General features: G+C 41.6%; 3 protein-coding genes across 5 annotated transcripts; 1 reads left to right on the plus strand and 2 right to left on the minus strand.

Annotated features, from left to right (window-relative positions):
* The first annotated feature begins 18,803 nt into the window (after positions 1 to 18,803).
* On the plus strand, positions 18,804 to 117,386 carry GLS (glutaminase). Of its 2 annotated transcripts, XM_074967785.1 has the most exons (18): positions 18,804 to 19,114; positions 31,298 to 31,394; positions 33,832 to 33,953; positions 43,074 to 43,203; positions 44,848 to 44,927; positions 47,948 to 48,111; positions 57,166 to 57,224; positions 66,355 to 66,387; positions 66,666 to 66,724; positions 68,813 to 68,879; positions 69,521 to 69,571; positions 72,979 to 73,155; positions 73,895 to 74,026; positions 75,818 to 75,910; positions 110,193 to 110,254; positions 113,140 to 113,216; positions 113,304 to 113,367; positions 115,570 to 117,386. In XM_074967785.1, exons 1-18 carry the CDS (start codon positions 18,804 to 18,806, stop codon positions 115,724 to 115,726), a joined length of 1,935 nt encoding a protein of 644 aa, XP_074823886.1. In that variant the 3' UTR covers positions 115,727 to 117,386. The 2 variants fall into 2 exon arrangements, with proteins under 2 accessions (XP_074823886.1, XP_074823887.1); XM_074967786.1 differs by lacking the exons at positions 18,804 to 19,114; positions 31,298 to 31,394; positions 33,832 to 33,953; ... (2 more) ...; positions 47,948 to 48,111; positions 57,166 to 57,224 and adding an exon at positions 64,732 to 64,785.
* A 1,133-nt stretch (positions 117,387 to 118,519) lies between these two features.
* On the minus strand, positions 118,520 to 162,870 carry STAT1 (signal transducer and activator of transcription 1). 2 transcript variants are annotated; one of them, XM_074967784.1, is made up of 24 exons: positions 162,712 to 162,870; positions 153,771 to 153,899; positions 152,796 to 152,940; positions 151,107 to 151,205; positions 149,396 to 149,485; positions 148,373 to 148,451; positions 146,815 to 146,906; positions 145,998 to 146,149; positions 144,340 to 144,498; positions 142,967 to 143,059; positions 140,735 to 140,794; positions 139,291 to 139,320; positions 139,083 to 139,176; positions 137,986 to 138,027; positions 136,807 to 136,890; positions 135,465 to 135,563; positions 134,693 to 134,828; positions 132,052 to 132,107; positions 131,122 to 131,216; positions 127,581 to 127,720; positions 126,071 to 126,256; positions 125,333 to 125,408; positions 124,119 to 124,194; positions 118,520 to 123,304 (listed from the first exon to the last, which is right to left on the minus strand). In XM_074967784.1, the coding sequence occupies exons 2-24, from the start codon at positions 153,896 to 153,898 to the stop codon at positions 123,281 to 123,283; spliced, it is 2,235 nt and encodes a 744-aa protein (XP_074823885.1). In that variant the 5' UTR covers position 153,899; positions 162,712 to 162,870; the 3' UTR covers positions 118,520 to 123,280. The 2 variants fall into 2 exon arrangements, with proteins under 2 accessions (XP_074823885.1, XP_074823883.1); XM_074967782.1 differs by having other exon boundaries at positions 124,092 to 124,194.
* A 14,129-nt stretch (positions 162,871 to 176,999) lies between these two features.
* Positions 177,000 to 233,525, minus strand: STAT4 (signal transducer and activator of transcription 4). The gene is made up of 23 exons (XM_074967787.1): positions 233,398 to 233,525; positions 232,352 to 232,496; positions 207,608 to 207,706; positions 205,829 to 205,921; positions 200,786 to 200,864; positions 199,242 to 199,327; positions 198,120 to 198,271; positions 196,405 to 196,563; positions 195,445 to 195,537; positions 194,446 to 194,505; positions 193,038 to 193,055; positions 192,858 to 192,951; positions 191,719 to 191,763; positions 187,104 to 187,187; positions 186,160 to 186,258; positions 184,421 to 184,556; positions 182,441 to 182,493; positions 181,327 to 181,421; positions 180,711 to 180,847; positions 180,391 to 180,582; positions 179,271 to 179,337; positions 178,398 to 178,506; positions 177,000 to 177,123 (listed from the first exon to the last, which is right to left on the minus strand). The coding sequence occupies exons 1-23, from the start codon at positions 233,523 to 233,525 to the stop codon at positions 177,097 to 177,099; spliced, it is 2,250 nt and encodes a 749-aa protein (XP_074823888.1). The 3' UTR covers positions 177,000 to 177,096.
* Between the last annotated feature and the right edge of the window lie 54,833 nt (positions 233,526 to 288,358).

Genomic DNA, 288,358 nt, shown 5'->3' on the forward strand with positions numbered 1-288,358 from the left:
ATGACATTCCTAACCTGTTCCAAAATAAGCACCAAATGTTTCACTGTAGTTGGGGGAAAAGTGTAGATAATCCCTGCATATGAATCATAACGTGGCATTGGCATTTTTTTGCCATTACCTTTCTGCCATTATAAAATCTCTACTTTGCTATTATTTCAGGTCTCTCTCTCCTTCTCTGAATTACTGCTTTCCAATAATTCCTTCCTCCTGGGCTTTCAGACTACTATGTTCAAATATTTTAACCTGCATTATTCTAGGTTAAATGACACTTTATTTGCTGCTTATATTTCTATCCATGGACGAATCTATTGTGTATCATATATTCCACCTAAAGAGGGGAATGCCATTGGCCTTTTGTTTTAATGACCGAACATAATCCAAATTTGTAGCGTGTTGACCTAAAAACATTCCTTTTGGGTAACACTACTGTCAAAGTTTGACTCAGACTCACAATTTATCAGACCACTCTGTTTTATTAGCAAAGCTGCTCTGCTAATACATTTAGAAGTGAGCCCCCCCGAGCGGGGCTTATGTCTCTTAATTTATACAGTTTTTTGGAGAACAAGTTACAGAGAAGTTACAGACAAAAGAAGAAAAAGATTTTAGTCACCACCCTTCAAGATCCCTGAGACCAGTCACGTATCTTCAATTACCTGCCACCCTTAACAATCTCCTTTAACAGCTTCCAGTTAACTTAACTAATTGCCCTTCACACCTTCCATTCCATGCCTGTTTCTTAGACGTGCTGGCTCTATCTTAATTGCTTCTCCATTCAAAAGCTAACTGTCCCTACGTGTGCTCCCTCAGATACTTTGTAACATGTCTTGGCATGCCCTCTCATATACAATGTATCCAGCATGTCCCCTTATACAACGTTATACTTATACAATGTTATACTTCCACACGACGTTCCTGATTCTCCAAACTTTACTCACATGAGTAAATCTTACTTGTGCAAATAGTGCTACTGTAGTCAATAGAATTACTTGAGTGAATATGGATTTCTCCTGGGAGTAAGTGTTTCTGTATCACATCCTTAATCCCCTTCTGGAGAGCCGTGTGCACAATGACAAATAATGTGAAGCCAACACAGACATTTAAAATATCAAAGTAAACATTTCCATGTCATAGTCAAGATAATCCTTCATTTCAGCTGCTTATCTGAGATCTGCCCTGCAGATCTGATGGGAGGTTTTAGCCCTTCCGTAAAGCTGTTATGGATGTGCTTGAACTGGGAAAACCTTGTTTTTCCTGTGGGTTTAGCAGAGAGTACACCCCCCTTGCAAAAAGGGAAGACAATCTCTGAAATACATATTATTTGCAAGGAAGTATCCTATACAATTTGATACTATTTTTTCCAGCAAAATACAGGCTAGTGAGTCAAATAATAAAAAGTGATACAAATATGTCAAATGAGATCCACTTAAAATATCTGCAGTTGGTTTTTGACGCAGAGACTGTGACTTCCTATATTTCCACAGAGCCTAACACAATAGGGCTGCTACTGTAATACGAATTATAATGGAAATTAATAATAATTTTGCTCAGGTTTACCATCAACTGCTTAGGCAACTGTCTCTGAAAATAAAAACCACAATGAATTTTAATTTCATATTTTTTTGCACATTGCTGCAAACCATTTTTGTGGCTCACTTGCTTATGTTTCCCTTGGGATATTATGCTAAACTCATAATAGTATAGCAGATGGCCTCAGCATAGTGGATGGGAGGAGCAGTGGATGAGATATCTTGATTTTAGTAAGGCTTTTGACAGTTCCACATGACATTCTTATAAGCAAACTAGGGAAATGTGGTCTAGATCAGATTACTATAAAGTGGGTGTGAGGCTTCCTCCAGGCACCCAGATTGTGGTTCAATTTGTCATGTTTCCCCCTCCCCACAGCTCCAGCATGAAGGCGTCTATTGGTAGCTCTCGTACACTCTTCTCAGGACTCTGACAGTTCTGTTTTGCTTTGCAGGTTAACAGTAGGTGCAATTCAATCCCTGGATCCTGTTAGAAGAGCGTTCCCCTGTAGCATACAGTCCCTGTTGCTGGACACTCACAGATTTTACCAGGTAAGTTGCCTCTCAAAGAGACAATATACACGCAGATGGAGGGTTACAGCTCAGGTTTCAGGTCCTCTATATCAGTACAGTACTGTAATCTATTTATAGTGAAAACAAATATGAGTTTATTAACAAAGAACAGATTCAAGTGAGTATTGAGTGAGAATAACGGAAACAGAAATGGTTACCCACAAAACAAAAGTATAATGCTCTTTCTAGAGACTAAGATTTATTAGATTATAACCCTTGTCTAAAGCAGTTTCTCTCCCTCAAAGTCTTTCTGCAGAGCTGCAGGATCCATTCTTTTATGAATCACTCCTTTCCACCAACATTGTTCCTCAGTGAAATGGATAACGGGGTGATTTCCTTGTTGTCCTTTGAAATGCATTCCTGTTGTTTTGTTCCCGCTGTGTTGGCACCATGTTGAGTTCCCATCCCCCCATCAACCTGTTTCAATTTTACATGCAAATGTAGCTCCCATTGTTCTTGTTTCACACTGCTTAATCTACATGCGACAGATTCCTTCTGGTCTGGAAGAAACCTGTTTCTCCTTTTGTTTGGTTACAGATTTAAAGTCTAATATTAGTAGGTATACATCATTCCTTATATAGTGTTAACACATGCACTTCACAATGATGTTAATGACCAGTGTGTCACCAGCTTTCATTTGATATCTCACATGACATTCTTTATAGATAAATGCTGACAGCAATGTGTTTGGTGTAGTGAGTTTGTTGGGCCTCATAGGAGCTGCTGACGGAACAGTGAACCCTTTGCCAGTTGGCACTGGTGAATTCTGAGGATCACATTGAGTGCAAAAGTGGCTGAAGGACCATACTCAAGAGTAGTAATCAATAATTCGCTGTCAAACTGGGGAAACTTATCTAGTGGCGTCCCATAGGGATCTGTCCTGGGTCTGGTACTAGTCAATATTTTCATTAATGACTTGGAAAATGGAGTGAAGAGTATGCTTATAAAATTTGTGGAGGACACCAAGGTGGGAGGAATTGCACGCACTTTGGAGGTGAGGAGGAAAGTTCAAAACAAGTTTGACAAATTGGAGAATTGGTTTGAAATCAATAAGGTGAAATTCAGTAAAGACAAGTAAGTATAAAGCCTACACTTAAGGAGGAAAAATCAAATGCACAACTACAAAATGGGGAACAACTGGCTAGGCAGCAGTACTGCTGAAAAGGATCTGGTGGTGATAGTGGATCATAAATGTGTCAACTATGTGTTGCAGCTGTGAAAGAGGCTAATATCATTCTGGGGTGTATTAACGGGAGTGCGGTGTGTAAGACGTGGGAGGTAACTGTCCTGCTTTACTCAGCAGTTGTGAGGCCTCAGCTGGAGTACTGTGTTCAGTTCTGGGCATCACACTTTAGGAAGGATGTGGACAAATTTGGAGAGAGTCAAGAGGAGAGCAACAAAAAGGAAAAAAGTTTAGCAAACCTGACCTATGAGGAAAGGTTAACAAAAACACATTGTGTGTGTGTAGAGTTGAGAAAAGAAGACTGAGGAGGAACCTGATTGTGACACTCTATACCTCAGGGGAACACCCAGGGTCCCCATGTTCATCCTTATAAAATGATTGTATGGTATCCAATGCAAAGTTTGTCATGTCAGGTGTCTTTGGAAGGCTAATGGTGCACTGAGCATTGCTGTTACAGTAATGTTATAAGAAAAGGAGTACTTGTGGCACCTTAGAGACTAACCAATTTATTTGAGCATAAGCTTTCGTGAGCTACAGCTCACTTCATCGGATGCATAAAGTGGAAAATGCAGTGAGGATGTTTTATACACACAGACCATGAAAAAATGGGTGTTTATCACTTCAAAAGGTTGTCTCTCCCCCCATCCCACTCTCCTGCTGGTAATAGCTTACCTAAAGTGATCACTCTCCTTACAATGTGTATGATAATCAAGGTGGGCCATTTCCAGCAAAAATCCAGGGTTTAACAAGAACGTCTGAGGAACGGGGCGGGGCGGTAGGAAAAAACAAGGGGAAATAGGTTACCTTGCATAATGACTTAACCACTCCCAGTCTCTATTCAAGCCTAAGTTAATTGTATCCAATTTGCAAATGAATTCCAATTCAGCAGTCTCTCGCTGGAGTCTGGTTTTGAAGTTTTTCTGTTGTAATATCGCAACTTTCATGTCTGTAATCGCGTGACCAGAGAGATTGAAGTGTTCTCCGACTGGTTTATGAATGTTATAATTCTTGACATCTGATTTGTGTCCATTTATTCTTTTACGTAGAGACTGTCCAGTTTGACCAATGTACATGGCAGAGGGACATTGCTGGCACATGATGGCATATATCACATTGGTAGATGTGCAGGTGAACGAGCCTCTGATAGTGTGGCTGATGTTATTGATCCCTGTGATGGTATCCCCTGAATAGATATGTGGGCACGATTGGCAATGGGCTTTGTTGCAAGGATAGGTTCCTGGGTTAGTGGTTCTGTTGTGTGGTGTGTGGTTGCTGGTGAGTATTTGCTTCAGGTTGGGGGGCTGTCTGTAGGCAAGGACTGGCCTGTCTCCCAAGATTTGTGAGAGTGATGGGTCGTCCTTCAGGATAGATCGTAGATCCTTGATGATGCGTTGGAGAGGTTTTAGTTGGGGGCTGAAGGTGACGGCTAGTGGCGTTCTGTTATTTTCTTTGTTAGGCCTGTCCTGTAGTAGGTGACTTCTGGGTACTCTTCTGGCTCTGTCAATCTGTTTCTTCACTTCAGCAGGTGGGTATTGTAGTTGTAAGAATGCTTGATAGAGATCTTGTAGGTGTTTGTCTCTGTCTGAGGGGTTGGAGCAAATGCGGTTGTATCGTAGAGCTTTGCTGTAGACAATGGACCGTGTGGTGTGGTCTGGGTGAAAGCTGGAGGCATGTAGGTAGGAATAGCGGTCAGTAGGTTTCCGGTATAGGGTGGTGTTTATGTGACCATCGCTTATTAGCACCGTAGTGTCCAGGAAGTGGATCTCTTGAGTGGACTGGTCCAGGCTGAGGTTGATGGTGGGATGGAAATTGTTGAAATCATGGTGGAATTCCTCAAGGGCTTCTTTTTTATGGGTCCAGATGATGAAGATGTCATCAGTATAGCGCAAGTAGAGTAGGGGCATTAGGGGACGAGAGCTGAGGAAGCGTTGTCTAAGTCAGCCATAAAAATGTTGGCATACTGTGGGGCCATGCGGGTACCCATAGCAGTGCCGCTGATTTGAAGGTATACATTGTCCCCAAATGTGAAATAGTTATGGGTGAGGACAAAGTCACAAAGTTCAGCCACCAGGTTAGCCGTGACATTATCGGGGATAGTGTTCCTGACGGCTTGTAGTCCATCTTTGTGTGGAATGTTGGTGTAGAGGGCTTCTATATCCATAATGGCCAGGATGGTATTTTCAGGAAGATCACCGATGGATTGTAGTTTCCTTAGGAAGTCAGTGGTGTCTCGAAGATAGCTGGGAGTGCTGGTAGCGTAGGGCCTGAGGAGGGAGTCTACATAACCAGACAATCCTGCTGTCAGGGTGCCAATGCCTGAGATGATGGGGCGCCCAGGATTTCCAGGTTTATGGATCTTGGGTAGTAGATAGAATATCCCAGGTCGGGGTTCCAGGGGTATGTCTGTGCGGATTTGATCTTGTGCTTTTTCAGGGAGTTTCTTGAGCAAATTCTGTAGTTTCTTTTGGTAACCCTGAGTGGGATCAGAGGGTAATGGCTTGTAGAAAGTGGTGTTGGAGAGCGGCCGAGCAGCCTCTTGTTCATATTCCGACCTATTCATGATGACAACAGCACCTCCTTTATCAGCCTTTTTGATTATGATGTCAGAGTTGTTTCTGAGGCTGTGGATGGCATTGTGTTCTGCACGGCTGAGGTTGTGGGGCAAGTGATGCTGCTTTTCCACAATTTCAGCCCGTGCACATCGGCAGAAGCACTCTATGTAGAAGTCCAGTCTGCTGTCTCAGCCTTCATGAGGAGTCCACCTAGAATCCCTCTTTTGGTAGTGTTGGTAGGGAGGTCTCTGTGGATTAGTATGTTGTTCAGAGGAGTGTTGGAAATATTCTTTGAGTCGGAGATGTCGAAAATAGGATTCTAGGTCACCACAGAACTGTATCATGTTCGTGGGGGTGGAGGGGCAGAAGGAGAGGCCCCGAGATAGGACAGCTTCTTCTGCTGGGCTAAGAATATAGTTGGATAGATTAACAATATTGCTGGGTGGGTTGAGGGAACCATTGCTGTGGCCCCTTGTGGCATGTAGTAGTTTAGAAAGTTTAGTGTCCTTTTTCTTTTGTAGAGAAGCAAAGTGTGTGTTGTAAATGGCTTGTCTAGTTTTAGTAAAGTCCAGCCACGAGGAAGTTTGTGTGGAAGGTTGGTTTTTTATGAGAGTATCCAGTTTTGAGAGCTCATTCTTAATCTTTCCCTGTTTGCTGTAGAGGATATTGATCAGGTGGTTCCGCAGTTTCTTTGAGAGCGTGTGGCACAAGCTCTCAGCATAGTCTGTGTGGTATGTAGATTGTAATGGATTTTTTTACCTTCAGTCCTTTTGGTATGATGTCCATCTGTTTGCATTTGGAGAGGAAGATGATGTCTGTCTGTATCTGTACAAGTTTTTTCATGCAGTTGATAGATTTCCACTCCATACGGCTAAATGCAGTGCCTTGCATAATGACAGGTTTCAGAGTAGCAGCCGTGTTAGTCTGTATTCACAAAAAGAAAAGGAGTACTTGTGGCACCTTAGAGACTAACCAATTTATTTGAGCATAAGCTTTCGTGAGCTACAGCTCACTTCATTGGATGCATAAAGTGGAAAATGCAGTGAGGATGTTTTATACACACAGACCATGAAAAAATGGGTGTTTATCACTTCAAAAGGTTTTCTCACCCCCCACCCCACTCTCCTGCTGGTAACAGCTTATCTAAAGTGATCACTCTCCTTACAATGTGTATGATAATCGCATATCTATTCAGAAGACACCATCACAGGGCCTAATAACATCAGCCACACTATCAGAGGCTCGTTCACCTGCACATCTACCAATGTGATATATGCCATCATGTGCAAGCAATGCCCCTCTGCCATGTACATTGGTCAAACTGGACAGTCTCTACGTAAAAGAATAAATGGACACAAATCAGATGTCAAGAATTATAACATTCATAAACCAGTCGGAGAACACTTCAATCTCTCTGGTCACGCGATTACAGACATGAAAGTTGCGATATTACAACAGAAAAACTTCAAAACCAGACTCCAGCGAGAGACTGCTGAATTGGAATTCATTTGCAAATTGGATACAATTAACTTAGGCTTGAATAGAGACTGGGAGTGGTTAAGTCATTATGCAAGGTAACCTATTTCCCCTTGTTTTTTCCTACCCCCCCGCCCCCCCTCTGTTCCTCAGACGTTCTTGTTAAACCCTGGATTTGTGCTGGAAATGGCCCACCTTGATTATCATACACATTGTAAGGAGAGTGATCACTTTAGATAAGCTATTACCAGCAGGAGAGTGGGATGGGGGGAGAGAAAACCTTTTGCAGTGATAAACACCCATTTTTTCATGGTCTGTGTGTATAAAACATCCTCACTGCATTTTCCACTTTATGCATCCGATGAAGTGAGCTGTAGCTCACGAAAGCTTATGCTCAAATAAATTGGTCAGTCTCTAAGGTGCCACAAGTACTCCTTTTCTTTTTGCGAATACAGACTAATACGGCTGCTACTCTGAAACCAGTAATGTTATAGTAATGTTATAGGTTCTAATTTCATGTATGTAGTTATGAGGCTGAAAATGTACCCTCATGGCTTAAAATAAGTCCAGGCAAAAACTCTCCAAGAGCAGAGAGGCAGTTCACACCTCATCAGGGCACGTATGGGACAAACCCAGCCCAGCCTCACAGGAACAAAGGACGCTGGCCTAGGCAGCAACAAAAGGATCTGTTAGCAACAAAGGGATCTGTTAGACTCTCGAGTAAGTCACCCCCCACTTTCTTTGGTCCGTTTGGGACTGCGATGAGGTAATGTCCACCTGACTCTGAAGGGGGTGGGGGAGCAAAGCCAATGAGGAAGAAAGGACATGATAAAAGGGAGAGACGTTTGCCAAGCTCTCTCTCTCTCTTCCACCTACATCTACAGACACCACACCAAGCGACTGAAACGCTGATCAAAGGGGAGAGCCTGGCTGAAGAGCAACCAGCCAGCCTGTGGTGAGAAGTATTTAAGTTTGTAAGGGCATTGAAAGTGTTAAAATCAGCTTAGAATGCGTTTTGCTTTTATTTCATTTGACCAAATCTGACTTGTTATGCTTTCACTTATAATCACTTAAAATTTATCTTTATAGTTAATAAATCTGTTTGTTTATTCTACCTGAAGCAGTATGTTTGGTTTGAAGTGTGTCAGAGACGCCCCTTGGCATAACATACATATCAATTTCTGGTACATATCAATTTCTTTGTTAAATTGACGAACGCATATAAGCTTGCAGCATCCAGCGGGCACAACTGGACACTGCAAGATGGAGGTTCCTAGAGTTGTGTCTAGGACTGAAGATATTGGCTAGTGTCATTCGGTTGTAAGTAGCTGGGAGCAGCTTACATGCCAGAGACTGTGCGTGAACAGCCCAGGAGTGGGGGTTCTCACAGCAGAGCAGGGTAAGGCTGATTCCCAGACTCAAGGATTGGAGTGACCTAGCAGACCACTGGTCCAGACAACACCAGGGGGGAACGTCACAGTGATATGTTAAGGGCTATTACAAAGAGGACTGTGATCAATTGTTCTCCATGTCCACTGAAGATAAGACAAGAAGTAATCTACGTAATCTGCAGCAAGGGAGATTTAAATTAGATATTAGAGAAAAATTCTAACTATAAGGGCTATAGGCTTCCAAGGGAGGTTGTGGAGCCCCTCACTGGAGATTTTTAGTAACAGGTTAAACAAACATGTCAGGGATCGTCTAGCTATGGTCCTGCCTCAGTGCAGGGGGCTGGACTAAATGACCTTTTAAGGTCTCTTCCAGCCCTACATTTTTATGATCCTATGATCATCATCTTTTGCTATTTCTAAAAGCCATCTTATACCATGCTTTTCATGGCCGTGGCCTAGAGTTATGTGTGTTGGGTTTTTATTTAAAATATTAGTAAATGGTGGTTTCCCATTTACATTGTGCTAGCACCTGTTGTGCTTGACAAGACAAGAGAAAAAACAAAATCTGAGTAAGAAACCAGTTTCATTCTAGAGATTTTACATGCAAACCTTCATATCCTTGCTGGTGATCTTGCTATACTTCTGATGGTCCCTGTGAAATATACCTCTTAAAATTTTAGACTAAGGGCCTTTAGTGTATCCATGACTGTGTGTGAACCCTCTTGTGCTTAATATAGTGAGAGCAAGTAGTGATGGCCTGAAGAGAAGTATGTAGTCTGGGGTAAGGCACTCAGAGTGGGAAGGGAGTCACTACTGCCTGGTGCTATGTGAATCTGAAACCTGAAATTTTATTAAGTGTATTGTTACTGATCTGTACATTTACACTGTATGTTTACAAACACAGAGGAACTTGCATTCTCTGCTCTCATGAGCTTAGACTCAAGACAAATACAGGAAAACACAGAGAAAGAAGAGGTCAGGGGGATCTTTAATGCTGAAAAGAAAGGAAGCAGGGATTTCTTCAAGTGAATCTTAAGAGATTTGATGGTGAAAATAGAGGATAATTGGTAGATGAGGTAGGAGGACTGTTCCCAGTATATGACGTAGAGGAAGGGCACAAAGCTGATAGTAGAAGGAGATAAGGAAAGGAGTAAGGTGAGAGGATTGGGAAGAGCATAAGTAGTAGTAGGAAGACTAGGGGGAAATGAAAGCAGAGATAAGGGGGCAAGATTATGTGCAAGACTTTATAATGTAGATGAGGTGAGAATACCTTGACCTTTAGTATAGCTGTTGTATGGTATGTTTCCTTCCCACAATCTTCAGACTCTAAGATCTGAACAGAAAACAATATTCAGAGGAATGATTAAATGTTTCTGGGAGAACCTATTCCGAACTATTATATACTGCAACATCTCACTTTCTTTCACACGTATAGTAAAGGAAGTGATGATGTAGACAAGTCTTTCAACCTCATTTGCTGGTTTGCAAAAGAGTGCAGCTGCCACAAAGAGACATCACCTTGACAATAGAAATCAATGGGGAATTTTGTCAGTGTCTGTAGGACCGTATACACGTTTAGCCCTGGTCTGCACTGGGGGTGGGATTGATCTAAGTTATGCAACTTCAGCTACGTGAATAACATAGCTCTAAGTCGACGTACTTAGATCGACTTACCGTGGTGTCTTCACAGTGGTGAGTCAACTGCTGCCGCTCCTCTGTCGACTCCGCCTGCGCCTCTTGTGGAGCTGGAGTACAGGAGTCGACAGGAGAGTGCTTGGGCGGGAGGGGGAGGGGGTCGATTACTAGACTAGACATGATAAATCGATCCCTGCTGGATTGATCGCTGCCCGCTGATCTGGCGGGTAGTGTAGACATACCCTTAATGATCAAATGCACACACTGGAAATGTTATCCATGACTGCAACCTTGAAGTGGGAGATCCTGTGGAGAGAATGCAAAAGGGTATAATGCCTCTCTTTCTGAGATATGTCTTGCCTATAGTTAGAATGGTTTAAACAACGGAAAGTTTTTTTATGCTACTTTAGGGAGCAGAATAACAATGGACAGGAGAATTTCATAGCAGTTGAAATGCCAGTTGACTGGGGAGAAGATAAAGATCAGATGAGGCCTTGGTCAGGAGCTTGAGCTGCTGCTGAGGGGTGATAGAGATGGTTAAGATAATCTAGGATGTTCAAACTTTCCACCATAGAAAAGTGTAAAAGAAAAAGAACAATATACCAGAAGAAGTAATGGCCTGTCCAGAAGTGAGAATCTGAGAGTCAGATTCTGCTCTGTTAGAGCAGAGAAAATCCAGAGCTGCTCCACTGAAGCCAGTTACAGGACTCTGGATTTATACTGATGTAACCAAAATCAGAATCTGGCTCTGGCTTTCTTGGCCTAATGGAACTGAAATGGCCCTGGAGTTTGCCAGAGACTGAAGAATTTACCCTTACTTTGAAACTAATATACTCACTGGGTATGTTTGAAACGCTGAAACTGTTTCTTGCCTACCAAACATCACAGAGAGTGGGAATCAATAATTGGTTACAGGGAGTATACTGGGTAATTTTAATAAAAACATTAGAATTGAAACTGCTTTGCATTGTTTTATATGAACTAACCTTAGGGCTACATTATACATCTCTAGTGATATTTTAAGTGTGTCTGTCTAGTAATGGGTGAGACCACAGAGGCCTATTTTATAGGCACAGTTTGTCAGGCTAAAACAAGTTTACATTTGCTTCCAAAAAACTTATATTTTATTTGCAGAGTAACTGGTGTTGATGTGAGTGAGAGTTGTAAGCAATGAGCAAAGATTGTTCTGTTGTTTTGTGTGCTTTGATCATCTAAAACTTTAGGCACATACACAAACAATTTACAAAAATTGCCCTCTTTGTTTTATGTAGTCCTATGGGTGCACTTTGCTATAACAAGGCAAGTAAAACTCCCATTTGAAAGGGGAAGAATAAAATATCAATACCTTATAATAAGGCATTTGTCAGAAATGTTCCTAGAAAGGTCACCTTAACCCAGAACTACCCCCTTCTCCTCCACCCCGGCTCAATGGGACAGCTGAGCATGCCCAAGTCAGGACAGACTGATGAGAAATAGGGAAGACTCACTCCAAACTGTCTCTCTGGTTATTTTATCATTAGATTATACCAAGCCAGTGACAAAAGTGAACTTTTGTATCACCACACTGGTTAACAAGAAGTCAAAAATGCAGTCTCCTTCAACATTCCAACACTGGACTTTATGGTGCGTGGTTACTGAAAACCAATTTAATCAGATACAGTGTCCTTCCAATACTAATGGATCAGCTAATTAGCCAGGTGAATATATAACTCAGATCTTACCCAATAACCATGCTGATGCCAATCCATTAGTAGCTAAAAACTAAAGGTTTAAAAAATATAATAAAGAAATAAAAGGGAGTTATTGAATCATTAAATGATCATATACATACAAATTATTTTCACTGTTCATAGATCAGGATTACAGCTATAATAGAATACACTGCTAGCTTACAAAATTCTCTCTGGAATCACCCAAACAGATTGGGGGTCATCAGTCCTTGTTTAGAACTTCCTTGTTAGAAATCCAGTCCAGAGAAATGAAGCAGGAAATGAAGACAAACTAGAGATGTCTTTTTATATCCTCTGCCATGTGCTTGGAATTTTACTGTGCCAAACAAAGCCGTTTATGGAAAATTACTGGCCCAAGATGGAGTCCAGGGTCATATGAGCATATCACATGTCCTTACATGGTTTGCTGACTTACAGGGGTTGGCCACTGGCCCCTCATTGTCTCAGGCACGCTGAGAGAGAACTATCTGGGCAGGATGAATTTCTTCTATGGACCTTTGTTAGAGTGAAGTGTTTTTAATGGGCCATCAACACAGAGCTGTCTAGTCTAGGTGGTAATTGTCTTCTCTTTTCCCCCAAAAAGAAGTTAGGTGTGATAGGCTTAAATGTTGTTTGTCCAATCCCATTATCTTCAAGACAAACACAAAAAAAAGAGAAAAAAGAATAGCAAACATAGCACATGCAGCATCTCTTTCTGGGGCTGACTACTTGCAACCTCACTGCAAGAGAAACACAGGCACAGCACGTGGTCTGATTAGCCACTCCAAGACCTGACAAACTTGTTCAAGCATTGGGCTGTTTAGGCCACTGCTTTTTATCTGCCTCTCTGGTCACAGCTCACAGCACTCTTAGAAAACATGCAGTCATGGCTAGCTAAGCCAGACTCTTATTAAACAAAAGGCAAAATGAGAAAGATAAAAAGTAAGATGGGGAAGGGAAAGGACACATCAGGGAGGGGCTGACAAAAGGAATGCAATTCTTACATTTCAGGTATTGTGCAATACTTAGCTGAAGCCAGTGGAGGTGGTGATGTCATCTGTTCCCTGACCCTGTCTCAGGGCTGGCCAGGACACTGAAGGTCTACTGCTGTCAAGGTGGATTGTGGTGTTTCAGCCATGATGGGCTTCTTGGGATTCTTTAAATTCACATGTCCTCCGGTGCTTTGTTTTCCTTCCAAAGAGTCTTTTAAGGATCGCCAAAAAGGGGTGATAGATAGAATAGTACATCCTGTGATTATTTTGCCTACTAATTAGACCTAATTTCTGACCCACCATTAATTTCCCATTATTTTCTCCTTTTGTTTACTATTCATCATATCAACACAGTCCTTGGGCATTATCACTAGACCTTTTTGTTAGCTTTAATTCAGTCTGTCTCCCTTTTGTACCTTTTCCTAAACAATTCTATATAATAGTCTGAGCTGGACTTTTGATACCTTGGACAACTTAGCATATAGGCCTCTGAACAACAGTCCTGTCACAAACTCCAGATTGCTTTGTCTTGAATTTTGATTTGAAATCGACAGACATTGGGAATTTTTATTCTTCTCTCAGTCAGTAGTTTCTGAAAAATACATATTCATTTGTAGTTGAAAGCCCATGCTGTTGCTTGAATATTTCATAAAGGCATCTGAGTTTAAAAAAAGAAGCTGAAAATGGCTGACAGTTTAAGAAATTGGATGGTAACAGACTGCAACTCACAATGATGATTGAACCTGGTGATATCTTGAACATAAAGAGCCCACTACCAGTGGTTAGCTGTTTCCATCTCTTCAGACATAACAGGCTTCAGATTCCCATACAGAGTAATCCTGGACTCTAATTTCATAGATTCAATACAAATAAAATTCTGTACTTAAGAACATCAGAACATAAGAACAGCCATACTGGGTCAGACCAAAGGTCCATCTAGCGCAGTATCCTGTCTTCTGACAGTGGCCAATGCCAGGAGCTTCAGAGGAAATGAACAGACCAGGTAATTGTGATGTTGCACCCCATAATGATTTATAGAAACATGCTTATGAATGTAAATAACTGGACATAACTGGAATATGTTTTATGCTACATGTGCCATGTAACATATCTTTGCAAAGGTTATGTTCTACTGCATGTATTCATCCTATTCATATGCATGTATCATTTTTATATCTGAAGTTATGAGCATTGGCTCTGTGCTTGTATTTAAAGTGTGTGCTGTAGAAAGCACCTAAGGCAAATTTGATCAACGTAGTGTGAGGGGGTTATTCAAGTAAATGGAAGTAGTTGGCGAACAATGGACCTTGATAAGATGCCAGTCCACATCTGAGCTTTCCTGGGAACGTTCCTGTAGAGACCTAAGTCATGCATGGATGTGTGACTTGCCTATGTGACTCCAAAACTCCATCTTGTAGAGGGGATTCTACACAGGGGGAAGGAGGGGGTTAGACCCACAAGGATAAACTATATAAAGCCTTGGGAGACCCCTCCATTTTGTCTTCAGCTGGCTCAAGAGGTAGCCTCTCCACCTCCAAAAGATACCTGAAAGAAACTGGAACAAAGGACAATAACCACAGAGGTGTGAGTGATTGCTGGACCCAGACTAGAAGGAGGCTAGTCTATAAAAGAAGCTTACTGGAACATCTCTGAGGGTGAGATTTCATCTGTAATCACTTTCTTACTGTATTAAGCTTAGATTTGCATGTTTTATTTTATTTTGCTTGGTAATTCACTTTGTTCTATCTGTTATTACTTGGAACCATTTAAATCCTACTTTTTGTATTTAATAAAATCACTTTTTTACTTATTAATTGACCCAGATTGTGTATTAATACCTGGGGTAGGGGCAAACAGCTGTGCATATCTCTCTATCAGTGTTATAGAGGGCGAACAATTTATGCGTTTACCCTGTATAAGCTTTATACAGGGTAAAAGGGATTTATTTGGGGTTTGGACCCCAGTGGGAGTTGGGTATCTGAGTACTGGAAACAGGAACATTTCTTAAGCTGTTTTCAGTTTAGCCTGCAGCTTTTGGGAGACATGGTTCAGACCTGGGTCTGTGTTTGTAGGAGGCGAGCGTGTCTGGCTCAAACCAGGCAGGGCACTGAAGTCCCAAACTGCCAGGGAAAATGGGCTTAGAGGTAGTCTCAGCACATCAGTTGGCAGTTCCCAAGGGGGTTTCTGTGATCCAACCCATCACAGTAATCATCAAGTGATCCATCCTGTCACCCATTCCCAGCTTCTGGCAAACAGAGGCTAGGGACACCATCCCTGCCCATCCTGGCTCATAGCCATTGATGGACCTATCCTCCATGAATTTATCTAATTCTTTTTTGAACCCTGTTATGGTCTTGGCCTTCACAACAAACTTAACTAAGTACAGCGTCTACATGCTATTTTTGTATTGGTATTTACTGATACTTCCACAATGCAGTGTCTGCTATATTTAGCCATTTGGGTTTATATCAGAGGCGGGCAAACTATGGCCCGCGGGCCATATCCAGCCTGCGGGACCCTCCTGCCCGGCCCCTGAGCTCCTGGCCCCGGAGGCTAGCACCTGCCCCTCCCCCGCTGTCTCCCCCTCCCGTCCGCACCTCAGCTCACTGCGCCGCCGGTGCAATGCTGTGGGCGGCGCAACTGCAGAGCCCGGCCTGACCCGGTGCTGTGTGCTGCACAGTGGCGGGGCTGGCTCCAGCCGGGTGGCGCAGCTGTAGCGCTGCCAGCCACCGGTGCTCCAGGCAGCACAGTCAGGGGGCAGGGGGGGTTGGATAGAGGGCAGGGGAATTCGAGGGGGTGTGGGCAGGGGGCGGGGCAGTCAGACGGTGGGGAACAGGGGGGTTGAATGGGTGCAGGGGTTCCGGGGGGGCAGTCAGGAAGCAGAGGGGGGGTTGGATGGGGCAGCGGGGGGCAGTCGGGGGCAGTCGTTCCAGGGGAGGTCAGGGGACAGGAAGAAGGGGTGGTTGGATGGGGCAGGGGTCCCCGGGGGGCAGTCAGGAATGAGAGGAGGGGTTGGATGGGGTGGCAGGGGGCAGTCAGGGGCAGGCGGTCCAGAGAGGGACAGGGAGCAGGAGGCAGTGGATGGGGCAGGAGTCCTGGGGGGGGGGCATCAGGGGACAGGGAGCATGGGGGGTTGGATGGGTAGGAGTCCCGGGGGGGGCATCGGGGGCGAGAAGCAGGTGGGATTGGATAGGGGTCAGGGGCTGGGCCATACCTAGCTGTCTGGGGAGGCACAGCCTCCCCTAACCAGCCCTCCATACAATTTTGGAAACCTGATGTGGCCCTCAGGCCAAAAAGTTTGCCCACCCCTGGTTCATATACACACCTGGTGACTTCTGTGTAATTACACCTGCTTAAAGCAGGTCTGAATCTGGATTTTTATGTCCATAAATTTAGAAAAAGTATAACTCCTATTATAACCCATTTACTATTATAAATGAATTCAGAGCTAGTTTAGCATGCAGGAGGATAAAAGTTGTGCTTCAAATAGAATAGATTTTAAGGATGACAGACCAAACATATGCCTCTAGAGATGCAAAGAACTTTACCACTGAGTCTATAGCTACTATAACCAGATTATTAACCACTTCCTGTACTACAGTGTTCCTTTTAATCAATCTTAATATTTTCATAGAAATTCCTGTATTATGTATATGATCACAGTAAGTATCTAGAAAAAGGCTTACTGAAAAGCACTGAAACCTAATTGAATAATTAAATTAGGTAGTTGACAAAAAATTAGTCCAAAGGCACTCAATATGTTGTTCTGGTACCATGGTGAGTCTGTAATCTATGTCAATCTATTTGCCAACTATTTTGTCTTCTCTCCTCCATTAGGGGGCAGTACAGTTGATATTTCATGGAAATCATTTGTACCCATGAAGAAAAGGAGTACTTGTGGCACCTTAGAGACTAACAAATTTATTTGCGCATAAGCTTTCGTGAGCTACAGCTCACTTTATCGGACGCATTCAGTGGAAAATACAGTGGGGAGATTTATATACACAGAGAACATGAAACAATGGGTGTTACCATACACACTGTAAGGAGAGTGATCGCTTAAGATGAGCTAATACCAGCAGGAGAGTGGGGCCGGGGTGGGCAGGGGGGAGAAAACCTTTTGCAGTGATAATCAAGGTGGGTTGACAAGAACGTCTGAGGAACAGTTGGGGGGGGAATAAACATGGGGAAATAGTTTTACTTTGTGTAATGACCCATCCACTCCCAGTCTCTATTCAAGCCTAAGTTAATTGTATCCAGTTTGCAAATTAATTCCAATTCAGCAGTCTCTCGTTGGAGTCTGTTTTTGAAGTTTTTTTGTTGAAGAACTGTCACTTTTAGGTCTCTAATTGAGTGACCAGAGAGATTGAAGTGTTCTCCGACTGGTTTCTGAATGTTATAATTCTTGACTTCTGATTTGTGTCCATTTATTCTTTTACGTAGAGACTGTCCAGTGTGACCAACTCTCTCCCCCCCCCCCACGCTCCTGCTGGTATTAGCTCATCTTAAGTGATCACTCTCCTTACAGTGTGTATGGTAACACCCATTGTTTCATGTTCTCTGTGTATATAAATCTCCCCACTATATTTTCCACTGAATGCATCCAATGAAGTGAGCTGTAGCTCACGAAAGCTTATGCTCAAATAAATTTGTTAGTCTCTAAGGTGCCACAAGTCCTCCTTTTCTTTTTGTGAATACAGACTAACAGGGCTGCTACTCTGAAACCTGTCATTTGTACCCATGGTAACTTCCATGTGACGTTACATAACTCCCTGCTACTTCTAGCGGAGAGAAGCTTCTCGCTTGGCCTTGGCTAAGATCAAGCGTCGTATCCATTTCTAACACGTCGTAAAAGAAACCGGAATAGAAAGTGCTGCAACCAATGTTAGCAGAAAGCCATTAACTCTTTTTATTTCCTCTTCGGTTTACAATGGAAACCTTCCCCCTCTCTTACTGTAAACTTTCCTACGCTGAGCTCTTTGGGGGGGGGAAGGAAGAAGGCTGATTTACTGGTAAAGTTTTTGCTATAGAACCTTTCTGTAGCTCTGCTCTCCCTGGTGCTGCAGCAGCTATCTTTCCAGCTCTGCCCCTCCAAGAAAGGTCTCAAGCCCTGAGTTTTTATGGGTATTTGTGCAGAAGAGAGGCGCTCAGCTCTCCCACCAGTTTCACCCTTCAGCTGTCTGCGAAGGCCGTGCCCAGAAGAACGGCAAGGCCCATCTCCCCCCCACGGGGGAATGGACTGCGCTGTAGCGCTCACGAGGGGGCGAGGGCGGCTGTGAACAGGAGCGGCAGGGCTTGGCACCGCCGCAGGGCACCCGTCTACGTGGCGACCTGCCCGGGCGTGGGGCCGGGACCCTCCCGCTTTCCCGGGGCTGCTCCCCTTCCGCCCGCAGCTGCAGCTCTCCGCCGTCTACAGCCCCGCTGGTCCCCACGCTGCCCCCGCCACCCTCCGCGCTCTGAGGGACGCTCCTGCCACACCCCTCTTCCTACTCCCCAGCCGGGCCCGGCCGCTCCCCGCCCCCCCCAGCCTCCGCCGTTGACTCCAACGGAGCAGCCTCAGACGCCAAGTGCGCCACAGCTTCGAGTCTGCTCTCTGAGGGGGCGGGGCGGATTGTGAGTGGCGTCTCCAGCGGCCAATGGGCTGGCAAAGCGCCTGACAGCTAGGCGGCGGGAGCCAACAGGCGCGGGGCGGGGCGAGCGCGGACGCCTCCGAGCTGGATCGCGGGCGGTTGGAGCGTAGCACTCGGCGGAGGCAAGCGAGGCAGAAGGATGCGGCTGTGGAGCTCTGCGCTGTTCCGGGAGCTGCTGCGGCTCAGCCAGCCCGGTGGGGCCGGAGGCTCCGCGATCAGGCGACCGCCAGCCCCTTTCGCTGCGGCCGCCTGGGGCGCCGGCTCGCTCCCCAACCCCGGGCGGTTGCCGCCGCCGCCCCCCCCCGCCCGCAGCGTCTGCACCCGCTCGGAGGGGGCCCTGCAGGAGCCGGGCAAGGGGCCGCCGCTCTCCGCCAGGGCGCCGCCCGCCGACACCGGCAACAACAACAACCACAACGGCGGCCAGGAGCTCGCGGGAGGCGGCGGGGAGAAGTGAGTCTCTGGGGCGGGAGGCGGGGGCCGGCGGGCGGCCCCGGGCCGGGGCGCTGGCCACGCGGGGAGATGCCGCTGGCGGCGGGCCGTGCCTGCGCTGTGTGGCTGGCCCCTGCTTGCGCGCGGAGCAGAGCGGGGTCGCCGCTCGCGGGCCCGGCAGAGAATAAAACAAAATTCACTTAAACACTTTTTTACCATCTTCTTTGCGTATTGATTCCTGTGCGCATCTCTCTCTCTCTCCCTCAAGGGCGGAAGCAGATAAATGCTGCAGACACGCCGAAAGAAATCTTGCAGTGTCCATCAATATCAAGGAAAAAATCTCAAAATAGTTCTGGTACAGGCTTCTATTCTGAATGTCTGGTGTAAATTTATTTAATTCTAGTATTAAAATAAAATATTTTTAATGGATCTTTCTGTACTGAAGCGCAGTGGATTGCATCAGCAAATTTCATCAGGATTCAGCAGATTATGAACATGCCATTTTTTAATGGCCTATAAATTATCTGCTGTAATCCGAATGGGGGGAATGTCAGAATCCGTAGTCTGGGGGAAATAGTTGCTGCTATAAACCAGAGATCAGTGATAGTCTTGAACATATTGACTGCTTGAAGACAGTTGGATATTTTTCTGTAAAAAGCACTGTGGTGCTTTTGAGCAGGAAATGCGTACATTTCAGTTCAGATAAGACCATAGTAGTAATGCTTTTTTGTTAGAATGGTATTTTGTGTGAACAAAAGTACTAGAAGTAAAGTTATGTACCTTTTGTACTAATTATTAAAGGTAACCTCAGTACTATCAAGTACAGTATGGTCAGTCCTCTAATGGTGTTCTCAATTACACTGCTATATCTGGTGATTTTTAGCAGTTAACCATTAGATTATCTGATCTCCAACCTATAATTAATAGAGGTAGAATTAATGTGAATGTGGATTATAGATGTTTACGTTGATTCCCATGGCATATGGCTAGAGGAGTAGCTAGGTGGATTGATCGGAATGTATGTCTTGGTCTCATGGTCATATGAGGGTGGGGAATTGAAAACGACAGAGAGCAGCCAAAAGCTGATTTCATTAAACTCATTTTCATATCTGAGAGGGCTTAACATTTATCACTCACTGAGGTAATCTTATTAGCTAGGAGAGGGTTCAAACCACAAAGGGGAGTGGGACTTTCCTTATTAAGGTCTAGGGAACAACGCATCCATTTAAAAACTTGGGCACCTCACAAATGCTCTGACTGCTGGGAAAAGAAAAGATGCTAAAATGTCTATCTGAAGGACTCCATCTTTCATATCGGCCTTTAGCTCAGGGGTGGGCAAACGTTTTGGCCTGGGGGCCACATCGGATTTCCAAAATTGTATGGAGGGCCGGTTAGGGGAGGCTGTGTCTCCCCACACAGCCAGGCGTGGCCCGGCCCCCTCCTCCTATCCGACCCCTTCTGCTTCTCACCCTGATGGCACCCTGGGACTTCTGCCCCATCCACCACCCCCTGTACCGTGACCACCCCTGGACCCTCCACCCCTGACTGCCCCCCGCCGTCCCATCCAACCCCCCACCCTCGGACCCTTGCCCCCATTCAACCCCCCTGTTCCCTGCCCTCGGACTGCCAGATCCCTATCCACACCCCTGACCACCACCCCCAATTCCCCTGCACTCTATCCAAGCCCCCCTGCCCCCTTATCGCGCTGCCTGGAGCACTGGTGGCTGGCGGCGCTACAGCCGCACTGCCAAGAGCACCGGGTAAGGCTGCGACTCTGCAACAGTGCTGCCCAGCCACCCAGAGCATTGCACTGGCAGCACGGCGCACTGGGGCTGCAGGGGAGGGGCCGGGGACTAGCCTCCTGTACCAGGAGCTCAGGGGCCGGGCAGGAGGGTCTTGCGGGCCGGATGTGGCCCGTGGCCCGTAATTTGCCCACCTCTGCTTTAGCTAGTATTGGTCTTGTAAATGTGAAGCTCTACCCCCTTCAATGTCCTGGAAGAGTGAATAAGCTTTCTTCCTGCTTTCCGCCTCTGCTCTTCAGAGTTTTCTGTGTGTTGCTTCTCTCTTTCTCCTCAGGCTTTAGCTTGTGTGAGGGCAGGTCATCCCCAGTACTGGATGTATGAAATTTGTGCTAAATTAAACTCCTGTAATTCTTATGCACACAATGTGTATGCATAGTATATTTTGTGCATAGGCAAAGTTTGCTATTTGGGTATAGTTTCATGAATGATTGTAAATATAAATTAATAATGTAAATTAATTTCCATGAAAAGAAAAGGGGTACTTGTGGCACCTTAGAGACTAACAAATTTATTTGAGCACAAGCTTTCGTGAGCTACAGCTCACTTCATCGGATGCATCCGATGAAGTGAGCTGTAGCTCACGAAAGCTTATGCTCAGATAAATTTGTTAGTCTCTAAGGTGCCACAAGTACTCCTTTTCTTTTTGCGAATACAGACTAACACGGCTGCTACTCTGAAACCTGTCATTAATTTCCATGGTGGTTCTAAATGCAGTTCATAGAATTATTGAACTTTAATGTCAAGATAATATTTCATATTTCAGTGAGAGAAACGTACGCTGTATGGTTACAGATGCAGAAAGGGCAGCATCCTAACTCCCTAATTTGAATTCTTATCCATTCTTGTTGGGAGATTAATTCCAAAGTAGTTATATTATTTTACAGACTTCACCTGTATAACCTGTATCAATGCAGTGCAATTTACTAGTGCAAATTGTAAATAATAAAATGTCTAATCACTTTGATATGACTTAAAAAAAAAAACTGTTTGATCACACGTGGGGCTAAAAAATCACAAGCCACATTTTAAAAATCATTCTCATTGTGTTCTTTGAAGCATGGATGTATCTAATAGTCAGTACGTACTTCAAGCTTTAGTGCTTAATGCACAGAGAGTAGTTTCTTAGAATGGCCAGAATTCAAGACAATTACACAGTGATTTATAAATAAATAACCAGTTTCCAAATACTCTTTTTCCAGCTGAGCAGGCAGTGCTGGAATTATCACAACTTTTCAGCCAAACTGCTCAGTGCTGGATGCTTCTAGTTGGGAATTTCTTAATGCATGATTTCAGAAGATTGATTTATTGCACAAGCATCCCAGGCATACCAAACTCGGCTTTAAATGTTTCTATATATAAATAAGCAAAGAATGAGAAATTAAAAAAAAAATTGGTTTAACTGTTCCATAAAAATTTGTTGAGCCCCAACATATGTAAAGTTTCAGAGTAGCAGCCGTGTTAGTCTGTATTCGCAAAAAGAAAAGGAGTATTTGTGGCATCTTAGAGACTAACAAGGTTTTAGGTACGGTTTATATAGAATGTAGCTCTGTGTACAGTGCAATATAGAAAAGTTTTGTGTGTGTATAATACAAACAATTGTCTCCTGCTCTGATTCTCTTACATGCTGCCTTGGTTGTTTTGAGGATGTGGGCGGAGGTGCTGCTACTCTGTGGATCCCACCAGTCGTTTTTAGGTTATCTGCCTGTTACTGAAAAGATAGCAAACTTTTCTTTTTCTTTCCTCATAAAATAAGATCAAGGGGACATTTAATGAAACTAAAGATGCGCTTTTTCATACAACACACCTTGTGGCACTCACTGCTGCACAGTAATGGAGGTGAATAGCTTAGTGGGGTTCAGAAAGAGAGTAGGTGCCTACATGTATAACGAGAAAATCCAGAGTTGTTATAGTAGCTATTTAAAACAAATAGTAGTACCCACTGTAGGAGGCAGGATACTGGACGAGGTGGACCAATTATCTGATCCAGTATGGAACTTTGTTTTACTGAATGGCTCCAGGGTCTGCGTTTACTGCTGCTCATGGTTTTGAAATGCACAGCCTTCTGCTCCTGTCAGCTAGTTAGTTCTGTAGCTCAAGTGGGAAAAGTTTGTGGTGCAGTGCTGAAGGTTTAGAATGAGTATGTATGAAGCCTATGTATGAAATTACATATTAAAAAAAAAAATTCATGAAAAGAAAGGTTATTTAGGCCAAGCACTTGAAAGTTTAAAAAATGCCAAATTTATAGGTACCTGTTCAACTTTAATTCTTCCCTTTTGTGCATATATATATATATATATATATATATATATATTATGGTAGTCTGATTACTCGATCGCATTATTTGTTTTCCACACGATCCTTGTCTCGTTCAGTTCACAGGATGAATGCACAAGGGGGCAAAATTAAGGTTGAACAACTGTAAATTTGGCGTATTGTAACTTTAGAGTAGTTGACTTTGCAATCTTAATAACTTTGAAATGTAGTTTTTTGTGTATTATGTATAATTTTCAATCAAATATCTTTGTACACCAGAAACGGGGGGAACTTCTTTCAGAAATAGAGAAGTTCTGTCATGTTAGAAACATACATAGTTTCTCTGCTTGTTAAGTCGTAATTTTTTTCCTGTGATAGACTGAGTGATACTTCTTTTTAGGATTTTGTATAAATTGCTATTTATAAAATCAGAAAAAATATTTGGGGGAGAAGTGTAGATTTGAGACAACTGGGCTGCATATGAAACAGCTGTAAAATAATTTTTTTTAAAATGTCATATTTTTAGGGTACAAGAATCTGCAGAAGTTGTCATGGCTGTTTTAGTCATTCAGTCTACGTCATGGGCCAAAAGCAGTATTTCCAAAACTTCTGTACTTGGCTGTGTCTAGCCTGAATGTACTGAGATGTTGCTTCCATGAATTCTGTTTTCAGCATAATGCACATGATTCTTCCTACCTCTTGTATTTTAGAGCAGGGGAAAGAAAATCTTTTATTGACGTGAGACCACTGTGGCCCTGGTCGCTAGAGGGGCCACACTGAGAATACTCAGGGCAAGCTGCAAAGACTAGGGCAGATGATCTGCAAAACTGGTGGTTTGTTCTATAATTAGATTTTACCAACCCAGGGATGAAACAGCTTCTATAATACCTTACTGGTTCCCAAGAAGCTAAAATACAGCTCCTCTTAAGCAATCTAGCCTTTGGCTCCCACCCAGACAGCCAAGTCTAACGTAGCGAGGATTACTTAAAATCTTATTCACCATATATGATAGTCTACTAGCCCCAAGAAATCAGACACATTACCCACCAGGTCAGTTAATATTTCAGATCTTGCCCAAATACACACTTACAGCCAAGTCTTGTTAACTAATCTAAGATTTATTTAAGAAAGAAAAGAATGTTATACATACAGATAAGAATAAAAGTCTTGGGTCAGTTTCATAGTGAGATGACATGCTGCTGATTTGTAAAACTCCTTCCAGAATCAGTTCAATTAGGTTATAGTCCAATAGGCAGTCCATGTGTAGAGTTTGTTCAAATTCTTCCATGAGAATTTGTCGGGGTAGCCCAGGGCACACCTGGAGATCTCAGTCTTGTGACTTGAACTTCCCCTGACAACGTTTAAGCAGATCTTAGAGAAAAAAGGATTAGGCCCGAGACCTTCTTTTCAATTCCCAAGCAGGCTGAGAAGCCTCTTGTCATAGCAGGACAGTTGGAAGAATGGATAATATACATTGTTGCTTTGAAGGAAATCTCTATTTCCTAGGCATACACTGATAACTAGTTGCATTGATTAGCATAAGGCAATTAACATTCAAACAGTTCATAAGTAGTTTACTACAAACTTCAAAGAGAAATAAAGACAATGATATTACACCACAAGTTTCATTTAAATGTTAATATCCCCTTTTGATCTCTGACTCAATATAATATAGTGATGAAATATCATAAGAACAGAAGTTTAACATCTACAAGATAATAAAATCACATTGTTAAATTTCTAACAGATGTAGGTAAACACAGACAAGTACAATTAGTCTAATTTCTCTAACAATACAGATCTCTCATCTGTTTAACATGGCTTTGATAACTATCTACAAGGAACGGCCCCATTTACCATTTCAGTACCTCTTTAATATGTCCTTAAAAGTTGATTTTGGGTCACTTAGCCTGCTGGTTGCCCAACCGTCACTGGCTCTGTGCCACAGCCACTTTATGCATAAGTTATCTAGGTTCTTTATTTTAAAAATACCAAAACAATGTGAGCAGAGCTGACTTAAAGTCGTAGGTAGATCACAATAGCCCTGACCCAGGACACTGGTTTATGATTCTGAAATAAAGTAAAATAGTTACTTAGGTTCTCTGTTAATGGTGCTTTTATAACTTTCAAGGCCGGTTTACAAGTGATGTGGATGGTTTTAAAGGGTGAGATTAGACTCTAATAATATAGTGTATCCTTACCTAGTTAATTTATTTTCAAATCCAGCCCAGGTTACATAGAAAGTGCCATACAGGAACAGACCAGTGGTTCATTTGATCCAATATCTGACAGTGGTCAATACTGAAGGTTCAAGAAACCCAGTTATGCAGGTGTATAGGAAAGCCTTTTTCCTAACCCCTGTCAGTTAAAAACTGGCTCATGCCCTCAAATAGCAACTTTTGAACCCTCCCAAAGCTCTGGTTTTTGGTGTGTGGTTTTTTAATAATGTCTTTACTACTGCATCTCTCTGGATGTATATGCATATTTAGTCCTCTTGAATCCAGCTAAACTCTTAGCATCTATAATATGATGAGGCTACAAGTTTCACAGGCTAATTTTACTTGGCATGGAAGAGATGTGTGTATCAATTTAAAATTTGCCACCTTTCAGTTGCTGTGAGCTCCTTATTCTTGGATTATGCGAAGGTGAATAGAAGTGATCAATTCATACCAATTTATTTACATTATTCATTATTTTATAAACTGTTTTGCCTCCTGTTATCCACTTCCCCCTCCAAAGTAAACAGTACCAGTTTTTCATAAGGAAGTTTCTTCATGGCTGTAATCATTGTTTGGTAGGTAGTGGTAATGACAAGAAAGTTAACACCAGATTATGGTGGTTGAGCATCCAATGTGAAATGAATTGATGGTCTCAGTCAGTTTCCTAGTGGGTAGGTGTCTATGGGTATGTCTACACTGCAATTAAAAACCTATGGTTGGCCTGTGGCAGCTGACTTCACCTTGGGCCATGGCACAGTTTAATTGCTGTGTAGATGTTCAGGCTTGGGCTGGAGCCTGGGCTCTAGGACCCTGAGCGATTGGAGGGTCCCGGAGCTCAGACTGCAGCCCAAACCCAAACTTCTACACCTCAGTTAAATAGCCCCTTAAGCCCAAGTCAGCTGACACAGGTGAGCCACGGTCGTCTAACTGCAGTGTAGACATACCCTCTAGGACAAAAATCAACAGCGCATTTGACACTTCAGTTTTCTATTTAAAAAAACAATCTATTAATTTTGTGTGAAATTGACTCTTGTGAACAGCCCTGCAGTTCTGTAGGTTGGCTCCATGCTGGGGTAGAGGGAATAAGGGCAAGGTTGAGGTGGCTGGATCCTCGCTCACATGGTTTGTATGTTCTAGAACCTTTATGTTAAGTGGTAGTGTGGGGCAACCTCCATTATTCCAGCCCATCGACTAGAACAATATTTGTGAAATCTACTTCAATCTTTCTTGCCTAAAATTAATTTACACCTACTCTTTTCCTTGTTTTTCAGAATATGGTATAAACCATAAAGCAGGGAATAAATTGGATTTTCCACTTTAAGCTAACTATGGCAATAGCATGTTCCCTCCACTTCAGTATCTTAGCTCTATGCAACATATGCTGAATAACACTTTCTTGCTAAGTGTGTTAGTTACCGTGCTAAAATATTGCTTTTAGGTTAAGCAAATGTTATGTACTAACAATATTGAACTGATAAAAAGGGCAACATCTTATTCTACACTTTTAACTGATAAACTTTATTGAAGGGTAGTCTATTTGACAAAGCATTTTCTGTAAATATTGAATAGTAGCCTCATTTGCTTTGGCAGCTGGTGCAAATTTATTGTTAAATATTGGGTCAGTCAGCTTGATTTAACAGCAATGGATGTGAAAGATATGATGGGAATTTAAAAAAAAAATCTTCAGTTGTGAAATAAGTGTAAATGTTACAAAAGGTAGGGGTAAGAAACTTACTGTCAAATATTTCAATGTTTAAGGGCATAAATCTGCATTGATATAAATAGGACAGGTGCAGTTTCCTGGGACATAATTATAAAGCTTGTGATAGAGCAGATTCATAGATTTCAGCTCTTTTTGCACGCTATACAATATTTGTAAGTATATCCATTGCCCAAGTGACAGCAAAGATTGAAATCTCAATTTCAAATTTCCAGAAATCAAATTTTTTTTTTGTTAAGGGAAATGTATATAATTCAGAAAGTTTATTGGGAAATTTACTGAAACTCTGTAAAAAGGTCAAAAGTCGATAACACTGGACTTTCGAATGTATATAGTATTGTAACTCCTAAAATATATGAAACAAAAATTGTGTACTTTTGGGTTATTGAAATGTAGAATTACAGCTTTAACAATGTATAACATTTTGAAGTCTAGAAATAGTCTTTTCAGAAGCTAAGTGCTTGGCTTTTATAAAGATGCAAAATGTGGCATGGAAGAAAGTTCTCTAACTTTCCTGGTGTAGTTGCACGTATTTGTCTTTGTTGAGTTGCCAGCCTGTCTGTACGCTAGCCAGCATTGCATCATTTAAAATAATGTTAATTTTCTGAAGTGAAAAGAACAGTAGAAGTTCTGTTCGTTTACAAGTCCTCGTCTTTTCTTAGTGCATGAATAAGTATAGTGTTTTTCTCCGATTTATTTAATAGGAAGTCTGATATTTACCACTGGTTTGGGTAGAGGGAAGGAGAATTTAATACGGTATGAGGCCCATCATTAACATTAAGGATAGGATTAAATATATTTAGGTCATTGATTCACTATTAATTTTTAATGAGTAAGCTGAACTACCATTGAAATAGTTTCAGCTAATACTGAATTTAAGTGTGGATCTGCAGAATTTTACTGGTCTACATGGTTTACGTGACTACCAGCAACAATTATTATTGCAGTCTTAGGGTGGGGTCCTGCAAGTCATCTTTAAATATAACTCAGAGAATTCTTGGTAATCTTGTGAAAGAGAGCTTTCATAGCCAGGCAACAATTTTTCAAATTTTTGCTTGTTTATACATTTTGTTTTGTCTGAAGGCTTTCATTTCCAGGAAAGAATATGACTTGCAGAGGTGACATATAGTAACTAATTTGAAGATAGTTTTCAAATTACAAGTTTATGCACTTATTATTTTTAATGGGTAAATTTAAAACAATAAGACTACTTACCATCCCTTTTTGTAGGTGGCAGTTACTTTATTTACAGACTCCCAGTAGTAATGCTCTGCTATCTTGTACTAAATTTGTCAAATACCAAAGAGCATAGATTTTAAGTTGACACTAAGTCTAAAAGAAAACTGAAGCACATACAAGACAGCCTATTGGGGGGGAAAAGGAAAATGATTTGAAGCCCATTGTAACTTTGTTCCTAATAGTTCCGAGATGTAGGTCCGTCGGGTAGAATGTCCACAATCTATTACCGTGCCAGTCCAGAGAGCAGAGTATAGAAAGCTGACTCTAAACCTGAAATTCCTGGCATGCTTTTGGAGGTGACATTGTGAACCTTCAAGAAAAGACTGTCGGTTCTGGTATTAAATCGTCATCTAATTTGGGGAGGAGCTGGGAGGGAAACCAATTTTATTGTGCTACCTGTTTCTGTTTCAGAACTGATCCTGCAGCATTGCATTAAGGGTGAAACATCAGAGAGAAATACCAGTTTAGAGAGGCAAGGAGAACAGGATAAGAGGTGTGCAAAATGAGTTATTTAGAGAATGTGAATCTGGCTCTTTGATTTACACCCTCATATAATATAAGAATAAGAGGACATTGAATAAAATTTAAAAGCCACAGATTTAAAACTCATAAAGCATTGTGCTTAAAAAAAACCAAAACCCCAAAAAGTTTCTTCTCTAACTAACTTTTCACAACATGTAATTGATGGCAAGAACTGATTAGGATTGATGTGTATATGAATGTGAAAGCACCCCTAGCTATATTAGGATATCATGCCTAGGAGGTAGAATTAAAAAAGGAAAAAAAAAAGTATATAAACTTGTGCTTACAGGCATGAGCCAACCCCTAGCCGATGGGGCAGGGAATAAACTTCCATAGAGACAAGTTACTTTATAATTATCTACTCCTGAGGGAATTTGGCACCTAAAAACTTTGAGCACAATGTTTTAAACTTCTGCAAATTTTATTTGTCCATAAATAAATATGGCTACAGGATGGCAGTGGGGAGCACAGGCCACTGGCTGCATTGAAGTGGGAGATCACCATGAAGCTCCCACCTCCCTCAGTATAGGGACTCGGCAGTGAGGCTGCATCTGACCCTGAGACAGTGCAAGGGCTGGGCCTGTATCAGAAACACCTCAGGACTCTGCCCCCTCTGTGCCAGGTGCACCAGGTGTGGGTGGGGAGGCTCAGCCCAGCGAGATCCAAGCGTGGAGGGGCTTAGTGTGGGAGATCCAGATGTGGAATGAGAGGTTTCTGTGTGAGGCCATCTGGGTGCACAGAAGCTCATTAGGGGTGCAGGGGCAATGGGACTGTGCAGGGGATCCAGGTGAAGGTGGTTGGGGGGTGGGGGGCTCGGTGTGGGGAGATGGGGCTCAGTGTGGGCATCCGGGGGCTGGGCGAGTGGGCTTGATGGGGTGGCGGGTCCAAGTGCAGCTGGTTGGGGATCAGTGGGGTGAGGGTCTGGGGGTTGGGGGCTCGTCGGAGCTTTCCAGGTATAGGGGGTAGGGCTTGTCAGGGTTCAGTGGGCTTCCTTAACAGGGGAGCTCCAGCTGCTGCCGTGGGGATGCCGGGCTCTTGCTTCCCCCTGCAATTCCCCTCTCCCCTTTTTCTCCATCCCCCGCCCCTCACTCCCACAGTCTCCTCACCCTGCCCTATTTCACCCCCGCTTCCCTTCCCCACTGCCTCTTACCCCTCACCCCCGCTTCCCTCATTTCCTCCCACGCCTTACCCAGTCCCACTGCGGGCACTAAGTGTTGCACAGAATAGAAAACAGGAAGGCTCCCAGCACACAGAAGGGGAGCACGAGTAGCGCTAGAACGCGGGTGGCGGCATTCAGCTTCAGAGTCAGCCAAGCCAAGCCTCAATCAGCTGGGCAGCTCTGTGCTTGCAGAATGGGATGCGGGGGGCAGTGGCATGTAACCCCATGTGTCCCCCCCATGCCTCACCTCTGTTTGGGTGGGGGGCAGTCCCCCAGAGACTGTACCCACGTTTCTCTTTTTCCCCGCCCTGTGTATGGCTTCCCTTTGCTTCCCTGCTGTTTTCTCTGTGGGGGAGGGTTTTCTGCGGGTCCGCAGTCTCGCAGAATCCTCTCAGGAGCAATTATCCTACCACAGGAATTTTGCATCTTCCCCTGAAACTTCTGGCACTAGGCCACGATTGGAGAGAGTGGGTTAGATAGATTGCTGGTCCCAACCAGTATGCTAATTTCTGAGGTTGTGAAAACTGTCTAGCAGTTACTTTTTGTTGTTTTCATATCTCATGCAGTTTAAATATTTTAAACTTCAGATTCATCTTGATGTATGTGTTCAGGAAAAGTGTGAGGTGAAGAAAAGAACGTAGGTTATGAAAATGTAATACACATATTTGTTCTCGTGAAAACCAGTATCTTCTTTACAGTTAGGTAGGTAGGTCTTTATGATCTCTAGACAAATTCTGCCTTTCTGCATGTGTAACTCCCGCTGAAGTCAGTGAGAAGTCTGCTTATGATTTCAGGTGTGGAGTTAAGCCTTGTGAACAAAACAAAATTTGTGCTGCTTCTTCCCCTTTGTTTCCCTGATATATTGGGCTTTAACTTGATCTTCTTGTCAAGTGATGCAACCTTTTTGTCCGTATGCATTCTCATCCTGCAGAACCTCATGAACAGTAAGATGTGATGTAGCAGTTTCACAAGGTGATATTAGAATAAATATTTGTATCTCTTCTTTCATTTTTTAGTTTATTGCCATATACAAAACTGATTGTAATACCACTAATGCAAACTATTGTACATCTTAACTACAGTTTAAAAAAAATAAAATTAAACATACATGGTGCTTTTTTTAACTATCAGTTTTTTGGTGAAAGTGGAATTAAAATTTTGAAATAACCATCCTGCAAATGTTCCCAAGTTCTCTAGTAGCAGAATTGGTCTACATTGCTTTTTTTACGTGGATACATTGTAAATAATGCATGTGTACTAACTCTTCTGTGACTTTCTTTTTATTCCTAGTAAGATGAAGCAAGGTCTCTTGCCTAGCTTGGAAGATTTGCTGTTCTATACTATTGCAGAAGGGCAAGAAAAAATTCCAGTTCATAAATTCATTACTGTAAGTTTCAGAGTGGATAAAAATCTTACATACACAACACCCAGATTTTTTAAATTTGAATTCATCTTCCTTTAAAAAAATAAACTTAATTACATTTGTAATTATGACAGCTTGTGTTAAGGCCAAAACTTATTGTAGTAAGATCATATAGATAACAACAACAACAAAATCAAGCAGTACAAGTATACTGACTTTCTAAAGAAAGTCAAACCATTGAACTGGTGGAGGTCACTGGCTAAGCACCTGAAGCCAGAGTATGTTGAAGTCCTTTTGATAGCAAGTAGCTTTTTCTGCAGGTGCAGAGAATATTTTCTTCATTTCTGTTTGTTCATTTCCATTTTATGTAACTATTCAGCTAGTTCATTCAAAGTTCAGAAATAATTGGGAGTTGAAAAAATAGGAAAGCTTGTTGTCTTCCAGTCTGTGAATAAAAATGAGGTGTGAAAGGATGAGCTCTACTAGTTCTAAAGTGTTAAAGGACATGGTGATCAGAAACAGTCAGTTCAGTTCATTAACTGGTATTAATACTTGATTTGTTCAGTAAATCAGTTTTCAGTGTACAAACATGTTTTGATAAACTTTTTTCTAATGTATCCAGCACATTTAAGGTAGTTATTTAACTAGCAAAAACAATTTTAAAGTGCTGTCTTTGTGCCTTTTTAAGTGAATTCCAAATTCCATTTGACTGCAGCTTGATACAGATCATGAGTTTGACACATTTATTTATTAGATTTTTTTAAATCACCATTTTCTAACATAATAAAAACCATGAAAATTAAGACTCTAAATAAATATACGTTAAGCCATATAATTACTTACATAAATGTGTATAGGTTTCAGAGGGGTAGCCGTGTTAGTCTGTATCAGCAAAAACAATGAGGAGACACCTTAGAGACTAACAAATTTATTTGGGCATAAACTTTCATGGGCTAGAACCCTCTTCATCAGATGCATGGAGTGAAAATATAGTAGGCAGGTATAAATATACAGCACATGAAAAGATGTGAGTTGCCTTACCAAGTGCTAATGAGGCCAACTCAATCAAAGTGGATGTGGCCTATTTCCAGCAGTTGACAGAAAGGGTGAATATCAATAGAAGGAAAATTACTTTTTGTAGTTACCCAGCCACTCCCAGTCTTTATTCAGGCCTAATTTGATGGTGTCAAGCTTGCAAATTAATTCCAGTTCTGCAGTTGCTCATTCAAGTCTGTTTTTGAAGTTTTTTTGTTGAAAAATGGCCACTTTTAAGTCTTACTGAGTGTCCAGGGAGATTGAAGTGCTCTGCTACTGATTTTTGAATGTGACAGTTCTGGAATTTAATTTGCGAACTTGACACCATCAAATTAGGCCTGAATAAAGACTGGGATTGGCTGGGTCATTACAAAAAGAAATTTTCCTTCTGATACTCTCCCATTCTTGTTAACTGTTGGGAATGGGCCACATCCATCTTGAGTAAATTGGCCTCAATAGCACTGACCCACCACTTGATAAGGTAACTCACATCTTTTCATGAGCTGTATATTTATACCTGCCTACTATGTTTTCACTTCATGCATCTGATGAAGTGGGTTATAGCCCACGGAAGCTTATGCCCAAATAAATTCGTTGGTTTCTAAGTTGCCACAAGGACTCCTCATGGGTGTTTTTTTGATAAAATGTGTATAGATATGCTGTGTCCTCCTGGTTAGTAAAAAGAAGTACCAAATTATATCAGCCTTTCTTTAGGAAAATTACTTAAGTATAAATGCACCAAGATTAAAATTGATTAAATCAAGGTTTTCTTTCTGATTTAAATCATGATTGAGATTGGTGATTTAAATCCATCTTGGTGCGTTTTCTACTTCCCAAGTTCTGTATAAAGCCTAGTTGGTATTCTGATAATACATTTTATGCTTTAGCAAGCAGCAGTCAGGAATATTAATTTAACTTCTCTGTTACATGGTGGGCAACAGCTTCGTGTGACATTCCTTGCTTTTACAGACTTATCACAGACTTTTACAGACTTATCACTGAAGGCACTACAAACAGGGTGAGGCTTTTCATAGTCATTAGACTGCACACAACTTGCAAGGATTCACTTGGAGGATTCTTTGTGTCTGTCATTTAAGAATAAATACTGTTTTCTTGGGAATAGTCTTTTTGTACACTCAAATTCCCCAACAATGTGTTATCTTCTCTCCAAGTTATGGCCCATTTAATCAATTCACTGATCTTGTTAAATCTGTGGCGGTCTTTTGAAGCCAGTAGTAAGGGTGGCGTGGCAAGAGATTGGGGTTTTGAGCCTGTGTATAATTCAGTGAAATTTTGGTAGGCTGATTTATGTTTCGGTTGGAAGAGGAGAGCAAATAGGGTTAAGCACTAGAGAATTTAATATTATTTCAGTAAAGGTGTATTTTTCATATTTGTAGTAATTCTGACTTCTCCTTTATTGTAATAGGCACTCAAATCTACAGGATTGCGTACGTCTGATCCACGGTTGAAAGAGTGCATGGATATGTTAAGACTAACTCTTCAAACGACCTCAGATGGCGTCATGCTGGACAAAGATTTGTTTAAAAAGTAAAATATTTCTGATAATATTGTGATGTGGTTGCTGTATTATACAGTACTAAGATCGTATGCCTTATTTAAGTCACACTCTGTCATGGAATATATATACTGTGTATAAATCTAATATGTAGTTAAAATGAAAAAGGAGTGAGACGCCCATATTTAATTTAACTTACATTAAACTAGCTTTTGAGAATGTTTCACTATCTCATGAAATACAGCAGGCTAGGTTCATGTTGTTACTCAAGGAATAAAATCCTGCATCTCTCTTACCTAATTGTTCACAAAATGAAAAAAAGCTGTTGTTCTTAAAATCAGCTACTTTCTGTGCACTAATTCGTGATGCAGAAACTCAGCTTATTTTTGAGAAAAAGAACACCGGAAACAGTTATAGTATTGTTAAATGTGCAGTAAGATGCAACAAAGAATTAAGTGTGAATCTACATTTATAAATGAAACTTGTGTGCCTATTCCTGCAATAAAAACTAACCTCTGTGACGTGCAGTCATTGGATAGGTTTTTTAAATACCTTTTTATGATACAGGGCCTGCTAAATGATTTGGTTCAATTAAGTGTACATGCATATTTTCTAGTCTTAGTTATGGAAAAGCTTTATACAATAGTACACAGTGTAAGAGTTGTAAAATATCTGCAGCAAGTTAGCTAAACAATATCCGTGCCGTTTACAAAGTTCAGTTCATGCCAAGCGCTCTCCTTTCCCCTATTTTCAGTTTATTTTGGATGTTTAAAAAGGAATGTAAACTTGTTTCTATTTAGTTTTTCAGTCTTGGGAATTCTTAAATCTTGAAATGAGATTCTAGGCTTGTGTTAAGAGTAGAGTGTAACTTCTTTTCATTTTTATTCTGTGGCATGGTGATTCTGCAAGCAAAACTAGATCGGATGTAGAAGTTTTGAAAATATACTCTTTAAATTCAACTATTCTGTCAGTGTTGTGTACTTCCTGCTTCTCTTTGTGCTGGGTGGGATACTCCTTGCATTTGTGAAATGCCATTGGGGTCTATTACAGAGCAGGCTGGGAACAGTAATGTTATTAGCAGCAATAATTCCTCCTCCCTCCTTCCTTTCCCCCTAGCTTTGCTGGTTAAAATAAGTGAAATGTTTACTTAGAAGTTTTTTTTTTTTTTTTTTTTTTTTGGAGAATGGGAAGAATTGGAAAATGAGTGATTTGATCAGGTTATGTCAGAACAACAAAGCATTTCACTTCTGGATCACTCTGTTGAATATGGGATGAATCATTAGGCAGTTAAAACCTACCATGTGAATGGATGAGAAAAATGAGTAGCTTTGTCCAGTTACTAATGCGTGTATGTTCAAGACCAGGTGTCCACTGGAACCGTTTGCAGGTATAGTAATCATATATTAGGTAAGGGTGTGAGATTTGTTGACAACATTTCTCTCCTGGCAGAAACCCTAGTGTAGGGAAGTTATACTGGATAAAAAGTGCTTTTGCTGAAACAGCTTATTTCTTTCTGGGAACTGGTATAAGTTATTGACAAAAGAACTCATGCCAGTATAATCTGCTCCTACGCTAGAAGGGTTTGTCTGTATAGCCATAGTGGCAAACCTTTTCTAGCAAAGACAAGATCTCCGTGTCAAAACCAAATGATATCTGTTGGGGCACTTTTTGGTAACTCATTCAAAGGCTGAAGATTGAGCATGGAGACTGAATAATCTCTGGGGTTTGCTCCTCCATGTTAAGATAATGCACGTTGGCAACATAACTTGGGGAAAGCTGGCTTGATTGCTCTTCTGTGCATAAGACTGCCTATGCTGAAGATTGGAAAAAACACTAGATTTTCAACACTAAAATAATTTTATGGAAAACTGTAGGAGTTGATAAATTTTTATAACTAAAATCAATTTCTGTTACAGGTTGTCTATACCCCCTGTATTTGCCACGCAACACTGTTCTAGGGGGTGATGAGCTATTTTGTGTAAAAATGTCAAAATTAATACAATATTAAGCTTACACACTTAACTCTCATGAAACAGGAAATGCAAAAGTTAGGGTCCAGCTGACATGCTGACTTCCCCACTGCACAAATGTAATAAATGGTACTGTTGAAACAATATCTATATTTCTGATTTCATGTAACCTGTAACTCTCCAGCTTAAAAGTCAAATTCTGTCTGAAAATTTTCTATGCTGTTAACTTTTAACATCATGGATTACTAGTGAAAAAGGATGGAGGGAATTTAAACATAGCCCAGGAACGACTCTTGTAAATATACTAAGTTTAGCTATTTTTGAGTCCCCAGTTTGGTGGTGGTTGGGGGTATGGGGGAGAGGAGGTTTCATGGAATATAGGAAATGGTTACAAAAATAGGAAATGTTGCTTTTCCCATATGTCTCATGACTCAACAAAACTAGGTATTTTGAAAAACAAAATTGATTCTAGGGTGAAAGGAACATGGAAAATTTCAGCTAAAACAATTCTGGAAAGCTGCGAGGGACTCAAAATGAGATTATGGAAAGTGTTTTTTTTTCCCTTAATTATAGTAGCAGCTGCTGAGCAACAGCTATAATAATGCTATATCTGAATTTAGACACTAATTCTCTTTCAGAGTAGGTGATTTGGATATTTAGCCTTCATATGAAAGAAGTTTTGTCTTTGTCACAAGGCACTTTGTCCCACTTTTATTGACCCTGAGTGACACTCTTTTCAGCCAGATCTCCTCTGATCTGCTGGTAGAAAGCAGCAATTTGGGTATATTCTGTTGTAAATGTAAATCTAACAATCTGCAGTCTGGTCTCCAGTGGTCTTTTTTTTTTTTTTCTTTTTTTTAATGAAACTGATCTTCCTGTTATGCAAATCAAGATAGCAAATTCCTGTGAAATATTCCATTCTAGGCTTAGTCATACTTATCCTTAAATCCTCAAGTTACAAATGTTTTTATTCATTTGGATGGTCTGAAAGCTTTTGTGACAGCAGGTGCATTGGAGTGTTTGGAATGTTCATATTAACATAAAAGTATCTCATTTACCAAAAATTATTAAATTTGCATTTGTTTTCCTGAGGTGATTTGTTGCCCAGGCTTTCAAATGTCTCCACTCTCTTTTAAAAGCTTTACTAGAAGAAGTACTACTACTTTGCATGTACTGGCATAGGTCCTGAACCTGCCATAGACAAATACCCCCCAAATCTTGTTGAAATTGGTGTTAGTTCAGGTTTGTATCTGTAGCAGGATCAGGACCATATTTTGAATACTTTCACAGTGGAAAGACTGACAAACAGGCTATGTAAACTCAAAAAGGTAGAGAAGAAAAACACCTTGGAAGAACTGTGAAGATAAGGGATATAGTAGGGAGGATGAAAAATAACCCTGACTTATGCACCCCAGTATTCTGCCTTCCCAAAACTCTGCTCCTGGATTGTACTATGGGTGGTGAAATGCCATTTGCAGCCATATGGTGGAAGTTTGGGGAATTCAAGGGGGATCCTGTTTCTGACAGGTTGGATAAAAATTCTTTTTTTTTGGAGGGGGAAAAAAAACGACTTTGATTTAAATCAGATTTTTTAATTTGTCTACATTTTTAAAAATCAGTTTAAAATGAAATCTGAACTTAATACAAAAATGTTAAAGCCTAAATTACTTATAATCTCTTAAAACGTTTTAAATAAAAACTGAATGTGCTGAATCCTTGAGCCTCTATTAAAAACTTGGAATTAAAGGCTGCTTGTCTATATAAAGAGACATGGTTTCCCCTGATTCTTTCTTTTGAGGTCAAGCTTTGTCCTGATTATCAGGGGTGATTTGGTATTGTAAATTCTGTATAGTCGTCTTACCCTCCTGAGTTATGTGCATATGCATGCCAGAGTGTCTGTCTAGAATTTTATGCAGCAGAATAAAAATAATTATTTTATAATCTCTCAAAAAATAGAAAATGGATGATGGTGCTCCAGTTACTGAGTTTAGTGGTGGCTCTGAGGTGACCTCTCCCTTTTCTCTTTACCATACACCTGATTGTTGATCGGTATTTTTGCTTACCAAAATCTGCCTGATTTCCACTCATTCTTTATCTTTAGAGCCCGGGGACTGGAGGGAGGAGTTATTTCAGGCTTCACATATTCTTTACAATTTCTTACCTAGCTGACAGCTAGGAAATAATTTATTCCTCTGATTAGAACTCATTGGACTCAGACTTTGGGTGTGCTGTTTCTGTTGCCATAAGCAAGTTACTTGGTATGGTATAGAGCTACCACTCCCTTTGAGTTATGCACTCCTGGTCCTGGGTTCCACATGCACTTGTCTTACAGTGACATGAAAAGAAATAGCCTAAGGTGAAGCGTGGTTCAGATCCACTTGTGGGCCATAACCACATCTTCTCCATCTTGCTTGATCCTGAACTATTGTGCATATGTGCAGCAGCATGAAAATGGCCCATATATTAATGGGCATGAAATATTTCTCCACTGCATTGGATGCATCCTTAGAAAGTTGAAAAGGACAGATGTTGATATGTGGGGAAAAGAGGATTGACTGTTGGCTCGAGAGGATCTTTTAGAATGAGATTGCATAGTCTTGGTCACTGGAAGAATTTAAAAAAAGGGAAGAATTTACCTCTTTCATAGGGCAATTAATGGGAGTAGGAGATAATGGAGGCTGCAGTGTTTTTACAATTGTTGACTGTGGGGAATAGCTGACCAGTTATCCTCCCACACGATTTCATGTGCCTTGCAGGTTGAGGCATTCTCCATCAGCCACTCTCCTCCTAAACACTTGCAGACTGTTCATCTGTCTCTCCCTCTATGCCCCCTGTGACTGTCATCTCTGAGCCCCAAACATGGCTCATACTGCAGATCCCCTTTCAAGCTGCCTTCCTCTATGATAGGAGGATCTGGGGCATAAATCATATGTGATTTGTGAGAGAGGTGTTAGTTACAGCAATCTAAGCCTAATATATGCCCCTGAGAAATGGCTGAATTATTCTGAGTAAGCACACTAGGACTGATGTAAGTCTCTGAGGGGGTGAGTACACAACCTGTTGTATAAACCAGTGGTGCCCAACCTTATTACGCAAGAGGGACACATAAACCTAAGCACAGATGTGTGTGTGGGCCAGACACATTCTACATATTTTAAGAAGGTTTCAGCTGACAGCAGGAGTCCCAGCATGGGCCTTATGAAATGTTCTGGGGAGCTGTAGATTGGGCACCCCTGGTATGAACCAAACTTCCCTATTCCAGAGACAGAAACACCATGTGGAATACAGAGCTCTGTTTTCTGCTTTCTGCCCTGGGATTGTTTGTTCAGGACAGGGGTCGACAACCTTTCAGAAGGGGTGTGCCAAGTCTTCATTTCTTCACTCTAATTTAAGGTTTCGTGTTCCAGTAATACATTTTAACATTTTTAGAAAGTCTCTATAAGTCGATATTATGACTAAACTAGTGTTGTATGTAAAGTAAACATGGTTTTTAAAATGTTTAAGAAGCTTCATTTAAAATTAAATTAAAATGCAGATCTTATCAGTTTAGTGCAGTGATTTTTAACCTGGGATGCACACCCCCCTGGGGGTGCGAGATGCCCTTTCTGGGGATGTGAGATATGAGAGTTTTTTGGGTTTTTTTAGAAGGTAAATCATCAAAAACCCAAATTAAGAACAGGCACATAAGTACAACTACTTGGTTTCATCAAACCTATGTGTTTGTTAACCTTATACATTTTTTAACCATTACTGTAATATACACAGTTTTTAAGTGTTCAAAATTGTAAGGTAGTTTTTGATAAGGGCTGCAGAGCTTTGGGCCTAGGCCAGGAGCAGAGCCCTGGGCTGGGTGCAGGTACCCCAAGGCGGCAGGAGGGCTGAGCAGGGCCGGAGGCCTGGACCCCGGCAGGCAGGGGGCTGGGCAGCTGGAACCCCAGACCAGCAGCGAGGTGAGCGGGGCCCGGGGCTGATGGCCAGGACCCCAGCTGGCAAGGGGCCGGCGGCCAGAACCCCAGACCAGTGGTGGGCTGAGCAGGGCCGGCAGACAGAACCCCAGGCCGGCGGACAGAACCGCAGACCGGTAGCGGGCTGAGCGGGGCCGGCGGACAGAACCCCAGACCGGCGGCGGGCTGAGCGGGGCCGGCGGATAGAACCCCGGCTGGCAGCAACATGCCAGTAAAAATCGGTGCACATGCCACCTTTGGCACGCCTGCTGCAGGTTGCCGACCCCTGGTTCAGGAGCACCTTGAATCCTTGGGAGACTTCCTGGTACCTCTCATCATCGTGATAGTGCAAACCAGTCACAGTGCATCTGAGAATTGAACCCATTGAGTGTGCATATATTTCTTCTGAGTGCCCAGTTGTCTTAACTGTTGTTACTTAATTGCTTCCAAAAGGGCAGGGATCCCCTTGATATAGGTAACAACCTCTAAGGGTGACTGGTCATAGAGATGAAATAGGTCTATGAAAACTACATGAGTATCTACCAAAAAGGGATAGATTGTCATTACAAACTATGTCAGAAGTATGCGCAAATTGACAGGGTAACAAAGTAGGTCCCCTATACAAGTTCGGCAGGTTGCAACCAATAAAAACCACTATTTTAGTATCCTTCAGAGAGGACTGGTTCTATTCTTTTCTAGTCTTTCTCCTTCACTGTTGGAGAGAGGTACCTTCTACTATTTGGAGCAATCTTGTCAGTTGAATTTAGGGTGAATTTCACAGTGTGAAGGGTCAACATGACTTAAACCTGAACTGGGGCTTCACAGAAAAAGAATGTGTCACAGATTTAAGGGGAGAATAGATTTATTCAATAACCTGCATACAACCTTATTTTGAGCTGTTAGTGATGCTATAGTACAGAATATTTGGGAATATCCTTTTTTTGTTCTTCATTGTTTGTAATTAAATGACATATGTAAGGGATTGCGGAAGACTTTGTTACAGCCTAGTTAGGGAACTTCCGCTTTCTCGAGGCCACCCGGTTACTGTAGGACATGGAGAACGAACTCTAACCGGCTTTAGGCCGGTTCTGTCTGCCCTGTGTGGCCCTTTGCCAGTTTGCGGAAAGCTCCCTGTAGGAAAGCACCTAATTCTATATTCATGAGCTGTTTGTGTGTACTGCTTATTAGGGCTCGCTGGTCACTCCTTCGTCTGACTCCGTCCCAGGCAAAGCTCTGGTGTGCGGGGTTCTCCGCCTCCATGACGGCAACGCTGGGAGTCCCCGTTGCGGGTGTGTCACTAACCTTCAATAAAGCCAATAACTCGCTTAGCTGCACGTGGGTCTCGTTTTCCAGAGTACCTCTGCCGGCCTGTGGTGCTTCGAACACCTTGGCCCAGAACAACATGTTTCCGGAAATATCACAAGTTAAAATGTTAGAATTTTGAACCATAATTTAGTCTTAATTTTTCTGAAGAAATATCACTAAATGATATCAGTTGTAGGAAGAATGCAGTCTCTTTTCAAAAAAATTCTGGCAGCTCTTAACCTGATTTTGTGTGTTAAATTTTTAGTGTGTGCTACAGTTTTAGAGGCTTAAACAGACTGATAGAAAGTGTGCTGATTCTGTATCAGTGTTGCAGTAGTTTCCAACCTTTTTTGTGTTGGACCCACTCCTCATTGGAATAGAACTGTTCCTGCCCCGTTCCTCCATATGTCCCCTCATGATATGTCTGACATATTTGTTTCACTTACATATCTGTTGTCTTTTTCTTGTCTGTCTTCTTGCATACTCTTGTTTTTTCCTTCCTGCAGCATTTCTCAAAGTTACCTTTCTCTATTGTCATCTTCCCTTTCTTCCAGCTTCCCCCATTTTTGCTTTCATCTTCTTGCACCTAATTTCCACAATTTCCCTTGCCCCATGCCTTCCTGGCTCTCAGATTTACCAGAGGGGGTGGTGCTGGGGGAGGAGTGGGGAAGGATCTGTTGGCTGTTGTGGGAACAAGGGAGTAGAGAGGTGTACTCTGGGTGGGTTGGTGGCAGCTTGAAGGGAAGATGTGTAGGTGGCTTTAAAGGAGCATCCAGCTGCTTGCTGTCCCCCAGTTTCAGCATTTATGGAGCACTTATACAGTTTGGGCTAGAGCAGGGGTGGGCAAACTTTTTGGCCCGAGGGCCACATTGGGGTTGCGCAACTGTGTGGAGGGCCGGGTACGGAACGCTGTGCCTCCCGAAACAGCCTGGCCCCCCACCCCCTATCCACCCCCTCCCACTTCCCGCCCCCCTCAGAACTCCCGACCCATCCAACTCCTCCTGCTCCTTGACCCCTGACCGCACCCACCCAGGACCCCCTGGGACCGGACCCCCTGGGACCCCACCCCCTAACCAGCCCCCCTCCCCTCCTGCTCCCTGTCCCCTGACTGCCATGACACCTATCCACACCCCTGCCCCTAACCGCCTCCTGGGACCCCACCCCCTATCCAACTCCCCCTGCTCCCTGTCCCCTGACTGCCCCTCATCCAACCCCTCCCCGCCCCCTTACTATGCCAGAGCCAGCCATGCCGCCGCGCTGCCCGACAGGAGCGGCAGGCCAGAGTGCTGGTGGCGCGGTGAAGTCAGGCTGCAGGGGAGGGGGACAGCAGGGGATGGGGCGGGGGAGAGCCTCCCTGGCCGGGAGCTTGGGCCGGGCAGGACGGTCCTGCGGGCTGTAGTTTGTCCACCTCTGGGCTAGAGTATAGCTATTTCCTCACTTTAACTGCTTCTCTCATCCTACTTTCTGACACTTTTTGCAGTTCAATCACCAAACTCATAGAGAGGATCCCTTAGAAGTGGGGCTGAGGGAAAGAGCCAGCCCTGTGGAGCTTGGCGACTCCTAGTATCTGTCAGGCTGAATGAAACGTGTGGTCATGTACAATTAGAAATGCAGTGCACCCCTGCAGTTGAAACCTTAAATAAGAAACTAAAATAATTAAAGAATAAAATGGACTGGTATTCAACTGCTGTAAACAATCAATTAAAAATTTCCCTAATACCTTTGTGGAATGGAAGCTTCTTTCTAATAAAGAATATCTTATGCCTGTAAGAATAATTAAGGGCCCAGTCATCCAGTCCTTACTCATGCACATAATGCTGTTTACTTCAGTGAATTACACATAAGCAAGGGCTGGATTGGCCCTTTTATAGTCCTCTGAGAGAAATAAAAGGCAGCTGGAGTATTTACTTAATATTTTTCTTACATTCCGCAGGTGTGTACAAAGCAATATTGTGTTGCTTACTCAGGCCTTCAGGCGAAAGTTCGTCATTCCAGATTTTATGTCGTTTACTTCACACATTGATGAGCTGTATGAAAGTGCTAAAAAACAATCTGGAGGACAGGTAATTTCTTTGTAAGGGGGCGTTTTTTTTTTGTTTTTGTTTTTCCGTTCAAACAGCTCAGCCTAAAAGAGAGCCACAGTTTGTTAAAAGTGGAGCCAATGGTTTTTATATTATATATTTTAAGAAGACTGTTTTAGGGGTGGGAGGAGATTAGAATCCATTACAGACTTTTTTGAGTTCTTGCAACCTAGTAATTTTTTTATACTTTTGGTTTAAATTAACCTAAACTGCATTAAATGTAGTATAGTCTCATGCTTTGACATGCCTTCATCTGAAAGCATTGCCAAGCTTCTAATGATTTTTGGAAATTAAGCAAACTCTGGGTTTTCTTCTAATTGGAGAGATTTCGTAATACTTTAATAAAGCCATGGAAATACTGTCTTGCAACTGATGGGTTCTGAGCTAACTCATGTCTGTGACCATATAAAAATAATTAGATAGTATATGTTTAAAAACACTTCCATTTAGTGAGGTAGTGGCAGGGGTTTGTATGCCAGTAGGGGTTTTTATGTCTTGCGATCTGAGTTCAAATTCTGTGTTGGACTAACAAGGGAAACATTAGTGTTTCCTCATGCTTATTTGTATAAATAACAGAACTGCCATATGTTTGGCATGATTCGACTTACCTGCAAGAGAGCTCTAAGCCTTGGATAATAAATCGTTTAAGGACAGCATCTGAGACACTCTGGCATACCTGTGTGGGGGAGATTGTATATTTATCAATACTGTACTTCTGTTAGTGTACTGCAATTAATCCATTGCTTTCACTAATTTTGTTTACAAGATTTTTTTAAAACTCTTTGTTTCAAATTAATTATCCTTATAATTTGAAGTTCCTGAATGCATGAAAGTTTGGATGTTAATTACTCCTAGACTAAGCTGAAGGTTGTTGTAGGTCACTGGAAAATACTTTTCTGTAAACTTGCAGTAAGGTTTTGGATTTGATCTGTGATGATGGGCATGTTAATTTAGTCATTCTCAGCATATCTCGCATACAGTATGCTCCTGTTTGTCCAAAACCCTATTATCTGAACCTCTCTGTTATCTGAATCTCTTCCTTGTCCCCTCCCCAAAACATCAGCATGCTTGCAACCGTCTGGTGGAACCACCTGGCACCCATGCACTGCTGCTGGTAATGCATGTCCCTACCCCCTCGACTCCTCCCCACACCTCCACTGTGGAGTTGCTCTTCAGCTGGTTGGTGTCATAGCTGTGGCCCTGGATGATGCAGCACCGAGGTCCCCAGCCTCCATGCTTTTTCCTGGGTGGCCCGCAGGACCTAGTGCTGGGTCTTGCATGCACCGAGCAGCTGCAGTAAGCCTGAGTGCAAGAGTCTGCTACCTTATTGTTACTGCATACATGTAGTAATAATGGTAAAGTCTATTCCCTGTACAGCTATTTCTGACTGTAAGGGAGAGCGCTTGCAGGGATTGGTGCAAGAGACTGTCTTCTTGCTTATCCTAACTCCTGATTACCTGAATAAAATCTGTGTCCCCCAAGCTATTCAGAGAAATGGAATATGCTGTATTCCACGGCATAATATCCACACACATTTATGCCTGTTACAGTATGTTGCTTAATAATGAAAATAAACATTTTAACAATATAATGAACTGTATAATTTCATTTCATATTTTTGGGTAGGTTGCTGACTATATTCCACAACTGGCCAAGTTCAGCCCTGATTTGTGGGGAGTGTCACTTTGCACAGTGGATGGACAGAGGTATATTTTTAGCATGTTTAAGATTTTCACTGTTGGTGTAACTTGAACTACAGCAACACAACTAATTGTGCTGTTATATTGCTCAGTTAAGTTTTATTGGTATTGCCCATGCAGTAGAAACCACTTCATTTTATTTGGAGCAGTAGCCACCAGATCTTGTCTTTTGATATTTGGCAGTACAGCATCCATGGCCGTAGCATTCAGTAGTGATCTTACGAATGAACTTCAGTAATAGCCCAATGACTTTTCAGCTGCAGTAGATGACTTCTGTTCTTCGTAGCTACACAGTGAAGACTGGCTGTAAAGGGGACTTATTTTGGAGGCAATCTTTGATAGGAGCTATCTTTTGAGAAACCCCCTCCACTTCTGACATCAGAATATATGTATTCTGACAAAAGGTCTGGCTTTCCCGTGAGTTAGTATGCCAATTTTGATGTGTAATATGTTATTCTCTTCTCTCTCATCCATAGTAATCAAATAACTATTTTCTTAAGGCATACTGTGTGTATAGTAGATGTGTTTGGAAAACAAAGGGAAAAATCACAAACTCTTGCTCAGTCTGTGCCCAACCACCCCCCTGCCCCCCCCCCAAGTTTTTGGATCAGCTCTTATTTAGATCTGAAGTTTGGGATCGTCCTAATGCTTGGAGAGCTTACTGTGAAGAAGACAACAGTAGGTATAATTGGGGAATTTCACAACTGATCCTTACTGGAGGATATGAGGATGGGGGTTGACACCACTTGGCCACTGTTAAGCTGAAAATCATGGGAGGCTTATCTTAAGTGTACTCTGGCTTCAGAACTGTTGAAACTCCTTCTAGTGCTGTGTACGCTAAGGCTCTGTTAGGCCTCACCTGCATTTAAAACTTACACCATCATAGCTATGTCAGTTAGGGGTGTGAAAAAACACATTTCCTAGAGGCATATGCTGACAAAACTGCATCTACACTGGGAGGTATGCCAACAGAAGAGTGCATAATTAATGTCATTCAGGGAGGTGGTGTTCCTTTATTGGGAGAAAAACTCCTTTTGTTAGTGTATCTGTATGTCCATACTAAGGGGCTGTGCCAGCATTGGCTCTGTAGTACAGCCTAATAGTGGTCTCTTTAGGCATTTTTTTCCATATTGTATAGCTTTAAGTCATGCCCATGGAATCCATGGAGATTTTTCATATCTGTCTTTTCAAAGGAAATGAATACTCAGAGACTGACATAAATTAACAAGACCTATGTTTCACATTTATTAAATGAAAGTTTCTCTTAAGAGCATATACTGGTCTGGATATAACAGTTGCCTGGGTGATCCTCAGTGATTTGGACTGTCCTTTTCTCCAGTAACAAAGTGGTTGAATACTACCATTCAGGGATGCTTGAATGTCCGAAAGAAACGGAATAATTGACTGTAGCATCATTAGAGCTGTGCCTCTTGGCAGCTGGCCAAGAATGTTGATTTATGGTCATTTCAGTATCAACTTAGGTATTTTTATCATTTTAAAATATTTTACATACATATGAAGGGGGAAAACGGTAAAGCTGAAAAGCTCTTGAGCTCTCTAAGTCTAGTTATTTCCTTGAAGCAGGAGTGGTAAAAATAAAATCTCCAGACCAAGAGAAATTCAGTTTGCAGCCTCACCTATACTTATTGAACCAAAGATAGGAACACCGCACTGCATTATAAACAGCTTCGTCTTTCAGTTGTGCAGTTATTCTTATTTTAACAAAATAAATATATTAATTCAAACTAATCACACAACAAATATGTTCTGATGAGAATATGGCAATTCAGAATATTTATTAATTTAGTGTGTATTCATGCAGCCTCTGAAATGTAAACTCTAAAGCTTTAACTTTATTTAAAAAATATGTATGGCGTATGGGGCCAAAATGTGTTTTGACTTAATTGCAGCAAATAAGAAAAATGAATTGCATGTCTAAGTGCCCCATCCAGCCAACTGTCCCTTGCACTCCAAAAGGGTGAACCCTCTGGAACAGTGTTGAGGCACACCACAGAGGCAGCTGTAATAGTGTGTTTTCTGTGGCTAGAGAATTTCGGGATCCAGTTCAGTCAAACTGGCAAGCATTGAAATGAAAATACTACACAATTTTTTTGTAAAAGTGATTTACCAATATTCCAGTTCAGAAGCTTCCTTCACTGGTACATGAATTATATTTTGTTCTTTGCAGATTAGTTTTAAAATGTTGACTCAAGATATTCCTGTTTGTCATGCTCCTAAGGTTAGGATTTTGCTTTGTTAGGAATATTACAAAATATATTAATGAAAGACCATCAAATATATTGTTAATGCCATCAAAGGGGTTCTGTGAGCTCCATTAAAGGCCTCTTAAAAGAATCTCCTTTTTGCAAATATAACAAAAAAGTGTACTCTTAAAACTCAGCTGACAGACAAGGACTTGATAGGTTTGGAGACCCATATTTTAGGCAGATTCAGACTACTTTTGCTAATCCATCCTTGCTTTTACAAACATTCTGAATTAGTTGTTAAAACCTACTAAGCAATACATTTTATCGAATTTTGTCGTTCATAATCTCATTACAGAGCAGATGTTTGCACTGAGACCCTTTTGAAATGTAAATCTTAATGATTGAACGCAGGTCTGGAAGCTCAAATCCAAGTTGGATTGCTTTAATTATCTAGACACGAACAGGTGTATCCATTCTGGATGCAGGTTGTAGCTTAGTGACTTGAGCACAGGACTGGGATTCAGGAACTCCTGAGTTTTAGCTCTGACACAGATGCCGCTCTCTAGACTTCAGCGGCTCATTTATTTCGGTTTTCTTATTTATATGGTGATTGCCAATGTTTGACTTCACTGTTGCCTTTACACACGTTGAAAAACAAAATATGTTGAATTGATCGGAGACTTCTGTTCTTTTAAAATCTAATTTAACAATATTGGTAGTGCAATAAATAATAGTCTGAAGAATTAGTGCAGCAATTAATCTTGGCACAGTGATCAAAAAAGGGAAAATATTAAATAATTTTATCTGTTTCTCTGCTAGGCATTCTGTTGGAGATACCAAAGTCCCCTTTTGTCTTCAGTCCTGTGTAAAGCCTTTGAAATATGCTGTTGCTGTTAATGACCTTGGCACAGAGTATGTGCACAGATATGTTGGTAAAGAGCCTAGTGGATTAAGATTCAACAAACTGTTCCTGAATGAAGATGGTAAGAATTAAATATTTAATAATGAGAATCTTCTTCTTCTTGTTTGAGATCAGAATATCATAAAGGAAGATGCCATGTTTGTTTGTTTTGTTTTTTTTCAGTACATCAGATTTGTATCCTCTCACTAAGCCGATTATTAGGTTCAGTGCCCCCAAAATACTTTTCACCCTGGAATTGTTTCACCCTTTGATTATAACAGTTACCAGTTTTGTCTCACTTCCAGACTTGGCATAGTAAACTTCACTGGGTTTTTTAATTGCCTATGTACAATTTTGTAAATATTAGTTATGGAGATTATTGTAAAGTACGTTTCATAATGTATGTTTTTAAAAAAATATTATGGAATTCGACTCTTTATTTCATTGAGTAAGTGGAGCTGGGTAGCTAGTCTTGCCCTCTGCAGAATGGTTTCTTGATCATAGAATGATGTGTTAAATTGATTGAAAGAAATGTGATTATGAGTCATCCTCTCCATTCTCAGAGAATTTGGTGCTAGTGCCAGATACAAATGCTGGTTGACTTCCAGATAATAGAAGCAGAAGAGGGGACTGACTCCCCACAGATTCTGTAACACTGAAAAAGTGTTCTGCTTCTGATTCAAAACAAATGTTGTTTGAAATAGGTTTTTTTTTGTTTCACAAGAGTGTTTTATCTAAAATGATTCTGTATAATATTTTATCTAGACTGCTCCTGTATATAATAATACATAAGCATAAAAGTGCTGTTTTTTTAAAAACAGTGCTAAAATGTTGGAAGGATGACTCATTTAACCTTGGAGGAAACACTGGATTTTTGTCTCTGAAACAAATATTTCTAGTGGATCTTGCTCAGTAAGAGGTCAGACAAAATTTCTGTTGCCATGGTACTGCAATTAATATTTAATAGAATTTGATGATGAAAGATGTAACCCTTTTAAGAACATTGTCTTTGTATTGAGGAATGTACTTAATTCTTACATTTGTCATACCAAAAGATGAACATGAATTTTCTATTACTGAGATGTGGAAATTAGCATTTTGTTCCATTGTGCATAGTGTTTGGTTTTTTTTGTTTTGTTTGATAGTGTCCACAAATGCTGAGGTGCTGTACAAACATAAAGGAGGAGGAGCGGTCTCTGCCTTGGAAAAACTCCCAATCTAAAAAGTAGGGATGTTACTGAAAATCAGCTAGCTTTATGTTGTATCATCAATTTAGCGTAGTTCCTATTGCTGTAATGAGGAAAGGCATAGAAGTTACTTTTTTTCTTTCAATACCGGTTTAGAACAAAAAAAATCCAGTTAAATAAGAAAATTAATTACTAGTCAGTTCATATTGATATAAATAGTTTAAACAAACAAGCAAAAAGAATTATAGAATAAGAGAATCTGGTTTTTTTAAAAAATTCCATCAAATTAACTGAAAATGTATGGCATGTATATTATAATGTTGTTTTTCTGCTGGCTGACATAAAGCTAAGGACAGAGGCAAAATAACAGTAAATTACAGAAGTTTGTCTGTCATAATTGAAATGCAAATCCATAGAACAGATGCTGAAAATCAGGAGCTAGGCAGACAGTGTAGTTGCATAGAAAGAAGGAATATTTTTTTCATATATAATGTTTAGCTATAAATTAACCCATATGTGTCGTCTGGGTGCAGCAGAACACCTGGCACACATTTGATCTTTCTTGAACACATGTATTCATCTTAAATGAGCAGGTTTGTAAACAGAAGTTACACGTTGTATCCTTAAGGACTGGGGAGTTTTATATTTCTCCACCTATAATGCTAGTATTAAGAATCCAGCTGAAAAGAGGGACAGGGAAAATTGTAAGTAAAACTGGAAAAAAACAAAAACAAACAAAAACTCTCTAAAAATGAATTGAACAAATTTTTCTAAGGATAAAAATGTCACCATTAAATGTTAAGGTATCTTAGAAACTTCAAGGGCATCAGGCTTGGCTGTGTCCCCTTTGGAAAACGGGGAATATCCTTTTTTCGGAAATAGAAATCTCTCATTTTTAGTCTGCAGCATTGTGAAATATCCCACAAGCCTTCTCCTAAACCACAGGAATGAATCCAGAACTGACTGTCCATCCTGCATCTCAGACCACTGTAGTTTGTTTTTTTGGGGTGGGGGGGCACATTTCCATGGCGCGCACGTGTGGTTTTTTGTTTTTAAACAAACAACCTAGTTGCTTGAAGCAGATCAGGAATTTCAAGTGTTAGAATGTGTCTCTGGACTACATATTAATGGGCTGACTGTAGGTGAGATGTTTTTAAGGGACTACTGAATGGCTCTGCAACTTTGTCACTTGTCACCGAGTATATGGGTGTGTATGATATGTACCTATGTAGGCAAGACTCCCGGCAAAGTTCAGTCTTTAATTATACACGTCCTTTGCCAATATAAAAGTGACTAATTCTTGGTAGAATTTTGTATGACTTGTTCATACATTAATATGCCTTAACTGTGCAAGAGAATGGCGAGAACTGCTTACCTTTATACTTGCAGAGGGGATGTCCTTAGCTAAATGTTGAATTGTGCTGGATACTTTGACATCCTTTATTAATCATTATAGCAGGTCAGTACATGAAATTGGTTGGAATTCAATGCTTTAAATTAGACTCATAGACTTTAAGGTCAGAAGGGATCATCATGATCATCTAGTATGAAATGCTGCACTTTGCTGGCCACAGAACCTCACCACCCACTCCTGTAATAGATCCATAACCTCTGGCTGAGTTACTGAAGTCCTCAAATCGTGATTTAAAGACTTCAAGTTACAGAGAATCCACCATTTATTGTAGTTTTAAATCAGCAAGTGACTTGAGCCTTGTGCTGCAGAGGAAGGCAAAACAAATCCTCCCTCACCCCCGCCCGTGTCTCTACCAATTTGACCTGGCAGAAAATTCCTTCCTGATCCCAAATATGGTGATCAGTTAGACCCTGAGCATGTGGGCAAGACCCACCAGCCAGACACCTGGGAAAGAATTCTCTGTAGTAATGCAGAGCCGTCCCATCATCAGCCATTGGAGATATTTGTTGCTTGAATTTGCAGATCAGCTATATGCTGTTGTAGGCAGTCTCATCATAACATCCTCTCCATAAACTTATCAAGCTCAGTCTTGAAGCCAGTTAGACTTTTTTTTTCTTTGCCCCCACTGCTCCCCTTGAAAGGTTGTTCCAGAACTTCACTCCTCTGATGGCTAGAAACCTTTGTCTGATTTCAAGCCTAAACTTGTTGATGGCCAGTTTATATCCATTTGTTCTTGTGTCCGCATTGGCGCGTCACTTAAATAACTCTACTTCCTCCATGGTATTTCTCCCTCTGATGTAGTTATAGAGAACAATCATATCTCCGCTCAGCCTTCGCTTGGTTAGGCTAAACAAGCCAGGCTCTTTGAGTCTCCTGTCATAAGGTAGGGTTTTCTGTTCCTGGAGTCATCCTAGTAGCCCTTCTTTGCACCTGTTCTAGTTCGAATTCCTCTTTCTTAAAGATGGGAGACCAGAATTGCACATGGTATTCCAGATGAGGTCTCACCAGTGGCTTGTATAATGGTACTAACACTTCCCTGTCTCTACTTGAAGTATGTTGCCTGATGCATCCTAGGATTGCATTAGCCTTTTTCATAGAAAAGGAGGACTTGTGGCACCTTAGAGACTAACCAATTTATTTGAGCATAAGCTTTCGTGAGCTACAGCTCACTTCATTGGATGCATAACGAAAGCTTATGCTCAAATAAATTGGTTAGTCTCTAAGGTGCCACAAGTCCTCCTTTTCTTTTTGCGAATACAGACTAACACGGCTGTTACTCTGAAACCTTTTTCATAGATGCATCACATTGGTGTCTCATAGTCATCCTGTAATCAATCAGTACACCCCAGTCTTTCTCCTCCTCTGTCACTTCCAACTCAAACGCCCCCAGCTTATAGAAAAAATTCTTGTTGTTAGTCACTAAGTGCATGACTTTGCACTATTAAATTTCATCCCATTTCTATTACTCTAGTATACAAGGTTGTCCAGATTATGTTGTATGATTTTCTGGTCCTCGTCTGTATTGGCAATACCTCCAAACTTTGTGTCACTGCACATTTTATTAGCACACTCCCACTTTCTGTGCCAAGGTCAGTAATAAAAATGTTAAATAAGATTGGTCCCAAGACCAATCCTCCATCATCAGCTTGAATCCTCTTAGAAACTCAACCGTAGTTTTCACCTGCATTTCCAAACCTCAGATCTTCTCTTCCATCAGCTCTATCAGGCGGCACTTAATGAAGCTCTTCTCAGGTAACTGCTCCAGGATCATATACATTCAGCAGCTTCCACATCTGGGCATCTTCATTGTCTCTTCCAATGCTTGGGTCACAGCCACTGTTGTTTCTGTGTCTGTCATCGCCTTCCCACCTAAAGTTCACTGCCCCCTAAGTACCAGGGACTTGCCTCATCCTGCCTCCTCCAACAGTACTCCCACTCAAACTCCCCTGTTTACAGCTCTGTTTGCTGGATCTTGTGGATTGCCATATTAGTGTTCTGTAAACTAGATTTTTTTTATCTGTAAGCTCCTCTGCTCCTGTAGCACTTCTTAACATGGTTTCGCTTGAGTGCAGAAATTTCACTGAGGTAGGGAATCCCGTGGTAATTTTAGATGTAACAGTTGGCTTATTTTTCCTTTGGTTGAGACATTTTCAAGTGACCTCTTAAGACAGAGGTTTGCCAGTTAGACATGATCCATAGTTTTATATCTAATAGTGTTATATTTTTCTCTGCTAACTTGGGATGCAGCCATGCAATCTTTAATTTATGCATGTGTATAACGTTACTCATGTACATAGTGTTTGTAGGGTTTCATCTTAAATTTTAGAATTAGGATTTCTTCATCATGTTTACTCATCTCATTACTACATAAGAACTAATATAGTGTCATATCCTTGGTATCGTTCCAAGTATGTAAGTGTCTGTAGTCTGAGCCAAAGGCAAAACGATTCAGCTGTTAGGTCTAAAAATTACAATAGTACACCAGCTCAATATTTATATGGCATAATATGCATATACTTTTAATAGGCAGGCAGTATTCCTTATCATAGTGAAAATTGTACACTGCAGGGAACCATGTTAAGTGCTATGGGAGTAGAAGTCTGTATAAAACAAGTTGGGATATTTAATGTTAATCTGATAATCATAAGTAACCTGAAGCATCAATATGATCTTTATTTAAATATAATATAATCTGTATGGATCTGACAATGGCTATGAAGTACACAGAGATAGTGATTCACACAGTAGTGAAGGTAGCTGAATTTTCAATAGTTCAGTATTGAATTTTCTCCATTTTGTCATTTATATCACAACAGCTGTTGTTAATGTGGTGTGTTATGTTAATCCACTCTTTAAAAAATCCTGTCCATAATGATGTGAGAACACTCATATAAGAGAAGACATTGTAAGTAGCACCCTAACAATAAAAAGCCAAAAAACTCCTTAAATTGAGTCTGTGGAATATACATTTTTTTCATTTCTTCTCCAAACAGTGGCAATTAGATGACTTATTTGGGCTTCCTATTTGCACAGTTTGCGTCTTCAAAAATATTTTGGTGTGTTCTGCTCATAATTCTTTGCACTAATAGAGCACCTTTCATTTGTAAAGCAATTTAAGATACTTAAAAGTGTGTATGATCCCTAATTTACAAATGAGCAAATTATTGCACAGGGAGGATGACTGAAGTTTTTCCAAGATACTATAAATCTTTGTATTAGCTAAGATTAGTGTTTTGGTTTCTTAATGCCCTGGTGCTACATACGTGCACATTGGGATGTATATTTATAACTTAGGGCTTGTCTTCACTACCAGGGAGATTGACGCTGCTGCAATTGATGCAGCCGGTGTCGATTTAGAAGGTCTAGTGAAGATCCACTATATCGACGGCAGAGTGCTCTCCAGTCGACCCTGGTAGTCACTCTTGTCGGAAAGGTGAAGATAAGTCGACTAGAGAACAGGGTGGATAAAAATCAGTGATTTAAAAAAATATTAAAAATTCAATTTTTTTTATTTAAATCGGATTTTTTGATAAAATGCTTTTTGAGAAAAAAAACCTATCTAAAGATAGTTTTAATTAAGGTACATTATAGCTCAAAGATATCTCATCATGGAATAGGGATTATAATTTATAATTCTGTAGTATGAGACAATATATTCATGTAATGTTTAAGAAAAGTTTTGTAAATGAGTTTCAATAGTTCATGGATTAGGGACCCAATCTTACGGGGTTCCAGGGGCTTCTGTATAGATTATTTAGGTTAATCTTTCTATCTACCCAATGGGACTCAGTGCTCAGTCTAGAAGATACCATCAGAAATGCTTAGTTTTGCAGTTCTCAAACTGGGGATTTGTGTCTCCAGAGGTAACATGCTTGTTAACAGCAAAAATGCTTTTAAATAAATAATATATAGAGGTGAGAAATAACAGACCTCAACTGTATTGTCCCTCTGCAAATTTGTGTAAACAGAGTCAATCCCTTACCTCTCTAAAACTACAAAGTTTCAAAAGGTTCAATGAATAGAAGATTGTTGGGGGCGGAATAGATCTGGACAAGGAGAAGAAGTCTGGAGTTAAATGTGAGAAGCAAGGGACATGTGCTTGTTTTATTAAAGTATATTATGTTTGCTGTTGAAGAAAAACATCCAGAATACTTAACGTTGTTGTTTTAGTTAAATAAAACAGTTTAAATGTCTGTCTGGTGGTGTTCTTCTAATACAGCATGGCAAGAAAATCCTCCAAATATTAATGATAGTTCACTTCCCAATGACTTCATAAATATCTGCTTCATTTACCTTTGGTAAATGAAATAACAAATCAATCATTTATTTTCTGATATAGCTGTAAAACTAATCTGAAAAGTTTTCAAAATAAATCACTGTTTAAAAATTTATAGTGTGTACCTTCTAAAAATGAAACCTACATCTATTTCTGAGTTGTAAAGAATATGTATTAAGGTTATAACAACCAACAAGAATGCACTTTTATGTAGAAAACCATGATTAGAGTCTTTCTGACTAGTGATTTACATCAGATCCACCCAGCCAGAGAATGTCTCCTGTCAGTGCAGCGCAGTGAAGAAGTTATTCACATAGCTGGAGTACCGTAACTTAGGTCGACTTACCCTGGTATGAAGACAAGCCCCTGCTTAACAGGAGCCATACTTATCTGTCAGTTACACCTGTTTGTACTTGGTTAAACACATGTTGTGGACTTTATGGAAAGCTTCTTTTGAAGGCTGAAAGTAAAGGCCTGGCTTGATCCTTGAGAATCTAGCACTAAATGCTTACATGGGTCCTCTTGCTTCCTGAGTGAAAGGACTGTCTGTAGGACTCTCTGCACTCTTCTTCCTGTCTCTTCCCTTGTGCACCTGCCCAAAGGCATAGCATGCCTTATATGTTTTGGGAAGTGTGACATGTATTTGACCTGAGCCGTGATCTTTTCAAGTGTGTGTGTGTGTGTGTGTGTGTGTGTGTGTGTGTATACTGTGCAAGGGTTGACCTTTTCTTTCTCTACTTGGAGTTTGCAAGCCAAATAGCTAGGGAGTCAACACAAAAAGGGCAGAAGGTCAGCAGAGGAAAAGCAACTGGGAAAACTGGCAGAGAAGAGATGGTGTAATTTGAGTTTACTAGGGGAAAGGTCTGTGTTGCATATGGAATAATTGTATGGATATAGGCTTGAGCAGTTATTCCAGCAATGCAACAGTAATGAACCATTAGAATAATAACTTCACTGTTGTACAATATGGTTCTCACTGAGGCTCCATTGTAAATACACATTCCTCCAATAAACAAATGACTCTTCTCCTATGGACTACTTATTTTCCCTTTGGGATGGAGATATTTGATCTGCATGACCATGCTAGAGAAAAGAGAATCCATCATGGATTGAGGGAAAGAAATATGCTGGAATGTAAATATTGTACTTTATACTTTATGCTGAAACATAATATAAAACAAGCCACTACGTGAAATTTTAGTTTGTACTGACTTCGCTAGTGATTTTTATGTAGCCTGTTGTACAATACCCCCAGGGGTACATGAACTCCTGGTTGAAAACCACTGCCTTACAATTACTTTTTGAGAACCATTTTTTAATCCATTTTTAGTATGGGCTCCACTGGTTTTGTTTAGTGCTAATTTTTATCAGAATGGCTTAGTATTTGTCTAATTCAAGTCAGAAGCCTACGTATGTTATGTCAACTTAGTCTGTATGACACTCGGATTTAAAAATTAAAAAAAATAGGCTTTTATTTTGTCCAGGGTATTAACATACTCCCTTTAGAAACTAGTATCAGTAGTACATAATTGCTCTCATGAAATGTGCTAGTTAGAATAAATTTATATGAGCCTTCCCTGCATGGTTAGTGAGTTTATAAATAGTAGGAAGCTAACAGCATCTGCCTGTTAAGGATTTTAGTTCTCTTACAGCTAACTAAGAGATTCACTAGTAAAATCGACCATGCATGTACACCACTTGGGTTTGACATTTGCTTGGGAGACTTTGGGTTCATACATGAATTAATGTGTTGTTCATCCACCTGTTGTTTCCTAATATAATAGTTAATGTACGGATAATGGATTCATTATTCAGTTAAGACTATAAATATAATTCAGGACAAGTTAGGAATAACCTTTTCACATAACTGTTTCAGAGCACTGTATGTAGTAGAATAGTAACAAATGAAAATTACAAATTCAGAATGTAGAGGCTGCAGTGTTGTAAAGTCAGCTGGTGATGTGTCTCGCTTCATGGACGGAAATATGCTATAGGTTCTAGAGTGATGCATTTGTAAATACAAAAAAAATGCACTACATATTGCTCAAGTATATAAAGTTGGATTATAGTATTGTAATTTATTATTACAATCAAATAAAACAGCCATAGCTTCAAGAAACTTGTGTATAATTTTTACTCAAATATGTGTTGGCTGGCTGATTTTTTTTTTATTTTATTTTTTTTATTTTGTTTAAAGCAAGTGTGAACCCTAACAAGCCCTAAGGATGTATATGTAATTGAAATTTTCTTATTTCACAGACAGGCCTCACAATCCTATGGTGAATGCTGGAGCAATTGTGATCACTTCCTTAATCAAGGTAAAACATTCACACTTAGTTTTGTTTTGAGTATTGCATTTGAATGTGGAAAATTAGCTTAGCAGTCAGTAGTGTTGTACATTTGATGTGTGTGTGTATAGATAAGCAGTCTAATTGGAATTTAGTAACTAGTGTACAGAAGCATGCAATCAAGCCGTATAACTTGCAAAGTACGCACTTCAAAACAACGGTAGTACTAAAACTTCCATTAATGAGATTTCTGAAAGAGAGAGACCATGATCTGACCCAGAGTCATTTGGTTGAAACACTGTTTACCGCTTCTTCTGTTTATAATTTTATTTTTACTACTTTACCCATCTAGTTAGCCTCTTGTATGCTGAGTGAAGCAGACAAATAGATAAGATTGACTACTATCTCACAGAGAGATTGTTTAGTGCAATTTTGTTATGAGAAATGTCATTTAGTTGTCGTCAGAAGCTGAGTACATCCTCAGAAATGCACTAAATCTTCTCTTGCCGAATGAGAAAGAGTCACAAGTGTGCTCTTGGACTTAGAGTCTCCAGTCTTGCATAAAAGTACAATAGGATTTTTTTCCTTCTGAGGTAAAATTAGAGTGCTTTACAATTTAGCTATCATTTATAGGAGCTGCACAACTAAATTCCATGCTCTTATATTAAACTTGCCCATAATTAACCTTCTGTGTAGCTAAATCATTTATTTAGTAATTACTTTGTATTTATTATTACTTTTGAACATAAAATGTCCACTTTCTCAAATAAGTGGTTGGAAACTAACAACTATGCATGTTTCCATGAGTAAACATTAGATTACATAGCAAATATTGCCCTGTTAGGCCATGATCCTGCATAAATGCATGTTTGTTTTTGAAAGGCAGGATTTTGCCCTTAGTATGGGTGTGCAGGTGTATTGTTAAAGTTGTAAATGTAGATTGTATGCTGACTTACTCAGATCTTGTCTACACTAGACCTTACATCCGTATAACTTTTGTCGCTCAGGGGCATGAATAAGCCACCCTCTGAGTGACGTAAGTTATACCGACCTAAGCACCGGTGTAGACACCGCTGTGTGAGTGGGAGAGCTTCTCCTGCCAACGTAGCTACCAGTGCTCTTCAGGGCTAGAGTAATTAAGTTGAAGGGAGAGCTCTTTCCCATCGACTTAGAGCGTCTGCACTAGCAGCCCTAAAGCGGTACATCTGTGCTGCTGTAAGTGCTGTACTGCAGATGGAGCCCCAGTGTTAATCATACCATTGCTGCAATACTTGGAATGAAAATCTAGTTTTGTAATGGTGAATTGCTATCGAGAAGTTACTGACTTTTAGTGAATATTTCAGTCCTCCATAGTTTTGATGTGGAAAATTTAAAACTAGATTATGTAATTTTTCCAAGCATGACTTCTTAATTTCTGTTTACATTGTGTTCATTACATCTGGAAAATCATTTAGCCTCTGGTGTATTTCCTAGCTCCTGCCTGCGAAGTGTTAATTATGAAAGGTTCTTTCTTATTTTTCCATCATGATTTTCTGTTTTTATATTAAATAAGGTGTAAAAATTCCTGCTTAAAGACCTTTATCTTTAATAGCTATAGGTGAAAGAAAATGGCCATAAGTAAGACAGGTAAATGTCATGATTTGTTTTTCTAAAGGTTGAGCATTGAAATTCACATTGGTAATAGTGAGTTTTAAAATCTGCATTTGTCTAAGCTGTCAAAATGTCACTCCTACTATAGTGTCACTTACTGGCCATTGCTCTCTGACAAAAGCACAGTGTGAGACTATTTGGAAGACACCCGTGTAGAGTTCTTGATAAATGGTGTAGTTAAATTGATACAACAAATCTTAATTTTAGTGCATGTAACTGTGATATTTGTTTTAAAAGTGCTGTGACATTTTTATAGACCAAATTGCATTGAACTGACATGTTTGGCTGTAGTAACTGCACATCTGATAGACACATACCATACTATCGCTTCATTATTTGTTTTCAGAGTGACAATATCTAGATCCTTTCATGTACTGCTTCCTCTAAAATGCTATTTAACATTTGAATAACTAATAATAAGTGTTACTTGCGGAAAACTACCGGTATATTCGGGATAAACAGGTACAAAACATTAACTAGTTATATTTTGTGCAGATAACCTATAGTCTGCAATTTAGCTGTCTTACATATGAATTGTGTAGAAAATTTGGATAGACCACTGGCGAACTTAAGTTTGGATATAATCTATATATACAGATTTATCATTATTTTCTTACACACTGCTAGATTAAAACCATATGGTGCCCTCAGTTCACATGCATTCACTATCATTGGGATCCATGGGAATTGCTCATATTTATAGAGGACCATGCATGGCCTTGGGAATCCAACAGTTAAATGTCTTTTACATTATCTTAAATGTGATCAAATATATGAATCTTATAACATAGTTTTATCAAATGACAGCATGTCAAGAAGTATGGAGAGACTATTGCTGTATTTTAAAATTCTGACCAGCTTTTACCTTTTTGGTGAAACTATTACTTCAGTTACACTTAAGAGCTCCTTGATTTGATCTGTTAATTTTCTGAACAATTAAATTAAAGGTATTCTAAATATAAATAAAATACAATACGCTGGATGTATCAGTTTAAAAAAAAAAGTTGAGTGTTGCCTCAAAATTCTTGTGCAAATTATCATTTAATACCTATGGTAGTATGGGTACTCGTGGCGCGGAGAAAGTATCTCACAGTGAATTTTTCACTGGACAAAAGTTGTTGCTGACATAAGTATCGTAACACTTTTAAGGGGAAAATTTCTGCCCTTGGGATCACACACAGCACTCTGACTACAGAGTGGAGTTATACATATCTTGGAAAAGAATACGAACTTAATATGTAATTGGGTTTTGCAATTAATTTATTACTTATTTACTGTCAACTTTCATATTGGTTTTTCTTACTAAGCATAACTACGTAATGTACTTTTTAAAAGCTTGCACAACAGCCCAGCTGTAGTACACCAGTAATATACTGGTGTATTTAAAATTTGGTGCCTTAATTCCAGGCTCTATTCTAACTGTACTTACACCCCACATAACTATTTTAGAGATTTAAACCATGTAAAAGTGCTTTAGTTTTGGGGTTCTAAATCTCTTTCCTGCTGCTGACTGGATCTTAATAAAAAGGCTTTTAGACCATTTCCCCTCTCATTTATGATTGGGCAGCCACTTCCCCTTACATGCACAATAATATAACATTATTGTGGTAATTACAGCAATTGTTCACATGGAAAAGAAATTTTAGGAAAGTATTATCATTTTAGCTGTCTTCAGTGAAATACAACACTTTGAAACATGGAGATGCAGTACCATTTAACCAGCCAGTTTTTTGCAAACTACCAATGGTGCATTGTTGGGGAGATATATATTTATCTAGTATAGGTGACCCTGTCAGTTATTTGATCTGCTGTTGCCATCTGAGGCCTTGACCCTGATTGTCAAAGCTCCTAATGTGTAAGCATTTAGCTATATCAGTGACTGCATCTCCTTTTGTAACGTACCAAGACAGCTGTACTTCTTTAGGAAAACAACACATGGCACCCAGGACAAACCTCATGAGAGCTTGAGAGGAAGAATGGATCTTTCACTAAGGGAGTGGGAGGATAGGATAGCTGTGGAAGGAATTGCCAGAGGAGAAGAAATTGATTCAGAATCTGACCACAGAGTAGGATTGCCAGGTGTCCAGTTTTTGACCGGAACACCCTGTTGAAAAGGGACCCTGGCAATTCTGGTCAGCACCGCTGACCGGGCAGTTGAAAGTCCAGTTGGCTTGTGGCTGACAGGCTCCCTGTCCCAGCTCCTCTCAGCTCCCAGGAAGCAGCTAGTATGTCCCTTTGGCTCCAAGGCATAGGACCGGCCATGGGGGCTCCATGTGCTGTCCCTGCTGCAAGTACTGGCTCCGCATTTCCCATTGGCCAGGAACTGTGGCCAATAGGAGCTGTGGAGACGGTGCCTACGGACAGGGGCAGCACATAGAGCCCCTTGGCTGAACCTGTGCCTAGGAGCTGGAGGGATATGTCACTGCTTCCTGGTAGCTGCCTTAGGTAAGCGCTGCTCGGAGCCTGCACCCCTCACCCCCTCCTGAGCCCTCTTGCACACTCCGAACTCCTCAGCCCCACCCCCACCCCCCATCCCAGAGCCCCCTTGTGCACCCTTGCTCCACCCCAGAGCCCACACCCCTAGCTGGAGCCCTCACCCCTTCCCACACCCCAAGCCCCTGCCCTAGCCCGGTGAAAATGAGCAAGTGAGTGAGGGTGGGGGAGGGGGAGCGATGGAGTGAATGGGGGCAGGGCCTCACAGAAGGGGTGGGGCCTCGTAGGGCGAAGCCCAGGGCAGGGACAGGGCAAGAGAGTTTAGTTTTTTGTGATTCGAAAGTTGGCAACTGTACCACAGGGCATGTTGCAAGACCTCCTCTGTATTGATAAAGCTTTCCCGCCATAATGGGAAGGACTTAAATGCACAAAATGTAAAAACAAAGACATCTTTAGTAGAAGGTTCTGCAGTTAAGGAAAGGAGAAGAGTTGGACGCTCCATGAAGTGCAGTTCTCTCTTCCAGTTGAAATGGGAAGCATTTAGATACTACGGTAATGAGTGCTATCAAAAGTCCTTGGGGGGGGGGAGTTGCAAAGGATTATCAGCATAGGGGTAAAAAATAAAGATCAGGATAGAAATAGTGCATGCACATCCTCAGCTAAACTTAAATAACCTTGCAGAAAGATAAGGTGTGCAATTAAGCTGCTTCAGACACTTTTTGAAACTAAGCATATAAATTAGTGTCCTCCAACAGTTTTACATCCTTCATAGTATTCTGACATTACCATTGTCGTGAAGTGCTGTGACTCACAAAATTAAATGAGACTGCGAGTAAAGAGAAATGTGGCTGACAGTGCCATGGTCCTGTTGAGTGCCACTACACAACCTTTAGGTTCATAGAAGTTTAAAGATGGTTTTCATACTCCATCTTCATACCACTTGATAGGAAAAGTCCCTGCTTTTCATCCAGTATATCTAATAGTATAATTACATAAGCACATGCCATCTTTTTTCTTAATTTATCTTCTGGTTGTCTGACACTTAAATAGGTGTATGCATATGAATTTGAAAACGTACCAGCGTGATTATAGAAATGCCCAAGATTTTTATTTCCTCTTTTACTTGGGTGTTGGTTCATGCTATTTTACCTCTCGTCTGTTACTCAAATTTGTAGGATTTTTCTTGTTTCTCAGTTCTTCATATTATCTGATTCAGTGATTAGTAAATATTCACATTCTTTTGTCTGTTTTTTATTATGACCTATTACAACTGGAGTAGATTTCACTTACTGTTACACTAGCTGGCATAGAGTCTGTTCTGTAGTGCACAGTGTCCCAAATTATGTAAAGAATTTATAATCTCACACAGTATTCAATACTTACATTAAGGACACAAGAGAAATAGTTTATATATAAACATATATAATTTTAAGAATGTCAGTATTGTTCTTGGTGGATCAAATACTGTCTATGACATTGTGCCCCCAAGTATTTCAGAGGTGAAAATGTTATGCTAAACAGCCAAGACACCAGTTTTCACAGAGCACAGATTAACCAAAAAAAGGGTGTAAGTACAGAAAGCTAGAATAAAGCCATTAAAAGGTAAATTGATGTATTCAAATGTAAAAATTTTGCTGCTGTAATTAAAATAATGTCAGTATTTGCATTTTCTGGGGGCTTTATAAAACGTAATCCTAGCATTCCGCTTTACTGAAATTTGTCAAATAAAGTCTTCACTCAAGGGTGCATTTTATGAAGATCTAAATAAAATTGTTAGCTATGTTTAAGCATCTTGCTATATTTTTACCGCATTGGGTTGCTTTCAAATTAAGAAATTATTTTGATTACATTATGGTGTAGTCAACTACAACTCAAATGTTAATGAAAAGTTGCTTTTCATTAAGTCAGTTTTACGTGGGTTTAATATTGCATTCCTTGACAAGTATTTACAGCACTCTGTTTTGCTATGTCAAATACATAGGCACTTGTATTCATATGCTCTACATATTATGGGAACAAAATGCTACCGTCTTATTCAGTTATACCAAGTCGGAGAATGCTTATCTTAAAATAAGAACAAACTTCCACAGAATAATTTAATTGCTTTTAGAAAGAAAAAATAATAAGAACCCCTCCCCCACCTAAAAAACCTCAACCTATTTAGAAACCACTAAGGTCCTAACATAAATTGACAAGCAAAGAAATTCAAAGTTAGGATTGCCAGCCATAACTTTTTCATTGTGTTTAAATAAAAGTGCATATGAGTTTTAAGAGCTGCATGTCACAACTTTTGAATTTCCTATCTCTCATCAGATTGTTTGTCTTAGCATTTTAAACTATTTTGTGTTCATTTATAAATGTTTGTTCATTCATGTGTGTGTATATAGAAAAATATACACACAAGCATGTCTACAATAAGTGTGTATATGTGTATATATTTTAATATATGTAATATTAGTGTTTCTGAAGATGTTGCATGGAATATTTCCTTTCATTAGCATTCTAGATAGATGGATTGCTTATGAAGCTTTTAAAAATATCAATTAATTAAAGCCACAAACTGGAAAACCAGGCTAAGTCAAATAAAACTTTAGAGGCCAAAAGCTGCCCTGGCTTTCGTTCTTTAAATTAGTAAAAATATCTTCAATATTTCCATAGAAAGTCAAAGTTAAATTTTAGTATCTGTATTTGAACTTCAGTCATAAAATATGTGTTGTCTCTGTGTCCTGTTGATTTAGAAGGTGGGTGGTATGCTTCCTTCGTCTGTAGAAATAAAAAGGGACACTACTGTAGTTATCAACACATAATGGAAATAAAACTTTTTGTTCTTTTTCTGAATTATATTGTGTATATATAGGCTCCGATCATGCAGTCACTTATGCATGTACTTTAAGCATATAAGTAGCCTCATTGTCTTCAGTGGGGCTACTTGTATGTTTAAACTTAAGAAAGCATGTGTACAGGATTACGGCCTAAGTGTACATCAGCTGGTCAACATGCTTGTTAGTACCTGTATACAGAAGATGCTGTGTAAAAGTGTTTATCTTCCCCCAGTGTGAACTCAGATGGTGCTTACAAAAAGACAAAGAAAACACTGAATTTTTTAAATGCTGGAACGAAAATAGTTAGTACTCATATATTAATCATACATCTGACTTTTGCCCATCATGTTTATATTTTGTTAGTAAAATCAGTTTAATAAAATGTAAAGGATTTTTTCACTTGGGCAAGAAAGAACCGAAATACTATGTATTTTTGTTTTTTCACAAAGCATGTTTCTCCTCCCTTTTTTTAACAAAAGCATAACTTATTTCATTTTATTTTAAATGTCTAACCCTATGATTATTGATGCAGCATCCCATAACTAATGCTGACCCGATTTCCCAAAAAGATGTTCATTGTGCATTTAAAAGGTTGAAAAGGTTTTTGTGGTTTAAATGTTGTTACATATTTTACAGCATTAGGATCTATGGAATATTTTGACAACTGCAACAGTTCAATGAAGTTGGTAATTTCTTTTTTTAATTATTTTTCATTGAACAGATTTGGCATTACATTTTTAAGGCTTGTATTCTGGTATATTATACAAGACATTTTGATGAAATGTATTGTGAATTTTTTTTTAGCATACCTGTTTGTTAGATATTGTCTAGCTAGAGATTATTGGCTCTAAGAGTAAGATTATTGATTAGCTTTTATTTTATAAGCGTAAGGGACCATTGGCACATCATTTTGGCACAGCAGCGTGGTATTCCTTTCAGCTAGGAATCGTACACGTGTGACTGCACATTCTCTTGTAGATGAATTGATGCGTAGGGCTTCACAGGTTATGTGCAACACCTTAATCCACTTGTAGAGTGGGAAATTAAACTGGCTTTATGCATTTCATTAAGTAAAATGCTGGTACATGCAAAGCTTCCGTTTTTTTGTTTTCCCTATACTAAACATAGTGTGAGTAATGTTTCTTGATTTGTTTGAGGTAATACGCTAGCCAAAAAGATTTATCTAAATAGAATATCTTCAATACTGAAGTGGTTTATAAAACAAACCTCTGATGTATTGTCTATCAGTTTATATGATGCCAACTGATATGATTTCAGATTTTTAATCCATTGTTTTGTGAACTTGCTGTTAAATTAAAATGAAGCTGCTTGGCTGTTTTCAAAACAAAGTAAAATGCATGAGCTTTTTTTATTTTTTGGGCCCCCCATAAGAATTTATGGCAGGCCAGTTATCAGAAATTAAGATAAGGGCCAATACATCTTTCACTGGCATTTACCAAATTTAAGAAAAAATCCTTTAAAAAAATTGCCTAAGAACTAATTTTAACAAAAACATTGCTAGCAAAATGTTGATGTAGTTTTAGTGTTTTGTCACTTGAGGTTTTGAGATTCTAAAATTGTAGCTTTTTAATAATACCGTATTTTGCTAACCCAAATAATCAGTTTCTTTATATAGGTAGGATACTTACCTTAAATGTGAAATTAAGTGAAGTTATTTTTATAGTAAAGGTAACACTTTATTTTAAGTCGTCCATCTGAATTAAATTTTTAGCATGAACACTAACCATAGGAAACAAATTCAGACTCCAGCCTATAAAGTTTCTGTGCTCAGCGCTAATATAAATTAAGACAAGATTTTTAACCTCTTATGCTTGTAATCCTGTGTTATGTTCATTATAGGAACATTGATCACAATGAATTTGTATGTGTGTCACGTATATTACTATATACTATTCTTTGTCAATATGTTGTGTTGAATAGAGAGCACTTAAAATAAAGCATACCTTTCTTTCTGATTAAATCCATCCCCTATATACAAGGTATTTGATAAAAACATCTTGTAGCATTCTTTGTATGAATGTTATCTGAGCTATTTACTCTCCTAACTTTTTAATTTTTTATTGTAATTATATTAATATACAAAATGATCGTAGTAATTTATATTTAAATATCTTTATACATTTACGTCTTTATTAGTTATATACAAGTAAAAAAATTAATTATATTAAGTGGACTTCTGACTATAGTTTTTTGTATGTTAACAATTCTTGTAAATATTTTTTCTTTCCTTTCAGCAAGGAGCAAGTAATGCAGAAAAATTTGACTATGTAAGTGAATATTAAAAAATTCTAGTGCTGTTTATCATATTTAGAGTTGATGATACAGGGGCTCACACTGTCCTCACGGAATTTTTGCCTTCAAATTGCAGGTGACACTTGAGCTGTTTGAACAGCTATCTGATTTGTAGGTGCAATTTGGCATTTAGACATCCTAATGACTTTCACTGTATGCCCCAAAACAGTCTCAGTTAAGGCCAGGTTAAAAATTTGGTCTGAGTTATGATGTTATCAGATCTGAAGATTTTGGGATGCTTTTTTTTTTATAGATGATGCAGTTTATGAATAATATGGCTGGTAATGAGTATGTTGGATTCAATAATGCCACGTGAGTATTTTTTGTTTTTGTTTTGAGGTTTGGTGGTAAAATATCTAGGGTGAAAGCGTGGCCCCCTTTAAGTCAGTGGTAAGGCTCCAGTTGACCTCAGTGGAGACAGGATTTCACCCTTTATATTTAAGATCTTACTTCAGTCCTAATATGATTTACATTTTTCTGATTTTAAATATATGTTCATTTTTGTGGTACTTAATGTACGAGGGTCTCTTTGATGATAGTTTTGATTAAATCTTATGTACAGGTGGTTCCCTCTTAGGTTTGGGAGTCTTCTCCCTTTGAGTGCTGTTTATGTGGGAACTACAGATCAAAACTGTGTAAGCCTGGCATTCATACCAAAAATGAAACTGCCCACTTTAACATTAGTTGTACCAAAAGGATTATAAATCATTCTTTTACACAGTTGTTATTCCTTGGGTTTTTTATTTATTTATATAATCTTTTTACGATAGGGGAAACTCCCCTTATGGAACTCTTAGAATGTAGGGTTCCTGCAGGAAAACTAGGCTTTTCTATTACAACTGCAGGATTTCCACCATTCTGAGGGCTGCATGAGGCAACACTCCTATGGAAACCATAAGTGTGCTCCATAGTGTTGGGGAATTTTGGATGCTGATTGGTTTGGGTGGAAGAGAGGTGATTATAATTTACCTGAGTATAGTTGATACAGGAATGCTTACTGTGGCAGCTGATAGCTTTCATTAAGACTTCTTTAACTGTGAACATAAATTTAATGGGAGAAGAGCCTCATTGCAAATGTGAGATTGTCCATGTGTTCACCCAGACCCTCTCTGTCCCTGCACCCTGTTCAGACACTCAAACCACCACTTCAGTTACATGCACCCCTAGGCAGCTGCCTACCTGTTGACTTGAGCCTCAACCTGATTCCCTTTTTCTAACTGTCAAATCCCTCTTGATTGTACTTGCATAAATCACAAGGAGGTGTATATTCATTGTATTTCACTGTCATATGTCCTTCCTTTTCCTTTCTTTTACTGTCTTGCCTCTTTCAGTATTACTTTTAAGAAAAGGGTCTTGTGCTTTTGTTTCAAAATTTATTGGCCTACCTATAAATCAGCTTATATATACTATGTATATTTTATTGGTCACCAGTAAAAGTAGATACTGTTCAACTGTTAAAGTTCAGTTCTGAGCCTTATTGTGTTAGATTTTGCACTGATAAAAGCATAGTTATTTACTCTTCTACCAGAGAGAGAATGTTATTGAATTAGAGTAAACTTTAATTAGGACTTAAAATCTATTCACACTATACTGTCAATTTCTTCAGAATTTAATCTTATATTTTAAAAAATGACACTTAAAGTTCTGTGGTTGCCAGGGTAACCTCCAAGTGTGAACCAAGTATAAATTAATGCAGCATCTTTCCAAATCTGCAGAGAGAAGGTGCCTGTGGTGTTGCTCGAGTTTTGCTAAACAGTAGTAGAGTGAATGAAACAAACAACGCTGGTCATTTTTACTGTTGATAATTAAGACTGTTTTAGTCATGGTTATTTTTAGTAAAAGCCATGGATGGGTCACAGGCAGTAAACAAAAATTCACGGCCTGTGACGTGTCCGTGACTTTTACTATATACCCCTAACTAAAATTTGGGCCCAGAGGGGGAGCTGCAGGTGCAGTGTTCTCTAAAGAGCTGTATAAACATAAAACACACTCCTTGTCCTGAGCAGCATACAGTCTAATTTCAAGACAAGACTTGACTTGAATGGGTTTAACGAACAGTGGGTCTGTTCCTGCATTCTTTAATTCATTAGGAATTTTACCATTGGCTTCAGTGGGGGCAAGTTTGGAGCAGTAGGACAGGACGAGGGTAACAGTGTTGAGATGGTGTGGTTACATAGACTAGCTAGTGCACAACTTGGTGAGTCCAGTATTCTTATACCTTTTTTTAATGCTTGATTTTTAACGAATACAAAATTGTGCTTTTCATTGCTCTCTGCCGGTTTCTTTTTTGTTGACATCTGCCTTTGCACATAAGTTTAAAAACAAACAAACAAACAAAAAATCCCTCTCACCATTGTGCTTCGCTACAGTCCAAGTATTTGAAAACTTTTTTCTTTTCAGGTTCCAGTCTGAAAGAGAGAGTGGAGATCGAAATTTTGCAATTGGCTACTACCTGAAAGAAAAGAAGGTTTATCTATCCTTTGTTTGTTGGTTTTGCAAGACTTTTACTGCTCATAATATTGGCCTCTGAATTTTTGGCATTATATTCTATAATCTGGGTTTTATTTACGTGGTTTAGAATACTGTGTGTGTTTTGTACAAGAGTTTGCAAGTATGTTTGTTTCATACAATTTGGAGAGAATGTAGACATATATTTAGGTAATCTTACAGAACAGCCCAAATCTCATTTCTACGTATTAGATTATTGATTCTAAAGTCATGTGCTATAACTTTTTTAAAGATTCAGTACAAGTGACTCTTTTTAAAAAAAAAAAATTAAAAAATAAAAATGCATTAGGTGTTTTTAGGTGTTGCCATATATAGTTAAAGATTCTATGCTTCAAGTCGTACATAAAGGTGTTTTAGTAGCTAGAGAGTATTAAGCTATCTGACAGTTGCATCTTTTTAAACAGAATGTTATTTAATTTTCCTAAACATTAAAGTTTTCTCTTTAAACATTTGTATAAGTGTTGGCTAGATTTTAAAATTAAAACTGTTTTAAACACTGGCTGGAATTTATTTATTTTTTAAATCTCTTTAGTTTAAAATTGATTTACTGTCTTGATATAATCAACATGTTTAAAAGATTACTTTTACTTCTTTCCCCAGTGTTTTCCAGAAGGCACAGACATGGTTGCTGTATTAGACTTCTATTTTCAGGTGACTGATTCTTATTTAATCTTGAGTATTTATAATGGAATTGAAATAAAGTTTTGAAAGTGTAAGCAGCACAAACTGAATTAATCATAGATATAAAGGAGCCCATTAATGCCTAATTTTTTTGAATGAACAGAGAACATTTGATGTATTAAACTCGTAAACTAAATTAAAACTAACTTTTGGGTCTCCATTGGTTGTGTGAATTAGCAAGTTTCTGCTGTGAGAGAATAATATGTATACAGATTTTTAATTTCAAGTTTGAGGGTAGTATTCAAAGTGAGGCAACACTTTTGCACCCCTTTTCTCTCTTGTTTAATTCTTATGAGCCAAACAAGAAACTATATTGTGTAAATAGTCAAATAGCCCATTTTTTGCTTTGCTTTTATCTAAAATAATTGCACTTGTCACGACACAAAAACTTGGCAAGCGGGGGTTTTCCACAGATAATCCACTGACCATTCACGCTGTGCATGCTGTAAACTGTCCACAGACTGACTAGATTTTGCCTTTCTGTCATTTCATCCCTGTCAAATTTGAAGCACTAACAAGTCAAGAACAATGTTTTGAAAAGGAGCACGTTTCTGGTTCATATTACTCCCTCTTATCTGCTTAACTCTGAGCAGAGTATTTCTAAACATTAGCTTTATCTTAACATTCATGGGTGGGGAAGTGACTCCTGTAGTTTCTTGACCTATTGACTATTTCATTTATCTATGATAAGCTGCATCAGCACTGTGAGGCCAATTTAGTGTTTGCCTTTATTACCTCAACTAGACAAGGCCAAACTAATATTCAGGTCAAAGAATTGTTGTTAGTAAACAGTAAAAGTGAGTGCAGAATTGTAGTAACATGTTCTGGATTGCGCTAGCATTTAAGAGCTGTAGTATTTATTATATATTTTGATACATTCTAATATCACATACAGGTTTTTTCTTACAGGACCTAAGTCTCATTCAGTGCACGAAATGGACTGTCCTCCCTTGGTGAACAGCTAATTCCATATTTTGTTTTCTCATTTTTCAGTATGTGGTCCCATACCTTGTTTACTGTACTCTATTCAAAACCTGCTCTGAATGTAGAATTTTTTATTTCATCATGGGCTTTTCTGTGTTGCTCATCGTAGCATCTGAGTGCTTCACAGACATTAATTAATTTATTTTCACAACATCCCTGTGAGATGAGAAGGTATTACCTCATTTTACAAATGGGGAATCAAGGCACAAAGAGATTAAGGTCACAGGTATCCACTAATTTTAGGTGCCCAATTTGAAAAATCCGGTCCTACGCATCTCAAGGTGTACTTAGCATTATATAGCAATTTATATATTCAAGCACAGCTCACACTGACTTCTGTTGCATCTGTGAGTGCTCAGCACTCTGCAGATCAGACCTCATGGTTTCAGTTCAGGCCTCCAGAAAATGAGGAACACATAATTAGTGACCACATGTGAAAAGTTTGGTGTGACTTGCCCAGCATCCCATAAGAACTCTGTGCCATACATAGGGATCGAATCCAGTTTTCTACTTCAGCATTCATCTGTGTTAGCTGTGAGACCATCCTTTGTTGTCTTACAAACTACATAGCATATTCACTACACTCCCTTCCAGTTTGTGCAACAAATGAGGCCATGGTTCTGCAGACAACAGCCTCTTTCACTACACAACCCTGTTTCATCCTCAGAGCAGGTCCATCCTATGCAGTGAATAAATCTGGTACTGTGGAGAAAATAGTAAGCTATCAAGTAATTAAAGACTAGTATAATGCATATAAGGAAGGTAAATTATGTTTACACAAGCAATCTTAATTTTGTCATTTCCTGTCTATTTTGAATGATTGATTTTGTAACCTTAACATCTAACATAGTTTTCAGTGTAATTTCCTAGCTTTTTTTTTTTTAAAGCAAACTGAAATAACAAATTCCATCATGTGACATATTTACTTCCACACAGTTTATAAGTAGGGTTGGAACCTCTAGAACTACTACTCAAACCTCCTGCCACTTGAGCTAACAGAGTAATACTAGTTTGTCATTCTCTGTAGACTAGCTCTAGAGGGAATATGGGACACTTTTGCCAGTGGGTTTCACAGATACTTGCTGATAGAAGAATGGTGAGACTCAGGAATCTTGGATTCCATTGTAGGCTCTAGAGGAAGCGTGCTTTAACGGACACAGAATCTTTTGCTCATTTTCCACCAAGTGTGTGACCTCCTTCTGCCCTGTGCCCTCGAACCTGTTCTTGTCCCAGTCCTGTCTCTGTCTCACTGCTGGCTTCTTGTCTCAGCTGTTGTCTTCAGCTAGCTGGTTACAGTCTCCACTTCTCAGGCTTCTCATCCCAGTCTCTTTGCCCAGTCCTCTCCCCAGCCCTCTGTTCATCTCATCTGTCCCCTCCTCTGGCCTCCTTTCACATACCACCTCCCCACCCACATTCCCAACCCCAGTGGCTCCTAATCTCTCCAGTTCCTCATCCAATCTCAGTGTTTGTCTACTCCCCAGCCTCATCCACTGCAGTTTATCTCAGTTTCTTTGTCCAGCCTGACCCAGTTCTTTCCCTGCACCCTAACTCCTTGCTGCATGTATCTTCCCTTTCCCCTCACCTCCTTCCCATGACCCCATTGGTTCTCATCTCTTTGCCAAGCCTGTCCTAGTTGTCATTCCCCCTGGCACCACCTCCTCAACCAATCTGTCATGTCATTGTGGTGTCTTCTCCACCCCTCCTTAGGTTCTTTTTCAGTCTGTTCTCCCTCACCCGAAATACACACAAACACTTCTGGTTCTTACCCCCTCTGCATGTGAATCAGGCAGTTTCCTTTTCAGTGCTGCCCCTGTGTTCAGCAGCTGGTCATTGGGAGCACCGGAGAGACAGGTTCTTTGCTCTCAGCTCAGGTGCCCTGACCTAATGTTGCCCGCTGCCCAGAGCTGCAGTTTCAGGGAAAGTCTGGTTCAGCTGCCACCTGGAGCATGGTTAACACAGATAGAATTTTCTGGGAATTACGCTGCTAAAATCTAATAATTTCCTATTGAGCATGTACAGTCTGCATTTTTTCAAAGTCTTATAATTTGGCCAAATTTGGACAGATTTTCATGCAGCTCGCACAAGACACATTTCTGAAAAAAGCCATCCGTTGCCAAATTTTAAATAGCTGCCGCAAAGTGTGGGGGTGCTAGAGCTTTTCAAAGAAAAGCTCACTAGAATTTTTTAAAATGAGCAAAACAACATTTTCCCCAAAACTTGTTATCAGAAAACAGCCCAACCATTTTGGCTGAGATGAAAAAATAATCATTATTCAGTGATACAGATCAACTCATGTAATGACGCTAGTATGTAGACCTCCAGTTGTTCTTTAGCATACTGTATGTACATAGAGATTATACATACAAATAAGAATTATTTTTCCCTTCCATTAGCTGTGTTCTATTGAAGTGACCTGTGAATCGGCTAGTGTGATGGCAGCAACTCTGGCTAATGGTGGCTTTTGCCCAATTACTGGTGAAAGAGTGCTGAGCCCTGAATCAGTCCGGAATACCTTGAGCCTAATGCATTCCTGTGGCATGTATGACTTCTCAGGACAGTTTGCCTTCCATGTGAGTAACTGTTGGATGCTAATTGTATCTGGCAAGTGAAACTAATCTAGACTGGCTTTTAAACAAACATTTCAGGATTGATCTTTTTATACTTAAGCTGTTATGTGAATTAATCAGAAGTTGAAAACAACATTTTTTTGAAAATCTGTTACTTACAGCATCGTGAAATTAAGCACTTCAAGGTATTTCAGACAAGTACTGTTTTCAGCCTAAAACATAAGTTGGGCTTCAAAGATATAACTCATCTCTTACAAGAGCAATATCTACATTGCTTATTCAATTTAGTTTTTATCCAAACAAATGTTATAACTGGTGAAATCCTGAATTAGGTGGTAAAATATTGGGTGTGCCTGCGCGCATGCAAGTCGTGTTAAGCTGTCACGGTTAAACAAAAGGGATCTTTGCGCTAATACTATTTTGTAGCACTGTCATTGTTGCAAATTATCAATGACTTGTTGGATATCTGTGTGTATGTTTCACTTCTCTGCTGAGATTATTAGGCCTGGGGTATAGTTCTTGCTGAACCACTAATATGCTGTCTGACCTTAGGCGAGCAATGTGATTGCTGTCTCTCCATGTGCCTTATCTGTCAAGGATAATAATGCTTACCCAACTTAGAAAATATTCTGGGAATGATCAGCTAAAGTGCTATATAATAATTTTTTGTGTGCTAAGTGTTACGAATAACACAACAGACTAGAATGTTAACATAGTATACTAAGTCTTTAACTTCCTGTAGGTTGGTCTTCCTGCAAAATCTGGAGTTGCTGGTGGCATTCTTCTGGTTGTTCCTAATGTTATGGGTCTGATGTGCTGGTCACCTCCTTTGGACAAAATGGGCAACAGCGTTAAAGGGATTCACTTCTGTCATGTAAGGAAGGCTTCCTCTAACTTTCAATAATTTGTCTTTTGCAACCAACATTTACCTAATTGGTTAGCATGCCTAAGGCCTAACTGAACTTAAATGAAATCCTTAAATTTGTTCATGTACATAATTCCAGTCTGACCTGACCTGAGATTGAAAAGCAGTCTTGTTTTCTGACTTTTGTGGCTGTAATTCAAATTAGATTTATTATCGGACTATGCAAACCTTTAGAAAACATGGTGAAACCAATCTTGGAAAAAATGTTCATGAAAAAATTTAAAGGAATAATGTCTTGTGACATGAGAGTGGCACTGATTTCTTTGATATATTAGAACACAAGATCTCTTCCACCTTAAAGAGGCTTGCTAGAGTCCAAATATTCTTAACACTGGCATCAAACAGGGACGTCAGTTTTTCAAAGGTCCAGTCTGTAGCAAAGACAGAGCTAAGGGTGGCTTGTCTGACAGTTGTCTTTTGTATAGAGACATTTTGTATGTATTATTCACAGAAAGACACTAACAAACTCCACTTTGCTCCAATATGTTAGAATAACAATAATTTCATTTACTTAGCACTGCTTACTGGGGCCTTTGGCGGCTAATAATAAAATGGGAATGGTGTTTCTTATATTTTGGCCAATATCATACTTGTATGTTTGGGAAGAAAGAAGATGGGTTGAAAGTCTCCACAGAGACAACCGTCAGACAAGCATCCTTAGCTTTGTCTTTTGCTGCAGACATGACCTTTAAAAAATTGAAGGGCCCTGTTTGGTGCCAGTGTTAAGAATATTTGGACTCTGGCCAGCCTCTTTAATTGGTAGAGATCTTGTACAATACTTCATTTGCACAGTAGTAATGAATGGTGACACATCACTGGCCTTCCAAACAGAGAGAGGAACATGGCAGGGATGCCTTCTGCCTCTTTCTCTTCTCTCTACAGCTGGTGGCAGTGCAAATTAGGCAGTACTCAGACAATCAAAGACCTCAACAGAGGATACTACAATATTTAGAGCACTGTGCAGCATTTAGAGTACTTTATTCACGTGACTTCTGTATCAGCTGCATAACAATCCAAGTTTGCACCTCATTCTGGTGTGTGCGCGCCAGTACATTGTCTCTCTTACTATTTTTACTATGTTTGCTTTTAAGTCCTATATTAAACAATACTTTCCAATTAAAATCAAACTGTTGTTTTTAAAAACAACTCTTATTAATAAAGAAAGACCTAATAACTGATGATTTGGCAACCTTCACATTGCTGCAAAATAAATAGCTATAAATGTATATATATATTATATATAAATAAATTTGTTCTTTAACCTACAACAGCATGGAAAAACTACTTGCCATAATACTTGTGATTGGCTTTCCCTACAGTGATTCTAGTTTAATTAAAATCAAATGTTGCAGTGAATCTTCCTTGTTCAGCTCCCTATCACAGGTCTTGTGTTACTGTTATATATAGCACCTCGCAAGTGTTTGTGAAGTATACATTACAAAACCAAATGCTATAATACCTGTACCGTGAAATATTGGTATAAGTTAGCTTTCTTTCAAAATACCAGCAATAATTCAGTATTACAACCTGAAAACATGTCTTTATTACCAATGTATGGAAGGACATTTTATGAAGAGAGTAACAAGAGGCTTCTTTTGTAAGTCAGGAACTTAGCCAAGTAAGTCATATTTATTGTGAAGCAAAAATATTTAAAGTGTGTGCATTATCAACCTCAGCTGAGAAAATAATAAACTATGCAGTATACAAAGGATGATGTAGTTTATTTTTGACTGTTTTCAGGATCTGGTTTCTTTGTGCAATTTCCATAATTATGATAACTTGAGGCACTTTGCAAAGAAGCTTGATCCTCGCAGAGAAGGCGGCGATCAGCGGGTAAGCTAAATAAGTTCTTTTAATGACTACTTTGTATAGTTGTCAGCTGGAAAATGTAAGGTTCATCTGTAAACATAAAACTGCTCAATGACATGTACTGCATCAAGACTTAAAGATAAGTTAAGCTTATCAGTCTAGTTTCACCAGAGCACAGTTTATTTGTGACAGACTGTCATATCTGTGATGAGGCTTAAACAGTTACAAGATTTTGTGTAAGATTCATAATTGCTAAAGACTTCAGCCTTTTTTCTTCTCCCCAGCTAGAGTGGGTGTATGGTATTTTAATATTCAGGATGAATTTCACTATTCTGCTTACTTTTTAATAAAAATTTGGCCAACTGGTAGCTTAGTCTTTTTGTTCTGCACTGCTGTGCATGAGATCTGGGGTCACTATTTTTCACATTGATCTCACTGAAATCAGAGATGTAAAATCCGGCTCGAGGAGACATACCCATGCTAGCACTTACCAAGCTAGAGTGCTAAAAATGGAAACGTAACCGTGGTGGTGGGAGGGGCTAGTGCCTGCTGTCTCAAGTGGGGTCAAACTCAGGGCAGCTAGCCCCTCCTGCTGCTCATGCTGCCGCAGCTGCTCTCCATTTTCAGCACACTACCTCAATCAGAGCTAGTGTGGGAAGGTCTGCTGGAGCTGCTGTTTACATCTCCAGCTCTAAGTGTAGACATACCCGCAGAGAGTTGTAGAGGCAGTGCACTCAGCACTTATGTGTGGCTGGGAAGATAGCCTCATTTTACTCTATATTAGTGCCCCTTATTGAGGAGTACTGTTTTCAGGCTCTGAAGAGAGTCACTCCATTTCTTTTGTACTAAAGGATAGTAGAAGTGTTGTGGGTGCTTGAGGGTAGAAGGCAAATAGTGAAAGGTTTTCCTTAAGGATTTTGCAGGGATATGGAGGTCTCCCAAAGGGAAGATACAGTAATATGAAAGATGTTTGTTTTTATTTGCATGTACATTTCTCTTTATAACTATCTGATATGGAATTTGAACTTTTGTATAGCTGGAAAACAGACCATAACTATTTGTAATAACATGTGAAGAGGTGGAGATGGGTGGAAGTTCAGGCTTTTGGCATTGATTGCAAATATCAGTAACACGCAGATTTGCTTTCTTCAAGTACACTAATAAATAATGTATGTTGCTTGAACAACTAGCATTCCTTTGGACCATTGGACTATGAAAGTCTCCAGAAAGAACTTGCTTTGAAAGGCACAGTGTGGAAAAAAGTGTCACCTGAGTCAAACGAGGACATCTCCAGAACCATAGTGTATAGAATGGAAGGTCGGGGAGAGCAAAACTAAAGGAATGGGTTATAGTTTCATAAATTTCTTCATTTTAAAAGCCCTCAAGCATCTCTAGATTAAACAACTTCAGTTGTGTTGTTTTCCTTGGTATTTTTGGTTTATATATAAACTTTTTTCTTTTAATATTGTGTGAATACTGTATATGCTATACCAAAAATAGAATATTGACATTTTTAAAAAATCTGTCAACTAGCTTTCATGGTTCCTTAAAGTAAATTTACTTTAAACAGAAAAATCTAAATGTTTTAAAAGATAACTCCTTTGATATATTTGAGAATTTATACATTAATTAAAGGAGGACTTTATGGAGCTCTGAGAAGATTTTGTGATGTGTCCTCTTACCAGATCTGGAACATAGAATAGTGCAAGTATTATATATCTGGAACATAAAGTAACACAGTACACCAAAATACAATAAGATGACGAATCCCCAAATAGGTATACCTGAAAGAGAAACGGTTTGTGAATCTTGACATTAGCACCCGTATCTTTTGTTTCACACACGCTTACAAAAGCATAAATAGCATCCCTTTGATACACCATGTTAGCAAACGTAAGCGAAGTAAATTACCAAATCATATTCTTTTTTTAATCAAATCATTTTAAATTAAGCATGTTAATACTCGATTAATAGAAGAGCAAGTGGCTTTTTAGCGTGCAAAGCTGCTCTAATTGCTTAGTTAGCTAAGTTAGGAAGAGAAGGATTTCTTACTGAAGTATTGTGAGTGATCCTCTAGGAGCTGTCCTGCCAGGTATGACTCTTAAGTCTGCCTTACTAATAATACTACACTCCACTTTTATTTTAAAGAATGTAAGCAATCTTAGTTTTAGAGGGATAGGTGAAGAGAAAATATATTCAAAGAAAAATTAGAAATGTTTATTACTTTTTAAACAGTTTTAAGTCTTACTGAATGCAAATGAAAGTACTTCAGTTGTTCTGGCTGTGTTGGTCCAAGGATATGAGACACACAAGGTGGTGAAGTAGTATCTTTTATTGGACCAACATCTGTTGGTGGAAAGAACAAGCTTTTGAGCGACATAGAGCTCTTTTTCTTCTGCCAGCCCTGCAAAGAGCTCTGTGAAGTTTGAAAGCTTGTTCTTTCCACCAACAGATGCTGGTCCAATAAAAGATAATACATCACCCACCTTGTCTTGCTCTGAATTAATTTTAGCAGTTATAATATCTTTTACCTCTATTATATATGTACCCACACACATACACGTAATATAATTTTATAAGTTAATAGAAATAGTTTCCCCCTCTTTTCTTTGTTTTTTGTTTATCTACTTTGCACCTCAGTGTAGTCCTTCCCTAGTAACAAAATTTCTATCTTTTACCGCAAATTATGAGCATGTTAGTCTCAAATAATGCACTGTTCATACTGTGGAACAGTTTGATCTGGTATGAAATGGTCAGCATAAATCTTAGAAGTAGGGCTGTCAAACAATTTAAAAAAAAATTGTGGGATGTTTTCTACTTTTTCGAATATATTTATTTCAATTACTACACAATACAAAGTGTACAGTGCTTGCTTTATATTTTATTACAAACTTTTCCATGGTAAAAAAGATAAACAGTATTTTTCAATTCCCTTCATACAAGTACTGCAGTGCAATTTCTTTATCATGAAAGTGCAACTTACAAATGTAGAATTATTTTTGTTACATAACTACACTCAAAAACAAAGCAATGTAAAACTTTAGAGCCTACAAGTCCACTCAGTCCTACTTCTCATTCAGCCAACTGCTAAGACAAATAAGTTTGTTTATATTTACAGGAGCTGATGCTGCCTGCTTCTTATTTATGTCATCACTTGAAAGTGAGAATAGGTATTCGCATTGCACTGATGTAGCCAGCATTGCAAGGTACTTATGTGCCAGATATGCTAAACATTCGTATGCCTCTTCATGCTTCATCAGCATGGAAACACGTCTTCTGGAATGGTGGCCGAAGCATGAAGGGGTATATGAGTGTTTAGCATAATTGAAATTAGTATATTTGAAAATGTAGAAAAACATCCAAAAATATTTATAATAAATTTAAATGGATATTGCAATTATTTTTTTAATTGAATTAATTTGTTTTGAATCAATCACTTGAGTTAACGGCAATTAATTGACAGCCCTACTTAGAAGTAGTTCAGACTATGTAGGTGGTACTATACAGGAAGCCATATTTTCTGAATTCTAGAGGCCAAATGCATAGCCATTTTATGTGTTTCTATTGACGCTGATTTTTCTTGTAAAATTCTTCACTCCCTATATAGTTGACCCCCGTTGCCCTTGTCTCTAGCTGATTATGCTTTGTTCCACGCCCCCTTCCACTTAACCACCATACAAAGACCCAATTTATTGTTAATTCCAAAGATCTGCCCAAATAACTTCTGATCAGATCTCTTTCTAAGAGCTACTGGTTTAGCGTTTACATAAAGGTCTCAAACTACATATGTAATTTTCTTTTGGACAGAAAAGTATGTGTAGGTGTGTATATATATCTTACACACACGCACGCACGCTATGTCTATATTAAACACCACTCTGAGACATGTAGAGCACATGCCCATGTAGGCCCCCTAGCATGGGTACAAAATAATAGTGTAGCTGGTGAGTCCTAGCTTAGACTAGTAGAGGAAAGATAGGGTGAAGGGTATGGGTATGTGAGTATATACTCTACTTGCCCAAGCTGTGCCCCCCTGTCTACACTGATATTTTTAGCAATGTAGAGTCCTGCTGCCTCCTTGATGCCGAAGCATTTCCCCTCTGCAGGAAAAGACTCCCACATTGGGGCAGATTGTGGCAGGGAGGAGAGAGTGGGGAAGGCTTGGGCAGTTCCCCGCTGTAGAGCCTTTCCATACCATATGGAAAGGCTCTGCCAGCGCCCGGCTGCCGGAGCTTGCTTCTGCCACAAGGAAATACTTTTAGCAGTGGGGAAGAGCTGAGCCTTTCCCAGCTTTCCCCTTGCCAGAGCATTTTTCTCTCCGTAGTGAAAGGCTCTGGCAATGGGGAACTTCTGAAGCTTTTGCTGTCCCACTCCTGGCAGAGCCTGTCACTGAGATGTATAGCTACACACCACAGTGTGGGCACAGCCTACTTTTTACTGTGGCGTGTAGCTACAACAGATGCTCTGTATACTGCTGGAAGTGGTGTGTAGTGTAGACATAGTCTGAACCGTTAAAAGGAAGGGATGCACTCTGAAACAACTTGGGATCTTATAAAACAAGAAAATGCTTAAAGCAAGACGTGCCGTGAATGGTGATGAGGAAACCTATCCTGACTCTACCATTTAAGGAATGATTATAGCTAACAAGGACATGTCTCACAAAAACGTAGAAGTACTGTTTAAGATGTTCTATAAACAAGTACGGTTGCAAGTGAATCCAAGTGATCTTCTTGTAGCAGTACATTATATTTTTTATAGTTCTGTTATTGGGGCTATTTGCATTTGAAGCATACGATTATAGAATTGCTTAGGCAAACCTTTTCAGAAAATTAACATACAGTGGACTTTGAAATCCTAGTAAAATAAGGCAGCAGGTACTGTTAAGTGCAGTTCAGAAAAATGGCATAAATTACTGAATGAAAACTCAGCATATAATTTTATCCAAGTTGTTTTGCTTACATTTTTCCAGGGTTACAGTAAAGTAAGAGTAAGGGAACGTTAGTTAAGGTCTTTAAATGTCCTTAAAATCAACAGTTTTACATGAATAAGAGAGTTACGGTAAAACAGTAGTCACTGCGATACTGCAAGCAAAACTCTGCGTGTGCACACCTCAGATGCGCTCAATTGCTGTATTTGGTTAAGTTGTATTGAACATTCAGAGGGATTGCAGGATGGAGCCTCAGGGTATGTCTACACTACCCGCTGGATTGGTGGGCAGCGATCGATCCAGCGGGGGTCGATTTTATCGCGTCTAGTCCAGATGCGATAAATCGACCCCCAAGCGCTCTCCCGTCAACTCATGTACTCCACCACTGCGAGAGGCACAGGCAGAGTCGAAGGGGGAGCGGCAGCAGTTGACTCACCGTAGTGAAAACACCACGGTGAATAGGTCTAAGTACGTCAACTTCAGCTATGTTGTTCACATCGCTGAAGTTGTGTAACTTAGATTGATCCCCACCCAGTGTAGACCAGGGCTAAGCATCTGTGCCCCCTAGTGAAAAGAACTCACGTTGCTGAATATTATTTAAAAAGAAAGTGTACCTGTGTGGGGCAGGGTTTACTTAATATAGCTCTCAGTGCATTCTTTGCTGATTTCACATTATTTGGAATTAATTTTAAAACTAGCTGAAGTTGGAGAAATCGTTTCTGCTGGATTCAGATTTTAAAATAGTAACCCACAAAGCTTTAAGTATTTAGGTATGTAAATTATACATGGCGTTTTGAGAAGAGGAGGCAAGTCATAGGTGGTAAATGTGGCAGGATTCAAAATGTACAGGATTCAAAAAGTGATTGGACATTTATATGGATAACAAGAATGTCCAGAGTGTTTTTGTGTTTTTAAGTTTTGGAAGGGATATAAGCCAACCTCTAACTATTGTGGATAAGTTGGAAACTTTCCTTTGGGCCAGTTTATCCCATAACCTGCCCTCTCCACAGTTTCTTGCTCCTCCTCAAAAGCTTCTGTTACTGGCGGCTGTTGGTGATAGGTTACACAACTAGTTGGATCATGGCCTGATCCACTATTGCAATTCCTGTACGCTTACTTGTATGTTTTGTGAATAGGGTCCTAAAGAATGTTGTGGTGGGGCTAATTATTAAATGTTTTTATTGAAGATATTTCTGAGTATATAAAGGATTTAGTATTCATCTGTGTTATGGCAATACCAGTTCTTGATATTCAAGCATTTGAGCTGTTTTTTTTCTTTTGTCAGCATCAGCATTTCATTGGAAATATAAATACTTTTGTAAACTTCATTTTAGCATTTGTGTTATACCTTTTGGCTTAGTTCTTTAAGTTACTTGTCTTGTTTTCCATTTTTCTTTCACATTGTATGTGTTTATGTATGTTGCTCAGGCTTATTTTTGTATTGTGTAATAAATTTATTTTAAGCCAATTTTATTGTATTTTTTTCTATCGGTGAAGGATAACTTCCATTCAAGCACATTTTCTGAGACCAAATAAGATAGCGAACATATTCCAGAAACTTCATCCTGGTTTAAAATAGTTATGGTGGATGATGCAAGTTAGTTAAAACAGTAATTGAAAACACTTTAAAGAATCTCTCGACTACGTTTTGTGAAATCATTCTTTTTTCTTTTTGTTAGAAATGCCATCTTAGAAGCTTGCAAATAAAAATATTTGTCATGGTTCTTTTCAACTTCCCACACTTTTCTACAAAGCAGAAACTAATATGATAGTGTTTTTAATTTTGCTTAAACAGCAGCATCATTGATATCATTCTGGAACTACATGGCTGAGGATAGAATTTAAGTTCAATATTTGGTCTGGCAAAATAATTGGGGAAGTAAGCATGTTGGTTTTGGTGCCAAACTAATAACTGTGGCTATCAATAATCATTTTTTTTAAATTAGCAAAGTATAACTTCTGTTAAATCTTATTTATAATGTAGAAAACATTCCACACTTAGGGTTGCCAACTTTCTAATTGCACAAAACCCAGCATGCTTGCCCTTCCCCCTTCCCCAAGGTCCCGCCCCTTCTGAGGCCCTTCCCCCACTCACTCCAAACACCCCCCCACCCCCGGTCGCTCGCTCTCCCCGACCTGCACTCACTTTCACTGGGCTGGGGCAGGGGTTGATTGTGGGAGGGGGTGAGGCTCCAGCTGGGGCTGCAGACTCTGGGATAGGGCAAGAAATGAGGGATTCAGGGTGCGGGAGGGGGCTCCAGGCTGGGGCAGGTGGTTGGGATGCGGGAGGGGGTGTGGGCTCGGGTGGGGCTGGGGATGAGGGTTTTTTGGGTACAGGAGGGGGCTCCGGGCTGGGGCCGAGGGGTTTGCAGTGAGGGAGGAGGCTCAGGCTGGCGTTGGGGTGTGGGAGGAGGTTCAGAGTGCGGCCTCCAGGAGGGAGTTTGACTGCTGAGGGTTGGGGTGTGGCTTCTGGGAGGGAGCACAGGGCTGGGGCAGGAGGTTGGGGTGCAGGAGGGGGTTCCACTCTGAGGCAGTGGGTTGGGGTGGGGGTGGGGGGGTCTGTGAGGGAGTTAGGGTGCAGGAGTGGGTTCCAATCTGGGGCAGGGGGTTGGGGCATAGTAGAGGGTTCGGGGTGTGGGCTCTAGCCGGGCAGCGCTCACCTCACTTGGCTCCCAGTCGGTGGTACAGCAGGGCGAAGGCAGGCTCCCTGCCTGCCCTGGCTCCTCACTGCTCCCGTAAACGTCCGGCATGTCCAGCCCCTAGGAGGAGGCATGGCCAGTGGCTCTGGGCGCTGCCCATGCCTGCAGGCACCGCCCCCGCAGCTCCCATTCGTGGCAGTTCCCGGCCAATGGGAGCTCTGGAGCTGGCGTGGGGGGCAGCATGCAGCACTTCCTTGATCACCCCTGCTCCTAGGGGCCGCAGGGACATGCTGACAGTTTCCAGGAGCTGAGTGGAGCCAGGGCAGGCAGGGAGCCTGCCTTAGTCCCGCTATGCCACCAACCAGACTTTTATTGGCCCGGTCAGCAGTACTATCTGGAGCTGCCAGGGTCCCTTTTCGACCGGACCTTCTGGTCAAAAACTGGACACCCGGCAATCCTATCCATGCTGCATTTTAACATCTTAAAGGTAGGTGGATTTGGGGTTTAAACAGGTTGGTAGTGATTGTTGCAGCTTTTTGGGGCAATAGCTGGCTTTTGAAAGAGCCCTATGGTTTTGGTATATTCTGCATGCTTTGTAACAAAATTACTGTTGATGTCAATGGAAGTGCACTCAGAGTGCAGGATATTAAATAGAGATCCTTAATGTGGATGGTTTTGAAACAGGATTTAGTTTTATTCCAAATGAATTTATAAAGTGTAGTTACTTATAACATGCTTTGAAAAATATTTTTATAACACAGTGAATAGAAGTGTGCTGGACTTTTTCAAAATATAGACACAATAAATCCCTGATCAGAAGAGTTTAGTTGTCTTCAATCAGCAAGATGAGGAAAGTTAAAGAAGGGGAGTAGCTGTGGGGCAGGTGAAGGAGTTTACAAATACAATAACTTACTTTGTATCTGCCCCTTGTGTTTTGGGTGGTTTTTTTTAATATGTGCCTTTTTATCTACTAGAGATAATTTTTGATGGACAAAAGGACTGGGTATTGTAAAGTGGAAGCTGGAAAAAAGGGAATAGTGGAAAAGCCAATAGAAGAGTGAAAACCGCTAAATCACCCAAGTATTTACTTATCTGCACTGTAAAATATTATTGCTCACATTATTTCAGGTCTTGATACATACATGTCATTGATTATTAATGCATAGCATAGTACTTCAAGAATGAGCTTTATTTAAATTGTAGTGTTCTGCCTGTTTCTCATTAGTATCTGGAATGCTGTAGTTTGTTTTTTTTAATTTGGTTTACGTTGGGCAAAACAGTGCAAAGTTTTATCTTTCTTTCGTTGAAAAGTTGAATCCACTATTTAAAAATGTTAATGTTCATCAGAGAGAGCTGTTTTTTGTAATTATACTTGAGTTTATTATTGGAACGATTTAACATGCATAGTGAATTGTATTTTCAGTACATGTTTTGTTCTGTTGCTTTGTTTAGGGATCCAGATATCACATGCGACATTTCACATTTATGCGAGTTGTTACAATGGCAAGAGGCTGTATAACTCTGTGGGCCTTGCAGTAGTGATTATGCAGTGCCTAAAGCAGGGGTCTCAAATTCAAATAACCATGAGGGCCACATGAGGACTAGTGCATTGGCCCGAGGGCCGCATCACTGACACCCCCTTCTTGCTGCCCCCAGCTCCACCCCCACTCCATCCCTTCCATGAGGCCCTGCCCCACCCCTTCCCAACTCCTTCCCCGAAGTCACCACCCCAACCCCCCAGGGGTTGCGGGGGGGGGCGGGGTTTGGCAGGCTCAGGGCAGGGAGTTGAGGTGCAGGAGGAGTGCAGGGTATGGCAGGGGGCTCAGGGCAGGGAGTTGGAGTGCAGGGGTGTGTGGGTGCGGCAGGAGGCAGGCAGGGAGTTGGGGTGCGGGGTGCAGGAGCGGTTCGGGGTGTGGGCTCCGGCCCGATGCAGCTTACCTAGAACTGCTCCGGGGTGGCCGTGGTGTGCATCGGGGCCACGGCAGGCTCGCTGCCTGCCTGCCTTGGCCCCGTGCCGCTTTACTCCGCTCCAGGAAGCAGCTGGAACCACGTCGCGGGTGGGGCCGCAGGGCTCTGTGTGCTGCTCTTGCTGCTCCTTCAGGTACTTCCCCCGAAGCTCCCATTGTCCGCAATTCCCCATTCCCAGCCAATGGGAGCTGCCGGGGGGGCGGTGTCTGGAAGCGAGAGCAATGCACGGAACCGTCTGTCCCCCCCACCCTCCGGGGCCACAGGACATGGTTCCAGCCGCTTCAGGGAGTGACCTGGGGCTCACGGTGCCACAGGGTAGGCAGAGGGGCAGGGGGCCGGGCAGGAGGGGAGGGGCACTTGGCAGGCCATGCGAAAGAACCCCACGAGCTGCATGCAGCCCGCAGGCTGCGTGTTTGAGACTCCTGGCCTAAAGCTTGCTAGCTGCTTTACAAAACAAAAAAGACATCTTTCCCCCAAGAGTCTTGCAATAAAAGATGAAATAACATACCTTCAGATGTGTTGATGAGGCTGGAAATCAGGTAGAAATCTGGTAATTTAAAGTCATGTTACAGTAACTGGTTTCAGAGTAGCAGCCGTGTTAGTCTGTATTTGCAAAAAGAAAAGGAGTACTTGTGGCACCTTAGAGACTAACAAATTTATTTGAGCATAAGCTTTCGTGAGCTACAGCCTTCACGAAAGCTTATGCTAAAATACATTTGTTAGTCTCTAAGGTGCCACAAGTCCTCCTTTTCTTCTTACAGTAACTGTAGCTCTTTGAAATGTGTTGTCTATACATATTTCACTTTTGGTGCACATGCGTCATATGTGCATGAGATCGGATTTTTTTTTTTTTTTTTGGAATAGCCGTGTCCATGAAGCCATGCCTGTGCCCCTCCATGCCTTCTTGGTGCCTATAGCAGAGGGGTGAGGGGGCGGCAGACCACGCTCAATTCCTTCACCAATAAGATTCCTGAGATTGGGCCTCCAGCGAGTGGGAAGAGAAGGCTGGATGCAGAATTTGTGTGCACAACATGTCTTGAACTACAGTTACTGTAAAGGAATCGTAATTTCTTTGAGTGATTGACGACACAGATTCCAGTGTTCGTAATTAGCAAGCAGTCATCTGAAAGCTACGAGGCAAGTGAACGAAGGCCTACTTGAAGAGTGCTTGTAGGACCGCCCTGCTGAAGCTTGCATCTAACCTATAGGCTTGCACCAGGGAATAAGAGGAGATAATGGTGTGGTCTGAACTTCATTTAGAAGCTCTTGAGTATTTCAGAAATGGGGAGATGTGCAAGGCAGGCCACAGAAGCCACCTAGGCACAGGTAGAATTATCTCTAATGTGTCAGGGTGGGTCTTTGTTGGCTAGGGTATAATATGCTGTGACAGTTCTCAGGATCTCAAGGGCTCAGTCACCTTGTTGCCCCCTGCCCCTAGTGAGAAGTAGTCTTGCGTGGAGTGGCTGGGTATTAGCTCCCTAACACCACCAGCCTTTCAGCCACTCAAGCCCTCTCCTCTGGGTTATGCCAACCTTGTCTTCACTTTGCAGGTTAAGAAGGGGAGCCTCTTCGTGCTGGAGTCCCTTTGAATTGTTCCCCTGTGATATCCAGCCCGATACTGGCCACTCTCAGAAATCCCAGATCCTCTGCTCCCTAAGGAGCCGTGTATCCCAGTTTACCAGTTTTACCTTAAATCATTGATCTTGTAACATGCCCAACACTTGTGAGTACGTACAGTAAAACAAAAGAAGGTGCCTAGGGGAGGAGCCTCTACTATGGACTTGAGAGGGAGCGGGAGGAGAGTAATTTTCCTGCCCCTCTCTCTGGCCCCTCTCTCTGGTGTGCTCTGCCTTAAATTCAGCACCAAAGGGAGACTACCCAGAGCCAATCATAGCTGTGATTGGGTACTGGTCTGGCAATAGAATCCATCAATGCCATATGGGGGCCAGTGCCAAAGATGTGACTGGTGCTGAAGGCCGTGGTACAGTAGTACACAGGACCATCCTGGCTGAAGCCATGGTGCTTGGTGCTGATGTAGGCAATGCCAAAGTGGGAGTGCACTCCTTGTATTTGAATGTGACTATAGGTCCCAACTTTGACTTTGTTACTGAAGGTAGTGTATGGGACTCCATTTTAAGACTTGACAAAAATCTTAGAGGTTCTCCATCCCTGTTCCATCACCGGTGTGGCCAATGTGGAGGGCTTATGTGGGGCACTCCAGGAGCTCAGACTGGTGTCGAGGCTAATCTAAGCACTGGAGGTGCCTGCTACTGATGGTTTCTCAGAGGGTCTGCCCAGAACAGAGGCTGCCTGCATTGATCTCTCAAGGAGAAAGAGCTTCAGCTTTGCTTCCGTGCTCTTGTGTGCTCTGAGAGAAAGATTTACAGATGAAGCAGCTTGCCGGCATGTGGCTCTGACCCTTGCATATAATAGGCATCAGGTATGGCTGTCACTGACTGGCATGGCTGTATCAGATTAGAAAACCCAGTGACTTGGACTCTGCTATCTTGGATTATATACAGGGGGATATGTACCAGTGAAGGAAAGGAATATAGGAAGAGAAGAAATGCTATAACTACACTAAAATAAGAAAAAGGGTGTTTCGAATGCACTCTAAGGCAGAATCTATAGACAGTCTCATTTTAAAATCAGCAGTCTCAATTTTAGAATCAGCATTCCCTTCCTCAAATATATCTAGTCTCTTGCTAAAGATACTGTCCCTGATTAACAGCAGTTAGTTAAAATACATTAACTGATATGTGCAATGTTACATGAATAGGGGATTTATAATGTACAGATCGTGATCTCTTCAGGGCCAGGAGTATGTCCTATGTGTCCAGAAAGCACCAAGCATATTGTGGGGGCTTTTGTAATCTAAATAATAACCTTCTTGGTTTGTTAGAACCTAAATACAGATTGTGATTTATATTTTGCTCAGTCTAGGTATTCTCATACAAAATCCGAATATCCTATTATGACTTTCCATTTTTAGTTAAATGAAAACTTACTCCATCTTTGCTAAAATTTTCACTCCTTGATGCAAAATAGTTTTACAGCTCATTTGAATCTTTTCAACCAAGAAGTCTATTTTTGTCTGGCCTCATCTGCACACACAGTTGCACCATTTTAACCGTATCTATTTAAAATATTAGTTAAATCTGTGTATCTTTGTGTGTGAGTAAGGTCTTATGGAATTAATGGATACGCTTTAAATTATACGTTCAAACTAAACTAATATGAACCAGGTTTAAATATACATAATTGTGTCAGAGCAGAATTTTTCACCGATTAACTAAATTGGTTTTTAACCAATTGTTAAACCAGTGCAACTTGTGTGTAGGAAGGCCCTAAAATAGATGTGTGTATTAAATGGACCACACAGATTCATGGGAGGCAGAGATAATTGTGTGTGTGGGGGAGGAATCCAGAGTTAAGAACTTCTAATACCTGAACTGGTCAGGAAAAGGGATGAGGGGGGAGGAATTGCACAATTCTTTTTTTCACTTCAAAATTGTCAAAATCTACTTAACACAGATAAATTTACCTAGAATTAGCAACAAACTAAATGCCACAAATGTAAATAATTATGAAGGTGTTTTGTAGGATAGCATAAAAGCTTATTGGCCAGCAGTATGAGATGTGTCACTAGTTAGCGTTTCTGGTTCGAGCCAAACTTTGAGAATTAAGTGAGTGTGCTGTTGGAGACACTAAATTAGAAGTTCAATTTGGTTGCATCCTTCTGACAGTCCCTTTCTGTTGCTTGCTTTGCAGTTACCTTTATAAAATGGAAGAGAGGGTCAAGTCATTGACATGAATGTGAGCATTTGGGCCCATCTATAATTAAGTCTTTTTTATTATTAGCTTTGAAATCACTGGGGGTTTTTTATGCAGGTGGAGAAAAACTTGTCGGTTCTATGGTAATAGTATCTGCTTTTTTAAGGTCTTTTTCTTCTCTTTTTTGTATTCTTGAGCTACGTGACACCAAGTATTCAAGAATATAGTGCCTTGTTAGTCTCTAAAGTGCCACAAGTACTCCTTTTCTTTTTTCAAGAATATAGTGTTTCCCTGTATCTTCATTACCTTGAAACGTCATTCTGTGGTACTTCTTGCACATATTCTCTTCAGTCTTCTTCTAATTCCCTTCTCTGATCATCTACAGGAAGTTTCTCAAGCTATAAACAGTGCTAGCTGTAAATTATTGGGAGGTGTTTGCCAATACTTCCTCTGTGAAGACCAGGCTATATATTAACTTTAATTACCTGGTTTTCCTCAATCTAGGAAGGTAAACTATTCCTCCGCGTAAATGTTAAGATACCACCATTCAGTCTCCCTTAGGTGAATTGAACTGTGTTAAAGCTTACCAGTTTTTGACACACTGCATACTACTGAGAGCTGAATTTTCTGCATTTTTCTTAGTCTGTTTGGCTCCCAGAGTTGAGTAGAGTCACTTGGAATTGATTCGGTTTTTGTTGTATGTTATAATTTTCATAGTGGCAGAAGTGACCTTGTAAGTCATCTAGAACTTTCTCTGCACATTGAAATCTATATATTTACTGGTGTATAAGAATTGACAAGAGATTGCTTTATTTTTCCCTTCCTGGATGTGGATTTATAGTTATGTATAAGTCTTTAACAGTTAAAATTATTAGTGGTACCCCAGGTAAACTGTGTGCACTTTGTATGCAAGCATTCACCTGGCTTTCCATCTTTATACAATATATTTTCTTAGTTCAGGTAAGTCAACCTGTTCAGCAGGATGTTCCCACACTTCGCCTTGCAGGGCACCAAAGGGTCACACGTCATTTGCATTAAATAAAGCAATCTGGAGACATGGCATATGGCCAGACATATGGAACTCCTGCAGTCTGGCATGTTGGTTCAAGATGGAGCACTGCATGCTGAGATCTGTTGCCGCTAAAAGTTGCACTTCTGGGTTGAGGGCCACCTTTAACCACCATTGCACTGAAGCATGATTTCATTCCTGCAAATAATTTGTTGTATTTCCATTTGACCCTAAATTGGATTTCTGAAAAATTTTGGAGAGATGTTATTGTGAATAAAAGGACATGATCTTTTTTTTTTAATTACATTTTCTATTAAAATATTTGGGTGGTGAATGAAAATATCAACTGGAAATGTATGTGCCTCTGATCTGGAAATACATTACTTGCTAAGGGAAAGATTAGATCAAGGACCACTTGGAAGCCCTCGTCATCTGAGTAATTATTAACAAAACGATGTGAGCTAAGAACATGGTGCTGAGCAATTAGAAGAGGTAATCGTGCTTGCTTCCTGTTGATGTGATTAGCTAGTCAAAAAAATTTTCCTTGAAGTAGTAGACAACTTCTATATGCACGATTACTCACACAGCGTCAAAGGTATTTATTTTAGGTCTTTTAGCCACTCGTAGACTTGGTTTTGGTTAAAATACGTAGAACATATTGGCCTGCTTTTCTGTATCAGTACATTAATGTGCATGGTCAGCATATGAGCATAAATTCTATAAGGCTGTTCATAATCCTTGTTTCTGCTTGTCAGTATTTCTATTTTTAAGAACTTATTTTTCAGAAGATTAGAACTTGCCTAACTGAACCCGTAAGTGTTTGAAGATGACATTTACTATTCTCTGAGTGAGATAAATTATTTAATTTAAAATCAATAGGTTTAATATTCCTAATTTGGTAGAGAAGGGAAAAATCAAATTTTTTACTAGTTTCAAGTGTACGATTTATGCCTCTAGACTTAAACAGAAACGTAAGCTCTTGTGTGAGTGCTTGTCTATCTGTTTTCCACTCTTTTTGTGCTCATGTGCCTGAGTTCACATTCTTTTGGCAGTGTCTGTTGGGCCACACCTGCCCCCCAGATTCCTTTGTATGACCCACATAAGAGCATAAAGGGTGGGGCAACCTCAACTGTCCTTCAGTTCCTTCTTACCGCCTCTGGCTAAGTCGGAAACCCTAGCAGTGTCCGAGTCTCTCACTCACTGTGATATTAATCCTTTTGTAGTGTGAGAAATTAGGGGTTGTTTTGAAAAAAAAACAACCACTGTTTTTTCCCCCATGATTTCTCTGAGAATTCTGTGGCACTGGGTCCAGCCCTTACAGCAGAGCTGAAGTCTCCTGGGTTTAAGAACGGTTCATCTGGTGATGTGATGGTCATAAGCAATGTACCTGTTGTGCCTTGGAGAGGGGCATATTGCTGACAAATGTGCCACTTACAGGTCGTTCTCTAAGAGAGTTTTAGGGAAGACTGTCTTGCCTTTTGTGTTCTCTTTGTTGGGGGTATTATGGGCCCCTCTGCAGAATCTCGAGTGTTGGATGCTCAAAAGCTTAAGCAAACCTTTTCAAAAAGTGTTCCTGTGAACTTGGGATCCGCTCAGAGCTCAGGGACTTAAGTCTAGAAGAGGCCATCTTCTAAGACCAGTAAAACATCTGTGGTCCAGGGGAGGAAGATCCACTTCTCCAGCAAGGGGTGCAGATCTGTCTCCCTCGCTGGTTCCTAACCAACAAACACCAAAAAAAGGCAGAGATCCCCTTGGTCTGCCTCTTTTAAGGGTAATTCAAGGTCCAAGATGGCTCCAACCGGCACCCTGTCAGGCACCGGTCACTGTGCCTCTGTATGGACTGACTCTGAGCTTCAAGTATTGCCTGGTACCAACAACACTGATACCCAACACTTTTGATAGCTTCTGTCTGCCATACAGCCTTTTTCAGTGCTGACAGGTTTTATAGTACTGAGCCATCTGGCTGTCTCAGCGCTATGTGAGTCACCACTCCTTTCAACTACGGGGAAGATAACCTCTTCCGGTCTGGTTTTACCTCTGACTCCAATTAAGACTGCTCCACCTCTGGAAGAGGGAGTCTGTCTCCTCTTCCCCCTTGGAGCATAGCAAAGAGGCATCACCAAAACACTCCAGAAGTCCTGATCATTTTTATTCTTTGTGACTTTGCGAGGGAATCTAGGGCACACTATTACTCTAGAACTAAGAATTCCGAAAGAGAGCACTCCCCAGGTTGCTCTGCCTCATCCCCCTACCATCAGCCTTGTCACTGTTGGGCACCATGAGGCTTGGAGCCAGCCAGAATGCCAGTTTCTGCAGCCCCACCTGGGGTTAGGACTCCTTCCACAAAACAGCAGGAATTGCTCAAAGACCAATTCCCCTGAACAGCTGCAGGAACAGACTGTGCAGAAGAGGATCTGCAGGCTGGTGAACAGGTCATACCAGCACCCGTTCCCTCTTCTTCACCTGTTGAGACAGTGGTGGTACCTTTGTCATCAAGCACAAAGCCTGATAATAAAACATTTCAACATTTATTATGCCTTATGTTAGACATGCTCAAAATTTCTGGGGCAGTTGTCCAGGAGAAATCCCATAAACTTCTGGGAATCTTACAATCATCTTTGCATGGATTGTGATGCCAATAAACAAGGGCCTTATGGGGCAAGCCAAACTCCTCAAGTAGATACAGGTTGATCAGTTGTATCAAGTCTCCGTGTTAGGATTTGAACATTTCTGCATACAATCTGTTCCAGGTTGCTAGCAGGGGCTGTGGTCCATAGGATGACTAGACAACTGGGATCTCCAGAATTCATGTTCAGAGAAGCAGCCTGAGACTTGACCTTATTTGGCTGCAAAAATTATTCTTCAGCTAGTCTGCAGGTGAGAATTCTCAATTATCAGGCTGCATTGGCAAAATGTTCTAAATTGGGATAGTGTACCTAAATTCATGGACAAACTCCCTCATGACAGCAGGGAGGAATATAATTCTCTTGTCTGAGGCTCAGCTTATGACACATACTTCTCTCCAGGCTGCTCTGAACATTTTGGACACAGCAGTAAGATCTCTGGCCACTCCATTGCTGTGAGGAGGTCCTCTTGACTACAAGCATCTGGAGTATCAAAAGAAGAGCAAACAATGAGAGAGTTGCAACAAAGTTGCATTTTGTTTAATAGTAAAACAGACAAAGGCCTGAACTTACTAAAAAATTCTAGAGGGACACTGAGGTCACTAGTACTAGTTCAGTCATAGCATCAGTATGCCTTCAGCCATCTTTGAAACACTCAGGCAGAACCTAAAAATGGAGTACCAAACAGCAGACTTGTTTTTATACTTGTGTGGTTTCACTAGAGAGCTTGGACAAATCAGCTTCACAGGTGGCATATAGTCCTTTTATTTATATATATATATAATCAAAATGCTTTATATGAGACTGAGAGTCTCAGTCCTCATTTACAGACTGGAAAGAGGAGTTTTAGTCACTTACCCAAGCAGTGATTCAGTGGCTGAATGAGCTAGAACTGAGTTCTCTTGACTCCTAATCCTGACCTTGAGCCACAGCTAATTTGTATGGGTTTTTTTTTTTTCTGGGTTTATTTTTGGCTCATTGAAGTGCGCGCTCCTGCCGTCTGCCTTCCTGGCACTAAGCATTTTAAAACCTAATCAGGAGATCTGGCCTTCTCCAATTTTTAAACTCCTGACTTTAAGCATTGTAAAAGCTTTATCTTCTGACACATTAGGGAAATTTTTTTTGTTAAACTTTTCTCTAAGACTGAGAGTTTTTATGGATGGCAGGGATGTACTTGTTAAAGCAGATTTTTAAAACCTGTTTAGGGACTTACTTTGTCTTGAATAGCTTTAAAAGAATGTTTACTTCATAGTCCCTCTAGGACAGTGGTCCCCAAACGTTTTTGGTTGTGCTCCCCGCCCCCTTTGCCCAGCCTGCACCCCTCTGGGAGTTGGTGCTGGGAGCCACAGGCAGAGCCGGAGGCTGCGGGGTGGGCCAGAGCTGCCACTGTGACTAGGGCCATAATCAGGAACGGAGCTATGGCCTGGGCTGGAGCCAGGGTCAGGAGGGGGGAGGCAGCTGGAGGTGGGGCTGGGTGGCGCCTCCTCCCTGCCCCCTGTGGGGGATGGCCCGGGCCCCTCCATGCCCCCTGAATGTTCCTCTGCACCATTGTAGGGGGCTGCGCCCTACAGTTTGGGGACCACTGCTCTAGGACCAGAGGCATCTATTACGAGGGGTGCGTTTTGTTCCAGCTCCAACCTGCTTTATAGCTCCTCCAGGTATTGGGTTCCGGGGGAATGGCGGCCACTCATGTTCCCATTTTCTGGCTCCCAGGCCTTTATTATATTTTAAAAATTAAAATAAAATGAAAACACTGTTCCGATAAACTCTACCCTCCGGGGTGGAGACAAAGCACAGGTGTGGCCCAACAGACACTGCCAAAAGAATGTGAACTCAGGGTACATACAGGATTTTTTTATCAACTTTTGGTGAAAGCACAGTACGTCTGTCCAACAGTCAGTAGGCTGTGTCTGGTGGAGAAGATTCTCCCAAAAATTCGTTTAATTTACATTGAAAATTGTAACCGTACACAGACAATGGTTCCCAATGTGAATATATTTAGTGGACTATAGAGGCACATTCCAGTGCAATATACATGATGTAAAACTATCTCTGTTTCTAAAATAACTTGGCGTTATCCTGTGTTGGGGGCTGAATCTTCTGTAGACTTTATTCCCCTTTCTGGTGGCATTTCTGATGTTTTTGTCCTTTTCTGCCTATTTTATGAATCCAAATTTCTAGATCTAAGACAAAGTAAAAAAAAAACCAAACTAGAATCTGATTACTTTGTAATTCAAAGATGTTTTCTGTACTCTGACTCTTAAAACTTCAGGCACTGGAAACATTTCACTGATAGATTATATTCAGATTTATCATAATCAGAAGGTTAGGCCAAAACTTTCAAAAATAGGAAGCTAACGTTAGGCTCCTAAATCCATATTCAGTTTGGGTTTAGAACTTCAACTTAGTATAGATCACTGCACCTGGTCGAGATCTGATATCAGCACATTCTGGGATTTAGAATGTGTGCACTGCTAAAGTATCAGTTTTAAACATGGTGCATTTTATTTATTTATTTATTTATTTTTTCAAAACAGGGTAACAGGTGATTTAACTTGGGTGATTCTGTTTTTCTGCATATTAATTAAATGTCTTTTCATAGGGATTAATTTTTTATTTTTAAAATAAAAGTAGCAAAGCGGTGTGATTTAGATCTTGCTACATTTGGAATTTGATACTTTGTACTGAGACAGTCCCCCCTCTAGGGCTGATTTGAACTTTCTTCAGCAGCAATTTGACCACTTCCACGGACCATCTATTAAACAGATCCCACTGAGAGCCGAGAATGTAGGGAAACCTTGTAGCAGTAAACCTCTCCCCTCAGTGTGACACATTAATCCAGGTTCACTAGACACACTCACCTTCAACAGCTCAGAATCTATTTTTTGAGTTTCAGAGTTAATCCAGCTCAGAGATAGATTAATGATGGCATATCCTGTTAACAATAAGTGCAAAAGCTCAGGAAGTCCAACGGCTGTTGCAACATTCCTGTCTTGGAAACTTGCCCTTAATACAAAGTATTGATGCACACGCACGGTCATTTGGCAGCCTGTACACTTGCCCATTGTTTAATATGTCAATTCGATTATGGCACAGCTGCTAACCAAAAATGACTTCCAACAGGCCAGAGTATGAGCCAAGAGTAGGAGCACAGAAGAGAGATCACTTAGTGCTTTGCCATAGTCAGACAATAAACAGAAGCAGAATGTGGCATCTCTACCATGACCTGTAGCCTTGAAATAACTTTTAGCAGACCTTTAACACAAATGTGTGGAGGAAACCGAGGTTGCAGTGGCAATGTCAGCCTCTAAAAGCCCACCACTGTTGTTCCAATACTACAGGAAGACAGATGTGACCGTTTAACTAGGCTGCTACTTTATTAATGTATCTGGAAAGCTATCCCTCAATAACTCTTTCGGTGCAGGTCATCCTTCCTTCTATAGTCTGTGCTACCTGGGAGAGGGTTGCTGTCAGCCATCCAGCCTTTTAACCCAGCACCAATGCTCAGACCCCGTTCCACTCCCCTTGTAGGAGGGATGATGGTATGGGGGAAAGGGGTTGGCCACTTGCTGTACTACCTGACATTAGGAGCTCCAACCACTTTCCTCACCTTCTGTAGGGGATGCTGTCCCCTTATCCTGCTTGCAGTTCAGTTTATCAAGGAACTTGGATCCCCTTTTGAAAAAGTAGTTTCACTGGACACTTGCCAAGTTGCAGCAACATGAATTTTACAACCACTGTGTCTCTGGGCTGCTGAGAAGAAGGTGGAAAAATCCCACTTTGCCCAGGCCAATTTAGCGGTGTGGGGAAAATTTCCTTCCCAGCCCTGAAGTGACCAGCATGATACCGGCAGGCCCAAAACCCCATCCTGTTTTAATCCCAAAGGGTGAGAGCTGTGGTTCATGGGTGCAGAAGAGCCTCCTGGGCAGGGGGAAGGATTTATAAACCTTCCCCTTGGGTGCATGGGAGCTAGTTTGCTTTGGCTGCACCCTTTAATCCAGCCCATCAGGTAAGAACCACCTTTTCCCTTGCTACCCTTCCCCTGCTCAAGCCCACAAGGAAACTGAACTCCCACAAGGGTGGGGGACGGAAGGAGCCCCAGAGCTATTTTCCCCCACTGGTCCAGAGAAAACCTTCCCATTTCTGAGGCTTAGCAAGCATTATTTTAGAACATGTTCCATCACATCCTTAATATGTCATCTGTGTGATCAGCTTCTTTCAGTGGGCATAGGGGGGGTATGTTCCACCACAATGGTTCAGGGCCTCTAGCCGTGGGCCAGAAAATTAAGAGTAAGGAACTGCATTAATTTCAGTTATACTTGAAGGCTGGCTAGTAAATGAATTACATTTACATCACACTGAAGTTCAGACACTGTCAAGATGCTGAGTGACAGGCACATTTAAAGAACATTTGCTTTTTCTGTCACTTTTTGAATATCCTGCAAAAGATTGTAACCACTGAGTTTTTTTTTCAAGTGTCATGTGAAGAGATTATGGAGAGAACAGATCTCCTACCCTAATGTAATCCCATCAGCATGTTGCCTGATCTGTTGGTTAGGTATTATTTAGCCTTTCCAATGTAACACTCTGTGGGTTGGCAGGGTTCATTTGCCCCAAGATCAGCCACATTATTACAGTTAGTTTGGGAGCAAGGATCCCAGTGCATGCAGGAGACACACTTTCTTTCAGGGAAGACCTTTTGAATTTGCAATAGTTTTTATTTGTACAATCAGCAGTATTACAAACACTACAAAGCAGATGAGGTAGTACAAGCATACAGAGCTACTACTTTGAGTGGTGATCCAATAGGTGCTCCACTCTAGATGTGTCTCTGTCCCTGTGCCTAGGATCAGAGATTTTTGGTAGCTGTGCCCATTTGGGTTGCATATGTGCCCTCCCTGTCTCGTGCCGTACTCCGCCATTTTATAGCGCTCTGTGGCCAAACCGCCCAAACAAGAGATCCCCAGTACGGTCAGTGACTTCAGTACTGACTAGTGCACGGCTGAGTACCTTTAAGGCAGTTGGATCCTCGGGTATTGTCGCTGCCATTAAGCCGAAGGACTCTAATAGGGCTGGCTCAGACAGACATCCCTGTTGGGAGAAACGAGCGGAAGCGATAGGCCCAGCCTCCTCTTAAGATAGCACCAACAGAACCGCTCAGACATGCGGCACCAAGTAGATTGGCTCTGCAAAAAATTACAGTGCCGCCTACTGGACACTCAACAAAGCACAGAGTGGCCACGGCGCCAAACCACCATTTAAACTGTAGCAGCACCGACGGCACATACTGCCACGGTACCTATAGCCATTACGGTATTACAGGGAATTTGTGTGTCCAAAGGACTGCCTAGTATCGGAGATGCCTGAGTCTCCGCTTCTGGGTACCGATGTGTTTGCGATACACATCTCATCCTCAGACGTGCACTTTACTCCACTGCCCAGGACTGTTCCTCCTCCTCTAGTGCTGATGACAATGAGGAGGAGGAAGGCATTTATTCAGTATCAGCACAGGGCTCCTCACCACAACAGGGAGCTACCAGAACTGACCCCTATATTCAGATAAGCTACCACCACACATAGGCATTGACTTCTGCTGGCGCTGGTGGATGCTCGATCCCCCTCTATCACTGGCCCCGCCCCGACTCCACCCCTGCCTTGCACCCACGGAGTTGGCGCCTAAGCCACCACACCAGACATGATCCACAGGGTTGATATGAACACCCATGGATGTCCCCACCCATGCACTTTCCATCGCAATGGCCTTCCTGGGACCCATGGACTGTATACAGGCAGCAGTTTTCCAGACCCTACAGTACCCACAAAGAGAGAGTGAGACATTCTCCATCAGCCTTGATAGACAGCCTCCCGATCCTCAAGAGGAAACCTTTGAGGAACAGGAGAAGAGACCAGAAAAAGAAGCCACACCTGCAACCAATATTTCTTCATCTTCTCTTGATGAGGCTGTCATGCCTTCTCTCCTTCCCCTCCCCCCCAATAGCAGCAGATGATTTCAAGCATTTTCAGGAGTTCTTTAAAGAGAAAAAATTATTCTCTACAAATCCCCATTGAAGACGTTAAAGAATTTCAGCAGAAGTTGCTTGCTATCCTCCAGACATCGGCATCAGCAAAATTGCACCTCTCATTAATGAGGCACTGATGGACCCAGCTAAAGCTATCTGGTGGACACTGGCCACAATCCCCCACACTTGCAAGAGGGCAGAGAAAAAGTATTATGTATCCTCTAAAGGCATGGACTTTTTATTTTCTCATCCTCTGCTGAATTAATTTGTTTTCGATGCTGTGAATGAACGTGGCAGACAGTACCACACTAAAATGACTCCATATGATAAAGCCTAGAAGCTTTTAGATTTATTTGATCACAAAGCATCTTCATCAGCAACACTGCAGTTTAGAATTGACAGCTATGAAGCCCTCATGGCAAAATGCAGTCATACTTATTATTCAAAATTGAATGAGTTTATTCATTATATTCCAGGTGATAAAAGAGAACAATTTCAAGCAATCATGGCTGAGGGTCATTTCCTGATGAGTGTTGGAGACCCCAGGGCATGGCCACTAGTTAAGTCGAGGGGATGGAAGGCCATAAGGGTCGAGGAAGTCTCCCTGCTGAAGGCCTAAGGGCTTCTTCTCAACCCCCCTTAATAGAATTCAGGCCTGGCTGGTTTAAGTAAGCTCTTTTGCTCTTAAAACAATGTTGCAGCCGCAGATAATGCCTTATAGTGTAAGGTTTGCTGACGCCAAGTTAAAGATAATAGGAGAGAGAGCTACAAGGCCAGACAGAATGTGCTGGTTGTTTAAGTTGCTAGGAATGCTTGTTAGAGGTTGCAGGAAATAAATATTGTTGTAACCCATATAAGGAAGGCAGAGTATTTGTGCAAAGTTTTAATTGGCTGATGTGTAGTGCAGTAGCATTAAGGAATATAAAAGTGTGTGTAATGACCTGCTCTGGTGTGCAGGATTTGAGATTCTATTCTCCCTGTACCTTGTTTGCAGCTGCAAATAAACTTTTCTGCTTCTCCACCCCGTTGTGATTATTGAGTGAAGCACACCGGGTAACGAACCCCTGCTGTTGTTTTGCCTCTCGGCACTGGGTGCCGGCAACATGAGGACTGCATTACAAGCTTCCTTGGATGCGTATGACACAGCTAGTAGCTCGATATCGACAGCAGTGGTCATGTGAAGGGCATCATGGCTTCATCTCTTAGGGTTCTCGAGGGAGGTTCAAACCACAGTGGAGGATCTCCTCTTTGAGGGATCAAATTTATATGTAAATAGGACAGACGAATCCTTCCACTCCTTTAAAGATTTGAGGACAACTCTATGGTCTCGAGGTATTTAGATCCCTATATAAAAGAGAAGGAAGATCTGGTAAATACCACAGTGCACAGAGACTCAGTTTCTCCCTCCTCAAAGACACTATGACCCACAAAGAAAGAGACAGGGTGCTGCAAAACATAGACCGCCCCATCACAAATATCAGCGTCTCAGCCATCTACATCAAAGCAATAATTTTGATCAAAGCCCCACGTTACCACCCCTAAAGTCACTTGCTGCAACAGCCTAAGCATTTCCATCAGTTTGGCAACAGCCTTACCCTCTTCTCTCAAATGTGGCAGAATATCACCACAGAGAAGTGGGTCTTAGAAATTATCACCATGTATACTCAATCCACTTTACCAGCCTCCCTCTTCAGGGACCTCTCTCGTGAGCACCTTTTACACGAGGAAATGAAAAAACTCCTACAACTAGGTGCAAAAAACTAGTTTCAATCCAACACAAAGGGGAAGGGTTTCTATTCCAAGTATTTTCTGATACAGAAAAAGAGTGGTGGGTGGAGACCCATTCTAGACTCAAGGGCACTCAACAAGTTCATGAAAGTACAACAGTTCAAGACGGTTACTTTCGTAGCAATAATCTCATCACTGGACCAGAGGGATTGGTTCTCAGCCCTTGATCTCCAAGATGCCTATTTTCGTATTACCATTAATTGATCACACAGGAGATTCCTCAGGTTCACCCTGGGACAGGATCACTTCCAATATAAAGTGCTCCCATTCAGCCTGTCATCTGCACCCAGGGTGTTCTCCAAGGTCCTCGCTGTTGTAGCTGCATACTTCCAAAAACAAAGAATTATTATATTTCCATATTTGGACGATTGTTTGCTCAAAGCTCCTTCTCTAGACAAGGCAGTAATAGCTATGCAATCGGCCCTGGACCTTTTCTTACAAATAGGCTTTCAAATAAATACTCAGAAATCAGCACTGACAACTTTTAGTTCATAGGGGCCTATCCTGAGGTAGTGGAGGCCAAAGCCTTCCTTCCAGTGCATAGATTCAGCACCTTAGTTAGCTTGGTCTCAAGAGTTCAGACCAGTCCATAGGTATCAGCCAAAACCTGCGTACAACTACTGGGGCACATGGCAGTGAGCATCTTTCTCATAACACATGCCAGACTCCACATGCATTGTCTCCCGGAGTGGCTCAAAAACTACCCAACAGACCCAATTTAAACAAGCTTTATCTCAATGCCCTCTACAGACAAAAAGTTACTCAACTGGTAGACGGATCCCCACAATGTGTGTGCCAGAGTTCCCTTCATCTAACCACCTCCTTCACTAATACTGATTACAAATGCATCCTTATTAAGATGGGGAGCCCACTTGGATGAGTATACCGTGCAGGGCAAGTGGTCCCCTTCGGAGTCAACATTACACATCAACCTGCTAGAGCTCAGAGCAGTAAGAAATGCCTGCTCACACTTTTTACCAATAATCAAGAACAAACACCCAAAGATAATGACAGACAACGTCACTTGCATGTTTTACATAACCATGAAGGGGAAGAAAGATCACCTTCCCTTGTGCTGAAGCAGTGAAATTATGGAATTGTTGTATCCAGCACAGGATCCATACCTCAGCTGCTTACCTGCCAGGACTTCAGAACATCACAGCAGACACACTCAGCATGTTACCCAAGAACACAAGTGGGAAATAGATACCACCATTCTACACAGGATATTCATACCCAGGGAACTCCCGTGAATAGACCTCTTTGCCACAGCCGAGAACAGCAAATGCTCACAATTCTGCTCAAGAGCAGGTCAGGTCGTTGATCTCCTGTGGATGCCGTCCTTCTCAAGTGGAACAGACATCTCTTACATGTGTTTCCTCCAATTCAATTAATACCTAAAGCAGGGGTGGCCAATCTGAGCCTGAGAAGGAGCCAGAATTTACCAATGTACATTGCCAAAGAGCCACAATAATATGTCAGCAATCCCCCATCAGCTCCTTCCCCTCCGCTTCCAGCACCTCCCACCCACCAGCAGCCCTGCCGATCAACACCTCCCCCTCCCTCCCTGCACCTCCCAATCAGCTGTTTCGTGGCGTGCAGGAGGCTCGTGGGGGAGGGAGAGAAGCGAGGGTACTGCAGGCTCAGGGGAGGGGGCCGGAAGGGGTGGAGTGGAGGCAGAGCCAGGGGATGAGCAGTGAGCACCCCCCAGCACACTGGAAAGTTGGCACCTGTAGCTCCAGCCCCGAAGTCGGTGCCTATACAAGGAACTCCTGAAGAGCCACATGTGGCTCCGGAGCCACAGGTTGGCCACCCCGACCTAAAGTAATACACAAAATAAAGGAAGAAAAGGCCAAAGTTATTTTGATAGCTCCAGCAGGGCCCAGACAGACACAATTCCCTTACTTTTTACAGATGACCCTCCAATCGCTCTTCACCCCATTTCACAACTCCTTTCTCAGGATGTGGGCCAGATCCACCACCTGAATCTGGGAATTCTCTGCCTGAAAGTGTGGCTCCTAAATGGAGGACACAATAAAGTTCTAATAAGTTTCAGGAAAACAACCACTCACCACACACACATTCAGAAATGGAAGAGATTCCAAATACGGTGTTACACTAGACAAGTTACCACTATATTCTCTCCTTTGTCTCTGGTGCTAGGCTATATCCTGGAACTAAAAAAAATCAGGACTATTGTTAAATTCACTGAGAGTACATCTCGCAGCCATTACAACCTTCCAACACCAAATAGAAGGGCACTCAGTATTTGCTTATTCCACAACAAAAAGATGTTTCTTAAAGGTATGCAGAACCTTTATCTTCAAATTCGAGATTGCACGGGACCTTAATTTATTTTTATGCTGCCTCATAGGTCCCCCTCCTTTGAACCTATGGCCATTTGCTCACTCCTACACCTCTCTATGAAAACGGCATTTCTAGTGGCCATGTCCACCCCTAGAATGGGGGGAGAGAGGGCTCTCATGGCATACCCTCTCTTTACTGTTTTCTTCAAGGATTAGGTCACTTTTCAACCACACTCAAAGTTCTCACCATCTTTCGCTGAGTGGATTGCTGCTAATTGGCTAAAAAAAATCTTCATGTGGATTGAACACAGGCAGCGAGTCCCTGAACGAGATATATAAGGATTTTGCCATGATACAATGTTTATTAAATAAAACTGGTCACGATCAGGGTTTGGTATCAGCAAATCCACAAGCAGTAACCCAGGGCAGAGGGCTGTCATGGTTGATGGCATCCCACAGGATGATCATCTGGAAAATATTAAAGCCAGTAATATTATTTAATGAAAAATGGGTGAAGAGGCTGAAATGCTTTCTAAAGAGCATGGGAGGACTCTCGGAAAAGCAGGACACACAGTAATAGATTATAATCTGGATTCAGTGACCCTGCTCAGCCAAGAGCTTCTGATGGAGTTAATCCAGTTTTGAGCTAAATTAATTTTTTCCAAACAGGTTTTTTTTCCTGCATGCGCAGCAGCGACATTTCTCTCTCCTATATCATGTGCAGAACTGTAAAGGGGTTGAAGAGAGACAGTTAAATTAAGCAAACGCCCTTATTCCTTGGCTGGCACTTCCACAAGCCAGAAATAATTGATTGGGCGACCCAGACAATATCTTGCTGAATTGAACATGATCCACGACCTGGCAGAGCCTGGATCTTTTCTAATGAATAGAGCTCTGCATCATGTGACTCAGGGAAGAGGTGAGCTTGAATGGTGATCATCACAGCCATACCTGATCATGTGTAAGAGAATTATTTATATAAAGTAAACGTTTGTTACATTTCTGTGCTAACTGGTGGTAAATGATTCCCATCATATCACTTGTGTGCAAATATATTTGTTTGCTTTGAGATATCTAATGAAACTCTGAGGTCCTGTTTACACAGTGAAAACAGCAAAACCAGCTACTTTGATAATACAGGAAGTCCCCCTTATTCCAAACATGGTTACAACACAGGTTTCAGAGTAGCAGCCGTGTTAGTCTGTATTCGCAAAAAGAAAAGGAGTACTTGTGGCACCTTAGAGACTAACCAATTTATTTGAGCATAAGCTTTCGTGCGCTACAGCTCACTTCATCAGATGCACACACAGTTATTCTAGCGGCGTGGATAGGACCGTTCGTTGTTAGCTGTTTCCAACCATGCTCATGTCTTTGACTTGGGGTTGGAAACTTTTACGCTATTGAGAAATCTTTCTAATGTGGGAGGCTTGGATTTTTGTTTTCAAATCTGGAATGGGGATTCTTTAATAACCCTTATTAAAGTAACAGTTTTCGTCTTTATTTAAATGCCAGTAACAATATACCACACAAAGTTAGTGCAGTGGGGAAAGGAGAAAACAAAGAGATGCTTTTTACAACTACTGCCTTTGCAGCCTTGTATACATTTACCCATATGAGATCAGTGCTTATCAGTGGGGCTAGACTGATAACTCTAAAAATTAAAGTCCCTTTCCCCACAGTAGGAGTAGTGCACAATTTCCCTGTCCGTTTCCTCTGGGGGAACCACGTCTAGCGATGAGAAAATGCTGTTCAGTCTCCATGCCCATGCAATCCTCAGTGCCTCCAAGACTGCCAGCATGGGTGCCAGTTGCAGTGATTTTTGTGGTGATGGACAGCTGTCTACTAGAAACTGTACTGTGAGCACAAAACTTCCTACTTAGGACAGTGAGGCTGTCAGATCATACCAATCACTATTGAGATGGAACATTGCTCAAAATGCATTGTTTGCCACATGAAGTGGATGACGAGTGAACCCAGAGGACTGCCAACTAGTTTATGCTTAAATAGCAAGCTACCTTCTTAAATAGTTGACTCTGGTCATACATTTTAAGAGATTTAAGTTGGTTTTAATGGCTTTACTAAGGATACATGGCTGTAAAGCAGAAAATGGCAAGGGGCTGAACTAGTTTCAGGTCTCAGAGCTAGGAATGACAGACTCTGTGTTCTTGGGGAAGACATTTAACCCCTCTCCCTCAATTTCAAAATGAGGATAATACCTCCTACACAAGTGGGGTTGTGTTCATGGTGGCAAAGAGTTTTTACAATAATAGAGCCAACAGCATAACACTTTTGAAAAGCCGGTGTTAACTATGGCCAGAATATTTTTTCATGTTGGCCACTTTTAGCTGATTTTTGGAGCACAGGATAGTTCATATTTTCTGCCCGGAACTTCCTCTGACAGACTCCCCCCTCCCAAAAAAACGGTAACAAACCCCCTTAAATCGTGTCAGAATTAGAATACAAAAATAAAATCAGAAAAACTAAGTTGGTACAAACCTGAGTTGGCAGCAGCAGCTTAATACCCATATTTTGTTTTCCAGCACTCTGAAAGGAAATCGATGCAAGCACTAAGAGCCAGTTTACTTTACATTTCTCATCAGTACTGTGTGTCAGAACTCATGTTAGAATGTTAAATGTAACAGTCTGTAGCATTGTGGTAGCCATGTTGGTCCCAGGATTTTAGAGAGACAAGCTGGGTAAGGTAATATCTTTTATTGGACTAACTTTTTTCTGTTTTTGACAAACAGAAGTTGGTCCACTATAAGATATAACTGTTCCATTTTGGATTCTGCACCGGAGCCGTATGCTGGTATTTGATCCAAAACATACATTTAACGATAACTCCCTTCTACTTGTCCTTCAGCTGCTTAAATCTCCTTGGCTACAGAGTATATAGTAGGGGCTTGCTCCAAAGCCTACTGCAGTTGGTGGAAAGACTCGCCTAGACTTCAGTCGGCTTGGATCAGGCATAAGGTGAATTTCCTATTCTTGTTTTTGAAGATGAGGAGAAAAATGTTTCTACCAATTTGAGTAGCATAAACAGTCAACTTCTGAACATCAGACATATACCATTCCTTATTGTTTGTGTGGCTAGAGTGGTGGCGATTGCTTCTAATCAGACTGACTGGTTTCACTGGCATAAAATGTTTCCCTAAGCAGTTGACTATCAGTTTATGAACCCATTCTACTTATCTCCCACAACATACTGGAGTTTTTGCTCTCATTTATTTTGTGTTGCAACACAATCTTGCTCCTCATGTTTCCTTGCCTGCTTCCAAGAACAACGTAAAATATTTGGCTACCTTCTATATCAAAGTTTTCACTTTTGCAGTAGATGCCATTGTTTCAGGCTAACAATTTCAGAGAGTGCCGGCTGTTCATTTTTAATTTTTAGAATACAAAACTGGTTTGATGTCTTCTGAGTTAACTTCCATAAATACAAATCCTCCAACATCTGGCTCTTTTTAGTTACTTTTCACAATACATTTTTGCTGAATTTAATTGCGTTTATCAGACTGATATATGGTGTGTTAACACTAGTTAGATTATTACAATATTTGGATGTAACCAAAATTCACAGAAACAGTTCCTTTCTGGAACCTTGTAAAAGGGCTGTGTAAAGTCTCATGTGGAATTCAAGCAACGTCTGGTATTTGTTGAGAGGATTTTCGGTGTTCCTTGAGGTTTAGTAGTTGGATCCATTTATATGCCCATATGTGTGGTTTTCAGCTGCTACCTTTTGAATAATTCCCATGGAAAAGTCCACTCCCTTACTCTTGTTTTGTGAGTCACACACTCATGGTGAGACGTAGGGGTGAGAGATGCTGACAAGCACTCAGAAAAGGAAGGAGTCTCTCTCTCCTACAGAGCCCAGAAACTCCAGAGAGAAGGGTAAGGAATGTCTTCTGCAAAGGTTTGTAGAAGGAGGCCAAATATCTGCGTCCCCACCAACATTGTGTACAGTAGTGAGGAGTGGCGTAGATTTTGTTTAGTGATGTGGGTGATTTACTGAAGGCTGAATTCAGTAAAAAGACTTGTGAGCATGAGACCACTGTTGTGCCTGTATCTCAGACCTCTCATTGCTTTGTCTTATGAACAGAACGTTTTCTCCTAAATTGATATAGTATGGTCAAGACTTTTAGAAGATGTAGAGTCAAAATTATCTGTTGCTCACAGAAATGCAGGAAAATAAATAACTTCTGAATACAAAGTTTTTAACTGGATCTGTAGCCACTCACAATCCTTTGGCTTCATCTTTGCTTAGAAAGTTACATTCTGGATTTTCCAGTTTAATAGCAAAGCAGGAGGAGGAAAACTGTTTAAAGAGGACCTTAAAAATACTTCTGGGAAATGCAAATTAGCCTAGCTCAAATCAAGAGTTTAATTTTCTCTGCACCTATATTACAAGGTGCAGAATGCCCTCAACTCATGCTGAATTGGGAATTGAGGGTGCTCAGCAGCTCACAGTTTTGAGCCCATAATTCTTAAATTTTATATTGTCAGCAACCTAAAGAGTAGTTGGGGGGGTTCTTGCAAGCAGTGTAGCAGTTTTCACTCATCTCTGGGGAGAGCCACTTCCTGAATTGCATTCAGATAAAATTAAAAGGGAGTTAAGCTAATTTCCATTTGCTGCCTATATTTCTAAACACAGACTTCAGACAGATACCTGGAAAAGTACAGTGTAATCAACTGTACTTAAAGGGGTCAGTAATGGGGTACAGAACTGTATAGCTCCAGCTCATGTCAGTAGTGGCCATGTTACCATCTAGTGGCTGTCCAGTAGCTTATCTGAAATGAGTTTGGTGGTCTCAGTATAACCCGCAGAGTACATGTCCACATCACAAAGCTAGAACCACCACTCTGCTGGGCACTTTCATTGGTCGTCTCAGTAAAGAGGTCAGGAATTGAATGGCCATGGAAGTTGAACTACATTTTCATTCGGGGGAGCGACCCCTCCAATAACAAGGCAGGGACACATTAGCGGGATAGTGTGAGGAAGTTGCTGCTGTTTCTCCTGATAAATAGATTACTTCAATCTACCTGTCTTAAGTACTCACATCTCCACAGTATTGTAAGGCACCTCACAATCTTGAATGTCTTTATTCTCAACACCCCTGTGAGGCAGAGCAGGGCTATTCTCCCCATTTTACAGATGGAGAACTGAGGCAAAGAGAGGTTCAGTGACTTGCCCCATGTCACCCAGGAAGTCTCAGACAGCAAAGAATTAAACCCAGACCTCCCAAGTCTTAGGCTAGTGCTCTAACTATTGGACAGTCTTTCCTCTCAGTCTGGCATTGTGCATGTGCTAAAAGAAAAAAACCAAAACAGCATATAGACTAGAAAATGGGTATAATACATTGCAATGAGGCAGTTAATTAATTACAAAACCTTTTCTGTAAGCTGTATATAATAAATAGTGGACTTAAACACAGGAGTAACTTGACAGCATATGCAGCCTTTCCCCTCTATTTGATTGATCCCTTGGAGAAAAAGGGGAGGTTTTAAAACTCCTGGAGTGACAGTCTGACATTTTTTATCATGGTAGCCAAGTAAACATAAGTAACCAGCTTGAGCTCCAGAGTAACTTGCCATGCTTTGTCCTGCCTGCCCATGTTAATGATTCAGGTCTATCTGTGCGTGACAGTTGCAGTCAAGCACACCACAAGAACAACAGAATATAGCAAGTACCTTGGCTAATAGCAGAGAGCATGAAAAGAATGATAACAAGAACGCGTTCTTGGGGCCCACCCTGCAAATTGGCATGTGTCCTCAGCTCCCACTGAAGTCATTGGGAGACACAGGCCCTCAGCACCTTGTAAGTCTAGGCCCTAAGTTAATAGACTTTGGATTTTGTCATTTTCTTCACAAAAGGGCAACAGGTGACTTAACCCAGTGCACCTATGACTCTAGGGTAGCCCAAGAAAGTTGGCAGAGTGCTAAAGCCCAGAGACCTTGTGTCAGTGTCCACACAAGGGGGCAAGGCAGGAGGACAGTACGCCAGAGAGTCTGCTAATGTTGATTCAAGGTGGTAACCCCACTAGTGTTCATATACTGCTGGACTAAAGACAGTGACTGTGCCTGCCTTAGTCTTTGTGTTACAGGTTTTGAGGTCACAGCGTATGCTGTAAAGATGTGACTTGTTTATGCCCTTCTCTTTTTTCCATATAGGTTACTGTGCTGCTTTATAACAAATACCTTTATTTGGTACTTGGTAATGTGAAATTAATGTGAAATGATTCCTTGATTCTGGCTTATGAAAGGCACAGATGATGACACAGTACCCCTTAACCTGCTCCCAGTGCCCCAGGAACACGTCCACGCTGTTCGGGGAACAGGTGGAGAGGTCTGGGTGGGCGTGTGTAGAGAATTCCTTCCTTTCTGGTGCACCAAGAAGAATAGTGATTCTGTATTGGTCTGTTACAATGATAGTCTATAAAGGAGGCAGAGCTCAAACCAAACTGAGTGGAAGAGTTTAAGCTTGGGAACCTTGGTGTTGGAGGGCAGTGCAATGTTGCAAATCTCATTGTAAAAGGATAAGACTTGGTATCTCTACCTGGCCATAAATGCTTATGAAACTAACTGTGTGAAATGTGTATTTGGCCCTTATTATCTAGAGCAGCCTTTTTGAAATGTGCCTTTTCTGTCTTGCTTATGCTTATTAGTTTTTCTTTTTATTATTTAACACTGTGAAGCATTCTGGGATGTAGTCTGTAAAAAGCCTCCATAGTATATCAGCTAAAGTGATGGAAAGTATGAGCAACAATGGTGTATTGAAACAGGTGCTGTATGCAGATGTCCTCAGATAGCTTTTCCTTGGCACCCTTAGTGCTGACTGGTAACATCCCCTACTCTTCAAGTCTCTGTTCAGCGTAAACTATCAGTCATGATGAATTATGCAAATCATGCAGTGGGTTAGAGAGTTAGTAGTATACAGTGTTACATTTAAAAGAGAAATACAGTTTGGCCAACAAAGGAAAATATTTCGAGATTTTTGTCATAGTAAAATACAAATTGGTTATGTTCCACTTTCTAGTGTTTCTACGCATTCAGAGTTGGACCAATAAATTACCTGTGGTGAAGCTGTTTGGAATTCGATCTGACCACGTTTTTAGATTGTACTGCAAATGTACCTAGAGAAATTGTTACATAGTTGACATGTTTGCCAACAGTGACCCTACTATATCTTAGCTTTCTTCCCACAAGTCACCTCAAGAGGAAAAAAAAAAAACTTTTTTCTTTCCCACTTCGCAGGTGAAGTCTGTGATAAATCTCCTGTTTGCTGCCTACACTGGGGATGTATCTGCACTCCGAAGGTACAACCAATATGGTGTTGGGGAAAGGACATCACTTGTTTCGACTACTATTATACTTTGTTTCTGAACACATGACCATGTTAGGAGACATTAGAGCTGCTTTAATACGCCAAGGTAGCAGGACCATTTAAACACACGAGGTGTTAAAAGAATGCGCTCTCTTGGATCTAGCACTGCTTTTAATGTCTAGTCGTCAGATCCCAACAGAACAAGGAGTTAAGCTTATTACACAATCAGTCCTTTGTTCTGCATATCAAAACTTCATGTGGATAATATGAAAAATAATGTGTACATCAGGTTATAGTCAGAGGTATAACCATATAAAATGGCACCACGCTGCTTTGATATAAATGGAAAAATCAGTTTGTGTCTCAGTCATGTTATCTTCCTCACAAATTTTTACAGCAATGGAAGAGCAAGCTGGATTCTAGTCTGCCTTGTGAATCAATTCCAGAACTGTGAGCAAAGCTCAAATTGAGGAATGTTTATTGCTAGTGAGGTAGGAGCCAGATGGAACCCAGCTTGATTTTCAGATCCCACGTATGGTGTTCGTTTGTTTGTTTTTTGTAGGGCTGGCAGTATTTAAAAATCCTTTTGCATTTTACACTGAGCAGATTTCACACAAAGTCACTGAGAGAGCAGATAAATGTGGAAGGCTTAATTCTTCACTGTACCTTCGCAAAGCTGGGGCAAAGCTAGCAGTGGAGCTGCTCTAGTAGCTTTATACTGGTTAGAGATTCTTCCGACACGGGGGGAATTTTCCATGAAATTTCTCCAGCTGATGTAAGTTCTGTTTGTACTTCACATCCCAAAGTGGTCTTAACCAGTCAGAGAATCTGCCTGGAACTAGTGTTTTGGCTGGACTGAGAGAAGTATGTATGCACATAAGTATGCTCCATAGTGGCATTTTAAGAGTGATTTTTCTGACTGGAACCACAGATGAAGATGCCAGGAAGGAAGCCAAATCTCTAGTCTAATCTTAAAGCCAGGTCATTTTGGTGCCTCTTTTATTAAATCTCAGATGAAAATATAATGTACTTTTGATACTGTGACGGGTTCCCCCGGGGGTGCCATCTGCACCTGGGGTACCACTGAGCCCCCGACCCACCAGCCTGGGCTCCCTTTACACTGTACTGCTGTGACCAGACTGTACTTCCACCAGCACACATACAGGTAGGGAAACACCCAGCTGCAGTTGCATGCAGACGCTGTGCTCAGCCTTGCACGGTTTGGCTCCAACTAGGGAGCTTCCCAGCTACTCAGGCACGCACCCCCTCTGGGGTGTAAACCCAAGACTATACCATCTTGCATTGCACAGGGACTGCACAGGGTAAGCTTATGAAATTGGCCCCATTCCTCAATGTAGAGAGGAATATACAACAGCTTTCTGCCCCAAGTTCTGACTTCCACATACTGGTTTTAGATAAATCAGAAACAAGTTTATTAACTATAAAAGATAGATTTTAAGTGATTATAAGGGCTAGCAAACAGATCAAAGCAGATTACCTAGCAAATAAAAAATGCAAACTAAGCTTAATATACTACATAGGATGAGAATTTGGTATTCATATCTGATCTAGGTGATGATACAAGCAGGCTGCAGATTCTTAAGGGGCAAGCTGCACTTGCTTACAGCTTGGAATCCCCAGGTATTCCATTCAAAGGCTAAAAGTCCAGCAGTTCCCTCAGTTCAGTATTTGTTCCTTAGGTGTTTCTAGGAGTCTCTTTGGGTGGGGAGTCGGTGAAGAACCAAGATAATGTTACTCCCTTGCCTTATATAGCTTTTGCATATGGCAGAAACCCTTTGTTTCCAAGCTTAGTTCCCACACCAGTCAGTGGAAATATATTGACATCCCAAGATGGAATCCAGCACCAGGTGACCTGGTGACATGTCACTGTAGTGTCACAGCAGCCATGACTCAGAGGCATCCTCAGGAAGGCCCCCAGGTGGGAGATAAGCGTCTTCTAATGCCTGTTGTTTTCTCTAGTGGCCCTTCCCCACCCAACTTTTTAGAATGAAAGCATCTTGTCTAGTGGGTGTTCCGCAGGTGTAAACACATTGGTAATACAGGTTTCAGAGTGGTAGCCGTGTTAGTCTGTATCAGCAAAAACAACAAGGAGTCCTTGTGGCACCTTAGAGACTAACAAATTTATTTGGCATAAGCTTTCGTGGGCTAAAACCCACTTCATCAGATGCACGGAGTGAAAAATACAGTAAGCAGTATAAATATTACAGCACATGAAAAGATGGGAGTTGCTTTACCAAGTGGGGGTCAGTGCTAACGAGGCCAATTCAATTAAGGTGGAAGACGCCTATTCTCAACAGTTGGCAAGAAGGGGTGAATATCAAGAGAGGGAAAAGTACTTTTGTAGTGCTAACGAGGCCAATGCAATCAAGGTGGACGTAGCTCATTTAGCAGAGGGAAAATTACTTTTTTGAAGTGACCCAGCCACTCCCAGTCTTTATTCAGGCCTAATTTGATGGTGTCCAGTTTGCAAATTAATTCCAATTCTACAGTTTCTCGTTGAAGTCTGTTTTTGAAGATTTTTTTGTTGAAGAATTGCCACAGATACATAGTCAATACGTACAGGTACATAGTCAATATTCCTAACTTCAGATACAAAAATGATACATGCATACAAATAGGATAATCATATTCAGCAGATCATAACCTTTCCAAAGACACCTCACTGATCTATCTTGCATAAAATACATAACTGTCATAATCCTATCATAACATCACTATGAACAATATGGGGTGCAGTGTCACAGATACCACTTAAATCCAGTCAGAGGGCATTACATTGTTTTACAGTAGAAGTATGATCACTTCTGTATTTTTGTAATTCTTTCTAAGATTGTCTTTCTGAATTTGGCTTTTCAGATTTGCTTTGTCAGGTATGGATATGGAGCAAAGAGATTATGATTCACGAACAGCATTGCACGTAGCAGCTGCAGAAGGTAATAACTCTTGACAAATAAAATATAATCTATTAATTTAGTGGGCTTAATTTAAAAAGTATATTAAATCCTTCTTTTATTTTATAGGTCATGTGGAAGTAATTAAATTTTTGCTGGAAGCCTGCAAAGTGAATCCTTTCCCCAAAGACAGGTGAGTAGTTGCACTGTTGTATGAAGGAGGGGAGCTCCAGTAACTAATTAGATTGGTGAATCCAACTCTAGTGCAGTCAATTGACCGGAGTCCTTGTTTCCTCTGAAATCTCATGGGATGCTGAAACTAGTGACAATTGGGACCATCTGATCTACTCAGCTAACTTGCAGCTGGTGCTAGAGCTCCCTGGAGCTGTTTCTGCTCATTTGATCTAGCAACACTAACTAATTCCTCCCTTAAAGAAGCAGGAATTCCAGACCTCAGTAGGGAAGACTGAGAAAATAAATCAGTGGCTAGAGAATTTTCTTTCAAAAAAAAGCATCAAAGCAAGAAAAAGGAATTTGTAGTTTGACGTGCGTGTGTGAACATACATGCACAACACACATGCGGATGTGGGTGTAAGAGGTGTCTCTGTCTGTTCCTGTCCAAAGTAACTAAAACTATTCACAAACTTCAGTGTGAACTTGACCCCATTAAAAAAGGCTGTTTTACTGTTCTGGTGTCCTGAGAGAGGTGCAGTTCACATGGTTTGTTATGTATAATCATTAACTTTGTTTTTAATTTCACCTCCAGTTTTATTACTGTAACTCTGTGTGGCATTGGAAACCAGAAAAAAATAGGTCAGTGCAAGGTCCCTCACCAAAAGAAAACAAGGCCCGACACCAGTAATGAAACCACGCTCATCCACTCTCTCTAGCTCTCTTAATCAAGTACATTTGTGTCGTTGTCTCTGCTTCCTTCAGTGTGCGTGTACCTTTCAATGCTTCCCTCCGTATAACAGTGATTTTGCTATTTAACAGTAAAGCATAGAATTAGCTTTAATTTGATAGTTTATTTCATGCAATGCTGTGCAGACTAATATAAGTCTGCTAATGTCTTGTATTATGTGCACCATGTCCTCCTTACGGCACTTATAGGAGTGTCAGAAAGGCAGAGCGTTTTGAGTCGTTTATCATTACCTGTGATTTTTTGAAGCTTTCCTGTTAAGGTGAGATTTTTACTTTTTGATACAGTCCTTTTCAAAAGGAACTCACAGTGCTACAGAGTTCATACACCACAATTAAAATGTAACCAAGGTTGGTGGGAAATCTGCATTGTGTTTACACCTGCTCTAACTACCAGCTTTTACATTAAAACCCCTCAGGGGAAGAGTTTGTCCTGTACTAAAAGGACGTCAAAGATCAACACTAGGAAAACACTTCAGTAACAATAATCTGAGGCACGTTTCTGGGGTTGATTTACTTGGTGAAAGGAAGGCAAAAAATAAATACTTTACATTGGCTTTGTTGAAATACTATATTTAGATATCTCTTACTCTCCTGTTTAAGAGGGGAAAATATACAATTGTATGCAATAGCCTTTGCATATTGTTGTTACATTTGAGAGGGTTTAGTGTGGATGATGTGAAAATAGCAGCGGTTACGCTTGTGTGTGTGTTTAGCTATGTTTTGTTTAGTCTGACGCTATCCATTAAAGTGCAGTTCTGATGTGAAAAATGACTGAAAAAAATCAGTTTTTATCGTCTTTTAGTGATTTCCATATCAAATGTGTTCAGTTTTCACACTTTCAAGTAAAAAGATTTTGTTTCCAGTGACTAACCGTGCACAATCAGCCTGTGGGCTGAAGATCAAGTTGGGTTCTTCCTTTATGTATTACCAATGGTCATGGTGGATTCTACATCACTGACCATTTTTTAAATTAAGATTGGATGTTTTTCTAGAAGAGATCATCTAGGAATTATGTTGGGGAAGTTTTATGGCCTGTGTTGTATAGAAGGTTACAGTGGTCCCTTCTGACCTTGGACTCTGAATCCCTGGTAATAAAAGTTCTTCATGCCAGATTTTGTCCTTGGTGACACCTGTGAAATCACACTGAAGACAGTGGTGTTACACGGATATGTGACTGGTTGAGCTGAACTTTATTAAACAATTATACTGAAGCACAAGAAGGAATGGAATCCCATTCATTCTCCATTAGTTATTTTGATACTGAAGGGGTAACAGGAGTAAAAAGTTGTGAAAACATCTGTTGTCAAAAAAGGTTGTGACCCACAGTCCAATTCACTGAAGGTACTTATGTACTCCCTGAGCTTAGTACATACTGTACTGGCAACTGTTGTCTCAAACATCAAAGTGTAATGGAATTCATAGTGGTGGATTTACTTGCTTACTGATTTTGGAAATATTGTGCTCCCTGTTTCAGATGGAATAACACTCCTATGGATGAAGCTTTACATTTTGGACACCATGATGTATTTAAAATTCTTCAAGAATTCCAGATCCAGTACACACCTCCAGAGGATTCCAGCAATGGAAAGGAAAATCAAACAGTTCATAAAAATCTAGATGGCTTACTCTAACCATCTTCAGCTAGATCCCAAGAGTCAACTCACTTACCTATGTTTTTGTGGAAAATGAGTATGAAGAGCGTGTGTATTTCTGTCTGACAGTGGTGTATATTTTACAGAATATTTCATTTATTTCAGTGTTACAGGAGTTTTCTTCATGATAGGCAGCGGACAAACCTAATCGCTCCAAAAAAACAAACAAACCCCAAACAACCCCCTGCCCGCCCCCAAGAGTCTCCCTCTGTAATGTGAGCAATATTACCTTGTGTTGCGTATAATTGATGTAAAAGAAGTATTAGCTGTTGATGGCTTGACTGTGCACTACTTAATTTATTTTTGTGTTCTATGTATATCTTCAAACCGTGGTCAGGAATTTTTCTGCTGAATTTGCATTTTTAAACAAATCTCTTACAGTGTGGTTAAGCGGAACCATGCTGTTGCCATGTGCAAGTGTCACTGTGGTTTTGCTAGATTTCAGGAGTTGAGGATGCTGGTGTAGATTTAGCGTGGGTGTGTTGAACAAGGATCTGCACTTACCTTTTTTTCCCCCTAAATAATTTCCCATGCAACCTTGTTTACATCATCACCTTGTCACCTACATCGATTGGTCCATCAGCCCTCACAGAGAGCGTGCCGATCGCAACGCATTGTTCATATTGTTCTAGTCAGTCCTTCAGCCACCTGTTGGCCAGGCTTGTCAGTAGCACCAGACGCCCGATGAGCATAGCACACCGCAGCCCAGAACCCCTGAGCTCAAGCGATCCACCAGCTTCAGCCTCCCGTGTAGCTAGGATTAAGGCGTGCGCCACCTTGACCGGTTGTTTACATAGTATAAATCTCAAAATAATATATTGGTGACATTTGTCAATGGTCTGAGCTAATTGTTCTTAGAGATGATTTTTTCAGGGAATCTGTTTTAAGGTTGGTTTGATGACCAAATGGCATAGAGGAATATCACTTGTTTGACCTTTTTTTTTGAGCTGTTTCTTTCAAATGCCCTTTGTCTAGCCTCTCTCTTCCATATTCAGCTGCTGAAGTGCTTTCCCCTTAGTTGGGAAAAGCAGGTGCTTCCACAGAATGCATTTGTTCCTGACAGGCATACGTGCATCATGGGGGGACTTGTAGGCTGCAAAATAATTCATCTTAGTCTTATGTTTTGTCTTTAGCTGCAACTGTACCAAAAACCTTTTCGGGGGATGTAAGTATCTGAAAGGCAAAATACTAAACCAAATGTTTGAAATGAGTTAGGCTCACAATAAAAAAACACTGATGGCGTGAAACAGCTTAAAGAAGCATAAAGCTAATCAAAGCATGATCAAGGTTGTGGATATACCAAACTGTGGGTCTAACTCTCTTCTTATGCTGGAATAAATCCTCGAATAGTTTTATTGAAGCTTCTGAAGTTACACTGGTGTAAAACAGGTAAGAAATCAGAAACAGGGCCACAAATCAAGCAGTTCATTTGTGTGTGAACTGTCGCATTTGCACTCTTCACATGGTAGTCTGTGCCCTATGTACGCCAGTTGTTAGAAATCTAAATCCAAATATTTGTTCTATTTTGGGGACCTTTACACTATATCAGCTTCTTGCCCAATGCAACAATATGTCTGATTCCTGACACTACAATATGAATGAAGTCACCTTTAAAAAAAAAAAAAAAAAACTCCTGTAGGAGTATCCATTTCACATTTGTTGGAAGTAGGTGATAGTCAAGACTCAGACAGTGGATGGGAAATGAGACCATTTGTGGGAACTGCACACATCTCAAAGATATGGCAGTAATAATAATTCATCCCCAGATCTCCAGATGCCCACTTTACAGATGGTGAAACTGAAGCATGGAGAGGTCACCCAGCAAGTCAGTGGCAGAGTCAAGGTATGGAACCCTTGTCTCCTGCATCCCTCTCCAGTGCTCTAGCCACTATGCACATCGCCTCCCCTAAGAAAGAGAAATCAAATGGAGGCACTTGATATTCAGCACAAGCAGTGGCCTATCTCATAATAAAGATGCTGTCTTGTAGTAGTTTGAAAGCCTAAACCCCTGAAATCTGATTGGTAAAAATTCTTGCCTGGCATCCATCACTCCCCCCCCCCCCCCCCCCCCCCCCCCGTAGATCTGATATTACTGCTCTCAAGCTGGTTTTTTGCCTCAAGTCAGTTATTCACCCAAAGGCCTCATGCTTTTTTAACCCTCACCTTTCATGCCTTGTGTCACAGCCACCCTCCTCCTTAACCAAAAACTGGATGGGATTCCCTTTGAACCCTTCTTGGCCAGATGGGTCACTGTTGAGAGCACAAGGCCCTGGCTCTGCTGCACTCCTACAGAGGATAAAACCAGGCAAACTAAATCCCATGTCTTCTTCTATAGCATTCTTAGACCTACCAAATTGATCCTATGGGAGTCAAATTTCTCAGGTTGGGCCCTGGGGGTACTGATTAGGTCCCAGACTATGAGACACATTCTGTTTGTTAACTGATCAGATTTCTATGTATAGCTCTCTGGTTTGCTAAGAAAATGTATCCTCTGCTGTCTCAGAAAAAATGTCAGTGATTTATTTTGATGTAATTGAAATCAATCAGGTTTACTTTTGCTCAAACACTAACATTTCTAAAAGGCAGGTACATGTATTGAGAAGATAAAGGCATTTTAATTAAATAGTTTAGAGATTATGGCTGTCCCTGCACCTAACGTTTTCCTCCACCCTATTAAGAGCTTTTAGCTAGAATTTAGGCACAAACGCATTTTCGCCAGGATAGTTTTAGCATTTTCTCATTGTACCAGGAGATATTATTTTGCAAATATTTGTGCCCAGTGGAAGCAGTGCATTTATTTATATATGCAATTTATTTATAAATATATGTAGTTCACTGGTTTGGCTGCTCATCATTGCTGGCACTGACATGTAGATTCTAATTTAAATGGCTTTTGTTGTGTTATCAAATGCTGACATCCTTATGCTCCAAAGAGTTTTCTGTGTTCTGTCATATATGTGCTTCTTATGTATCACAGCAGCTAGAAATGGTTACGCTAACTTAATGCTTTGTACACAGAAATATTGTGCTGGTCTTAGTGTTAATTATCCCATCTTTTTGTGAAAAATGTGATGTACTGGGCTGATAACTTTTTAGCTACTGAGCTGGAATGTCAATGAGTGTTTTTATTGATGCTGTAGGATCAGCAATTGTAACAGATTGGTGTGACATTATAGATTCTTACTGTGGGGAATAGACAGTGATGAATGTATTTGCTTTCAGCAATTTCCCGTAAGTAAATCTAAATTTAAAAATACTTGAGCTGTACTGGTTCTGAAAATGAAAGAGATTTATTTTAATGAATAAAATTCAGGTATTGTTGCTTTTTACAGCACAATTAAACAGGAATACCAAAAAACAGAGATGTTTGAGGGGTTCTTTTATTGGTTAGCTACATCGTTTACCCACCTCTAATACCATCCCAACTGAAGTAGCCAAAGAGAGTGGACTTTGTGGAGCCCTCCATTTTAGGCTGCTTTGATATCCTCCAGTCTCGAGGCTATTTTTGCATTGGGAAGGCCTTGTGACAAGCTTTAATTGTAGCATCAAATCATCAGGAGGCTGCATCTCGTGGCCAGTGAATACTGTAGTTTTAAATCTAAAAGCTTGATATAGCAAACAGGAGCTCATTGGCTTTCCCTCACCCAATACAGGTGTCCAGTTGGTGATGGAGAAATGATGCTACAAAGGAATACCCAACCTGCTGTGGGCATTCTAACAAGAAGATGACCCTAGTGTTCATATCTTTTTGAAGTGCTGGAGGTCTCCAACGTCTATTCTTTAGGAATAGAGGCTGTCGCTGGGATGGGGAAGTAAAGGTCTCTGAATCTGTTGAGTTAGGAATTAGTTGGGATGGTCTGGCTATTGAAATAGTTGAGAACCACAGAGGGCGAAATAGGGATATACATGTATCATTTTGCTCCTGAAGGTTCCTCACAAATTCCAGCCTCAGACGACAACAGAAAATTGTGGAAGCAATTAAGGGATTCTACTGAAAATCAACGTCACCTAGCCCTATACTAAATAGGTCTCATATTGCAGCCAGGAGTGGAGACATACATTGTTGCTGATTTCATGGTTTCAACATGTTGTAGATGGCCTTATGGAGTGCTTGACAGCCCTAAAAAAAACTTTTCTTATGTGACCATGCCATGTATGAACCATGACCCCCTGCTGGGCTATCCACATTCTTAAGGGGTTGCCTCTGTCTGTCTCCCTCCCTCCGCCGCATTATTTTACTCCTTGTTGTGTCAAGTTTATATAAGCTTGTAAGGGACTTGGGGCAAGGATAATGTCACTTGTTCTGTACTGTGAGGAGCAGCAGCATAGCACTGATGGCACTGTGAAATAATTAGCAACAAATAACGCCTTGACTAGCCAGACTGCCACTTTGCTAGATTACTTGTTTGCCCAGAGACTAGTAGAACATATGGCTAATTCTCTAGCCATAGAAATAACTGACAACCATATAGAGATGAAACTGCCCCAGTGGGCTTACAATCAAATTGAGGCCTCTGTTATGTCAAAAATTCAATTAAATCTCACCAGTCTTAGAGAAACATGATCCCATTAGTAACCATAAAACAATTACTAAGTGACGCTTCAATTTTTTAACCTGGAAAAGAATAGTTCTGGTATTGTAAAACTTCTTTTTATAACTATCATCCATGCAAACATTACATGAAGCTAGCTACTGTACATCTACTGGACTCATGAGAAAATCTGTCAGATGTAAGTTGAATTCAGAAGTGAAGATATTATAAGTACCATATACAGATTAACACATCACAATTCTTAGGAACACCCACTTCATTTCACTTGATAAATATATATGTACATTTAGCTACTCTAATGAGAACGGTAATAAAATTAACCTGTTGATATATTTTGCATTTGTGGTCACTGATTTTTTTGATAGTGATATCAAAATAAGGCAAAGTGGCACTATTTTGCTACCTAAGCAAATACTCTCAGATCCATTCAACATTGGCATGGAATCATAGGACTGCAAGGGTCCTCCTTGCAGGCAACATGCTAGTCTTTACAGGCACAATGTACTAAATGGATTTACCACTTCCTTTTCATGAAGCAGGCTCAAGCAGCTGATTGTTTTTTAACCTACCTGAATGGTGGAAATGTAACTTCCCCATCCCTTATAAACTAAATAGCAAAACACTAAACTCGCAAGCTGCTGAGAGCCAAAGCACTGCAGCTGTTGGAACACTGAGGCAAGAGAATTAGTGATTTTCAGTTTCATGAGGAGTTATGAGTTCATGGTGAGACTTGAAATTCAATGAAATCTGTGCAAGAGGCCACCCTCATTAGGGAACTGTGGCTTAATTAGCCTCCAGAACAAATCTGCTCCTCTGCTATTAGCAGACTGCCTCTTTCCTCCAAGTACCAATGCTTCCGTGGGCTGTAAGCACTGACTTAACACAGAGTCAATTGTAATTCATCTTTCTTTATCCTACTGCTATTAATGAAGCTGTGTGTCTATGCAGAGACTATGCCCTCTTTCAAATAAGCAATAGTAAAAATGAGAAGTCTTCTAAAATGTGACTTAGTTAATAGTGGTATGCACAATACCTACAGGAAAAGTGTCCCCCCCAAAGAGATTACAGTCAAAATTAGTGTGGGCAGTACAAACGTGTAAAGCAGCAAGGACTGCAGCTAGTGCATATCTGCATAGCTCCATTGACATCAGTGGGGGCTGTGCTGCAGTCAAGGCCCTTAGGATATGTCGATGCTGCAATTAAAAACCTGTAGCGAGCCTGGGCTAAGGGACTGCTGAATTGCACTGCAGATACTCAGGTTTCTTACTGCAGCAAAGCCACACCCTTGGAGGCCTAAAACTAGTTTATTTTTCAACTAAGGTAACCATGCTACTTTCACTAGTGGATTGACGTGCTAGGAATGCTTTTGTTTGCTGCTACAAAGAGGAAAGCAAGACACATTTATGCTCTGGATGGGCTTGAGCCTACTCCCATTCAAGTCAATAGAAAACTCCCATTGACATGAATGGTGCAAGATCAAGCCCTCAGTGGACAACGTGGACTTCTCCATTCCAACAGTTCCTGGCTAAACTGTGAACTATAAAAATAGCTGCAATCTGACAGGCCAAGAGATGCCATCTGTCGGTTTGACAAGTTTGCATTTCTTGAGGATTTTTCCCCCCCCCCTCAATTCTCAACTTACTTTTCAGGCTTAGTCCCCTTGCCAGTAGCAAGGTTAGAATATTTTCTCTTTGTTTGGATGGCAGGTGTGTCACAATGAAGGAGCCCCACTCTTAATTTATTTTAGTTCTGGTTACTTAAAATTAAACTTTTATGCGCTTTGTGAATACTTAGTGGATACATATATTTTCATGCTGGACAATGATTAATAACTCTGACAATGTCAAAGCACTTCCACAAGTAACTACCGGTAGAGGGGTAGTCTATGGTGTCTTTGCAGTCAGCTTACAAGGATGGTTGGATGGAGGGTAGTGCTTGTATTAAGGATCCTCTGAGAAAACATCTCTCTGCTGCCTCACACAGATTTTATTGAACTGTACTTCTGGAAGGGACTGGGTGTAATTCTACAATGTCTAGCTTTCAATTCCTTTATGCCATAACAGAAAGAATATGCAGCGCGTGCTCAAACACTGTTCTTTGGGGTGACATGATACCTTTGGGAATTTTCTCCATGAAAGATTTTGTGAGACATCCTATTCAATTGGTGTTTCTTTTCTCAATGAGCGGTACAGTCAGAGTTTTGGATTTCACTCTTACCATAATAACATGCTAGTTTATTTTTACAATGAAGCATATGCCACTGATTTAGCAGAGCAGAAGTAAACACAGGTCAGTGCAGTTTGTGGCTGTATCCTTTGAGAAAGTATCTAAGCTTTCATTTAAAAGAAAATATTCCAGCCCTCCTCATTGCAGAAGAAAGCCAAGTGTGAGCGAAGTGCAAACTGAAGCTGTATTGTCTGCCTGCGCATGCAGACAGCCTGGAACCAATCTCAGAGGTGTGAATTACCTTTTCTTTAAAACCTAAAGACAACATTGTAAATGTCAACATAACTATTTCATTTACGATAAATTTAGTAGAAACACGGGCTTCTCCCATAATCCCATGCTGCTGTCCCAGCCAAAAGCCCCCACTGTTCCCCCACGCTGTTGCTAAGATTTCCAGCTTTTCCCCCTCCACCTTCTGTGCTGGAGTTTCACAGTGGTGACAGAAAATTCTCTAGCTCATTGAAAATTACAATTAAACGAATGTCATATCACAATCAGTAACATACAGGCTACTCTGGGTATTATTATTTTCACACTGAATTCATTAAGAACCTCAATTCCTTAATTTAACTGAAGGTCCAGTCTGATGCATTGGTGTGCCACACCATCCAAGGGCTTTCTTCAGAATGTAGGGAAAGCTTGCCACAGACTACACACAGCTTTGATGCATACCTCTGCAGGCTCGGAAGCAGAAAAATGCAAGCTACTTAAGGATGGACATGTGCAAACAGTATAGCAGAGACCCCAATAACACTTAAGTCGGATAGGCTGAACACATCTGTAAAGAAAGAGCAGAGGTTGATTAAAATCTATCCTAAAACAAACCACAGCAAAGAATTATACTAAAATACTCTTTTACACTTACTACTACAATGCATGGTAAAATGTATGTTTCATGGGGTTACACAGTAAAGACACTGAGACTGATGTGCTGCTATCTATTATTAATGGGGGCTTGAACTCTGACAGCAGAATTATTAAGTAATATTCAAAAAGTGTTACCCAGGGTTTTCAGAACCCAGTGCTATTTGCTAAACCAACCAAGAATATGTCATATTTTCAGATTGCCACAGGCAGATTCAGATCTCTCAATTCAACTTACTGTGAGAACAAGAAAATTGTATTTTGCCAACTTTGTTCCACTGTTAAGCCAGGTAATATGACAGTGCTAACTGGCCAAATCTATTCATAGCTAGATGAATCACCTTACTGCTGTTTGTATAGTAACTTTTCCTATTGTGTTTCCTCCACAGTCTTACCTAGCCTTCCTCCAGGACATAGCATATAAAGAGAGCCACTGTCCTGGAGTCCAAAGCGGGGAGAAATAGGTTAAAATGAAGCAAAGTAGCTCCAGCCTGCAAAGGAAATGCAAATGCATTTCCAACTAAAGGTGGTAACTTGTTCTGGAAAGCCAGTTTGTGTTCAAATCACAGTATTTTTAAAATATGAAATATTCAATGGCAGGATAAAAGAGCCTTTTAAAAGCAAATTCCATGTCCACCCCCGCTCTCTTCCCCTTCACCTTCCCCACCCTGGCCAAAAAAAACCCCAAAAAAACACCATACCACAGTGTCAATTTCTGCAGGGCTCACCATTCGAGACACCTCATCAAAATCTTCAGGAGACATAGGTAAGAGGTTTTCTGTGGTCTGGAGTCTGGAAGGGTGGCTGACATGGGGAGAAGAGAAGGGACAAACCTTCAGCATATTAACATTAATTCCAATGAAAAAACAGCACCCCTGAAGTCAATTCATTTCCCATTTCAAACTCTTTTCACTCTATTTGATTTTTAGTAGCATGTGCCCCTCATCATGGCATCTGGCTGCCTCTCATTCAGTTTAAAAGGCAACAAGTAGGTAGATGTCACTGAGATGGGTGACTCAGCAAAGTTACATCTTACTCATTCTGCAGTAATGTTAATTACACAGTCTGAACAAATGTGAGCTGTTGGGAAGATACCGTCTTTAGCAAGAGAACCCATTACAGGGAGCTCCTGGGCCCCATGCGCAGTACCACTGAAGTCTCGGGATGGGTGCAAACCCCTATGCCCATGGATCCTATTGCCGCTACATCTACACAGGGATAAAAAAAACCCAGGGTTGGGCTAGGTCAGTTGACTCAGGCTGCGAGGCTGAAAAATTGCTGTGTAGACCCTGCAAGGATGCAGGGTCCAGAGCTCAGGTTCCAGCCCGAGCCCAAGAATCTACAAGAATCCAGCAATTTTTAGTCCTGTGAGCCAAAGTCAGCTGACCTGGGCCAGCCACAGCTGTGCCATGGATCTTTTATCCCTGTGTAGCCATACCCTGCAAGATCAACCACTCTGACTTTAGTAGGTCACCAGTAGCAGGAGGTTCCACAAGCTAGAGTGTTCTACTTAGAAAGCCCAGCCAGTTCTGAACTGCATTGCTGAGACACAATGTTTCACTCTCTGCAATGCAAGAGCGGTTTTAACAACTGAAATCAGAGGTGGGTGGGTGGGAATACGCACTAATCTACTACATTCAAGTCAGGATAGGTCATGTTCGTCCAAAGAAAATGGAGGTAGCTAATTTTTATGAAAAATCAAGTATGGGAAACAGCTGTAAATTGCCCAAATATTTCTACATTTTGTACTTTAATATAGTAGCCTTTTTTCTGTTCTATTATGTGTATTGTGGTGTCTTCCTACCCAGTGGGCTTAGCAAAGCAGGGGAGAGATCTAATGCCAAATCATATACATCTTTAACACTCCTAAAATACACAACATTTTTAGTAGCTTCAAATACTATCCCATTTTTAGAAATCCAGCTGTTCTGGGCAAACTTACACTTCAGATACGGAGATTAATTCAGTCTTGATGTATCCATTCCCTTTGGGGCCATCTAAATCCATAGGCTCAGAGGCTAAAAATAAAATACACCAATGCTTAGCAAATGTTTACTTTGAGAAAAATCTTTTATATGAATTAAAGGAGCAGTGTCAAAAACTGCATTTCTTCCTGAAAACGTTTTACCAGCTACTGTTACAACAACTAAGGCTATATTTCCACTTGGTTTCCATTGTGCATTAAAGAAGACTGTGTCAAGTCAGTACCCCCTGCTTGTGTGACTTTTCCCACATAGCATGGGGGGGGGGGGGGGAAAAAAGGAAAATATGGCCCTGATCCATGCAGGCAGCAGCTTCTACCCCCTCAAGTCAATGCAGCGCCACACAAGTGCCAGCGTCCAGTTACGTGGATCTAATTGCTAGTGGGGACATAAGGTTGTAAAACCACAAAATATGGCAGGCAGACTCTGGGGCAGTTGTATGGCCTGAAACTACCACGTACACATTTTCCAATTTGATTAGATTTCCCATTGACAGCCCCTGTACTACCACACTTTTTTTTCACCTGTTGAACAGTTAAGATACAACTGCTCACATTTTAGATGGGAAGAATTCAGCACGTCTGGTTCAACTACCGTCATTTAATTGTATATCATAGCTATTATCTGGTATTCCAACATTTCAATGACAAACAAATACCTCAAAATACTTCTGCAAATGAAATGCTGGTATCACTTACTCTCCTTGGGTCTGGAATAGTATTTCCCAAAGGCATTGTCTTTGGGAATATTTGGGTACAGATAGCTCAGTGGATTTTCAGGAATATTTTCGGCCGCCATCACTTTGTAGTTGCGAATAATATCAGGGAAAGTAACAGCTGAGAGCTCCTTCTTGGTGTAAGGTTCTACCGAATGGAACTGAGGTTCTAGTGAATAAAGAAGGACATGAATCCTAGAGATGGTGCCAAAAGCCTGGTTAAAAGTATACAAAAAAAACACAGCTGAGCTTACATATTCAGAGAGGATCAAGTGAAGGAAGGGACTTACAGAATGAAATCTAATTTGCACTGTCACAATTTAGTTTTTATTTCCAAAGCAAATACTGCTCCATTCAGAGGAAAGTATGACCTAATATATGTGAGAACAGTTCTTTTCACATATTTCATTCAGAGTGACTGGGGTGACTTGTGTTCACCTCTGGAAAAGGGCTGTAATCATATATTTAAATTAAAACATGCTGAAATTTACAAGACTGGCCCTTTTCAGCCTCTTCTGATAAAATTCAGATCACATTACCTGCTACCTGATTTGACCCAAACAACCGTGGCTGTTTTATTATGGGGGTGAGCAGGGTATGGAACCCCTGCAAGCTGAAAGTTTGGATTCGGGACAACACTGTCTGCCTCCCCCTCAGCCTCTGACTGGCAAAGGCAGGAGCGGGAAGGCTGCAGAGAAGGAAAAACAATGGGCGAGGCAGCAGTTTTCAGCAGCAGCAGCAGCAGATTCTCCTAGGCTGTTTAGTAGCTGGGCTCCATCAGCAGCTGCAACCTCCTGCCAGCTAGGGGCGATCTGTCTCCTTACAGCATAGGCTGGAAGATGTAGGGAGCCTCTCCTTCACAGTCAGTGCAGTCCCTGCCCCGCCCAGGCCCCTCCCTAGCCAGCCTGGGTCTGAGCCCAGCAGGGAAGGAGCTGGCCAGGCATGGAGCTGAGCTGACTGCAGAGGAGTTCCAGCTGCCCATCCCCCACAGTGTCTTCTCTCCCCCTCTCTGGAGACAGGTGCAGGGGAGCTGCTGAGAGCAGGTGGAGGGGGAGTTACAGGGTCAAAAGAGGGATCTCTGGCTCGGGGGAAGGGCAGCAGCTGCAGCACCTTGGGGATGGAGGAACTTTGGGCAGATGCAGGTGAGAGCTGGGGGCACCTTGGCGGGGGGCATGAAGGATATGTACCAGGACATGTTGGGATGGAGGAGACCTGTAGGGGGGAATGATACTGGGGGGGACCTTGGGGATTTGTCCTCCACAACTTTATAGGCCAAACTGACTCCCCTGGAAATGCCCCTGTCCCCACGGAAGCAGCCTACCAGATTGCTGTTGGAATATTGTACTAGTGGTGGTACTCTGGCACTTATCGGGGAGGATTGTTAATTTCATTTTATTGCCAGTCTGTGTAAGGGAGACAGAGGGCTCCAAGGATTTTTAACTTTGGTTTTAAAATGTAGGTATAAACTCAAGTTATTCTCTGTATTTACTTACCATTTTGGGATCCCTCTACCCAGGTAAAAGTGATGGCTCCTTCTCGGCTACTTTCACTAAATCTCAGTAAAAAGGTCCCTGGCCTTTGGTCCTTTAACAAAGCACGTTCTCTCTCCTTGCTGATAAAACCCATGATACAACTGTAATGTTAAAAGAAAAATTGTACAATTTACTTCTAAGTACATCCAAAGCCTATTATTAGGCTACCTCATGTAACTAAAAGCAGAATTTTTCCAACTGGTTTATAACATCCCATGCAGCTATAACACCACCATCAATGCACAAATTAAAATGTGCACTCTCACTCCTGGGTGCAGTAGTCCTTGAGCAGCAGCTATCCAGAGAGTGGTTATTCAGCCTTTCCTCGCTTGCTATGTTGTTGTCTCAACACTTTCTAAAATCAGAAATTGGTTTGTTATCCAAAACCAGTGTCTCAATTCAATGGGTAAAATTACTCAACTTACTCATATGTGTGTTTGCAAGACCAGGGCCTAGATGGCAGTTTTAACTTAAAGAGAGCTTTAAGTGGGTATTAACGAAAATTGTCACTGCGTTCCTTTTTGACATCCTGTGTTTGCTTTAGTATCCCATGCTCCTGTCAGAATCGCAGACAATTGTTTGGATTTCTCAGTATTGTTTGGTTTTGTGCTCACTTCCCAGACAGCATGTGTATCTCTGCCAGATCAGATATTGACAGTCTAGGTTATTTCAACCCCAGTATTACATTGTGTGTTAAAACCATGTTCTCTTATGCTTGGAAACACTCTGATAGTAGCCCACTTTAACTTTCTCACCCTCTTTGTACCATAATTACCAGATGCAGGGTACTATGATGTTTTGTCCCTCTGGAAAGGTTTATCTTTTGTCAGACAATGCTTCAGAGTGATCTGGGGTGACTTTTGTGGCCTTGAAGGAAAGGAGCTCTAAGGAGAGCATACAGGGCTGTGTCTAATCTGCTTGTGATGCCTGAATTTACCTGCACAGGGCAGAGGGGGCCAGTGTGGTATCCCAAGGTAACATCTATTATATGGGCATGATGGTGAAGACCTTAAAAGGTGGATGATGTCTGAACATCAAGATGACACGAGAGTCTCAAACAGGGACATGAAGGAAGAAACTGCTCTCAAGACAATGACTCTATCCATAAGCAATATCTGTGTTTTCATGCTTGGGGATGAGGTAGCTCTGATGCAGTCAGTCACTTAGCAATATTGTCCAGGTTTTCTCCAGTAGATCAGAGTTTGAGGGAGAAACAAGAGTTTTTTTTTTTTTTTGCTTTAAATTAACATTTAAACTCAATTTTATTTATCTAAGAGTTCAAAAGTCCTCTGAACCATTGTTCTTTCCTTATGCAAACACTCATTTATGTAATTAAACCACCATTACTCTAGGTAAATATGTATCTTGGCAAGCCCAGTAAATTAGGAAATACACCACCTACCCAAAAGAGAACAGCAGAAATCTACAAGGTAAATTTTATATATTTAGAGATTTTTTAAAAAAGAACATTTCAGATATTGTGGGTAACAGCTACAAAGGATCCTTTGAGGACTATATATCCCAATCCTTTGTTTGGCAATCTTCAGCTTGATATATGAAAAAGGCAATTTGGGGGCAATTATGATGCCATGTATATGCAACAGGTGTTCATATTGTACAAAAAACAATCAGACTGGTTGGCAGTCTGTCTGATTCAGGGCCTCTTGCGGTTCCAGTGGGTTATTAGCTCCTATTAATTAACTTTCAGCTATTTGGCTTTCCTAAAAAAAAAAAACAATAAATGTTTTAAAGCCTGTGGCTGATGTCACAAACATGTTCATCTTTGTTCCTAGAGATCATTTTATTGTGTTACCTGCCTGCAAATCCTCTAGGTTTAGTTGAAAAGAAATGTTTGTTTGTACCTTTTATTTCTGTCTCTGTTCTTCCGCTAACAAACAGAGAACTGCTCACAACAGGGAAGAAATTTGTTGTTTACAACTCTGTATATCTGTAAGATGATCTTGTAGATGGTATTAATGGTATAATTATACAGAGAGAGCCCTGGATACCAGGGGTGAAATCCTGGCGCCACTGAAGTCAGTGGCAAAACTCTCATTAATAGAGCCAAGATTTCACCCTACGAACAAACAAGCAAGCAAAAATCTCTTATGGGTGTGGGTGTGAGGGAGTTAAGTCTTCTGGCTGGATCTTCAAAAATGCTCAGCAGCCAGTTGCTCCCACTGCTAAGCCAAATCTGGACCCCTCAATGGGTGCTGATCAGTTTGCAAAGATTAGGGCAAAGATTTTCAAAGAGGAGCAGAGATTATATATAGAAAAAGAGGAGTTTATGTGGGGTGGAGGTCAGAAGTGGAGGTGACAAGTTTGTTGGGGGCATCTGAACGGGAAGCTTTGAGGGCAGAAGTCAGTGCAGAGATATCTGTTGTAGCTAAGCAGAAAATTAGGGCGAGAACACAGCACACTTTAGTATAGTAACTTCCCTGTTAACTCAGCCATATCTGTGGGCCCAATTCAGCAAGGCACTTAAGCATTTGCCTATTTTGAAGCACATGAGAACTTCTGTTGTTCACATGCACAAGTACTTTGTTCAATCAAAGGCTATATCCATAACTTTCCTGGTCTATGTTTGTTAGTCCTGGATATGAGTGTTATCTTACCAGCATAAACACCCTAAAACGGTCATTAAAATAGTAAGAAAGTTTGTCATTGCTTTCATTAGTTATTGATTGCCAATCTTAATACATAGCCATTTTACAGTAAGTCACTGAAGGTTCACAGAATCAGAAGCACCTTTCATCATATATGAGCTGTTAACAGGATTGTAAAAAGGTCAAATCTGAACTGACAACTAAAAAGCAGGATTAAAACCCCATTTTCAGCCTATTTCTGGCAAAAGTCATAGCCCATTATTAAAGGGACTATGTGATATCAGCAACACTGAAACCCAAGGTTTCTAAACATTGAAAAATCAGCTCCTTTGCTAATCTGGAAAAGAGCTTTACTATTAACATTTTAATTCTTTAACATTTGATAAGCAAAGATTAGCTGCTGTAGCTGGACTCCATCACTGGTATCAAAGGATTCAGTCAATCCAGCTGTTGCCAATAGGAGGCTCACAAATGCACTTTTTTTAAACAAGCGTGAACCTTGTACACGATTCCCCTACAGCATCTCAGTCTTCACCTACTAAACTCCTGTTCTTGTGAGCTAACTCAGTTCTGCCTTGAGATGTGGTGAAAGCTCACTGTACTGTAAGTTGAGAGCTGGTGGTTCATCTCACTTAACCTGAAACTAATCTGAACTTTGACCTTTGGCATTAAAAGGCAGTGCAATGGGTTTATTCACTAAATTCATAGTCTTTTTACCACTGCTTCAGCTAACATACAGAGGATCCGTCTGGCTCCTTCCAATGAAGACCCAGAACAAACCTCATTTGCCCTATTAGCACTCATATTTTATTTCTGATCACAACTGTCATTTTAACAGAGCTAAAGGTGTGAGCCATCAGCTATTCATCTTCATTAGCAACATACAAGATTCTTACCCGTCATTCCAGAGACATAAGAGGTGTTTTTTAATGAGTTCAAGGATGCCCTCAATCCACAGCCAGAAGGGAAAATTTTTATCATTTATGTTTTCCTGAAATTACAGTACATGGGAGGAAGACATATATAACTGTTACAAAAAGAAATCTGAGTACAATGGACTCAATTTATAACAATGTCCTGAAAAAGCTGCAGTGTCTCTCCTTCCTCTCCTCTTCACCCCCTATTTTTCTTAACACTTTTCCTCTTTCTTTGTTCCTTTTTGCTGCTCTTTTTATTTCATTTATTTTTGTTGTCTCCTCTCTTCCCTCCTCTGTAATAGCTCCAGTTCCTCCACTCCCTAAGAGGAAAGATGCTGTGTTGGGATGAGGTGCATCCACTGGTACCATCCTAAACCGGTCTGTGTGGCACAGGTAAAGGGAAGAGAAGCTTGGGCTGGCAAGGGGATACCTGGGCCTGCAGGACCTTACACGTGACCTGCTGCCACCACAGGCATGTATATTAGGGTATGTCTTCGTTGCAGAGTTAACTTGGGTGTTGCCCCTAACCCAGCTGCGGTCCACTGGAGAACTACCCTCTTTATTTAAGAGCAATGAAGATCCTTCACTTAAATGATTAACAGATGAAATAAAAGTGTAGGAATAAAAGCCAGGAACAGCAGATTGTTGCATCTATGGATTTATGTATTTCAATATAATAGAACATAAAGTGCTCTAGGTGACTTCTACAGAAATTAAGATTCAGTCCCTGAAAAGATGCACATAACTCAGCAGTCTAACCTCACCCCCATATAACTTACATGAACCAATCATAACTGAATCAAAATATTCACACACTCACCCCCCTTGCCTTCCCAAAAGCCTAGTGAAAAACAAGAGGAATCGAAGCTTTGTCTTCATTATCTAACCTGTTAAATAGACAGTTCCTACCTTGCAGAATCTTGTCCAAGGAATAAGGCCATCAAGAGAGCCTCCACCTGTTGGACCTACACAACAAACCAATAGACTGGTTTCAGACGTGTTTATTTGAAATATCAATTAGGCTCAAGACTTAATGTAGGTGAAACCGATCTGTATTTACATATTAAATTCTAAGCATTTGTTTAGTTTCAGTTAGAGGTGTAAAAAAGAAGGAAGAGAAGCTGTTGATTTAACTGTTCGAATAGCTGGTGCAGAGCTAGCAAGCCAGTTTTGCAGAGTAGCCCCTCTAGGCAGTGTTCTGGAGAAGCAGAATGTATGCAAATGACAAACCGATGTTTTGACAGGCACCAGGAAGAGCAATCGAGAGCTCTGCTACAGATTTCATATTAACAATAAAGTAAGGTAGGAACTAATCCAAATACAGAGATAATCTAAAATTGTTATATACTAAGACATTTTCATCTTCAAAATAATTCTAGAAATGTGGTCCAATCATTCTCCATTTATTGGCAGAAGCTATCACACTGAAATTAGGACTATCCATGTGAGTTGAGAGAGAGATTTGGCCCATTAACTCATCAATCATTGCAACATCCTGTGAGATCAAGTATTATTCCCATTTCAGCTTTAGGTGACTTGCCAAAGGTCCCACAGAAAGCTTGTATCATAGCGAGGAATAAACCTCATATCCCGACTTCCAAGCCTACTCTTAACCACAGAATCCTTTTCTTTCCCATTAAAATCTTGTAGTGTATGTACGTGTTTTGATTTAAGGGAAAAGCCACAGACATTCCTTTAAAGGAAACTGTGGCCCAGTTGCCACAGCTACCTCAACATGTTCAAAATCCCCCTAGGCACACCACATAACTAGGGAAGTAGTGTATAGTTACGCTCACAGAGGACGAAGATTCGGTTACTTATTACTATTAAGTATTCCCACTACATTCACAACTGGATTTTCAACTATGAGGCATGGGACCCCCAAAATCTCAGGGGAAACTATACATACTGGCCTGTCAACTGCAAGCCTTTCCAACTCTGACTCTATCTCGCATCCTACTCCCAATATCAATCAGACTAGCTCCAGGCACAAGGGAGAAATTTTTTTTTCCCCCCTATGTCCATCTAGAATGTGTCTCGGTTCCCAATACCATTGATAGTATCAGAGCACAGACTATTCACACCCTCACATCTGAAAGAATGGATACAGGCTTTATCATCAGACAGCCAAACTCCATATACTAGTGAACTACATACAGCACAGAAGGAAGTCTTGAATTTATTGCAGCTAGTAAGGATTCTCCAATCAATCTCTCAAGTGCTAAGATTGAGTTTTATAACTCTAATGTAATGTAATGATAGGATGGAGGATATCACAGTTTGGGAATTTACCAAGTTGTAAAATACTAAACTAACAGAGAGATGTCAATAATCAATATCTCTCTCTCTAACAGCAGGAAACCTGTATTTTTTTTATGATGAATATATTCTGCCTTTGTTAAATATTACAGAATTTTAAAACACAGAGAAAAGTGATCTAAACAATGGTAAATTATGTTACAAAAGGCTGCCAAACCTTTTAAAGATTTGATATTTGAGCTCTTGATAGAGCTAGAAAAAATGCTTTATAAAATGGACAGCTGGGATTTCCAATTTAGATTTTTTTTTTTAAATATAACCTTTTATAAAATTTAAGGCTAATGGCAATGCTTCTGGGAATTAAAGTTTTGTTTTTTAAATTAAATCTATCCTTCCTCTTATCCAAACACTACAGAATTAAATTAGTCAGGGTCTCTGAGAACCAGACAGGAAACTGACACCTTTTCGTTGTTCAAGTGGGAATACACAAAAATTGAACAATGAATTAGAGTTTAGCTAAGGACATGTAGGTGGGAAGAGCAGGAGATTTTTTTTAACCTGACACATTCCTTTAAAGCTGTCACAGGTCTCTTGGTCCAGCCCTGTCTTTTATGCACTGAATCAAGACTGTACATAGCCGGTCCTAGTCTATGGGCAAGTGTAACATAAAAACCTGAGAAAAAATTACAGTTACTGGACTAAATGACCCATTTCTTGAAGGAATATTTCAGTGCCCGCTCAGAAGTAGATTTGGTCCCAATCCTGTAAACCCTTACTCAGCAGAAGCGTGTGTGTGTGTGTGAGAGAGAGAGAGATCGGCAGGATCTAACCCTTACAGTATACAAACTATTCAGCATGTAGAGAAATGGAAAATGGCTTCAACACTGTAAGTGTGTGACCACAATACAACTCTATCTGCATTACAGAACACTGAATATTAATAGTTTAAAATTGAGCTACAGAGTATAGCTATTAAAAAAAAACCTACAAAATAAAAGTTTCCCCAAACGGAAAGTAACCATGGTAGATAATTGCAACAAAAAAAAAAAACAGTCCAACATGGTAGTAACTACAGCTGGTCAAAAAAATTTCAAAGTTTGACTTAAAAAAAGGCAGGGGAAAATAAGCTTTTCATTTTTTTCCTATGGGAAAAGTTCAATCCATTTTTATCTAGCAATAAGTCACTTTTCCCTAGCAGTCAAACAGGCCATCTACTTACTTAATATAACCAAGAGGAAGGAACATAATAAAAGGGCTTGTAGATATAGAAAAATTTGTTACAGGATCATACCAAGAAGCTTCTCCCCCAGCATGCTCAACTGATCTGCATGAAGTCCCCTTTTAGTTACAGAAGAGAACTGCCAACTTAGCACTTCAGAAAGCTGAGACCATCTTGCACAAGGTGGGTTCAGAAAGAAGGACAAGTTCTAGAGAGAAAACATCATGTCCAATCTTAAACACACATGAAACTTAGCATGAGCACAAGTGTGTGGTCAAAAAAGTAACACTGAGTTTACATAAAATATGGTGACATTTGACGATAAATGAGGACTTCTACATAGATGGAAGGTCCAGCTGACTATGGAGAAGCAGTTAACAATACTGATTGACTCTTGTTCTCTGAGAAAAAAGAAACCTCTTTGGGTTTAATCTAACCCAACAAACCATTCCATGTTACTGAAGAGCAGTGAATTAAATTACTGAATATATACAGTACACTGGGAGAAGCCAAATAAACATCTGAAAATTGTAGTATCCTTTATCATGTTTTATATACCTAACAGTCTGCTTGGTTTAAAAAAAGCACATACAAGAAACAAACCCCGACCGACTGACCTTCTCCCCCCCCCGCCTCCCCTGAAAAAATCCTAGATCCAGTAAAAACTGAACTTCAGAATAAAGATGAAAGAATGAATTATGTCAAATATTGTGCATTAACATGGAAAGACAATCCACATCTCCCTTGTAAATTACACAATAGTTTCAGGATACTGACTTACACTTTTAACATTCTATCTATCTTTCATGTCAACAACACTTAGAAGTAAGTATTCTGTAAATACCTTGGGTTCAGTAGTCAGCATGTTGTACCACAAAATGGAAGCCCATCCACTTGGAAGCTGGCTCACATTTGAGATCACAACAATAGGAAGGGATGTGGTCTATAAAAAAGAGGTTTTTGGAATTATTTGGGATACAGTTCTACTACTGTAGATACTTTATTACACACAAATTGATTTAGGTATATATACACTATCATCTTTCATATACAATAAATACATTATCAATTTGTGATGAACATGGGCTATGTCTGTACAACTACTTAATTCTGATCAATATTGTGAAGTGGTTTTATGAAAAACTGCTGCATTATTAGTGTCTATATGCATGTGGATCCACTATTGCTGACATGGCCTGTAGCAGGTACACACCAGACAGGGGCAATGTGACATACTTAAGGTTAACAACGGCATTTAGACCTCAAAGGTCACGCTAAAAAAGAAGTGGCATCCTTAGAAATCCTGTCATATAATGGGAAACACACAAAACATATCCAAGACTCACTAGTGAAGGAATGTAGTAAATGCTGGTAGAGACTGCTATAATGAAGTTTACAAAACAGTTCCCTATTTTCACATGATTATAACTTACCAAACCTTTTGGATTGATGTTTTCTATGTTAGCAAATTGGGGGGGAGGGAGAGTTGAGTTTTTTTTGGGACTGGGGGAGTATGTTGGAATTGGTGGACATCCCTTCAACCAAGAAGTCAGTTTTACATCTCATTCAAAAGTTGGCACCTCCAGCAGCCCTTCTAGTGCTAGCCTGGGGCACTGGTTCAGTTCTGACCTGAAGGGAAGAGTGCTACCCAAAGAACTGCAGGTACCAATTCTGCAACATAGAGTATTCTTTGAGCTTTTATAAACCAGACCCAGCCTTACTTAGGTGCTGAGATTTGAAAGAATCAAAATACAAAGGCCCTATCACTATATGTGGTGACACTGCTAAGTATTATCAATGGATTTGAAAACAACAATGGAGGCAGAAAAAATGCTGAAAATTCTAATACAGTAGAACCTTAATTTTATGAATACCACTCTTACAAACTCTTTTTTCCCCAAGAGGATAATAAAAATCACAACAAAAGTGATGATGATGATGATCAAGCATGTCTTCAATGCATTGACAATTCCTTTGCACTGGCTTGAAGGACAAGAAAGCGATACAATGCACTATGGTGCATCTTATGCACCATAACTACTGTAATTCTGAGACATTCCTAAAAATTGAACTCAGGCCCCAATTATTTCATAGAAGAGGGGTTTCTACTGTACTTAAATAACAATCTCTGAATAAAATTACTCAGAATTAATTTCACCCCTATCTAATCTACGTAGTAACCTTACCTCTAGATCTACCACCAGCCCAGGCTGGCACAGCTGAGTTTCAAAGCTGAGGGAATGAAGTTCTTCTGTTACAATGAGAGGACCCTTTAAAAAACAATCATAGGGAATTAAATGATTCAGCTCAAATCCTTAAAACATTGGAAATAAGACATTTTAGGCTATTAGGCTTGATATGTTATGTTAAATATTGTATGGGAACCCATTTAGTAAGGTACCTCATAGCTTATACACTGCTGGGGAAGTAAGAAGTTACTGTCAGTCCAAATAATGACATTTAGTATTCACTGGTTAATGTAAAAGCAAGACCCCTATAAGCCATTTTTCAAATATTCCAATTAAGTGGTTCTAGGGATTAGAAGAAGTGTCATTAGGCAGGGAAGGGAGCAGTTTGATGGTCTCCTGGCTTAGAGAGAATGAGTCGTCATCCCTCACCCCCCCATTATTTCCTTTTCTTCCTAACTTGTTTAGAAGATTGTATATTTTAGAAATGCAAATAAAATTGAGCACAAAGGGCAGTTTGTAGGTAATACCACAGGATAACTCTGCGTAATGTCATACAGCTTTGGACTCTATGGAAAACCAAAATGCTAATTTGTGCCCTGTTATCTAAAACTTCTTTGAATCTGTTCCAATGGCCAAACATTGGGGTGAAGAGTGCCCTCTGCATAGGTATATGGAGGGCACCCTCCATGGCAAATCTCACCCTATCCGGGAGGCGGGAGCCTTCACCTCTCCTGGAAACTTCTAGATGCTCCTGCCCTTAGGCTTGCAAGGGGTAATAGCAAGGGCACTGGATGTCGTCCACAGCACTTCCCCTAGAGCGCACATGGACATTTCAGCAGGAACTTCCTGGTCCCCTCCATGTCTGCTACTGATCAATCCCAGGGAATTCTGCCATTGGCAAAAATTCTTGTTAGAGCCATGCCGCCAGGGGGAGGAAGGCACAAAGGAAAAGCACCAAGCTGGGATCTTATATACATAGTACGGTGTCTATATCTGTGATTCCAGGGCTTGCTTTCCCTGAGGTTTTAAGTTCCTACCCTGCTCTGCCCATTTTCCCCTTGAGGATTTTTCCATGGGATTGGGCAGTTTGGCCCACTATCAGGCATTTAATAGTCCTTAATATTATTTAAAAAAACTGGACCAAAAGAGGGGGGAGAAAAAGTCAGTGCTTCTTACCTCATTAGTTCTGCTTCCTGTATTTTTTTGTTCCTTTAATTGCTGCAGACAAAAAGAACAAACCAAAATAAATGACAGTCCCGACTGAAAAAGTGACTGTTACAAATAAAAGATATATTTACATAAATAAAGTAGCATTTGCACAGTCCCTTCTGCATAACTGGTCATGAATCTGCTGCATTAGTCTCTGATCCTCTTTAGCTCCCAAACATGGGAACCAGGGGATTTGACTGTAGATACAGTAGATAACTGCTATCCCTTTATAAAAGCATTCTGCTGTGAAAACAGATATTGCAACCTGAATTAATATCTTTTTATCATGCTGCAATGAGTGTGTAGAAAAGGCCTTTCTTAGAGGCACAGCAACAGTTATTGATGAACGTGGGATAGACTAAATAATGGATTATCATCAATGAGCATCCACCCTAAATCGGTCTAGGAGAATGTCGGCCGACTCTGTACCATTGTTAGTGCCCTATGTATAGGTCTAGGCAAATAGGAGAGAAGAATCCTGCATCTGAATCCTCCATTTGCATCTGATTCCTCTCCAGATAGCATGGATACTCGCTACCCTTCCTAAATCAGCATGGCAGTGAGATTATTTAGTCCGCTAAATTTGTGGGCTGTTGTCTAAAAGCCCCTTCCCTAGAGAATTCAGCTCTAACCTTTCTTTCCCAACACATCTGAAACCTCCCTACTCGTGGCTTGCTGCAGAATCCTTTCCAGAAACACTCTCCCTATTGCCCCAGCACCTCCACTGCTGCCGGTTTCCTCTCTTTTCCTCACAGAAACCGATACCCTCGCTACAATTTATTAGCAAATGTTTGTTTCAGGCCACAGGGCAGTAAAAACTTTCCAGTGTAGTAACAGATTATAAAGAGTGTGGCCTCCAGCTCTCCTAGGACCCAATCTTACATTCACTCAAGTCAGTGGCTTAACTCCTTATGTAGGGGACATTTGGCACCACTAGGGTAGAAAGCAGTGGCACTTTAAAGCAGTAGAGAGTCAGTACTTAAAGGAATGCTTTCTGCAAACAGTGACTTAAGACATATTAGACAGTGATCTAAAAGTGGGAAGGCAAGAAAAGTGTACCCCACCAGATGCCTGAACTCTGCTGCTAGGCTTCCATTAGTGGATTCCTCCATGTTCATCACTTTTGTATTTGTTCCCAGAATGTTAAATTTTCTGAACCTACACAAAGAGGGGGGGAGAGTTATCAGACTTTAATTAATTTTAAAAATACCCAACATGGCAAAAAAAAAAAAAAAAAAAAAAAAAAATGGAAAGAGTGCAGGTGCAACATACCCTTTTACTGTGTTCTTCTCATTCACGTCCCTGCAAAGGAGATTCAGATCTTTGTAAATTCCAAAAGTAAACCACACACATAGAGGGGAAAAAACAGGCTTATTTTCTCTTTATATTTGTAATTGATAGAGCTGGTTGAAAACTGGTGGTAATACTTGTGGAAAAAAATGAATTTTTTTTGCCAAAAAAAAAAATCAATGAAATTTCAAAACTCTCTGATCAGCTCCAGTAATCAAGAAAGCAAAATGTTTACGAGATTAAATGTATTTCACATCACACTGTACATTTTCCCCCAAAATTTAGATTTCTCCAAGGTGCCTTTATAATCAAAGACAGCCCTTCACTTTACTACACTGTTTATAACTTTGGTACTCCATTGTAAAAGATAAGAGTTCATAAACTACTTTCATTCTAAACCCCTAATTTCAAGCACAAAAAGCTACCATTTAACTTGAAACAGTGTTGCCCAGTACTCATGATTTTTATCATAAACCTCATGATATTAGATGTTAAGTCCCAGATCCTGGAGTCAGATAATTATGTGAGAATCTGCTTGTTTTGTTTTGTTCAAGTAAGTTTCCAACCCTTGTAGTGTTTGTGGAGAAAAGCCTCAGTGCACACTAAATAATAGAATTTAAATAAAAAAATAAATTTGGGGTTTTTTTTAAATCATAATTTTTCAGCCAATCATGATTTCTGAAGGCTGATTTTTGGATGCCTGGGGTTGGCAACAGTGTTGAATTATCTCAAGCACATTGTTGGCTGACAGGTGAATTTTGTTTAGAAGGTTTGGTAACAGTCTGTTTGGAGTTTTCTGATTTGAATGTGAATAAGCAGAGGGGTTTTTTTTTGTTTTTTTTTTTTATAGTTAAGACATTTCTCAAATTTTTATCTTAGGGGGCTCTTTTTTGCATGTGGATAACTCAAAAATGGTTTTGTCTTAAAAGTTTAATCTTGTCATCTGTATAGTCCCCAATGTGGAATGCCTATTCTGCTAACTTTGAGAGAGACTAGTTGATAATTAAAGCTGTATGTGAATGAAAACAGCAGTATAGGGTCAAATTTTGCTCTCAGATAGAATTAATGGGAAATGCACGTGCATGCGCGCACACACAATTTACCCACACAGTGAGTGACTTTCCTTAGTAAATAAGGCTCAATGAGCTCTGCACGGGTGGGACCTATGTGGAACTCACTGCAGGGCTGGGTCTACATCTTTCCCTGTGGTGCAAAGGTATATACTAGAAATGGAAGAGGATGGGGAACTGTTCTCTTGCACCTAGCAAGGAAGCAGAATTATAGTGAAAATAGGGGAAATGGCTCCTGTGGTAACTGGTACAACAGGGCCCAAGGTCTACTCTGTCATTAAGTGTCTATCTCATGCGCTTTTTACTGGGGCAGATCATCATAACTATATACAGGATATGAAAAAGATGAAACATACTTATCAAATAAGACTTTCACTTTTAAATTATAATTCAGTTCTTGTAGCTTCACCAGCAATCTGGAAAGAGAAATAAGTACAGATGACTGCAACTGCAAAGGCTTTACTTCTCTCAGAAACATGGCTCCTCCTCTTTTATTTTGGTGATGAACAAAATGGCTTCTTGATTTGTCAGTTCCTTTTAAAAATCAATGAGTCAGCATGAAATTTCCATCCTGCATTTAAATCAACAAACATTTTGCTACAGACTTCACTGGGAGTGTGACTAGTCCCTTTTGACTGACTGGATACTGCCCACTGATAAGTCATCTTTGGTATATTTATTTGTTGATTTTTCTTTCCATTTTGAATAATAAACAGTGCCTGTACACAAGCTCTGAGCGCCCTACCATTTATTTGTAATTACAAAACCAAATAATGCAGTGCAGTTAACTCACCCCATTTTTCTGGAGCTCCAGCTCCTAATTAAATGCTAACGCACCATACACTGACCTACACCTCAATTCACTGAACGCTTTTCAAAGGTAACAGTGAAACAAGTGGTCCCTGGAGAGGCAATTCGACTCTATTTCAGACCAGGGATAGGGGTACAATCAAGAGTCCATGGCACTGATGGAGAACACTCTACCATCCAGCCCCTCTCTATTATAATCAAGGGGGATCTAGTGTGAGCTCCCATGCTAAATCAGAGCTGTAGCAGTGTCTTACAAGGAGACTAGTATTATTGAGAACTACAGAACTATGCAAAAGACAGGAACTTTGAAGGTGACGCCTGGAAGGGAATTGACTGTTACCCATCATGGAAAGACCATTCCTAACCACTTTTATATGCAAAGAATTATTCTAAGTGTATTATTAGCTGACACCTATGCAAACTAAAGGAGCTTCTGAAAGGCAAGGAGATATTGGCAAACTAACTGTAGTTCTAGTCAAGGAAGTGTCATTAAATGTGGTATAAAATGGCTATTGCTAGAGCCCTACCAAATTCACGGCCATGAAAAATGCGTCACGGACCGTGAAATCTGGTCTCCCCCCATGAAATCTGGTCTTTTGTGCGCTTTTACCCTATATTATACAGATTTCACAGTGGAGACCAGTGTTTCTCGAATTGGGGGTCCTGACCCAAAAGGGAGTTGCAGGAGGGTCTCAAGGTTATTTGGGGGTCGGGGGGGTGTCATGGTATTGCCACCCTTATTTCTGCACTGCCTTCAGAGCTGGGCAACCAGAGAGCGGTGGCTGTTGGCAAGGCGCCCAGCTCTGAAGGCAGTGCCCTGCCAGCAGCAGCGCAGAATTAAGCATGGCTGTGCCATACCATGCCACTCTTACTTCTGCACTGCTGCCTTCAGAGCTGGGCGGCCAGAGAGTGGCAGGTGCTGACTGAGGGCCCAGCTCTGCAGGCAGCCGTGCAGAAGTAAAGGTGGCAATACCATACCGTGCCATCCTTACTTCTGCGCTGCTGCTGGCCGTGGCTCTGCCTTCAGAGCTGGGATCCCGGCCAGCAGCCGCTGCTCTCCAGTTGCCCAGCTCTGAAGGCAGCACTGCTGCCAGGAGCAGCACAGAAGGAAGGGTAGCAGTACCACAACACCCCCTCCTACAATAACCTTGTGACCCTCCCACAGCGTCTTTCTGGGTCAGGATCCCTACAAGTACAACACTGTGAAATTTCAGATTTAAATAGCTGAAATCATGAAGCTTACAATTTTTTAAAATCCTATTACCGTGAAATTGACGAAAATGGACCAGGAATTTGGTAGGGCCTTCGCTATTGCTCAAGGGAAGAGGACAGGTTGGGGGGGGGAGGGGTTAACTCCCCAAGACACTGCACCTGAGCGATCATGAATACAGCCTAGTGCTCCCTGGCTAGTCTGCTAATGGTGGTTCATCCCTCCTCACATCGAAGTGGCCTGAATGGTTTAGACTGAATGCCTTCAACTCCCTTCTGGCTACGGAGGCAGGACTGTGTCACTCAATACCAGGGCCCTGACCAAAGGAGTAAAGTCAGAGGGTTCCAAACAGAATCTTGGTCGGTTCTCAGCCAGAAGGAAGTGGAGCAGTGAGTGGGAAGAGGGAGGAAGAAAGGCAGGGCCCAGGGAAATCCTGCCAGAACACTTTCTCTGTCACAGAGCGCTCACTATATTTTGTTTCTGGTCACTTAGCCAGATGGAAGGTTTTGCAGTCCTTTCAGCTACAGGAAGTCAATGAGGGAATAGGCTTACCACAAAGAAAAATTACCTCAGTTTTACTGTGAACTGCACTCCAGTCTTCAGGACCAATGGCCTCTGAGGATGAGTTGGCATGCAAGGCTGCCTCTCCACCACAAAAGAACTGCAGGGGGAACAAAACCATGGACATTTTTAGCTACGTTAGTACAATACTGTTAAAAAGTGATGACACTTCCAGCACAAAACAGATTACAGTCTAATTTATTTACTACAGTATTTTTAACAAATATCCACAATAAATTGGTACTGTGTGCACTTTCAGTTCCTATTTATTCAGGTACTAAATCTTTGGACTCTATTCTTACTAAAGTGATATGTTTTTAAGTTGGATGGAACTCTAAAAATATAAACTTTTATTTCATCAGGGCTTTTTAAAAAAAAGCACTAAAAATAAAATTAACAGTTTGAAGAAAAAAGAAAGCTACTTCACGCAACTTTAAAAATCAAACAGCATGTAAATAATAAAGGACAGAACTGGTACAATCATAGGTGAGATGGATCATTCTGTTAGTTTACACTCTATCTGCAGCACTATGGATTACTAAATTCTTAAAGTGTTCATACTGTGACTGGATGTCAGGCTCTAGGACGGTATTTCTCATCCTACTCGCGCAAGCACACTATGCATATAACTAAGGAAAATGGCAAGATTTAGGCTTTTATATCTTCTCCATTTGCACCGTTTCTAATGGAGCAGGAGCGGATTTCTGTCTTTTTCACCTGTGGGTTAGCTAGGGCGCTTGAGTGGGACTCAGGAACTGGGGGTTTTATTCTCAGCTCAGACTGTTGTGGGATCTTGGACAAATCACTTTACCCCTTTGGACCTCTTCCCCTCCCACATCTCATCCGTCTTATCTGTTTAGACTGTAACTACTTCAGGGCAGGAATCCTATGTTACGTATTTGTACAGTGGGACCCTGATCTTGGATGGGGCCTCTAATTACTACTGGAATGTAAATAATTGTCTGGAGATGCAGGGCTAATCTGACTCATCCTAACTCCCACCCAAGGAAATAAGAGGTGGACAGTTTCCAAGGTATTCATCCTGCATGTATCTCTGTGGGTAGACCCCAGCTGCGCACACATGGAGCAGCTTGCAGGACTAGAGCCTAAAACCAGAAATGGACTAAGGGTCCAAAGCTTGATTCTATGTGAACTGAAGACAGTGGCAAAACTCCCACTGACTTAAAGGTGCAGAATCAGGGGCTTAAACAGGAGAGCTTACAGGGAAAATCCTAGTAACAGACAGCCCCGTTTTGGTTTTTTGTGAAGAATAAAAGAAAACAGCAGGTGGGGCACTAACCCGTGTGTGTGTGTGACATGTTAAGTGGGGAGAGTCTACCATACATTCACACAGACCAAACAAACAGATGCATCCATTACCTCTGAATGAGTTGTTTGAAAAGATTGCATGTGCGGTCTTGCAGGACTTGTTTGTTTTTTGTAATGGGATCTGGCTCATATGTAAATTTCTGCTCCAATTCCTCAAGCTTTTTAAGTTGCTGACGAACTTGCTGAAGACTCTCAGCAACAATGGTGAACCTGCAAAAAACACATCTTATTGATTATTGTTACCAAACGCTAGTATTACAGTAGTGCCCAGACACCACCCAGCTCTGTCTCCAATTAGTATGTTTCTAAGAGTCACACGGTCCTCAGGAACTTGTGAGCTTGTCTCAGAGGAAAAAAGATGATGATGATGATGATGTAGGTTTGGCAAGGATCTGTTGTTAGTGCAGGTAAACATTTAAATCTCCAGAATCTGCCCTCTTCACCTCTCCTTCCCATGTTTCAGAGTAACAGCCGTGTTAGTCTGTATTCGCAAAAAGAAAAGGAGTACTTGTTGCACCTTAGAGACTAACCAATTTATTTGAGCATGAGCTTTCGTGAGCTACAGCTCACTTCATCGGATGCATACTGTGGAAACAATATGCACAGTATGCATCCGATGAAGTGAGCTGTAGCTCATGAAAGCTTATGCTCAAATAAATTGGTTAGTCTCTAAGGTGCAACAAGTACTCCTTTTCTTTCTCCTTCCCATGTAAGTACTGTGACCTATTTAAAGTAATAAGGAATGGAAGCATTTCCTCGAGTTACTAGCATCTGTTTGTTGGAGGACATGTTTTGGGTATTGGAGACAATGCATGCATTGTAAGGCTGCTTAAATAAATTGCTGTACTGCATTTGGTGCCATAATGGAGATTTCTGTCCTCTCTACAGTGCATTAGCTCTGCAGCACAGGAAATTATATTTAAGCAGTCTTAGGGCTAACATGACATATAGTCTTTAAAGTGCCACAAGTACTCCTTTTTCTTTTTATGACATATAAGGTAGTTTATATGATATTTAATAAGGAAAACTATATTTCTCCCCCAATTAGAGCCCTCATTCTCTAGTGGCAAATTCAGTGGGACTTGCATCATCTTACACCAGAAATTACAGCAGAACCCCATTTATCCAATCCTCTATTATCCAGCTCTCCCTATTAAACAACCAAGGCACACAGGTCCAGAAGCAAGCAATCTCTCCTGCTGCCACTAGATGGCACTGCAGCCTTATACCTTCCCATTCTCTGGATTATCAGATTTGGCCCCCGTCTCAATTAGATCAGATAAATGGGGTTCTGCTGTAACTTGTCCTTGAAGGAGAAATTAAGTGTCAATTTACAACATTTATCGGTACAAATACTTCCTAGAGGACTTCAACCTTAACACCAAGGCTCAACTCGGCCTCTGGAACATAAAAAGGCAAATTGTACTTCACGTACAGAAAGTTGTACAAGAAAGGCAGTCAATGTTTTCTTCAGACTTCCTCGAAAAGAATGAATACAATACAACATTATATAACTTTCAGGAGCACAGTGAAATATGCTTGTTGGTTCTCTTGTGGATAAAAAAATTACAATTTTAATAACAGTAAATTGACTGTGGGCCAAAATACTCTAAGCATGCCCATTTTCAAATATATTTGCTTATCAGACTTTCCTTCGTGGTATGTTTCAAAACCCCTGGGGTCAGTTGAACTGCGATGTAGAGACTTACCAGTTTTGTAGCTGGTCGAGGCAAGCATTGGGTGGACCACCAATACAAGCAATTTGTTGTCTATGCTTCCATTCAACAAGCTCTTCATTAATCAAAGCACTTTGTGTGTGCTCTGATATATTCAACAGGTTTATTATTTTGGTCACCACTTCCTAAAGAGAATATCAGATTCCTCTGTTTAATTATTTGCTTTATCAATTAATGCTGCATCTCACAAAACTTTGCAAGGAGCTCTGAATAATAGAAAATCTACTCTGCTAACATGAACTTGGAGAGCTGCTCTTTTTCCTCAACCAGCAGAGTATTTGCTACACAGAGAAGAGACAAAACTCTGCTAACCCCGCTGACTTCTCCCAAGTGACTAACCTTAGATTCCCCAATTCTGCAATGACCTCTATGCAAGTGGACCCTGGTGCCCATACAGACTCATTGCAGAATTGGGGCTTACAGTATTACAAGACATGTATGACTATTTAAGAAGGGTTTAAACAAACAAAAAAAGACAGCACTTTCTAGCATCACTAATGAGATATGACACATTTCCTTTCCCGTTATTGCACCAGCTTTAGCTGGTTAAATAAGAGTTCAAAATGAAAAGGCTGGTTTAGTAAGAAAAATCCTAAAATAGAAGCAGTGCAATTGCTTTAAGAGGTTTGGACTCCCAATAACAATGCAAAGGGCACAAGAACATTTAAACTGGTGTTAACAATCAAGCTGCTTCTTTGTTTAAAACCATGGTTCTTTTATATCCTATGATAAGCCAAGCCAAAGAGAACAAAAGTGCATATTTTCAAACTAAAGTATTCTGGAGCATCACCTTTCGCTTAAGGTCAAGTGTTAGAAACATCTTCTGGAGGAGAAGCTGTTCTTTCTTATATTCATCCTGTGCCACTCCATTGGGTTCATTTTCTAGAAAATAAAATCAAACAATAGAATAAGAAATATTTTGTGTGGGGGAGGGTGGGGGAAATTGTTTCTACTTTCAGTTAGACATTAGGAAGTCTGCAAAAGCTGATGGCAGCAGAGTCCGTACAAAGTGCTGAGGAGCCTAGTGGCTGGAGAGAAAATCCTGGCATTGTCTCTTCCTGTTTGGCTACTTGCTGAAAGATTTCAAGAAGGGGAAAACCACATCCTTTCTTCTGCTTGAAAATATTAATTTAATTTAAAAGCTCAGTAGCTCTCAATTACATTCACACCCAGGTTTCACGAGGGATTTAGACCGGGGCATCACCAAAATTACTCAACTGGCAGTGTCCAGATTATACTATGCTGTTTAATGCTTAGAAAGATGTTCAAAAACTCCCCAGTTCTCCTTTTGAACAAATAGCCCAGTCCTACATCCCTTACTCATGCCAGTAGAACCAGTCAAGTCACATAATGAAGCGTTTCACCATCTTTGATATTGAAAGTTCAATTAAAAAGAACAGTGGCATGCAATTCTCTCTGGATGGCTCTCATCTTCGGTTCAACACTCTTTTTGTATTTGCTAACACTAAACAATTTATCATTTGTTAAATGGTAATTTTTTTTTTTTAGATGCCAACAGTTTTCAAAATATGCAAGGTGACAAATCCTCATTAATGGCTAGTCACTTTCCAACTTTGGTTTTGAAAAATGAAGCCTTTGTAGAATGTTCCAAGAACAGAACCAACCAACTTTAATCACTCCGGTCCCCATTCTACTGAAGTTAGTGGCAAAACTCCTATTAACTTAAATGGTGCAGGATCAAGGCCTTTTGCGGCAGCAGAAGGGGAGAGAAGAGAGAGCTCCTCTAACTCAAAAACGGAAATTCATACTTTTCTCCAAACTTTTAGACATTAGGGAGAAACTCCTTAGCAGAGACAAAGTAAGTCAAGTTTCAGCCCATAAAGAATTTATATCTCAAAACTAGTAACTGACTGAAAACAAGGATCTATATAATTAATATGTAATCTCAATTTATATATATAATATATTTTAGAGGTGTACAAGTGCATCTCTATTTAAAGTTATAAAATTTCATAATAAAATTACTTATGTATGCAACGAATACACAAGAGCAGGAAGAAGCCCAAGCTCCAGAGATAAGATCTAGGGCTGTACTGTCTCAAAATTCATGGGGTTTTGGAGTTGGGGTTTCTAGTAACGATGCAAAGGACAAAAGAACATTTAGACTGGTATTAAAAAGGCTTTCCAACTTTACATAACAGTGGGCATTGTGAGATGAAATATTTTAGGGATGAATTTTCATAGCATAAGTAGGCAGAACAAGTAAAATTAAACCCAACAATTGGCATATCTCTGAATTTGGCTGTCTCTAAATCCTGATTACTGGTACAATCTAATAAAAACAAATTTCTGTACTGTACTTGAGATTTCTTATGGATGAATCTCACCTCTGTTCTGTAAGGTTTTGCATTTGAAGTCATATTCATCTTGCACATCCTCTAGAGTCTTGATGTCTTGTTCTACTTCCTACAAAGCATCAACATCGTAAAACACAGTTAGTCAAATAGACTTTGGTCATATGAGACACTTACTGATTGGCAATCATGTGATACCAGCTACTTGGAGGCCATAAAAGACTAGGACTGGAAGAAACCTCAGGAGGTCATCTAGTCCATCCCCCTGCTCAAAGCAAAAAGAAGGTAGTAAGAAAAATCCCCAAACTAACCATTGCCTTCTCTGCCAACGGAAAGTTCACTTGTAATAAAACGGGGCTAAATTCTGACCTTGCATAGTCCCACACAACTTTAATGAGGTGAGGAGAATTTATGCACGACATGAGGCAGAATTTGGCCAGTGAATGGCATTTAACGATGTTGGGACAAATCCTTCAGCCCTCACTCAGGAAAACTCTCATGAAAGTCAGAGTAAGCACTACAGGATTTGTCCTACAGAAGATCAATCAATCAAGATGAAGTTATTTAACAAAAAAAACGTGCAGGGCAAAGCCATAGAAGCAGGTCTGATTTATACAAGCGGACGATCTGGCTTCTAATAATTTTTATGAATGAACTATATATAATTTCTCAAACTACCTCCTTTCTTCTACAGTGTTGCTTAAAATAGATAGATATCTGACAATCTAATCTCTATCCATCCATCCATCCCATTTTAAAACTTTCTCCTGCTGTGTTTGAAATTTGGGAAATCTGGTATAGCCAAGACTAAACTAAAAATCTGATTCCAGCCACAGGGTGACAGGCATTGTGGACATCCTGTATTTCAGTACCGTTGAATAGTGATTAGGTCAAGTTTTTAAAACATTTTACTGATGGTAAAAAGCTAAAAAAACAAAACCCTACTGCTGAATTCATGATTTCCCTTTCACAACTTAGACACTGAAAATATTTTCCTGTTATTAGAAAAATAAATGTAGATCGCCAAGCAAAGCCTAGAGTCCCACTTTCACTTACCACAACGTTGTTCTTCACACTCCTGACTTTCATATCAAGCTCCTTCTGTTTGTCCAGCATTACAGTATTCTGTATGTTCCCTACCTGCATCTGCAGTAGAGAGAACAAAATCAAAGAAAAATATTGGGTTTTTTTGGTTTTGATTAACACAAGCTACAGTGTATTTGGTGCCATAATGACGCCTCTAACAAAGCACGCTTTGTTCTGATAGCTAATGAGCAATTGTTATATATATCATGGTCAAAGAATTAGGTTTAAATAACTGGAAATAGAGGAAGGCTGTAATAAGGAAAGGGACTGGGGTGTGTGTGAAAATATATAAACTTTGCCTTTTGGGTGACACATACTTTATATCAGTGGTTCTCAAACTAGGAGCGCCACTTGTTCAGCGAAAGCCCCTGGCGGGCTGGGCCAGTTTGTTTACCTGCCGTGTCTGCGGGAAGCGGTGTGGGCCGAGAGATGTGCTGGCCGCCCTTCCTGCAGCCCCATTGGCCTGGAGCGGCGAACCGCGGCCAATGGGAGCCACAATCGGCCCAACCTGAGGACGCGGCAGGTAAACAAACTGGCCCAGCCCGCCAGGGGCTTTCCTTGAACAAGCGGCTGCCCTAATTTGAGAACCACTGCTGTAAGGGACTTTCCTGTGTGCTTGGAATGTTTACAGTTTGGCTTTATGACACAGAGCTCTTTGTGTGTTATCACAATGGCTTCCTACACCTATTAACTTACAGTATACTGGAATGCGCCAGTTTTGGATTGTAACACCAAAGTACTGATTCATCACAAAATGAGTCATCTACTACTATCTAATACCTGAGGTGCTACATTTTGCAATATGAACTTTTGTCTGCACCAAGTGTGTAAGTGTGGGTTTTTTACAATCTTTATTACCAAAAAATGTGACTGGTCGGGGGGGGGGGGAATAAAAAAGGAAAAACAAGAAGATTTATTCTAACAGGTGAAGAAGGGAACACCCTGGCTCCTTTACATTTTTTACCTATTAATTTAGTGGGCAGAGAAGGGTTCCATGGAAAACACAAGATGGTAAAGAAATACTTAGAGAGCAAATGAAAAAATGAGAGACTGTTGCATCAAGATCACAGACAGAAGCTACAGAAAACTAGGAAAGATCAGGTGGTCACCACAGGGCAGGTACAGGGGTACACTGCGGAAAGGAAGCCGGCTAGAATCCCACTGATGTTGGGAACGCTGGAAGGGCAAAGGCAAGTCTTATAGCTGAGTCATAAAAAAACCTAATAAGGTTGTTTAAATATTCTCCTTACTACAGCAATGGTAAAACTATATATTATTCTTACATTTAACCTAATCAAAAGTAAATATGAGCAGGCTAGGCCACTTTGAGTCCATTATCAAAAGTAAAACACCACAATAAAATCCAGTTTAGAAAATCAAACTGGCTTCTTTTTGTAAGTATCATCTAGCTCTGGACTACAAAGGCAGCTGAGGCCTTGAATTCCCGCACAGGGAGAAAGTTAACTTCCTTTTTCTCTAAACTATGCCTAGACAAGCAAACAATTTAAAATAAACCACATCTTGTGCGGTGGATGTTTGTGATACACCCAGTCAAGCTTCCTCTTTTAAAACAGGAGGTGATGGGCAAAAGGAGAAAGCACATATGGTTCTGCTTTCAATCTGTCACTCTGTTTGGGTGGCTGTAACTGCAGCAGCTAGAGAGAGAGAGAGAAGGAATTACCTGGTCTGACAACTGGGCACTGCTCAATATTTTCCTTTCTTCCTTCAGACAGTTGAAGATTGTCATTGCCATTTGTATTGGGTCTTCTTGAAAATGATCCTGGTTGCACAGCATTAAAATAGTCCATTATTAGTACACACCAACCACTCCAGTTCTCATGTCTTTGATGAAACCGACAGGCAAAAAGCTTAGCAGGTGGTGGTTATATGTGAGCCAAGATGTGGTGTGGAGATGCACTGCCTCAGCAGGAGCTATCGGGTCAGGCACAGTGTCCCCTAGAACTACAGGAAGCATGAATGCTGTGTCGCCCTTTCCAAGAGTGCAGAATCCAATGCCCTCTTGTCCACCGCAAGGGCCACTCCCCACCCACTTTCAGGAAGTCTAGTACTGCTGTAGGTGCTGGTTTTGCAGGGTTCTTGCACCTACTGTGTCCTGCTCTGCTCAGGGGAAGGCTCCTTGCTGCATATGAACCCAGTTAGTGCTTGGCACAAATCTAACCCTATCATTTGAGATGCGTACAGAGTGCTTGTACGGGGCCAACTGCAAGATAGCAAGACAAAACAGGTAGCTGCACTATCCTAAGCTTGGCTGAACAGAAGAAAGACCGAGGAGGTCCAGCTATCAGTAGGACTCCCTACCCTCTTTGCATTAGGGAGCACTGTTCTGCAATAGCTGCAACCTTGTGGAATAATGAGTTTCGGGGGTGGGGAGGCAGCATTGTGCCCAGTGAATCCACTAACTAATAAAATCCACCAGGTCCACATTCTGCAGTGTCCTACAATATATTAATCCCCAAATGCTGTATTCCCTTTCCTCTTTAGTTCAGTATCACGTTTCTCTGCCTACAGTACGATATTGTCATTAGTACTGTAGATTTTACTCTTTATAATTTGCAACTGTCAACCAAATTACTGAAACTGTTACTGCCTCTGCTGACTTTACTGGAGACTAACATGTTATCTGATCCTTGCCATAACATAAACCAGTTTTGTTTCTTTGGTATAATCCTACAGAGCCTGGAACTGCAGAACACATGCAGGAAATGCTTGATCTTTTCACTGAGATTCTTCATTAGAATCTGTTTCTTGGTACAGATTCTACAATGTTGTTTCACAGGCAAATTCTCTTGCTTCTGGATAGTTTTCAGACTACTTTGTTTTTAATAGATATGTGAAAACTATTTTAAAATGTTTGCTGGAATCTAGTTTAAAAAGAATCTGGAAAACACCTATAAATCCACCTTCCCTATTTTCAAGTTGATTAATTTATTACTGAAATCAAGTCAATTTAAAAGAAATGGATGGGTGAAATTTCTTTTAACCAAAGTCCCTCTGCTAAGTTTTTTGTGGCTCCATAACTTCTTTGAAAAATGTTTTCTTTCCCAGATTACAGCATAACACCCCCATACAAACTCCTGGGAAACTGAATAAATAGGAAAAAGTAAAGAACTTACACAAAGGGCTACCAAATAAACATAGTAAACAAACTGGAAAAAAATCATTTCTTTAAACTGTTATAGTACTCAGGAGTTACATGTACCATTCAGAAGTTTTAAGAAAAAACCTCAGAGGGGGTATAACCTTTAACTTGATTGTGTTTAAGTTAGAAGAATACTCTCTTGAATAAAATAAGACCCTAATAAAATGACAGGAGTATGCCTGTGTGAATCCAAACAAGCTACACACATACCTGAAGATTACGTTTGCTTTTCCTGATGTTGTGTTGCAACAAAAAGTTGTTTTCTATTAAAAACCGACTGAACTGATCGTCTAGCTGTGACAGGAGGTCATGGAACAGTACCGTAGCAAATGAAACGTTGTTGGCAGCATGCTCCCTAGAATATTTAAGGCATCTTTAATATTAAATGCAACCGTTAAACTGATATTTTAGAAAAATACGGTAAGTGAATGCATTTTTTTTTCAGATTCTGGTGTTAGTTTTTAAAAGCATTGAATAGGCATCTGTAGATTTCACTCAATTCCACTCTCTGTAACCCTTTTATTCATTCTCATCTCAAATGAATACTACTTTCTTTGCTTTTTTCTTAGGGTTACTCTTCAACATTGTGTATTTGCACATGTATTTTTCCTTAATCTCCACTATACTGAGGAGCTGGAAGTGGGATGTATTCATTTGCATTTTAATGAAGCTCTATAAAAAGATATTCTCTAGAGATTTTAACAATACTTTAGTTTGCTAGTGGAGATGAAGCTAAACACCTGGCTCATATATCCCTTTAATAATAATTGTCCATCTCTCTCTGGTGGACAAGCCAAACAGGGAAACTGCTGTGTACCCCTGAGCAGCCAACACCTGCACTACCCAAGAGGCCCAGACCAGATTGTTAAGTGCTGGAAGGAAGTCCATGGGAAACAGTGACTAGCAGCCACATAGGCAACTACTAAAGGTCTGTCCCCACCGCCCAATGGTCACTCTCACAAAAATTTACTGAACAGTTTGCTGCCCTCGTATTTTACTGCCCTAAGTGGCTGCTTGCTCTCACCGTACAACAGAGGTAACCTTGTTCTTAGATGTGCATGCATGGTTATCAATGAGAGCCATCGGCACACAAGGCCAGAACCTGGCACCATATATTTCAAAGGCATCACCAGTCAACTAATTTAATGGCACATTCCTATATACATTACAGCACGTTGCTCTCACCAGTCTTGATTTTCCAGCCATTGTGCCAGATACTGTCTGATTTCCATGGGAAAGCTGTCATCATACAGCTGGTGTACTTGCTCCAAGAATTTGGAATCAAGTTGCTGCAACTGATACCACTGAGTCATCCTGTGGAATCAAGATGAATAAAGTTTAATAAAATTACACAAATCTTATTCATACCTACATCCCAGTACAAAATATTTAAGAAGAAATGTTCGGCTCTACTATCTAAACATATTTTTTGATGGAAAATGTTTTTCTAACTAAACTAAATTTTGGGGGGAAATTCTTTTCACAGAAAATTTTCAGGTTTTTGTCCAAAAAAAAAACAAAAAAACAACCCAGGAAATGTTTGGTTCTCGGGTTTTCAGAAATTCCCAAAAATTTCAAGAAAATGTTGACAATTTTATTTGCATGGAAATAAACATCCTTTCCCAGCCAGCTCTGATTAAGGGTATGATGCAAAGAAGAATTTGTAAAATTTACATCTTTATTTAATGGAGAGTCAACTTAAAAGAAATCACACTTCTCTTTGAAAACTCTTACCTATTTTTGTTATAATTAACATTTAAGATTGCTATAACAGTGATCCCTGTCCAATTTGTTAATTTTGTGCATTTGACAGCACTTTGCATAGAGACAGTTTCACTGTTTTCCCCAATGCAGTCCTAGACCTTGCAATGGGGCTCTGTGCAGGAGCAGCAGGCTGCTTGCATATTGTATATTGCAGGACTGAGGTCTCTCATTCAGTTCCCCTTCTGCGTGTATGAATTTTTAATCCATCATAGGAGAATGAAGAACTTAAGAGACCTAAAAATGTGACTGCAAACCCATAAAAATGGTCAGGGAACTCAAGTGAGGGCATAGTACCTGAAACTACATTTAACTCAATACTGAAAACTGGATAGGATCTCTTTAAATGGAAAAATATAAAGAAACTCTACCTGCTTCCTCCCCTGCCCCACATCATGACTACTCAGGCTATGTCTTCACTGCAGTTAATCTGAGTTACCTAGATTGGAGCTAACTCCTCAGTTAGCCTACCTTGAGTGAGAGTGGCCACAGTACAAAATAACACTTGAGCCACAGAGCAATTGCATTACTATGCAGAGTGACTGGGTTAGCAGTAGAGCTGGTCAAGAATTTTTTGATAACTTTTATGTCAGAAAATGCCAACTGATCGTAGCCAAACGCTTTGCACAAAAGTGTCGGTAAGAGACAGACCTACCCCAGAAAAGCCAGTAGCCCAGTGGTTAGGGCTTCAAGTCCTTGCTTTGCCTGATCTTTGCCAGCAAGGACTGGACGCTAGGTCTCGCATGTCCCAGACAAGTGACCTAACCAGCAGGTCATAGTCTTTTTCTCTGACCCAATGAACATTTAACTCATTTATACAAAGGGGAACAGCTCCAACAGGACACAGAGAGAGAGAGAGACACACACACTAACTCTATAGCCTAGTATAGGGCACTCACCTGGAATGTGATAGACCCTAAGCATCAGGCTGTTGGCTGTTCTGAAGTGGGTCAGTATCCCTCTCTCTGGTGGGTCTCTCCCATTGTTTTTTCATGGAAAATTTTCAAAAGGTCTCAGTTTCATCCCGATGCAGAAAAGGATTTTTTTTTTATTTCAAATGTTTGTGGAATAAGACACAGCTGCCCTCCCAGCTCTAATTAGTAGCAGAGAGGGTTGTGTTAGTAGCCCTGATGAGTTGTGCTAACTTGAATAGTAACCTACTGGTTAAAAGGTTTCACGTGTAGAAGGGACTAGAGTTAGGGCAATACTTGAGTTATAACTCAAGTTATCTTTGCAGCGAAGACAAGCCCTAACAATAGAGAAGCAAAAAGTGAAGACCTATATAGTTGGGGGGGAGGCACCAAAGGGAGATTATATTAGAGTGCATAAAATTAGTGGTTGGATTGTTCAGATGTTGGATAGCATTTTCAAAAGTATCTAAGTCAGAGGGGTCTTGATAGATAATCAGCTGAACATGAGCTTGCAGGGCAACCCAATGGCTAAGGCAGCAAATGTGATCCTGTGGCCCAGTTTTAAGAAGGGGCATCTTGAGAAGCAGTAGGGAACTGGTCTCGCCTCTGTCCAGGAAATTAGTGAGACTATTGGAGTACTGCGTCCAATTCTCATGTCCAGAATTTAAAAAAAGTTGACACATTGGAAAAGGTTCAAAAAAGTCGTAAGAATGATCTGAGGTCCGAAAAGCCTGCCTCCGTGAGAGCCTAAGGAAGCTCAATCTGTTTATCTTATCCAAGATCACCTCTATAAGTACCTACACAGGGAAAAGATTTCTCATATTAGAAAGCTCTTTAATTTAGCAGACAAAAGGCATAACCAGGTCTGTAAGCTGAAGAGAGACGAATTCAGGCTTGAAATATGGTGAAAATTTTCAACAGTGAGAGTTGTTAATCACTGGAAGAAGTTACCTACAGATGTAGTGGATTCTCCATAACTGAGTCTTTTAAAAAGATGCTCTAGCTCAGGGATACTCATGACTTCAGTGGTTCAGGAGCCAAATTAGCAATCAACATTACCCAAAAGAGCCACAGTAGGGCGAATTCATTGTTTCATTTACTATAGTACTATATATTCATATTTAAAACAGTATGATGGGAAATATATAATAAAATAACTGGTCATTTTGCTGTGAGATTAACTTATCAACTACAACTGGTTAATATAGTATTTTCCAAAGTGTGGTACATGTACCCCTGGCGGTGAAAGAATTTCAAGGGGTACGCGGCAGAATATTTTATTTTATTTTACTTTATCATTTTTTTTAGCAGCAGAAAACAATTCACTAAAATTTAATATATAAGAATGGTGTACACTTGTATAGTAGAAATCCAGGTTTACATTGTAACTAAATATGATAACGCATTCAGTAACATCTAATAGCACAGCAGAGCCGACACAAACCACGCGTGCGTGTTACCGTGGCTCGGGCAATACACGTGCCTTTGTGGCATGCACAGAAGTCAGACTGACGGATAAAAGATAAAAGTGAATAACTACTTGTAGTAATCTAAAGATCGTAGCAAGTACATACTTGGCGTGTATTAATATACAAAATTTCTTTGTTTTTGTTGAACCCATTTACAATGGATCACTGGCTAAAAACAGGAAGTTTGAAATGTACAAAAGTAAATTGTGAAGGAAATACGAATGCTAATGATAATTATGCTGAAAAATGCAGTGATATGGCTACATCAGACAATTGTGACGACAAAATTAGTGAAGCGTGTGAACCATCTGTAAGTTTACTGAACGTATCAGCTGCAAAGAAAACGAAAAAAGACCGCAAATATGTTGAAGGATATCTTAAACTGGGATTTTCGTGGACTGGCGACGAGGTGGAGCCTGTTCCACTATGTGTGATTTGTTACGAGACTCTCACAAATGAAAGTATGAAACCATCCAACCTAAAATGCTATTTCAATAACAATGAAAGAATATGAGGGAAAACCTGTAGAATTCTTCGAAAATAGGCGCAAAGATCTCCAAAAGTCCCAGAAAACAATTCGTAATGTGACGGGAGGTGAAAATATGAAAGCTTTGGAAGCTTCATATAGTGTAGCATACTCACTTGCAAAGTCTGGAGCTGCTGAAGTGATTGGCGAGACATTAGTAAAACCTGCAGCCAAAGTAATGGTACAAGTGATGATTGGAGACAAGGCTAGCAAAGCTATAGATTGTGTCCCCCTCTCAAACACTGTTCATCATAGAATCACAGATACGGCCAAAAACGTAAAGCAGCAATTATTGTCAAGAGTACAAAAGAGTTGCTACTATGCACTGCAAGCAGATGTATCCACTGATATTGTGAACTTAGCTAATCTTTTGTTGTTTGTCAGATACGACCTGAATAATGAAGTCCACGATGATATATTGTTCTGCCAACCTATGCCAACACATACAACTGGAGAAGCTATTTTTAAAAGTTATTGATGACTTTATCAAAAACAATGACTTGGATTGGAGTCATTGTGTTGGAATAAGCACTGATGGTGCCAGAGCCATGATTGGTTCGAAGAAAGGAGTTGTTGCACGTATTCAAGCTGTTGCGCCAGAAGCAAAATTGACTCGTTGCATTCCCAGACCACGCAGGCAGATCTAAAGCAAGTACTGGATGAAGCTGTGAAAATAATCAATTTTGTGAAAGGCCGCCCTCTGAACGCCCGGCTGTTATCTCAGCTTTGTGATGAGATGGGCAGTGATTACACACAACTCCTATTTCACACTGAAGTGCGTTGGCTTTTGTGTGGAAAAGTTCTGAATCACCTGTTTGAGCTGCGAGAACTGCAAGTTTTTTTAGATGAAACCTTTAACCTGCAAGACTATATACACAACTGGAAACAGCTATGCAAACTAGCATATATTGCAGATATCTTTGCTCATTTAAACAATCTCAATCTATCCTTGCAAGGGAAACTCTCATCCATATTCCATGTCCAAGACAAAGTGAGTGCCATGGTCGCAAAATTGAAAGTGTGGCATAAACGTCTTAGTCATCGTGAACTGGATTCCTTTCCATCTCTTCATGATTTAGTAGTAAACTCTACTAACGAACTTGATAGTGATGTGTTGCAAACCACGAAGCAGCATTTGGAAAGCTTACAGAAAGATCTTCGTAAGTATTTCCCTGAACCGGACGGCACCTTTGAATGGATAAGGAACGCTTTGAACATTCATGATAAAACTTTGCCAAATAACCTCTCTGCTTCAGAAGAACAGCTCTTGGAGCTGGCTTCAGATAGCTTCCTGAAAACAAAATTTGAGCAAAATACACTGACGTCATTTTGGTTGGGGGTTAGCTCTGAATATCCAGCTCTATCGGACAAAGCTGTCAAGTATCTTCTGCCTTTTCCCACCTTGTATTTGTGCGAGATCGGATTCTCTGCGCTAGCTGACATCAAAACAAAAAAATGAAATCGTCTGATTGACGTGGAGCCCCATCTTCATCTTAAGATCACAAACATCAAGCCAGATATCCCCGCAACAGTGTCTGGTCAAAAGCAGTTCCATCCCTCGCACTGAATAGTTTGGTTTGTACTGAATTTTTCAATACCGAAATCATAAGTATTAAAACTAGTGCTTTCTTCAGTAACCTAACCAAACCAGCCCAGCATATTTTAATTTCAGAATTATACAAATTCACCATATATATAATATGCTGTTCTGCCAGACTGTTGATTCACTTATTATTTTAATTATTTCTAGTACTATTTCTATATGTAACTTATTTCTATTAAAATTTGTTTCAACTGTATGTAACATAATTTTGTATCTATTTCTAATAAACATTTAATCCAGAATGAAACTAATTAGGAGTGTGTTATGTGGCTACCACCCCACCCCCCGAATTATCTTCACCGGAGAAGGGCTATGCTGGTAAGACAAATGTCTCAAAAGGGGTACGCAACTGCTGTAAGTTTGGGAAACACTGAGTTAACAGAATCATAGAACTAGAAGGAATCTTAAGAGATCTTCTAGTCTAGGCCCCTGCACTCAAGGCAGGACTACTATCTCTGACAGGATTGGGCATGGTGGTGTGTGCCTGCCTAGCTACTTGGGAGGCTGAGGTTGGCGGATTGCTCAGGGATTCTAGGCTGGTGCGCTATGCCAATCGGGTGACTGGTGCCACTGACAGCCTGGCCAGTGGGTGGCTGAAGGACTGACTAGTGATCGGCACACTCTCTGTGAGGGCTGATGGACTGATCAATCAACGTGATCTCTGACAGGTGTTTGTCTAACCTACTATGTTTAATAACATAGTAAAAGCATCCTGATTGGCTAATAATTAAATCAGTGTTTTAATATCCTGTGCTGCGAAGAGCCACAGGATACACATTAAAGAGCCACTTGTGCTCATGAGCCTCAGTCAACTGCTCTAGTTCAGCCAGAAATTATGGGGTCATTGCAAGAATCGCTTAGCAAAACTCTATGGCCTATGTTACCCAGGTCAATGATCATAATGGTCCCTTCTGACTTAGATTTTAAAGTCACTTAGGCTCCTAAGTCCCTCTGAAAGTTATTTCTCTAATTGTGCATGTTCTCTCTGAAAAGGTATGCAAGTATCCAAGATCTTTACATTTCATGTTTCATTATACTATGTTCTTAATCCAATGTTCTTTCATTATGCCCTCCTAAAATCTTGGAACCAAGTTGTACCCCTCTGTGTGTATTTATTTAGGAAAGGGATATGGTACTAAAAAAACCTCGGATCTCGGAGGAAGCAGGTGATGTAGGTTCCCAACCCTACATATCTGGAAAATCTGAAGAGATGGGAAGGTCCAGTTCTGTAAAGGAGTGGCTTTTTTGTGTTTTGTTGTGGCACTGCCCCAAGGCAGCATAGTTCCTGAAGGATGCTGCCATTTACAAGTCACCTTACATGTCTGAAATCTCCCTACCTGTTCTTAAACTCTTTAGCCAAGACATCTGCACCTACTGTAGGGGAGAATACCATAGAGGTAAGCTCTTCTGTGCCTCTTGCTTTCACTACCTTGCCAGGCAAAGGAAGAGGCTTAGCATGTACTAGGGCCAGGGTTTTTCCACTGACTCAAGGAGAGGTTTGGGGTCATAGGAAGGATCACTGAATCTGTCACACTGAATCCAGTCACTGGAATACTTTGTGACGCTGATGCAGAGGGGCTGTGGTCAGTATAATAGGATAGGATCAGTGATGAGCTGAAGAACCGGTTCCTTCAGTCGCTCTGGGTCTTCGGCAGCACTTCGGTGACATGTCCTTCAGTCGCTCCGGGTCTTTGGCAGCACTGAAGGACCTGCCGCCGGAGTGCCGCCAAAGGCCCGGAGCGTGTGAAAGACCTGCCACCGAAGTGCCGCTGAAGGCCCAGAGTGCCGCTGGGTGAGTAAAAATTCTCAGGGGAGCTTCCCCAGCCGAGAGCTCAGGCGGGACGGAAAGGACGGTCCCGTGGGCCACAGTTTGCCCACCCCTTTAACATCCGGTTCAAAACCGGCTTCAAAATTTAACAACCGGTTCACGCTAACCGACTCCAGATCACCACTGGATAGGATCAAGTAGCAGTCATTGTGACTTGGTCAGAGCCTGCCCACCGGTAGGGTGCATGTGGGGAATGAATTTTATTCCCAGCATGAAGTTCCACTTCTCAGGGTTTGTGCAAAGGATGGGCTTAACCTCACTTCATTCCTTTCTTTTTAAATAAGTTAATTCAGGCCTCCTGAAGGATGCATACTGGCAATTTTTCACTTTATTAAAAGAAAGAGAGAGAAGTTAATCTTAAACCTTTCATTTTGATTGTTTTAACTCTTAAAATGAATCAATCCCACAACCCAAAATCAATTGAGTTGCAAAGTCTGTAACCCCTGAAATTTACTTACATTTCCACAACTCAATACTCCTGCTTGTCTACTCCCCCGCTAACTATAGATGAGACTATATACAAGACCCCAGGTGGCTGTCAATGTCGCATACAGCCACTTCTGTGCCTTTTCTCTTCCCTCAGTCTTGCCAAGTTCAACCGACCTGGAGCTCAGATCTGCATTTCTAAAGTCATTCTTACATAATTTCAAACCCTAGTGAAAAGGATCAAAGACTTTTTTTTAAACAAAACACAATTTTGAATTATAAGCCCTGATCTCTAAGGAGCAATTGGTACCCAGCATCAAACTTACTCTTCCTCTTTTTTTACATGAAAAGCAACAAACTCCTGGTAGCTTTACTGTTCTGGACCACTTGGTGAGTGAGTTTTGCTATTTGCCCCATAAACTGACAGATACGTTTGCTGATTTTTGTACAGAAATTTCTGTACAACTGATTGGGGCTCAGTGGTTTGAGCATTGGCCTTCTAAACCCAGGGTTGTGAGCTCAATCCTTGAGGGGGCCATTTGGGGATGGGGTAAAAATTGGGGGGATTGGTCCTGCTTTGAGCAGGGGGTTGGACTAGATGACCTCCTGAGGTCCCTTCCAACCCTGATATTGTATGATACTGAAAAATAAGAACGTCTGTGATTCCAGGCACATGTTTGTTTTGCTGTTTAACTTAAGTCCCTATGTGTTCAGAGCTACGCTGTAAATAAAACTTTCAAAAAAGTCTGAAACCGGTTCATTTAAAAAAGGGGAATTTAAAGTAATTTCAGTCACTGCAACTGCTCCTTTTTCCTTCTGGTTCGACAGTCACATTTTCCTTTTTTGTTACAAACATCTGTCTGTTGCCTAATGCTGTACAGAACGCACCGCCAGAGAACTCATTATATGTGCTGTCAAATGTCAATGTAAACAACAAGCTTCCCCTCCCCCCCCCCTCTAATCTTTCTCCATTATAACAGGTGAACAAAATTTCAAGCTAAAGTGTGATCTTCACCGTGGTAGTGTCCCCCTTTAAACTGCAAGCTGGTAGTTTCAGGGGGGTCGAGCAAGGCCTGTGATCAATCCGACTTTGCACTCTGCTGCTCTCCCGCCCGCTGGGACTCGTGTTCCCTGCACTTCAGCCGGCGCTGCTCCAGGAACGGAGTGTCCCCCCGCGTACCGCTGCCTCTGATGGAGGGGAGCAGCGTTACCCCCTCGCCGGCCCTGGGGCACCCATCGCTGAAGGGACTGGGCGGAGGTCACACAGGAAGGAACCTTGTGACAAACCCGGGGAACAGAGGGCGGGTCCCGCGAGGCTCGCTGCAGCCCTGGGAGCGCCTATCCCTCCTTTGCTCCCCGGGCTTGTCTCGGGCCACTTCAGTCCCGGGGCCGCCCCTGGCCCCGGCAGGGCTGAGCTCGGAGCCCGCGGCGGCTTCCGCCCGGCGTTAAGGGCCCCAGCAGCAGGGCGGGCAAAGGGCCCGTGGGCGCCTCCTTGCCCGGCAGCCGGCGCGGACCCCAGCTCGGCGTGCGGGGCTGGGCAGGCGAGCATCGCGCGCACTCCGCCCTGGGGCTGGCGGCGGCCGGGTCCGCGGGGACACTCACCCGGCTGTCGAGAGGAGGGCTCCGGACCCCGCTGTCACCGCTCCGCTGCTGCGCCGGCAAAGCGAAACCGAGCCGAGAAATAGCAACAAAGCGAGAGCCACGCGGCCAGCGCCCGGCCCAATCCCGAGCCACAGCCAATCCGCTGGCTCCGGCAGCCGGAGACCGGGCCGTTCCCGAAAGCGTCCTCCCCTCCCCCCGCAGAGCCCCTGCACCCTCCCCCCCGCTCAGCCCCTTCACCCTCCCCCCCCCCCCGCTCCACGGGGCTAACCCCCACCCCGCAGAGCCCCTTCACACATACCCCCCCCCGGCTCCACAGGGCTAACCCCCACCCCGCAGAGCCCCTTCACCCTCCCCCCCCGGCTCCACAGGGCTAACCCCCACCCCACAGAGCCTCCCACCCACTGTCCTGCTCCACAGGGCTAACCCCCCCCCCAGAACCCCTTCACCTCCCACCCCCGCTCCACAGGGCTAATGCCCCCCCCGCAGTGCGCCCCTGTTGGGCTCCACAGAGCCCACTCCACAGGGCTAAGCCCCACTCCACAGAGCCCCTTCTCCCCGCCCGGCTCCACAGAGCCCCCCCACACTCCACAGGGCTAAGCCCCCCAACACACGGAACCCCCTCCTCTGCTCCACAGGGCTAATCCTCACCCCACAGAGCCTCTTCCTCCCCACACTGCTCCATGGGGCTAACGCCCGCCCTTCAGAGCCCCCTCCCTCCCATCCCACTCCACAGGGCTAACCCCCACAACCCTCCCCACTGTCCTGTTCAATAGGGCTAACTATCAAGCAGCAATTTCCACTCACCACATTCTGCTTATTCAGATGTGTTGCAATCAACTTTCAGAAACTACCTAGTTCAGTTGGCAGCCATAGATTGACCTTTGAGTACAGCCTTGCCTTGTGCCATGTCTACTTAAGTGATTTACTGGGAGTTCGAAAGGTTTTTATTTTTCACTATTAATTCCTCAAAAAGGGGTCAAGAACATTTTAACTGCTGTATGTGCTAAAAAGAAACCCATTCATGAGCATGTTTACGGCACTTACAACCTTCATGTTTGAGAATTGTAGCAAAAAGATGACAGTAAATCAATAAACCACCAAATTCCATGGGAAAAATCATTTTAATGCAAGTTCTCCTCACTAGCTTTGAATTTTAGTGGTGCATTGTATGACAACTTGCTTGTGTTGCACCTCTTGCAAACTTTGGTTTCACTGTTGCATTTTGATTTAAAATAAAATAAACCTTTCCCTTCCAGTGCCCCATGAAGTTTTTTGATATATTGTTTTTTAAAAAAGGCATTCAGTAAAAAGCTGCACTAGTTTTGCTGCACAGTGCTGGTGCCATAGCTTTCAGAAACCCGATAGTGAAATCTAACCTTGACATTTAGACAGAGAAATTAAGGGCCTATATTGCAAATTGCTGTGTGCCCTCAACTCCTGCTTAAGTCACAAGAGGAGGGTTTGTGTCTTTAAAGAGAAAAAGACTAGAGTATCTCAGCATGACTATTTTAGGGCTTGCCTCACTGTCCCCTCAGTCTTGCTGCCATTGAAGTCAATAGCAAAACTCATATTGTCTTCAGAGAGGCATGTGTCAGGTCAAAGTACATACCACAGAGAGACACTTCTCCAAGGTACTAATGGAGGATTTTTTGACAGTTGGCTTGAGGCCCATACTTTTCATGAAGCCTCTTAATTCTGCTTGGAGACTGGGAGGGGAAATTATTTAAAGTAGTTTCCGTTTGTCATCAGCATTTTTATTTGTTTTTGAATCTATTGAACAACTCTGATTGTCAGCTTTGTTTTCACCAATATAAATCTGTAATAAGAACTCCCATAGAAGACAAGCTGAATGTAGTTCTTTTGCTTTGTCTAGGCCAGTGGTTCCCAAACTTGTTCCGCTGCTTGTGCAGGGAAAGCCCCTGGCGGGCCGGGCCAGTATGTTTACGTGCCACGTCCTCAGGTTCGGCCGATCGCGGCTCCCAGTGGCCGCGGTTCGCTGCTCCAGGCCAATGGGAGCTGCTGGAAGTGGCAGACAGTATGTCCCTTGGCCCGCGCCGCTTCCAGCAGCTCCCATTGACCTGGAGCAGCGAACCGCGGCCACTGGGAGCCGCGATCGGCCGAACCCGCAGACGCGGCAGGTAAACAAACCGGCCCAGCCCGCCAAGGGCTTTCTCTGCAGAAGCGGCAGAACGACTTTGGGAACCACTGGTCTAGTAGATGATCCAAATATGATATTTTTTCAGCAGAGGACTTACCGTTCCCACTTTTAAAACAGTATGTTCTGGGAAAAACTCATAAAGTTGACATCATGATATTTGCATTAGCCACAAAATATATTAGAAGGTTTTGAATTCTGTGCAAGTGTTCTTGGGACAACCCAATTAAAATAAGGGTTGTGTTGCCAAAATTATGTCTCTGGGCACTGTGCACACGTAATGGGGAAATTCTGCTTTGACTTATAATGGAATAACGGATTGAAAAGGGTGGAGACCAGTGCACTGTTTGACCCAATTTGCTAATAAAGGCCCCGATCCTACAATGTGCTCTGTGTGGGTCAGCCTCTGCATCTATGGAGCCCACTTCATGGGTTGGAAAGCAGTATTCCTCCAGTGGGGTTTCATTGGATACGTTAACGCAGAACAGGGCCTGTTATATGTGCATTAGCTTTAACTTTCCATTTCCTTTATTGTATTGTATTTTAATCACAATCTTAATTTTATTTGAAGATGGGTTTGTATTTGAATCTTACAAATAATTCATGTTAAGCACTATTAAGAATAGAGATGATATTCTTTGGGGGAAATGCCTAGCTAGCACAATGGGATCCTAACAGGGGGCCTGTGGGTGCTACCACCACATGTTAAACAATAATAAAAATAAAGTAAGAACCAGGACCAATGCCCAACTAAGTACTTATTCTTAACTCATTGCACTATGATTTTAGTCACCCAGCTCCCATAGACACTAACGGCAGTTATAAAGCTTAATCCCTGTCCACCTAATTGAGAATATAGCCCTATGATTTTTGCTGTTATAAGAACCAAACCATGACTTGTCAATCACAGATTTGTGGCCAGTGACCATGAACCAGTTATAAGTACAAAGGTACATATGACAAAAGTATATAGCTTTGTACTCCTATGGAGTACTATGGGACCCCTTTCTCAGCATTGCCCCTCAATTTACCCTGTCCTGTTTTTTAAGATCATTGTTATAGTGCATTGGCTAAAGCAGGGGTGGGCAAACTTTTTGGCCCGAGGGCCACATCAGAGTTGCACAACTGTATGGAGGGCCAGGTAGGGAAGGCTGTGTCTCCCCAAACAGCCTGGCTCCCGCCCCCTATCCACCCCCTTCCACTTCCTGCCCCCCTCAGAACCCCCGACCCATCCAACCCCACCCTGCTCCTTGACCTCTGACCACCCCCTCCCAGGACCCACCACCCCCCAGCACCCCACCCCCCACCACTCCTTGTCCCCTGACTGCCATGACCCCTATCCACACCCCTGCCCCTAACTGCCCCCCAGGGACTCCACCCCCTGTCCAACTCCCCCTGCTCCCCGTCCCCTGACTACCCCCCCCAGCACCTCCACCCCATCCAACCACCCCCTGTTCCCTGTCCCCTGACTGCCCCCCGGGACCCCGCACTCCCCGTCCCCTTACCATACCAGCTACGCCGCCTCGCTGCCCAGCAGGAGTGTCGGGCCAGAGCGCTGGCGGTGCAGTGTGCTGAGGCTGCGGGGGAAGGGGAACAGTGGGGGAGGGGCCGGGGGCTCAAGGGCCAGGCAGGACGGTCCAGCAGGCCTGATGTGGCCTTAGGGCCATAGTTTGCCCACCTCTGAACTAAAGCATTGTTTACAGTATTGTTGGAGCAGTGTGTGTCCCAGGATATTAGAGAGACAAGATGAGTGAGGGAATATCTTTTATTGGGCCAACTTCTGTTGGCGACAAGCTTTCAAGCCCCACAGACCTCTTCTGCAGGCCTTTTCCCAGATGACTTGTCTGCTAGGGTTGGCAACCCTCCAGGATTGTCCTGGCTGCTCCAGGAATTGAAGATTAGCTTTTAGTTAAAGGTTGTTACAAGGAAGAGGGAGAAAAATTGTTCTCTCTTTAACCTCTGAGGATAGGACAAAAGCAATGGGCTTGAATTGCAGCAAGGGCAGTTTAGGTTAGACATTAGGAAACACTTCCTTTTGGGGTGGTTAAGCACTGGAATAAATTGCCTAGGGAGGTTGTGGAATCTCTATCATTGGAGATTTTTAAGAGTGGGTTAGACAAACACCTGTCCGGGATGGTCTAGAACAGTGACGGGCAACCTGCAGCCTGAGGGCTGCATGCAGCCCATCAGGGTAATCTGATTGCGGGCTGCGAGACATTTTGCTTTCGTTGACTGTCTGCAGGCACGGCCCCCGCAGCTCCCAGTGACCATGCTGGCTCTGCTTCCCACTGCAGGGAACTGCAAACCGTGGCCACTGGGAGCTGCAGGGCACCGAGCCTGTGGACAGTCAATGTCAGCAAAATGTCTCTCAGCCCACAATCAGATTACCCTGATGGGCTGCATGCGGGCCGCGGGCCGCAGATTGCCCACCACTGGTCTAGAACTTAATCCTGCCCTGCATGCAGGGGGACTGGACTCCATGACCTCAAAGTTTCTTCCAATCCTACGATCTGAAGCACTTGTCCAGAAGCACAAGCTTTACAACCCGCAGCAGGCAGCCTGATCGCACCTTGGCAGGCACCCAGGGCCTGGAAACACTGGCTGGCCTCTGGCCGAGTGGCTGACGGGGCCAGGGAGGCAGGAGGCGTGAGCGAACCCGGGAACAGCTGAGCCACGTGGTTTCTGAGAAAGGACTCCCGGAGCTAGAAGGCGGCGATTGATAGGAAAGCGAAAGTTAAAGCAGCGGGGAAATGGAGGTTACCTTGAGCAGCTGTGTCCCTGGCCCTGTGCCCTCGCTGGGGAACGGGCTGACTTCCCCCCCTTCCCTACCGCATTGTGTTAGCTCGCTGGGTGACCAGCTAGCAAAATAGGGTGTTTGAATCATTTAACAAATGCTCTGCCTGAAAACCTGCCGGGCCGCTTGACTGCCTGGTGCATTTTTAGCCGGTTGCTGTGCCTCTGGCCTTTGCTGTCATTTGAGTGCTTGACTTTTCAGCCTGATGCTGCTCCTTCAAGGTGTGCTGGAATAATACAGAGGCGTCGCCTGCAGTACCGCCTGCAAGGAACGTGGCCAGCTGAATATATATCCCCATCCTCCTGGCAGCCTCCAGCCCTTTCAATGCAAAGGATTCCAAAGCAAGTTTACACCAATGACCCATGGAGTGCCACCAGTTTTTAAGCAGAACACCCCCATTGCTTCCTGCTTGGTATGGCGTGGTGCATGAACAAGCATCACTGAACTGCAGCCACCTCTGGGGTGGAAGATGGGTGTCAGGTAGTTGCCAACACATGTCAGGATGCTGGTGGAAGAGAAGTAACATAGTTTTTGTTTATAGACGTGTTTGTCACCAAGACACTGATTTAAAAGGGCAGAGACTCAGGACCAATATTTTGAAAACAGCAAAAGCAATTTTGATCCATCCTAAAAATACAACCATAATATCTCCTTTGTTGTTGCAACATGATTTTGCAATTCTTCTGTTGGTAATAAAACTAGAGGTGTTACATGTGTGTTAATAGAAAATTGGGGTGGAAATGAGCTATTGTGGATTTTATTAAGCACTGACAATGTGCTTGACACTGTACTATACACACAATACAGACAGTCACTCCAAATCTAGACAAGATGGATTCAAAGCAGACAGGATGCACTGGGAAGTACAGAGGAGGAAATAATCATGATAGTTTTGTGTGTGTGATGACTTATTGACTCATTTTTTCTGGGTACTTGTGGAAGAAGCGACCTTTCACGAGGGGGGTTTAAGTTATAGAATCACTGGTTGCCATGCCATGGTTAGGTTTGCAGCTATACTTTCTTTCCAAATCTTCTTACACCGCCATTATTTCCCCTAATTTTTAGTAAGGAATGAGCTTATTGCTCTGAATATTTTTGGGTTTCCTCACACGTAGAAGTTTTTTTTTTTCTTAGAGTGTAAAAACTCTACGATAAAGAGCTGTCAAATAAGACACTGTGAAAAATGACCCACTTTTTACATTTGGAATAAAACATCTCATGGTTTGTCAACCACCAGTTAAAGACATGCTAAGCTGGCATTTGTTGACATGTATATTGTGGAAGCTAGACATAATTTGATTCTGAACTGCTTAAACTGTTTAAAATTAATTACAGGTTAACTGTATGTGGATGGAGGCAAACTTCACCAGATTCTGTATTATACAGTGGGAAGAAATAAGATGCAAAGGGTTAAAAATAGGACATACAAATATAATTGGCCTTTCCCATTTCTAAATTATAACTAAGATTTCCATGTAAGATACAGTAGTTTTTGACTGGTGAACAACTAAAGCCAGAAAGCAAAAGAACGTTCCTTATTATCTTTCCTGACAATTAACGTCATTCCCCCACTGGATTTTCTGATAGTTTATTTTTGTTTCATGTTATCTTTCCTTTATGATTTTCTTTGGAGCCTTGTATTAACTGATATTCAGAGAAATACGGGCATATCTTGTTCCCCCTGAACAGGAATAAAAGATTGGCAAAACAATGGAAGAATAAAAGTTTGGGCTTTGGAACAGGCTTCCAGTACGTACGCCTCCTTTCCTGTTTTAATTTGGGATCTGTCTATAGATATTGTACTAATGAAACAATTTTCAAAATGTCATTGTCAGGGAACAAAATCCAGATGCAAAGTGCATATGGTAAATCTTGTGGATTGTAATCCTGCTGAGGTCTGGTTATAGGTATCGTCTTTTTAAGTAGAAGAACCAGTTGGCAACTGAAATTTTCATGTTTCTGTTTAATTCGTTGCATGGTGATGATGTGGCAAAACTCTAAATTCAGCATATTTGTTGTCTTGTGATCTCTAGACAATTTTTGACTTTGCAGCTGCGAAGTACAAAGAAAGTGAAAGTGCAGTTATCAGCTGCTGTGTCCCTGCTGAGCTGGTCCACCGCCTTATTCTTATTCCTGGTGATGAGCTTCCTGGTGGATTTTGTGGCTGATACAGAAGTCCCAAAGACGGAGTGCCTCTTGACAGAGAGTCGACGAGTGTGCTCCCCATTGCCTGTTGATGTAGATCATCGAGGCTGTGTTGTCCGTCAGGACTCGTACCACCTTGCCCGACAGGTGGGGCAGGAAGACTCCACAGGTCAGCTGGACTACTCAGAACTCTTTGACGTTTATGTGCAACTTTTGACTCCTCCAGGGATCACATCCCTGGTGTTGAGGTCACTGAGATGCGCACCCCAGCCGAGGTCCGAGGCATCCGACACCAATTCGATGGAGTGGGGGGGCTTGTTGAACGGAACCCCCTCTAGGACTGTCCTGTGGTCAGTCCACCATTGCAGCGAGGTAAGTATTGCCTGGGGAATGGTAACGATCTTTTCCAGGGCGTTTCGGGACTGGGAATAGACCGTCCCTTGCCATTGTTGCTACTATGAGCTGATTGCCAGGAGGATCGTCCTGAGTAGGGCAAACTTCCTTTTGGAGACGGCTGATTGACGGGCCGGCAATTGGTGGTCTTTGATGCCCAGTCGGTACTGGGCCCTTGAAGATGGTTAGGGCTGGTCCCGGAGTTCTTGCCGGGTGGCACATGCCTCAGAGGGTCTGCGCCAATCTACTGGCGAGGTACACCTCGAGTCCCCCGATCAGTGCCCCCAGTGCGGGGACCAAAGGGGGCTCTGCTGAGCCTGCCTCTCTTGTCCTGAGGCATGACGGCTGTGGGAGGGCGAACGCTGACGGGACGTCCCTCTCAATGGGGAACGGTGCCACTGAGGCGGGAACACACATATCGCCCAACGCAGCTTTTCCCCGAGACCGGGGTACCGCAGGGAGCTGTTGTGGGTGGCAACAGGAGCATCAGGATCTCCTGAGCTGCTTGAAGGGCTTCGGGCATCAATGGCACCTGAAGTTGGCTGTGGCCTACACCACTATCTGGAGTTGCAGGCAAGGCATGGGATGGGATGGGCTGCACCGCTCGACTTGAGCTGGGGCCCGACTTCCCAAGGGGGATGTTGAGCTGACCGACACAGGTCTTGGCTCACCCCCTGCCCTCTCCTTTCGCTTGTGGGAGGTAGGAGATCTTCCCCTCACAGTCTTTTTCAGCTTCTTGACCGGAGAAGACCAGCTTGTGGACAGTGCCGGCAGAGCACTGCGCACGGAGTCCCACGGTGCTCGGTGCAGTCAGACCGCTGCTCCGGTGCCGGAGTGAGTGCCGACTTCATTAGGAGCACTTTCAGACCGATATCGCACTCCTCCTTCGTCCTAGGTTTAAAGGACTTACAGACATGGCACTTGTCATTTATGTACCTTAGGCAGCTGGTATGTGGATCGCTGACGGGCATAGGCCATTTGCAGCAATTGCAGGGCTTAAAGCTTGGGGACCGGGGCATGCCCTGACTAACGAACTTCAGGACTAACGAAGAGTTTGAGACTACTAAGGATAACTAAGAAAACTACTATGTATAAGTACTTTACAGGATTTCAAAGTTCACAAGAACAGAGAAGGAATCAATGCTAGCCAAAGCAGCAGACATTCCAGCACCGTCACTGTCGGCAAGAAAGAACTGAGGGTGGGGGGAGCCGGTGGTGCCCCTTATACCGCACCATGCGGGCGCTACTCCAGAGCTGGTTCCCCTACAGATACTGCTGAGGGAAAAACTTCCGGCATCGGTGCATGTGGCGAGCGCACACCTAATATGGAATGGACGTGAGCAAGCACTTGAAGAAGAAGAAGAATCTGTGTTCCCAAGGGTCTTATTCTTTCAAATCTGATTTTTTTGACCATTAGCCTTTTGTTTCCAACTGGCCAGAGCAGAGCTAAATATGGGACACCACAGTGATTAACACAGTCTTCTAGGCGGTTTATATGGTCAAGAATATTCTGTATGCAGTGCTGGGTTTTTTTGATTGTTTTTTGTTTTTAGAAGCTGTGACGCATGGCTAGAAAGGGTTAAACATCCTGCAAAATAAATAACCCTCAAAAGATGGGGGGGGGGGATAATGTTTGTGTTTTTGTGTATTTACATACATGTATGAGTAGGGTCGACAACGTAATCAACAGTCCCTGTCTATGCTGTATTCTGATAATTCAGAGGTCAAAAGAACATCCTATTATTTAAATGAATTGTAAACATGGGCTATCTCAGTATTCATCTCTCTTTGAAATGGTGAATGGTAGAGGAACAAGCAAATGGCTTTATGTTAATTCGTATAGCTAAGTACCGGTGATGGACCTCCTTCAAAATCATCCTAATTACTTTTTGTTCCCTGAGGAACTCCAACTTGTCAAAAGACATGCAATTGTCCAAAAGATCCTTGGGTCCTAATTCTGTCTTCTCAGATCTGCTTTGGCGTCATCAGGGGAAATTTGATTCGCAAGACAGAGATCCCATTTATGCTGGTACGCCCTGAATATAAAATTTGGACATTGGACTATGACCTATGAATTGAATTCTAAAGGAACTCTTTGCAATTACAAAGCTCACCATCTGTGATATGAATCTGAACCTCAATGGATTGAACTCATATCTGTATGTATATTGATCTTTTAACCATACTTGCTCTCCTTTGTTTTTTAATAAATTTTAGTTTAGTTAATAAGACTTGACTGTAGCGTGTATTTGGGAGGTTGTGTCTGATCCTTTGGGATTGGTAGAACCTGTTCTTTTATATGATGAAATAAGATTTACAGAAATTTTCATCATATTTGATGTGGGTACCTGGATGGAGGCCTGAGGCTAGATCACTTTAAGGGAACTGTGTTGTTTGGACTTCTGAGTAACCAGTAAGGTAATAAAGAAGCTGCTTTATGTTGTCTTGGTGAACCTAAGTATTGGAATATCCACCAGCTTTATGGGGATTGTCTGCCCCATTCTTTGCAGTTTAGCCTAATTGAATGACCACAGCTGGCTCCCCACTAGGACCCTGGTCACAGGAGCATTATAGGTTAAACAAACTGTGTGATGGGTGAAATTCCGTGGCCTGCGTTGTGCAGGAGGTCAGACTAGATGATCATAATGGTCCCTTCTGATCTAAATATCTAATATCTATGAACATGCTGTGGTGTGGAGAAAGTGAATAAGGAAAAGTTATTTACTTGTTCCCATAGTATAAGAACTAGGGGACACCAAGTGAAATTAATGGGTAGCAGATTTAAAACAAATAAAAGGAAGTTCTTCTTCACTCAGCACACAGTCAACCTGTGGAACTTCTTGCCTGAGGAGGTTGTGAAGGCTTGGACTATAACATGGTTTAAAAGAGAACCAGATAAATTCATGGAGGTTAAGTCCATTAATGGCTATGAGTCAGGATGGGTAAGGAATGGTGTCCCTAGCCTCTGTTTGTCAGAGGGTGGAGATGGATGGCAGGAGAGAGATCACAAGATCATTACCTGTTAGGTTCACTCCTTCTGGGGCACCTGGCATTGGCCACTGTCAGCAGACAGGATACTGGGCTGGAAGGACCTTTGGTCTGACCCAGTAGGACTGTTTTTATGCTGGATGAATTTGATGCTTGCCTCTTTAAATGTCTCAGTTCACATGGGTGATTCAGACTCAAGAACAACCAAGGCTACTGAGTCCTCCCACTGTTGTCTTATCTTTAAAAGTCCCACAAGACCAAGTATCCAACAGCAAAACAAAATCTATTTTTATTTCTATTAGTCATATAAATTACAGAGATTATCAAACTATATACACGGTTTAATGTCAGCTCTGTGCTATTATGTTTCTGGAGAATTACTTATGGTCATTGGTTTTTCAAAGTTTGACTACATCCCCCTGACTATGTACAAATCATTCAGACTAGACAGCGGAAAAAATGTATTCATTTATTTTAAACATACTCCATTTGCACAGCAAGGAGATGCCAGTTGAAGCAGATCATTGGGGCTCTCCCTCCCTTTGCTTTCTCAACAGTTTACAACTGAGGACAATACTAGTGGGGAAGATCTGGACTCCCTACTGCTTATTCCGCTTCTAACCATCTACTCTGATCTTATATCCCTGCCCCAGTAGATTTTTCCCTATGCTGCTACTTGGAGGTGCTCATAGTGGCTGTGTGCACTGAACCCTACTTCTCATGACCAGAGGAGCAAGAATCCTAAGATTGTTCTAGAACTTCTCTAGAACTTTTCAATTTAATGTTATAGTACTGTCAGCTATCAGCCAAGCCACTAGGCTAAGAGCTAAAACAGGCCCACCAAAGGTAATACATTGGTATTGTTTTACTTTCAGGTCCCAGATACATTATCAATTTAAATGTGAGAGCCTCCAGGGATGGCCCACAAAAGGCCTTAGTAAGATACCTTTGGAGGTGCCTAACAAAATGGTATGGTAAATGTTGAGGGTCACTCTCTTTTGGTGGGGGTTGGGGGGAGTAGGCATGAAATCCTGGCCTCACTGAAGTCAATAACGAACCTCATTGTCTTCTGTGGGGCCCGGATTTCATCTCAGGTGCTTAAGGGCTTGCCTACACTTAAAATACTCTAGTGGCACAGCTGTGCAACTACAGTACCCACCTGCGGAAGTGAAGAAACAGATTGACAGAGCCAGAAGAGTTCCCAGAAGTCACCTACTACAGGACAGGCCTAACAAAGAAAATAACAGAACGCCACTAGCCGTCACCTTCAGCCCCCAACTAAAACCCCTCCAACGCATTATTAAGGATCTACAACCTATCCTGAAGGATGACCCAACACTCTCACAAATCTTGGGAGACAGGCCAGTCCTTGCCTACAGACAGCCCCGCAACCTGAAGCAAATACTCACCAACAACCACATACCACACAACAGAACCACTAACCCAGGAACCTATCCTTGCAACAAAGCCCGTTGCCAACTGTGCCCACATATCTATTCAGGGGACACCATCACAGGGCCTAATAACATCAGCCACACTATCAGAGGCTCATTCACCTGCACATCCACCAATGTGATATATGCCATCATGTGCCAGCAATGCCCCTCTGCCATGCACATTGGTCAAACTGGACAGTCTCTATGTAAAAGAATAAATGGACACAAATCAGATGTCAAGAATTACAACATTCATAAACCAGTCGGAGAACACTTCAATCTCTCTGGTCACGCGATTACAGACATGAAAGTTGCGATATTACAACAGAAAAACTTCAAATCCAGACTCCAGCGAGAGACTGCTGAATTGGAATTCATTTGCAAATTGGATACAATTAACTTAGGCTTGAATAGAGACTGGGAGTGGCTAAGTCATTATGCAAAGTAACCTATTTCCCCCTGTTTTTTCCTACCCCCCCCCCCAGACGTTCTTGATAAACCCTGGATTTGTGCTGGAAATGGCCCAACTTGATTATCATACACATTGTAAGGAGAGTGATCACTTTAGATAAGCTATTACCAGCAGGAGAGTGGGGTGGGAGGAGGTATTTTTTCATGCTTTGTGTGTATAAAAAGATCTTCTACACTTTCCACAGTATGCATCCGATGAAGTGAGCTGTAGCTCACGAAAGCTTATGCTCAAATAAATTGGTTAGTCTCTAAGGTGCCACAAGTACTCCTTTTCTCTGTGCAGTTGTAGCGCTTCACCGTAGACACTACCTACACTCATGAAAGGGGTTCTCCTATGGGCATAGGTAATCCACCTTCTTGAGAGGCAGTAGTTAGGTTAACAGAAGAATTCTTCCATTGACATAGTGCTGTCTACATGAGGACTTAGGTTGGCTTAACAACGCCACTCGGGTTGTGGATTTTTCATACTCCTGACCGATATAGTTAAACTGATCTAATTTCTAGTATAGACCAGACCGATGTTGTACCTCACCCTTTGCTTGTACAAATGCATATTTTGCTTGCACAATTAAGTATGCTCCAGACTGCATACTTCCCAGGCAGAACTTGGATATCTATCTTTTGTAAATTGTCAGTGTTTGTTATTCTAAAACAGTTAATTTGTCATGGGTAATTCTGAGAAAAGACCGACTGTCATGACTAACAGTAACATGGCTGCTTTAAAAAGGCAAATGACCTTTTATGTTAAGAACCAGTTATTCTGCGTATTTACATCTGTACCTGAGGCAATTTAGCTCTTTGTAACTTTGCACTATGACGAGGTGCATGTTTGACAGTACTCAGCAAATGAAGCAGCTCTTTGGTCTCCGTTTTATCATTCAGTGGGTCCCTAAGGCCTCGATTATTGCACACCATCTAAACCCTGCATTGAATAAGGACTGTTTCTTTATGGGCTTTTCTGAAGTACTCATCACAGTGCCTCACAACCATGAATAAATTTACCCTCACAACTGTCCTGCAAGACACAGAGATTTTATTAACCCTGTTACAGATGCGGAATGGAGGCACAGAAATTTAGTGACCTTTGAAGTGTAGTGCCTCTAAAGCAGAGGTAACCAACAGGTGGCCCGTGGGCCAAATCCAGACCGCCAGATACTTTTAAACGGACCCCGAAATCTTTTTATTTACTTATTATTGCTATTATTTTTATTATTTTCTCTGGAGTCTGGACCTTGACCGAGAAATTTATACCATAGCAAAAACTAATTTACTACCCACCCCTGCTCTAAAGTTTCTAGAGAACTCTTCTATTTCCATTATTCCCTTCTCCTCCCTCTTCCCTTCCATGGATTTTACTGGAGGAAGATAAAATCTGTCCCTTTGTACTGAAAGCAGTTCATGGCAGGAAAAGCTGACTCCTGGCACTTACGGTCAGTGTAATGAAGGGATGGATGAGAACCTTTAATTTAAAATAAAAGCAAAGAAATAGACATTATAAAAACAGAACATGAAATGTACAGCATAAATCCTGATTTTCTGAACACATCTTAAATCCCTGTAGTTATTCTAAGGTCTTGCTTTCAAAATGTTCCATGAACAGAACATCTCCATCCTACAGTAAGTCTTGTTTTACAGCAATACTGCAGTCCTTATTTCCATAAGCAGGCCCACTGGGCTAAATTCATACCTAGTGTAACGCCACGGAAGTCAATGGAGTTGCACACCAGGGAAGGATTTGGCCCATTGAGTTAAGAGGTAATATTGCCTTGAGTGAGGACTTCAGTGGCAGGCCCCAAATGATGCCAGATGTTTGTAACTCCAGTGACTTCCCTTGGGAGGCTTCTGATTTCCATGCATTTGAAAGTACACATAGGCCCAAGAAGAACATGGCATTGGCTTCCAGGAAACCCTTATTTACAAAGCTGCAGAAACAACTTCTTTTTTTTAACTTTCATTTTATAAAGTATTTTGGCTGCTTTGTTGTTCTTCATGGTGTCTGAATTTCAGTCAGCTGAATATGGAGAACTCAGCTAGAAGAGAGGAATGAAAACATCAGCTTTAAGGCAATTATTGCTGCATATTGAAAAACAAAACTAAACAAGCCACAGTTTGCTCAAATTATTTCCAGTGACAAACACACAATCACAGTGCAAACTAAGCCCTGACTTATGTAATGGTTCCACACCCTAGCCTCTTAAAGAGGCATTGTCCGGTAGTTTAGGTTCAGACCCTAGAACTATACAGAGGGAGATGCCCCACGCACACCCCCACTCACACTCTGGGGAAATTAGGGGCTTGTTTACCTGGAGACTTTGTATGTGGCAAGCTGAGAAGTGAATAGATAGCACACTAACTTGCTGTGCACTAACTCGCCACATGGACTCTGCTACTGTACACTAAAAGTTCCCTCTTGCCACATACTGAGTGCTTGTCTTCACGTACAGTGCCGCAGCTGCGCTGCTGTAGCGCTTTAGTGAAGCTGCTCTATGCTGATGGTGACAGGAGAGCTTCAAATCACACCAGTCCAGCTTCGGTCCCCAGATATTTAAAACCCGGGTAAGAAATGCAAGAACCTGTCCTGCTTTGGGTGCAACTTGTGAGGCTGAGCTGCCTCATGTTCTGCAGAGAGCTCTGAATTAGCAGGCAAGTAAAATAGAAAATGATTTTAAAATAAATAAATACATTTGTAATGTAACTTTTAAGTCTCTCCATGAACTTTTAATGAATGTTTTGTATTTGTTTAGTTAAGACATTTCAGTTCACCTTTAACATCTCTGAGACAGACCCATCTACACCGTGCAGCTGGAGTAGTCATTTTCATTAGTGCAAAGTGTCTGTAAAATGCTACCACATCAGAAATGGCAACTACATAAAATGCATGGCAATGGGTGAATCAAGCCCTCTGTGTTATCTGTAAAATCGGTATAATACTTGCATACAGTTCTGGGTGTTGAAGCTTAATTAATGTGTGTACAGAATTTTGAGATCCTTGCATGGACTTTTGAGATCCTTGCATTGCGAAGTTCTAAGATATAAAGTTCATAGTACAATGGTCACCATGAAAAAGACATTTCCTACCATACTGAAGAATTCTACTGCATTTAGAATAGGAAAGAACTGGGTTATCTCCCATAGCACTGTATGGGAACTGAAGGCAAGTGCTGACTTTTTAATGGTTACAACTGTACTCTCACCCTTTTGCACTGCAAAAGAAGCCTTTCTCTCCACTGGTAACTCTTTCTCTCCACAAAGTAGACCCCATTTGCTTAGTAGTAAATTATGAATGAAAAAACTTGCAACATACAGCAGTTTCAATCACTGTGGGACTCAGGTGTTCTCTCAGCACAGCATAAACACTTGGAGACATGGGAAGAAGATCTGATGGAGAATGTGGATCTGTGGAATCATACAGGCTTAAAAGAAACACAAATAAAATAAATAACCTTAAAGATGATTAGGAAATAATGGGAAGAAACCCCTTTGCAACTTAATGCATCAATAAGGGACATGAACGTAATCATTCCATGGTAGATCGGTGTTTGGGTAACACGGATGTAGCAGCAGATAGCCTGTGAAAGAGCCAACTGCATGCTAATGTCCTATTAGCCCACAACATCAATGAGAATACCTTGAAAAGATATAGCTGCAGGCACACACACAAAACCATACTGTACACTTTGTGCTACTCCAGGAGCACAAAGGTGCCCTAAACCTTGTTTAATCTGTTAATTCTGTCTGCGTAGGGGGATCTTCCTGTGATCAGGAACTGCAGAGGCGCTCCTATACCACTTTCTGGCCACTTGATGCAGGAGCTGTAGTCAGGGAAAGAAAGGTGAAACCCAGCTGCCATCCCCAAGATTCTGGGGGACATTAAAAGTTGGAACACATTAGAGGAGCCTAAAGGCTGCTCTAATTTATTTTGCATACATTCCTGATGCATAGACAGCATCAGGACTGGGGAAGAAAAGGTGGTTTTAAAGCCCTCTTTACTTATTCCCCCAGCCTTTCATTGAGCACTCCTTTGCCAGGCCAGAGAATTGGGGCCCATATCTCTGTGTTGCTATCACTAAGTATTTCCATGGGAAAAAGATGGAATCAAAGAAACTGCGGGATGAAGGGAGGTACACAGACTTAATGAATAACATCCAAAGTGTAAAACAGCTCTTAGATTACTCACATTTTGGAGATTGGGATAAATACAGCGGGCACATAACCTTTGACCCCTCCTTCTGTAGGTCTTGAGACTAAAAAAGAATCAACGTTAGGGAAATTTTTAAAAATGCCCTAAAGTTTCTATGCTTATTATTTACTGAGATTTAATACAAATATTTAAAAGCTGTAGAGCATAATGTATTGAAAGGGAAACATAAGTATTTGTTTAATCAGGAACGAGCAACAAGAACATGGGCAACAAGACAGGGCTTGAACCTGCACAGACTTACACACATAAGTAACTGGACTCACTTAAGAAGTTCCTTTGAAGTCATGAGGAGTACTTAAATGTATTATAGGTATGTGCTCTAGTCTTTGCAGGTCTGAGCCTTTAGAAGCTTTAACTGAAACCTTTAACTGCCTTTAACTGAAACCTTTCATGAGGGGACAAAATAGGATTGTGTTCATTCATAAGTAATTCTGACTACACTGGCAATTTTAGTCAATATATATCGCATGGGATCTGCTGCTTGTTTGTCTCTCTGGAATTATAAGTTACTCTCATGAGCTGTTTGCCATTACTAAGTCCCCTGAACCTCAAGTGAGAGGTTCTTGGAACTGAAGAAACAGCAAGTGACACTGCTACATAATGCTGGAAGCAGACAAGCAAGTGGTCTTGTAAATAGAAACAAATATCTGAAACATGGGCAAAGAAATGTAAGTTGAAAGTAAATGTATTTCTGTAAATAATGAATTGAATAACTTCCTATAATATGACTGCTTTCACAGAGATGTTTCTTAGCTTGTGCATATCTAAGTGTCATTGTTATTTATTATTGTATTACCTACAGTTCATAGAGTAGGGTCCAACTATGCTCGGTTCTGTACAAATACCCAACAAAAACACAGCCTCTGCCCCAAAGAGCTTACAATCTAAGTATACGACAAGAGACAACAGGTGGAAACAATAGGCAGACAGGGGGTGCATGAAAAAACAAGCACAGTTTTTGTAAAGGCATTCCATAAAACGAGGTACTGTTTCCACAAGTAAACATTTGTTTTCCTAAGAAAAAAAGTTAATTTGCATATCATCTGAATTTAATGTTACTTTCCAAAAAGGGTAAGTATAGACTATAGAGCCCAACCTTCATTTGGCTGACAGCTGTAGTATTTGCCAAAGGCTTTATCTTTGGGAATATCTGGATACAGATATTTCAGTGGATTTTCAGGAACATTGTCTGCCAAAATAACTTTGTAATCTCGCAAAATGTCAGCAAATGGCAGCGCAGTTAAACGACCTTTATTATAGGGTTCCACTGAGTGGAACCTTACTTCTCCTGTAAAGACACAAAGGCAATATAATGGTGAATAGGTAAAGAGGTCAACAGTCATAATCAGCTACACATTTCACCTATCATTTATAGTTTAGGTTGCCTTGAATTTTACACTTTTAAGCTGCACTTACCATTTTCTGACTGGTCCACCCAGGTAAAGGTAATTCCTCCCAGATTGCTTTCACTAAACCTTAATAAAAATGTTCCAGGCATTTTGTCCCTGAGCAAAATTCGTTCCTTCTCCTTGCTCACAAATCCCATTATATACCTGCAAGTATAAGAAAATCATGGCTTTACTTACAGAGTAACTACAGCATCCATTCTGTGGCATTCATTTCCCAACTTTTATATTGCAATGCCAGATAAGTGCCAAACAAAGTAAAAGGCTGGTTTTATAGGGCCCACTGCTATAGACCTCACAAAGGCTCAACATGAAGTTAGTGGGAGTTTTATCTGCACAGGAACACAGCATGGGCCCCCATCACAGTGTGGAGCATGACAAAATTTATCATATTACTTGCCTGTAAACTAACTAAGTCCATAAAGGAGAAATCTAAAATCCACTTTGAATAGTTTCAGTAGAGTTTTCTTCAGACTACAAATAATTGCAAACAATATGGCATACTTGGAGATTTTTAGGCCTTTGAAAATTCTTTTCTGTAATGCTGAATGTAGACTTAAATAAAGAGAAGGGACAAATGAGATAAGCATGTTACGTCAATGGACAGTTGCCAGTATATTGCTCACCCGTCAATCCAAAGAGGAAGAATGTGTTTTTTAATTAGGTCCAGTATTGCTTCGAGCCATACCCAAAAGGTAAATGACTTTCCAGATAAATGTTCCTATTGGTAAAATAAACAAACAAATAAAAAGACAATTTCAACCACATCTTTAACACAGTATCAATGCTGCATGTCCCTGTCATTTTCACAGGAATAGTTCTAGTTTCTATTTATCTGAGAATGATAGAGAAATTTATTCAAAGCAGCAATTCAAATCTTACTATCTTGTGTAAAAACAAAATATCTATATGATTTGCTTTTCAAGATTTTTAGAGGAAGTGCTTCACTTTACACTCTTTATTTAGAATAATTAATGTCTATATCATTTCTCCCTCACTATGAAACTATAGCTTGAGAGCACAGCTATTTCCTTCCAAGAATCTTCAAATATTACAAATATATTTTAAATAATGCATCTTTAATATGAATGTATTGGATTTACTTTCCATACTCAGTATTTTTGTCTGATTCTGACAAAAGTATTTAGATGTATTGATTTACAGCCAATCAGTTCTTGAAGTATCTTTGTTTTAGTTCACAAATGAGCATGTGGAGTAATTTAACTTTTTAAAACAATGTTAGGGTCTGGCTCCCATCAGTGATTATGGTTTCTTAAGTCAGTTGTAAGCTAACTGGAATGGTCAAAGATGATTCAAATAAAACTACTGACTAATGGTCAAGCCATTCATTTTCTAGAGATGGCCTGTATGTGCCAATTTAAACTGCGTCGCCATGAAAATGTCTTTTATTAAAAAATAGTTCCGTTTCAACAACTTTAGGACAGGTCATTTTGTGGAGTAAATGGTGACCAACTGTGGTTTAGGGCATGAACTCCTCCCAGTCAGATTTAACCGTTAGGGTCCTTGTTGGTTCTTTCCATTAAGTAGCATTTTAGAATTTAATTTGAGTGTGCTACGCCTGGAAATCCTGACACAGGGCAGCTCAGAATGGGACCAATCCTGATCTGAGACATGTCAAGTAGGAGGTTTGTCAGTGATGTCAATGGGGCAGAATTAAGTCTGCATGCAGGCACTCAAAGGAAAAAGAAGAATACTTTAATTTTTTTTTTACAATCCTACCTTGCAGAACTTTGCCCAGGACAGTTGATAATCATTGTAACTAATCTGTTGCCCTAAAATTTAAAAAGAAATATATCAGTCCCTTTGTCTGAAGTTCCTGAAATAGGTTCATTTGTGATACTTGAATATTAAAGCATTTACATTGTACATGACATTTACCTGAACAACATGATTACAAGCAAAGTTTCTCTATAGGTGGACCTGCAATTTAAACATTACAGCAATGCCCTGAAGCAACTGGGGACTTCTGTTCTATATCATCTTAAACACAGAGTTCCACTTTTTATCTGAGTTTGCTGCTCATGGGCTTCACTTTATCTGAGGTTTTTCTGTTCGAAGTTCTAATAATAAAATCTTTTATGATACATACGGCCCTACCAATGTACTCTTGTGTAAATGCTAGCAGAGAATAAATATAGGACCTTTAGAGTAACATTGCTTAAAATGTAGTTATTAGTCATGTTGTTTCAAATCTTGAATGGCTTAATTCTCCTGTGAAATAAAACCAACCTTAACCTATTTTTTCCCTAGTTACTGAGATAACAGAGGAGGGAGATCGTGTTTAGACAGGGAATGGCACCCGGAAATTGCAACAGGTCCCAGACATTCATCCAGTAACGGGCTCGATCACTTGAAGTGTTTGGGGCATGTGTGGGAGTTGGGAGGGGAGATCCTTCAGCCTGACCATCTTGCAGGAGGATTGAGATACAGCCACAATGCCTGGGAGAATGCAAACATGTCCTTCCCTCAGTTTTTTTTTCTGTTGTACTTAGGGTTCCCCTTGTTGTGGCTGCAGGTCTTTTGCATTCTCACTCCTGGTCTCGTCCCTCAAATTTTATTAATGTGGTTGCAGCTCTGGATCCCAGCCCCGGAAGAGGTTGACCATGAGCACACTGGACATGCACAACTGCACCTCTCTTCAACCCGCACCACCATCACTTCACCGCAAGAAGTGGCTCTAATCTGGATGTTCCCTCCTCCTGTACAACAAGCCACTAAAAAAAGTGGTTTCATTCCTCTAGGCAAATTGCCTTCCCCTCCCAATCCTCCTGCAGCAGCCTTCCCCAAACCAATAGCAGTTGCCTTAATCCCCTTTTGCTGCACCTCAGAAGTATCCTCCCCACCTCAGTCTCCACCAAAACTAAAATCTAGCTAAGGAGCCCCCTGTGGTCTGTCAACATCTTTTCTTCCCTCCCTCCATCAAAAAGGGCAATCAGTCCAATCAATATCCACCTGACTGACATTAGAAGGAACAGCCTCTCCACCTTTTAACCACAGATAAATCTACCAGTCTCCTCCAAAGCTTGAATCCCCCTTCTGGAGGACAGGTAGCTGAAACCTTCAAGTGTCCATCCCGCTACTAGAAAGCTTACTATGACTTAACTGTTACACTTCCTGCCCATAGAGGAGCTCCCTTCTCCTTCATCAGCAGAGCAGGAGTGATCCCTCTTTGCCTTCAGGAGACAAGTGACCCAGAAGACAAAAGGTGGGGTGTGTGTGTGTGTTTATTTTAACAGACCAAGACTGCCCTTTCATTTCATAATAGGTTCACAGTTCTTTAAAAACACTTACCATAGTTTGTTGCAACTATGACACCCTTTTGCTTAGCCTAACCGTCTGGAAGTTCACAAGCTAAGGCACTTTTTGCCATGAATAAGGTGAAACATACTTTGTTTACTTTAAAAGTATTAACGAACAATTGGCAACGCTGAGCGGAGTGGTGGAGGTGGTTGGTGTTGCTGAAAAGTGATGTCACCCATAGCAATAGCACATGAGAGCACAAAGGGGAAGAAGGCAAACTGTATTTACAAATTGGTTGAGAACTAGTGAACAATGTGGGGGAAGAAGGGGGGGTGGAGGAGGGGATTTTGGGCATAAATTTTGACTGCTAACCTGCAAGTGGGCAGAGTGTGGCCTGTCATGTGTAATATTTAGAAGTAAATAGAAACTGAACAGCTATCATAGTTTTATGGTTCTTACCCATAAGTTTCTCTGCCAGCATATTGAGCTGCTCAGAATTGAGTCCACGACCAACATAAGATGAAAACTGCCAGCTCAGTACTTCTAAGAGTTGACTCAGAGTGGCAGTGGGGGGATTGTTAAAGAAAGCCAGGTTCTGCAATAGAATTCATGCTTTGTTTATACATTGGTAGCACTCTGAAAAACATCAGACATTTCAAACTGCAAAGAGGAAGTCAGATGCACCTTAGTTCTGATAGTCCCAGAAGGAGTGCTGCTAACAATGCTAACTATTGAAAAGCTGCCCGATAAGAGCAGGTGTTCTCAGAAGACAATTTCCATCTGGAGCAAACACAACTTCAGTGTGCCAAGTCTATTAACTAATCCTTTAAGACACCCTGTATAGAACTATGTTGTTAAATTCTTTTTATGGCCTGGCTGATGGATTTTTTTTTTTCTATTTGAATCCTTTAATCTAGAACAGACTAATGACTGTGCTCCAAAGACTTAGGTTAAGAGTTTTGTTTGGGTTAAAAATCTAGATGGATTGTCATTTGGTCTGCCAATTCTTGGTGGCATTCTGACACATCCTTTCCTGCATTCTCTGTCCTCGCAACATCTACAGGCAACCACCAATCCCTGACTGAAAAACTAGAGGAGCTTCTCATTTAGAGCTACTATTATAGCTATTCCACGATATGGTAGCAGTAATGCTGGTAAAGGTAATTGATGTGACTAACTTAGCAGTCTGTTCTGAACCTACCGCAGACTGGGAAGCAACAATCTTTCCCCTGAAGTTGGAGCTACTAGCAGGTGGTGTCAGTCCACTTACTTATGCTCTAATTTAATAAAAGTACTAACTCCTGTGAAATAAGTGAGGAAAACTGTATTTAATACAGTACAGAAACTCTTATGTATCCAATTTGACAGACTGATGCTCAAGCTATGAGTTACATATTGCAAAGAATTAATCTGAATAATGAAAGCTCTTTTACGTATAACATGTAAGTATATATTAATCACAGGCATGGATCATTTTTTTCAGTGAAGTTAGTGTTTGTGAATGATATAGGTTTACAGCATTTAGTACAAGGCAATCTTCTAAGGTGTTCCATATACTCACAAATTAGGAACAGTGCAAGAAGCAGGAGTACAAGACTTCTAAGTACACCCCTTCAATTTTCCCCAGTCCTGTTGCAGAGAAACCACATCAAGAGAGTGAAAGGGTAATTAAATCTACAAGCCCATTCTATCATTGGTCTTTTTACCAGGACTACCAACATGCCAGTTGAGAATGTTTGCTCTGTGATGTTGAGATTTGTCCACTAAGAACTGTGTATAGTGCCTAGCAGAATGGGGTCCGGGTCCATGCCAGGAGCTCGTAGGTACTATGATAATACAAATCAATAATAAATATATTGGAAACTTCCAATAAGTCATTTCACACAGACCAAAAAACAGGAGTCAAATGGTAACAGTTTTCAGTCAATACTGACCTATCTTACATTTGAACTGTCAATCTGGAGGTAAAAAAGGCACCATGTCTGGATCCAAAGGCCCATTCAATCCTCTACATAATGTTAATCATATTATTATAAATGTGATTACAGCTAATTTGTAGTATAGAGTGTATGTGCAGGAAAAAAGGCCAGATTTCCTAGAAGTATCAGATCTGGGAAAAAATCTTTTTCTGCTTGACAAGTGGATAACTAGAAACCTGAAATATACAGAAAATTAATATTTGGGATTTGAAGACCTACCTGAGAATCCTTTGACAACAAGTTGTACCAAATAATAGAAGCCCAAGCATTAGGTAACTGACTGACATTGGAAATCATCACTACAGGCAAAGAGCTTGTCTGGTGAAGAAGACAGAGTATGTGAATGTTACAGAGTGTTGCATACAAGGCATTCATTGGGGAATGTATTAGTCTACCAGCATGTTGTTGTTTTTTAAATTAGCATAATAGTTTTGTAGTATTGGAAACTGCAATAGTCTCAATATCACCTCTTTGTCTTTTGGCATATTCCTTGGGGCAGAGATCTCCTGGGGTGCTGTTGCTGGCTAACTGTTGGTCTGTGGATGGGCCCCCAAATGTTCAGTGAATGTTAGTCTCAGAGCTCAGCTATATGTGCTGGACTCCACAGAGACCCAGATGGCCGGCTGTAGCTGTGTCTAGGGGCTGCCTTATCAGCTGTATGAAAGAGCTGCACGAAGTATAGCTGCCAATAGCCAGTCATCTGTCTGGCAGGGAGGGGATCTATGGTATCCCTAGCACTGTTGGAGGGCTCATGTCAGCCACACTATGATGCGCACAAGTGGTGAACCAGGAAGACCTGCAGTCATGTGTATCATGGGCCCCTAAAACTTTCTCTTGCCATATCATATACTTCTCAAAGCAGCATGCCGTGCTGCTTCACGGGGCATCCCAATCCTGCTTTTATTGAACACAATGGGAATTTTACCACTGACTTCACTGGGGGCAGGACTGTGCACGAAATGCTCTGCAGAACATCATATTTATACTGTACGAAAGTAAAGCACGCATAGCCAATTAGAGTTAGCTCAAAAATTGCTGTAAATCTATGTACTGTGCATCTTTATCCAAGAATTCTCAAACTCTTGTAAGTAACAGGTATTGATTTGGCTTGAGGACAAATAATTGCTTATTCTTCCCCACACAAAAACAGTGAAAACACTCACCTCCAAATCTATAGTCAGACCATACAGGGAGACCTGTGTTTCAAAGCTGATGGAGTGCAGCTCTTCAGTTACCATCTGAGGGCCCTGAGGAAGCAAACACATTATAAAACTGTGAACAAAGCTGGCACTTAAAATTGGTTTTGGGAGCCTGACTACAACCAAACCGTACAGAGAACACAACATTGAAAGACAATATGTCAGTTGAATATACTGTATAAGCAGAGCCAGTGGAAAATCGTGAGTATTTTATTTAAAAAAAAAAAAAAAAAAAAAAAAAAAAGCAGTGCCCTGACCTTAAATGCTGCCTAAAACTTCTGCTGTTTTCTGAAGAAGCTAAGAAAACGTTGTTCAAGGGATTGTTGCACTTTTAAGGATTGAAGTGAAAAATGAACAAAAGGAACTATGCTTTTTGCAAGTTATAGACATGGCCTCAAATGTGGGGTTTTTTTTAGTTTTTTTTTTTAAAAAGCTTCTTTCGTGATTGACAATTTCAATGTAAAACAGATTCCGATTTCCCAGCGGACTCTGTCTATCTTTGGAGGACTGGGAATGCAACATCCCAGGAGGGATAAACTCGAGCAGCCGCTCACTTAGCTTTCCTGCTGCCCAACAGCTCCTCCATACATTGGGCTAGATTGTGCAACTTGCACAAAGAGCTGCATGGAGGCCCTCCTGCACCAGCAGCAGCGCAGGGAGAGACTGGGCCTCAGGCATAAACTCTCCCAGGGCAGCTCAGTGCTCATGGGGGTGGGGGGTCCATGCACTGCTCTGTACCATCCAAAGGGGTGGTGTATCTTGCTCTCTCGTGTGCTAGAGCCCCACTTCCTTTTCAACCCTTTCCAGTTGATTTGCTCTGTGGAGGGGTTAAGGTCAAATCCCTGCTTACAGAGAGTATTTATAATTCTCTGTCTTTGCACAGGCCGCAGGAGGAAGGTCTCCTTCCATGACTCCCCTTCCCCTTGCACATGCCTGCAAGGGCAAATAACAGCTGGGAGCTGCAGATCAGGTTTCCACCTCCTATCAGGTCAAAGTTCCCCTCCTGAAACTACCCAATCCTGCCATTCCTAGTATAATGTTCAATGGGGAAAAGCCAGTTTTTTACAACCAAAAGTGAGACAAAAACCCAAATGTATGATGTCAACTTTATGCATCACCCAAAGCCATGGAAGGCACAGTTTCACTGGCTTTGCAGTTCACCTTTTAAGGTAAGCTTTGAATAAAAAGTCCCCCCCCCGTCCTTCCCCCCCATGTGGCACAAACCACAGCTGCAGAACCTTCTGATCAATAGGCTTTCACGGACACTTACCTGGGATGAAAGAACTAACCAATCGAAGAATTAAAAACTGTCTCTGGGCCAGATTTTTAAGGTATTTAGGCACCTAAAGATGCAGATGGCTGCCCAGTGGGATTTTCAAAAGCACCTGACCTCTCTCAGGAGAGATTTCATTTGCCTATTCTAGCTACTACACTCCTTTGCCTTCTCCTTTTTTCAGAACCTGGGACCAGCAGCAGTGTGGCACAAATAACACAGCTATAATAACCAAGCAGGATACTTGTGCTATCTCATTTATGAATCCATTTCTAGAGCCTCAGTATATTTTTTCCCAATTGCAGTTGCAGCATGGAACATTGACAATTGTTTCCATCTGTTAACTAAAAATGATTAACTCAACTTCCCCGTCCAGGACTAGAACACTGACCATATGTGTTTTGAAGGGCAGATCTGCAAACTGTAACCAGAGACATACTTGGAGAGCAAGTCTGTGCTTATAAAAAGGCAGAAGCTGGTAGAAGTTTGGCATCTGTCACTGCATGCAGCGATCCACCAGCAGTTTTACTTAAACACTCCAAACTAGCTATCTAGCTCCAATAATCCTACTGAAAGTCATAGTCTCCTCTTGCCTGCAGCAAATGGAAGTAGCCAGCAGAAAAGATTTGAGGACAAGAAGTAGCCACCCATATGCTTGCACTATCACCTCAGAAAGTGGGGGCCGGCAGCAATACTGAGAAAGCTGGCAAATCTGTGGCATGGCCAGATGAGCCACACACAGGAGAACAAAAGTAACAGACTGGCCAAATCACAAGGATCTTCGCATGGAATCACTCTGTCTCTGTGCTGTTTCCTGTCCTCCCCCAGCACAACAGGCACTAGCTGCCTTGCTGCCACTAGGTTCCCCACATGCTGGCAGCATGGCTGTGACTCCCTCTGATGGTGGAGGATGCTCAGAGGATCTGTAGCTGCTCAGAGTTGCTGTAACTGCATTCGGGATATTATACCATTTACCAAACAGAATGGTACACAAAGTACAGCCTTTTCCCGGCCCCGCTCTTCCATCCAGCCCATATCCCTCACACTGGTGCCAACGCTTATAATTTCATTGTGAATCTTGTCTTTTTTTTTTTTTTTTTTAACGTCAAGTCCCAATTCCTGGAGACCTGTCGTTATGTGAGAATCTCCCCTTACTTTTTGTGGGTTTTCTTTAAATGAATGTTGCTAACCTTCCTGGATATAGAGAGAATTTGGAAAACGTAAACCTAAAAGGCTAACAAACTAGAAGGCAAATAAAAAACCCCAAACACTAATTATTTAAAAATCAGGAGACTTTAAAAGATCACATAGCATCCTTTGGGGGCCTGATGCATACATTTTGAACACTTGGGAGTCCTGATAGTAGTTTTGAGTGGACACTTGGCACCAAGAATTCTCATGGGGAGGATGTGATCTGTTGGAGGAATATACTCTCTCACTACCTGTCCCATCTGCATAGGCCTCAACTTTTCTTCATGCCATCCGTGCTCTTTTGCTTCCCACCGTGCTGCATAAAGGGAGGGGAGCATTTACGCTATGTCTACACTAGAAAGTTCAAAGCGCTGCTGCGGGAGCACTCCCGCGGCAACGCTTTGAAGTGTGAGTGTGGTCACGTGCCAGTGCTGGGAGAGAGCTCTCCCAGGGCTCCTGGTAATCCACCTCCACGAGGGGATTAGCTCTGAGCGCAGGGAGAGTGGCTCCCTGCGCTTGGAGCCTGTCCACACAAGCTCTTTAAAGCGCTCAAACCTTCTGCTGTCAGGGGGGTTATTTTTCACACCCCCGAGCCAGCAAGTTAGAGCGCTATAAAATGTAAGTGTAGCCAAACCCTTGGATAAGACCACAGCATCTGTAACTAAATCCAAACTTAATAGGAGGTGCACAAACTGAGGGCAGGGCAGTAGCATTTTACACCCACTTTGCACTCATTTACCCTAGTGCAAATTCACTTCACAAGGCACAGAGCATCAGAGAATCAGACCCTGAGTTTCAGTTTTACTAATCAACTGGTGAATTGTTCCAGTCAAGAATACAGATGTGTGTGCAAAAATGTGTCCTGCTTGGTTTTAGGTTGTGATGGGTTTTTTGTTTTTGTTTAAACCATCCATGCTGATCTTTTCTTATTTTGCACATAAACTCTATGACTAAGGCCTGGTCTGTAGGCAGTTTTTGTACTCTTATAATTGTGTCTTTTAGGAATGTGGGGTGTTTTTTTTTTTTTAAAGATATACTAGTATAACCCCTAATGAGGATGCAGTTAAACTGGTAGAAGGGTACTGTAGACCAGTATAGCTTTTCCTCTTCCTGGACAGGAATACTCCATCCTATGTTTATACTGGAATAGCTGCATCCACACTAGAGGGTTATACCACTTTAACTATACTGGTACACTTAAAGCCGTACGAACATTCATGTGTAGAATTCTAATTTTTGTTTCAATCTTATATTAAACAAAAACCAGAGGGAAAAATAGCAAACTTACTCGAAATACTAATTCATACTGATGTCCCTATACCGATATTAATGGTATTTGTTTAAAGGTGTGTTTTTTAGAGAGCAAGAAAATGCCTATTTTGAGGTTATGTAAATTTTTCTTTGGGGTATATGGGAGAAGCATACTTTTAGACTCTTCTAGGATGCAGTCACTCACAACATCTGTTCACTTTACAAAGCAGAAGTGTACATAAGTCTCCCAACTGTCAGAGGGCATGGATAGTCCAGTGTGTGTTAGTTATTCTGTAAATCTGAAGTTTTATATTATAATCTAACCACAAGGGGGCACACTAAGACCAGCTACTGATAAATATTACCAAAGCAGGACCAAATTCAATGCTGACTGAAGAAGGCACAACTCCATTGACTTCAATACAATTACACCCTTATTCCACTTGTGAATTTGGCCCTCAGTTTACTTGTTTAATGAACTGTTCTTACTGGATTAAAAACAAAAAAGTTTGTGGAAACATTTCTCTTGTTCTGGGTTTCATAAAACTTTGTTTTTACGAAATATAAATGTTGGGCCCAATTTAAAAGAATATTCCTTAAGAAGAAACACATGCATTTGGATGCATATATCCTGCTGTCTAACACAATCATTTTTGTTGTATAAAATTGAGGCTTTTTCATTCAAACTTCTAAGAAATTTATTTCTGAAAAGTTCTCATGTATTTTTATTATATTACGACTGTCTACCGTTCAGTTTATCATGACTGTGTTTATTTTAAAAGCTAACATGCCTACAAATGAGATTAGCGGAAATCCATTCTAAAATACTTTTTATTTGAAAGTCATAAAAAAAACACATTATACCTCATTTCCTTTGCTTCCAGCACTTGATTTCATTTCTTTGGGTTGCTGTAAAATGGAAATTAAGATTTATATTCAGGAAGTTTACAGACAGAAATATTTAGCAGCAGTATTCGCTACAGTGGTTCTACTACTATGATTGTATAGTGATGGTCTATTTGTGCTGTGCATCCTTCAGAAACTAACATATGATTTGTTCAGGGATCTCAAAATAGTAAGTAATTGTCCCATGACACTAAATGGCCGATGGAATCAAAATTTGTCTTTACATAAACTAATGGCACTGGATAATCCTGTGATAAGTACACGATTTACATTGAACACCTATAGTTCAGGCTCAGATGGTGTTTCTTCATAAATCTATTCAGTGATTATTTTAAAGAAAAGTTTTTTAAATACACAATTAACTCATAATATTTCAATAAAGCTAAGTTCATAATAAAATAACTAAACAAGAATGCAAAAAGTGAAGACTTGCATTCTAATTGCAGACTCCATTCCTGCAGGACTTCTATGATACCCCACAGTGGTTAAGCCACAGAAAGAGCCCACAGCACATCACTGGAGATGTAGTCCCGTCAGGCAGCAGGACCAATCAGGAGAATGGGGACATGAAAGACCCAGCATTAATGTTGATTCTGACAAAACTCCATTTTTGATAGGAAAATTTTTCATTCCAAGTATTTCAAACACCCCTTTTCCTTTATTTAATTTTCATCTACTTGGTCAGTTCATTTGTTCATTCAAGAAAATATCCAAAATAATTATCAGTAGCAAATATGGAAACTCAAACGCTACAAATCATATGAAGTCAGATTAAAAATCTAGAGCCACTGGACACAGAGGGAATGGGAAGGAGATTGGTTTGTAGAGCAGAAAGTACATGGTACCTAATCTTGTGTGGAGTATTAACAGAGAGTAAAAGCAAGTACTATGAGGCTATGTGTGCTGTTTCTTTAAAACTCCAGCAAAAAGTGGGGCATGATGGGGCTGTGAAAGGTTCTAGGTAGAAGCTCTATAGTGAAGCAGAGAGAAAGACAGACAGCTGTAGGAATGATACAGTTTTCCTTGTTCAGGTTAAAAAAAAATTCTGTGATGCTTTACCAATGTCACATGAGAAGAACAGTACCTGGCAAACTTACCAAATGTCTAAATTCTACAGACAGACTTCCATTTGCAGATTCATCCATATTCATAGCTTTGACATGAGTGCCACATAGAACAAATCTGCGATTACTAGAAAACACATTACAACAATGTACACAATGGCAGATAAAATAATGTGGGATAAGTTAAGAAGTCTCAAACTTTTATAGCCTTACCTTACAGTTGACACATTCCTTAAAAAAAAGAAAGAGAAAATATATCCTGTAACCCAGTGTGTGTGTGTATATATATATATATATAGTATGCACTCAAACTAAATAGTGCCTTTTAAAAAAGAGCAGATTAAATTATGCCTTGGCCTCTAAAGGTCCATTCATATTATCAATGCAGCTGTGACTTTTGCTCTGTAATCAGGCAGCCACATAGCTAGTTATAAGTAATATGATTCACTTTGTGCCTCCACAGCCTTTTTTCTGCCATCAGAGCTATATGTGCATATCCAAAGCTACCACTCTGCCTAACTATGTTTGCATCAATGCATTCTGGGAAAACAGAGGCATCTGTACAGCAGGGCACAGAATGACTGGAGGACGTGCACAAAGCATCAATATGTAGGGCAGTGCACTCTGAGATGTCCTCCTGCCCAGACACCTGGGAAGAAGGAGGACTAACCAAATCACACTGTAAAAAGAAAAGGGGGGGGACTCAGAGGAACCACTTACGGGAAGACAGCCATGTGCCATGCTCAGTCTCTGGCAGGGGTGGAACACTCTAAGCTTCCATAGTTATTAACTATAGCACCAGTCCTCCAAGAACATGCTTAACTTTACCACCCTGAGTAGTCCAACTGAAATCAATGGAACTATTCACAGAAATGAAGTTAAGCAGGTATGTAAATGTTAGCAGGATCTGGGCCTGTGTGGTGTTCTGACATAAATTAGCTTTTAGAGCTAGCTATGCTATTAACTAGTTACAAGTTAGAATCATTCAATTAGAAGTTGAAATGTGGCTAGCGCCTAAGGTTCTGCTGAGAACAGCCAGTGAGAAACCTGAAACTCCCATTCTCTTCGAGGATCCGGACCTTAGCAGTTATTTGTTGTGTGATTACAAATTAATGCAGCCTGATTTCGTCAAAAGCATAGGAGCATTGCAAAGACAGATGTGTTATGAAAGCCAAAGCTCGACCCAGGTTCACTTGGGTACGACAACCTTTTAGTGAACCTGGGCTAACATATGCTTTCCACCCAAAACTCAGCAAAACTGGTTGGCATTCCCTTTAACTTTTTTGATCTGTGTAAATGCAGATCTCAAGGGGCACAATTCCACAGGACTCAAAGCTGAAAAACGGTTTGAATGAATATGCTGCTGCTGCCAGCCAAAACCACTGTGTTTCACACAGCTCCTGTTACAAATCTTCATTGGAACTGCTGACTCGAATTTTAAAATATCCGGTATAAAGAAAGCTTTTTTTAAATATAAAATAAAATCTTTCACCAGTTATTGACTATAATAAACCTCCTTAACATTCGAATAGGTCTTGTATTTTAAAAACACAACAACTTTCAAACCACATAAAGCAGCAACACAGACTTTGAGCCCTAGGTATATAATGTAGTCACTTACTTGTCAATAGTTGCTTTCACTCTGATCTGGTAGTTCAGCTCTGGCAATTTAATTAGCAGCCTGGGAAATAAAAAGTGTAAAACTGAATAATCAGAACTAGGACTTGTCCCTTTTATATAGTAAAGTTATTTGTCACTATAGAATAAAGGCCGGTAGTTCCCTAGTCAAAGGTCTCTAAAATCCCATTTTAAAGAAAACCAGACCAAGTATCCAGATCCGCATCATGATTTGCAGGGTCCCAAGCTTAAGTTGAAGAGGGAGGGACTTGCCACCTTATCTCCCTCATTCCCTCATCATAAGTGCTGGCATGTGACAAAAGTTAGGATGGCACAGACAAAGTGTGAATGCATAAGACCTGCAGTTGCGTTGAGAGACATCAAGAGGATAGTAAGTATGGGGGTTCCTGTACCCTTGTCCCCCCACAAGAATGCTCCTGTTCCCTCTATACTTACTGCTGGTGGATGGGATTCAGCTGCGAATTCCACCATCCAGTCCTATTTTCAGAGAAGGCAAGGAACCAGTGGGGAGCAAATTCAGGCTCTGAGTTGTTGAAGACTCAAGCCTCCAAAAATGCAGTAATTTGCCTTGCTTATGTGCAAGAGTAGCCTTGAAACTACTGCAGAGCTGGCTTGTGTGATGTGATATGTTATTATTATTCACTTCGTTTTTGTGCCTTATTTTGTCTGTAATGTCATTAAAGCAAGAATCCAATACAGGATTTTTTTAAAAATGTGACCAGGAAAACATCTGAGGTCTTTACTCACAGTGAGAAGCTGCCACCTTCACTCACGTTGAGCACTATCTTACTCCATGTATAGTTGTAGGTGGCAGAATTTGGACCTATGTATGTCCTTACTCAAGAAAATTCTCATTGAAAGCAATAGGATCTCTGCTTGAGTATAGTCACCAGGATTTGGCCCAATGAGTTAAATGTTGGCTCTCCCAGGATATAATGTAATATGGAAATAAAGGAATTAACACTAGTTTTCCTTTACTTACCTTAGTTTAACAGTGAACTGTATTAAGGTTTTAAGTACCATTGGCCTCTGGGGATGGGTGGGCATGCAGGGCTGCCTTTCAATCACAAATGAACTAGTTGGAAAAGAAACAGCTTGATTAAAAGCATGCATAAATGTACAGAACTAGTCAGAAGGCTTTCACATCATGGAGGGTGACTTTTCTATGCATATTGGAGTGGCAGGTGTACATCCCAGTCCAACACCTCACTTTCTAGAGATTTCTTGCGAGTTATTCCCATAAAAAATAGACTAGGTGAATATAATAGAAGAACACAACATAGCACACAGATCCTATTCCACTAAAAGATACAGGAAAGATACACCACAAATGAGGAAGGAAAACATGCTACAAAACTCATTCCAATAAAATGTCTAAAACATGAAATACAACAATCATTTCACATTTCTGTCATATTTTGAAGACAAATGGCCAAATTTTGCTCTCCGACAGAGCCAGTCCTACGTATGTACTAACAGTGCAGTCACGGGGTACATCCACCGCATAGGCAGAACACCAAGGATGGAACAGTAACAAAATATGGTTTACTTAAAAGGAAGAAACTAAAAGGGATGCGTGAGTGTGGCACTCATGGTGGGGAATGAGAGGCATGGAAGAAATTGGCATCCCCAGGCATTGTTCAGAGGCACATGGATGATTCCTGTTGAAATCAATGGGAGTTATGCATGTTTATCCAAAGGCAGAACTTGACCACAAAACTTTAAGGGCCTGATTTGTGAAGCTCCTATCCCCAGGCTCCTACCAACGTCTGTTAGTGTTATAGGTGCTCATCACCTTTAAATACCAAGCTCTGTTAAATACTCTCTTAAATACCAAGACGTGTTCAGGTTTTTTTCTTTTCGATGATAAATTGTGTTGCTGCTGAAGTGTTTTAGATTCCTGCATCTTAAATGACACACAAATGTATAACAGCTCACGTACCTTCGGAAAAGATTGTAGAGCAAGAAGTTGACTCTTTCCAACAGGTGAGGCCTTTGCAGTAGAATAGGATCTCCGTCATAAGTCAGTTTAGTCAACAGCTCATCCAATTTTTCCAGTTGCCTTCTTACTTGAAATAGGCTCTCTGCCAGCAGTGTAAAACTATTGCAAAACAAATGATTAAGTTACAATTCTCTCATATAAATCGCTTATTAGAACATAAAAGTTACTGAAGTTCGTCAGAAAAATCATAGAATTAGAATTGATTGGCATTTACTAGCCTTATACAAGCTAACCTCAGCCAGCTAAATTAATACATGTGAACCATTGGCCAAATTTTTCCTTTATCATTTCAGAAATTAGCCCTTTCCCAAAGACCTCATGGACACCGACTTGAAGCTGCCTGTGACTTGCTAAAGAGAAATATATATGCAACCACTACTACAGGACAATAATGCCACAGCTCAGTAGTATTTTTGCAAAACATGCTCTTTAAGAGAAGAACATTTATATCCCTGAGAGGTGAGGAGATGACTGTGAAAATCCAATCCAAGCACACTTGGCTAACAGTTTACTTTAATGGGATTCATGTGGCTAAAATCCCATATTGGACTTTTATAAAAGTCTCCCTTCCCATAACTGTGTGAGGAGTGGATAAAAAATAGCAGGGACTTCAAGATTTGTCCTGTTATGTCTTTGTCACAAATTCACATAGGTCCTTACAAAAAGATCAGGTAGAGCTGGTTGAAAAAATTTTTATTGAAAAAATATTTTGGTAACCAAAAAAAAAAAGCTTTTCAACCAAAATACAAATTTTCATTTTGATATTGGTTTTCTGATGAAAAACTGAAACGTTTTCAACAATGAAAAATGGTTTTGTTTTTGCTTGTTCCCCCCCGCAACCATTCTTTCCCTTTTTCCTTGCTGACCTCACTATGCCTCTTCCAGTGGGCGGGGGAGTAAAGCTTCACGGGACATAAAAAAATTGTTGGGAAGGCACTGAATGGAACAAGAATGTTCTCTGGCTCCGTTACAATTGTCAAATTTAATTATGTTTATGTTCCAATTTGAACTCTGAATCTAGACATGACCACCTCCTTTTGAGCCTTGTGGTACTCTCAAATACAGGCTATGATCTCGCATTAAACTCCTACTTGTTGCAATGACCTATTGTTTCAAATCTGGTGAAGTGATGCACTGAATGAGTCAAAGCAGGAAGTCTTTACCCTATAAAACTCCCACTGTCCTCAAGTGACGAGTTTAGTGAGCTCAGTGTGCCACTCTAATACGCACAGAGAAGTCAGACTCCATGAGATAAGAGCGTTGTTTCTCTGTGGGTTTTTGACTAGATCTGTACATTTATGTGTGGTTTTAATCAAGCTATTTATTTATTTCTTTTTAGCAAAACTCCTTTGAGGAAGTGTATGTGATATATGGGAGGCTTCTCGCTGTTGTTTTGTTTGATAATCTGCAAGTGATGAGTCTCCGTGTAGAGCTTGTTGTTTTGTATTCATTCTAACAGCAGATTACACCTATCAAAGCCCATTGCATTTCAGTTACTTACTTCCTTAAGTACCATATCAGCAGCAAACTCAATTAATTCATACATATGACAGAAGCTCTGATGGGACCCTATCTTTTTACATGTGTTGGGCTACTGTGAGGCAGCAGACTTCCTGTGGTTTTCACTGGAAACTTAAAGTAAATGGTAAGTTTACCAGTTCTGGAGCTGATCAAGCCCACTATGTAGAGGACCTCCAATGCAGGCAATTTGCTGGCGCCTCTTCCAATCTAGAAGCTCTTCAAGCAGCATGTTGTTCATCAAGACATCACTTTCATTTATTACTTGTGCCATTTTACTAAGGACTTCCTGCGACGAATAGGAAAAGTGTCTCCAACTGATCACAGGGAACACCAATAAAGCTCACAAATGAAAACCAATTATTATGCTGGCCATAAATTTTAATTTCTTAGAGTTAGGAAAAATGTGCAACATGTTAATGTGCAATAAAGTGTTTTGGATTCACCTTGTTTTTAAGCATTTCTCTTTGAAACACCATATTCAAATTACTTAAGGCTTTAAATATATAATGTTCTCATGCTTATGGATTAATTTTTATTTCTGAGAACGTGACCATACTTATACCACTACTGCTTGGGTTCAGGTGACTGGATTCTCTGGCCATTGTACTAAAAATAGTCCTGAATATTAATGAATTCTTTCTACACATAACTTTTTTTTAGTGAATTTATTATGGCATGACTCCTCCAGGACCTTGCCATGTAGAAGCACCATTAAGGTCACAAGCTCCTTTCTGTGATCTTTGACTGTATCCCCACATAGACTTTTCTTTAATGATGAAAAGAATATGTGGAAATTATATGGAAGTTTTTAAGCTATTCCAAGGTGAACAGCAAAAAAACAGACATAGAAGAAGTTCTTTCCCCACCATCCGTTGGCATGCAATTGCACACAATAGTGTGATGTCTGGTTTTGTGGTTATGGGATTACATTGATCTGGAGTGGTTTTTTTCCTGACTTTAAATGCAGTAACTTGCAAACAAAGAGGATGAATCCAGAACAGTTCCTGTGAGCTGATGGTTAATCCTCACCTGCCAACTAACAGGCTCATGCCCATAGTTGTACTCTTTAGAATTGCCAGTTATTTAATTGCTAGTAAACTCCCCCATCATCCCCCTGGTATTTGTAACACAAAATTATGTTTACCTGCTCCTTTGGATGGGAGAGTTTGTGCAAATGCCTCCTTAAATGTGATTATTCAGTGTGGGAGCAGGGGGAGAAAGCAAATGAACCACAAATGACAAAACATGTTACCAACCTTTCTTTTGTAGTCTAAGGTATTGAGCATTTCCTGCAACATCATCATTTCCTGTTTCATCAGGACGCTGTTTTTGTCACCCTGCTCTACAGGGGGAAGAGAAAAAAAATCATCTGGTAACCTCAGTGTAAGTGTATGTGTTTATAATGGGGGTAGGAGGTGGGAAGCCCTCTACAGATTATATCCCGGTAGCTAGTAAAGAAATCTACGAATGTTTGTAATTAAAGTTTATATAATATAATTTCAATTGCATAGACTGACTCTAATATGAATTTAAGAATTATTATAGGAACTGGGCATTTTGATTTTTTTTTTCTTGTGTGGAACAGGAGGAGTATAGGGAAGAAATGAGTACTAGTAACATAGAAATTATTAGATTCTTATGTCTGTGTATACTCTTATTTCATTATTATATCATTCTGGTTTGGATGGGATTCAAGTACTGAACTGTGATGAGCCATTATAAAATTGTGTCCGATGCTGTCAGTAATCATAGCAAAGTTCTTTGGAATCTTAGCGTGAACCATGTGTCCGGTTGAGGAAATATTTGCAGGTGGGGATAGGTGCAAGAAGGTTTGGTATTTGGGATGGGGGATTTTATGGTGCTCGTAACCATGAGAATTTTGGAAGTTGTGAGTACTGGTCACTAGGTGTTTTCATCTTGACGTGATCTTTCCTGCTACTGGTCGTTCACTGGCTTCACGTCTTCCTAGTGTGACCCACTCCCTTTTCCTCTGCAGCTCTATACCCCTCAGTTTCTCTACATCTCCAACTACTTTCAAAGAAGAACTTAATGCCATCTGTATCTGTGCTGGGCCCTGGTATGTGCCTTCCATAGAAATTTGTGCTATGACACCTTAAATCTCAGTCTCATATGACTGGCATACTGAAGAACTTGGGGCACCTAGGGGCCCAGATTTCTCTACATGTTCAAAGGGAGGTGCCATTAAGGTCTCAGTGCAGACATAGCTGGGTGCCAGTTTCATTTCTGAAGAAGGGTCATGAAGAAGTTGTTGCAGTGTGACAGGTTGCAGATCCCAGAACCACTGCAGGCTGCTCAAGCTTGCATTTGGAGTGCTTACCAGATGATTATCACCGCTCTGGTCAAAAAGACTGGAAGGCCAAGTTAGTGGCTAATACATTGGTTTTAGAAAACTCCACTATGGGGGTAAGCATGGGGACCTATACATTCCACTCTGTAAGAGGAAGGGCCATGTTAAACATGAAAAAATTGTTTTGAAAAAAGTGTCCTCTAAACTATGGAGACCATAATTCCCAAGACTTGATCACACTGTTTCATAGCTCATTTACAGAAAATAACTGCATCTGGACACTGAGGATATTATTACTTTTTTAAACCCCAGAAGTGTGCATTATGGCACAGACAGCAGTTCTGCATACACATCATGCTTATATCTCAAAATATCAGATTCTGTGCTTACGTATGCTTAGAAGGTAATACACAAAACACATCTGTGACTGGAATCTAGCCCTATAATCAACACTTTCTCACAGCATCTTAAAATAATTATGAAAAAGCTTACCTAGGCTTTGTATTGTTTTATACCTGAAGTCAAACTCCTCTTGCAAATCTTCTAAGTATTTGACATCTTGTTCTGTCATCTTTTTATAAATTAAGAAGAAAAAAAAAATTCAGTATAGCACTTGAGGGTTCACCATATCCGACAGTTCCTAATTTACATAATTTTATTTTGTAACTAGCCTGTAGTTGACTTATTTCAATATTTCCCTTCCCTGTCAAAGACTTGACAGGACTGTTTATCTCCTACTCACTAATCTCCCAAAAAAATGATAATTTTGTGTGCAGCTGCAGACCATAATATTATAGAAGGAGAGAGGGGTTCCCTTCATTGCATCCCAGGAAAGTCATATATTCTCTTCTTTCACATACTGATATTCTTATTGATACAATCAGCCCAATCATGAACTCTGCTGTGGCAAAACCACATTGATTCAGGTTTTGCCTGCAGAACCCAAGACCCTGTCTGTATCTGGCCACATAATTTATTTTCATCTAAACCAGTCTCCCCAAATAATAATTCAAATCCTTATTTGTCTGAAAGTAGAAATGACTAAAATTAGTTAAGACGGCTTATCAATAATATAAACCTAACTAAAACACATTTATGTAAACTATTAGAGTAATTGCCCTTTGACACTTAAACAAATCAAGGAAGCCCCTCCCCCACCCCCATTTTAAAATCTAGTAGTTTGGCAATGTAAATTGTCATTCTTTGAAGAATAGTTGATTACTCACACTAACTATGAAAATTATTAATTAAATTATGCTTGTGGATTTGAACACACAGCTACTCAAAGTATGGCATAGGGATTTTTAATGTGGATATCCAAGAAAAGAATTTATCTTTAAAAGTATAATCCCAAGAACTAATTTAAAAAAAGCCCCTAAACAAAACACTTCTACCATCTTGGTGTGCACACAAAAACACCTGTTTGCAGAGTATTGCCACAGCAGGATAATTTCCCTTTTTTAACTGAAAGCTCCAATTTTTCATTTTGTTTTTATAATTCTTTGGCCTATTTGGAGATTTAAAGTTATTCTCCACTGTTCTGAGGTGAAACAAGCTGAGTCATACTTTGTGCAAAAGACCTTCTCCTGTGACAGATGAATATCTCAGAACAGGGCCATACTACTCTAAAGGCCTGATCCCACACCATTTAAGTCAATTGAAGACTTTGCATTGACTGCCCTGGGAGCTGGATCAGGGCCTACAAGAAGGGAGTGGAGATTTCCAGAAAAAGTTCTGGCCAGCAGAATGACATAAGTTCTTCAGGTCTGTAGCCACAGACTTCATTTTTAGATAAAGACACCTTTATGAACTTTGTGTAAAGCAGTGAAACTGAATGACTGCTTTGGCCTTTTTCAGAGTTTCACTTTCATGCTTTAATATTTAAAAGGGTTTGGAAAGACTTCTCCAAGTAATCCATCATAAAAGATGATTCATGAACAGGCTCTTCCCCTAAGACACCCCCTCCCTTCCCTTAAGGCCACACCCCTCACACTGGCTCCTCTCCCTCCATCACTCGATGCTCTCCACCTCCCTCCCCACCCCAACGGCAGCTGGGCTCCCTCTGCTCCGGGGCTGGGATGGAAGCTGCAGCCCATGCAAGTAGGAGGCGGACCCGGCTGAGCAGGGGCTGGCATGATGACCTGGCATCTTCCCCCCCACCTTCACACTCCCACCTGCCTACAGTAACCAGACTTTTGGTATCCAGACTTTCTGGTTGAAAATTGGACACCTGGCAACCGTAGTAAATGTTTAGAAGATTATACAAATCCAGTCTCCAAATCTAGATGTGTGCACAGACCGCCACATCTGTTTTTTTTTTTTTTCTATGTTGGAGTAGCACTGTATGTAAGGGAGCAGTATGACTGGTCAGAGCTCCGGTACGAAACTGCAGAAAAACCTGAGCGTCTCTGGATTAAGTTTAGAAGTGTGAGTAACAAGAGTGATGTAGTGGTGCGAGTCTGCTATAGACCACCGGACCAGGGGGATGAGGTGGATGAGGCTTTCTTCCGGCAACTCGCAGAAGCTACTAGTTCGCACGCCCTGGTTCTCATGGGTGACTTTAATTTTCCTGATATTTGCTGGGAGAGCAATACAGCGGTGCATAGACAATCCAGGAAGTTTTTGGAAAGCATAGGGGACAATTTCCTGGTGCAAGTGCTAGACGAGCCAACTAGGGGGGGAGCTTTTCTTGACCTGCTGCTCACAAACAGGGAAGAATTAGTGGGGGAAGCAAAAGTGGATGGGAATCTGGGAGGCAGTGACCATGAGATGGTCAAGTTCAGGATCCTGACACAGGGAAGAAAGGTAAGCAGCAGGATACGGACCCTGGACTTCAGGAAAGCAGACTTCGACTCCCTCAGGGAGCGGATGAGTAGGATCCCCTGGGGGACTAACATGAAGGGGAAAGGAGTCCAGGAGAGCTGGCTGTATTTCAAGGAATCCCTGTTGAGGTTACAGGGACAAACCATCCCGATGAGTCGAAAGAATAGTAAATATGGCAGGCGACCAGCTTGGCTTAATGGTGAAATCCTAGCGGATCTTAAACATAAAAAAGAAGCTTACAAGAAGTGGAAGGTTGGACATATGACCAGGGAAGAGTATAAAAATATTGCTCGGGCATGTAGGAATGAAATCAGGAGGGCCAAATCGCACCTGGAGCTGCAGCTAGCAAGAGATGTCAAGAGTAACAAGAAGGGTTTCTTCAGGTATGTTGGCAACAAGAAGAAAGCCAAGGAAAGTGTGGGCCCCTTACTGAATGAGGGAGGCAACCTAGTGACAGAGGATGTGGAAAAAGCTAATGTGCTCAATGCTTTTTTTGCCTCTGTCTTCACGAACAAGGACAGCTCCCAGACTGCTGCGCTGGGCATCGCAACATAGGGAGTAGATGGCCAGCCCTCTGTGGAGAAAGAGGTGGTTAGGGACTATTTAGAAAAGCTGGACGTGCACAAGTCCATGGGGCCGGACGAGTTGCACCCAAGAGTGCTAAAGGAATTGGCGGATGTGATTGCAGAGCCATTGGCCATTATCTTTGAAAACTCGTGGCGAACGGGGGAAGTCCCAGATGACTGGAAAAAGGCTAATGTAGTGCCCATCTTTAAAAAAGGGAAGAAGGAGGATCCTGGGAACTAAAGGCCAGTTAGCCTCACCTCAGTCCCCGGAAAAATCATGGAGCAGGTCCTCAAGGAATCAATCCTGAAGCACTTACACGAGAGGAAAGTGATCAGGAACAGTCAGCATGGATTCACCAAGGGAAGGTCATGCCTGACTAATCTAATCGCCTTCTATGATGAGATTACTGATTCTGTGGATGAAGGGAAAGCAGTGGATGTATTGTTTCTTGACTTTAGCAAAGCTTTTGACACGGTCTCCCACAGTATTCTTGTCAGCAAGTTAAAGAAGTATGGGCTGGATGAATGTACTATAAGGTGGGTAGAAAGTTGGCTAGATTGTCGGGCTCAACGGGTAGTGATCAATGGCTCCATGTCTAGTTGGCAGCCGGTGTCAAGTGGACTGCCCCAGGGGTCGGTCCTGGGGCCGGTTTTGTTCAATATCTTCATAAATGATCTGGAGGATGGTGTGGATTGCACTCTCAGCAAATTTGCAGATGATACTAAACTGGGAGGAGTGGTAGATAGGATACAGAGGGACCTAGACAAATTGGAGGATTGGGCCAAAAGAAACCTGATGAGGTTCAATAAGGATAAGTGCAGGGTCCTGCACTTAGGACGGAAGAACCCAATGCACAGCTACAGACTAGGGACCGAATGGCTAGGCAGCAGTTCTGCGGAAAAGGACCTAGGGGTGACAGTGGACGAGAAGCTGGATATGAGTCAGCAGTGTGCCCTTGTTGCCAAGAAGGCCAATGGCATTTTGGGATGTATAAGTAGGGGCATAGCGAGCAGATCGAGGGATGTGATCGTTCCCCTCTATTCGACATTGGTGAGGCCTCATCTGGAGTACTGTGTCCAGTTTTGGGCCCCACACTACAAGAAGGATGTGGATAAATTGGAGAGAGTCCAGCGAAGGGCAACAAAAATGATTAGGGGTCTGGAACACATGACTTATGAGGAGAGGCTGAGGGAACTGGGATTGTTTAGTCTGCAGAAGAGAAGAATGAGGGGGGATTTGATAGCTGCTTTCAACTACCTGAGAGGTGGTTCCAGAGAGGATGGTTCTAGACTATTCTCAGTGGTAGAAGAGGACAGGACAAGGAGTAATGGTCTCAAGTTGCAGTGGGGGAGGTTTAGGTTGGATATTAGGAAAAACTTTTTCACTAGGAGGGTGGTGAAACACTGGAATGCGTTACCTAGGGAGGTGGTAGAATCTCCTTCCTTGGAAGCTTTTAAGGTCAGGCTTGACAAAGCCTTGGCTGGGATGATTTGATTGGGGATTGGTCCTGCTTTGAGCAGGGGGTTGGACTAGATGACCTCCTGAGGTCCCTTCCAACCCTGATATTCTATGATTCTATGACTAAACTTTGGAAATGAAAATGCAAGGTGTGCAGTTGCATGCACATTTGGCTGTTTTTTCATGCACAATTCAAGCATACATTATTCTTCTTTACCCTTTCCTTTTCAGTGAAATTCACCCTCCTCACAAAAAGCCCCAGCAACAGATTCTATCCAGGAGTTTGCAGAAGAGGATCAATGCACACCAACATTATGAGCAGGCTGGTTCTCCTCTGTGACGCTATCTGGACCCTAAATATATAGGTGCTGATCCAGTGCCCCGTTCCCTGGGTTTGACACCCAAACTCTCCCCTTTTCTGTTTTTTTCCTTTGTTCTTATATAAAGAACAACAAAACAAATCCTCAAGCCAAACTTCTTCTTGAGCTAAGTTGTTTCTAGTATTATCCCTGCAGGACCTCTTTCTCTGTCCTTAGTTCCCTCTATTGTAGAGAGAGATTTCTGGGATACAGTAGTAGGCCCCAGCTGAACAGGCTGTGTCACTGAATCTGCAGTAATAAATCTGTATCTCTGTGCGGAGTCCTAGAACCTGACACACTGTCCCAGACTGTAACAGACACAACATACCTGGGCACTGTTCTTAATGGCTGACACTTTGTGCTCCACACTTCTTTGTCTTTCTGAAACTATGGAATTCTGCAATTGTTTTTCCAGTGGTCCCTAGAACAAATTAAATATGTCGTGTGTAGACCATCTATGATCTCTTAAACAGCCAAGCTATTTCGCCTTACATAGAACATTCCATACAAATAACTCCACTCCAACATCTAGCACAGAAGACGGAAATTAGGGCTAGATCTTCAGCTGGTGTAAATCACTGTAGTTCCACAGACGGATAAACAACAGCCACTGTATCTTGAGATCAGAACGGATAAAGGTAGTGTTGCAAACATTTTAAAATTTAATATATGTTTAACAAACAAGAAAATCCAAAATGAAAATATATTGTAGGAAGAATGTTATATTGCTGAAAAAAATATTTTAATACCCCAGTAAGCACATACATTCTATTCACTTATTAACTTATTAACATAACTTAAATGAATCTGTCTGAATTTTTCCATCAATATAACAGTTTTCACAAAATGCATATTGTACAGTTTGGGATTTTCTTGTGTGGTTTTTAAAAATATATTAACTTCTTTTAATAAGTTTATGGAGGGGATGGTATAATGGGACTGCCTACGATGGCATGTGGTCCATCGGCGACTGCCAGTGGCAAAAATCCCAAACTGCTGGAGACGGGACACTAGATGGGGAGGGCTCTGAATTACTATGGAGAATTCTTTCCCAGATGTTTGCCTGCTGGGTCTTGCCCACATGCTCAGGGTCTAACTGATTGCCATATTTGGGGTTGGAAAGGAATTTCCCCCTGGGTCAGTTTGGCCGAGACCTGGGGAGTTTTCACCTTCCTCTGCAGCATTGGGCACGGGTCACTTGCAGGTTTAAACTAGTATAAATGGTGAATTCTCTGTAACTTGAAGTCTTTAAACCATGATCTGAGGACTTCAATAACTCAGCCAGAGGTTAGGGGTCTATTTCAGGTGTGGATAAAGTTCTGTGGCCTGCAATGTGCAGGAAGCCAGACTAGATGATCACAATGGTCCCTTCTGTCCTTAACGTCTATGATCATTAGCATAAGTATTATATAATAAATACAAGATAAAACTTAACAATGAAACTTGTCTTATAGAACACGAGTCAAAAACTGCTCCATGCTTCAGAAACACAGGCGCCGACTCTGTGGGTGCTCTGGGGCTGGAGCACCCATGGGGAAAAAATGGTGGATGCTGAGCACCCACCAGTAGCCAGCCCCCCATTAGCTCCCCCCCGCCCAAGTGCCTCCCTCCCACTGGCAGGCCCTGTGGATCAGCACCTCCCACAAACAGCTGTTTTGCGTTTTTGCAGGAGGCTGGGATGGAGGGGGAGGAGCGAGGATGCGGCACACTCAAGGGTGGGGGTGGAGCGTGGGTGGGAAGAGGCAGGGCAGGTGTGGGGCCTTGGGGAAAGGGGTGGAGAGGGGCAGGGGATGGGGCAGAGCGGGGGTCAAACACCCCCCAGCACTTTAGAAAGTCAGCGCCTGTGATCAGAAATAATGTCTTCTCTCACAAGGCATTCCGATAGTTTCTTAAGATTTACAGTAACATACTGAAGGTACTTAAATTAATGTGTAAGGTCCTGATTCTGCACACACAAACGTGCACATGCTGTTTACATGATTTGGAGACAGAAGGCCAGATCTTGTCCTCCCTGTTCCTGTTGGTTTCATCATAAGAGAACTGAATTTGATCCTCAGTACAAGTGATCAACATGGCCAAAGCAGATTAATAAAATGTAATACGTTACCTGTACAGGCATGCTGGCTGCAGCCAATATCCTTCTCTCTTCTCTTAAGCAGTTTGAAATAATAACTGCTATGTGCATAGGATTACCATGATATTTTCCCTGCAAACATAAATAAATTGTAAATGTTAAAATTAAAAGAAATCTAGGGTCTTCCCTATGTAAATAATAAAAATCTTGATTTCATTGTCCACTGACTGGCCTTGTACAGGTTTAGGAGATTTCGCTAATATTTCCCAGCATTGTTCACACTGATTCAGCTATAAACCAGCGTTAACCACAATGGGAGCCCTTATGTAGATAGCCTGCCTGCTGGCGATACCATTTTCAGCACCGTGTCATTTAGTCTTTTTCTGAGCTGGGTTAGATGACACAGTGCTGGTACACAGTGAGCCATGCGTGTTAGGGCTCCCAATGATGCAAATGCTGATACAGCTGACAAGGTGTTAACAATGGTTGGAATTTTTTGAGAATAAGCCAGCTTGATGCAATTGCATGACTTCTTTAAAGAGAAGTACTGCATACATTTACATGGTATTTATTATCATTTATTCACATCACAGCAGCACCTAAAGGCCCCTATCAGAGTCCCGCTGTGTTAAGTGCTGTACAAACACACACAGCATGATGCAGTCCCTACTCCAAAGAGCTTACAGTCTTACAACAGGCCAGTCACACAAGTAAGTTTAATGAGGAGGTAGGAGCAAATGGGGTGGGAGGACAAAGATTACAGTATAAATCAAAAGGCGTCTTAAGTAACTTATTTGTATGTCTAGATAATATGGAGGCTTCCGCAGTAGTAGTAGATTTTTCACCCTCTTTAAAAACAAATATGATTGCATTGATTACAATAATCCGATAAAACATATCACTGCATGTAGATTTATGATGCAATGCAGCATCCATTAGTGCCATTAAATATAGCCATGACTTATATGTAGCAATGGAACAATTTGACCTTCAAATGAAAACGTATCTGGTTTGAGATGGTTTTCTTGGTCAGCCTATTTTTGATGCATTTTTTTTTTAAATCAGGTTTTCCATTTTCAATCCAGTATGTAGATTGCATTTGAGCAAGAAAACTATATATCACATAACAGCATAGTAACTATGTAAGCAGAAAAGCCTTCCCCAGTACAGTAGATACCAACAGACTTAAATCTGTTCTCATTTTAGCCAATCTCTTTGAACAATTTTCATTCCAATTTTCATTCCAATAACACATTTCATCCCAAGACAAGGAGCCCAATTTTCCTCTTATTTACACTAATGTAAACCAGGGGCAGAATCACTATCTTTAATGGAGTTATACTGATTTAGAACTATTGTGAGATGAGAATCAGGCCAAAGGGGACCAAATATTAATAAAGTTTATGCTGTCTTTGGCAAACTGGAAAGCTTGTACCACTTCCCTGAAGCAGTGCCTTTCCCAATAATATTCTTTTGTGCTTTTGCCTTTTTTTCTGTAATATTTGTTTACCTTAGCGTTTCTTCATATTTTTATTATCATTCGTACAGTACAATTTCTCACACTTTTCCTGAATCAAATACTTCATCTCTTTTGCAGTGTTTCCCCTTCTCCATCTTTCTAATTTAGTTTTCACTCTCATCTGGCTTTGTTTCTATTAAGTATTTTTCCTATTCTTGCTTTTTCTTTGCCTGGCACAATCAGCTTCACAATTCTTAAAACATCTCATTATTTCTTAAACCAGTTGTTCCATTGTCTGTCAACAGGGTGAGGATGTGTGATGGAAAAGTGCATAGACTCATCATATCTTTTCACATCAGTGTGACTGCACAGCTGAATTCTTAGCAGTAGCACTACATATAAAAAAACAAAAAATGTACAAAAAATCCCTTGGTGTTTTTGGATGAGGCATGGATAGCTGGAGGGTGTTTTTCATTGCATACGCTGTCTGCAGTTGCAAGGCAGCATAGTATGAGAGAAAGACAGACTTTCAAGAGAAATACAAATCATTTTAATCACTGGGACTGGCTGCTTGTTATTAAACATTGTGCTTCCCCTAGTGTTGTGCTTCCAGAGAGAAACTGTACTGATGTAAAAGGCACAGGACTTTTGCAGTCAATTGAACGGGGAGTGAAGGGTTACCTTACCCTTCCCAGAGAAGCTTTTGGCTTTCATCACACTGGGCAAGTCTACACTCAAGTGCTACATCGGCGCAGCTGCACCGCTGTAGCACATCTGGTGAAGATGCGCTATGCCGACTGGAGAGCGCTCTCCCATCAGCTTAATAACTCTACCTCCGTGAGAGGCGGAAGCTGTGTCGGCGGGAGAGCATCTCCCACTGACATAGCGCCAGTGTGGACAGGGCTTAGGTCGATGTAACTTACGTCGCTCAGGGGGTGTCTTTTTCACACCCGTGAGTGCGGTAAGTTACATCGACTTAAGCGCAAGGGTAGTCCAGCCCTTAGTGTTGAAACAAGGCTTCAGAGTTAACCAGCTGAATGCTAAGTAATGTACCTGCTATATAGGGTAAAATAAACTTCCCACAGCTGCCACATGCGCTGTATCTCCTAATGTCCCTTTGAAGTGTGCTGAAAAGATTGTGACAAGTTCAAGGAGTTGTGCTTACATTCAGCAGTGAAGACTCTAACATCACCATGGACTCAAATTCACTATGTACATAACCTAAAAAGAAAGAATGTTCTACTATAGCAGTAATCTGTATCATTTGCTTTGGGGAATGAAGGGCAAGGGCTAGATTGTTGATTTTAGGCACAGCCCTGAGCAAGGTAGTGGTGAATAACCAGCACTATTCCAGGAGGCACTGCACGTCAGACACCCCTCTAAGGCACAATTCCCATCCTGCCTCCTCCTTGCTGTGGGTGAAGATAAGGGGAAAGTGGGTGGGTAAGGTTGTTGTTGGTCATTTACTGATCTATACAAACCCTTTCTTGCACCAGTTCAGCTGTGCTGGCCAGCGTGTTACAGGAGCAGAGCCAAACTTCTGCACATTCCTCAATTCTCTCCGCCTACTTCCAACCCACTGGCTCTGTAGGAATGAAGGAGAGTAAACAGGTGCACAGTGCTTGCTTATCACTGCTCATGTGGACACAAGGGTGTAGCCCATGCAGTGGTACAAGGAGGCTTCTTACTCCCTTGTACGGGCATCTTGTCAATCTAGCCCTCAGTAAATTCTGAATGAAACTTTGCTCCCACTTTCAACATACATGAAAGGAGGTGAGGGGAACATGGGACATCACATGTGATCAGGGCTGGGATTTGAGGATATTCCTGCAGAGGACTGAAGCCTCATCCTGTTTGACTAGAGTGGTGTTTCATGAGGAAAGGGACAAGATTAAGGGTTGGCCAAATCCTCAACTGGTGTAAATTAGCATAACTTCCATTGAAATCAATAGCTAATTTATACCAGCTGAGGAATGAGCCCTGATGATTAATCGGTTAATGTTTGTAGATTGCTTAGCTAGTTCTTTCTAATTCTTATAGGTTTTGTTTGCTGATATTCTTTACTGCCCTATCTCCTACATTTGAGTGTTCTGTCCCGGAGATGGCTGGCTGGAAGGAGTCTTTGCTGTGTCATGGTGTCTCCACAGGCAATCTGCAAGTGGACAGCCTGAGGAGTGGGGAGTCTGGGTTAGGCATTGCCCAGCAACAGAATCCCACTACCCTGTAACAAAATCTTAGGGTTTTGGCAGCATGTTTAATACACCACAGACCTGATCTTGCTGTCAGATTGTCATGGGCAGACCCTTGTACCCATAAAGAGCCCCAGGACATAAGGGTCTGCCGACATGGATTGCAGAAGGCGATCATAACATGCAGTGACAGACCCATCTCAGAGATCTCTCTTTCAGTTTAGGCTGAGCCTTTGAGCCCATTTTAAGCCTTAGATTGGGGGGATGGCGATCAACTGAGGTCAGAGGGTCCGCATCAAGATGGCTGAGGAGTGGCCATCCCAAAAACCAAAAGAGGGCAAAAACTAAATCCCTCAGACTCTAGCTTTTTGTCATTGCCAAGTGAAAGAGACAGGATTCAAACAAAGGCTGTTTTAACAAAGTCAACAAAAAATGAAATTCTGTGTTGGAGTCAGGAAATGTATTTACATAGAAAAGGCGTTTCAAAAGAAACTCTTGTCAGTGGGATGATTTAAAATCCCCCACCATACGATCACCAGGTAACAGGGACTTTCCCAGCATTTCTACAGATACCAGTTGTACACAAAACTTTTTTCTTGTCTCTTTTTTTTTCACAATGAAGAAAATTAATGACTTAGCTGTTTAAAAGACCAAAGTGATTAAGGGGGAATTAACTCCCTTCCCTCTCAGCTCCACAAAGCTCAAGTAAATAAGTTTTGTGTGTAATAAACTACACACTGACTGGTGGTGGGGAAAGAATTTTCTCACTCCTCGCTCGCCACAGGAGTGCAGATCACCTCCGCAGCCTATGTGAGGCAGAGGCTGTGATTGGTTGGACCTGCTACATAGATGTTTCTAGACACAGGGGCAAAGTAAGCCCAGCCCCCTTTTTGCTACACACCCTAAAAAACCCTGTTCTGGACTATGGGGAGCTGGCATGGAGCTCAGCTCCATGGCTTCCAGGAAGTAGAAAGTCTCTGGTGTCCCACTTTGCCATCGCTCAGCAGCAGGACCAAACATAGTGCTGCTGCACTGGAAGCTGCTTTGGCATCAACACCAGTGGGTGAATTTCATCCCAACAGAACGTAGATAGTGTCTTAAAAATAACAAGATCAATGAAAGCTCATTTATAAGCTAGATTCCATCACCCACCTTGTCTCTGCTATACAGAAGAACATCTTTAAAGACTTAATACTTAATGTCCCAACCCATTTTATACAACTCTCAATGATTATTGTATTTGCTGTTGAAAAAAGTATGCAGATAACCACCCAGTTTTCTTCAATATCAGTTTAAATTCTCCACAAAAACTCCCATCCTGGTTCAATTTTGCCCTTAGTTAACCAATGTAGTTGAAGACAGAATTTGGCTAAGCATGAATTTGGCCATTGAGTGAGAAGCAGAAAATGATCTCCCAAAACTGGAGGGTCAAAAAAAGATGGTGGGGTTAGAAGAAGATGGGGAAAATTGAGAAAAGAGCCTGAAGTCAGGGAATCCAATCCAATCCTAGATTGTGATATAATGTACCATGCCATCCTGCCAGCCACCAAAGGAGAGTACAGATTCCACAATTAGGCAGTATTTTATTTGTTTGTGTATATAAAAAACCATCAAGTATCTTGATAAACACTTTACTCTTACAGCAGTTTTCTATTGTGAATAAGTTTTAAACCGAGACAGTGGGAATTCTTTGCTTCCTTCAGTTATTTCCCATAACTTGATTTCAAGCCTCTGGGTTTTTCTTATAAGTGTTGATGGGCTTATTAATACCTAACATAGCCTAAAGGAAGGCCAACAGAGAAGAGAGCTGGGGTGAACTTTGCATCTGAAAGTTTTGTTTTTATCGTTAAATGTCAAAAATATTTTCCTGCTCCTTTCCTTTGTTTCCTAAATATAAAAGTATTTCCTTTCCTAACATTTACATAGTGATCTACAATAAATAACTAATTAATATTTGGACAGGGTTTTTTCTCAGTAACAACCAGGACACTGTTAAATGAAGCGAACAGTTAGTGGAAAATGCTTTCATTCTGAACAGGTGAAAATATTCTCTGAATGCTGATGACATTTACTAAGAAAAAACCCCCATACATTTCCCAGAGAGCATATAGATTCTGCACTCCCTATAAGACAACTGATGAGGTACAAATATCTTAATAGATCATGAAGAAAAAGAGAAACCGATTACTGCTAAAACAGTTAATTCACAATAACCTTTCGAGATAGATATTTTTGGCCAAGTTTTCAAACAGATTGTAGAAGTGTGTCCCATATTAATAAATACAAAATCTTGCATGTGCGGATGCGGAAAGGCATTTGTGCAGGCTAAATGGGGGACTGCATATTTAACTAGTTTTAGACTGTAATTATTATTTGGTGCCTAGAAACTCCTTTCTATGTGCAAATGTGGAGTTTTGCTCAGGTAAATCCAGAATTCTCCTGCACCCCCTCAGTCTCTTATACCTCTTCAGTTCCTCTCTTGCTCCCTACAGTCTCTTATCTTCTTATAGTTTCCTGCCCAGACCCCTAATCACAGAGCTCACAGCCATCTTCCCAGGCAAGCTTCAGTTGGACTGAAAATGGTGAAAGTAGGCAGCCATCTTTACTAGAGGCAGCCTCACTGCAGAATACAAAGACTGCTGGGAAACTTTGGCCATCTTAACTGAGAACAGCTTGCTTCATCTCCATTGAAAGTAATGAGAGGGTGGCCATTTTGAATATGGGAAAATTCGTAAGTTTGATGCCAGCAGTTGTAAGATCATGGAAAACTAAAAAACACCAAGACTTGCTATAACAATACTACAGTATCTAGCTCCTCTTTAGTGCTTTTCATCAGCAAACCTCAAAGTGCTTCACAACGGGGTCAGTATCATTTGTGATTTTATGCTAGAGTTGGCAACTCTGTTTTATTGCTTAATGTGAAACAAGTCACCTAGACCAGAGAGTTCTCCACATTTTTTATAGTGTGGACCACAACTTAATTGACAGACTGTCTTGTGGATACCTCCTCTCTCATCTGATCATGTGGGTCACCTCTTTCACACAGTTCATCAACAAATCATGATCTCATAACAGTCCTATAGCAACTACAGCAATTGCTTATATGGTAAATTAATATAAGTATTTAATTCTTAGCTTTGCTTCAGGTGATATACCAGCTGAAAACAAAGAGGAACAGCCAGCACCGTGTATTTCAAACTGTACTAAGACCTGATCAGATTTTTACAAGCTACCCCCAGCTTTACACAGACCACAAGTACAGGCTCTGCAGGTCACTAATAGTGGATATACTTCAATGGAAGTGACTCTGGTATGCACCAGCTGAGAATCTGAATGACTGTGTGGACAGTGACTAAAAGCAGGGGACTGGAAGTTAGGACTGTTGGGTTCTACTTTTGACATACACTGACCTGTTGTGTGATCTTGAGAAAGTCACTCACCTGCAAAGGACTCTCTTTATTTTTTTTAATTGGGCTTGTGTCCTTTTTGATTCTTTACAAAAATGTTTTTAGGTTTGGGGGATTTTTCCCTGCTTTTTTTTAAAAAAGTAGAAGTATCAGGGATGTCAACTCTGGTCTTCCCAGGTTTTGTTAGAGGGCCTACTGGATGGCTCAGAAGATGTTGGTTGGAGGGGTGTTGTTGCTGAATCTTTTACAAAAGTTTTCATTCCCCAAACTGTTAATTTTTTATTGACGTTAAACAGGGGTTTAAAAGACAGGGTGTTTAAACAGTTTGACAAAAATCCTTTCCCTTCCCAATTGCTCATTTTTCACTCTCCTGATTCTTGTAATAGCCTCACTTTACTAGATCTCCAGTCACCACCATACAGTCTTCCAGGCTGTACAGATCTTCAATTTCCAATTTTTTTTTAAAGGCAGGAAAAAACTGTTTTTGTTTTTTGTTTCATTTTATTTTTAGAAAAAAACTCCAGACCTTCTTTATGCCTCATAAAGAAGAACAAAAAGCACAACCCACCCTTGTCTTCCTTTGCATTCTTTTCCATTCCACCTTTAAAAGGATAGCAAACCCTTCAAAGGGCACAGGATTCTTTCCCAATTCAGTCTGCCTCCGTTTACCCATCCATTAAGTAGGTATGATAATACTTACTGTACCTCTCTCATAGGAGTTATGATTCTTTGTTTATAAAGTGCTTGAGAATTCTCTAAAGGAAACTTTTCAAGTCTGGAGTATTATTATTAAAAGGACATTCAGACAGCCATTATGTTTCTGTTTTATCTAGGTCAAAGAGGAAGTACCTGTGTGAGTATCTATTTACTGTACTTATCTTAGACTTATATTTTAGATTCCCCTCCCCCATCATCCTCAGGATGCATGAAAGAAGAGAACTCAAAGGCAACCTCCTTCTTTTAGGCAATTCTCATGATATGGGGAAGTCCTAGAATGTACATATACAATTCTGTATTTCCCCTCTTCATCAATGCCCGCCTACTGTAAACTGTGTAATTTCCAGGATCTCATTAAATTCCTTAGGACACACAGAACTAAACTTTAATAATTTGTGGGCAGATAAACAGCAGAGTTTAATTAGTGCAGGCCAGGTCACCATCTCCCATAGAGAAACACAGAGCTGTGGGAGGAGGGAAACCCAGAAAATTTAATGCAATGAAATGTATAGAATTTGCTACTAAGCATCCCCACACAGCGGAAGAGATCTGGGGCCCACTGGAGTTTGCAGGAGATGAACTTTCCTTTCCACTCCATTTGTGATACCAAAGTGTTTTCCCTAATTTATCAGTAATATTTGTTGATCAATGCTATTTGGTGAGAGAGAACACATTCTGGTAAATTGCATGTCAGACTGACTTCAAGTCATTTTGTAATTTCACACAGTTACTGACGTTAACCAGGATGTGTATTCTATTTTGATTATACAAATAATTTAACTTTGAAAGAATCTTCTGTGATTACTTAAAATCTGTGTGAGACCAATTTCTGCCTCATATCCCGATTGGAGTCTTTGGTTATTATGGGTCATTCAATGTGAGGATGCTGAAGAGCAAGCCTATTTAAGGTAGAAAATTAAGTATACACTTCTACTTTCACAATGCATTATACAGCAAAGGTTAGTCAAACCCATAATCTCCTTGCGATGGGGGGGGAGATGGTGGCAAAGGAAGAGGATTGACCGATTTATTTTTCTCCTACAGTCATTCTATACTAGAGCATTAGTAACAACCTCCCAAGATGATACTTGCTTCAGAACTTCACCGTCAGGCCCCAGTAGATCAGGACTGAGCACAGACTATAAGAGTTTCTCGCTCCCATCTATGAGCCAATTTACATTTGTAAGTCCTATAAACACCAGTGAACATGTACACGAACTGTTAGCGTTGAGTTAAACAAGCAATAATTAGGAATTGGCCTGCCAACAGAATATGCGTTTCCACTCTAGTAACACAATTTCCATTCTTACATCTTGTCTGAATTAGAACAGTTCTCTTTAAAAATTCCCCACCACCAGAAAGCTCCACAGTTTCACCCAACCAGCTGCAGCTTTTTAGTATTCCCTGGCTGCAAAGACCCTCCCTAGTTTAGATTGCCTGCACTGGGACTAGAACAAAGATTTGTACTGTCTGAAGCACTGGGACAAACCGGCCTAACCCTGTCCATAACTGAAGGTCCGCCCCCTTACTTAAGGGGGAGGAACTTCTAAGCCCAGGCTGCAGCTGATTACTGTGGACAACAAATAAAAGAAACAGGAATGGAAATGAGGTCAAAGGTTGAAAAATCAGGGCTCCGGGGGTGGGGGGGAGGGGCACTGAGTAGAGATCCCCTGATAGCACCCACTGGTCCTCAAAGGTGTCTAGGGAGTCAGTGGATACTGCCCAGATGAACTCCGCCTGGAGGTGTGTTTGGATAACAGACTGGAAATAGGCCCCCCAGTCACAGAGCACCTGCCTGTCCAGCTTCCTCCTTCTGGTGGAACAAAGATTTGTGTCTATCCTTGAACCCTAGCTAAGAGGGAAGCACCTTTCAAAACATTAAAAACTCTACTACTGATCTACGATTAAGGCTGACCCAACGAAAACTGTTTCATTCACATTGGTCCCTGCATAGGTTACAATGCATGGGCCTTTCCAAAACAGATTGCTTTTGGTGATGTGGGTGTCCCAGAGCCTCAATGGCTCACATAGGTTGGGACTGTCCCAGGATACAAGCCTTTTGGCTAGAAGCAGGCAGGAGGATTAATATGATAATGGTTACCTTCTTTAACGTTAATTCTCAGAAGTGTGTTTTGAGATCTATCCCATCATCTTGGAAACGCTCGTGGAAAGCTTGGTTGTCTTGAGCAGTGCTTCTAGCTAAATGACTCATATTGCTTAGACAGAAAAGCGGACTGCCTTGAGGGACAGAAGTTTAGCACAGCAACTGGACTGTCCTGGTAGCTAACGAGCGGGTAATATTTCAGAGAACAGGGACCTTAGATACACTTGAAAAGCTTTTGTGTGACTTTTTAGATACTTTTGATTAATTCCTAGGGAACAGAAACAAATGTCCAGCTCCTTTCTCCTCTCTGCCTTCCTTCTTTCCTTCCCCTCCCTTTTCCAATGTACTACCTTTTTGTTCTTCTGCTTTTTTTTTCCCCCTGTTCCTTATTTTGGGTGGGGGAATCAATTAAATAAATAAAATCCCCCACCATAGCTAATGTACTGGTGGCAGGCTGGCTAGTTTAGTTGGCTAGAATGGTCTATAATGCAAAAGTCATGGGATTATGCCTTCTCCAGGTCAAGATTTTTAGTGGGGCGTGCTGGTGGTTAAAGTATGTTACCCATTGGAGCAGGATGTTAATCATGAAAACTAATAGTTAATCAGCCTTATACAGCAGAACACATTAAATATACCTTTCCTATTTGTTATTTACCCACTCGGATTTAATGCATTATTGTAGGCCAAATTCTCACACAGGGGACTGAAGGAGACAGAGAAAGGATGATGGTAGGCCCAAGGGGTACTCGGTGATGAGATCTAGAGCTTGTCCTTCATAGGTCACAGGATCAAATCTAGCACAGGTCACTAGCAACCAAAAGTTGTTAGCAGCTAATGGATTTGACCTCCATTCACTTTACAGAGATAAGAGCCCCCACTGGTATTAATTCACACTGCTGATGTCAGCGTTAGGATTGAGTTGCAGTAAGGGGAAGTTTTCACACCTGCGTCTTGACCGGCATCTGGCTTGTGGATAAATAGTGGAATTCAGTCTGCTGGGTTGTTAATCTGGTATTGTTCACGAGTACTAAATCTACATGAAAAGATTTTAAAAAACCAATTCTGCTCTTGGGCATCAAAGGTAACATTTTAACACTGAGCATTAAAATAAATATATTGTATAAAAGGAATGATATTTCAAGTGAGGCAATATGGCACTGCAGTGGGCATTAAAAGACAACACTCTATCCTGTTCTGAGTATTTCTTTATATGTTCCATTCTCACCCTGTTATAATCTTTAACAGGAAACTGCAGCTCACACTTCAATGGCTATTGTTTCCATCCTCTGCAGCTGCTTCTCAGTACCGTGTTTGTTAGAAATATTGTTAAAATGCCAATTGGAATCTCCTATTTCACAGCATACGCTGTTTTTGTCACTTTCCTTTGTTGCTGTGAAACAAAACAATTTTAGGAAACATCTGTCACATTTTTTCTTACTGGGGAAGTGACTTCTGTAACCATGTTGAAATAAGAAATTTAGTCTCTCTCTCACCCCCCGCCCCCAGACTAATTGTTGGTGGGAGGGTGGTTATTTACAGGTAGGGACTGATATTGTCATATGCGTGAAACACTGATATAATATCAGTGACAAACTGTCAAATGACTTACTGTGCATGTAAAGCAGAGTTATTATTATTTATTATTTGCATTACAGTAGCACCTAGAAGGTTCAATCTGATCACCAGTATTATTGCATTCATCACTCTCACAGGTACTATCTGATCAAAAAACAATTTATGTGCAAAAAAGCAAAGTCTAAAAAGAAATAGTTTAGCCACAAAGATGGGACATCCTTAAAAACAACTATATTAGCAAAGGGCTAGACATTTAGAAGACATCTAGACTCATAGGAGTCATGCTGGAGGTGAAAGATGGGATGTTGGCTGCTCATTACCCGAGTCATCCTGCTAGGATAGGGCCCAAGATGGGCGGCTGCAAAGGAAAAATGTGAGACTTAGCACATACTGCAGATGAACAATCTGCACTAACCAGTTTGGCAGGGAAGAGGGGTTTTGACCATGTTCCCTTGAGAGACCATGCTCCCTTGGGACTAAGATTACACAGCTGGCACATTAGCCATTCTCCTTCCCTAGAACATCAAGTTAGATTCCTTCCCAGCTGCTAAAGGGGACTGGAGAGTGGAGAAGAGGCTCCCTAAGCCCTTTTCTCCTTCTAGTGCAACTGGGCAATGAAAGGCAGGATTTGGCCGACACTTAGGTTTAACTTAGCCCACATCATAAACCCATGAGAAAGCGACGTTGTGGTTGAGGAGAAAAGTTACAGTGCAGCAATTCTATATCAAGTCTTTCCACATAAGAATGATACTTGCAACACTGACACCTGTTTCTTTCCCTAACCCCTACCAACCAAAAGTAAATATATAAAACAAAATTAAAAAATCTTGACCAACACACACAAAAGCCTACCTACCCCTAAGAGAGATATGAGCCCTCCAAAACAGAAAAGTGCAAGAGACTTTATGAAGTCCACTAGTGACTTCTCTATTCTTGATTTTTGCATGGGAGGCACTCAGATACTACAGTGATGGGTAGTAAAATAGAACCCTAAGATAGAGAGATGCATATAAATAAAACTCAGTTCATTGTATGCTTCATCCACAACAACAAAAGGAAAGAAAACAGAGTTGGTTGGAAATTTTGTCAAAAGTTCTTTCAATGGAAAATTACTATTTAATCAAAACAGAATTTTCCACAAAAAATGTCTAGGAAAATTTTATCAAAAACAGACAATTTATTTTCAGTTTTCAGCAGCAAAAATGTTGGTTTTGTTTTGGTTTTTTTTTTGGGGGGGGGGTGTTTGTTTTTTTTTGGCTACTTAAGTTAAGTAAGGCTGGCAGGCAACATTTTCAAATTTACTAAACATTTTTTATCTGACTGCCTGCATTTTGCAGTTGAGGTGAAAACCTGAAAATTTCACAAAAAGTTCAGATGAAAACAAAAAAAAATTATTTGTTTTTGTCAAGAATTTTCATAGGGCACAAGATGCTTTCCAACCAGTTCTAAAGAACAACACACATTTCCCTGTAGTTTAGCTGTACTGTGTAAGTCTCTATAAATGATTTTGAATGAGATGGTGAGAACTAGGTCTGTGCCAAAACACAATGGATGCATCCTGTTCTCCTCACTCAGTTTTTATTCAGTCCTTTTCAGGACAAACTCCCAGCAAAGACTGAATAAAAACTGAGTCCCAATCCTGCACTGAGATCTGCTTGCATGGACTCCTGCACCCTACAAACTTATCACAACCTATATGGAATCCCACTGACTTCAACAGGGTTCCATCTGCGTGCAAGGGTTCCTTCTATCTAGTACATATCTTTGCAGGATCAGAAAAACAGGGAGTTTGGTATTTGGTCCCAAAAGAATAAAAATTCCCACACTTGTCAGGTGTTCTCAGGATAGTCCCTTGATGCCGTATTCAGTGTTTGGTTCCGAATGGATGGTAAGAGAATAACACTTCTATGACTTTGCTCAAGTCAGTCTCCTAACGCTGAATCTACAACATGACAAGCAGTGCCTCCGAAACTCCATTTTGATATATGTGATTGTTGTATAATAGTAGGATAAATCCTGAAATTACTCAGTTTTACTCAGGCAGCCAGTGAAGTAAATGGGCCAGATACTAACAGGGCCAGATTTAGGGACAGGCGATCACCTGGAATGCCTGGCTGGGATGGGGGAGGAGGGCGCCAGGCTCGGGGTGCTGTTTTTGTTGTTAGCGACAGAAGGGAAAATAGAATGTTTGAATTAAAATGTTTCAGGTATTCTGTATGTGAATTCATTTTTCACTAACCTCCTAGAATGTTCTGGACCTTTGTAGAATCTCGTGGAACCTTCCAGACTTTCTGAGAACTACATTTTCCTTGAATCTCCTAGAATATGGTCAGCCATGCCTTTGCTGGTATATAAGAAGTGGGGAGTCACCAGTCAGTCAGATATAAGAACAAAGTGAAAGACCAGTTGTGATATTGTGAATCTTGTTTTATTATGTAATAATAAAAGTGTATTTGTGTTTTAAGACTTGAAGAGTGTAAGTAGTGACTAATAAAGGACATATTTAATGAGACGCCAGAGATCTATTGAACCCCTATCTACGCAACAATATAAAAGAAATATTGTTACTTCATACTTCACACGTAATGTTTGATGACTTTCTAAGACTGTGGAACATAGACTTTTGCTATCCCTAATACTGTCTGTTTTCCCCCATAGAAAATAAAAGATGCCCCTGAAGAAGCCTTCAGGAGCTCAATATAGGAAGCGGAAAGCTCAGTTGCAATCTAGTTTGCAGCAAGGGGCAAATTTGATGGGAAAATATCTGAATCAGAACAACATAGATCGGGCTTTAGGCAGTAACGATTGTCCCAGTGCAGAAGAAATTGAGCAAAGCGTAAATGATAGAAGTCCTATTACTACGGAATTAGCAGATTTACCTGATGGTAAGGAATGGAAATGTGAGGCAAGTGATGGAGAATCATCCAGTTTTCCTGGCAGCGTAAAGGCGACTGGTGATAAAAAAAGAATGTGGCTCACATGAAAAGGAGAGTAATGACAAAGAAAAATCTGGTTTACATGAAAAAGAGAGAAACTATAAAGAAGAATCAGCCTTGCATGATGACAGAAATGGCAGTGAGAAAAATTGACACCACATATCGATATACCAGATCCTGCTTTATGGCTGGCGATCCTAAACTCTGCTGATATTGATCGTACAATTTTGAACGGGCCAAGCAAAATCAAGGATGTGACGTTTCCAGTAAATGAGCAGAAGCAACACTGCTCAAAGTCACACTCTGAAAAAGGGCTCGAGAATGGTGAGAAACTGAATTGGCATTGGCTAGTTTTCTCAAAATCAACTGACAAAGTGCCCTGATTTTGTTGCAAAATATTTGACAAGAATGCCAAATCATTGCTTGCACTTTCCGGGTACAATTATTGGCATAACTTAGCTGATGCTCTGAAGTAACATGAAAAGTCACCCAGCACTGGGGGAACGTGCTCAAGCATCTGATCTCAATTACCTTCTTCCTTGCAGAGAATAATTTGGCCTTCCAGGGATCATCAGATAAGTTGTTCATTTAACATAACAGTAATTTTCTCGATTTGGTAGAGCTCCTTGGGAAATACGACCATGTTATGTGTGAGTCAAGTAGTTCATAAAGAAGCTATGGATCATTACTGCAGCAACATAGTTGGAAACAAATTGATTGACTTTATGGCAAGGAAGGTGCTTGATACATATTGATTATTACGCCGTAATAATGGACTGCAGTCCTAATATTAATCACAGTGAAAAGTTGTCATTTACAGTAAGATACGCTGATGACAAGGATGGCTATATCCAAGTAAAGGAACACTTTATCTGTTTCCGCTCTGTGGATGACTCTACTGGAAAAGGCCTGACAAAACTGCTTATGAATGTTTTGAATGAGAATAAAATAAAGCTTCAGGATTGCTGTGGCCAAGGCTACAACAATGGTGCAAATATGAAGGGAAGAAACAGTGGCGTCCAGGCAAGGATCCTTGTGCTGAATCCAAGAGCTTTCTTTGTGCCTTGTGGCTGCCATTCCCTCAAACTGGTTGTGTCAAATGCAGCATCATCATCTTTATATTCCATATCTTTCTTTGGAGTACTGCAAAGGATATACACGCTGTTTTCAGCATTAACTATCAGGTGTAAGATCCTCATGGACAATGTTACAAATCTGACCATGAAGCCTCTAAGTGACACTTACTGGGAGAGCTGCACTGACAGCATAAGGCCAGTGAGGTACCAAGTGACTGAGGTTTATGATGCCCTGATGGAACTGGCGCAGTTGAGTAAAGCTGTGGCTGGAATCAGAAATGAGGACAAAGCCTGGCAAACCAGATCACTGACTTCTGGTATCAATTGTGGTTTGGCACGATATCCTGTTCCAAGTAAACGTTGTAAGCAAGGCATTACAACAAACTCAGTTGATGGACATCGCGACTGCGACTTCTTTGATGAAAAGCTGCCTTGATTTGGTTGTGGCCTACAGAGACAACAGATTTGAATATGCCTCACTGCTGCCAAAGAAATAGCAAAAAGCTCCAGTGTTGAGCCTGTCTTCAAGGAAACTCATATTCACTGCAAGAAGAGACAGTTTAGTTATGAGGGCAGAGATGAGGTGACGGGAAGCTCGGAAGAAAAATTCAAAAGGGAATTGTTTTGTTCATTCGTTGATACCGCTCGAATGTCCATCATAGAAGGGTTTAGACAAATGAAGCACCACAAAAAGACCTGGGCTTTTTGCATGACCTTAGTAAGCTGCCAGTGGACAGGAAAACACTCTTGAACAATTGTACGGACCTTTACCGGATGCTGACACCTGGAGAATGTTCAGACATCAATGATAAAGACCTCTGCCAAACTGGACAACATCCATCACATTTTGCAACATGGGAAGCATACTCTCCACTCCAAATTTTCCAGTTCATTCATGATGCACAGCAGACAGGCATTTTTCTTAATGTGTGGATAGCTTTGAGGATTCTGCTCATGCTACTGGTCACAGTCAAGAGTGGTGAGCACAGTTTCTTTTTTTAAAGCTCAGGATCATTAAAACATATCTTTGATGACGGCACTTGAAAATGCCATTGACCAGTCTTTTGATCTCTCTGATGCTATGCTTCAGTTCACGAGGGCAAAGGCGAGGAAAAACAACCTCCTGAACTAAAGGACTAGGGTTGACATTCTAAGACTATCACCTACTGCAACACTGTTTAATACTGGTCCACGCAATGTTGGTGCACAGTTCAATTGCTTGATGTTAGTACATTTCAATTATTCTTCAAATTAAAGTTTCTATAAGCGCAGAGAAAAGGATATGTTTATTTGTTTACATATGGCATGAATAAATACAGAGTTACAGATCATAGCATGCAAATTTATTGTCTTATGACAGGGATAAATCATGCATGCAAATCGTGGATCAAAGTCAAGAAATGGGCTACAATTGCAATAAAAAATAAAATATTTGAAAGGTTAACAAATGGGTGGGTGTCAAAGATGCACCTCACCTGGGTCGCCATTTGGGTTAGGGCCAGCCCTGCACACTTAGATCCTTACTCAGGAAAAGCTCCCATTCCCTACTCTCCCCGCCCCCCTAACCCTGCCCCAGTTGACTAGTGCATATACTTCCTTTACATTCAGAGTTTTGCATTAGGTGGGAAATCCAGATTTTGTCCAATAGTATGAACTGCTACACAATAACCCAAAGCTTGAATGCTAAATAGGTGGAGGAGCTCTCCTTCCCATTTGTCTTCACCTTCTTCAGATGTTATGTTATAACTGCACGTCCTTCACTTCCCCACTAAGTATCTTTTTTTTTTTTTTTTTGTGGGTTACACTGTGCCATTGACTTAAGCAGAGTTCCTCCAGTGATTTCAATGGTAAGATTTGCTTAAGAATCAATGACCTAATGTGACCCCGTGTTTTTAAATACCAAAAGCAAACTGTTCTAATTAAGGAGCAGGTATCTCGATATCAGAGGGTAAAGTTTGGCTTCAGTTACAAGTAGGAATGATTCTGGTCCTTTCTGCCTATTCTTCATTTGTTTATATTGTAAACCCACCATATAATGTGTCAGTCTTTGTTCATTTTCTTGTGCACCAAATTCACCCACACATTATGGGGAGGGGAAATAATATATTTGAAAATATGTTGCGAGTTTAAAGTTGAAGGATAAAAGGAATGTGACTCATTTTGCCTTTGATTCTCATTTATAAAAATCCTACCTAAGCCATTTCAAAATATGTTTAAAAACAAAATATAATTGGTCACGGTCTAAGGTTATGTCTGCTGTGTTTCATCTTGGAACTAATTCTTAGAAATGATAGCAGACTCTTCTCCTACCTACAGTCTTCTCATTTTATCTGGTTACTTACGTCTAGGCTCAACACCTCACCATCACACTGTTGTCTTAGCAACAACAAAAATTGTATTTGTGACTAATCTGGTTTGCTTCCCTCCACCTGATTTCTTTAAGCATGAGCAAGTACTGTAGCTGCATACTTTTTTTTTTTTTCCCCCTTCCTCCCCTTCATCTGTTCACAGTACTCCTATTCATGTGAATAGAAGTTCTATGGACGGATATAAGGAAAATAAGACCTTTCATAAGTAAACCTGCTGTAATAGCATCCACCCAAGATCATAGCAATGACAGGTTAACCTCATCTCTATAGCTTTCACTTTCTTGAATCTAATTTACTGAATACAGAAATAAAAAACAAAACCAAAATAAACAATGTCCAGTGTTTTAGCCTAAAACTTTGACGTACATCGTGCCACTCATGTAGAGAAATCCTCAAGCAATTTATAGACTGATTTATATGAGATTAATACCTAGAAATGGTATTTCAGCCAAGGAGTGGATAGAGGAGTAAACAATAGACACATGTATTATGAAGGAGCTGGCAGCAACTTTAAGTTTGACCAGCACTTTCCATTATCACACAGTTTTCAGTGGCTTGTAACTTGGCCAGATTTTAACCATTCAGACATAAGTTTCCCGTACTTGCTCTCTGCCTCAAGCTGCTTTTTTTTTTTTTTTAATTTTAATACTTTCTGCTAAATTGGCTATTTCTGAGAATGAAGTTAATTAAAAATTGGTAGCTTTGCTAATGTTACAAGATTAGGGTGCCTAGAGCCTTGCATAGGAATTGTTTTTAGTATTTAACTTGAAATAAATAATAAATGAAATGCTTTTTCAGCTGTTTCTTTGAAGTCTAATATCTTCATGGTTTAGAGCAGGAACTTGAAATTTGATTGAAGGTGGTGGGGTGCGAACTGTCCTAAAGGTACACAGATGTCTTTTGCTGTTTCCATGAAAATCCATCAGATCTGAAAATAATTATTTACGCTTTCTCAGCAGCGCTTGTTAAAGGTTTGCAATCTCTGAATGTTCCATCTGCACTGTGCCTCCTCCAGCCCCACTCACCATCCAGCTAAATTGAGCATGTTCCCCCACTCCACTTTCCTGCCATCTGCACTGAGCATCTGCACTCAAAAACTGAGGTCCAGATTGGATGCAGCAGCAGCATTGCTTTGGCCAGGGAAGGAGGGCTGGGCTCGAAGGAGACCATGAGGTCTAGTGTCAGCTCTTCTACTAACTGGTTTTAATAATTCAGTGCACTTCACAACTTTTATTACTGAGCAAGGTCTCATACCTCTAACTTAGGAGGCAGGCATCTCCCACCTATTAATGATTGGACAACTGAGAGGCTGCATAAAGACACTGCAGGAAGAGCTGTGAATAGAAACCTGTGTCGAGTATGGGAGACGCAGTCGCATTGATAGCCACTGAATGTGCCAGATCTATGTGTTTGGCTGAGATAGCTGTAACCATTAGACACAACTCCCCTCCAGAGCCAGGAACATAACTGTAGAGAGAGGTTTGTAGAAGATTATAATTTAGAGATGCTCCCTCATTAGGGACAGTATTATGTCAAAGGAATTTAGAGATGTGCCTGACAGTGGGGGTTGGGAACTCTGTATGGCTGCGTGCAGCTGTTCACCAGAGACGCTTTCCAGTTTGTTTTATTCAAGTTTTATTCCTGTCTCATTCACTGGTTTGTTATTTAATGAACCACAAGATCATTACAGCAACCAAACAATCCCGACTCCCAATATTCCACTGCCACCTAGAAAATAGTTGTGCAAGGCACTGATAATGTGTGTGTTGTGTCCCTTTGTAAAGGTTGGTTCACCCGAATGACATTATAACTTGTGATAATTAAAGATATATCAAAATGTGTTTTAAGCGTCATTGGAAAATAGCAGCTCTAGTAGATAGGGCTCTTCAATACCAGATTGGTAAATGCAGTGGATTGCTCTGCTCTCTTCCCTCTGAGTCTCTCTGAACAGGTTCTCCTGTATGGTCCTGGGGGTTGGGGATGCCTTTCACAGCTGTGTCTTGGCTCATGGGTATGTATGTTTCATTTGTTGATAGAAGGCACTAGTGCATATTGAAATGTATGTGTAAGACTCCTATTTGCTGAATGATCCGAGCAGGAGTTTTGTAAATTTCAATAGCATATTGCCCATTCCAAAAAACAGAGCAGATGAATGTGTTGGTATACAAGTGAGATGCATGCTGGACACCCACTACATTAACCAGTGAGCAAAGTCTGCTGTAGAGGTCACTCAGGAGTAGATCTAGTAGGAGAACAGGGAGGAAAAAAATCCCATAACATTTTTTGTTTTTCATTACAACTTCGGTGCCACTAGTCCTTTTTCCAATTAACTCTACTCAGGAACATAGTGGTGAATACTACAGGCAGACTGCTTCAGCCTTTGTACTTGAAGACAAATTATAGCTTCCAGATCTGTCAAGCTTGACAAAGTGTTCTTTAAAGTTATAACAGAACTGTGCTTAAAATAATATATAAGCTACACTTTCAGATCATGGGTTGAGGTTGGGTAGCTTCTTGTGTGTGTGTGTGTGTGTGGTGTAGAGGGGAAGGAAGAGGAGTGAACTGAGAAATTTCAAAGAAATGTTGCACTAGAGAGCCAAGAGTAAGTCAGGTGGGCTATAACCTTCAGAGATAAATAGACTAACACTGTTCACACAGACACCAAAAAGTAGAAGATGAATTACAAATATATTTTTCCTCTCGCATTAAGAGTCCAACCCATCTCCCATTTAAGTCAATAGAAACTCTCCCTACTTCTATAACCCATCCTCCCAATCACCTGTTTTCCCCTGGCACTGGTGGTGTGTTGGGACAGGAGGTGGCACAGCCAGCGTGTGCTGCAACACCAGAAGGGATTGCTGGAATAACAGCTGTAGGGGGCTGTTGCAAGTTGGTACAAGTTAGAGGGGTGCTCTGTATGTTCTTACTTGTGCCAGGGATCAGGGAAGTGCCCTGCCACCCTTCTTCAGGCGTGCTAAGCAGAACTCTGGCACAACCAAGGATCTAGGCCCAGCCTAGAGCACAAATAGGTTTGAGAAAAGATGCCAAATTTGCTCTCCCACATGCGATTTGTATACTTTAGTATCTTTGGAGTAGGGATTATCTTGTACTGTGTGTCCTGTACAGCTTTCAGTACATTTTCAGTGCTTGACAAATAATAAATGAGAACAACGAGGGTGCTGGTTGTGGTTTTTCTACCTGCCCAAGAGAACTAAACTGAGTGGGATTAGTTTGTATAACTGAAGATCCAGGGTCTGTATCAATAAATCTGGACCTTTGGAATTCTGCCGTGAGCACTTATTTAGGTTAAAGATGTAAGCAGAAATTATATTATACAAATTTCAAGGCCAGACATGTAGCACTTTAAATGAAATATGTGTTTGTTACAGCTTATTTATTTTTTTAAAAGCGCCACAAGCTATTTGCTTTATCTACAGCACGGAACATTTCAAAAAATCCACTCTGCCCCTGCCAGTAGCAGTTATTGTGGAAATCAGGCTAGACTGCGGGTTTTACTATTAAAGGTCGGAAAAGAAAAATCAGGAAAAAGATCTAATAGTGAAAGTGCTATTAGATGTCTGATGGTTGACATTTCTATTCTGAAAACATACCAGTTACTTGTTATCTAAAAAAGTCAGTTCTTTGCTGTCGTGATACAACTGAGAAAGGCCAGCATTGCTACTAATAGAGAGAACTATTGCTCTTTTTCTCAGATGGAAATATTTTACCACAAAGGTCAGGACTGATATCACTTTTAATAGGCAGAACAGTGACTTGTTGAGAAAATCTGTAAACCTTTAGACCCCAAGCTCCTGAAGTCAATGGAGCTCCATACAAGGACCTTTCTGCCTGGAGCAGCTTGCAGGACTGGGATCTTAATACCCAATCCTGCATAGGGATACAGAGAACTATTCAGTATATGCCCCCACTTGTGTTGCATTTCTTTTGAGAAAGCCAGCCATTGAGTGGGCTGAGCAGTGGTTGCCAAGCCTCTATGCAGCCTTTATCTGCTTATGGCTGTGGGGCAGGAAAAGGCAGACTCTGGGCCCTACCTCCTGCTCTGGCCCCTATATGCGGTTCTAGTCGCATGCAGAGGCTGCAGTGAAGCCACAAGAGGCTGGGGGAGAATACAACCCAGAAGAGGAACACAAGACTCCTGGGATTGTTCTAATATATTCTGGTTACCACTTCAGAACCTGGCCAGATCAGAATCCAGGTGGCACAAAAGATGGCTCACAGCCACCTTTGCCTCCGCCTACTAGTATGCATCTATGGCATTGCAGCTCCCAAGAGGCACAGCCCAGTATCTGTCCCAGCAGGTGTGTCAGGACCTAAGGACATTTGTTCTTTCTTCTACACACACACGGCTATTATCTAAACATACACATACATGTATACAAAAGTACATTGAAGACCTGAGTGCTCATCCCAATCTGTCCTATATTCTATAGGTTATCTAGAGTGCACATTTGTTTAGAGCTGGTTGCGTTTCTAGCATTTGATAATACTCTTTTTGTCAAATACGTAGCAAAGGGAAGAGGGGAACATTTAAAGAGCGAAACCAAACAACAAAACAAAGTCTGAATAAAAATACAGACAAATCCTATACTCAAGCATCTGGTGCAGGTGACTGTGTAAAATGCGTATCTGTTCAGCCTTCAAAAGACGGTCAGGACTGTTCATCTCAGTGCCATTGGAGGCATTCTTTCTGTACGTATGATCCTGCAGAGAGAATGCCTCTGGTAGGGTGATGCAGCAATACTTCCACCACACTATGGCTGTGTGTCCTAGGACCAAGACAAAAACAATACGCTGGGCCTCTCTGCTTGTCCTGCAGAAGCAGTTAATAAACTTGTTGTTTTAACTGTTTTGAAATTATGGATGATGTTGATATACAAACAAGGAAGGAAATGAAAAGTGACCTTAATTTCAAGTTGCATCAAAATCACATAAGAAAAATAGTGTTTGAATAATGCAAGAGGAAAAACTGGTAGGAATGGAAATATTGTCAAGTTTCTGAGGCCATCACCAATAATGAATAAAGGGAACAAAATGATTGGCAGTGTCATGTTAAGATTTTCCATTACAGTACATATAATAAAGATAACCCTTTGCAAGAACTATAACAGTCATTGCAGTCCAAGTAGGAAACATGCCACCATCAAAGAAGGGAAAGAAACCTTTCATAAAACGGAGATATGTATCTGCTTTGTGCAGAAGGCACAATTATAACAGGAAGTAAATCATTAACTAAATGCTATCGTTTTCCCAGAATTCTTACCATAAACAAACATTTATTAGACTGTGTTTTAATAACGTCAACCAATAAAAGAAAATGTCGCTATGTGCAAAAGCTTGATGGAAAAACCTTTAAGCTTGTCAAAAGACAACCTTCCATCTGCATCAAACTGAAGGTCTATATGCTATAGAGCTGTGGCTTTCAACCTGTGGTCTGCAGATTATGTCAAAGACAACCAAAGGGGTCCGCACCTCCCTTTGAATTTTTTTAGGGGTCTGCAAATGAGAAAAGGTTTAAAACTACAGCTATAGAGCCTCATATCCAGTGCTGGCTGCAGTTTTTCACCTGTAAATAATTGTGCCTGCATTTTTGTGTCTGCAATGAATTGTATACTACTCCTGGGGGAATTCTGTGCCACTGCGCAATGCAGAATTTTGCAGGAATTAATGGTTTTTTCACATAATTTCCTTTCCCCGAGAGAAATGGGCTGCAGTGCTGTTGGCCGCCACTAGGGGCTGCTGGACCTGGCCGAGCCCAACTCGTACATAGAAGACACTGTGGGTTAGGGCTGGGGAGGAGAGTAGAGGGTTCCCAGCAGCTGCAGTTTCCTGCACGCCCTGAAGGAACGAGACGGTGGCATGCAGGAAACTCCACACAAGCCTGGCTGGGACCCAGCACCAGGCTGTTTCTCCTTCTGGAACCTTGGGCATTAGAGGGACGGGTGTCTGGGCTGGGGAGGCCATGGCTGGGCTCTGTGGGCGAGGGGGACGGGTATCTGGCTGGGGAGGCCATGATTGGGCTCTGGAAGGGACGGGGAGGGTGTCTGGGCTGGGCGGGGGGAACATCTGGGCTCTGGGAGAGAGGGGGATGGGTATCTGGGCTGGGGGGGGCAACAGATGGGCTCTGGGAGGGGAGGATGTCTGGGCTGGGGGGGGCAACAGATGGGCTCTGGGACGGGAGGATGTCTGGGCTGGGGGGACCACGGCTGGGCTCTGGGCTGTGGGGGAGGGTATCTGGGCTGTGGGGGGGGGGCAGAGAAACAGAAACTGGGTTGTCATATGGGTTTCTTTAATTCTCTACTCTAGGGGAATTTTTGTGTGTGTCTGTATTGCTATAGACATACTTGCTGACAGGTATTTTGAAATCGGTTACCAAAATAATTGAAACTGGCATGATTATGTAGTGTTATTTAGACAAATAACATTTGCAGAATTTTGCAGAATTTTAAAATATGTGCAGAATTTTCAATTTTTTGGCGCAGAATTCCCCCAGGAGTATGTGTACACAACTATTCGTAGTTAAATATCTACTTTTGTGCCTACAGATCAGGTAATTAGCCATTTTACTAACATCGCACCTATAATTAGACAAGGCTGCAAAACTTCACTTGCAAAAACTGAGATCTGTCTGCGTATCAAGCCCCTTGGTTCCAGTTTCTGCTGTTACACTTGTGCAATCTCCACTGAAATCATATGTGTTACTCCATAAGTGTAACTGAGAACAGAATTTGACCATAAATGTCAACTTAATTTTGCCTGGAGATAGTAGGGTCTGATCTTCCCATAGTTGCTTAGATACTACAGTGATGAGCACAGTTTAAGAACATAAACAGAACTGAACTGACTTCAGTGGTAGTTGGATTTTGCCTTAGAAACCAGAAAGAAGGTACACATTTATTTAAGGGCAATCTGAGGTAATAATCTTACCTGAAGAAGTTTCCTGATTCTTTTCAGGTTGTGTATCAACAGGAGGTTCTTTTCTTGAGAAACACGGTCTAACTGTTCATCCAATTGTATTAACAAGTTCTGTAAGAGGATTGTTGCCATTGGTTCATTGTTGGAAGCGACCTCCCTATGCAACACAAAATTCTTAACATGAAATATGCATGTGAATGAACAAAAATGTCACGATATATGTCAAGTTATTTGCTAAGTACGTTATAATCTGCATCTTGGTGAAAAATTCAGAATTAAAGGGAACAAGTAAAGACTTTTTTAAAAGGTAGTTTGCTTCTTGCATGCAGTCTGGAGAAAAGAGTAGATGAAACCGTTTCACGCTACAAAATACAAACAAACAAAAAACAAACCTAAAACTAACTGACATTTTTTCATGCAAAAAACTGTAATGTTAATATTCTAAAAACAAATAAAATTTGTATAGAGATGAGTCCAAACAAAAATCTATTCAATCACACCTGAAATTTGAGGTTGAAAGAGAGAAATTTGAGCTTTAAAAGTTATAGGACTGCTCGAATGACTATGTATTATCTGATTATATTAAGCTTTAATATTGTTTCTCTTCATTAAAGATAGATGAAGCCATATTTCAATAAATGTGTGATAAAGAAAATTTCATTCAGCTTACTTCTTTAAAGAATTATTTTTAAATAAAAATGTTGTATTTGATTTATTAAAAATCAAAGCAAGAAAGAGATCCTTAAACACTAATTAGTGTTTTTATTATAAATCTGCCCCGACAAGTAAAATATATGCAATGGAAATTTGTAATTAGTAAATTAATGTAGTGAAAACATTGGCACCTTTAATGTTTCACTCACTCTGAATCTCTCAGATAAATAAAGGGCAACATGCTATGTGAATAAGATGGCCTTTAATACATAACTAAAGGTACACTTTTCTTGCAAAGCATGTTCCTTCACAGTTCACAAGCAAACATACTAGAAATCTGCCTGAATAAACCATAAAGTTTCCACAAATCAAACCTTAGTAGATAGAAGAACATTTAATCCTACCAATCTTGGCTTTCTATCCACTGTGCTAGTAGATGTCGGACTTCCATGGGAAAGTTATCATCATAGAACTGGTCTACCTGCTCCAAAAACTTTATTTCCAACTGCTGGACTTGACTCCACTGAGACATACTATAAAAGAAATGATGAAATTGGTTTAATATTTAATGTATAATCTTTGATACTACACAAGCACTCCATGGCATGTGTATCATTTGTTTTCAGCATATGTTCATCCTTTGTCATATAATTTTATAGTCCTCCTATCCTTCATTTTTTCTGCTTTCAAAGGTACACTGTCCACCTGAAACAGTGAATTATTCAGTTAAAAAAAAAGAGTAAACAGTTTCGGGTGTAAGACCGATCTGGGTACCCTGCGGATTTCTGTGGTTTCACACCACCTTTTCCTTTTTACTGTAAATGATTTTCTCTCCCTGGTTGCTGTGTGAAAGACTCATAAAAGTAGATCATAAAAATATCAGGCAGAACAGTGACTTTTCTTTTAACAGTATTTCCCTTTTCAGGAAAGTAGTTTACAAAGCCAGATATCATCACTTACAAGACCAGTAAGCTGGCAGGAAGGTGCCCTTGTTGGTTTGATTAATTCACACTACTCTGATTTTATATTCCACTCATCATTGTATTTCATCAACTTCAGCTGGTTCTAGAACTCCATCCTCTTCTCTATTGAGGGTGCAATATCCTGCCCTAGAACATTAAGTTATTGCTCTAGTACATCTTTAACTGCAATAAACCTGTGTGCACTTTGGGTCCAAACCCAGGAATGGGAAGGCCACATAAGAAATAAAAGAGATGAAAATGTAGGCATGATCAGGGCATCTACTGCCCCGCTCTGAAATTCATATCTAGATTAAGCGCCTCTATATCTATCTCACCTAGAAGGATTGTACCTTGGGGTTGCTTAAGATTGTAGTTGTGTGTTTTTGGTAAACTTAGTACTGGAAAGAAAGGCAGATATAAAGAATAGGCCACCATGTGATGAGCTTGCATGGGGATAAGGGACAGACATTAGACCTGCATCGTCACTCCATACTCAGGCAAAACCGACATTAACTTCAGTAACTTGAGTGCGGGATTGCAACAACCTTTCAAGGTTATAAATATTGGGCCAGATTCTCATGCTGCATCCAACTTCTCCTGGGCAGACTAGAGTGGGAGGGGTGGCCATCAGGAAGCTGGTTATACCTCCCTGAGTCTCTGCCTTAATCCTGAGCACACATTAGAGTAGCTTAGAGGCTGCTCTAAAGAGCACCTGTTGGAATCATGTTCCAGCCAGTGCTCCTGCCTAACCCTCTCCATTCCTGACATACTTCCTATGCTGGGGGCTGCAAAGAGGGAGTGACAAAGGAGCCAGCTATATCAGCTCAGTATCCCTAGCATGGTCTCAGTGGTACAAAAGAGGTAGAGAGTGAGAGTAGAGAGTGAGCCGACGAAGTGAGCTGTAACTCACGAAAACTTATGCTCAAATAAATTTGTTAGTCTCTAAGGTGCCACAAGTACTCCTTTTCTTTTTACGAATACAGACTAACATGGCTGCTACTCTGAAACCTGAGAATTTAGACCATATTTATTTTTTTAATTTACATTTTTATGTTGTAAAAAGTTATTACCAATCAATGCTGCAGATATTTTGCATATTTCAGAGTAAAACAGAGAAGGGGAAAACACCCAAACAACAAAAATGTTGCTACAATGGCCTGTAACGCCTTTATTATTATCACTATTATTATTTGATGATATTACCTAAAAGTCCCAATCTCTGCTTGAGACCTGTAACAGGGTGGATTTCTCTTTTTAGGGCCAGGAGGCCTGGGGCAGTCAACCCTGTGCTGTAATTAGCCCCATCTTAGCTAGACGGGGTAGGGCTAATTGTGGTCAGGTGACAGTATGAGACACTTGAGCCTCACAAAAGGGCTGAGAAAACTCAGTTTGGAAGATGAATCACAGGGAGCAGGTCGGGTTCTTGTAGGTCCTATAAACAGGGGGTGGAAGAGGGAATGAGACTGAAAGGGGATTCTAGGAAAGGAGCCAGAGTGACTTAAAGGTAACCTACAAGGGATAGGGAGCTGAGTCTGGAGGGTGGGCTGAAGATGAGCCCAAGCAGTGTGAAAGACCCTTTTGTTTGTGTGAGTTGCTGTTTTGGGCTTTCTGTACCATTGGACAGGCACAGGGTCAAAGAGGAGAGGAGCAGGGAGGTTCTAGAGGTGACAATCCCTCCAATACCCCATCCTGGATGTTGGGGATCGTACTGTGGTGAGTGGAACTGCTTACAGGGCCCCATTGTGCTAGGTGCTGCACAAAAATTACAGCTTGTTGAAGTGTTTTGAGAGAAAAAGGACTATGGAACTGTCAGTCTTTTGAGACAAATGTAGATTAACAGTTTTTCCAATGTGAAAATTCAAAATGAAGCATTTTATTTTGAGTTGTTTCATATCAAACATGGTCTTAAGCCATAAATTCAGTGTCTTCGTTATTACAACAATCTGTAACCCTCTAACCCCCTTTTTTGTCCTATGACTACAGGGTGTTAATGGGCCACTTCACCTAGAATGGCCCCTTAGTTTAGCATTAGTAGTTAGCACATTGCATCTCTTTGACCTTGTATTTAGCTGTTACACTCTAGATATGTCTACATTGCAGTTAAACACCTGTGGTGCACCTGTGCCAGGTGACTTTAGCTCAGAGGCTTGGGTTAAGGGGCTGTTTAATTACAGTTTAGACTTCAGCCTGAGCCCAAACATTAAAACTAAACAGCCCCTTAGCTCAAGCACTGAGAGCCCAACTCCACTGGCATGGCCCCGGCATGGGTGTCTAAACTGCACTGAGTACCTTTCCCAGACCTGAGGAAGAGCTCTGGGTAGCTCAAAAGACCCCCCCCCCCCTCACCAACAGAAGTTGGTCCAATAAAAGCTATTACCCCACCCACCTTGTCTAGCTAACTTTAAAACATAACAATTTTGTAGAACTTTATTTTTGGGTGACTTGTTGATATTTCAATTTGTGGTCCCATTTTGTTGTGATGCGTTATACATAAAGCAGAATTTCCATTCTGTAGAAAATCCTGATGTTTTAAAAACAAACAAAAACCAACCCTAGTTCTGAATCTGAAAAATCAATTTTCCATAGAATCCAAATTCCAAAATGTTAATTCTCAAGACTGAACAGTTTGCTTTGATGTTTAGATAAGGTAACATCATTTAGGGTATTTAATATAATTGTGATACTAAAATATTAATGTTAATGTCTACATTCATCAAAACTACAAAGTCAAAAGTGTTCTGCCTCATTGAAATGAAACGGTTCCATGTCCTCCAAATGAATTAAAAATAACTTTATAGATGCTTAAAATTTTTAATTAAAGGGAAAATAAATATTTTTTTGAATAAGAATCTCAAACCAAACACTAAAACATTATGAACTTCCATTTTTAGTTTTCATTGAACCAAAGGAAAACACTGAAGAAGCTGAAGTACTTTATGGGCATAATTGAGTCCTGTGGCCTTAATCAGGCAAAATTAAGGGAGGTCAATGAGAGTCTTTCCGTAGTAAGTACTACATAACTTAGTCTTGTGATATGTGTTACTGAGTGCTGTACATTAAGTCAATAAGAGTACCTAAGTTTAAAAACTGATTAACAGCCAAATCTTGAGGTCTTTATATAATTACTGATTTATGCCCCCTCCAGATATTGTTATGAATATGACAATTCTCTCCAAAAAGAAGCTTGTGAATATTTATGCATTGATAATAATATGCAGATCTTATTCAGCATTCATTTCTCCAGGATTACATTATTACAATTTATAAAAACTCCCTGCAACATCACTTTCAAGCCACCTCCTTTTTACATTTCTTCTATTTAGTGGAAGAGAAAATGTTACTAACTATTTACTTTTGTTTTCTGGGAATTGGGTATGAAAGCATTTCATTCCCTTTCTGCAGCTGTATTGATAACTTTACACAGTTTGCATAACTGATCAATGATGCATATGAAGAGGAAAATGCATGTGTTCCTTCCATACTGATGACTGTGTCTTTTGCATATGTAAAGACTGGTGATTTCTCTCTCTCTCTCACACACACACACACACACACACACACACACACACACACACACACACACACACACACACACACACACACACACACACACACACACACACACACACTCCATCCATCTTGTGCAACTTCTGTGGCCTGAGCTATACAGGAGCTCAGACTAGAGCAGGAGTGGCCAACCTGAGCCTGAAAAGGAGCCAGAATTTACCGACGTACACTGCCAAAGAGCCACAGTAATAAGTCAGCAGCCCCCCACATCGTTCCCCAACACACACCCTCTCCCCCCAGAGCCTCCTGCCCACAGGCTCCCAGAGCCTCCTGCCCACAGGCAGCTCTGCTGATCAGCACCTCTCTCTCCCTCCCTCCCTGCACCTCCCGATCAGCTGTTTCTTGGCATGCAGGAGGCTCTGGAGAGGGAGGAGCGAGGGCATAGCAAGCTCAGGGGAGGGGGCGGGAAGGGGTGGAGTGGGGACAGGGGCCTGTGGCAGAGCTAGGGGTTGAGCAGTGAGCACCCCCCGGCACATTGGAAAGTTAGCGACTGTAGCTCCAGCCCTGGAGTTGGTGCCTATACAAGGAGCCGAATATTAACTTCTGAAGAGCCACACACTGGCCACCCCTGGACTAGATGATCACAATGGTCCCTTCTGGCCTTAGACACACTTCAGTAGGAGTTTTGAGTGCAAAACTTTAATAGAATTAAATGGCTTTTGAGAATCCTGGAGTTTTGGATGTGCTAGGAACACCTAATAAGGCCCTAAGTAAGGACTACAGGATTTTGTCTGTAGTGTAAACTTTAAGGTTTCTTTTATGCTCACAGTCACTTGCCTGCATGACCCTTTATACGATTGGGGCCTGTTTTGTAAATGGGAGACTTTTTTTTTAAAGCATATCCAGATCAAACACAAACAATACACATTGTGGCAGGCTTTCCATTTCGCTTTTAGTCACAGGGCATGAACATGGCAAATCTATTTACTTTTCTCTTGTGGTGAAACAAACTGTAAGACAACTTGAAGCACAGACTTTATTCAAATTCATACCAAAAAGTACTTTCCTTTTTCCAGGAAAAATTAAAGTTAAAAAAACTGAAAACATATATAGTTTAGTTTAGATTCTTGCTCTAAAGCATCTAGTGCAATACACAGAGCTGATATTGCAATGTAATGCAACAGACTGTTTCTTAATGTTGCAATGTAACTTTCATATTTCATTTATGGTGTCAAAATAGTGTGTGTGGGCTATACAGTTTGGATGATCTGTTTCTATAACTTATAAATACATTCTACGACAGTTAAATTCAATGGTATGTTAGGAAAGCATCAGGGCTTCAAAATGTGTATCTTCTGAAACTATCAAATTCAAACACGGAAGGTAAATGCAGGGAGGCTGGAACAATTTGTATAGTGGGGGTGCTGAGAGCCATTGAACCAAACTGTAAACACTGTATATGATGGAAATGACTTCAAGCCAGGGGGGTGCAGTAGCATCTCTAGTTCCAGGACCTATGTCTAAATGTATCTGTTTAATTCTCAAAGCTCTGTGCTGTTAAGAGGGCCATTATTGTGCATAAGTGGGAATCTTATAAAACAGTGCCATAGCATCTACTTCTATTCGGTTTCTTTCAGGAGTTAGATTAATTTGTTTTCAAAACACAAATAGCCTGTACCCTTCTGGTAAAAGAAGATGATCTCTTAAGGCTGTCTTCGCACTATGCTCTAGCAGTGTTTCCGTGCAAATTTTGGGTTTCAGAATAGCTTCCTGAAAATGACTTCTTTCTGAACTTCTAACCGCAGAGCTTACCTGGGGAAGGCTACCCCCCCCCCCCTCCGAGGCCGAGGCCCATCTTTAATGGGGCACAATGGCAAGGAACCGCCTTCAAAGCTGCTCCGCAGAGCCCTGAGGAATCAGGGCTATGCGTACAGGGGGGGCGAAGGGGGCCAACGAGCTAGTCTCTGTCCCCTGTTTCCTCGGCTGGCCTCGCTCCTCCGTTCCGTCAGCAATTCTCTGCAGGTGCCCACGCAAGAAACTTGCCCTTCCACGCCCGCGGTTGTGGGGCTCGCTGCCCCTTCCCCCTCCAGTTCGGCCCTGGAGCTGTCGGCCGCGGGGGCAGAGCTAGCAGCCGGGGCCGTGCTGCACGCAGCCCTTCGCGCAGCAGCCCCAGGGGCACGTGCTTCAAGATGGGTGGCCTCACTCGCCCCCACTCCAGAGAGCGCTGCGAGCGGGCGCCGAGCCGTGGGGGGCCCTGCCCGAGGCAGCCGCTGGCCTTGCCTGGAGGCCCCCAGGCTCCCCTTAAGGCCAAGCTCCCCCTGGGGCCCGGCTGTCCCCGCTTTTGCTGGGAGACCCAACTCCCCCCACTCGGCGCCAGCTGCTGCGACCCCTGCAGCGGCAGCTCGACGGGTGCCAAGAGCCGCTGCTCCTGCGCCCGCCCCGCTCTCCGTGCGGGGCCCCACCTGGGCCAGGCCGGCAGCTCGCGCGGGGCCAGGGCTGCCCGGGGAAGCCAGAGCGGAGCCCCAGCAGAGCCTGGAGCCCGGCTGCCCTCGCGCCCCTCACCCGGTGCCCGGTGCCCGCCGCTCTCCTCCCGCCGGCGGGCAGCAGCCCGCTCCTCCCACTTGCCTGTCCGAGGGGCGCCCCCAGGCAGGCTCCGCGGGTGGCGAGGCGCGCAGGCTGAGCTCCGCCGGGCGGCTGGCTGGCGGCCCCCGCCTGCGGCGCGCTTTATTCTGCGCGCTGCCTCCCGGCTTTCCTGTGCGTCAGCGGGGAGTCCCGGTCCCCGTCCCCGTCCTGCCCCGGAGACCCCACCCCGCCACTAGGGACGCCGCAGCGCCGCAGTCCGCCCCCGGCGTGTCCCCCGAGGAGACGAGACCCTGCGCAGTGGCGAACCGAGCATGGGCTGGGGGCTGGAATTGCACTGGGCGAACCATCCCCAAGGGGCGGGTGGGGGGCTGGCCAGGCTCGTGGCCAGGGCGTGACCTGAGGGTTTCAGTGCTGCTGTTCCCACGCTGCACCCCAAGAGGTGGATTTTGGAGTCCTGCTTTCCTACCTATCTACCTACTGCAGCTGTTGGCCCCAGCAAGGGGTGATTTGGCCAAGCATCGCCTTGCCCCCAATGTTCCCACTGATGAAGCTTTGAGCACGATGTTGGCAACCGGAACATTATTCTCGGAGCTATATTTTTTTTTATTACAGGATTATTTTCTCTTTACGTTTTTTTTTCAACCTTATGTGTTGCAGGGTTCAAAATGGACCGGTTTTCCCTTTTTTGCCAGCGTCTCTGTGACATTTTAAAATACCTTTATCAAAATCATGTTAGATTGTCATTAACAACTTTGTATGCCAAAAATGCTTGCTAACAATCCTGAATCCAATTTCTATATATATTTTCCAAAAGTGGAAAATTAAGCTGTTGACAGTTATTTGTGACAAGTTTGGTTTGGAGCGAGTGGGCCAGTTTTCATCAGAGAAACAAAAAGTGATGACAGGCTTTCTTATAGCCCTGTTACTGCTGAGTAGAGCCCTCCGAAACCTGTAATATGCTTATCTTCTTACTAGTGTATAGAGTGACCGTATGTCCTGCTAAGATTCTCTTGCTTTTCAGTGAGTCGGTATAGTTTTTGCCAGCCCAGAGGTTGGGCAGCCAATGTCTTAAGTTTTCACAATGTTTTGTCCAACTTTCATAAAGTAAATACATGGTTAATACGAGTTTAAAAGGCCAGGAACACTTGTGAAGAATCTGTGCAGCAGATAGTGCTGGAGCTGTGAAAATGTCAATTTTTGATGTATGGAACTTTAGAGGCAGTGATTGTCATTGTGTTTTCTGATATTGCCCTAGATGTGCTACTAACATATTTTGTTTGGAAAGAAGGCACAATTTAAGGAGTGGACAGTTTTAAGGTCAGACGTATGAACAGTCAGAATTTAGGGGGGTGGGTGCAATACAGAAGTATCTCACATAATTTTTGTTTTCTGAATAAGCTCTGGATGGAAAAGAGTGGCTCTTTAATCAGCAGTCCCACTGCTAGCACAATGCTCTGATATCTAAAAGTTATATGTTGAGAAGAATTTTGGTCTGATTCTCCAACATCGCATGTGGCAAGGTTTGTTTACACCTGTCCAACATGGATATAAAATGCTACCAAATCAGAATAACATTTTATATCAATTTTGCACTTGTGTGGAAATGACTAGAGTTAGACAAAGATCAAGGCAGTGAGGAATCAGGATCCTAGGCCTGAGGCAGTGCAAAGCAGCTGGAATGCTGCCCTGTCAAGATTCCTTCCCCACTCTGAACTCTAGGGTACAGATGTGGGGACCTGCATGAAAGACCCCCTAAGCTTATTCTTACCAGCTTAGGTTAAAAACTTCCTCAAGGTACAAACTTTGCCTTGGTCTTGAACCCTATGCTGCCACCACCAAGCATGTTAAACAGAGAACAGGGAAAGAGCCCACTTGGAGACGTCTTCCCCCCCAAAATATCCCCCCAAGCCCTACACCTCCTTTCCTGGGGAAGGCTTGATAAAAATCCTCACCAATTTGCATAGGTGAACACAGACCCAAACTCCTTGGATCTTAAGAACAATGAAAAAGCAATCAGGATCTTAAAAGAAGAATTTTAATTAAAGAAAAAGTAAAAGAATCACCTCTGTAAAATCAGGATGGTAAATACTTTACAGGTTAATCAGATTCAAAACATAGAGAATCCCTCTAGGCAAAACCTTAAGTTACAAAAAGACACAAAAACAGGAATATACATTCCATTCAGCACAGCTTATGTACCAGCCATTTAAACACAAGGAAATCAAACGCATTTCTAACTAGATTACCTACTAACAAGTTCTAATACTCCATTCCTGTTCTGTTCCCCGCAAAAGCATCACACAGACAGACAGACCCTTTGTTCCCCCCCACCCCGCTTGGAAAGTATCTTGTCTCCTCATTGGTCATTTTGGTCAGGTGCCAGCGAGGTTATCGTAGCTTCTTAACCCTTTACAGGTGAAAGGGTTTTGCCTTTGGCCAGGAGGGATTTTATAGTTCTGTATATAGAAAGGTGGTTACCCTTCCCTTTATATTTATGACATGCCCTAATGGGGATTTTAAGGATTTTTTTGATCTATGATATATTCCTTTATTTTATTATTCTCTGCATTATAGTAACACTTAGGACATCTCTATACTACAGCTAGAAGTGTGCCTCCCGGACCGAGTGAACTGACACATGATAGCTCCATTTGAGCTAGTGAGCTAAAAATCGCAGTATGGCGGACTTGTCACTGGCAGCAGCTCAGGCTAACCACCTGAGTACAGCCCCAGAGAGTCAGGCAGGCTTGTATGCAGGTGGCTAGCCCATGCTGCCATCCATGCCATGGGAAGTCAACACTATTTTTAGTGTGCTAGCTCTGCTCATGCTCCCAGCTGCAGTATAGACATACCCCTGAAGGCCCCAACCAAGATGGGGACTCCATGGTCCTAGGCACTTATTCCAAGCATGGAGTATGAGATACTCCAGTGGTTCCCAAACTTGTTCCGCAGCTTGTGCAGGGAAAGCCCCTGGTGGACCAGGGTGGTTTGTTTACCTGCCGCGTCTGCAGGTTCGGCCAATCATGGCTCTGAGTGGCCGCGGTTCGCTGCTCCAGGCCAATGGGAGCTGCTGGAAGCGGCGTGGACCGAGGGATGTACTGGCCGCCACTTCCAGCAGCTCCCATTGGCCTGGAGCAGTGAACGGTGGCCACTGGGAGCTGCGATCGGCCGAACCTGTGGACGCGGCAGGTAAACAAACCAGCCCGGCCCACCAGGAGCTTTCCATGCACAAGCGGCGGAACAAGTTTGGGAACCACTGAGATAGTCCTATGTGATAGCTACCCTGTTGGCTGACACAGAGATTGAAATGGGACCATCCAGAGCTAAAAGCCTGAGCTACTACAGAGCTAAGGACTCTGTAGCCGGAGGTAGGGAGGTAGGTAGGTAGATGCCCTGATATTTGAGGCTTTATCTTATATAGAAGCCTATTACCCCCCACCCTGTCCCGATTTTTCACACTTGTTGTTTGGTCACCCTAGCCAGAGGCTATAACAATTCATGCCTTCAGCACTGGGAAACACTGGGAAAAGCACTGGATCAGCACTGGGAAACATTTATAACACTCGCTCACCTGTGATTTACAATTGCACTGAATAGCAATCTTTGTACTGAAACTGACAAAGAGGAATCCTTGGGCTTCACAAACTTACTATAGCTGGCATAGTGTGTTCCATACTTCCCATGAAGGGACATGCCAGTGGCAATCCATTCACAAATGAAAGCAGCCAGACATTGGAGCTGTAGTCATAGCAAAGGTGGGTATGGCTGCTGAAATGCAATGATATTTTCCAGAGAGTGGAGGGAGAATGTCATTGTTAGGAGAGGTTTCAGAGTAACAGCCGTGTTAGTCTGTATTCGCAAAAAGAAAAGGAGTACTTGTGGTACCTTAGAGACTAACCAATTTATTTGAGCATGAGCTTTCGTGAGCTACAGCTCACTTCATCAGATGCATATTGTGGAAAGTGTAGAAGATCTTTTTATATACACACGAAGCATGAAAAAATACCTCCTCCCACCCCACTCTCCTGCTGGTAATAGCTTATCTAAAGTGATCACTCTCCTTACAATGTGTATGATAATCAAGTTGGGCCATTTCCAGCACAAATCCAGGTTTTCTCACCCCCCCACCCCACACCTACAAGATCTCTATCAAGCATTCTTACAACCACTTGCGGAAGTGAAGAAACAGATTGATAGAGCCAGAAGAGTTCCCAGAAGTCTCCTACTACAGGACAGGCCTAACAAAGAAAATAACAGAACGCCACTAGCCGTCACCTTCAGCCCCCAACTAAAACCCCTCCAACGCATTATTAAGGATCTACAACCTATCCTGAAGGATGACCCAACACTCTCACAAATCTTGGGAGACAGGCCAGTCCTTGCCTACATACAGCCCCCCAACCTGAAGCAAATACTCACCAGCAACCACATACCACACAACAGAACCACTAACCCAGGAACCTGCCCTTGCAACAAAGCCCATTGCCAACTGTGCCCACATATCTATTCAGGGGACACCATCACAGGGCCTAATAACATCAGCCACACTATCAGAGGCTCGTTCACCTGCACATCCACCAATGTGATATATGCCATCATGTGCCAGCAATGCCCCTCTGCCATGTACATTGGTCAAACTGGACAGTCTCTACGTAAAAGAATAAATGGACACAAATCAGATGTCAAGAATTATAACATTCATAAACCAGTCGGAGAACACTTCAATCTCTCTGGTCACGCGATTACAGACATGAAAGTTGTGATATGACAACAAAAAAACTTCAAATCCAGACTCCAGCGAGAAACTGTTGAATTGGAATTCATTTGCAAATTTGATACAATTAACTTAGGCTTGAATAGAGACTGGGAGTGGTTAAGTCATTATGCAAGGTAACCTATTTCCCCTTGTTTTTTCCTACCCTCCCCCCCAAGACGTTCTTGTTAAACCCTGGATTTGTGCTGGAAATGGCCCACCTTGATTATCATACACATTGTAATGAGAGTGGTCACTTTAGATAAGCTATTACCAGCAGGAGAGTGGGGTGGGAGGAGGTATTTTTTCATGCTTTGTGTGTATATAAAAAGATCTTCTACACTTTCCACAGTATGCATCCGATGAAGTGAGCTGTAGCTCACGAAAGCTTATGCTCAAATAAATTGGTTAGTCTCTAAGGTGCCACAAGTCCTCCTTTTCTTATTGTTAGGAGAGGAGCAAGGAGAGCTGAGAAATTCTGAAGTATGAAGATTGCATACGATAACATTTAGGAAACTGTAATACTACAACAGGTGTCAAGTGTGGGTACAGCTGAACCAGTGCTAAATATCAAGTGTTAACTAGGACAAACTGTGGTCATCACCATTTTGGTAACCATGGTTAAACCTGTTCGATGTCAGCATTGCAAATTTTTACGATTGTGGGCAAAGGTTTAATTTTCTCTTAAACGTGTTTGTGAGCCCAGATCATTAACACAAACACTGCAAAATTCCAATGTATAGAATTGTGCACTTCAGTGTGGATTTTTGTGATTACTTGGTAATATTTTTTCAAGTGCTGCTAAACTTATGTACCTCAGGATTTTCTCCATATTCTATTACTTCTCTGAAGACCGGGTGCAGTCCATTGCAAAGCCACATTTGCTTAGCATGCCACAAACAAAGATTATGCATAAAAGGGACCAAGAGCCTGCATCTGTGTTTACTGAAGTCCAGAGGAGTGTTTGGTCCCAAATCCCACTTGACTTATATAGTCTTTATCATCTTTTGGTGTTGGTAATGGCCTCAATCAGACATTCAGCTATTGCCATCTCCAACACCTTGACAACACCAAAAAAGATAAGGGTTAACATCATCCAGAAGCTCCCTGGTATGTCCTTGGGATATGATGTACGCATGCTTTGAACAAGCCATGGTCTTGCCAATGGCCGAGTATCGTGCCCCAGTTTGGTGCAACAGCTCCCACACCAATCTTGTTGACACACAAACCCTGAGCACAGCATTAATTGTAAGCAGTTCTCTCAAAGCAAAGGCAATATCTTGGCTTTCAGTTTTGGCAGGTGTTGCGCCAGCCAACATCAGGTGAGATGCTGCTGTGGTTCAGGAGTACAAGATCCTGGCTGCATCAGACCTGCCGATACACCAAGACCTCAGTTCACTGCCATTCTCCTGACTCAAACTCAGGAAACCTTTCTGGATATGCTTGTCAACACTACAGGCCAATGGAAAGGATGTCAGCGCTCTCTGGCTTGAATCATGGACAGCTCAGACAAAGACCTGATAGAATCCCAGGACTTCTTTTGTTGGCTATTCAATCTTTCCCATAGGCAGTGGACTGCACTCAACCTTGTTCAGCCAACACATGGAAGGTGTGGGTATCTCCTCCACAAATGGGAAATATAAGAATCACCAAATTGTGACACTAGTGAGGTACAAGCCATGCCACATCTCACAGACAACTGCCCCATTCATGCTTACTGTGGTGGCATAAGGGGTATACACCAAGCTACCACAGAAGCATTAGAATGGCTTTCAAATCTCTAGATTCAATTATAATCTCAGCCCATTGCTTTTCAAATGCCATGTGAAAGAAGAATGCAGATAGTCAAATTGTAACTCACTGGGGCTGATTCTTTGCTCCAGCTGAGCTATTATTGGCTCAGAAAAGGAACGTGAGGGGAAAAAACCAAATAATAATGTCTCCATTTCCCCTGTTCTTGGAATGGTCAGGGGCCAGTTTGGCAACCAACACTTAGAACAGCCTTGGGCTTGCTCCCATTCCCAAGAGGGCTTTCAGCAGTTGGGAATAGCCAGAGTGCTGCAGCTCTCCAGCCAGACTCCTACATACCTGCACCCCTTTATGCCTGGTCTGGGGGAATTCCTTGGGGGCTGTATCTGAAGACTTAATGGTCACTTTGCAGTGCCAGAGCATTATAGCCGTAACACAATGGAGAATCTGCCCCATTGACTTCAATGGGCATAGGATCAAGCCTTTTTCTCTATGCAAAGTGAATATAAACTGGTATGTCTATGTGGGAAATTCTGATCTGGTGATATTTTTACAGCCATTTTGGATAGGTGTTAGTGACTACACAAGGTGCAAAGCAGTGGAGAATCGGGTCCACAGAGGTTGTGTTTTCTTTTTGAAAACACTCCCAGCTTCAGGTTGTTATGAGGACAAACTGCCAGCAGAGGGCATTTAATACCATGCTTCTGACAAGGTGCATGAGATTAAAAAATGTTAATTCCAACAGATTTCTTGCTATTGCATCAATGCATAACATTTAGGGAGATCTGTCAATAAGTATTAGCCATATATTAAAGTTTATATGCCCATATACAGTTTTTCTTAAACAAATTATATAGAGACAGGTTCAAGCCAAAACTCCAGATTTGGAAATATTGGGGAAATTTGAAGCCAGATCTGAAGTTTCTGGTTTGGATCCATCTCTTAGGTTATGTAAATAATATTCCAGTGGAAAACATGTTAAGTACCTTTTTAAAAGAGGGCTGAACAAATAATATGGTAACCAAATACAAATCCAGTTTATTTCCAGTCTGAAAATGCACACCTTTGATTAGATCTGCTATCAATGTATGTATTACTTTACAAACTGCAGGCAAAAATTTTTAGTCTCAGGTGTGTGTGACACCCATTGGCATCCATAGGAATTCTACACAAACACACACATTAGAATATCCAAGGTGGCCTCTACCACTAAGATCTGAGAGCATGATTTTCCCCTGTGAGATTCAGCAAGAAGCATTGCACATAATTCCCTTAGCCTATAAATATCAGGCAAGGAAGAATAATTCTCCTGTTATTCATCAAATGCTCAATAACCACCCTAAGGACTGCAGGAGCAAAGTTCAATTTCTAAATGTGCTAGATTATTGGCTCTTGCATCAGGGTTCAGATTTGTGTATGACATTATGTCTGACTGATAATAGTAATAAGCAGTGTTTCTTCCTTGTAATAAAGGCTAAAGTGAGAGAAGTTTCATTTGTCATGCTGTTTGCTTGAGGGAACTCTGTAGATACCAACCGGACACACACACACAGTTTGTTGGTTGGTTTGTTTTTTAAGTCTTGTCCATTTTAATCACAGATGGGAATACTTGCTTGTCCTGGACAAGAGGTTCTACCACAGAGATTCTTTATAGTAAGTGGGATTCATAGGTCTATTAGGGTATGTCTACACTATGAAATTAGGTCGATTTTATAGGAGTTGATTTTTCGGAAGCGGTTTTATACAGTCGATTGTGTGCGTCCCCACTAAGTGCATTAAGTTGGCGGAGTGCGTCCACAGTACCATGGCTAGCGTAGACTTTCAGAGCAGTGCACTGTGGGTAGCTATCCCACAGTTCCCGCAGTCTCCATTGCCCATTGGAATTCTGGGTTGAGCTCCCAATGCCTGATGGGGCAAAAACATTGTCGCAGGTGGTTTTGGGTACATGTTGTCAGTCGCCCCTCCCTCTCTCCCTCCCTCCGTGAAAGCAACGGCAGACAATCGTTTCGTGGCTTTTTTCCTGGGTTAACCGCACAGACGCCATAGCACTGCAAGCGGGAGCCCACTCAGCTCACTGTCACCACTGCTGTTGTGGGCAAGTCTACTGTGAGGGCTGCTGTGATCCAAGTAGCCAATGCAATCATTGACATTCTGTTATCAAGGGTAGTGACTGGGAAATGTGCAGGCCTTTTTAGATTTTAGGTGCATCATATTCCTGTCCTTTGTCACTGGTGAAGAAGTCTTTCAGGCGCACATTCCACATGAAACAGCTCCAGGGCTCCTGCTCTTTTGCCTTGGCCACACAGCAGCAGCTCCTGGGTGCCTTCGCATCAATGGTGAACGGCTCCACTGCTTCCGCTGCAACTCTGCAGCAGATGGTGCAGTCGGGCTGCTGGCCGTCCTTATCAATGGCGTTTTGCTCGCTCCACCGCTTCCGCTGCAACTCTGCTATCCTGATCTCCTGCGAGCTGGAGGCTTCTGCCTCAGGTGGCTCTCCCAGCCGGCAGCACCATGCAGTTTCACCTACCCCAGCCTACCCCTTGCTCCCATGGCTCATGAAGCCTGGACAGTAGTAAGGAGCAGTTCAACTATAGGCTGAGCAAGTGCAGAATGGTGGTAGAATGTGCCTTTGGACGTTTAAAAGCTCGCTGGCGTTGTTGGTCAGACCCCAGCGCAACCAACATTCCCATTGTTATTGCTGCTTGCTGTGTGCTCCATAATATCTGTGAGAGTAAGGGGGGGACGTTTATGGCAGGGTGGGAGATTGAGGCAAATTGCCTGGCGTCTGATTTTGAGCAGCCAGACACTGATTAGAAGAGCACAGCAAAGCACACTGCGTATCACAAGAGACTTTGAAAACTAATTTCATGACTGGCCAGGCTACGGTGTGACAGTTGTGCGTGTTTCTCCTTGATGCAAACCCGCCCCCTTTGTTGATTTTAATTCCCTGTAAGCCAACCACCCTCCCCCCTTCAAAATCAAGTAACTATTGTTTTAAACCATGCATTCTTTATTAATTTAAAAAAATTGACATAACGGACAAGGAAACCGCCAGTGGTTTTGGGTACGTGTCGTCAGTGACCATTCCCTCACTCCCTCCCTCCGTGAAAGCAATGGCAGACAATCATTTCTTGCCCTTTTTCCTGGATTGCCCGCACATACGCCATACCACTGCAAGCGGGAGGCCGCTCTGCTCACCGCTGCAGTTGTGAGCATTGTAAACACCTCACATTTGCCCTTGGAGATTTTGGCATATATATTGGCATTACGTCTTTTGGAACGGAGTTCTGATAGCACGGATTCGTTTCCCCATACAACGATCAGATCCAGTTCCCCCCGCTTTCGGGGACTGCATGGTCACCTGTGCTGATGATCTCGCCATGCTGGCCAAACAGGAAATGAAATTCAAAAGCTCCCGGGGCTTTTCCTGTGTACCTGACTAGTGAATCTGAGTTGAAAATGCTGTCCAGAGTGGTCACAATGGAGCACCCTGGGATAGCTCCCGGAGGCCAATACCATTGAATTGCATCCACACTACCCCAAATTCGACCCAGTGATGTCGATGTTAGCGCTAATCCCCTTGTTGGGGAGGAGTACCAAAATCGATTTTAAGAGCCCTTTAAGTTGACAAAAATAGCTTCGTCATGTGGACGGGTGCAGGGTTAAATCGACCTAACACTGCTAAATTCAACCTAAACTCGTAGTGTAGACCAGGGCTTAGATAAGCAAATCTTCTACCTAATTAATACATAATGGACAATAAGTTCTGTATTGCAATTATTCTCTCCCATACAGCATCCAGTGATTACAGCCCATGACTTGAAGCAGAGGCAGATTTACAATGAAACAAACAGTGCCCTGGCACCGGGCCCCCCAACTACAGGGTGGGCCTGGCAGCCCAGCACCCCCTGCGGGGGGGGAGGGTGTAGCCGCTGTGGGGGCAGAAGCTGTGAGGGAGGGCAGGGAGGGAGCCGTTTAAGAGCTGGGCTCCTGCTGGCTCCCGGACTCTTACTGGTGGGGAGTCGGGCACGTTCCTCTGGTGGGGCGCCTGCCCGCACCTGTCCTGCTGCCCCGCTCCTCTGGCCAGCACAGGTGCAGTCCCTGGCATGCCCTGCGGCAGGCGGCCCCTGGAAAAAAGCCAGGGAAAGGGAGCGGCAGGCCAGGGGGTCTCAGCTCTCACGTGCTGCTGCTGCCACAGCTCCCTTTGGCAGTGAACCGGAGCAGCGGCGGGGCAGGGACGCATCCACCAACCAGCCAGATAAGGTAACCCAGCAGCCGCGACTGGGACTCCCCCTATACACACTTCCTCCCCCCCCCCCCCAACCCCGCCCTGAGCCACTCAGGGCAGCGGGCTGGGGTGGCCCCCCCACACCTGGCCCACCCCCCAGCCCTGACTCCTGCACCCTAACTCTCTCCCATACCCCAACCCTGAGCCCCCTCCCATATCCTCACTCCTGGCCAGACCCCGCACCCTAACGTTTTTTTTACTTTTAATAATAAAGCGCTCTTATCCAAAGCACTTTACAATAGCTAGCTAATGGTACAAACAATATTTGGAAAGATCATTAAGTGGTCTGCCTCGACCCTGAGCAATTTTCAAGTGGTCTGTGGGGAAAAAAAAAAGTTAGACTACAAAAACAATCAAGGTATGTTGCAGTTCAAATACAAGACAGGACAAGCTTTAAGCAAGCAAGCAGGCTGGTCTGCTGACGGGCTGGTCTGCCTGTCAGCTTTTCCACCCTCTCCTTTATTTCTCTCTCTCCCCCCGCGCATTACATACTCCAACAGATAAAAGGAATACACTGGCTTTGTATAATATTCTTATTTACCAATTTCTATCTACCGCATTTCTTGCTCTCGGGCCTTGAGCCCAGTCCTGGGAGGCTTCCCACGGTTCATGTCATCTGGGCGAGATTCCAAGGTTCATGCCCTTGAGAGGAGCCGTGTGTGCACTGCTCCTACACAACACTCCAGGTGTGCCCTGAATGTTGCCAAGTGCATGAACCCCGTATGAATGCTACAAAGGTACCTCACTTTATTTTCATTTACTTCCTATTACTTATAATATAGGAGGAGGATGAAGGGGGAAAAAAGAATGAAAAACTGGGATGAGGGAGATTGTTCTTTTTCTTGGCTGGGTCCTGTGGGGAGCACCCCAAAATGAAGCTGAGCACAGGGCCCCACTAACTCTAAATCTACCACTGATTTGAAGTCAGGATTATTATTACCATTTATTATTTGTGTTGTGGTAGTGACTAAATGCCCCAGGCCTGCTGTGCTAGACACTGTACAAGCATAGCAAAGAGAGTTCTTTCCTCAAATTGCTTACAATCCAAGGATGAGATGAGATGGATACAACCAACAGAGGAGGAAAACAAAATGTACCAATGAGATGATAAGCAATGGTCAGGGCCGTCCCTACCCATATGCAAAGTACGCAGGTGCGTAGGGAACCATGAAATTTGGGACACCAAATTTCCTGGTGCCCTGAGCAGCTGTGTGCTGCTCCAGCCCCGCTCCTTCCCACCCCTGAGGACTGCAGCAGGGCTGGGCCTGCACTCTCCGGCAGCAGGAAGTGCAGCTACCCAGCCCCAGCCGCGCTGCTGGTGAGTCCTGGGGGGTGGTTCCCCCTTGACCTCCAAGCTAGCTCCCCCACCCCCCCCATGGCCTGGAGCCCCACACATACTCACCCCCTGGGGGGCTGCGTAGGGCCCCAGAATAGCTAGGGACGGCCCTGGCAACGGTCATAGCACACAAGCTGCCTGCCCATTTAGGATTTCTGGATTCTCTTCAGGGCCCTGACGCTGTCTAACTTCAACTTTGGGCAACTCTTTTAGCATCTCTGTGCCTCAGTTTTCCATCTGTAAAATGAGACTATTCGTCCTTATCTTGTAAGGTTGTTGTGCTTCTTTATTAATGGTTGTAAAGATCTTGCAGTTATTGTATAAAAGATGCTAGGTAGGAGTATAAGTATTATTATTGCTAACCCAGGCATGTAATTAGCACTATGCCACTGACCACTGTACTATTTTTTCCAAGTAAATGATCTGATCACAACCATAACAAACTATATAGATCAACTCACCAAACACCAGTTAAGGAACTTTATCTAACCTCTCGTGTGTTCTTTTACTAACCTATGTTTAGGATGACATCTCCTTAGTGGTAACAGTGGACAGCAAATTACATGAGTTTCCAGTGCTACATCCCACCAAAAACCAGCCGACGTTTCTTTTGGAGTTGGTGTGAAGAGGCATCATATTACAGATTAGGGAGCCACTGGTCAGACCACACCTACTACAGTTGATAGTATGTACAGTTCTGGGCACCTTAATACCAGAAATACTATTAATTGTTTAGGAAGCTCTACTTTACCACTGGAAAGGAGAGTTTCCCAACTTTATGTATCGTCATAGTCACAAGGGGCCAATCACTGTAGTACCTAGCATCTCCTTCTACCTCTGGTGGCTTCCAAGACATCAAACCTTAAAACCCAAGCACCCTCAAAATCCAAAACCCAGTTTTATAGCTTGGGCCCATCTTTTTGTATTACAAACCACTCAGATTGATTATATCTACCTTAAGTATTTCTGATGTGCCTTTCATTTTCTAAGCACCAGAGGCAAAACTGAGTTGCATAAAAATAGACTCTTCTGTTCTCTATCATTCGCTTCATCTGCTGTTCCTTATTTTTATTTTTTCTCCTACTTTGTCCTCTTCCTTCTGACCTGCACACAGAGTATGACAATAGTAATTTCTCATTGTGAAGCAGTGCTCTGTAGGGAACAAGACTGCCCTGGCAGGGATATGCAGAAGATGAGATAATGACCTTTCCCATATCTAGTTTATGAGATTAAACTAATCTCTAATCTCTATAATTTTAGGCCACATCTGTTTTCAGAATGCCATACTGCCCACAGTTCATCCGGGTCCCTAAGCACATGCTTAGTTTTAAGGGTGTGAGTAGTCCAGTTAAAGTCAACGGGATGACTAAGTGCTTCAAGTTAGGCACATGTTTATACACATTGCTGAATTGGGGCCATCATAATGGCAGGAGGACACGTCACAACATTTTACAATACTAATTTGTATATGTGACGGGTGCTCTGGAAGAATTAAGCCTTCATTTATCATTCTCAACACACCCTAGGTGTGCTAATAAATAGGAATCACTGTCTCTTATTGCTTAATTAGATACCTTTCACATATTGAGGTAGTGATGACACATGATGTAGAACTGTATAATTAAATTATTTCACTTTGTCAACCAGCCTCCATGACCTGTAAAAAAATAATGTTGAAACATATTTGCTTTCAGTTTAGTAATTCATGGTGTTAGACATAGATGCCAGATCTGTGAATGATTAGGCATCAAACACTTTTATGACAAAAAGGGTGTGGTGTAAATCTATTAGTTTGCATTGAAACAAGAGTCACTTGTAGAAGAGTCCTATGCTTTATTTGATTGGGTGTGATGTAGGATTTTTGCAATTGCATAACTGTTTTCTTTAAAAAACTGTTGTAATGCTGAAAATACTGTAGATATGGCGTTAGTGGCAGGGTAATGTAGTCAGAAATAATGACTGCAACATCATCATATTGGTTATACAGAAGTAGTAACATTCCATTCACAAACACATGCTTAAACTTGCCATAGCATCACTTAACTTGAATTTGGCAGTAATTATAATCATCTTTTAATTTAACATAAAAGAGCTCAATCCTGATTTTTAGGATCCCTGAGCTCCCACAATTGGTATAAAACTTTCTTGTGGGTGTGCAGCGTTTCCCAAACTGTGTTCCGCACGATGTGACTCGGTCTTCCGTGAAAGAATCGTAATTAAAAAAAAAAAAAAAAAAAGGGTCTTGCACTTGATTTTTGTACTACTTTATACGCGCTTTCCAGTTAGAAATTGTTAGTTCAAGTTATTTTAAATTTGTATTTTTGCTTTGTTTTATAAAATAAAATATATTTGAGCATAAATAATGCAAACAACTACAAAATAATATTATAAGTGTTCTGTAAATATATACCAGGTGTTCCGTGGCCAAAAAAGTTTGGGAAAGTCTGCTCTTTTGGGCTCTTTTGACATGGAGCTGAATAGTCAGGCAGGGTTAAGCCCAGATGCTTAACCTTGTTACTTCAAGACATGCTGAATTCTATCACCCCACTTTATCTTCTTTGTCAGCACAAATTGCTCCTGCCCAATAGGATGATAATTTAAAAAAAAAAAAAAGAAAAGAAAAGAAAAAGGAAAACCCAATCCCTGCACTCTTGCTATCTTGCTGTATGGCACAGGAATGGGCACGGATCTTCTTACAGGAAGATGATTTTGCAAAAAAACCCTCATCAGCTGTACAGCTTTGAAAAAGGAGACTACTCTTGTTTCTCAAATCCAATCAAGTGTGTTCATTTTACTGTGGTGACTCTAATAGTATCAGAATAACGGCAACAAGAAACAACAACAAAACAATCAAGTTTGCACAGTGAGAACTCTCCTTGTTTACAAGGGAAATAAGTCAATAACCCACAGATCCTGTTAGTTCTACAGCCAACTCCAGCTGGAGGCTGTTAGGAACTCTGCCATCCCAACTTTAACAGACCAAAGGCACAGTAACCCCACATTGTCAACAGAGGTCTTAAAGTTCCATATATTGTACTCCTCACCTGACATTTTAAAATGATACATTTAGGCCCTATGCTGTGGCTGCTTTTTGCTGCATCACCCGATGCAAAGGATGATCATCCTAATATATGGAGATCCTCTGGTAGTGCAGAGCCAACACAACAGCTCCTATCCCACTTCATATCTCTGCTGCAGGAGTAGGGGCCATGGCTGGGGGTTAAGGAGAGAAGGCCGAGGGGGAATTTCTCACTCTGTACTATTTGTTTTAGTCTATCTCCAGTCTCCCACACTTTGTTCCGGGATCTTTAAATTATCTTGTCCTAGAGGAGTGGTGCTGTCTTGTTGGGTTGTAGATTGAGATGTAGCTGGGGCTTTGTAAATTAGGACCACGGCTTTGAACAGCAATGGATACAGACTGGGGTCTAATAATAGGAATGGACCTCTGAAGGAGAGAGTATTTACCCCTTTACTACAGTAAAATGGGCATGTCTCATGTACACTATTGATCTTTTAAATGGAGACTTTTTAAAAACAGGGAAGCTCAAGCATGAGGATCACTTTTACATTCAAAAATTTTTCAGCCAGAAATATATATGGCTGAAGAAGAGTAGCGAACCTGCTCAACCTCTAGGTTTTGTTATTTAGGGAATGTCTGCTGCTTCTTTTTGAAATGGCTCTAAAAAAATCAACTAATGCTATAGTACTAATATACTGTACAATGTATACAACTGCCTCAGGCAAAAATCCTTGTCACTTTTAGTTTGGTCTACGCTAATAATTTTGAAAGTCAGTTTAAAAAGTGTAGAGATATATTTGAAAGAAAGAAACAGCAGTTTCTGTTCAATTTTATCTTAGGAATTCCTATGCAGAGTGAATCACTACAAACAAGTACTATGTGAAATTCTTGGAAACATGCTGTGGAATGGTACAGCACATCTCAACAGGAAAAGGTGGTTTTAGTGCCTCATCAACTTGGTATTTTATGCTCTGGGCAAAGCCACAGAGCCCAGAAAAAAATCACCTGTAAGTAATATTTCTGCTTAGTCACTGAGTGTGACAACATCAGGATAGGCACATACCTCTGCTTCCATTTATGGATTTTTACAAATGCCTGGTCAAGGCAAAGAGTACAGCTTGTTTGGGTCAAAAATATTTGAGAGAGAGCTGAAATGTCAAAGAGCCAAACACCTTAAAGTTGATGTTGGATGATAATGAAAGTCAGAGGCTCATCAAGACTGGCTGCTGAAGAATGATGCTGTACTGTTGAGGAGATTTACAGATTTTTCAGAGCCGAGCACACTGAAAGGTCTTTGCTGAATCTGATGTTCATTAATTCTGCAATGTCTTTCCTGCCCCCACTCTGCTCCTGTTTTGCCCCCTTTTTTTTTTCTATATGCAAGTTAATATATTCTATCCAGACGGAAAAATAATAGTGTGATTGGGCTGTAAGGTGTGATAGCAATTTAAATAAAATTATGAATTCCTAAAACAGATTAATAGGTCTCACCCTATTGAATGATGCCGCCAAAGCTTGCAGGCTAGTGTTTAGTGCTGCCATTAGTGAGTATCCTTCATGAATCTGTACTAAACAAATCTCCAGCATGCTGCTGAGGTGGACTGGTATCCTACTGTTAATTAAATTGGCTCATTAGACTGACCTCCCACTTGGTAAGGCAACTCCCATCCTTTCATGTGCTGTGTATTTATACCCTCTACTGTATTTTCCACTCCGTGCATCTGATGAAGTGGGTTCTAGCCCACAAAAGCTTATGCCCAAATACATTTTTTAGTCTCTAAGGTGCCACAAGGACTCCTCATTTTTGGGATGCTTGAGGCACTATTTTATTTTTTGGCTATGATTTAAAACTGAGGTTCTATTTAATCTAGACAGCTCTAACCTCATCTCTGACATTTATAATGTAACGGTCACCTTGTTCCTAAGCACTGATACTTGGTATCTAAGGTTGTGACCACTTGTGGTGATAAGACAGCACTACTTTGTGTTTTAGTCCTAATGGCCTGGTAAGATTTCAACACAGGTGATTACATTCTTCCTACCCCATGTGAGTTCAGGCAGGCTGCCAAATCTCCAGCTCTAGGCAGGCCCAGGTCAAGGGGGCCCACCCCACCAGCAGCAAGATGTTTATAGTACGTACTCCAGAGCCAGGTAATGTGCAACAAAAGGTGTTGTTGCATGCTAAATGAGAGTTCTGCTGAACACACTTAAACACACTGAAGAATCATAATTTCTCCCCTGTCTGGAGTAGGTCACAAGGTTCCCTCTTCTTCCTCTTTGACAGGAAGCCTTCACCCTAAATCCCTATGGTGGGGTGTTCACCCCACACTAGCCCCTTCTGAGCCACATTAACCCTTTCTGGGCTAAGTAACCTGATAGGCCACACCTGAGGGAGAGTTAGGCTTGTTAGACAATCCCTTCCTTATGGAGCCCAGCTGAGCAGATGGGGCTGGTACAAGGCCAAGTGAGGACAGAAGGGGCTGTAGTGTAGAAGCTTTCAGTTGCTCTCTGGGCTTAGGTGGGGGAAAAGAGGAGAGCCAGGGGGAGAGTCGAAGTCGAAGTCCTGGGATCCTAGCCCTGGAGGAAGGGTTTACCCAGAAGGGTGCTGGACCAGAAGCCCAATAGTTGTGGAATAGGAAAAGGCTCAGGGAAATGGCAGGAAGGTTTGGGATCTTGCAGACCTTGGTTACTAATTCAAGGGTACCTGAGCTACAACTTGGAGTAGTGGATGGGCTCAGGCTCCCCTACCAGCCACCTTGGAAGTGGCATAGCCTTGGATTGAAAGGCTGCTAGGAACAATATTGGGTCAACCAGTCCAGTGATCCTTTGATACCCTGGAAGGGGGAAACTGTAGTGTCTTGGCCAGAGAGCCAAACCATGAAGAGGGAGCACTGTAACTCCTGGAGCACAAAAGAGCCTCAGTGTGAACAAGAGATAGAAAAGGGGTATATCAGACTGCATGAAGCTAATCCCCAGCTGTAGCCACAAGGAGGCGCACTAGTGGTGAGTAAAGAACCTTGTGATGAACTCATGCGGACACAGTCTTGGGTTCCCCCCCACCTTTTTTAAAAACCTTGCTCCATCCATTGTCGTCAAGACTGAACACCTCAGTTAGCAGAGTAGGGCATTTTGGTACTAGTTGAAAGGAAAAGGTATGTCACGTGCCTGGGCCTTATAGCTGGACTTCCAGTCAAATGGCTTTACAGGGATACTCCGATTTACTTGAACTGTTTTTGTTCCTGTGTAAACTTCGCCTGCAGCATCAGTTTGATGTGACCTGATCCTTCACTGTGCCAAACCCCTCTGACTCTTTTGTGTACTGTTCAGCATCTGCTCTGTTCCATCCAGCACTGGCTGAATTTGAATGGTGTGGTTAAAAGCCAGTCTGTGAGATCCTGCGAAGCTCATATTTACAGCCCCAATACATCCCATAGGAGGATAAGGAAATCTAAAGCAGAATCTGTTTTTAAAAACAAAGCCTCCCACGTTCCTAGTCCTTTTCCATTCGAAGATGGTCTTGAAAATGTGATTGCAGACTGAAAAGTAGTCTGAATTATTTTTTTAAATAATTCCCTCCCCCCCCCCCCCCCGGCCCTGCGCCCAAAAGACGTCAAGGCATTCATTCACAGTTTCCTCATAGCTAGGGCTGGAAAAAACATGGCTGTGGGTCCTTTTACCTTTAGAAAGACACCAGATCACACCTGTAGGGGTTAATGCTGCTCAAGCTGCTACTCATGGCACTAGGGCTGTGACAACCAGCAGTCTCCCAGTCAGGTCTAGTTCTGTCAGTAGCTGAGACAGCTCCTTTTCTGAGCTGCCAGTATAACTTCTGGCCACAAGGGTTGGCTCCATAGCACAGGAGGAAGTAACTTCTGCAGTTCTGTGCAGTATTAGCTGGTAGGTTGTATCCCTGAGCATGTTATGAGGGCACAGCTGCTAGGTCATACCCCAACCACGAACTGTAAAATCAGCACAATCCCACCCAGCCCTGCTGACCCTCTGATCACTCCTACTGCCAAATGCCATTAGGGTGGACCTCCCCCTCTTCCCTTCACCTGTTCAGTGCTTTGCTGTGGGGCAGGAAAGCTGGCACTATTAGGGGCTGGGGAAACAGATTTACCACCTCTTCAAGCAAAGCAGTGCAGTCTCCAGAGCTGAGCACTATGCAGTTTGGGGACCAAGAAGAGAAGTATCTTCCTCAGAAAGCATCAGCGATTCTACCCACAAACAGCCCTTCTAGCACCTCCAGTCCCCACCCCTCACCTGGCAGCCAGTATCCCCACTCTAATGCCCAGTGAGTTTGTCTCCCAGCAATGAGCCCACTAGCCTCCCTCTACTCAAGAAAATACTCTGGTTTCTTATCATGACACCCACCTCACAATCCTTTTCAGCCATGCAGGATTCATAGAATCATATGACTATCAGGATTGGAAGGGACCTCAGGAGGTCATCTAGTCAAACCCGCTGCTCAGAAAGCAGGACCAATCCCCAATTTTTGCTGCAGATCCCTAAATGGCCCCCTCAAGGATTGAACTCACAACCCTGGGTTTAACACACCAATGCTCAACCACTGAGCTATCCCTTGGTATTCTGGTGAGAATATCATTATCCTGGTCAAATCATCAGCGCTTTCAGGATGAGCTCAGAGTCTATTCTTTATCCCATGAGGGTTCTGAACCCATTTTGGTGGCTTACCTGTGAACACTACTGAACTGTCTCACCACAGGACTTTGCGTTCACTGATGGTCTGTTATAACAATTCCTTGTCCATGATCACCAATGCACTGTCTCCCCCAGATGCTGTCTTCTCCTCTCCCCTACCCCCACCTCATCTTTGCAGGTCACTGGCTTACAGATGACCGACGTGACAGTGTCCAGACTGTTACAGAGTTTGCATGTTCTTGTTGTCATATCATCCCATTTCCTCAGCACTTATTTTTACAGTTGTCACTCCTATTGCATTGTAATGGAAAGATAATCACATTCCACGTGTTTCTACCAAAACAAGGAGATGGAATAAAGGGAACTCCAGTTGCTGTGCCATTTGTAGCTTTGCCATGGAGAAACACATGCGGGAAAGTGAAGAATTAAACACATGGCTTTCCAGGTAAGAAAATCCATGTGGCCTGGCCATTCTGCCAATAGCTTTAGAAATAATCCTATTCTAAAACTTCCTTCTTTGGTGTTAGAATAAAGTGACTCTCTGTGTTTCTTCACCATAGTTATTGTAAGTGACAAGTCAGAAGTTGACTCATCCTGAATAAACAAAGGAAAACATGCTAATGTTAAGCTCTCTGTAAGGCTTTGAATTTGATAAAGCCAACAAATGGGCTGAGTGGAAGGAGCACTTCACCAAATCAAGCTACAATTAACTTAACACAGAGAGTGGTGAAGTGCATGTTGGCTCATTAATGTAAGCAACAAGGAATCAAGCTGAACTATTTATAAATCACTTGCCTTGACTGAGCATGGAGCTTGATAATTATGAGATGTTGCACTTAAAAAAAAAAAAGTGTGGTGAGCATTTCATATCAAATTGGAATGTTATATGCAAACAGGTGTGCTGTTTGGAAAGGATGCAGAAGCCCATAGAGTGTGGAGGAATGGATGTGACTTCAGTATCTGTAAGGAAGAATACATATGAGTCTGTCTGGCAGTTGGGATTTCACAAAAGGAGTTTTATTAGCATTAAACCAGTATTGCCCATAAAGCTGAGCCTTTCCTTCTCTGCTCCACCATAAAGCTGCTGCTAAAACTTTCCAAAGCTGCTTCCTGCTATGGATTTAAAGAAACAGTGCCCATATGCTCTGTTACCACCAATTGATTGGTTTAAGGACTAAAAGAACTCGATCTACAACACCTAAGCTTTTGATTAGGGTGTGACATGTACCAATCAGTTCAGTAGGCATGAGGCTTTTCAACTGACAACTAGACAAATAAAAATCGTATAAGCAGTCCTACATTAAATTATTGATAATGTGACCAGCCCTTCTGCTGTCACATTATTTTCCGAGGCTGTAATGTAACTGAGTCTACAGTTTGGCTGGTCTATTACATTGTATATCAGATTTTAGACTCATTTTCTTTGCTGCATTGTATGAAAATCTAACATGTTTTTGGAATTTGCCTGTTTTATAGATGGATTTATGTGCTACAGCAGTAATAATACTGTGTGTGTGTGTGTATCTATCTATCTATCTATCTATCTATACTGCTAATGAGCACATCTTGATGGTCTCACACGGACAAAGCTCCCATTGTCTGCAATTTGCCCATGCACAAATTTGGGTATTTGGCCCACCTTTAGGGCCTTATGTTTTGCAGGAGGTATGTGCTCTATCTCGATTTTAAGGGGATATGTTTGCTTTAAAGCATTAAGTAGAAGCACAAAAACATGCTAAGCAAATGGAGTCAACTGGCACAAACCATTTGCAGGTCTTATTTGACTCTGAGAACGTTTTGCAAGTGTTTGGTGAAGTAGAATTCAGCAGTAGTTGTAATAAAAGTTTAAGTGATGCAGTACAGACACAAAGATTATGTGAATTTGCTCCAGTAAATGAAGCACCTAAATGGAATCTACTTTAGAAGAACACGCACCAGAGAATACTGGGGGTATGATCCGCATCTTCTTCAAACACAGGCCCAGTAATGCTCCTCTAATGATACAGACGTTATCTTATATAACACTTTCAGATGACATTAATTGTCCAACCATGCTTACCTATTTTAAAGCAAACAGTCTTGGATCATTTTGTAGTATTGGAGCCAGCTGGTTAATCAGGTGTAACATGAAGCTTTGACATGATTTACTGCATGCTGGTAGCTTATACTGTAACTGTATTGTCCTGTATGTACTGTATAATAGCTTTGAGCTGCCCTTGGACAAGGCCCCATTGTAAACAAGCTGTCTAGCTTTACTGGGATATCCTGTAAAAATATTTTCATAAAAGCACAAGCTGACATCATTGTGAAGAATAATGCACCTACTATTTGTGTCTCAAACCCTAAACTATCCCTGTTAAGTACATTAGATATTTCCCCAAATACAACTCTGGCTATGCTGACTTCATAGGCTTAACTGGTAATTTTGTATCACCTCTCTCAACATTGATAAATCATCAGATTATTTCAATTAGTTGGACCTGTGTGGCCATGCTAAACTCTCTGGGCCACATTCTGCCCTCTGTTATGCCATGCAAAATCTACCATCAGAATAAAAGAATCATTTGGCCTGTTTGAAAATAAATTCTTAGCACCTTTTATGCCTGTACCCCTTTAAAAACAGGCCCAGTTAAGTCATCTCATATCGCCGACAGGATACTTTCTGAACTTAATTTAAAAAGTGTTTTAAACACAGAAAAGGTCTGAGTGTTTGCCTGTAAAGTATTATACCAACTCTCAACATCCTTGAGTTGATAGCCTTAGCTTCTCTTGTCTTTTGAGATTACCTCAGTATGTAAGGTCCTCTTCATCTGTCATCAGTCCTATAAAGTCATTTTATTTGTTACTACTAACATTATTTTTGATGTGATGCAGGGGTCACAGTCATAAGAGTGTGGAATTCAGTGTGTCACCTTCTATTGATCTATCAATTCCAACGAGCATTTCAAAGATGCACTTTTTAACACGTCCATGCCTACACTGCGCTGCTAGCCGGTGAGCTAGAGCACTGGGATGAACTATAAATTCAGCCTGCAAATCTCAAGACTTTTCATCTAGAATGCAGATCTATAGACAGTCAGACAGCAGAAAATTTTGAGTTTTTAAAAATCAACTGTGGTGCTTAACGGACAACCAAAGTCTGAGAATATCATTATGTTTTAATAGTAGAAGAGCTTGGGAAGGAGGCTGAATATTCCAACTTCTTTTCTACAGCATACTGGTTAATTTGAAGTTGGCCTGCAAAGGGGAGGAAAATAGGGTTTGTGCTGGTGCTTTTTATTTTTATATACTGCATAAAGTGGACAAGAAGTTACTTTGCACGCTTCATTTTTTAAATGATAGATTAATGTGTTATCTACCCTAAAAGACTGTCACTGGACACTACTAAAATTATTGTGGTATATAGAGCTGCAAAAACGGTTGTGACTGTGTGTTTACTGCACCTTTAAAGTCTCTGGAATATTTTGTGTGGCTGGCAGACTTGAAAAGTGCTTTGTCTGTTGGAAGAGCTAAAGTTGGTTGGAGACTGAAATGAGGCTCAAGGGAGTTTACAAACAAGTAACCTTTTCGTTTGCAAACTTGATCTGTTACACTTTTTTGGGGGGGGGGGGGCGGGAAGGGCGTTGTCCTTGGTGATGGTCCAATCCATTTAAAGTTGCTGTAGTCAAATTTTAAAAGTTTAACAAGGTGACTGCATTTTTGGATTCTGGTAACAACAATGACATAACAAGAGTGAAAGCTGAGCAGCTGAATGCTTTTGCTGACAAAAACGGGGTATTTTTGCAGCAAGACATAACTTGAGTTTGCTATCTTACTGCAAAATCCTAGTGGAGACAAGGCCTGGATAGTTTTTACCTCCGTGTTGCTAGTGGAGGCAACCTCCAGTGAGGGGATATAGTCTTTGATCTCAACTAGCTACATTCAGGTAAAAACTACCTGTGCCAGTGGTTCTCAACTCTGGTCCACCGCTTGTTCAGGAAAAGCCCCTGGCGGGCCGGGCCGGGTTGTTTACCTGAGTCTAGTGACTAATGAACATTTTGGAGAAACTGTTTCGGTGTTAAAGTTTCAACATCCAGTGTGTTTAAAAACTACCATGTAATTTCTTGGAATAGGCCTACTCAATAAGGTGCTAAAGTGCGAGAGCTGGCAAACCACCTGCACTGACTGGCAACAGGGCTTGTGTCAATGGACATTAACTAGTGTTAGCCGTGGTAAACTTTATTAGAAAATACGCCTGCTACAGAAAGGGTTTGACTTGCTAAGAAACGTTGTGCCTTTGCTATAACCTGTATTAGTTCAACATAACAATGTTCCTGGTTCCTAGCCAACCTGTCACTATGACAGAAAGCACAATGCTGCGGGGTGGGGAGACTTCACTCTGCCATAGTGTGAGAATGTTCTGTAGCTGTCTATGGATAAAGCCAGGCCATTGTTTTAGGGTTATTTATTCACCTAATTACATGTATTCCAGAGGGTGATTTCTCAGCTCTTTGCTTTAATGTACTGCTCTCCTTGGCTTTGCTCTTAACTTCCTTTCTAGAGAGAGTCAGTCTTTCTCTCAGTTCCTCAAGTTGCCAATTAATACATGTTAATGTTTCTTAAATGATTCTCAAAGTGGGAAAAGTATGTGGCAAACGCCAATAATAAGAGATGGTCTTAAGATTGGTGCGGCCCTTTTCTAAACCTGTCAGCACTCCCCCCTACTGTGCCAAGCAGCCTGCTCCAGCACACTTCCAGCTGTTAAACACTCCTGGGTCCTCCTACCCAGGGCTGGCCCTATGGGTGGGTGATGTGGAGGGGGGCACTGTTGTCAACCCCCCTGGCCCACAGCCAGTTCAAGGGCCCTTTAACACCCTGGGCACAGAGCCAGGGAGGGGCATGGCTGGGGGCTCCAGCTGCTAGTTGGGACTGGACTGGGAAGGAATGGGACATCCTCTTCCCCTGCACGGGCCATTCCTGCGGCTGGGTCAGACCCACCTCCGAGAACCTCCCCTGGCTGTAGGAAGCTCCCTACTCCACTTCCTGCCCCTGTTGCTCCCCAGCCATGGGGGGAGAAGGGGTCACTGTATGGTTAACTGCCCCCCTCAATGTATCCAGACTCAAAGGGTGCCAAAATACAAGTTCTCCCAGGGCACCATTTTCACCAAGGCTGGCCCTGCTCCCACCCTGCTGGAAAGTGGCTCTGACTCCCCGCTCACTGCTGCAAGCTCTCTGCATCATCCCCATCGGTAACTGACCAACCTGCTCCAAGTGCCAAACTCTCCCACTTCTTGGTCTGCCCCTTCCTTGAATCTTGTAACTCGTTTCTTTTCAGCTCTCTCCAGTGCTGCACAGATGGTCACAAAAGGCACTGATAATTATTACTATATAATAGTTACTTTACTGTAGCAGCTAGAGCCCCTGTACAAATGCATACAAAGCCATGGCCCCTGCCTTGAATAGGTACAAATACTGTTGAAATGATCACCATTAATTAGGGAGAGCCACAAGCATTTCAAGAGCATGCCCAATCCAGTCTGGGAATGGCTCTTGTCTGCAGTACTGAAAGCCAGCTCTGCGAATCATATCTATTTGCAATTTTCTAATTAATTCAGCTGCATTTCATTGTGTACCACAAAGGCAAGTGACACACATGGAGTTTTGGAGGCACACAGATTATGTGCACCTTGGCCCTCTCCCCCCCCCCCCCTTTTTTTTTTTTGAAAGTGACTTTATAAAAATCAAATGTTCTCTCTTTTTGGTTTTTGGTACTATGTTTATGGCAAAATCCAGTTCCATTTACTAGTGTTATAGAAGCACCTCTGGGGCAGCTGGGGGCATGCTGGAGCTGGCTGCTTTTGAATGAGGTGGGGAGTGCAGAATTGATACCTCAACTCAAGGTCCCTTAGCCTTGTACTCTACCCTTGTTCTGCATGTGCAACTCGTTGACACTGGTGCAAACTTTGTGCAAATATAAAGAGTAGAATCTATCCCTTAACTATATTTATCATAATACTAGTGACAAAGGCAAACATAGGCCCAATGGGTGGGGATAGCCCCCGTTGGCAGTGGATTGCCTACCCTTGCATTCCAACAATTACTACTGGAACAAGGAAATATCTACCCTACCCCTCTGCTGGCCAGCCTTTCACCTTTGTAACAGCCAGTCTGCAGCCTGAGTTTGCACGTTGGTTTTTAGCCTTCTATAAAGGGAAAACCTTGTTCTAATGAAGTGTTAGTGTTTAATTATACTTCCCAAAGCCAGTTTGCTAACACCGAGGTTCCCCAAACTACCTCCTCCCCACTTTGGTCATGTCAGCCTGAATTACTGTCTGATCCATGTCTATGTGGTCACACGTACTAAACTGGAGATGGGATTGGCTCACAAAGAGGCCTATCCAGATCTGAACAAGAGCATTCTAGATCTGAACAAGAGTCAAGGCTGAAAAGGAGTGAGATGTAATGGCATTACAATCAACCCTCTTGGGTTTTTGCAGTAGTTCTTTTACCACATATAGGAACACACTAGAGACTTTTGTACATTTTATTTTAATTCTAACTTCAAAATAACAATCCTAACAATACCAAAGTATCAGGACAAGATCAAAAGCTATTTGTGATATATAAATCCCAACAGCCTTTTTCAAATGATGGCCCTGATTCATTTACACTGGTTTTATGTTCACTTCACGGAGTTCTCCTTATTCACACCGTTATAAGTGAGACATGAATCATATCCATGAAGATAAGGTTTGACTACATCACAGGAATCAACCACTAATGCTAGAACTGGTTGAAATATTTGTTATTAATTTTATTCCATTTTGCTTAACAAATTGTTTGCTATCCAATCTTGACTTTGATGAATAGCTCTATTCGCTACAGTATATGTATTCACTAGTTTCAACAAATAATTTTTAGCTTCTTGGTTTCTGCAAACTGGTCATGTCAAGTATTTGGTTTTCATGGTGGGTGATATGATATGGTATTGTTTCTGCTCCCTGAATGGATAACAACTTTTTTTTTTTAAAGAACAATGAATTATGCATAATACAACTTTCTAATGAATTTTTCTAGGCCAATAGTAATACATGATTTTGGAATTCACAAACCTATCATCCAAATGTTTCTGACTAACAACTGACCTCTATGTATCATAAGTAGCTAGTCTTAGCACCCTTTTTTGTTTTAATTTTTACTATTCAACCAGCTCTTACTTGTTACCACAAAAAACTGGTTTTAAACTAAAAAAAATTGTGTTTTTAAATAATGCACTAAAGATAATACTTGTATAAATTATGGCTGAATATCTGTGAATGACAAGAAAACATTCCAGTCTTGAACGTATCATTGGTTTTAGCACATGAAATTGTGATTTTACTGTTTCTTAGAATTGCCTGTGTTAACCAGTGGGGAAGATGGTCCATAGACAAGTTGCATAACATGGATTTTATAAGGTAAAGGCATATGGTTCATCACCCACAGAAAGAGGCAGTTACCTGAGCCCTTAAATGTGCTTTTTGTTGATTCAGACTCAGGGGTAATGTCTTACAAAATATCTTGCCCAAACTAGTTTCTCAATCTTCTATTGACTAAGAAAGCAGAGGATATGGTTGAACTTCCTTGAGCCAACGAGACTCGAGAGGGAGTCATGGCAGAAGCTGGAAAGCTTATCATATAATTCAGCATTTAAGCTACATGGATTTTGTATCTAATAAAAGCAACAAGGATTAATGAAAGTGTTTAGATTGATTTCTGTGTTTATGACTCATAGTTGAATCACGATTCAACTATAGATCCTCATTAACTGCCAGGCTGTTGGAGTCGCTAGTGGGAATGTATGCTACGTACTGTTTCTTTTTTACACATGGAAAAATTACATTTGATCAATGGTCAGTGAAAAAGTAAATGAAACAATAACAATTGCAAATAAAGGGTTAGTCTCTTTCACCACCATGTTTTTATTTCACAGAAAATACCCACTTACAGCCTTTCAGAATCCATCTGACACATACAGAATCCCTCCTATGCCAAAGCTTTAATTTAGGTCGAAAGGCCAAGTATTCCTCTGTCTCTGAAAAATTGGTTTCCGTTGCAGAGATTCATTTTACATCAGATATAGCAGTCACACAAATCCTCTTCAGGTTTGTTTTTCATCATTATTTAACATAAAAAGGAATTAAGGGATATTTGCAAATACATGCAATTATAAGAAGAAATAAACTATTACAATAAAACAAGTGTGTCTTCCTACATCCTGAATTTTGATATATTCAGGTCATGGAAGAAACCTATTAGTCTAGGGAATAATCTTCTAAGGGAAGTATTGGAAGCTCCATCACATAGCAAATTTAAAACTGTACTGGAAAAACTACTAGTAAATGTACAATAGGGGACTATCCTCACTGGCAGGGAGCTGGACTAGATACTTTGCAACTCTAAGCTATATGAATATTATTACCTTTTTTGACTCAAGTGGCTAATCAAAAATGTGGGGTCTAGTGAATGTTCCCGTTAGGACAAGAAATTGATGATAGGTATTTCTTTTGATGCAGTTTTGTTTATTTACGAAGTTGTAAGAACATATGAACAGACAAACTGGGTTAGACTAGTGGTCTGTCTAGCCCAGTAGACTTTCTTCAGACAGTGGCCAATGCTAGATGCTTCAGAGGGAACGAACAGAACAGGGTAATTTTGAGTGATTGATCTCCTCTCATCCAATCCAGCTTCTGGCAGTTGGAGGTTTAGGGACACCGGAACATTGGGTTGCATCCCTGACTATTTTCACCAATAGCCACTGATGGTCTGTGTCTCTGAGCACAGAAGGAATCAAATAGCAAACAGCTTCTTTTGCTAAGAGCATCAAGAACACGCTTTTTCAGCTTGCACCCCTGACCCAAAAACCTCTCCCTAGGTTTCTTCAAGGGTCAGATCGTATGCTTTCAGCTGCTCCTTCAGGCTGTTTGTCTCTTTCCTGGCTATTGCATTTTCTGCCTCTTCCCTTTCCCTACACCCCAGGACCAACCCTAGCCATTCTGGGGTGCTATACAGCCCCCCCATGGGGGTGGGGGGTTGGCCCCAGGCCTCTGTGGGGAGGGAGGCTGGCTTGGGGGGCAGGAGGGAACCGCCCCCCAGCACTCACCTGCAGTGCGGCGGGTCAGTGCACTTGCCACTACCGGTGAGTGCAGGCCCGACCCTGCAACACTCCTTGGGGGAGTGGGGGCGGGGTTGGGGCAGGAAGGGGGCGGAGCAGAGCAGGGCGGGGGCTTTGGGGAAGGGGTGGAGTGGGGGCAGAGCAGGGGTGGAGCAGGGGTGGAAGAGGCAGGGCTGGGGCGGAGCGGGGGCAATGGGAAAGAGGGGGAGCAGGGGCTGGAGCAGCTGCCTAGGGCACCAGGAAATTTGCTAAATACTGTTTTAGATGGGGGTGTGGCAGGGCCATCCCTACCCATATGAGTAGGGATGGCCCTGCCACACCCCCATCTAAAACAGTATTTAGCAAAGCTCCGGGGGGTACGGGGGGTTCACATACTTCTTTTGTCCTAGGAGGGGGCTTATCCTTGTCTAAACTGAAGGATGAGTTCACACCCATCAATCTCAAATAAGTTTTAACTCAATCCATCACAAAGTTTCACCGAGTTTATAGCAATATTATAATAGCAGGATGCTAAATTCAATATGCAGGCAGAACTTTGGAAGTTTTTCAGTAAAGCAGTTTAGTACTTCATCTGTTCATCAAACTTGTAATCCTATCAAAAAGAGAGCAAGTTTGCTAGGATCTAGTTTCCATAAACCCATGTTGATTGGCATTAATTATAATACCCTGTTTTAATTCTTCTATTAATCCAATCCCCTATCAACCTCTCCATTGTTTTGCCCAGATATCAGAATGACAGGCCTATAATTTCCCAGGTCATTCTGTTTATCCTTTTTATATATTGGCACAGCATTCGCTTTCTTCCAGCTCAGTGAGCTCTTCAGCCAGCACCTCTAAAAGTCTTAGATGCAAGTTATCCTGATCTGCTGATTTTAAAACATTTAACTTCAGTAGCTGCTGTTTAATGTTCTTCTGAGATACTAGCAAAATAGTGTTAACATATGATCCCTCTACATCTGTTTCTATCCCCCTGCCACATACAGAACAGAAATACTTATAAACGCTTTTGCCTTTTCTGCATTATTATTGATAATTCCACCATTTCTGTCTGGTAATGGACCAATACTATTGATTTTTTGTTCTTTTTGTATAGTTATGTATATGCTCAAGTGTGTACAGGGTCAGGACCACAGTTTCCAATTCTGTAAAGTGCCACGAGTTTTACAAAGATTTTGTGTAAATCCCTAAATGATAAACAAGTCTCCTCTGCTCTCCTATCCTAACCAGTAATATATCCCCTACATCGGAGGCTGTGCAGGTTATTGCTTCACACCATTGTCCCTGGTTGACTTCTTAGTGTATGTGCAATGTGCCTCAGGTGGCACATGACCAAGATTCATCGCTGAATTCGGTCTGCTGGTTGGATCATTAGCTTCCCCAGCCCAGGCCGGGTACTGACTGAGTGGGACGTGAGTGCTGATCCATGCCACCCCGCCCCAGTTGACTGATCAGATAGAAGTGGACCTTACGCATAGGTACTTGTTCACAGAGCAAGGCTAGTTGTAGGCAAAAAGGCAAGGAATCCTGAAGAGGGTTGGGGGAAGGGTCCCGTGAGACCTGCTTTCTTAAATGAAATTCAGCAGTAAAAATTAAAAAACCCCAAACTTTTGAGAAAAAGCAGCTGCCTTTCCTCATATCAGTGACCTATCCTGAGTATAGAGCAGCAAGCAGATGTTTGGATACTTAGCAAGAAGCTGAGATTCACAAAGAGCCTTATTATTATGTTTTCAGATACTTTGGGGGGGGGGGGGGTCACAGCTCCTACTGGCTTTTGTCAGAATTGTGAATACTCAGAATTGTGAAAATGAGGCCCAAGGTAAACAGCAAATGAAACCATCTGCAGCCATCTTTGATTGTGCCCAGTGTACGCTGCCATCTTCTTGGGTTTGGTGCCAGGGCAGCAAAATGCTATGAATAAAGTCACTGGAGCAGCAGCCAACCCCTCTTGCTGACAGCTGTATAGCTGACACATGGCTTCCAAAGGCTCAGGGCTGTAGGAATGAAAGTTTTACCACCAAACACTTCAGTTTGAAACAACTGCCTCCACGAAGAGCCAACATTTAATCACAGCAATATATGCTTAACTCTTTTTAATTTTCCTTATTTCATTTCAAAATATAGAAAATGCCATTTCCTCCTCTTCCTTGGTCTGTGAAGACATTTTTGATTGCTAAAACATGTTTCTTATAATTTCTTAAATTAGCCTGGCAATGCCTCCTTTGAATGTCTGCCTTAATTATGCTGAAGCAAACTATGATTTAGCTGGCTTCAGATTTCCATGCATGGAGCCAGCAGTGGCGTTTTTGGTCGCTCTTTGTGATTCTAGGTCCTGCCAAAGTGAGTCTCTCAGGCTGTTAGCTTCTGATTTTGTTGGATGTCAGACATTCAATCAAGAGACACATGATACAGTGTTAATGCTGAGTGACTGCTGGCTCTCATCTCCAGCTATCAAAGCATGGAGTGGGGGGAGGGGAGAGAAATTTGGTATACAAAATCTCCCCCAAAAGAAATCTGCTTGCTTTAATAATGACAGCAGAAAATGTGTAGATATACCCAGTGCAGAAGTGTCACTGGTGTTTATTAAGCTTTTCAGTTACTGTTTCTAGCTGTGTAGTGGATGATTTCTTTAATGTTATATTTTCTTCTTTTATGTACAAGTTATACAGGGTGATTTATGTGCACAGAAGATATGTAAGCTGTCCCCCTCCTGTGGAGCTGGAATATGTAATGTTCTCTTTCTGTAAAAGAGGAGAACATTACATATTCTAGCACTGTGTGTAAAGTGAGGCACCTCACATATCCCTTGTGAGCATAAAATAAGTTGTTATAGATAACAGCTATGTTTGAAATAGGATATTGTGAACTGTTTTGCGGTGCCATCAGTGTAATGTTCAGTTGAAGAACCCTTAGTACAGTGAGTGGAATGACAAACAGGGTAGCAGAATTTCCCTCTTTTTAAAATCCTTTTTATTTTAACCTTTTTGGAGTGCCATTTGGGAGATGATGGGGTTGAGCTGAATGTATTACTTTTTTTTTTTTTTTTTTTAATTTGGAAAGCTGAATCGGATGACTAGATAAACACTTGCTACCCAATTAAAAATATTCCAATATTAAAAAAGAGGTGCACGTGCTCAGAGGACTAGCTCTAGATCCAACAGATCTAACTCTAATGCACCTATTGCTGTAGTAGCTAGATGCTATGATTTTAAATGATCAGTAGGCCTCAGTACTTCCCCTCTCTTCCACTCCTTAGGCTGTATCTTTATTGGCACTTTTTGGAGGGGAAGATAATTTTGAGGAAGGCAAATCTCACCAGCTTTGTCAAAGCCTCCTTTTAGTGGGGTCTGCCAAGGGATAGGTCTTGCAAGGGTGAAATTCAGGGGAATGTAAGAGGGAATAGAGAGGTGTATTGACCTTGTGCTGGTGGCCATCAGCACAGGGGTGAATGTCCACCTGTATACGGCATGGTCTGAACCCACGTAGGTCTCTCAGTAAGTAGAAGGCATGGTGTGTGAATTTTACCCCAAGAGCATACTTTGTCTTAAAGGGACTTACACATACAGCATTCTTCCTAACCATATCTTTTTTTTTTTTTTTGGTCAGTTTGTTACATGTACAAAGTTTCTAATAGCTGCTCCTTATTTTATTATCTAGGTTGTGGGAAATATGGTACCTTCGTTCAGCCTCCCAATAGGCATGGAAATGGTTGGTAGGAACAGCCATGTTGGAGCCAGCAAGGTGTAAACAACACCTAAAGGGTGGCCATGTTGACACCTATATGGCCAACACTTTATTTAAAAATAGGTGACACACTGTGTGTTTGGAGAGATGACAAATGAGGGGCATTAGAAGAAAACTAACTACTTTTTTTAAATTAAGGAAAATTAATTCAACTGCAGGATCAAACTATGAGGTACCAATCCTGCCTTGCCCTAGATTTGCAGAGGACGTGCATCTGTGCAGAACTGAGACATCTCTAAGAAAAGCTCCAACCCTAAGAGTATACTGGGTCACCAAACACAAGACGAGCATGATCTAACCAAAACACTCATTTGTTGAATGCTAACTGGGCTAAATTCCCCTCAGGGTCATGGAGGTTGCCTCTGGTGGTAGAAAGTGAACAAGCATAGGAAGCAACAGCAATAGGAGGCAGCCACAAACTTCTTTCTGCTGGGGTCAGAGAGGGCACAGGAAGTTAAGTGGGTAGCACAGGCCAGGATGGCACTGATTCAATGCATCCTTTCAGCAGCCTCAGCTGGCAGTGCTCCTACAGAACCCTAGTGGAAATCCCCCTCCAGTTTAGTTGACTCTGACCTCCAGAGACCGTGAGTATTCGCTGTACCACAGCATAATTTGCTTTTTGATTTAGCTTTTCTGAGGAAAAACAAAGCTAAAACATGTACGGCTGCAGAATTTTTACCAGCTGCAGGTACGCAGGCACGGAGTATGGTGGCCACATAAGCTTGCCCTGTGATAAATACCTTAATGATACATTTTAAGCAATTTGTCGGGTAATAGATCCACATTTTATTTAATTATCTGCAGTTAACAAGGAGGAATTTAATTCTATTTGTGTAACAATACCTTGAGTAGATTGATGAAAATGCAGTTTCAGAACCCTATTTTATTCTGTTCTTAATTACACAGGGCTATTTTAATATCATACCTCCTGGAATGTCTCTGTATATTCAGGACTAGCTCATGTTTCACATGTTAATACATCTAAAGCATGACAAGATTCCCCTAGGAGTACACTGTTCACTCTTATTGAACATTCTGAAAATAAATACTTCGCATTCTGTGTGGGGTTGAAGTTGAATCGCATTATTGGACAGCCCTAAATCTCAGAAGTCAGGAATATGGGGTATCAAATGCAGTTTATTAAAAGGATATTGTCAGGTTGTTTAGGCCAAACACTTAGGTTACGGATCAGCCCTCTCCCCACCAAAAAAGCTTGTATAAAACCTAATACTAAAAGAAACATTTTACTTTTTTGTTATTAGAATGAACAGGGTTTTTTTGTTTGAATGTAAACATTCCCTTGTCTTTGAAAGCAAACATTGCAGCTTTGTACTAATGGATGAGGATCACAAAGTGAAATTAATTAATTTTTAATTGTCCAAGTTGATTGAAGTGTAGAAAGCACACCTTATGAATGGTGTTACAGGGTGGCTGGCCCTTTAAGGGGGGATGGGTTTCAGCTCCTATCTGTGTCATAGTTAACTCACCTCCCCCTTCAGCTAGTTGTGGAGGGGGGGGGGAGGGGAAAATGGGTCCAATCAAGCCTCTGGGGCAAATAATGGAGAGCCCTGACTGGTGGGAGAGAGAAGGAAGCAAGCCCTGGAAGCTGCTCTTCACTAGAGGGCAACTCAAAGGAACCCAGGAGGCACTGAGCTGAAAGCTATGGGGCTGTAGGAAGGAGGGCTGTGGGACTCCTTAGCCAATGAGCCGAAGACCTAGTAGGGGCAAAGGATCTGTAGCTGGTAAATGACTGAATAACTGAGATCGCAAAAAAGGGAATCTTATTGTAAGGATTCTGGTCTTCGAATCAATTATTGCAAAGAATGTGAGAGGGAAGGGAGGGCAGGGTGCCTGCAGGACCACGGCAAACCATGAGGGGGTGCTCTGGGCAGTGGTGTTGGAACAATTTTTATAATGGGGATGCGGAAGGCGGAAACCATGTATTTGGGTGGTTGTTACCACGTCAAGCTGGGGGTGCAGTAGCACCCCCAGCACCACTGTTCTAGCACCTATAGCTCTGGGATGGCACCTGTCTCTAAAAGAGATACAGGAAAATAAGCTTCTTTCAGCTCAGAAGTGTTCATATTAAAACAGATCAGGAGACCCATTCTGACTCTTTCAATATATGCTTTTTAATCTGACAGTGTTCCCTTAACACAGACGCAAAATAACCAAAGCTGTAGTCAGTACTAGCACATCAGTCTTTTTTGCTACAAAGATTCAGCTCTTGGCTTTTTAACATTTATTTACAAAACTAAACCAAGAGTAACAATAGTCTTCTGTATGGTCACAAGTTGTCCCTTGGCTTTCCTGTCAATCTTCCTTAAACCAGTCCAATTCCCAGTAGGCTTTGTGTTTACAGTGTTGGCCCCATTTCCCTGCTTATGAATGTAGTCAAGCAAAAGGGCAGCAGAACCCCAACCCTGTGCTGTCTGGATTCAATGCCCCAGGCTCAGGCTGACACCCCCCCATCCCTGCCTGGCCAACACTTAGCAAATAAAAACCACAGGCTTTTCGTGTGGTGTGGTGTGTGTTTCTGTTTTTGTTTTTTTGTTTGAAACCACCACCCTCAAATCCAAACCAATAAACTTGGAAGCAGGGTAATTACCCAAATCCCACTCTGGTTGTTCAAATAAGTCGAGGTTGTTCATTAACACCAATATCCTTAAAAACCTGCTTGTGGCATCCTGACCTCTCTGTGAATGCATTTTGGGCCTAATTCAAGCCACTGGGAATCCTTCCATTGATTTGAATGAGCTGTGGAGCAGGCCAACAATACCTGCGTTGCCCTTTAGGCCTCACATTGCTCCTTGGCCACTTTGTTTAACACTTGCTGCGTCCTGGGCAGCATGCTCACTCCTGTTTCCAAATGGTGCAGTAACTCAGAGCATGCATCCCTTACATAACCGGTTACTGTCGTTGCCTCTGTTTATGTAACTGTTCCATAGAAAAAGCCACATACCAAGGAAACAGACTTGGCCCTAAGACCAGTTCTGACTCCTTTCATTCTCCTTGCTGTGGCCAAAAGTAACAGAACAAATGAGGTCAGAGAGAGTTTCCACATAGAGGGCTATACTGTGGCATTTAGTCACAACTTTATCAGGTGGATGGGCAGGGACACGCTGTTCTGGAGGAACTTGGTAAAGGGCTATACCTCGGGAGACTATTCCTTCCCCTAATTCTCTGCCTTGCAGGGGAAGCACATTAGTCACATCTACATTTGGGTGGTGCAGAGGGAAAGACAGAACCCTTTTTTTATACACCTCTGCCATCCCCTGCCCCTTTCGGGAGGCCTGGATAGAGCAGACCCTCTACACTCCTAAGTACAAGGATTACAACATTCGCTGACCACCCCCCACCCCAGTGTGAGGTGGGTAGTGGGGAGACTAAATGGTTCTTTGTGCCCTCTCTTCTGAACCATCCTCCATGCCACAGGAAGCAACCTGGCCCTTCAGTAGGAGAGCCTGCAGAGCTCACAGACAAACTAGGCACCTACCACTGATAAGATGAGCTGTTTTATGGCTATTTTCTTTCTCTCTTCCCTTTTCTGATAGTACTTCCCTAAGGGAATCCTCACAGAAACCAGAGCATCACCTGCTGGCATCCTCCACCGTCACATTATACTAATAGGGCAAGACAGTTCACTTCATATAGGCACCTGTTCTATTTTTAAAGGCACTCCATCAGCCAATTTAGGCCCAAGGTAACTCCCACATCTTTAGTTACTTCAGATAAGACCAAGCAGCATCTACAGACAAGCTTGTTTAATACCTATTTAGGGTCTGGCTAAAATAGTCAGCATTTTTAATAAGTATTATTTACGTAGCTAAATATACATTTTTGGCTGAATCCGTTCTGTGAATTTGTGTATGTTTAATCTGACTTTGAGAACTGTTATGGTCTGTTGATTAATGGTGTGTTCTGAAATGCTCAAACTAATCTGAGTCCTCCTGATCCTATAAATACTTGCCATGTGGAATAGAGCTTGCTAAGTTAAGTAGTTGCCTTTTTTGCTACTGTGAGGCAACAAGCACCACACCCAGTATGAAGTGTTTTGTAAATGCATATTTACCTGGTGGATTCCAATGGCCACTTCTGTTCAGTAACCATTTACACATTTTTAAAAGGAGCATTTTAATGACCGATGCCCTAATTTAGCAAGGTACAAACACATTCCTAACTTTAAGCATATGAATGGTACTTAAAGTTGAAAATGGGCTTAAGTGGTTTGATGAATCAGAACCTGAAGCAGTGTTGCTTTGGAAGTCGGCAGTCTGTTAAATCTACCCTACCTCCAGTACTCTTCTGCTACTGTTGTGGGGTAAGAGGGACTCCAACGTAACAAGCCACGTGTTTTGGAGGGAACATGGAATCTACCATCTACTAACAAGCTCTGGGAAAGCATATGATAATGACTGTAAGTACATTTCCATAAACACTGAAGTGTATTTGCTCTGCGTCTTGCTCTGTGCACAACTTTATTTTTAATATTTACACTTCCTTATTACCAGAATTGTAGGATCATTACAACAATGTATTCAAATCTCAATACCAGACACCTCAGTGTGATCATAAATGTAAATGATTTTTGTGTAAAATATATATCAATGGATATCTTGTAGATCAGTCTGAGACGGGGGCTGGAACAATTTGTACAGTGCGGGTCCTGAGAGCCATTGAACAAACTGTAACCCCTGTATATGATGTGTGATGTTTCACTCCATATTCTTTATGAAAATATGCTTATGATATACCTTATGCAAGATGGCTTATGAGATATCATTGGAAAAGTTATGATTTACTGAATGTGATTATCCAGTTTGTATGCCTGTATCATTTCTGTATCTGAAGTTAGGAATATTGACTATGTATCTGTATTTCAAATGTTACTTTGGGTGTCAACCCCTACCAGCCCTTCAGGTACAACAATGGAAAAGCCAGACAGGGCGAATGGCCCATTAGCAAAGACAGTGGACTGTGCAAGAGCTTAGTCTTCCTGTGGACGCTCCAGACAGCCAATGGGTAATGGCTGCCACAGCCCTGCAGAGACATTGGTCTGAGTCACCTGGTACTGGACCCACCCCTAGGTATGCCAGTGTTCTTCCACTGGGAGACAAAGGGTTCCCATCATACACAAGAGCTATATAAGGCAGGGGAGTGACGCCGTGGTTCTCATCTGCCTCCCCACCCAAAGGGACACTGAAAAACACCTGGAAGCAAGAACTGAACTGGGCGGAGAGGGTTGAGCCAAGCTGGAAGGACATCTAGCTTGTGAGTAATAATATCTGAGGTCTCAAGCTGCAGACCAGTGAAGCTACCTTTCAAGACTTTCTGTAATCTGCCTTTAACAATATCTAGGGTGAGAAATTACTATTTGTAACCAATTTCTTTAGTGAAACTAGCTTAGTTTGCATGTTTGGTTTTATTTGCTTAGCAAACAGAACAAAGCAGATTACTATCTCTTTAACCACTTAAAATCCACCTTTTGTAATTAATAAACTTATTTCTTGTTTATAATATAACCCAGTTTATGCAATTCATAATGGGGGGGGGGATAAGAGGCTGTGTGTACCTTCCTCCACATTGAGGGAGGAGGCGGATTTCATAACATAACTTTGGGTCTGCACTCCAAGGGAAGTGGACACCTGAGCGCTGGGGCAAATCCTGTAAGCTGAGCCTACCCAGAACTGATCTCCATGTCTGTTTCGTTCTGCAGTTGGGTGTGGCCCTACCTGTGCGTTTGCTGGCAGAGGCTTAATAGCCTAGCTCAGCAAGACAGGTAAAAAAGGGTGCCCAGGCTGGCATAACAGGCAGGCTCAGTGGTATCTCAGCACATCAGGTGGCATCCTAAGGGGGGGGGCACTCATCACATGATGGAAACCACCTCAAGGCAGGGGGTGCAGTAGCGCTTCCAGCACCTATGATCTGTCGATGTTCAGTGAAAAGAGTTGGTGGATGCAGACAAGTGGATTTCCATGGCAACTGGAGTTGAAGTACATTTGTGGAGCAGTGTGAGAACAGTTGCACTGATGCTGTTCCTGTTTTGTGGATAAATAGAGTTTGGGCATGATTTAGATCTCATATTGGTATTGTTATATCAATAAATTAAAAACCAGCAGGATCTTATTAAAGGGAAAAAGGCAAAATACCACATTTATTGTGAATACAGAAAGAATCATAGTAAGCAGTTAGTTATGGCTATAACATTCCATTCAATCTCATATTTATTCACACATTCATTCATACAAACACACACACACACAGGTTCTGCAAGGTTGTTATCATAGTTACCAGCCTTAGAGTTGCTCATGTCAAGCCACTGGCCAGGTGGCCTGGACATGAGGAGGGAGCAGGGCCTTGTCAGATGCTCATCTGATGCTCCTGGAAGTTGGTTTGCAGAATCAGACCCCAAAGTTCTCACTTTTTAGAGTCTATTTTTATAGGAATTTCTTCCTATGCCAGTCTATGGGAATTGCTTCATCATGCTGTTGCTGAATCAATCAGCAGATAGCACATTCCTGACGGCTCCCTGCTGCTAGATGTTATCTTGTTCTTTGGTTCTCCCATTCTTGAGGCTGTTGGGTGGATTCCAGTCTGCCCTCTAGGGGTCCTCTGGTTATTTCCACTTGACGCCTTCTTCAGCCGATGGACACTGGATTCTTAGGCTGGCACCTCCCTGATCATTCAGTTATTATCCACACCAGGCATCCATCCACATACATCCTCTATCTCTATTTTAATCACAATTGTTAATACAACAAAAGGGCGGGGAGTCTCTGGGTGCTGTTTCTGTTGTTAGAGTGTTGCTTTGAGTCTCTCTCTCTGTGAATTGCTTTGAGAACAGACTCTGTCTTAGAATGTACTAACACAATTAGCAGCTTGCAAGTTTCACACATAGAGGGAGAGAAACAGTACCAAAAACCAAGAGACCTCTTAATTAGTAATACCCTGGAATTTAAACTATGGGGAATCAAACTCATTTGTGATTTTAATACAGAACTTCTTTAATATGATCCAACAGTATAGCCCCATTGACTTCAAAAGAGCTACTTCTGATTTATTCTGATGCAGATGAGATTGAATTTGGGTTCCTTGTGTCAGAAAGGTGCTTGTGACACCAAAATTCATTTATAAATGGAAACAAGGAGGCATTGATGTTAATTTGCTGCTGCTTTGGAAAAAGTTCGCTGTCATAATGAAGTTGGAGAATAAAAATGACAACTACTCTGCATATAAAACACGCATTATTTCAAGGGGGTTGTTAACAACATATTGGGATAAAGCTTAGGAGACACGTGGAGAACCCCAAAGCTGCACATCTGCCTGGTGCTTGTAGTCATATCCATCATAACTGGATTACCATCTGCAGTATTTTCCTGCATGGAAGTAGGAAGTACATGTGGAGAAAATTGTACTCATACTGCTTATGCCTTTTTGTCCCTTTAGGGATCGGGATGAGTGTAAGAACTCTCAGGTTTTCAGAATATTTAGGACAAAGCTTCTGAAAATGTGTTCTTTCTGGGCGCTTCAGCTACTATTTTTCCCATTCTGCAATTCTTTTAATTATTTATGCTGCTCTCATTGTTGCCATCGTTCACAGAATGGCAAATAGCCAACAAAGAGGATGATGGAGTTTTCCATCTGCCTGTGCTCTTGCTTCAAGATCAAAAAAGTTTTGAGACTGAGTCTTACATAATCAGATCATGTTTAAGCTCTTCTTCAAAGAGTGATGGTGAGAGAATATTACATCATTCAAAAAGAAACTGGTGCACTCTGAGGTGAAGAGGAAGGAAGAGACAGGCATAGAAAACCATTTTTCTATCTCTTACAGTGTTCAGCCCTGTTGCATATGATGCCCATGCATCACATCCTTAGTAGGACTGCATACTCTCTCATGAAGGAGCCATTCCTGCTCAGTTTGAAACTCCTATTGACTTGAATGTGCAGGACTGGGTTCTAACTCCTCATCTGTATGGATTGATTTCTTGAAGGGAGACTTTTTTTTTTAAGTGGAAAAGGGAAAAAAGTACAAATGCTTAAATATTTCTCATGTACTGTGTAAAAATGGATAAAGCAACACAACCTGTTAATATATAACAAACCTAACCAGTTTTAGCCTCAGATCTGTCATATTTCCTTGATTGTGACCCACTAGTCCATGTTTGGAAGGTTATGCACTTCACTGGATACTAAGATATTTCCATATTCTAATTTGGTTTTCATCATATAAAGTTTTTCTTCCCTCCACTTGTTGTTTAGTTATTGAGGGTGGTTGATATTATTGAGCAATCTAACCCCTGAGCTTTACAGTGCAGTGCTGAATCTTTTTTATCTATAAGGTATTTATAAACTAGGATGAGAGAAATTAAATTAATTTTGTCTCCTTTAACTTCCACGACAAGGCATCAGGAGGGATAGAAAATATTTTAAAAAATCAATGGGAATGAATAAGATTAGGGAATCTAACCACTTCTCTGATGAGCTTCCATATATCTCCTCTGAACAGCGTCTGCAGTGCAGAAAACATTTCTTTAGAAAAAGTTTGATGCATGAGAATGTTGACTATGAAAGGTAAATTAACTTAACTGTTTGTTTCAGAAATGATTTACACTCCATAATAATTATTGGGTCTATCTTTTTATATGCATTTACAGTAGAACCTCAAAGTTACAAACACCAGAGTTACAAAGTCATCGACCGCACACCCCATTTGGAACCAGAAGTATGTAATCAGGCAGCACCAGCAGAGACCCCCTACCCCCAAAAGCACATACTGTACAGCACGGTACTGTGTTAACTGTAAACTACTAAAAAATAAAGGGAAATTTTTAAAAAAATTGACAGGGTAAGAAAACTTTCTGTACCTCTTTTGTCTAAATTAAGATGGTTAAAAGCAGCATTTTTCTTCTGCATAGTAAAGTTTCAAAGCTGTATTAAGTCAATGTTCAGTTATAAACTTTTGAAAGAACAACCATAAAATTTTGTTCAGCGTTATGAACCTTTCAGAGTTCCAAACAGTTTCCATTCCCAAGGTGTTTGTAACTGAGGTTCTACTGTATCAGACTTCAGTAGAGTGGTACTAAATGCATCCTTTACAGTAACTGGAAACAAACAATCTGGTGGGATCGTATGCTAGCAGGGATGGACAGAAGGAATGGCTTGAAGAAGAGGATTCAGAACGCCTATAGTCTGCTTTTGACACACCTCAAGATGGTAACTAAGGTTACCAGGTGTCCAGTTTTCGACCGGAACACCTAGTTAAAAAGGGACTCTGACTGCATGCTGACCAGGCCTTTAAAAGTTTGGTTGGCCAGGGCTGGCAGGCTCCCTACCTGGCTCCGCGGCTTCTGGGAAGCAGCTGGTATGTCCCTCCAGCTCCTAGGCCTAGGGGCAGCCACAGGGGCTTCATGTGCTGCCCCTGTACTGAGCAGTGGCTCCGCAGCTTCCAGTGGCCAGGAACACGGCCAATGGGAACTGTGGGAGCAGCACCTGCAGGCAGGGGCAGCGCATGGAGCCCCCTGGCCTCCCCTGAGCCTAGGAGCTGGAGGGACACGTCACTGCTTCCAGGAGTCACCTGAGGTAAGCGCCACCCAGAGCCTGAACCCCTCGGCCCCAGCTTGGAGCCCCCTCCTGCACCCTGAACCCCTCATTTCTGGCCCCACCCCAAAGCCTGCACCCCCAGCCCAGAGCCAATACCCCCTCCCCAGCCTGGAGCCCCCTCCCACACTCCAAACATCTTGGCCCCACCCCACAGCCCAGAGCCCGCTCCTGCACCACCAGCTGGAGCCATCATCACCCTCCCTCACCCCAACCCCCAGCCCAGAGCCCTCTCCTGCACCCTGAACCCGTCATTTCTGCCCCTAGCCCAGTGAAAATGTGTGAGTGAGGATGGGGGAGAGCGAGCGACAGATGGAGAGGGGATGGAGTGAGCAGGGGGCAGGGTCTCGGAGAAGGGGAGGGACGGGGGAGGGGCAAAGGTGCTCGGTTTTGTGCAATTAGAAAGTTGGCAACCCTAGTGATAACCCAGAAGGTACGGTATCGAATGTGCTTTTTCATACTAGCAGATAGGAATGACTGTTTTGGTTCTGCATTAGTATTTAAAAGCTTCAAACTGCTGGTTGCAGAATTTAATAATATAATAAATAATGGATTCATTTTTTCCCTGCAAAGAAGTTGAATTACACTTAAAGCTTGATCCTGCAAACAGCTATGTATATGCAAACAGTCCCCCGGGGATGTCCATGACTCCTGGTTTAGTGAAACAGCTGGAGGTGAGGGCAAGACCTGGCCATATGAAACATGGCACAGGCTGCCTCTTAATTCATATTCTGCAACCAAATAATTTCCTTTTGCTAGAAGCCTGTCTTATCTGACTGTGTATTTCTAATACATTGTCATCCCCATAGTAGTTGATGGAGGCTCCAAAATGGTAGCCTTAAAGATGTAAGTCCTCTGTTTAGCCAGTCTTTTAAAATATCAGTCCTGGAGAATTCATTGTGTGCAATCATTCAGCCACTCAATCCGTTCATTCTATCTAAGCCTAAAAAAATCGGACGGACTAATTGAAATACAGGCAGCTTCACAAAACTGCTGCTAACCACTGTTCTTTCGCTGGTTAGGGGTGGGTGTACTCATAATAGTCAGGGAAACGCATCAAACTGGTGAAGATGGTGGATCTCCTAACATGCTTCTTTGAATAGAAGCTCAACATGAGGCACGCAGCAAGCCTGCCTTTAACTTTATTAATAAACAGAATGTTGCCCAACACCACCCTATGATTATAACTAGAAACATTTGTAGATGCAGGTCTATCATTATTGCGTCACATTATTATATGCAAAGCAGATACAAGACAAGGTATTGTTTTTGTTTTTAAAAACTGCAGAAAAAGAAAAGACTACCAAACTGAAAAACTTTTTCAGGCCGTACATCATTGTATGCAAAGAGTTTGCAATGCAAATATTTTGCAAAGGATGTATTGTTTGTCTTGCTGTTTTTAGTCCAGAGCAACAGAGACTGCTTTGCAATGTTTGCTTTGTCCTTTTTCTTATTTTCATTTCCCCAACTACATCTCATGATATAAACTGTGGATTTGTTCCCCCTACCACGTACTCTAGAGAGTTTACCTGATGTGAACTTTGAATCTCATGAAACAAGGTGCCTTCTCTCCACCTAAGTTATGCCCTTTAAGATTTGGTCAAGGGTATCTATGAAGAAACATATCCCAATATGTCTCCAAAGAGTTTTTCTTTTAGATGAAGGAAAGATTAGTTTCATTTTAGTAGAGAAATTGGCCCCTCTTCCATCCCATAGCATCACCTACATAGTCCTTCCAGAGAGAGAGAGAGAGAGATTAATTATGGAGTTTGGAATTACAAGTGTTGCCTCTGACAAAACTTATCCTACTATATGATTAAGTTTCCTGCAAAATGTGCCACTTTGTGGAACTGTGGGGAGGCTAATTCAAAATATTTGCATAACTTGTTTGGGGGGTTTATTTTTCTAATACCTAGTGGATGCACTACTCCTGAAGTGAAGAGTAAGAGAGATCTGGTTAGTTTGACACTTCTATCTTGGAAAGTCTCATAGACAGTTTGTTAGTAGAAAGTCATAGAGTTCTATGAAGTTTCATAAAAAATATAGGGGAAAAAATCTATTTAGGGATTTCTAGTTTCTTGGCTCACTGTTTTTGTTTATGTGGTGCTATGTGTTATAATAACCAATCCTCTGAAGAATCCAGGTTTCTCATTTCTCTCTTAAAAACTGTACAACATCCCACTTGCTTGTGAAGAGCACTTAGAAAATAATCAAATTAATATACAACAGGTGGGCAATCAGCCTTCCAAGATGCATTTTAAAAACAGGTCATCCATGCATTGTGGGATGGGCAGCTGTTTAAAAAACAAACAAACAAAACCCTTAGTGAAAGATGGCTGGCAGCCTTCAGGGAGAGAAGACAGAAGAACTCACAGGAAACCCCACAAGTGAAGCCTAATAGAGCTTCCTGGCCCCTACACAGGTGCATAGAGATGTGATTTGGTCCTATACATGTGTATATATATATAATATATATTTTTACCTTACCAAACAGACTTCCACATGAAAGACACTGTGGAACTCAGTGTACAAGACAAAAAGAAAGGAAAGCTTGTTTCCTTGTCCAGCAGAAGTTGGTCCAATAAAAGATATTACCTCATCCACCTTGTTTCTTTAATATCCTGGGACCAATCTGGCTACAACAACACTACAAACAATGGAAGAGATTGAATTTTGCCATCTGAAATGGAAACTCCACAACATGAAGAAAAAGGAAGAAAAACTTAACAGTGGCACCTACTTCCTCAGCAAAGGCCAGAAACAAAACGTCATCCACAGAGAACTCACCATTTACAACCCTCTGGCCACCAAATACAGCTCAAGCTGTACGGAATACTTTGCAGAAGGACCTCATAGAAACTGAGGAACCATCTTTTGCATATCACACACTCCAGAAGGGACCACCTCAAACAAGAAATCAACACATACTCCTACACACTGGAAAGGAAAAAAATCAGGAAACCTACCTCGAGATCATGCAAGAAACCCAAAACAGCTATCAAAAAAGCCTGATGATAAGCATCCAACACAAAACCAGGAAGTGCAGTCAACTACAACAACTCCACAACCCACAGAACACCACCTCTTGGAAAAACCATGCCATCAGGACTTACTACATGACATCCCAACATCATCAATTAATTCAGCTGAGGTAGGGGTAGTCTTGATAATCGGTACTCTCTCTATGGGACTGAACTGTTGCCCTACCACAGAATCTGATACCATACTAACAGGTGGAGAACCACAAGAATTCTTTCTCAACTATGATGGCACCACACACAACTCTTTTTTGTCTAATAACTGTCAGTGAGGATGTGAATCATCTGACTGGACACCCACAGTGGACAAAACCAAATACTTGATCATTACATTGATTACTTCAGGGGAAAAAATGACTGTGAAATCATTAACAAACACAACTTCCTCCAAAATTTCTGCACTGTTGAGAGGATAGCTTATACAGTTCCTAGTGGCCAAACCATCAGATAAAGTGGGTGCTGTCATAACTCTCAACCCTGATGATTATGTCAATGAGGCCAACTGACAACCACCTATTATAAAGAACTCAAAGAAGACCCCACATCATAATTCACCCAGGAATTTAAGGATATCCTCAAATCCTTCCCCAAACTACTCCAAGAGAAACTCTATAATCTCATCCTCCACAAACTCATCCCATGACCCTCTATATGTTTCCTAAGATACACAAACAAAGGAACCCAGGCAGACCCATTATATCTGGCCATGGCACTCTGACTGAAGGAATATCAGGACTCAAAAACCGCACAAAGGGTCAGATTCCTCCAGGACACAACCTATTTCCTTCAGAAACTCTGCAACATTAACAACCTCTCTCAGAACACCATCCTTGCCACCATGGATGTCACTTCCTTCTATACCTACATCTCTCACAGTGATGGAATGACTGCCTGCCTCAAATATCTACATGACAAGGACAACACTCAGATATACACCCCCAAACACATCACCAAACTCATCCATTTCATCATCACCCCATAAAAAATTTACTTTCAACAATAAACATTTTGTCTAAACCATGGGAACAGCCAGGGGTACTAGGATGGTTCCCCAATATGCCAGCCTCTTTATGGATCACTTTGAGGATGAATTTCTGGATAAATGCACCACAAAACTAATGATATACCTGAGACTGATCATATTGTCATCTTCTGGAGAGATAAATTAACCTTCCTAAGAATTGCACCACAACTTCAACAACTGTCTCCCATCCATCAAACTTTCCGTAGAAAACTCCTGTACCAGCATCAATTTCCTGGGCACCACAATCAGCTTCAACAATGGAACCCTACATACATTTGTATACAAGAGACACACGCTTCACCACACCTGCCTTCATAAATCCAGTAACCACCCCAAACACATCAAAACTGGTATCTACAGCCAGGCACTCAGATACCACAGAATATGCTCTGAGGAGAAAGTACAGGATACACACCTCAACTCACTTAAAACTCTTTTCACCAAACAAGGACACTCGACTAGAGAAGTAGATCACATTATAGAACGGGCCATCCAAATACCTCAAGAGAACCTGCTTCAATACAGAAAGGAAACCCCCTTCTGACCACATGCACCCTAGTTGTCACCTACCACCCCACACTGGAACCCATATGAAATATCTTTAAACAATTACAACCAAAACTCAATGGGGACCACAACCTGAAAGAGATCTTTCCTGAGCCCCCCTCTTCAGGCCTTCAAATAACCCCCTAACATCACCAAGCTCTTCAGCATCAGAAGTAAGCTCCCGACAGACTAGGACGCACCAACTCAAAGCAATACCAGACCCTGCCATAACATCAGATGCAAAACCTCCAGGCCTATCTGCACTGTTATGATGATCCATACCTCCTGCAACATACCTTTTGAGATCCCTGGTGCCTCATGAGATTTAGTGCCTCAAGTGCACTAAATGCCCCAATAACAGCTATGTGGCTGAACTCTGACAATCATTACACTCTTGAATAAACTCACTCAGCAAAATGATTAAAAGCTCCATATTGCCTGTGGGCGAATACGTTTCACAAAATTACCACTCCATAGGTGACCTCTCAGTCCTCATCCTCAAAAGAAACCTGCAAAATCCTTCAAAAGATGAGTCTGGGAGCTTAAATTCATCACTTTGCTAGACATTAAAATTCATGTTCTTAAAGACACTAGATTTATGGCTTATTACAACAAGCTGTAACCCACTAAACCTCCCCCCCCCCTTTTTTTTGTTGATCCCATCACTGCACAGGTATTAACGGGCCACATCACCTTGAATATTCTCTTAGTGTTAACTATTTATGCTAAACAAACTGTTCTACCTTGTATTTAGCCGTGACACTCTGAGTATCTTTTCCAGATCTGAAGAAGAGCTCTGTGTAGCTTGAAAGCTTGTCTGTCTCTCCAACAGCAGCTGGTCCAATAAAAGATATTCCCTCACCCACTTTTTCTGTCCGTATTTGGAAAAGCACCTTTATCACCAATTGTGGTTCTGAAATAGTTTCTATATGCCTTGTTTGGAAGATCTAAGGGGTTAATTGTTCTGTGGTTTCTTTATGCGAGCATAAGGATCCACACCAAGAATAGCACTGGCACATGGGGCCTTTTCAACCGGAGCTTCAAAGAGGCCTAAGTGCTCGGTGCATGTTTGGGGCATTCCACAGGACCAGATAAGTGTGGTGATAGGGGGTGTGGCTAGGCATCCCTACACCCTGGTGATTCCTTGCTACCACAGGTCCCATATGGAGTCTGACTGGGGGTGGAATGTACAAAAGTTAAGCTTTTGGTAGCCCCTGAACAGAGGAGGAGAAAGATGCCTCCTCTCAATTCCTGTACCACCCTTAAGACCAGTGCAGGGATGTATTTCCCCTTAAGTGACCTTTATTTCTTTCTCTCTGGGCCTAGATGCCCAAGCTACCTTATCCAGGCCTTGAACACCGGCAGAGGAAAAAATAACAGGTTAATTAAAGACATATTGTTGCTCTCAGACAAAGACCCTATTTGGC

This window comes from Natator depressus, chromosome 11, assembly GCF_965152275.1.
Source record: "Natator depressus isolate rNatDep1 chromosome 11, rNatDep2.hap1, whole genome shotgun sequence".
NCBI classification, from domain to species: domain Eukaryota; kingdom Metazoa; phylum Chordata; order Testudines; family Cheloniidae; genus Natator; species Natator depressus.

Bases quoted from the DNA above. Each gene is read 5' to 3' on its own strand.
- STAT1 (XM_074967782.1), bottom strand. From the start codon at position 153,898: ATGACTCAGTGGTATCAGTTGCAGCAACTTGATTCCAAATTCTTGGAG. The intron at 146,907-148,372 runs GTGAGATTCATC...TTTATTTTCTAG, and splicing joins CAAAACCTTACAGAACAGAG to AAAATGAACCCAATGGAGTG. The intron at 134,829-135,464 runs GTATTTACAGAA...TTTTCTCTCTAG, and splicing joins TGCTGACTACTGAACCCAAG to AACTTGTCCTTCTTTCTGAA.
- GLS (XM_074967785.1), top strand. From the start codon at position 18,804: ATGCGGCTGTGGAGCTCTGCGCTGTTCCGGGAGCTGCTGCGGCTCAGC. The intron at 43,204-44,847 runs GTAATTTCTTTG...ATTTTTGGGTAG, and splicing joins AAAAACAATCTGGAGGACAG to GTTGCTGACTATATTCCACA. The intron at 69,572-72,978 runs GTGACTGATTCT...CCCTTCCATTAG, and splicing joins TATTAGACTTCTATTTTCAG to CTGTGTTCTATTGAAGTGAC.
- STAT4 (XM_074967787.1), bottom strand. From the start codon at position 233,525: ATGTCTCAGTGGAGTCAAGTCCAGCAGTTGGAAATAAAGTTTTTGGAG. The intron at 195,538-196,404 runs GTACGTGAGCTG...TTTTCCAACTAG, and splicing joins CTCTACAATCTTTTCCGAAG to TTCATTTGTGATTGAAAGGC. The intron at 181,422-182,440 runs GTAGGATTGTAA...TTTTACCAATAG, and splicing joins CCTGGGCAAAGTTCTGCAAG to GAACATTTATCTGGAAAGTC.